This window comes from Simochromis diagramma, unplaced genomic scaffold, assembly GCF_900408965.1.
Source record: "Simochromis diagramma unplaced genomic scaffold, fSimDia1.1 OVJJ01000501.1, whole genome shotgun sequence".
NCBI lineage: Eukaryota > Metazoa > Chordata > Actinopteri > Cichliformes > Cichlidae > Simochromis > Simochromis diagramma.
Genome location: NW_024387320.1, coordinates 6,304,877 through 6,593,234, shown reverse-complemented (window position 1 = coordinate 6,593,234; position 288,358 = coordinate 6,304,877). Strand labels below are relative to the sequence as shown.

Sequence of the window (288,358 nt, the reverse complement as noted above, 5' to 3'; positions counted from 1 at the left end):
CTATCTTCCACAACGTAAACTACTGATTTTACGCTATAATCAACTGTCACAGACAATCTATGTCACATATGGCTGAATGATATCATGAATCCATTATAATATACAGTTCGTACTAACCTGATTATATAGAGCGCAGAATAACTGCGCTCGATTTCTGTCACATCCAAATCTGTTAGTTGAGAATTTTTAAAACTGTTTTAATATATTTGATCTGTTATAATAGCCAGTTATCTTCTTCTTCTTCTTATGTTCCCGCTACAGCATGTGAATGGGTAGATATTGTTGCTTGAAGCGTCCATGCATGCACGGTTATTTAGTGTGACTACACAGATGTTAAACAGTTACTGTTGGAATTTGGGATGTTTGCCTTCGGGTGAAAATTAAAAAGAAAACACTCAGCCCTTCAAAGGAAAAATACTGAGGCAAGGACTATGAAGCTTAGACCAGCGGTCCCCAACCTTTTTTGCGCCATGGACTGGTTAATGGTCGACAATATTTTCACAGACCTGCGTTTAATGTGTCGTGGATAAATACAACAAAATAAAACCAGTACCGGTACACAAAAAAAAGGAATTATTAATAACACATGGGAAAAAACTCAGGGAAACCAAGTTAATGGTTAATAAAAACGATTAAAAATAAATAAATAATGATAAAAACCAATAAAAACCCTGAAAACCATAAATTTCACACCCGAACCTCAACTCTCGCGGCCCAGTACCAAACATTCACAGACTGGTACCGGTCCATGGCCTGGGGGTTGGGGACCGCTGGCTTAGACCAAAGGTCTATCAGTGCATAAGATTATGCAGGCAATCCTCAGCCTTTTAATACAATCAGTTTGTGAGTAGCCAGTGGAAAGTGTTTATAGACTTCGGGAGAGGCTTTATATTGCAGATCTCTTATAGTTTCTGATATGCTTTAACCCACTGTGAAACCAAAAACAAGGGATATTTAAGACTGAATTACCCTTTTTTCCACATGCAGACCTCAAAACATTTGGGTCTGGCAGGCAGTCAGACCAATTTCACAGTGATTTAAAGTATTAAAACTGCTATAAATGACTTGTTACTTTCTTTTTGTAGTTAGTCTCAAGTTTAAAAAAATCTTTATAAAGAGACCTGACAAGAGTGGAGCACAAATTGCAACAAATATAAGAGATCTATAAAGATATTTCCAGTGGCCCAAGATGACTGACAGATTATAATGCAGCAAACAGAGTAATAATGCAGAGGCTATATGTCACGGTTCTGGGTCCGTCGGACCCAGTATTTTGAGTTTATTATGTTTTGGTGTAATTTTGCATCAGGGATTGTTTTCTTGTTCTCTTGTTGTGTTCATGATGATGATGATTATGATGTTTATTATTAGAGTTTCATGTTTCTGTTTGTGTTTAGGATTTGTTCTTCGGTTGGGTCTGCTTAGTATATGTCTAGTTCCATGTGTGATTTTCTGTCTGTCTCTCAAATGTCAAGTCTGTGTCTTAGTGTGATGATTTCTTGTTCCTGTTTAATTGTGAAGGTCTGCGTCTCATGTGAGTGTTCAGTTTTACCTCTCGTCTCGCTAATGACTCCCAGCTGTGTCTCCCACCTGTGTGTAATCTCCCTGTGATTCTCTGAGTGTATTTAAGGCGTGTCTTCTGTGTTTGTAATTGCTGGTCTGTCTGTGTAACCACCATGTCTCACCCGTGTGTTCACCCTGCTGTCTACCATCGTCTGTCTCTGCTTGCCCTGCTTCATGTTCTGGTTTCCCAGTATAGTTTAGTTTGAGCTCCATTTGCTGTTTGTCCTTATTTTGTGCTTAATAAACCACCCTCACTTCTCCACTACTGCCTGCGTTTGGATCCTCCTTCATTTCCTCCACACGGCTCCTCTCACTCGCCGTGACACTATAGGACGCTTGCAAAATAGGGCTTTTTGTAATGTTATCTATTACTACAACTTATTTAGCAATATAAGCCAAAACTACTGCACATAAAAACACACATAAAATTATTATTTTTTTGGCATGATGCTAGGATGCAAATACCAGTGAGAATTTCTTATGTCAAGTACTTCTGATGTATGATGAATAATACAATGCCAAAACTTAATCTATGTCTTTACTGCAGTCACAATTACACTCCCCTAGCAGGATACATATCATTAGGAGTGATTGCACTGCTTGAGTAAAAGAGACAAATAACACATAACACAGGCAATCCCACAAAGCTATCATCAGGTAGCCTTATCTGATATTTGATTACCTGTGTAGTGATATTTTGATGTTTCTTTTATGTCTGATACCTTTACTAATATTTGTAAATAGACAGTAGAGATCAGGACTTATGAATGGGTTATATATAAAATAAAGAAATGGCCCGTTTTGCAAGTTATGAATCTGGGCTATTGTATGTAGTTCTTTTCACTTAAAAGTGTGTTTACAGAATTGTGATGTTATATTTGTTACAATTTCCGTTGCCCTCTCTTAGCCAGATCTCTCTTGAAAAATACATTTTTGATGTCACTGACACTTTTTAAAAAGAACAAAAAAACAACAGTAACTTTGCAAAAACTGACTGCAGATTCTACTTTGTGATAGGAATATTCTTTCTGGCTCAAAATGACCTGATATTATTCGTGAGAGACATGTTTCAGATATTTTTTGACAGATTAAAGGCCAACAAGTCATTTATAACACTTTAAATTCTAGCAGTCATTTTTTGGCAAGTACCGAAAATTGCTTTTTGACATAAGATGAGTTTTTGGCACAATACCTGTCCATAAATATTTCCATTAAAACTACAATAACAAAATCCAAGAACAACCAAACAGAAGCAACAACAACAGGAAAGTAGCTGCCAATATTAATAAAAGGTTAATAACAGACACAGGCTTACTTTATTTGAAGAGTAAGTCCAAGCAGGTACCCTCGTTGATAAAGATGTTGATAGCGTTCAGTTATATCCCTCTCTCATTCTTGCTGATATCCCAGATAGAAATAAAAGCTCTTTTCTTGAACCCTCTGGCTGGGGCAAGTGCAGGGCTTCTTTTCCTGATGCTCCCATAGGTCAGTCGCTGGTCTCTCTTCACTTGAAATCTGACGGCTTTCTTCAAAAGGAAGCCGTTAAAATTAATGTGGGTCCATCTGCCTGCTTCAGACATAGCTGCTTTATCGTCATGTAAAGTCTCCACTAGAGATGTGCGGATCGATCCTGAAATATCGATTCCTCCGATACCAATCATTTATGTTCTAGAATCGATTCTCACATTAAAATATCGATATTTTAGTACTTTAGGGTAAATTTGTAGTTTATCATTAACAGGAACACAGTGGAAAGAAACTACATCATTCGGATTGTCTACATTCAAAGGAACTACTTCCTCTTCCGCCTTCATACTTATGTGCGAAATACGCTGTATTAATGTCTGGCAGCCGTTGGCGCGCGAACTCACAACAATGGCTGAGTGTAATTGTGCGGACTTATTTCACCTCCACAAACAGCTGAGACGTGGTTTGCTATACATGTGGCAAAAAAAGTGAGGTGTTGTGACTATACTTGCCAACCTTGAGACCTCAGAATTAGGGAGATATTCAAAAGGGCTGTTGGGGTGGGGGTGGGGGGGTGATAAATACATTTTACAGTGTTTATTTATCGGATAAAATACGTTAAATGTCACCGTTATTATTGGCCGGTGTTCTGGGAATCCATCCTACCTGGAAAAACATCCTACCCAATGTACCCGGCCTGGAAACAGCGGGGGTGTCCAAATTCAGAGGCTGCTTCCACCTGAGGACCCGGCCTTTCTAAAGAAAGCCAGGTAGTACGTCACGAGCTCCCTCGGTGGAGTGAAATGTTGCCGTCTGCTCCTTGCTATCTAAAATATAACCGGGCGCTGACTTATACTCTCGACCGTCTCACACTTCTGTTTAATCAGTTTTTTGTTTGATGTTTATTCAGCTGTGTGAAAACCCTGGAGGAACCCACCCGATGGATTAATAAAATTAAGTTTGCATTAACAGCCACAGTAAGAGCTAAGCTAACAAATTAGCAAACGCTAACTAGCATCTTGCGACTAGCAGCATGGCAGCCGCGCCGGCAGCCTTCCAAGTATCACCGCCGCCGAAGTTCGACTTTTCAAAGCCAGAAGAGTGGCCGAAATGGATCCGACGCTTTGAGAGGTTCAGGATAGCATCCGGACTCGAGCTACAATCGGACGAAAACCAGGTTAACACTCTGATATATACAATGGGCGATGAAGCTGAAGACGTGATCACTACGTTGAACCTGACCGAAGAGGAGGCGAGTGAGTACCACACTCTCAAAGACAAACTCGAGGCACACTTTGTAGTCAGAAGAAATGTTATCTTTGAACGTGCAAAGTTCAACCAAAGGCAGCAAGAAGCAGGAGAGACTGCAGACGGGTTTATTACATCCCTATATGCCTTGGCTGAGCATTGTGGCTACGGGGCGCTGCACAGTGAAATGATAAGAGACAGACTCGTTGTCGGAATAAGAGACAAGAGGCTCTCGGAGCAACTGCAAATGGACGCGGAGCTCATGTTAGAAAAAGCAGTGATAGGGATTCGCCAAAGTGAGCTTGTTAAGAAGCAGCAGGATCTTCTTAAAAACAACTTCAAGCAGGAAAATCTTCGTAACGTGGACATCATTAAAGCAAAAATAAAACACTTTAAACCAAGAAAGACTGTGCCACAAACCACAGAGAGGAATGTGAAAAGCCAATGCAACCGATGTGGAAAGACACCCTTTCACAGCAAGAACCTGTGCCCAGCCAAAGAGGTACTCTGCAATCAGTGTAAAAAGAAAGGTCACTATGCAAGAGTGTGCAGGTCTGGGGCAGTGGGAGAAACACGTGCAGCAGGTGGTGACAGTGAAGAAAGGGAGGTAGCATTTTTGGGAACAGTAGCCTCAGAGAGAACTGAGGATGCGTGGTTGACTAAAATAAAAGTTAACCATGTAGACTGCTGGCTCAAAATTGACACAGGAGTTCCAGTACCTAAAGCAAACAGAGATGAAGTGCGTGTGTGCGTGGACTTGACCAAACTAAATAATTCTGTGAAAAGAGAAAGACACATGTTGCCATCAGTTGAGCACACCCTAGGACAGCTAGAGGGCGCAAAGTTGTTCTCAAAACTCGATGCTAACTCAGGGTTTTGGCAAATACCTTTGTCCAAGCAGTCAGCTCTTCTCACAACGTTCATCACACCATTCGGAAGGTACTGTTTCAATAGACTCTGTTTTGGCATATCCTCAGCCCCTGAGCATTTTCAAAAACGAATGTCTCAGCTTTTGGAGGGGCTGGACGGAGTTGTCTGCCAGATGGATGACATTCTGGTTTATGCTGACACACAGACCCAGCACAACAAGAGACTGGTCGCAGTCCTTGAACGGCTCACAAAAGCAGGGGTGACATTGAAAAGTGAGAAATGTGAGTTTGCAAAGACCTCAATCAAGTTCCTCGGACAGATCATTGACACTACAGGAGTCAAAGCAGACCCAGAAAAAGTGAAAGCGGTCAGCAACATGGAGGCACCCACCGATGTGGGTGGAGTGAGACGATTCCTAGGAATGGTTAATCATCTAGGCAAGTACCTTCCCCACTTAGCAGAGAAAACACAGCCGTTGAGAGAACTACTCAGTACCAAAAACATGTGGTGTTGGAGTGAGGCTCAAAAAACAGCGTTTGACAACATTAAGGCAGAACTGAGTAAACCACCGAACTTGGCACTCTACAACCCCAAAGCACAAACAGCAGTATCAGCTGATGCATCCTCTTATGGACTGGGAGCGGTGCTACTTCAGAAACAAGAGGATGACACAACCAAGCCAGTGGCCTTCGCTTCAAGAGCATTAACCCCCACAGAACAAAGGTATGCTCAAATAGAGAAGGAAGCGTTAGCCATAACCTGGGTATGCGAGCGATTCTCTGATTTTCTTATAGGCATTGAGTTCCATGTTGAGACAGATCACAAGCCTTTAGCACCACTTTTGGGCTCCAAGAACTTAGACGAACTGCCACCACGAGTACAAAGACTGAGAATGAGATTAATGCGGTACTCTTTCACCATCTCACATGTCCCAGGCAAACACATTGCAACTGCAGACGTGCTGTCCAGAGCACCAGAAAAAACTGTTTGTGACGAGACATTAAGAGACGAAATGAACCTGTATGCACATCAGGTGATTTCAGGTCTTCCTGCAACAGAGGAGAGACTACAACAAATAAGAGAGCAGCAAGACAAAGACAAAACACTAAAACAAATCAAACTCTACTGCAAGAAGGGCTGGCCGGACAAACTCAAAATACAGGGAGTGCAGAATTATTAGGCAAATGAGTATTTTGTCCACATCATCCTCTTCATGCATGTTGTCTTACCCCAAGCTTTATAGGCTCGAAAGCCTACTACCAATTAAGCATATTAGGTGATGTGCATCTCTGTAATGAGAAGGGGTGTGGTCTAATGACATCAACACCCTATATCAGGTGTGCATAATTATTAGGCAACTTCCTTTCCTTTGGCAAAATGGGTCAAAAGAAGGACTTGACAGGCTCAGAAAAGTCAAAAATAGTGAGATATCTTGCAGAGGGATGCAGCAGTCTCAAAATTGCAAAGCTTCTGAAGCGTGATCATCGAACAATCAAGCGTTTCATTCAAAATAGTCAACAGGGTCGCAAGAAGCGTGTGGAAAAACCAAGGCGCAAAATAACTGCCCATGAACTGAGAAAAGTCAAGCGTGCAGCTGCCAAGATGCCACTTGCCACCAGTTTGGCCATATTTCAGAGCTGCAACATCACTGGAGAGCCCAAAAGCACAAGGTGTGCAATACTCAGAGACATGGCCAAGGTAAGAAAGGCTGAAAGACGACCACCACTGAACAAGACACACAAGCTGAAACGTCAAGACTGGGCCAAGAAATATCTCAAGGCTGGTTTTTCTAAGGTTTTATGGACTGATGAAATGAGAGTGAGTCTTGATGGGCCAGATGGATGGGCCCGTGGCTGGATTGGTAAAGGGCAGAGAGCTCCAGTCCGACTCAGACGCCAGCAAGGTGGAGGTGGAGTACTGGTTTGGGCTGGTATCATCAAAGATGAGCTTGTGGGGCCTTTTCGGGTTGAGGATGGAGTCAAGCTCAACTCCCAGTCCTACTGCCAGTTTCTGGAAGACACCTTCTTCAAGCAGTGGTACAGGAAGAAGTCTGCATCCTTCAAGAAAAACATGATTTTCATGCAGGACAATGCTCCATCACACGCGTCCAAGTACTCCACAGCGTGGCTGGCAAGAAAGGGTATAAAAGAAGAAAAACTAATGACATGGCCTCCTTGTTCACCTGATCTGAACCCCATTGAGAACCTGTGGTCCATCATCAAATGTGAGATTTACAAGGAGGGAAAACAGTACACCTCTCTGAACAGTGTCTGGGAGGCTGTGGTTGCTGCTGCACGCAATGTTGATGGTGAACAGATCAAAACACTGACAGAATCCATGGATGGCAGGCTTTTGAGTGTCCTTGCAAAGAAAGGTGGCTATATTGGTCGCTGATTTGTTTTTGTTTTGTTTCTGAATGTCAGAAATGTATATTTGTGAATGTGGAGATGTTATATTGGTTTCACTGGTAAAAATAAATAATTGAAATGGGTATATATTTGTTTTTTGTTAAGTTGCCTAATAATTGTGCACAGTAATAGTCACCTGCACACACAGATATCCCCCTAAAACAGCTAAAACTAAAAACAAACTAAAAACTACTTCCAAAAACATTCAGCTTTGATATTAATGAGTTTTTTGGGTTCATTGAGAACATGGTTGTTGTTCAATAATAAAATTATTCCTCAAAAATACAACTTGCCTAATGATTCTCCACTCCCTGTATATAAGTACCTAAAAACTGCATAAACACACATCCCTGATATTTAATAGGGGAGGGCTGATATCTGTTTAGTGATGGCATTTGTCTACAGCAGCAGTCAGTGTTTTGAAGTCTTAACAAGCATTTCTTTTAAATAATAATAATAGCTACACTCAAGAATTTGACTTGAAGTTACCAAAAAACACACGGATTAGCAAAGTGGAGGCAAACACTGCAGAGAAGTCTGTTGAGCAAGTTAGCTCTCAGCAGCTCTATTTTATGCAGTTGTGCATTAAAACCCATGAACTATGACTGAAATGTTTTCACATTTATCAATTAAATCATTTCATAAGATGTTTGAGCAACAAAATAGATTTTTTTCAACTTCAAGAAGTGGCTAAATTATATTTAGCTAATGCTAAGAGGTAAGCTAGCTCAAATGATTTTGTTTTTATGATAATTTTTATTTGTTTTCTAGTTAAACAAGTAGTTTTATAGAAATATATTACAATATTAAGTTCATAACTTAATTTTGGCTGGCTAGTTTTGTTTTTGTTCTGTATCAAGGAATTTCTTTATCAAATAGAAAATAAAATGGTGGATGTATGACATATATGAGTTTAAAAGAAAATAACAGAAATAAAATAAGAAAAATGTTGCATGATGTTTGATTAACATACACAATCTTCCCTTTTTAATGATTAGTTAGTGGAATTTACTAACTCTGGACACTTTATCTTCCAGCTTCAAAACCTGAATGCATTTTAAAAGATATTTGGCAAAATACAGCTTAAAATGTTTAAAGATAAAATCCACAAGTAACACTTAATTAGCCAACATTTATTCCAAACAAGCACACATGCTCACATATGAATATATTCATTGTTCAGATAGTGTCTCAAAAATTCACAAAAATTAAATGTATGAAATATGATACATGAGGCATTAAGGGGTTAAACATAGTGAACATGTGTGACAGTATATCTAAGGTTTTTGTGAATATAAAGTTCAGGGTGGCTGTAGCTCAGGAAGTAGAGCAGGTCATCTACTAATCACAAAGGTTGGTGGTTTGATCCCTGGCTGCTCCAGTCTGCTTGCCATGATGATTCTTGGGTGAGAAGAGTTGTTCCCAATGTGTTCATCGGAGAGTGAATGTTAGACAGGAAGCACTCAGGCTTTAGAAAAGTGTGCCATATAATGAACTAGTCTATTTCCCATATTCTTGATGGATTTTGGGAAGCATTTTAATAATAAATGTAAAAAAATAAACCTTTAGAGGCTGAGTTATCTGTTTTGACTTGAACTTTGACAACGGCATTGCCCAGTGGATGAGTGTATGAAAATTCAAATGAGCAGGTGCATTAAGATGGAACAGTCTTTAACCCACCAAAGTCCATCCATTTGCATTTGAGCTAGTCTGCCTCCTACGTGCTGTACCCAGCAGCACCCTGACATAAACCAAACAGAGTGTACTCTCTGCTGTGTGAGAAAGGGCAACTTCAGGATGATGTCCTGACTTCATACACCTGAACCTGAGTTCATGTGTAAAAATAACAACAGAGAGCAGGAAATTAAAACGCCTACAAACACATATTGCTGTTCATTTGATCATGCCTGTGTCAAAATATTTTTTAATAGCTTCATTCAAGTGTCTGATTTCATGTTGCACAAATCAAAAGAAAACAGACGGATTCTACTGTTGGAAAAAATGGCAGAGAGAGTTAAACCACTCTGCTGAGCTAAACCAGTTAGCTTTCAGGGGGACTGTTTTACACAGTGCTGCTTTAAAGCCTCTGGAGTAACATAGTTATATATAACAAAAAGTTTTGGTTATAATTCAGTGTTGCCATGCCCTCACTCCAATTAATGAAATCTGCACAAGAACAGCACTTTAATGTGATTAGTAAAGCATGGGCTTCATGTCATGCTGAGGCCAATTTGAGCAACATATCTGTAACCGATGACATACACTAAAATACTACAGCACATCTCATCTCTTTGACACGTTTTAATAAACTTCATTCTTTAATGCAGATGTATTCCTCTTAACATGAACAAGGGTTCAAATACCTCATTTTTATGCAGAGGAACGTTGCCCTGCCTCTCTTAATATATGAAAAGTATTTGTTGTCCTTTAACTTGCTGTATGTGTTTTATTACTTATTCAGTTTTAATGAGTAACAACATTTGCATCCTGCACTGGTTTAAGTCCATTTCCCATTGCAGTATTATGTTGTTGTCATGTTTGGGTGACATCAAATAATATCATGCTTACAACAAGTGTGTTTGCTGTTTTAATGTAATGTTTGTTTTTTAATTCAATATTATTCAACTGTTTTAATCAAGAGTCCACTCTGTTTGGTTTAGGTGAGGGTGCTGCTGGGTACAGCACGTAGGAGGCAGACTAGCTCAAATGCAAATGGATGGACTTTGGCGAGTTAAAGACTGTTCCATCTGAATGCACCTGCTCATTTGAATTTTCATACATTCATCCCTTGGGCAATGCCATTGTCGCAGTTTAAGTCTGGATGCTTGAAAATAGATAATCCAGTCTCTAAAGGTTTATTTTTTAAATTAAATTTTATTATTAAAACAACTCCCAAAATCCATCAACAACATGGAGAGAGTGGGGAATTTGGTAAATGGACAGGTTTATTATATGGCACTCTTTTCTAAAGCCTGAATGCTTTCTGTCTAACATTCACTCTCCAGTGAACAATGAATATATTTATATATGAGCCTTGTTTGGAATAAATGCTAGCTAACTAAGTGTTGCTTGTGGATTTTATCTTCAAACATTTTAAGCTGTATTCTGCCAAATATCTTTTAAAATTCATTTTGTTTGTGCTGCTCAATTCCTGGACAAACAACGTGGACAAACAAATCCCCTTCAGCCTGACCTGAGCTGGGTCTGGCCTCTACACAAAATGCAGTTCAAAGACTCCAAAGAAAAGTTTTTTGTTTTGAGTTTGGGAACAGGATCGGTTGTGTTTAGATTCAGTTTCTTGTCACCTCGAGTAAATCAGAATCATTCACTCAACTTTCCTGGAGGTGGTCCCTCTTTTGTTGTGGATCTGATAATTGTTCCCCAAACAATGGAGGAAGGAGTGAGGTGTGTGTAAGGTGGGTGGAGAAGGATGGAGAGGAGGGATGGAGAGAGACTGAAGGGCTGGAGGAGAGGAAAGTGGAGCCAAGGAGGTGGAGCGAGATTAGGGTGAGAGGCAAGACTTTAGCCAGCTTCCTCTGTGGAAAGAAGGAAACAAGAAGAGCACAGAGGAACAACACAAGAAAGACAACTCTGGAATGAATCAACATGTTAAAATTGACTAATAACAAGGAAAAATAATTTATATACGATTAAATTAGTGGACAGTCTGTTACATTTTGAAAATGAGCACTTGGAATGGCTTAATACTGATTTATTAAATGATACAGCATATAAACAGCATATATTAAATATATACACAGCCCTCTGAATTCATTCAGCAAACATGAAACAATATGTTAATTTGTAATTGGTGAGGGTTCTGTCCTGTTATGAATTAATGGACCTGGTGAAACCCATCTTTGCTATTTGGTATCAAAATAAAAAATACAAATCATAAATGAATAAAACAGCAAACAGTCTAAGTGTAGTTGTCTGTCTTCAGTGGGAAACAAAGGATTTAGAGCTGCAAGACAGAAAGACTAGCTTCTTTAGAGATGGAAAAATGTTGTTGGTTTCAGTGTTTTGATGCAATTTGTTGACAATAAGTGCAAAATGCTGTCTGTTCCATCCTTTAATTTCCCTTTCTGCAGAAATCCTGCATCTTTAAAGCATACAAGGGCTTGCGACTTCTGAGTGAAGGCATGCTGGCAGCTGAAATAATGTTAGGTCATGGCCAGTCATGCCCACTCAGTTTTCTGGCATCCTGGTTCTGATAGGTAACCTGCCAACATGAGTCATGAGTCATGAGCCAGCGTACTCCGAGTGCCAGTCCCACGCCCAACTGGGAGGGTTGTATTAAAAAAAAAAAAAATCAAATTCTTTCCCTGATCAAATACGAGGATAATCAGGAAGAGTATAAGAGAAGGATAGTTGAAGTTGAACGGTTTTGAAGAGAGGCAAGGTTGCCGTGGTTTGGACATGGGGGAAGAGTGGATATATTGGACAAAATTCATGCAAGAGAAGTGAAGTGGATGGTGCGACAGAAGAGGATGATAGGAACAGGGGGAGGTACATGATCTGCTGTGGGGACTCCTAAAGCGAGCAGCTGAAAGAAGAAGAGCTTGAAGGTCCTTGAGCAGATGGGAGAATAGCTTCTCCAAACATTTTCAAACTCTGAGCACTCTGAACGGAGCTGAGTTCTTAGTTCTTCAGCAAAAACCCAACAACATCACTTTTCCTTTATTTTTAAGCTGCTTTGTTTGACTGCCAAAGCAAGTCATCCTAACTTCATCTAACCTCAACCTTTGTGTTGTCTCAAAACTATGCATTGATGTGTGCTTTAGGACTAAACATCTCTACTTTGGTCTTGTTACTCGACAGGACATTATTCCAGAGGTCTAAGAAGTAGCTTTCTAATGGAAACCCTTCCAAACAAGTCATACTCTGTCTTTTTCTACTTTGAATCTCATGACTTTAATATTTCAAATTCTGACTGAGGACTATAAAGTATTGCAACAACGTTTTGGCAGCAAACTGCCAAAACTTCTGTTGTTACAGGGGTTTTTACATTTGCTTATGATCAGTTAATCAAGTGTGTTTTGTTAGCTGCACTTGGCTGCTGCTTACACTCTTAACTCCTTTGTAACAGTTTAAGGTTTTGCTTGGTTTTTCACAGAACTGCAAAGAGTCCTGTGAAAACAGTTGCAGCGTTAAGATGGATCAACTCAGCCTGGCAATAGAAAACTTAAGATATGGGTACGATAATAGAGTGGCATCTGCTTTTGCTGACTTTTTTGCAGGGTGCTGTCACTTCCTCTGTGCTCATGTCAAAAATCTTGTGACATTATTTGGCTGGGGGGGGGGGGGGGGTAAATGGTAGGGCTTAACAGAGTTGAAAGCAAATTGGAGGTATGCAAATACTGGAATTTTATAGTGGAGTTAAACAATATGCATAATAATACAGTAGCACTAAAATTTCAGTGGTTATTAAATTTCGTATAGATCTGACGTTCAGTTAAATTAAATTTCTTTAATTTCTTTCCAAATTAAAGAAATTTATTGAATTTATTTTTATATTTATCTTACAGTGAGAAAGCGCGTGTTTTTACTGATTGATGGCTTTAAAATGCATTTTGAGGTTTCCTGCAACCAGTGTTGGGGAGTAACGGAATACATGTACCGCCGTTACGTATTTAAAATACAAAATATGAGTAACTGTATTCCGTTACAGTTACCGTTTAAAAAGGTGGTATTCAGAATACAGTTACTTTGTTGAAATAAATGGATTACACTGCGGTACTTTCCTGTTTCATATTGTCGCGGGTCAGGACTGTTTGGGTTTTGTTTGACAGCTACGTTCTTTTGTTCCAGGCGGCAGCGTTATGGTTGCCATGGTTACAGGGCGATGCTCTCTCTCTCTCTCTCTGTGACTGTGTGTTTCCTGGGTGAGAGAGCGCCTTTTCGTTGTTGTTGTTGTGCTAAGCTAACAGGCAGAATGCTACAAGCATAGCTCTAAAGAATGTAGCATCATGGGCAGTGTAGTCCGTGCTGCAGGGAGAATGGACTGCCGTTATGGGTCTGTGAGCGCGAGGAGGGAGAAAAAGGGGAATGGAAAGGTACGAGTTGTCATTGAGGAAAAACGGGAGCTGGAAGCATGTAAATATAATAATAACCACTTCAGCCAAGAAGAGAGCCTGACGAGCCCAGTTGTAATTAAGCTATTAAGACTCGACTGTACACCGTGTTCGTGTTTTCCTCCGAAAACAATAAGTTCCGTTGGAGCAGCCTTTCAACGCCTCTCTCTGTCAAGAAAAGTTGACCCACACAACAAAGTAAAGCTATTTTTCGGCTACGAGCCGACAGGGACCCCGCCGTATTAGTCAGAGGTCCCTTTACTACAGTTCGGAGTCGCGGACCTTCAGTAATAGTAATAAATCACAAAGCAATAGTACATTCACGTTGTTGTAAAAATCATGATAATCCAAAGTATTCAGAATACGTTACTGTCATTGAGTAACGTAACGGAATACGTTACAGAATACATTTTGGGGCATGTAATCTGTATTCTGTAATGGAATACATTTTAAAAGTAACCTTCCCAACACTGCCTGCAACTGAGAATCTTTGAAGTATGTTTGGAGGATTTGAAGGGCACCGCATTCAGAGAATCATCCGTGTATAGAGTGGTAGCCTTTGGAGGTGGAAAATGGAGCCCCCATATAGGAGCCCACAAGTGCGCTTCCTTGAAATTTGAGAAGGTTTTATCCAGTTTGAGGCTAGATTTTTTTTTTTAAAGTCAATGTTTTTTTTGCCAGGTAGCCCAGAAATTCAGCTCTTACTGTGGTGATTGCAAAGGCAGGAAAGGACTCTTGTTACTCATTATAAAAAACATGTAAAGCATGTTAAAGGACAACATAAAAACAGCTGGCTTTATGATTTACATATTAAAGGGCAAACTTATTTATCCAAAAGCATTTTGGATAAATAAACATAAGATCACTTTGCTCTTATGTTTTGAAGGATGTTATTTAAAAAGTTTCAAACACACAGAAACCCGGATGAACTGATGTGGAACTCCTAAACTAATCATTATGTGAAACTGTATAAAACGGTCATTGATCTGAGTTGTCATGGAGTCTTTATTTGTGGGTTAAACATTTTTTAAGAGGAACAAGTTTCCACACAAAGTTTGATAAAGAACCTTGAAACTGAATAAGTTAAAAAAAAATAGAAAAACATGTAGAACAAGTTAAAACCAAAGAAAACAGGTGAATTTATGTTTCACATATTGAAAGAGGAAGGATAAAGTCCTGTTTTGTAGTCAAAACAATTTGAATCCTTAATTTTCTCTTTGTCCCTTATGTTTTAAAAGACAATACACAGTTTCAAACACACAGAAACATGTGAGAACAATGAAGAACAAACTTCTGAATTAACCATTATGTGAAACTGTGTGAAAGTTCATTGATTTGAGTTGCTGCGGAGTCGTTAAATAAGAAGCTGAAGTGACTGCTGTTACTCATTAAAACTGAACAAAACACGTACAGCAGGTGCATTCACATTTCACTTATTACATATTAAAAGAGGAAGGGTAAAGTCTTGAGTCTCTGTGTAAATGTTTGTTGATTTGTGGTGTTGTGGAGTTTCTATGATACCAGGAACATGTTTCTATTAAAGAATACATGCCGGGTTATTTCAATTTGGTGGCTGTGGCTGCCACTGAGGACAGATGGAGCTGTGCTGTAGTACAGTTCATGTCATCAGTTGCAGATATGTTATAGTTTAGAAGCTGATGCTGAACAGTTTGGCCTTACAGTTGACTTGAATGACAGTTCTGATCTATGCAGAGCCTAAAGTAATGTAATTAAACATATGAAGTGTCAAAACTGCTGTGCAAAAGCTCTATTCTTTGTACTTTGTTTTGCCAAAACATAAGAAAGAGGAGTAAAGATGATTCATTTAAATTACTGCACAAATGTTACAGTTTAAAGTTCCCATTTGAACCCACTTATTTGGAATTACCAAGCCTGAACCATTCAGATATGACAGGATGGGTCTTTGCTGTCACGTTGTTTACTCCAAATTCTAGCCCAATCTTCTAAATGTTTTGGGATTCAGAAGATACGTTTTCCAACCTTCTGATGTCCAATTTTAAATCCGTGCAAACTGTTGCCTCCGATTCCTGTTCAGCTCACAGGAATGGAACTTGTTCAGGTTTTCTGCTGCTGTAGTCCATCTGCTTCAAGGTTCAATGTGATTTTTGTGCACACCCCTGTTGTAACAAGTGATTTACTGTTGCCTTCCTATCAGCCCAAAGCAGCCTGGCTATTCTTCTCTGACTTCTGGCAGCAACACGGTATTTTCACCCTGAGAACTGCTGCTGACTGGATATTTTCTCTCTTTTGGACCATTTTCTAGAAGCCCAAGAGATGGTGGTGCAGGAAAATCCCAGTAAATCAGCAATTACTGTTCAATTCAGTTTAATTTAAATAGGAGCCAACTCAAAGGTCTTTATGTTGTAAGGCAGAGAACCTACAATAGAAATTTCTGAAATACTCAGACCAGCTAGTCAACACACCAGATTCAAAGTCACTTTAATCACCTTTCTTCCCCGTTCTGAAGCTCAGTCTGAATGTCAGAAGACCGTCTTGACCATGTATATATGCTTAAATGCACTGAGTTGGTGTCTTATCACTGGATGATTAGATATTTGCATTAACGCACAATTGAACAGGTGTACCTAACAAAGTGGCCGGTGAGTGCATACCCAGTGTCTAATTGCTATTTGTGTCTGAGCAGTTTTTAATGTCATTTTCTGATAATATGTCCTGCTGGACTGAACCAAGGACTGAACCAAAAAATTGCAATCTAGCAACAAAAATCTTCATCTGAAATGTATATTTTCTGATCTTTATTTCTTAAACACATTCACATTCATTTGACTGACAATAATGTTTATCTCAAAGGCACGGGTGTTTCAAACGATGGAGGGGAAAAACGCTAAACTAGACCTTCATCGTGGTAAACTTTTCCCCCCTTTGCTTTTAAAAGGTAAAAAAAATTACACTCATTGTGTATTAGCTCCCCTTGTTCTGTAATGTGGAGAGAGAAGCTGCTATATTGCTGGAGATTCTACGGTTTCTCTCACAGTCTTTGAAGTTGATGGAGACAGAAAACAGTACAACCATCTTGCCAGAATGGACTAAGGTCTTTTGTTTCACATTCTGTTGTTGGTGGTAGCGTTGGTGAAGGCAGCTTCATTCATTTCTGTGTCCGAGTCTTAAAAGCGCGTTGAACAGATGATCTCAGGCAGAGACGTTTGGTCTTTAGCTGATTTCATGTCATCCTTCTGGGGTGGCTTGAAGGCACATGGCCACCTGAATCTGGAAGCAGATGAAAAGAGCTGCGTCAGTACGGCTGATTCTTTGTGGCTTTTTTTTTTTTTTTTTGCCTTTTTTGTTTTATATGGAAAACACCAATATTTTCTACATATTGCTAGGTCCATATATATTTGGACACTGACAAGTTCTATTTTTTTACTGTTTTCTGAAACATGTTCCAAATATAGTTATATAATAGACATGGACATAATGTATAAACTCTCAGCTTTCATTTATGGGTATCCACATTCAAATTGGGTGAAGGGTTTAAGGGTTTCAGCTATTTAACATGTGCTACCCTCTTTTTTAAAGGGACGAAAAGTAATTGGAGCCTTTGCTCATAGGCTATTTCATTATGTCATTATCAATTAAGTCGATAAAACGCCCATCTGAGAAATTGCTAGAAAGACAGAAAGTGGTAAACAGTGGTGGATGATCGCAGGATTGTGTTAAAATGCTTTCGTTCCTCACATTTGCAATGCTTTGTTCAGCCCATTGAATTAAAAATGAAAGTCTGCACTTCATCTGCATCTGAGTTGTTTCATTTACAAACCTATTGTGGTAATGTACAGAACATTAGCCCTTCAAATATGCCCCTGAAAACAGAACACAACCCTCAGTAAGAGCAGTCATAAGGTTGGACAGACTTACCTCTGAATTGCTTGCATCTGATCGATGGTGTCGGGAAGCGGCTCTCTAAAGGTCTCCGGAAGAAAAAAGCAGAGCACGACACTGACAAGTGAGAGAGAACCCACAAGCATCCACGGCAGGAACTCGTAGAACACAGCTGCGGACAAGACCAAAGCAGATTATACAAGATTAGTGAAGTCAGTCTTTGTCTGCTACAGACTGCATCACTAACCTGCAGGTCAGTTTACTAAGTTTAGAGACAGGTAGCTAAGCATTAAGGTTGTTTTTGTTTTTTTTAACTTATTTTCAACACACCAAGACTTCCCTTAAAGATAATCTGAACCCAAATATCTCACCCAGCTGCAGTAGGTATGGGGAAATAGAGGATCCCGCTCTGGAGAGCATGGCACAGGATGACATCACTGTATTTCTGATGACTGTGGGAGAGAGCTCTCCAGTGAACATGTACAAAATGCCCGTGCCAACCAGAACGCCAAATTTACCCAGCAGCACCAGGAACAGGGTGAGAGCTGGATGGCCTGGAGGGAGGGGAAAGACCGTAAGCTTTTGAGGATGGAAACAAATTATTTAGAAACACTAACCAATAGTCAAAGAGCCTTCCCTCTCTTAAATGCCAGGCCAGATTTTCTATATATGTTATTTTCCAACAGCAGCATGCAGGTTGCAAACATTTAAGGCATATTTTACACATATTTTATGAATGCCCATGCTATACTATTGTTTGATCTGTGATTTTTGTCTGTTTTTTGGGGGTTATCATGCATAATAAAGCTTTTGAAGCTATAAATGACATGTTATTGTCGTGAAGTGAAAATCATAGTACACACACTTTTAGAAGGAGTACTAGGAGTATAAATGCACTATAACTTGGTCATTTTAGCCAGGTAGCTGGTGGCTGCTAGGCAAAATGTTGATGTCATAATATCTGATATAGATAAGAACCTTTAAAGGCTTGCAGTGTACCTGTGTGTCAGTTTTGTGTATTATCTGATGAAGAGTGTTTTCGAGCACTACTGGCATATTGGCCCAGAGATGAACTTGTGACCTGTCCAGTCCTGCTTCTCACCAAAAAAGGCTCTTAAGAAAATCAAAGTTACTCTGGGGCTTGGCCAGACAAACAATTATGGGTTCAAAATATTTATTGTTTAGATGAATTAATGATTATGTTCACAAAGAGAGTGAGAAAAGTGCAGTGGGGGAGTACTAGATTATAGTGGTCTCACTCACTGTGCAGAGTGACCTGGATGAGGAAGAGTGCTAGCGCCCCCAGCAGGGAGAAGCTGATAAAAGACAGGCGGCGGGAAAGCCTGCATGCACTTAGCCAGCTGACAGTGTATGCTGGTAGCTCAACGGCTGACAGCAAGAAGTAATTCAGGAAGGGGTTGCCATAGAGTGTAGACATATTGAATGACAACCCAGAATAGGTCACATGTGTAGAAAGCCTGCAAACAACAAGAGAACAAATTTTAAAAAAAAGAGAGAAATGAAATCCTGTTAGCATCACTGAGACGCTGTAATGTCGAATATATCAATAAACCAAAACGTCGGTGACGTAGAAACTTGTCCAGCTCACAATCTATCGCAATTCACAGGTTATGATTATTAAAACAGCAAATGTGATGTGAACCTTGACAACAATTTGCATGAAGACCCATTAGATCAGGGACGGCCACATACAGCCACATTGATCTGAACTGGGATGAACCAGGGAAGCACCTCTTTCGGTCAGTTCTGTACTAGTTCTGAAAAAACAGGAATTTTTCTATGTTTTGATTGTTATTGTTTACCTATTACTTAATTACTTGGGTGTTGTATGAATGACAACAGGGGGTGTCTCTTATCAGTAGAGAAAAATTGTAAAACTTAAAATACAGTTAAAAGTCCAAAATGTCTGCTATCATTCACATTTTATAAAGTCATCCAATGGGCCACATTGTAGTCTTTGCAGTGCCAATTCTGGCTCTGAGGCCTTATGTTTGACACCCCAGAATTAGATGTTCATTATATGTAAGTTTAGTTAAATTCTGAACAATTCTGTAGGAGGAGTGAGTCTTGTGAATTCTTGAGGGGCAACTGGATGGATGATGGATGCTTCATTACAGGATGAGCAATAGCAGGGTCCGTCGGCTGGAATAGCTAAAACTGCAAAAAAATTAAGTTTTCATGAGAATGGCACTAAAGGAAAGGTCACTGACTGTTCAAAGGGTTCAAAATACATCCTGATGATGTCAGCATGTCCAAAGAGATGTTGGCGGCCACAGAAGTCACTAGTAATGTCCTCCCTAGTAACCTTTAAAACATGGATTACTTCCTTTTAATGTTCTTGCTCCGGAATAATGAAACTATCAATTATGCTATACTGTAGTTAGCAAGAAATCAGTTCCTGAGAGCACCTGCAGAGGAGAAGGTTCAACTCACCAGAGAAACCAAAGTATGAGTGTGACACTTCGAATGCTTTTGGCCTTTAGGAGGTCCAGGAAATTGAGGGTCTCAGCCTTCTTGCTATCAGACTGTTGAACCTACAGTGACAGAGAAACGTCATTGCAGTGGCCACAATAGTTTACAGTGTGGAACAAAGTTGATGTCAGAAGCCCTTACATTTGCAGAGAGGAAGATAACAGGAGGAGCTTCCACTCCGTTCTCCAGAGCCGCTGACCTTAACAAGTGTTCTGCTTCTTGCAAACGGCCTTTAGACACTAGCCAGCGAGGAGACTCTGGAATCAGCCTGGTGGACAGACAGACACAAATCTAGATTGTCTGCAGTTCATCAGTCAACACATCACTTAGGTGAAAACACATCTACCTGAGTAGACAGAGACAGTGTTAATTATTCATTAAGTTGCTGTTGAAATATATAAGTTCAGAATTTATCTCAGAACAATAAGAACACCTGTAAAATTAGTGAAAATCTACTCCAAATAGGTGTAGATGGCATAGTCACGCTAAAGAAAGGTATAAAGTTTCACTTCAAACACGCATTTAGTGTTTGCTTAGTTGATCCACAGTAGAAATACAACATCCATGCTGAAAATAAATGAGCAGGAATGTGTGCTAGACGTCAGCGGGTTTGTCTTGAGTCTACAGTCCTGTTTGCAGTATTCATGATCAGGATCTGAGCTGGGGCAATGAGGGTCCACTCCTTTGGTAGATAATGTGATCAGAAGGTCACATTCATTATAATATTTGCAGCCGAGTGTGAAGTGGCTGGGATGACTGAGACCATGCTTCAGTTCCATTTTGGTGGTTGTTTGTCTAAAAACTAACTATTGCTTTCTTTGGGTATTTCTCAATCTAGAATACAAGTGATGGGAACATGGACTATGAGATGGACAAGTGCATTTGTGTGGGCTCACTTGTAAAATGTGTGTTATGTCAGGTCTTTGTAGTGAACAGAGAGTGGAGCCAGAAGACTTTGGTTTACCAGTTTATCTATGTTTGCACCTTCAACTATGAAAACAAGTGTGACTGAAAGAATGGGTAAGAATGCAAACACACCAAAACCATTTTCTGAACTTTAAAGGGTTTGCCCCCTTTAATGATCTCATACAGCAAAATCCAGTTTTGCAGAAATGAGCATCTAACATGGCCTTCTAGGCATGCCCAGCATGAAGGAGACCTAGAGAGATTACATATCTCTTTTGTCTCAGGTTCCCCCAACAAGGAAGCAAAAGGACATCTGGATAAGTGGAAGAAAGTGATGGATGGATGGATGGATGACGAACAGACACTAAGCTACACATTTAGCTTAATGTTGGTGTTAAGCATCAGTGTTGGACAATCGTACATGTTTTCGGTCAGAAAGAAAAATCTCATGATAGGCAATGAAAATGACCTAAAATACTTTTTACACTGAAGCGCATTTACACAAATTCCTCAACATTCTGTCTATCGCTCACTCTCCATTAAGTCTAACTCTGAAAATGTCACCAGCAAAAAAAAATCTTGATAGTGTAGTGAGGTCATTTTACCACCAGAGGGGGAGGCTGGCCAGCCCAGGCACGGCCATTAACAGCGACAGGTGTTTCCAGTTTCTGAGCAAGTAGGCAGTAGCAGGAAGCAGCATCATACCAAATACATACATGAAAGGTAAACATATGCTGGAGTAGAGAACTCTAGATGAGCCAGCGAGGATCTCTGAACCTGTGGAGAAATTTCACAAGAGGGCAGAAGTTGCTTTTGTTTTTTGTTTTTGTTTTTGCCTGTCCCGTTTGGCTCTTTTGCCATCAGAATTATTGTCTAAAGGCGAAGAAAGATGCCCAATGGATTTACTTTACCAAATGGACCATCCCAGTCTTGCCGTAATGGTCTATTTGATTCACTTTTTATTGTTTATTTTATTTTATTTTATTTTCACTTGCTAAATACGGGACAGATTTGACTGGGGAAAAGAAAGGGGAGAAAGAAAGAGGGAAAGAAAAACAGCGGGGAAGAGGGACGTGGATAAAGGGCGAAAAACAAAAACCAACAAAATAAGCAGACAAAAAATACATATATCAATCACCTGGATCACCTGTTGAGAAAGAAAAAAGAGAAAACAAGCAGAAGAAGAAAAAAGAGCAACATAATAAACAACACCACGATGATCTATGTGAATATAACAGTAAATACTAAATATTAAACATTATTGTGCAGCACGTAAGATCGACAGCGCACAGTGTGCTTTGAGGTAGGAGCCAAAAAGGGTGTAGTTTGTGTGTGTGAGCACCCGTGTGTACACCTGTGAGCATGAGCGCGCTTGTATTTAAAAGGTTCCTTCATGTAATGATCTGCTAGAGGGTGTGGGGAGCCACAGCCCCGTCCACCAGGGCATGAAGCAGGTATGGAGGAGATCAAAACTCCAGACATCCAGAGGCCCCCAGAACACAAGAGACCAACAGAGGGGCAGCCGCGCCACTGTCCCAGAAAGAGCTGAGGAGAACCCCAGATGAGGGGTCACTCAGCAGCCGTGGAGCAGAAGCCGGGGGGGTTGCAGTGACGTGCCTGTGAGCTCCGCCGGCAGCCAGCTGTGCCAGAGTGACCGAGCCCCAGGCCGAGGGGCCAGGGGCACCCCACCCCCCCGAAGGGGGCAGAAGTTGTTGATTAAAAGGTTTACTTTATTTTTCAATGAGATTTGATTAAGAAAGCAGCAGTACAGCATGCAGCCAGTGGAAAGTAGTATCCTGAAAACAAGAGAACACACTTACCCAATACAAACAGAACTATGTAGCTGGTGAGCTGACCCATGCCAACCATGTAGAAAAGCACAGCGAAGACGGCCCAGGACCGAGCAAATTTCAAAGCAAGGCTGAAGATACTAAGTGTGGCAATCGCACCAAAGAGAACAGGCTTCCTGCCAAACCTTTAGCACAAATACAACAAAAGCGCAATCAGCCACAACATGAGCACATATGTTCTTCTTTTTATATATTTATCTTTTTGTTTTTTTAAAAGGAATAAAGCATTAGCAGCTAGCATGACCACTATCCAAGAACGCAACATATTTTATTTGGTACAGTGTGAGCTAGCTCACAGCTAACTAGCAGACATGTTTTAATGAAAAACATTGCATTTATGCTAACTTTAGAGACTTTAGAGACTATAACTTTAGAGAATTGTTGAACTGTAAATTTACCGGTCAGATAGCTGTCCAGAGAGGAAACAGCCACAAAGTCCTCCCAGAAAGTAGATGAGAGAGGTCAGTGGCTGTTTCCACCGGTTGCCACACACAAGGTTAAACTAGAAGACAAGGAAAACATATGGATATTCTGAAGCAGGCATAAAAACATAAAATATCGAACGCGTACACTGGAATATAAAGCAAACAGGCGAATGTAACCTACAACTGGAAGGGGACTCAGCAAGCTCGCAGGCCACTGCTCGGTCTCACAGTTATACAGAGCACTACTTTCTGTCTTCCAGCTGGCCCTGTGCAGACTGTTAGCTTCATTAGCATCCATGTTGCTTTGTTTAGATGGGTTTGTAACATCAGTTTTTCTCTGTCCTGATTTTACTCCTCAGGCTGTTTGATTTCTTATTCCTGTCACTGTTTGTATGACCACAAGTGGCATAAAGCTAAGCTAACTTTAGAGGGTTTCCTCAAGCAAAAGCTTCTCATAAATCACTGTGTGGTAAAGGATTCGATGTTGCCTTTACTGACTCATCATCTACATCGCCTAGTTGCCCTGATCTATGTCTCCTGCCTGTTTTCTTGGCTGACTGTTTGCCCGATGTTTTGCTTTCAGGTAACTCCTTTTATTGGCTGAAACTGTCTGTTTGAAGTCGTCTCTTTGGAACCATTATTTGTATCCTGACTTTGTTCAAATCACTGTGTGGGCTTAACACACTACAAAAATAAAATTCAAATATTGTAATTTACACGTAAATTTACTAAGCCATCCTATTTATTTATTTATGTATGTTTGCCTTTATTTATTTATTCTATGTTCCATCGATGGAGTTGCTCCTCCTATCTTAGTGCAGTCATTTGAGGCAAACCACCAACTGGCGGCTATTGTAACAAGCTCCAGCTGGTTTTACAAACAGAAGCTGGCCAAATCATTAAATCCAGTTATTATAGTTCTATATTTTCTAGTTCGTTTTCATGTTGATTTCATTTAGACTTTTCAGAATTGTTTTTATTGTTCGAGCATTTTTAGTTTTAGGTAGTTTTTTTTTTCTTGGTTTCTGTCTCAGTTTTAGTCTTTTCAGTTATTATTGTATGGAGGGCATATGTAAAGGGCAAGATTTAGAAAAATTATTACAAATGTTTCAATAAAAACAGAGAACTGTTTGAAAACAGTCTTGAAGACATCCAGAGTCTCAATAAACATGTCCATGACTACTGCATCAGGCAAGTTTTAAATAACAAACTAAGATAAAACTAAGATTTTTTTTTTAATTTTAGTTCATTTTCCAAATTCACAAAATCGTTTCAGTTTTAATCTTTTCGTTTAAATTGCTATTTTTATTTTAGTTAACTAAAATGTTTGTTCTTTTTACCCTTCCAGTTTTAGTTTGTTGTTACATTTTAGTTAACTGTTATAACCTCGGGCCAGATTGCATCCCAGCTAAATGTGCTCCAATATAAACACTAATACAAAATAGTGAGGGGGACACTTGACTTTAACAGTGAAAATGGGGGGGGGGGAAACGATTCTAAGTATGTGTTATATATATATATATATATATATATATATATATATATATATATATATATATATGTATATATAATTTAACCAGGAAGTCCTTTGTGATCCAGGGAGATTTGGATCTGGACAATATCATTTAGACAGTAACAGTACCTCAGTGACTACAGTCGACTCGTAGTGCTCTGTGCTGTAGATCCATCCATCTTTGCACTCCTCCTGCTTCAGGCTGGACAGCATGACCCCTGTGCTTGCTCCGAGTGCAGAATAGTTGTAGATCTGGCCTAGGTTGGGTCTGATTCCCAGCTCAGACAGGTTTTGCACCAGGTCCAGCTCATACCGGCTACAACTGCTTCTTTCCAGCTGCCCGGCCACCTGTTGAGCAGGAAACAATATATTTGTTATTGCCAACTTGCACTGCAGCAGCAGGGAGGTGACATGTGCCAGAGCAGGCTACATCAGTTCAGGTTAGACCAGTTCTGACAAAAGTGAGGATCACAGCTGGATCCAGAGCACCAATATAAAGTAAAGTTTCACATTGCCTTCACATTGTGTATATATATATATATATATATATACACACAATGTGAATGTTTAAACTTTTATTATTAAATTGTTATTATTTTCTTTCCTCTACATTTATGCATCAGCACAATTTCAATTATTGTCTGGTGTGACATAACAGCAACAGCAGCCGCACGCCCCTGCTGTAGTTTTTCATTGTTTTACTGTGAGAGATCTGAGCACTCCGTCCGCCCTTGTCTCACTGCTGATAACAGTTTTCATTGAGAACAGCTGAGAACGAAATCTTGCACGTGTAGCTTCTTAAATATCAGTTTCACTGCTTTGCGAACAATAGTTACTTTACCTCCTCTGTGCTGATATCTGTGTGGGAGTTGAAGAAAAATGAACAAATGTGAGGACAACAAGTTACTGACAAAGTAACCGTCATGAGCTTGTGCAGTGCAAGAGACCAGCAGGGGTAAATGACTTGGATATCTTGTTGCAGATTTAAGTGAGCTGACTGTTTTAGTGCGAGGCTCTCTCACGCTTATATTACAACAAAGTAATTCAACTACAGCTGCAAACAGCAGAGGAGCAGTGGACAGAATAAAGGGCTTTTGTCATGTTTGTTAGCAGCAACCATCAGACCCACAACAACTGTGTAAACAGGTAAAATTCATCTGCACTGACAGAAATGACACAGATGACTATAAAGATTGTGCGTGAATGAGTGATTGTTTTTGACTACTCTGTGAATTACATCCAGAATCATTCAGTTCTTACCTGCAGTGGGATGCTGGCCTGCATCCAGTCCTGGCTCAGGTTCCTGTGTGCTGGGATGTAACACTGGTGTGGGGGGCTAGCCAGCAGAAAGATGACAGACAGGATGTTGTACCCGGCAGGAAGACAGGTGACACACAGCAAAAAGAAGACTTTCATCTGAAACCGGCCCCACGTCCCAAGAAATGAGATGGATGCCTCATAATCCTGCATTTTACTGGCCTCTGTTGTATTCTAGTTCACTCTGCTTGTTACTTCTCAGCCTTTAGTGTATTGTCACTGAAGAAATTCAGTCACAAATGAATAAAAAAACATTAATACTGTCACGATAATGTGCATACAAGTGGTAAAAAAAAATACCAATAAGGAGGCCAAATTAAAATATGTGCAAATCACTTGTGTTGCGTCAAAGAGAAAAAATCTTCAGCTACTGCTGCATTGAGTGCAATATATCGTGGCTGACTTGATAGAGTTATTGTCAGTGTAGTATCAGTGTCAGCTTCCCTCTGGAGGAGCTCGCTGCTGCTTCAAAACTTTTATCCCTGGCAAGAAAAAAAGAACTCCACCTCTAACTCCTCTCATTCTCCTCCTTAAAAATCTGACTTCACATTGAAGCTACTCATGACAACTCATCATACCAGAGAGAGAGAGAGAGAGAGAGAAAGCAGGCAGCTGAGGAAGAGACAAAGTGCCTGTTTTACAGGTGAAAGGTCTAAGCAGAGCGAGTGCAGCATTTAGACAGTTGCAATTTATTCATTTTTTTTTTTTTTTTATCAGGTTCTTTGGTTCAGGACATTCAATTTGAAATAATAAAAAAACACACTACATTAACTCTCTGAGCACTAGGTTATTATCAGTGATGATCCTGACTCTAACCATGTTTTATCAAATTTGTAATTTGTTGTTGCTACTTTTTGTGTGTCTCCAAGTACAGGGTTAGGGTTTCGCCTATTGTCATCAAACCAGATGACTTACAGTGCCAGATGGTCCCTTTAAGTAGGTTGTTTTTAAGATTAACTGTAAATATTACGTAAAAAAAAAAAAAAAGAGAGAAGTTGAACGATTTAATGACTCTGGTGTTTGTCAGTCCACAGTAAAGCTGCTGATTGCTGTTCTTCATAGATGCCCTGCAATGTTACCAAACAGTAACATTGATGAACCTCAGAAACATGTGGCACAGTTTGAATTTGCAACAGAACATCTGTTCTCTTCAACATGTTTTCTTCAACACTTCTGGGATTCATTGTTCTAAAGCAAGATGCCCACACATCCCAACACAACAAAGGGACTGTCAGGTCCTGAGGACCATCGCTGGAGCAATCAGGAAACACAAGCAGTCCAAACAGTGACAAATGACCATCTGCAGGCATCCTGACCTCAGCAAGAGCCTGGCAGGTATCGGTCAACCTCGAACAGCAGCTGAAGTTCCCTGATCACCCTGCAACCAGACGTTTTTGTCTGGTTTCATCTGTCTGAATCAGATGAGCAATCCATGTTTCTGGAGCTTGTGCAAAGCTGCTGAAAGAAAGCTCTCCAAGGACACTGGACTGATCACCAGCTGTGAGTAGACAAGATGGTGAGCCAGGTATCTGCTGGTGGAAGCTGGGTGCAGGGGTTTTATGGTCCATTCTCATGGCCTTCAGAAGTTTGGGCATTAAAGTAGAGAGGAAGATGTCTCCAGACAGATGTTTGGACACAAACCCAAGTTTGGATGAAAGAAGTCACTGTGTCCCAACACCATATTATGGAACAAGTGCATTATATGAGGGTTGGGTGAACGACATAAAATCAGGTTGGGTGATTCAACAGGATACAGGAGAACCTCAAGAACCAAACATGTTAACCAACAAAATTGTTAAATTAAAAAAAAGAAGAGGAAGAGAAGATGTTCAGCAAGCACTAGGACGCTTCATGCAGAATGTCTGTTTCACACACTAGCTCCACTACCAGGATCTGAATTGGCAGTTCTTCTAGGCTGAAGACCTTGCTGTCATGTAGACAAACCAAGCTCAGAAAACAGACACTAAAGCCTCTTCATGATTTTATATTTATATTTTTTGTATATTTGTATATATCTGTACAAACATTTTTGTCATCTGATGTGTTCATCAGACAGTGAATGTTAGAAAGAAAGCACTCAGGTTTTGTCAATGGATTTTGGGAGGTGTTTTAATAATAAAATTTAAAAAATAAACCTTTAGAGGCTGAGTTATCTGTTTTCAAACATCCAGACCTGAACTTTGACAACGGCATTGCCCAAGGGATGAGTGTATGAAAATTCAAATGAGCAGGTGCATTCAGATGGAACAGTCTTTAACCCACCAAAGTCCATCCATTTGCATTTGAGCTAGTCTGCCTCCTACGTGCTGTACCCAGCAGCACCCTCACCTAAACCAAACAGAGTGGTATCTCTGCTGTGTGAGAAAGGGCAACTTCAGGATGATGTCCTGACTTCATTCACCTGACGCTGAGTTTACGTGCCAAAACAACTTATGTTTGATCAGCGACGAAAGCAGGAAATTAAAGTGCCAAGCACATATTGATGATCATTAGATCATGCCTATATCAAAATGTTTTTTAAATAGCTTAGTTCAAGTATCTGATTTCATGTTGCACAATCAAAAGAAAACAGATGGACTCTACTGTTGGAAAAAACTGCAGGGAGAGTAAAACCACTCTGCTGACCCACGTGAGTTAGCTTTCAGCAGGACTATTTTACACAGTGCTGCTTTAAAGCATCATGACTAACACAGGTATATATAACAAAAACATTTGGTCATAATTCAGTGTTGTGTAGGGTCTGTGTGACAGCGTTTCTTCATCGAAGTCTTCTTTTACTTCAAAAAGAATAAACACGGCTGATGTAGGACATACAGCAGTTTTTAATGAAAACAATTTTTTTACAGGAATAAAATAAGAGAAATGTTGCATAATATAATTTGCATATTCACATCATAATAAACAATTTTCGTTAAAAAAAGAAGCTGACAAGGGTTCTCTAAAGCAGGAAGACTGGAATATAAAGGGAGACATCTTTCACATTCATCTCTGAGCGCACTTCAAACATTTCCATTCAAGGTCAACCGTGAAGGATTTGAATGAAGATGGCTGGCTAAATGTATCGAAGCTGAACCGTGTGTGTCACCAGTTTTTCCTTCCCACTTTCAAACCTGAATGCGCTTTTAAAATATATTTGGCGAAAATTGACAAATAACACATATAACACTACACCAAACTATGTTTTGTAGTTACCTCAAATATATGAGATGCTTAAAAAGAAAAAGAAGAAGCCCTGTGTGTAGTAGTTTGGGTGAACCGCTCCTTTAAACATTTAATTTACTTCACTGTTTGCATGACATTGATGTTCATGGAAATGGGCTCTTTTGTTGAAAGCAAATAAGTCAACATTTATTCCAAGAATGCACACACACTCAAACACAAACACACTCACCATTTAAACAGTGCATCCCAGTTTAATTCATACCAGTGTTGCAACTACAGGCCCCCGAATGTAAAGTCTACCAAGCCTTAAGTGCTGAGAAAAGCAGCATCTGATCTGTACAATATTGCACCCTGATGACATCATGGGACAGGAAGTTGAGAACAGCTGATTCGATGTAGAAGAGTCAGACAGCCATCATTAACACAGATTGACACACAAGAACTGAAGTAAGTTACTGAGCTGTGAGATCAGTTACTGCATAGAAAACACACACACACACACACACACACACACACACACACACACACACACACACACACACACAATAAACTGTTTGTTTGTTACTGGAAGACTGAGAGGCTTCAAGTTCTTCAGGAAGAGGCAGGAAGACATTTAAAATACTGACCACTTGAAAACACAGAAAATTCAATATTGACGATGACGATTTCCAAATGTGAGGGTTACTGACTTTTTCTGCTCGTGTTTCTCTTTCTGATAGTCTTTTAGCTGTGAGGCCTGGTGTGCTTTTTTCTTGCCATGGCAACAAAAGTATTTACATAAAAACAGCGTAGTGACATTTACACCAATGCTGTAAATGTGCTCGTGTTAGCTATTGATCATTTCTAAATGTGCTAAATTTCTAATTAAGTATATGAAACCAGAGATAACCTCCAAAAACCAAAGAGAAAGAAACCATCCTTTAATAATCACTACTGTTTCAAGCAGTGAGGGAGGCAGAAGAATATTTGAAACACTAGAAAATCATTGGTCAGGTCTAACAAAGCCAAAGTCAAGAGGCAACTCATGCTGCTGAGAGTTTAAAAAGAAGACTAACACATAGAATCAGTAGGTGTTAACACCCAATGCAATATGAGGATAGGTTTGAAGCAGTAGAGCCATTGCAGTCCTGGAAGGAGCTCTGGGGCTGTGAGCAGGGCATGCTGGACTTCCTTATGTGTGCTGTGACTAACCTCTTTCCAATCCCAAGCAGCTTTATTGCCTGAGACAAGGAAGAGGATGCATCCTGCAAGCGGTGTCAGCCAGGCTCATGCAGCCTGAGCAACATCTTAACTGGATGTCAAAAAGCGCCGCAGATGGTGGGATGATAAGGTCCTCACAGACACCACAAACAGACTTCTAGAGGGTCAAAGCTAGTTTTCCACTGTCCTCCACTTCTGACTTCAAGCTTCTGACTGACAGAAAAGAATTCAGACCTCATAAAGAAGCTTAAAGAGGTAGTAGGGATCACACTCTAACCTATCTAGATGTACAAAAACTTCCCATGAACTGCAACAAGCCAGGTTCCAGTGTCTGGTTGTTGAGGCCATTTCCAAAGTATAGTGTGCGTCCTCATTTCTAGACTAAAGTCAGCTGCTGTGGGCAACATCCATGTGGAATTTCCTACAAAAAACTAACTTCAAGGTCAAAGGACTAAAGAAAGCCAATGAGGAGCTACAGCAGCCAAGACTAGCTCAAGAAGGTGAAGCTATGGAAGAGTTCCCAACAAAGCATAGAGGACACAGACAATGCTGCCACCAGGCTATCATGTGAAGGCCACCACATGCTGCGCTTCTGATGTTTACATCACCCAATAACCCTGTAGAAGAAATTAATGTAAAGTTTTAAGAAAATGAGCACATTTATCCAGTAGTAGACCACTTTTACCATTAAAGGATAGGTTCACATTTCCTCAAGTCTACTGTAACACAGCACTCACATGTCTGTGAGTCATTGCTCAGTGTCGTTGATAATGTTGTCCGTACTGGCTGCAAATAAAATATGAACCCATCCTTCAACTCCAAAGTCATTAAGACTGACACCAGTGTTAATCTGACCAATCACATGCTGCCTTTTACCTGAGCGGGCACGTGTTCCTCAGGTAGACCTGTCTGCACAGTATCTGACTGCTTTCCTGTGACATCGCGTTACATCAGAGTATTTGTTATACAGTTTGATGAGGAGACACCATGACATCATTAGTAACATTAACATTTTCTCTGGTTTCCAGTGCAACTGTGAAAACAATAACCTGAAGGTTAAAAGTGCTAAAAGAAGCTATCTGCTAGCAGTACACCAGACTGACAGCCAAAAGTCCTGCTACTGCCCTCTAGAGGCTCCAGTGCTCAGTGTGTTGGACAGAAAAACAAACATATTAAAGCATTAAAAGTTGGGACCCTGTGAACAGTTTGTGTGATAATGCTTGCTCAAAGGCCCTCTAAAATGCTTTTTTCCACATCCTTCAACCACGTCTCCTTAAAGCTTCATCACATGACCTGAATGACTGAAACGGAAAATTGAATTAAATTAAACAAAAAAAAAAATCGATTAATGCTTACATAAATCAGCAAATGCGACAGCACCGTAGCACCCAGATATTACAACAACATAATGTAAATGTAGGAAACATACACAAGATGAAAAGTGTACTTTAAATTGATCATTTTTTCATCGAGCCTCAAAGCTTTGCACCAAAACAAGATAAATAACCACCCCATCAACAAAGAAAAAAGAAAACAAACAAACGTCATTCTGAATGTTGTTCTTCTTTGTTTACCAGGCAGCACAGAAATTCAGCAATGGTTAATTTAACCTCCTAGGACCTGGCATCCACATATGTGGACATCACATTTTGGCTTATTTAGACCAAAATATTCAATTTTGGTGTACAGGGGCCTGATATCCACTTACGAGGACATTATACTGCCAATGGTCTATCGAAATTTTAAACGAATATCCTTATATGTGGCTCTCATTTTTCTTAGAAACAAAAATCAGGTAAAAAAAAAAAAAAATCTGGTAATTCTTTGTTTTTACATTCATCGGGTCCCAATCAGCCCAAATATCAAAGAGAAATTAAAAATGCATGTCGTGGAAGAGTTCGGGTCTTAGGAGGTTAAAGACAGGATTTGACTATTGTTACTCATTAAAACTGAATAAGTAACGAAGCACGTAGAACAAGTTAAAGCCAAGAAAACAGGCCCCTCTGTGTATCACATATTAAGCGAGCCGGGGTAAAGTCGTGTTTTTACTCAAGGTTTTGTGGTCCAAAAAAACATTTTAGCTCTTCTGGATGGCATAATTTTCACTTTCCTGTTGTTCTTGGAAGACTGGATAAATATCCTGTGATGCTGGCGTGTATTCACACACTCAGTGGGTTTGACAACACAGATTTTTCTCTGCTACTAGATCAAGTCTATTTTTATTATCCTGGGTAACAGAGCTGGACTATAAAGAACAAGTGAAAAACACAAAAACACACCTCACTTCACCCAAAGCTCTGAGATGTAGCTGGAGGTTCAGAAAACAGCCAAGAAGTGGACCTTTGAGTGATGATGAAAAAAAGGTAATATGAAGGCCAAAGAAAGCTTTAAAAGCTAATGGGTTCATCGCGCACCTTGAGATAACCATCCCTGGACCAGAGTGCTAAATGGACCAAAAGTCTTAATTTAAGCAGTTATTGAAAAATCAAGAAAAAGCTTTAGGTAAATATATACAACACACAATGTAAAATAAATAATTAGAGCACAAAAATAACCAGAGAAGCATTAATTAAAGCTGTAGGTAAAAGTTTGTTTTATCAATTGAGAGTCCGTGAGCTTATTTGCAGGTTGTGGAAAGTTCTAGTAATGTTTTAAAACGTCTCTCCAACTCTTCAGCTTTCAGAAAAGTTCTGCTCAGATGCTTCAAACTCCAGAAAGTTCAGTGACAGCAGGAAGGTTCAATAAAACAAAAGAATCAGACAGATGGCCCTTTTCTCCATCCAGAGTCCAAAATCATTTTTCAACAGGCAGCGGAGACAGGTGGACAGGACACGGGGACACTAGTCACACATTAGTCACACAGAAAGCAGAAAACACAGTCGGAGACAATGATGAGCAAACCTTTGGATAACCATTAACGGTTATGTGACAATGTTGATCCGAGAAGCTGTCTGGTTTAAACTGCTTTTCATGTTTCCACTAAAGAATATATCTGCTTTAGTGCAACTTGGTGAAGCTGTAGCCACCACTGAGGACACAGAGCAGGATGTGCTGTAGTGCTGTGTCAGGTCATGTCACCAGTTGCAGATGTTTTACACTTTTTAAGGATTTTAAAGCTGATTTTAGTATTTACGTAGCTCACGTGTATCAAAATGTAATAGTTTTGGGACAAAAAACAGAAACATTTTACAAATTGAATTGCATACTTGCCTGGCAGTTTGGATGCAGGGAGATATTAGAACTGAAAAACAGGTGAATAAAAAGCTATTTTATTTATTTCTGCTCTTTTTTTAAGGAGAAAAGTGAAATTTTTGGTCAAGTTTTTATACATCAGTAACCAAATAATAAGGTTTTAATGACATCACCAAACAGATCAGTAGGCCAAACAATCGCAGAGGCTGAAAACAGGCCGCCTGTTCAACCAAACAGTTCACACCACCGTGTCCCCACTAATAAATAAAACCATATAGGTTTTATTGTAAACCATGTAGGTTTCGGAGCTGCACGACAGGACGTCTAACTGTTTTTAGAGATGAACAAGCAAGGCTGGTTTTAGTATTTTCATGTGATTTGTTGACAATAAGTACAAAATGCTGTGTACTCCATCCTTCAACTTTTTTTTTTTTTTACTTTCTTCAGGAATTATGTATATGTGAAACACGAGAGTAGCATCTGAGTGAGGGCACGCTGACAGCTGCAGTAGTGTTAGGTCACGATAGACGACGTCTGCTGAGTTTCTGACGTCTTATTTGTGCTGCTAAGCTCCTCGAGCAGGTGATAGAACAGCTCCTCCAATCCTCTTCAACCTCTGAGGGAGAACCCGAGCTGGGATCTCGAGCAAAATGTTCCCATCAGCTTTAGTGTCTGGCCTCATCAAAACGTCCAAACTTCCTCAAAACCTACCCCCCAAAAAATGAGTAACAGCACTGTTACCTGTGTTGGTAAGAGTTTGGGAGCAGGTTCTGGGTTGTCTTTAGATTCAGTGTCTTGTCAGCTCTGACAAATCAAAATACATTAAAAGCCTATTTTTTTGGCCAATGCAGGCTGCTAAAAACGGATATTTGTTCTCGACTTGGCTTTCTCTAAGGTGGGCCCTGTGTTTTAGATTTTGCAGGTCTCTACGGTCACTTAGTGCTTTCTAAACAATGTTGAGCAACTTCTGTATTTTTTGGTTTCCAGGAACTTCACATGTCTCAATGAAAGAACTCTTTTGTTATTTTTTTATTCTGTTTTTTCGTTCATCCAGGTTCAGGATTATTTAAACGTACATCCCCTCTTCTGGTCGGCAAGGGGCAGTTCACAGTTCACAACTTTCTTAGTGGGGAGGTTGCAGGTTTGAATCCCTGCAGTCTTAATGCGATGTCTCCCATGTCCCCGTAGTGGCAACAAAAAGCATGTCAGAGGTCAAAGTTCGCTGGTATGATTTCCCGCTTCTGCTGGCATCAGTACGGCGTGAAGAGAATCGATCCTTGGCTCGCTCTGATTGGTCCAGGTGCTGGACGGAGGAAGGAGGCTGTGAAAAGGGGGGAAGAGGCCGGAGGGCGAGGGTGGATAGAGATCGCAGGTGTGAGGGGGGAGGATGTGGGTGTGAGGAGGGGGGAAGAGGACAGAGAGGATGGAGGGAGTGATAGAGAGGGGGTGAGCGGAGTAGATGGTGGAGCAAAAGGAGTGGAGAGGAATGAAGGTGAGAGCGCAGGCTTCACCAGCTCCTTCTGAGCAAACATGGAGAAGAGAGGAGGAGAGGAAACAAAGAGACATCGATGAAAAAAAACAGAATGAAGACAAAAGTAAATAATAATACTTAATTAGAGGAAGGGAGGTAAAGAGACACTCACAGTGAGTGAGCCGCGCTGCTGTTTGTTGTAAGGACTGTACTTGGGTTTGCTGGGTTTTCCTGCCACTCTGTCCTTGTGCCTCCTGCTGGAGATGTGCTGCAACAACAACAAACACTGTCACAGTGAAAGCAAATCTGAGGGCAGACAAGACCAACAGCAACCGAGACTATAAACTGCACAAGAACAGAAGAACCTGAATGAAATTAAGGATGAAGATTTCACAATGATTCACAAACTAAAAGCAACCAAGTATGTAGTTCACTAGTGTAAGTTCATTTGTCATTTCAGGTAAAGAGTTGTTAAACACATTAGTCGGATAATGTACAGCAAAAGGCCTTTCCAGGGGTTAAAAACCTAAATAAAATGAATAAACATTAATTTTCCAGTTGTAACTGTGAGAAGACTGTTTTTACTTTAAACTTTAAACATAAACTGAAACTACATTAAAGGTACAGTATGTGAAATCTCACCACTAGGGTGTGCAGCTTAGACTCAGTTGAGTTCGACTTTCTTATCCCTCACAATTTAAGTGCATTATCCTAGCTACGGTGGCCACTGCATGACAAAACTCTGGCCACAGTTCATCTGTAGTGAGTGTAGGCTGTCAGTCCACTGTTTACCTCAGATGTCAATATTTGTCTATTTACTCAGCAGGACGCTGTAAAACCTTGTGAAAGGAGTCCAATATGACGACGATCACTTCTGTGACAGCAATACTGAGGTGATTTGCTGGTTTTACTGAACCTTAGTATTGTGTACCAAATATCTGAGTGTATATGAACAGTCTGACAATCCTGTAGCTGCCTTCCTTTAGATATTTGTGAACCTGCTGCGAGTTTCTACCTGTTTAAGCTGGATCTCAGAGTTGACATGGACATCGCAGATCTGGCAGTGGAAGGTTTTGTTCTGCAGGCCGGAGCCCTTCAGTCCCGAGCTGCTGCCGTTCTTCAGCTTTGCTCCAGGCCGAGGGTAGGCTTTGATCGGCCCAGCGCCACTACGAGCCTCCAGCATTGTTTTATGTTTTGATCCTGAAAGCAAAAGAAAACAAACTCAGGAAACATGAAAGGTAAAAATATCTTTAAAAATGGGTCTGTTGTTTTAATTCCATCAAAATAAAACCTGTACACATCGTCTGCTTTTACACTGATCTTTATCTTCATGGTTACAAAAGCTCTCTATAAAAATCAACCAGAAAAGACTTGCCGAGGATAAATATTCATGTGTGATTATCATAATGTGGAAACAGAAGTGCAGAAACTCTGCTGAAAGCTCTCCCTGTTGATGTATTCCAGGATTTCCACAAATCCTTTTGGCCATATTGGATTATGAACAAGTTTAATAAGTTTAATGCTTGTGTGTGTTTCATGCATGAAGCACAGCATTTGTTTTTTGAATATCTTTTAATGTCACAGGAGTAAAAGTAGATACCAAAGATCTCCAAGCAGGGGCAGCACAGAGCCGCTGAGGGAGATTAAGGGACACCTTCCTTCCACCTTTCAGTGTCATTAATCCAAATTCTCGTCTTTCTAAATGTGTTTATAGCTATATAGCTAAATGTGAAACTGTGTATATATACCCTGGTATGTTTCTGTGAGGAAGTAAAATAACTACCAGCAATTGAACTGTCCACCTAATTTATAGATTCAGAGATATGAAGAGTGAAAAAAACGGCATATGTTCGAGTGAGCTTCCCGCAACTTTCAAAAGAAAACTTGGTTTTATGTGAATCTCTTTTGGGTTTTTTTTGGATCTGACTTAAAGTAAACACAGGACAAGGCCTCGTGGGAACTGCATTTGTAATCTCCATCCAGGAAAATTCTCCGGTTGACTTAATCACTTGATTGCTGGTATTTACAGATGGTAACATTAGTTGAAGCGCTATGCTGAGATGCACAACAGACATATTTTGTATTATTTTAGTTTAATCACCTGATGCTTACTCTATTTTAGCACTGTAAATAAGAAGCAGAACCGCTCAGCCGATATTGTAGTTGGACCTGTCCTCACTGATTTACAGCCATGATAAAAAGACACTCTGTCAATTCAAGGGTTTCACATATCAGGAGATAATAAACATGAGCTGACACTTGGCAGGTCTTGAAATTAGGTAAATAAAACCACAGATGAGTTACAACATGTCACATGTTACACAATATCAACATTTATTTAACAAAAACGAAGCCGAAATGCAAACAAAGTCAAAAATATGTACATCTTTAATACTTCCACAGGAATTAAGACGATGAGTAACAAAATGCTCAGGAGGAAAGAGATTACCATCAGGGACTATCAGCCCATCAATCCGGGAAGAACTATAAGTATATTTACCAAACAATGTGAAATCTCCCATCGTACGCTGAGAGATTTTATTCAGGATTGAGCATTCCAGCAAATCCAGCCAAAGGTCAGACTGTGCAATGCTCAAAGAAACCAAGAGCCAAGAGACTCTACAGGCCACTTTTGTACATATTTCCTGTACTGTGCTAAAGATGAATCAATCCTTCTGTCCTTTAACTTCAATTTAAATCACAGCAACTTAACATTCTCCAGAACCGACAATTTTCATACATTCAATATTTCGTAAATGAAGGTGTAACAAAGAACTAGATGCCACAGAAGCTTTTGTTTTTGCATGCTAATGCTAATGCAGATCATATAAAATCAAAGGTGCATATCTCTCCTCACCTGCATTATGCGCCTCCAGCTGAGAGAGCGAGTTGACCGCGACTTTACAAAGAGAACAATACAGCAGCTTTTTCGCCTTCTCCTCTTCTGACTCCACTGAAGGTGAAGCATCCTGGGAGGGTGCAGGTGGAAGGGGAGCAGGGCAAGACAAGGTGGTGACAGGAACGGGAGCGGAAGCGGAAGACACTTTGGAAGAAGAGGATGACGAAGAGGAAGAGAGGCCTGGAGCTGGGAGTCCCGATGGGGGGCTGGATGGAGGAGGCTCACTGCCTGCTCTACTAGAAGAGGGGGAGGAGGAAGAGAGAGGGGAGGTAGAGGGGAGGAGGAAAGATTTGACAGGAGACGGAGTGTCTGCGGTTCTGGATAAGAAATCTGAAGGGAGAAGAGTAGAAGGAAAATGAACAAAAATGAAACAATATCTGAAAAAAACATCAGCAGTAACATAATTCACATCAGTGTTATTACTGGATAAAAATGAACCTGTGTGTTGATTAGTGCTGCTGTTAGCTGAGACAAGAGGGACGGGGACAGCTGAGACAAGAGGGGCGGGGCCAGCAGGATTACAGACGCTCCCATTGGTTTCTGCAGAATTTGACAGCTTAGCCTTGGCTTTGTTCTCCTGAGACTTGAGCTTCTTTGCGTGACGACTTCCTCTGTAATGAGCCTCAGCCTGAGACTGAGATGTAGAAATAGAAAAGTTTAAGTTTTGTATTTGAGCCATTCAGCATCCTCCAAAATAAAACCGATGTGAAAGGGCCAGAGACTGCAGTCAGTGACTGGAAAAGCCACTTCAGAGCAGCTATAACAATGAACCCTGTACATTGCTTTATAAGGTGCTCACCTTACAGAAGACATAAACATGTTTACAGCTTACAAAAAGTTTGGTCTCTATGGCTAATCTCCCTTTAGTAATTCAGGGTAGTTGTTGAACCATAGAAGGCATAGAAAAGCATGCTAGCAAAGCTGCAGCAGCACAGCAGCTCTGGAGATGCAGGCATTCATGCACGCTATAGGACACCTGTGTTTTGGAAAAGCTCAGAGCACAACCGCTGGAATTACACACATCAAAACAAGGACAATAGGCTTGAAGCATGAAAATACATTTATGTTTTTTTTACAGACCTACATATAGCACACATTAAATCCAGGCCTCTGGGCCACCTGTGTACACAGCTGGACTGATTAAAACAGGACTTTACATATAATGTTAAATGCACAGGAGATGGACCTGAGGCCACTTTTGGGCTGGCGATGCGTGAAAAATGTGCAGCCCCCTCGTTCTCTGAATAAAGCCGGAGCATCTGTGCAGCAGGAAGGTTAACAAAAAATTGCCATAGCTATTTTTTTCATCATGCTCAGCTTTTCCCAACAGTGAAACATCATCCAGTAACGTGGCGTTTTGGCCAATCAGATGAATGCGAGTCCTCGTTTTCTGGGTATTCACACTGCAACAGGAAGGGTAATGTTTCTTTCCAGGCCTAGAGAGACTGCAATTTCCTTCTTCCAGAGTCCCATGGAGGGAGCATCCATACTCTTCCAACATAGCACAATGGCTCTTCTGGCTTGATGTAGTCCATAGTCCAGTAATTTAGTTTTTTTTCCCCGATTGCTTAAATTCCCTTGGATATATTCCAAGTACATAGAGTTTTCCTTTTAAAGGGATTTTTACCTTAAACACTTCAGACAGATATTTGATAACATCTTTCCAAAAGTCCTGGATTTTAGGACATTCCCATAGACAATGAAGAAGAGTTCCTTTTTCAACTAAACATTTAGTACAGATGTCTGGAATATCATTGGACATATGATGAAGCTTGACAGGTGTTATATAGGTTCTCATGAGCCATTTATATTGCAGTAGTTTAAAGCGTGTGTTTATTGTTTGTTTTTGTGCTTTTAAGCAAGCCTGGTTCCAGTCATTTTCATCTATGTCCTCTTGGATCTCCCTTCTCCAAGCATCCAGTTTATCTGCAGCTGAGTCTTTGGAGGAAAGCATCAGTAAATTTTAATATATAGAGAGAAAACCTTTCCCTTTTGTATTCTTAACACATACCTCCTCTATTTTTGTCAGTGGTGGAAGTTCAGCAATCCTTTGCAGTTTTGATGACAAATAGTTTTTCAATTGTAAATATTTTAAAAAGTGCTTTGGGGGTATTAAATATTTTTTACATAACTGATCAAATGTGAGCAGCATGCCGTCTGCATATAGGTCTTTAATTTTTTGAATGCCTTTATTTTTCCATATTTTAAATCCTCCATCATTTTTACCAGGCGTGAACTTTTCATTTCCCCAAATAGGGGTAAATTGCGAAAGCGATGGAGGATCACCCACATATTTATGAGCTGCATGCCAAATTATAATTGTATTTTTCAAGAAAGGGTTCCTTGTATTTTTTCTTAATATCTTAGTGTCTGAAGAATATAGAAAAGTGTGTAAAGGAAGATCTGGAACAGATTTTTGCTCAATGTCAACCCAGGCTGGAGGTGTTGTTGGGTGGAAATAATGGGTGGCTGATGTTAGTTGGGCAGCCATATAATACCATCTGAGGTTGGGGACTTGGAGACCTCCTCTTTCATAGGGCAAGTAAAGTAGTTGTAAGCAGAGCCTTGCCTTCTTATTATTCCAAATAAATTGGTTAAATAGTTTGTTTAAACTGTCAAAAAATGAAGTTGGTAGAGGCAACGGAAGTGTTTGGAAGTAATATAAAAATTTGGGTAAAATTGTCATTTTTAGGATATTTATCTGGCCTATCATAGATACAGGCAGGTTTGTCCAACGGTTTAGCATTTCTGTGACGTCTTCTACAAGGGGATCATAATTTATTGAGGTTATGTCCTTGAGGCTTGGGGTGATCCTAATGCCTAAATATTTAAAGCCTGTTGTAGTTGTTTTAAATGGGGTGGCCACCACAGGGCTTCTTCTTTCTTCTTCATTAAGAAACATTAATTCTGATTTAGAATTTTTAATTTTGTATCCTGAAAATTCTCCAAATGTTTTTATTAATGTTACTAAATTAGGGATACTATCTTTCAGATTAGTCAAAAAAATATATATATAATATCATCTGCAAATAAAGAAATTAGATGGTCTCTTCCTCCAATTCTTTTCCCTGATATTCCTGCATTTGCTCTCACAGCTATGGCCAGAGGTTCCATTGCTAACACAAAGAGAATTGGTGACAGAGGACAGACCTGCCTGGTTGATCGCTGTAAATTAAAGGGTTTTGATACTTTATTATTAGTTAAAACTTGTGCTGTTGGATGTGTATACAATAATCGGATCCATTTCAGGAATGTTTCACCTAGTCCATATCTGGGGAGCACTTGTAAGAGATAATTCCATTCTATTCTATCGAAGGCTTTGCACGCATCTAGTGATAGCAGCGCAGTGTCCTCCCTATTGTTTTTCTCATAAAGTACATTGAGGACACGTCTTATATTATGATAGGCTTGTCTCGTTTTAACAAAACCTTGTTGATCGTCTGTTATCAAATTAGGCACATATTTATCTAGTCTTCTAGAGAGTGCTTTACACAAAATCTTCGTATCACATCCCATAAGACTAATTCCCCTATAAGAGGTCACGCTCCTCTCTTACTTCTCTGAGCCGTGATTCCTGTTTTCATGTTCACTCATGAATAATTTCACCAGCTCATGAATAAGTGATGTTTGACTGGCATGTTCCTAATGAGGCAGCTCGTTCCCGCACAGCAGTCGTCTGTGAATGGGCAGAGTGTCGTTTACGCAGATCTGTGTCATTAGGGTGTGGAAGGGGAGGTGTTACACCTGAGCATACGCACCTGTTCTTTTCCAAGAGCACCTCACAAAATTATACAAAAAAAAAAGAAAAGAAAAGACTTCATCTCTCTAGTGGTAGGACCCTCCTTTTCAGCAAGACTAACTATAAACTACTTGAGAATAAACTTCCATCCACAGTAACGCCAGTGAAAATTTAAAAGTCAGACAATAAACAGCAGTTTTTTGTTATTGTTCATTTTCAGGATCAGATCCCATAAAAACGCAGGACTGAAATGCGGTCGTTAACAGCAAGCTCAGATTAGCTTGCACGGCAAATGTTAATTTTAGATGTGCTGAATTATATTTATGATTGGAAAACTAATTCAGTTTCACAGGCTTTAGGTGCTAATGAGCAAACATTTCTAAGATACAGTGCTAACTTTTTCTAGCAAACTTGTAAATGTATTAATAAGCAAACACTTCATTTATATTTATATCTTGTATATCGACCAGAAACAAAACACGCATACACACACACACACACACACACACACACACACACACACACACACACACACACACACACACACACACACACACACACACACACAGACTTACGTCAGAGTTGAACCTCAGCTGGCAGACAGTACAGGAGATGACCTGTTTCTTTTTAGGTACCATGGTAACGCCAAAGGTGTGGTTGATTACAGCCTTCTGCACCGGGTCCATCTGAATGAGACACACAGAGGTCAGAGGTCACGAGCTTGTTTCAACCCAAGTACTGATGACACCATGAAAGATTTTTTTTGTTCGATCTATTTGACCTGCAGCTATGACACACGCTCACCTGTCGCTACCACACACACCTACCGTGTTGAAGTTTGGGAAAAGTCCAACTGGTGACGTTGTCTCAACAGGAAACGGCAGAAAGGGTTTCATCATGACTGAGGGACCAGTGGCACCTATGAGACCTGGCAACGCTCCGCCCACTGCACCACTCCCACTTCCTGGGAACAGACACGGAGTTTAAATAATTGATTTCTAATACCTTTGTTTTCACACACTTCAAACAAACATAGCAACAACACAAAGGTTTGCAGGGCAGAGTTTCTGCTTTAAGGATGAAGCTGAAACTTATATTGACCCAAATTTCACTTCACAGAGTTGCTACAGTCACACAACAATGCGAAAATAAGGATATACTTATATTTTTCCATACTGAAAACATCTAGAAATTAATCCAGAAAAAAACCCTGGTTGACTCGTATTCACGCTACATAAAACGGGTGAGCCATTTTATGATGTTATGGATTTAGTTTGGTCCCTTTTGGCTAAAAATATTGGCCAATATTGAGTTTTAATAATGATTCCTCAGCTGTTTTGTCATTAGTCTTTTGACACTTTATGAAGGTGAAATTAAATTACATTTATTAATACATTTAAGAACTTTTATCCAAAAATTTGTTGAATAATGATTTCATAAATAGCCTTTTGTCAAATTAACCATCTGTAAGGATCAGGAAATATATCTAAAGCTGTGCCTGTTAAAGAGAAAGACACACTTCTTGGCATATTCTCTGAAGAGCAAACAAAGGGAGTTCATCTTTGATATCTCTGGAGTTACGATCTGGAAACCTGAGCAGCAGATCTGCTTAACAGTACCTAACATATGGATACAGAACATATGGAGCTGCAGCTGCTCGGGGCAGAGAGAGGCAATAATACAGAAAGACAAAGCGAAGAGAGGGTGAACGATTGGCTCACATAATGAGTCCACGTGTCCAGCTGCCACTCGGCCAGAAAGACATGTAAACTTTCAAAAGGCAGGAAGTACACTAACCGAGCTCACGCAGAATCCAAGCTGACCAATTCACACTATACACAACTATTACAAAACATTTCTTCAACAAACAAAACTTGAGTACTCTAAATCTGCCATGAATTATTAGCAGTGGATTATTTGGAGGGTGGTTACATGTGAGCAATTTTAGGAAAACAGTTGAAGATGTTTGAATCCACCTGCTGCTGCTAGTTCATGCTAGTTACCTGATGCAAGCATATTATTCTGTGTATGTTTAAAGTTACAGCATGTCAAAGCCCTGCAGTGAAATCTTTTGTAACAACAGTGTGTGGGTGGAAACACTGATGCCATCTGAATCAGGCCTGATGAAGGAGGGGGAGGCGGTGGAAGAAGAGGAGTAGGAGGTTGTTTCTGGTCATGTTGGTTTAGTGCATATGTCCAGTGTAATGTAATGAAGGTAAACCTGATTATATCCCATTTTAAATAACAGTCTGGCCAACTCTTTATGACTTCTAATGCATCCATGTGAGTACTATAACCCATTTACATCCACTCTACATGAACTCTAATTGTACCATTATAAAAGATTAGAAATAAAATATAGAAATACAACTCTACTTTAAGACCTATTATAATCTATTCTGATGAGCTGTAACTGACTGTGATCCACAAAACATTAAACCAGTCACAATGTATTAATCTTATTCAGAACAAACCAACAAAAAATTCACTATAGCTCCACCCAGACTTTAAATACTGTGTGTGTGTGTGTGTGTGTGTGTGTGTGTGTGTGTGTGTGTGTGTGTGTGTGTGTGTGTGTGTGTGTGTGTGTGTGTGTGTGTGTGTAACATTAGGCTAGCTGTAGAAGAGCTGTGTGCCAGGCTGTTGACTCTCTAAGTTTATCCTCATATAGCAGCACTGTGAGTCAGTGTCTGTATTTATAACTACAGCTGATTATTAAGTTCAGAACAACATGAGACGGTGTTGTAATCGAATGTGAAGGTGGGCAGATACGGCTCAGATCACGATCTGGATCCGGGAGGTTATTTATGATAGTAAATACACATTAGTGTCTATTTTTAAATGTGGCCTATTGTGTCAGCTTGGTGGATCGGTTACAAAAAAGAAGTCCTGCAGACCGTCATTACTACAACAACCAAAATATTTGTTAACCTACTGCGTCATACTGGAGCTCCTTCAGATGCGCTGCTATAATGCCTTCAGAGCTTGTTTAAGCACCACTGAGACCACCTTGATGATAAGTTCAGCCAATTTAAAAAGCCTATTAACATGTAATAAAGCCACGATGTTAAGGTTACCTAAAAATCACTCAGGAGAACCACTGGAGCCTCTTCAAACACCACCGATGCCACGTGAAAAAATGCTTGAGAAACTTTTTTTTTTAAAAAACATTAAAAACAAGCTGAACCACAGAAACCACTTCAAGAAAGCCTAAGCATTCTTCCTCCTAAACCTCAACCAGCAGCTTTCTCTTTTCAGTGATCTCATTAGCATTAAACTCTATTTTTACTTGATTTTTTGTTTTTTTGAGGTGTGACATCTCCTGAATTCTGGGACAATAGAGATCTTGCAGTCCTCTAGTCATATTAAAGAAACGGTGAAACTCCCTAAAGGACAACAGAAACCTCTTTATGACCTCCCTGAAACTACTCAAGGATGGCTTAACCTTCTTCAAGGACCCTTTTGACATCCTGGAGGACTTTTTGAGGACCCTTTAAGCCTTTACAAATCCTGTATCTTAAGCTGGCTGACTATTTTTCTAGCCTTAATGTTTCCTGATGCAAATATATGTTGGCTTTATGTTGTGACTGTACCTGCTGAATTCAGTTACTTGTTAGCCTCTGGTGTAGACCACTCATGATTGGTATGAATTGAAGATATTTTTCAGTATGTGTGAGTATGATGAACAGAGTGTTGAGAGAGTGGTCTTAATTCTGTCCTTCTGTCCTCTGAGATCTGGTTACAACACACACACAGTAACCCTTCTCCCTTACACTAAGTTGCTGTTCTAAGAAGCTGCTAAAAATACTGATCTAAACATCTGCTACTGCACTCCCATGGAAACACTTCATAAACCAGCATGAAAACTGGCCAACAGCAAACTAATGAGCCAGTCAGCTTTATTTCAGGCTGTTGGTGATTTGTCAAAAGATCCCCGAGATGCGGTACTAGCTGTAAACAAACACGCAAAAAGTTTTCTTACAAGATTCTTTAAATAAACTATTTCCATTCGCAGCGTGCAACTTTGCAAAGTGGGACAAGCAACAAAAAGCTGACAAGTTGAGACGCTTCAAACTGGAGCTGGCAGGTTTGCACCTGTCTCATAATAACACTGACCAATTTAGACTGGCGCCTAATATAAAATTGACTGACGGAAAATCACTTAGTCACTTAGTCTGACACTGAAATTGTAACCAGAGAAATCATGAGATAAAGAGAAATAGAAATCTATGAGGGAATTTTGTAACATTTCTGCCCCTGTCACCAAAACGTCCAATCAACAGTTGAACTGGGGAACATTGGAGCCAATCGTGTTGCTGCACTGATGCATGTGCACAGCAAAGGTTCAGAACTGTTTAAACTCTGTGGTGGCAGGATAGATATGCTCCCTGTGGTGGTTAGATATGCTTGCCATTTGCAGCAAAGACATTGTTTTTCTTGGCTGACCATATTCAGAATTTAAATTAGCACGGCATTTGTTGAATGCTTCAGCCATAAAGATGGACCGTGTTGGCACTGAGAACTGAGCTTCAAATTAAGTCATAATGTCTTGTAGCTGTGTATATGATATCTTGCAATGTTTTCTAACCTGATTTGGCTGGTGTCTCAGTAGATGCAACTTTTATGTCCCAGTAAATACGAAAATTAAAGATATGATTCTCTGGCCTTTAAAAATAACTACCCAAATAACGCCCCAGAGGTGTGACCAAAATGGCTGTCAAATGGCAAATACTCTGAATTGCCATGACTTACACAGAAGACTTACCACCTACCACTTTGGAATGGCCTAAAACTGGAACCTAACTAAGCAAATTAGAGTAATCTAACACTAGAACTGGATCTGAGTGGATTAAACCAGTAAAAGTGGAACTGCCCAGTTTGGTTGGATACTTGAACCTACCAGCTAAATCCACTCCAGAAAGCACTCAAAGGTCATCTGCGCTTCTTGGTGAAATAGACTGTGATTTCTTGTAGGTATAGATGGAGAGCTAATTAATAACACTCAAGTCAGCCAGGGATACAGAGTGGGTCTCAATCACAAACAGCGTATATGCATATGTGTGTGTTCATGCATATAAACTTTTGATGAAAACTAGTTGGTGTTATAAAATGTAAACACACCTCTTCAAACTTCTATGACTACTACAAATAATAATAATGATGGGAGGAAGAAAAAGAAGAAGAAAACATGAGCAATGTGAGAAAAAAAGTAGTCTGTTACTCTATTTTTAATCTCAACTTTGATATCAAAATTCTTCTTTTTCTTCACTCGAGACACAATAAATGTCTCAGGTTAAACAATAACTAACAGTTATTTATTAATTTTATTCACAGTCTTGAGAAAACAGAAGCCGTGCAGCTCATTATCTGTTGCTACTGTTTCGTTTTCTTGAGCTGCTTTATCAGCTTTGAACTTCCCTCCTTTCTTCTCTACACCTTCAGCTACATGCCAGCTAGCTAGGTAGCAATTCTAGTGTCAAACTCTCTGCAAAGTGAGAAACAAAAGGAAGAAACAGCTCCAGTAAATCCATACTTACAGAGTATTATTGGCTTGAGGCCAAAGGACTCTGTGAATAATAAAATTGTAACTAAGCTAACAGGAAAGTCAGGAAGCTGAAACCACCCACACACTTCTGAAAGAAGCTGTTGTCATCAAAAATAAATCAAATATTCTGTGTGGGTACACTATGATTGGAGGGTGCTAGTGAGCTATGGTAGCTTCTTCTGTTCCACTCAAAGTTTAGAAATGTGCAGATCGCTCGTTATAGGTCAAAGGTGTATATTCAGGAATTCTCTTATCTTCTAATCAGAGCAATAGCACTGAAGTTACAAAATTCCTGCCTTAAATTCCTGTAGAAATCACACCATGTCAGAGCTCCAAACATTTTAAATGATCAAAGCGTCTCTCCTGGCGTGTCCTTTGCTGACATCAGCAGCTGCTGAGATTAAGCTGCCTATAAACTGATTCTGATCCTTTATTCATTTGTAGCATCCAGCTTCCTGCTGGTCAGCCGAGTTTCCCCGTACAGCAGTGAGATTTATGGCTCTGGCTGCAGTCAAGGTCATCTCTGGCATTCACACCTCTCACACACACATCCAAACACATATTTACGCTCGCAGTTAGTTCTGCTTGGGGGCTCACATGATAAAGACATGAGAAACGAAAACCTTGCACGGTGCTCTGCTGCACCGAGAGCTGCAGACTGCGGCTCCTGTAAGTGATCTGACCCGGGCAACTCTGTGCCCAGTGGGTGTGGTTACTGAAAAATGTGGCTGATATTTAATCAGTCACATGCCCCTGGTGTATAAATCCAAATGGAGCGGCTGAGCTGCACACAACCTTTTGCTTACAGTAGCAGCATAAATTGATACACAGAGCATTTCTGGTGTTTGTAGCAGGTTAAAGACTGATTTATAGTGAATGAGAGTCTGATGTATAGTGATTGAGAGTGTGGAAAGGAGCACTGCTGAGCCACTAATACGGAAGGATTTCTGTTTACAATTCTTTTCTTGTCAAAAAGAATTTTTTCCCCAATTCCTAAACATATATTTCAAAAAGATCTGTGCTTTTTTGTAGGACAAGTCAATCCCATTGTCACGTCCATTCAATTCCTGATGAATACTTGAATGTAAATACCAATACCAAATACCAATCAATTTCAAAAGGGCACAAGACATCAGAAAACAAACTGTACACACATCATTATGCACTGAAAGGTCAAAAATCCAACAGAAGAGCAAGGCACATTTTTATAGGCTCATGCATTTTGGTGATTTTTTAGGGCTTATCAGATAAATAATATTGCTTAGCTGAGCAATTAACTACACTAACAGCCAGCCGAAGACATCTGTGCTCTAGTTTTGGCCAGTAAAGTTTTAGCAGTTTATTAGGATCTTAGCACTAAATAGCAGGTATCGGTGTCTGCGTGATGACAGCATACAGACAGTATACGGATGTAGTCTGCTTACCAAGATAGCGACAGTAGGACCAATCTGTGATATCACGGTGGCTATGTCTATCTTTTATGTACAGTCTAAGATTTGTATGACGGTCACTGGCATTTAGTTAGTTAGTCATTTTTAATGCAAACTTAGATGTCTTAGCTGTGACAACTTGACATTAGCGTGATAAAGACGTGATAAACCTATTATAAATGTGACAGAAGGATTACAGAGCAGCAGCATGAAGGCTGGCTCTGTGATTACTTACTTGTTCCTTAGTTCCTTACTTGTTTTTATTATAATTATTATACTACTAATAATAATAATAATTATTATTATTATATTAACTGATGTAACAAAAGAACTTCTCAAATATGAGCTAAATAAAGAACGTTTTCTCTAACCTTATTTTAAACTGTGGTTGGTCTTCACATTAGCATTATCAAGGTTTATCAAGGTCTCAAAACTGCATTAGAAATAGTATCTGACAATAGTGGTATTGTTGAGACTAGACTAAGTAAAGCTTGGCTAATTTGACTTCATTATAAAGACAGCTCAGTGTTATCTTTGCAGTAAAGATTCCCCTGTGTCCATCATAGGTGTGTAATATCCATAGCCAAAAACAGACGCAAAGCCACTGTTAAAAAGACAAAAAAAGTCCTAGATGCATTAGTCAGAGAGCAGAAGACAAACGGAAAAGGAATATAACATCGGAGAATCTGATTAAAGCTCGTGCTGTCTTCATCACTAATCTGGTGTTCCAGAAAATTCCTCGTCAACATCCATGAGGCTCTGTTCCTCGTGGATGTTGACGGGGAACAGAGCCAGAAAATGCTCCTCTGGAAAAGAGAATTTGTCTGTGATGTTATCTTCAGTATGTCTTTATCCACACTGTTAATGCAGCTTCACTCTACATATGATCATCCAGCTCAGAAGACTAAAGAGAAACATCTGGTGCTGTTAATCAGACCCTAAAGTTATTAGAATGGACGGAGCTAAAGTAACTCCACACTGCAGGATGTGATGAAGATGAAAGAGGAGGAGAGGATGTCAATGGAGATGGCAGTGAAGACCGAGATATTTATTTGAGATTTAAACCAACTGAAGGGTCCTACCTGAGCCAGATGTCTTTTTTGGGGGTGGGTTTTTTTATCTCAGTCCTGATGTTTTAGTTCCCACTTTTCTTCCTCTTCCTTCTGCATTTATTCAGTTTGACTCTACTTATCCGCGTTACACTGCTGTAGTCTTTTAACAAACATGCAAACAGCCAAACACACCCACCATGTACTCTGTGTGTGTGTGTGTGTGTGTTAGGGAGAGAGAGAGCGAGAAAGACAGAGAGAGGGAACGTATCAGGTGACTGGAACAAGAGTGGCATGTGTCATCGCTATCTGGACCCCCGAGCCTCAACGTCAGGTGTGTGTTTCTCTATGTGTGTGTGTTACTTCCTAATCCCTTGCTGCTATTTCCTCTAGAGACAAGTAACTCTATCCCTGGGGATGAGAGCGAGAGAGCGAGAGCGAGGGAGAGAGAGAAAGAAAAGACGACCACACACACTACTTACAGATTATACCGGAGGATTAAAGATTACATTACCCCGCTGCAGTCACTGCTGTGTGTGCATGTGTGTGTGTGTGAGATAAGATCAGAGCAGTTGCCGGTTCACACGTCTACGGTTACCACGGGTATGTGCGTGTGTGTCTGCATGAGTGTATATTACTCATGTTGTGTGGACATAAATCTTTTTACACAGTCACACTGAAATCACCCGCCTCCCCATCTGGTGACAAAAAGCAAGTCCCTTTGCTAACTTAAAATGGAATAAGGGCTTATGGCGTTTTTAGAAACTCAAATATTTTAGCTGCAGTAGCGCAAAAGAAACTGGGAATCTGCTGCCAGGCTATCGGCTACCTGTGCAGGCGCAGCGAAAGCTCATGTGACGACATCAAAATAACGACAGCAGCGGAAGCAATGAGTAAAAGTAACCATGTGTTTGATATGTTGTTATTTAGATAAAAGAAATGCTGGCTCATTCAAGTTTGGAGTGGGAAAGTTTTAGCGACGTTCCCAACAGAAATGGAAAATTCTGAGGGGAAAAAGCATCGCAGTTAAAGGATACCCCACCAGTGCAAAAATACTCAGGAGGCACAGCAGGTCCTCTACTTAGCAGAAGGTCAGTGGTTCGATCCTCCAGTCTGCACGTCAAAGTGTCCTTGGATAAGACGCTGAACTCCAAATTGCTCCCAAAGCATCCATCAGAGTTTGAGTATGTTTGTGATAATTAGAAGGTGCTTAAAGGCATAGAATTGATGCAGCTAGTAGGGCCTTAGGTGCTCAGTTACAGTAGAAAACCACTGAATACAGTTAGATCTGTAACTTCTTAGACAATAACACGACTTCTGCAATTTTGTTTCTGTGCACCAGTGAAGTGGCTTTATTTGTCTGATTACTTTTTTAGCCTTTGAAAACACGTCTACGTCTAAAAGTGGCTGTGATTCCTAAACAGTTACTGCGGTATTTTTGTTCAATTTACTAAATTAAAGCTGAAAGTAGCTGCCTGGTTTAAAATCCACTGTGGTGGTGTACAGATGTAAAATTACAGAAATGTGTCTTTGTCTAAAAAGTTAGCAACATAACTGTAAATACCAGCCCGTTAATTCAAAACTCCATCATGGGCGTTGTGTCCCACCAGTCCCAACTGTTTATCATGTATATGTGTATATGTTGGTGACAGCCTGCACTGGAACAAATGATGTCCTGTTGAACAAACAATTTCTTGCGCTCATCTAACACAGGGATTCTACATAACAGACATTTTCATCTGAGGCAGTAGGGAAATACAGATTACTGATATTAAAGGATTTTATATTGTCTGTTCAATCAATATCTATTGGTTTGTTTGCAGCAGTTGTGACTTAATTTTGAAGCTGTTGGTAATTATGAAAACAATGAAGTCATAATGTTTTATGTTATGTTATGGTATGTATGTACCAACCATGACACACGACTTCTATATTTGCTTAGCAGCTATGAATGTCATCATTAGTAGCAGCGAGGGTTTCTGTCTCTGTGTTTGTTGGTTTTCTTATTTTGATAGTCTCTCATCCGGTGTGTGTTACGTTCAGTTTTGCTTCCCTTGACTCATTAGTTGGATTCTGTTCAGCTGTGTTCCCCAGGCGTCTCCACTCTGCTCTTACCTCATGTGTATATTTAAGGTATGCGTTTCCTGTTTTCTGGGATGTTTTTTTCTCCCTGGTTCTGTTTCTTGTTGGATTACTTAGGAATTTTTTATTAGAGATCAGCCTGCAATAAAGGTTTGCTTTCAGTTCTACTCAGAAGTCCCATATCCTGCATCCTTAGGTCCTAAACCTGCCTGCCCTGCTCCCCCACTTTCTACTCATGTGTCACTAAAGAGGTTCAGGTGAGCAGCCTACGATTGGAGCCTCTATGTGCGGAGTTCCGCCTCAGGACATCCTTTACAGTACAGTATCCATCACCTGCTTCCCATTGCAGAAAACCCTGCAGCTGAAACCACTGCAGCTGCACATGAAGCCTGAAAGTATCAGGATATTAATACACCACTGATCCTTTTGGGAGGAGAACTCGTCTCACTACCTTCATCTGCATCTTAGACATTCCTTATCCACAGAGAACGAGCTGTGGAGGGACATAGGCAGAGTGTGGATCTGCTGACGGCAGCATTAGACATCACACTGCATTATTATTATGCAGAGAAACACAAACATTAGCATAACAAGCTTGTGTGTGTGTGTGTGTGTGTGTGTGTGTGTGTGTGTGTGTGTGTGTGTGTGTGTGTGTGTGTGTGTGTGTGTGTGTGTAAGTAGGTCATGTTCAGAACCTTCTTCATCCAAAAAGAAGACAAACACACCCAGAGCAGACCAATCAAGAATATGAAAGCAGACAGGAGAGCTCCCGTCTGAGACTCAAGAGAAAACAGTAGAAACAGACAGAAACATAACAGCACAATCACCTGCAGGAGAAAATTCCTTAGACTCTATAGTGGGGGCTGAAAATGTAAAGCTTATCCTGAGGGCAGTGCTAGGGAAAGGTCACTTTTATTAAAATCTTAAAAGGTTAAGAATTATCATGTTCTGCAACCCTAAAAAGAAACACCACGAGACAAAAGACTTTTACTTTGAAATTAGCTGCGAGATGAGCCGCAACAGTATTTCTTTATATGATCTGTAGCCCTCTCAAAAATATTTTTCTAGTATATTTTTTACTGTTGGCGACAAGATTGTGAAACTTTAATATCTACATCATGAATGAAAGCTAAAGCAACAAAAGCTACCCTATAACACAGCTTAAAAAACAGACTCCTCAGACTCTTCACTTTATCTCCATTTCATCACCCACCTGTTAGTGCAGCCACCAGAGATCAAGGGTGTCAGATATCAATATGAAGTTAAGCCGATGATGTACTCTTGTATTACTTCCCAAATTACACCTTTTCACTTCAGCTAGAGGCTAGAAAGCAATAAAAACACTACAGTAGGACAGTCGATGCAGCTAACTAAATAAAACAAAAGCAGTAAACCTCAGAGTCCTCGCCAGAGCACATCTATATATACCATTACCTGCTAAATCTAGTTGCCAAGAGGTGGGGTTTACCATGGACAGGTCACCAGTCTACTGCATGCATGGAGATGGAGACAAAATGCAAAACGCAAAAACATTCACAACTGCAGTCAATTTAGAATCAGCAGTTAACCTAGCATGCATGTATTTGGACTGTGGGAGGAGACCCACGAAGGGAGAACAGCCACATGCCACAGAGAAAGGCCTCAGATAACTTAGAAACCATTATGGTGTCAGATTTAATATTTAGTCATGTGGAAATATCTCATTTGAATGAGAACAGACTTAAATCTATGAACCTAAGCCTTTAAGGACATCACTTTCAGATACTGTTCATTTGCTGTAGATAGTTTTTTAGGCATGCTGCATCTTCTTTCATCCTCCACTTTTCTAGCCTCCTCACATTTTTAAAGGACACACTGCATACCATGATGAGACATGCCAAGGTTTTGGCTATAGCTCTTTGGAAATCATCTTGTTGGTGCAAAAATGCTATTTCATGCTTGTCAAACTGGATAAATTCTAGTTTTTTTGCAACAGGCTGCTAGTAACAAAGTGCTTAAAGATATAATTTAAATTTGGTTCTTTGCTAAGATGAACCAGCACAAAAGTGGTTCGTCCCTTGATTTAGGCGTCTTTTTTATGCTTGAATGATTTGTAAGTCATTGTTTCTCTGAAAATGGTCAGGTTCAAAGACTGGACTGGAAATAAGAAGGGAAAGCAGCTAATGTCCAAAGAAAAACACAAAAAACTTAAAGAACTATTACTTGAGATCATTAAAAAAAATTTACAAGCAAGTCTGGTTTCTTGGAAGCAACATATAAAAGAAAGAGGGGTGAGTCAAGACTTTTGCACAGTACTGCAGTCCACAGATTGTGGACACTGCCAAGAAAGGTTGATCTGCATAAATCAAACCAGACATGTTTGCAGTGGTAAAGGGAATCTACTGTGTGTGTTTTTGTCTCCTAAGCACACGATGCTCTGTGGTGATGAGCAGCAGCGTGCATGTAATCACAGCAGTCACGCTATCTATTATAAGAGGAATGTCAGAACAGCCAGGAAGCAGTCACAGAGTCAGTGGGCTTTACTCTCTTCTTATGTGATACACAGTTATGTCTATGAACCTTCATGTACTATATGGAACCCAAATGTTCATCTATACACTGAGATTTCTGAAACATATCTGAGCGAGCAATGGTAGTCAGTACAAGTCAGGCGTACAGTCCACTTTCATATGTTTGTGTGCATTCCCTTTTTTTGCACGTAGTATAAATCCTGAGTGGAAATTCCGCCAATTAGAAATTAAAAAGTCAGTTTATCTGCCTGCTTTATGTAGGTACCAATTTTGAACACACTGTAGTGCTACCTGTAGTGAAGTTGTTGAAAACTGTGAGATGAAGCTATGCAAATTTCACACATTAATATCCCTCTTGTAGTTACCTGTAATAACTTTATTCGTGTCTTAAAATGATTAAAAAAAAAAAAAAATCCAAATACAGTAAAACAATTGAATAAAAATGTGCACTTATGTGTACTGAAATAGCAATGCTAGAAACCAGCTCCAGACAATGAGTTGTGTACATAACCCTTCTTAAATATGTATAATAATCCTCTGATGAACAGCTGAGTCTTTCTCTTGGACAGTAACAGTTTTCAACCTTTTTTAGACAAAACTCAGCCTCAGTTGAAAGTGTGAATCCAGGTCACAACCTCCAGGTTCTCCCATAAACACCTAAGTGCCCACATAAACAACATTTCAGACAGAACTTAAAAAAAAAAATAGCATCAAAGAACAAAGCGTCTCAATGAGGCGTTAAAACAGAAATAAACAGAATAAGAATTTCCTACCTCGACTCATGAAACTACTCCACATTACGTACAGGAAGACAGCTGTCTCACCTCCTCAGCCTCCTCCTCCTCTCCCTCTTTCCTATCATCTGCTCCCCTGATAACATAAAAAACTAACCAAGAGAAATCCCACACCAAACAGCGCAGACTCGCTGCCTGACTGTTTGTGTGAACGAGGAGAGACACGTGTGTGAGGGTAGAGGAGGGCGACCGACACACAGCGAGAAAGAGACAGAGTGCACAGTGTATGTGAATCACTGAGGTGATGATATTCATGGTGAACGGTGATGACAGCCCCTGTGTCTCAGTGGAAATCCCTCTTTCTCTCTCTCTGTCTGTCTCTCTCTGTGTCACCGGGTTGCTCGCTCGCTCGCAGTTTGTGGCATCATGACAAAAAAAAAAAAAAGGAAAGGAATAAACCAACAAATTATTTATCTACTGACCAACAACAGGGTTTGTCCTCTACTGTTTTCAAAAATATCATGTCCACGCAAACAGTTTCCAAAAAAAAAAAAGTGTCCGCATAAGCAATTATCTCTGTCCACGTGCACGTACAAAACTGCAACTGAACGCCATCATGACCAGTGTTGGGCAAGTTACTTTGAAAAAGTAATTAATTATAGTTACTAGTTACTTCTTCAAAAAAGTAACTGAGTTAGTAACTGAGTTACAAGATTCTAAAAGTAATTAATTACTTGAATAGTAACTATCGTGTTACTTTAAAAAAAAAACAAAAAACGTTTAACCATGGGGCCAGGGTGTAATTGGCAATTTTTAATTACTTTGCTTTTACTTCTATATTTCACCTTTAAAAACTATTTACTTTGCCTTGTTTGGTATCATCCTTTTCAGCACAACCTCACATGTCTGAATTTACAGTTATGTTTTCATTTTGACATTCTGTATTAACACAATTTATCTAAAATCAGAGAAAAAACATAAAATCCGAGAAGAAAAAAATTATATTTTTTACTGTAACAACCACAAACATGTTTATTTAATCATATTTCATAACTTTACATGCAAATATAAATTGTCAATTCTAAAATCATATGCACAAGTTTTGCAAACAACAAAGTTACTTGCACCTTTTACTCTTTTTTTATAACCATTTCAAACTATTTACAGAACAATCAGCTGTTCTGCATTCAATAAGACACTAATTATTTGTGCCACTCCAAAAAATAATTTCTGTCCACTATAAAGGAGAACATCACAGCCTGATACCTGCAGGCCTGACGGCAGCAGGTGGATCACTCCTCCTGTTTTCATTCAGCAATCGCCTCATTGTTCTGACACACAACACAAAACGATCCACATCATTACACACTATTCTATCTGTATTTATTATATTATACAATAATTATTATGTACTGTGGACCTACCACCGATAGAAAGCGCGACACAGGTTTGGTACATTGTAGATTGGGCGAAGCCAAAACTGACAGCAGTCAATAAACTAATCAGCTTTTAAGCTGTGTAGCCCAGCCATACTGCATGCATCAGCTTTATACTGGTCATACTAGTCTTTTACCAGTGTCTTAGCACCAACATGGCCATGAATTATTTTGGGTTAGTGGTCAAGGATATAGTCAGGGAGGCACAGATCATTGGTTCATAGCTGATCGTACCCGGTCGCTACCGCTGAGCCTGTTGTCATCACCATACAGCACTATGAGTGTGTGAATCCATCAGCAGGATCTATTCATACACTGCTGAATACATCAACACAAGACCACACATCAACACTTGCTCTACCCCTTTGCTGTCTAACAAACATGCACACACTGTTTCAATATGTGCCTATTAATAACTCTTTATTTCCCTGCTTATTATGAATGGGGTTTGAGCAACACAACACTGTGACCTTTATTAGCCCAGGAGAGCTAATTAGAGCTAGCTTATTCACGCACACACAGTCAGATGACAAAAGGAAAAACTACGGAGCCCCGCAGGGGACATGGGAGAAAAAAAAATGAAGACGGACTTTTGCGAGATCTCGCAAAACAAACTCGGGATCTCGCAAAAGTTTCATACATCTGTTGGAAAATGTTGGAGCACTTTTGCAAACATGTGATGTCTTGTAAACCGAGCAGATATATGACGTTTACACAACTACATTCACACCTCAAAATATCTTAAAAGTGTATTTTGTGACCCAGAAAGAGTAATATTACAACTAAGTAGCTGCCGCCATTGTTGGAATTCAACTTTTGCGAGATCTCGTAAAAAACAGAGGTTTGATTTTGACATTTTCACTGTACGTAAGAAGCATCCAATCAGAAACTCAGTTTTTACAATTACCAGGACTCTTTCCCTTTCACCCTTTTCTATAAACTCCAAACACAAAACCCACTTTTCAAAGTGCATTCACATGAATTCTGACTCCAAATAATCCCTATAAAATAGCTTTATCTTCTCTTAAAATCAAACATTCATTAAAAACAAACTCTACGGAGTATTCAAAACCGCACCTCTTCGAGAAATGGAAAACGCAGTGCTTCCTTCACCCTTTCAGAATGAAAGAAGCAGTAAACACATTAGAAACTTTAAACAAAAAGCACACGCACAGTGCTGCTGTTGTTTTCAGCAGCAACACTGCAGACATAGAGAAGAAAGAGGGAAGAGAAGAAAAGAATACCTTCTACAGGAAGAGAAGAGAAAAGACGTAAAGAATATGGAGGAGGCAAAGAGATCTGAAGAAAACAAGAAAGAAAGAGAGTGGAAGTAAAGGAAAGAAATGAAGGAGAGGAGTAAGGAGGAAAGGAGAGGAGCTGTAATATTGTAAATGTAATTAGTCTCATGTGAGTTAATCTCTTCATTTGTACTGAGAAAGTGGATCATGGGAATTCACTCATTTAATTAGCGAATTCGTGGGTGTATAAATGTGTCTTTGTGCGGGTACAAGTGTGTATGCTGCCTCCTGGTGGTCACTAATTGCCACTGAGGCAAAAAAATATATACTGTAAGTACACTCAGTACAGCACATCCACACTTCATGGTCTAAAAAGTCACGGCTCTCTTTCCCTTTAAGCTAAAAACACATTTTTTCCATTTGTGGTTTTGTTTTTCCTGAGCTTAACTGATGGGTTCAGTTTAAAATGTTCACTCGCCACTTAATTAGGTACACCTTGCTTGTCCTGGGGGCTTGCGTGGGAAAATCCCAGCAGATCAGCAGTTTCTGAGAAACTCAGACCAGCCCATCTGGCACCAAGGACTGTGTCACATTCAAAGTCAGTTAAAGCGGCTTTATCGTCCATTTTGATGCTCCGGGTGAACTGCAGCAGGTCGTCTCAACCATGTATACATGCCTACATGACCTGAATGGCTGCCAAGTGATTTGCTGATTATATTTACGTTAAGGAGCAGAAGTGGCCAGAGAGTGTATTTGTTTGCACACTGGTCACATACAGAAGGACTGACAATTTAAGTACTTTACACAGGAAAAGAGACAGACACTAGTGTATGTAGATGTAGATATACTAAAATCATTTTGTTGAGAAATAGGTGGATGAGGGTGTGACGTTTATCTTCTTTATCCAACAAGATCAAACTCTTCCTTAAGGAGGCAGGATATACAACAATGCAGTTTTGGCAGTGGAGGACTCCCCACAGCTGGTTCATTAAACATTAATGTAAACCATACAGGAATATAAAGCTGAGTGTGTGTTTAAGTTTGTTATTGAACATGCTCCAAATTGGAATTAGTATTGCACTTTGTCACTGCCTTGAAAGTGCAGACTTGTTGATCCAGAAAATGATTTGCCACAGGAGAAGTTCAAACCTGAGGGTTATTTTTTAATATTCCTTCTCTTCTGCTGACATAATGAGCCACTTTGGCACAACAGCTCATAAACAGTCCCATTAGTATTTTTTTGGTTTGAGATATTTGACTCTGTTTTCTGTATTTTTATTAGAAATCTGCAATGTGGAAATGTTTTTAAATTAGTAGACTTAATTTCACCTGACGAAGCTGAAAAGCAGCAGGTGACACACCCATGACTTCCATTTGGCTTCCTAGCTAATTTTATTAATATCAGGATCATGAATTTCCAATTATCCATGCATTATTCATGGCTGATTCACCATCTTATGCAGTCCTCCTCCTCCTGTTATGTAATTCGTTTTTTGAATTTTTACCCACATAGATTCTGTGCACATATTTAGTAGATTCTCTCCATTTTGTTGCAGTTTCTGTGGGTATTTCTTATTTTTTTGGCAGAAGTTATGATATAAGCTTTTACTCTACTCATGTATTATTACATGTCTTTGACAGAAAATGTTAATTGTGGTATTTCATCTTTTCCTGGTTTGTAATAATATCATCAAATGTCCTTACCAAGTTTTACCTGCATCATTACATACAGGCTTCTCTCCGGGCAGAACTGGAATCACTTAGCACTACTACATTTTACTATATTTATTCATTTAATTTCATTTCCATAACTTGATAGTCATGAGTCAGTAATAGCAACCCAGTAAATAGACAGAACCGATAGAGTCAGTCAGACTCAGTACTTATTTCTTGAGTGCAAGCCTTGTTGTGTAGCATTTTTAAACTATTGTGATACTTCTACTTGAGTAAAGTGTCTGGGTAATTCTCAGATTGGTGAGTAATAACTTTGTCCTTCCGTTACTGACAGTTTGTAACTTTGGAGCACTTCTGAGGTCTACTCTTCGTGCAAGGAGAAGAAAAACAGAAAAGAAAATGACAAACTTGACTCTATGGACCCGGTGTCTTTGGACAACCAGCCGAATGATGATCTAGAAACAAAATAATCTGCTCTTCTGATTTACAGCAGTTTTATATGGAAGCCATCCTCTCTGGAGCTCACTGATAGCAGCAAATGCCCTCCTGCAGCACAATGATTGTGATGTCATCCGACCTGACTGCTGATAGGCTGCTCAGCCAGGTCACTGTCACACACCACACACACTCACAAATACACACTTAGCCTGGCCTGGAGGAGCACTGAGTTCAGGCCAAAGAGCTTTTCATCGTCGAGTGAGAATCACGTAATGGAGAGAGAGAGAAAGAGAGCACGACATGATCATTCAGGCTGAGTGTGTGTGTGTGTGTGTGTCCAATAGAGAGAGATTTAATCTTTAATCAGCGTTATTGTACCCTGCACACTGATATGGACACACAGTATATAATTACATCTGCTGCACTTGCACACACACAGGTGTCAGTGGGTGTATGTTTCTCGCTCCACTCGACACTACAGCACACTTTTACAAGTGTCCTGCGTCTTTGTGTTTTCAGCAACAAACTGGAACAGTCCGACAGGAAGAGTCACACAAAGATGCCGTGACAGCAGCTCTGCGTGGAGACTAAATGTATTAGTCTCCACGCAGACGTCCAAACGTTCACAATGCATTTGAGAGATGTCGGGGTGGATTCGAAGCGGTGCCATGTCCCAGTTTAATGACCTGCTGCTGGCTGCTCCACTTTAACTCCTTTACATCTTACAACACGTTCTCGCTCTGCTGACCAGCAGCTTGACTTTAAGGAAGCGGGGCTTAACCTCTGAGGAAGCTCCGAAGCTGTTCCAGTCTCCTCCGATCAAACAGCTAAATGGGGTCGAGGCATGTGAGCTGTAACTTCACCAGCAGAAGGCGCTGCGAGAAATGCTGCTATTGCTCTGTTATAAAGAATTCAAATGCTTTAGGGCTGTTAAAACAGACTCGACATATAATAGCACATCTAAAATCAAAGACTTGACCTGATGATGCTGGTGTAGTTTATTAAGAGGGAAACAAACTTAATTTGATAGCACTTGTGGAGCAGTTGTGGAAGAGCATCATTTCAGACCCCAAACATCAGTCTCAGGAAAGTAACCAAATTACTGAAGTCAGTAGGAAACTGTAAAGGTCTACACGGTTGGGTTTTAGGACACGGATAGAAATTATGTACCAGACAATTTTATTATCTAAGTGATTACATACTGGAAGTGTTATGCTTGATTTGATATATTTACTGGAATTAATATGTTAAGGGTTTGATCTTTATATTCAGGCTAACAATTTAGGATCCTGTACATCAGGGGTCGGCAACCTTTCTGGTGATGAGTGCCATCTAAAATTTCCTTAGAAGTCAGTGTGCCATATGATTGCATTAGCAATAAATTTAATAATGCTCTATATGAACAGTTACACACTATATAGAAGAACTTCATAGCACTATATTTGTTCGCAGATGTTGGCAACTATCAGCGAATAGTTATCAGCTATTTTGAAACAAAAAAAAGACACTTTTTTATCCATAACAGCAAATGAACTGTACAACAGAAAATGCAAACGCTATTTATGGTCTCCTCACAACAATGATAAGAAAAATAAACTGGGCCAATATGGCATTTTTGTTAATACAGGGATACACATGTTAATGTGATCTCTGGTCTCTCACTCAGAGACACAGGTCTCCGAGTGTCCAGCTTTCAGACGGCTACCTGAGGACTCATGTGAGAGAAAATCTGCTCACACAGATATGTAGAGCCAAATACTGTCAATAAGGCCTCTGCAATGTTCTGAAGACAGTTCAACTTGTCAGGTAGTGATGTCCAGCAGGTGAAAATGCAAGCTCCATGAACACGCACAGCTATGGATTCCAGCTGCTTCGATGTTGCATTAACTGGCATTAACTCAGCCAGTTAATGCGAGACAAATCTAACTGCTCATTAAAGCTTTCTGGTTTGATCAGAAAAGGAAACATTGGTCCAAACACCTGAAAGTCCCGAAAACACATTGTGAATTCTGTCTTGAGTCTACGGATGTATCCGTGTATTTCTGTGGTGCTGATGCTGTGCTGAGCAGAAAGCTCCTGAAGCATTTGAAGTGTCGGAATGTGGAAAGCTAACAACGTCCCTCTCACCAGTAGGCTAAGTTATTTTTAGCCAATTACAAGTTGAATCTGGTACTTGGGGTTGTTAGTTAAGATACCGTCATTAAGAAGCAGCACAACTAATGTGTCTGTGCGAGCTAATTTGCGATGTGCACCGCTGGTGCGGCCATTTATTTTTTAATGCACCTTCTCAGATTAATTCACTGCGTGTCGTGCCCAGAGCTGGACTGGGACAGAAAATTGGCCCGGACATTTTGACTAGAGACCGGCCCACCAGGTATTATAGGAAAAGCCATAAAGCCTTTGAATGAAAACAAACGCTGTTGTGACAGTGATGTACAGTCTTGTTGGTATATTTATGATTTCTATACATTTTACATCAGATAAAAACTTTGGTTGTAAGCTTCAGATAATTATTTAATAACAGCCAGACATTTTAAATGAAAATAAGAAAGTATTTCTTTGTGCCCCCCTCTCCCTGTTAATGCCCTACCTGCCCCCCTGGCAAAACTTTGCTAGACCCGCCCCTGCACAGTTACCAGCTGTCAGCTACCTAAAAAAGGATCCTGGTGTTATTTGTCTCTCAGAAACAGTTCATAACTTCCCTTCAACTCATTCATGTCACCTAAAAGGTAAACCTGTTTCTCCATCACCTGTTCAGCTCTGATGATTCAGTAAGGACATCTCCTGGTTTCATCTTCATGTTTCCCTCTCACCAGATAACCAAACCGATATCATGACCAGCAGCTTTACAGCTGTGGCTCCAGCAAACATCAGCTGATACTAGAAATAAATATTAAATAAATTCTAACAACAGCTGATCAAGCTTAAACGTGCTGCTGTTGTTTAGCGCGACATCCGCTGGTTTCCTCTTTCTGGCGCAAAGTGAGCGATAAACAAACACGAGAGAAAAGCCAATCAGCTGATCATTGATCAGTTTCATGATTGAAGTACCAACAGGAGAGGGAGGGGGAGAGAATGAGAGAAGAAGAGGCAGCTGTGCAGCGTAAAGACAGAATAACTCCAGCTTTGTGTCTTTTTTTCATTCTAGCTGAAGTACGGGACAAACTGTTTTCCTTTTCAGCTCAATACGAAACGCGTAATATTTTCTCTGAATACGGGACGATTCCGTCTTTTTACGGGACGGTTGGCAACTCTACTAACTAACCTTATGAATAAAATAAAGTTCATGCTAGCTAGTACGCAGTACGAGTTATTGTAACTGACTGTAAAAAGTCAGCATAACGAAAATAAACTGCACCTAAACTTGGTTTATATCTGATCCAGATAGACTGCAGGTCATAACTTCTTACCTGAAGTTCAGGTCACCTGACACTCGGACCGGCGGCTGCCTCGAGTCTCTCCTCCTGCCTCCCCTTTCTCTCATCCACCCGCTGGCCTCCACCACTTGCTAATGTTACTGAATTTGTGGAAGCTACGCCATAGCCACCACCAAACAACTGGGTTATTTTTATACACCGGCCAGCATCTGGCCAATCCACCACCTTTGATTGTTTATACCGTTACAAAAAAATAAATAAAAAAATCATCGGCCCACCAAGTAAATGCCCGGTATGCCCGATGGCCAGTTCAGCTATGGTCGTGCCATTAGTTATCCCTTCGCGTGCCAGCTGTGGCACGCGTGCCTAGGGTTGCCGACCCCTGCTGTACATTATCCACATTCTGTATCATATTCCATCAATACTTTACACAGAACACTTACACTGTATTGTATGACCTCATAATTTGTATTAATAGTTGACTTAGATATTCTTAAACCTCTTACAGATTTTTTAATGTTGTGGTTTTAATAAGGATTTTAAAATTCTGAATTTACATCTTTTCAGTCTAAAGACGATTGCTTTCAATTTGGGACCCAGCAATACTAAGACTAAACCAAACCATTAAACCATTTTATTTTATTTAAAAATGTTGAGGTATTCATATATATTAATTTCTATTTTAACTATAAGACAAGTCGGGCGATTACAAAAGTCACTGAGAGCTACTGGGAACCGTCACGAACTGCTCTGTTAAATTATAATCAATTTAACAGAGATATTTTAGAGTGAATGGACTCACAGCCTATACAACAGCAGCCACAGCATAGCTCACAATGCTGACGTAACTAGCAGATGCTGAGGCGGAGCTAAACATACAGAGGCTGCGTAAAAAACTGCAGTGATGATGTCACTTGATGCGGGTTCAGTTTATCCTGTCAGACCTCAATCTCCAATCTAGCATTCACACACACACACACACACACACACACACACACACACACACACACACACACACACACACACACAGTGTAACCTCTCCCAGGGGGCAGCAGCTGTTGATGATGATGAGCCAAAGTCACGCTTGCTCAGCAGACAGCAGTCAGACTTTACAAATTAACGTCCCGTTTAGCTCTTAATGCCCCTCTGGGTATCCTGACAACTGGCATGATGGTTGGCATGGGAGTGCAAAGTACAGACTAGTTATTTCCTCTCACACAGGACACGAATCACCTGACTGTCAGTTTATGACTGAAAATGTGAGGCAAAACAAGATGTAGCCCTGGTCCTACCTGAGGTCGTGCTGGAAGGAGCGCTGAGGCCTGAACTTAAGCCGGGAGTCGGAGTTAGTCCTGCAGGCTGAGAACTGAGCCCTGTGACCTGGGGAAGAGACCTGGACTGGGCCCCTACTCATATCAAAGACATCAAAGACCCATTAGAACATATAAAGAGCCGACAATAAGAAGAATCTCTGCTGCTGCTGCTACACTTGATTATTATTTAGTTTCCTTTCCATTCAAATCTTTGTTTGGATCTCGGGGAACACAATTAACAGTTATTTAACTAATCTTACGATTTTTACATGCGCTCATGCAGACGCTGCTGTGATACGACAGTCACATGACAAACCTGCTGCCTGCTGCCTGTTGTCTCCAGCCTGCAGCTGTCTCACTCTCCGGAGGTGAGACCTGCCATTGTAGTGCAGCTGGGCCTGAGCAGCAGAGGTCAGCTGCAGGTTACACACCTCACACAGCGAGTACGTCCCGCTCTGACCTGAAAAGAAAAGCAGGGACGAGAGGAGAAAACTACATCGTTTGCCTTGAGGTGCAGAGGTACACTGTGCTGCCGGTCACTTAACAAGTCAGTCACCTGAGGATGTAGCGTGCGGGACAGCGAGACTGATGGACGTAGGTGTGGGCGTGTCCATCAGCTCTTGACACATCCCTCCAAAGCCAAAGATGTGCCCACTGTCCAGGAACTGAGAGGGGCTGAGAGGAGTCTTCATCCCTGCAGACGAGAAGAGAGAGAAACACAAATTATTTAATTATTAGGAGATAATTCTCCCAAAAGTTGCATTAAGGTTTAAAATAACTAAACACCAAAGACATCTACTTTTTCATTTTAACTTGAATGAGCTTTGACACTTTGAATTGAAGAGCTGACCATCAGAAAAACCCTTATGATACAGGTTTTGTTGACCTGAACATGAGCATGTGCTATAAAATAATATATAAAACTATAAAACAGCGGTGCAAAACGGTTAGGGTTATTTTAATTTGCCTACATCAGGAGTCAGTGTGCCAGCTCCAAAGGTTTACCAGCTCTGTAAGGAGTCACTCTCAATTAAATAAGTTGCAAATCCACTCAGATGACCTTCAAAGAAACTGAAACTTGAATTTCCTAATCACACCAGTTAATATGTGTTACTAGAAGAGATTATCTTAAAGACACTAGCAAAGAAATAAAGAGAAACGTCACAAAATAACACTGAAGTGATTCAACATAGCAGCTCTGCCTGCAGCGCCAGCGTGAAGGTGACACCAAACATCGGGATGTCTTAAACAGGAAGACTCACTGAGGGACGGACGGGTGGACGGACAGACACGAGTGAGGCCTGAATGACACCGGAAACAAAGCGTGAAGCATCAAACGCTCACAGGGAAAGTGATGAAGTAATGACTAAGAGGAGAGAGAGGAAGCATGACATATGTGTGTGTGTAGGTCAAACCATGACTGTGTCCATCTGCTGTCCTGGCAGCGCTGCCAAGTCACATGACCTCCAATAAAACACACACACCCTCTCATTTAGTTTGGTTTACTGCCACAATGTACATTACTCATATAAATACAGGGACACGATCATTACGGCACTAACTCAAGGTCTACTTCCCTCTACTATCGATACTCGATTTCGCCCGTGTGCACAGCGGCACAAAATAACTCATTATGAGTGAAACTATAGTTTCTGCACATAAAAAACATAAAATTTTTACAAAAAAATGTGTGAAACAGTGCTGACAATCTTTCTTTCATGTGAATTTGTGACAGGTTACATTACACTCATATAGTCTGAGCCATTGTGAAGTTTAAATTACTGAAATCTGACTTAAATAATGTTAGGAAAGGTATTTGGTGTTTGCAGCTCGAGGAATAAAAGTAAAGGCCCTGCTCATCCCATTCCATTTTATTTATGTAGCGTGAAATCACAGCAGAAAGGGCCTCAAGTGGCTTTATATTTTAAGGTAAAACCATACAATAACACAGAGAAAACTCTACCAATCAAACAACCTCCTTTGAGCAAGCACTTGGTGAAAATGGCAGGGAAAAACTCCCTTTCAACAGGAAGAAACTGCTGTCAGAATCAAGCTGTTCTACTTCTTCTTTTTTCTCTAGTTTCAGTCACCTGCTGCTTTGCTCATCTGCCTCTCCTGTGACTAGAAGGCTTGTTCTTGAACCCCCTCCTCAACTTTTCAACTGCCTGCTTGTTGACTGTTCTGCATCCCAAAGTGAGGAGCTGGGTATGCTGCTCTGCCTTGGCTCATAAGTCTGTCTATTTGAGCCTTTTGGGTTCTTTTGCTTTGCCCATTTCAGCCTGCCATTGTGCCGTTAGCTCCATGGGATTTCTGTGAGGTTGGCCACTAGAACAGGTGTGGCCTGAGACTAGCTGGAGTGATCTCTGGTGGAAGACAGTTTTAGATCTAGCTCAGTCTGCATCGGCCAGGAGCGTAGCTTGAAACATCTCCCTTAGTTTTACTTTCCAGATTTTTCTTTGTTAATTCGTCATGCACAGTTTCCCTGTGTCTTGTTAGACACAGAGACTGAGGCTCACTGGTAATGCAGAATTTAGCGCTGTAAAGGTAAATAGAGACTAACACTCTAATGTGTAAGGCAGAGACACAAAACAACCCATGTCACGGTTCAGTTATCAGGAGACACTTCCTGTCTCGCTCCCTCTTCCAGCTGGTTGTTAGTGGTGGACTTTATGTTCTGCAGACAGCTGGTTAATCTGCCACTGTGATGAATTAGCTTCAAAAATGTGTGCGCGCGTGCACACACACACACACACACATACACACACAGAGCGAGAGAGCCAGCTCATGCTGACATCAGCTTCAGCAAGGGAAGGATTAAATATATCTGCTCCATTGAGCTGGGAGTTACACACACACTCTCACACACAGGTAACTACATGCACACATCTTCACTCTCACACACACAAACGCACAAAGTAAGACGCAGACAGAGAAAGACTAAGTCAGTGAACTGAGAGTTCAAGATCCAAATGAAATGTGTGTTTAGCTTCTCTGTTGTAGTGTGTGTGTGTGTGTGTGTGTGTGTGTGTGTGTGTGTGTGTGTGTGTGTGTGTGTGTGTGTGTGTGTCTGTATGAGTCTAATCCAGGCTGACCAGGCAGTCAGTAATCAGAGAGGCCAGCTGTGGGTTATAATCTCATACATACATATGCACACACACAGACACACACACAGACACACACACTGACACCGGTCAAGCAACAATGTAATTCGTGACTGATGAGGAAAAGTAGAAATATGTTCAGGTAGAGCTTCTCACCAACCTGGAAAAGACTTCAAAGAAACACCTGACTGAGTTTCAGCCTCATCTGCATGTCCTTAATGTTGCGGTGAAATGCAGTCCATCATCTCTGTCAGTGTGTGAATCTCAGACTGTGACTGCTAAATCCAGAAGTGCAAGACCATAATGAATGTCGAGAACTGAATACTAAACTCAAAGATGGCACCTACTCATTTGAATTAAAAGTGTTCAGCTGATGGCAACCCCCCGCCTGCCCCCTCGCTTCCATACTGTGCAGCCCACTGAGCGTCACTGACCTAACAGACATCATAACACTCAGCCTTTAACTTTACATTGGGATGAAGCAGACCAAAGAAAGCTCCAGTTAGAGCTATAATACCGCTATGGATTAAAAAGATAGATACAAAAACATAATAATCAGCCTTCTTTGCAGTTGGAGGTGTCAACAGTTTTACACACCCTTTTTATAACAGTGCTCTATGGGAATAATGCCATTAAGGCCGCTGGGGCTTCTTCTATTCTACCAGTGGTCACACTTTTAACATGAGTGGCCACTGTTAGAAACATGAACAACTACCCCAAGTGACATTAATGAGAGCAAGTAGGTGTCTGTCTACACTAGTCATGCCAAGAAGCTAAATCCAGTCGGCCCTTAATAGCTTTTTAAAACACCCCTTTATGTTTAAATCTGGTTACAAGTAAAAGGTGACAATGTCATGATTGTGGCTGTGTGCAGGCTGGATGAGGACCCAATCGCAAACTCACGGAGGCAGGAATTAACTCAAACTTCACAGCTTTATTGCTGGACAGAAAAACCATACAAACTAAACTGGAAACTAAAACATGTTACACGGAAAAACACATGGCCATGGATGAGGGAGAACGCGACACAGAACTGAGGGAGACGCAGACATAAATACACAGAGGGTTAGCGAGGGAAGTGGGAGCACACGGGGAACACAGGTGACATTGATAATCATAACAAGACACGGCAGGAGTGAACGCAACACTGACGGGAGACGGGCAAAGTAAAACAGGAAGTACAGAGGTTCAGACAGGAGGAGAGAGCACGGGGAGAACACAGACATAACAGGCTGGGGAAAACATGGAATAAAACACGAGGAGAGACGAGGGCTCACAAATACACAGAGGGGCACACAAGGGGTAAGAGTCACAAGGGGAAAACACTTAGGGAACAACGTAACAGGGCAGCCCAGGAAGCATGGCCTAAATAAGGAACAAAATACAAAAATACATGAAACTAAGAATACTGGGCCAACATGGCCCAGGATCATGACAGACAAGTTACATTCTCAGGACGTGGAAAGATTCATAGAAAAGTCTAAAACTGGTTTGAATTGGAACGCTTCACCTCATCGATGTTTAAAAAAATGCAAATAAATGGTGTTGAGTTTTTTTGTTTCATTTGGTTGGGTATTTTTAATCAGTTTACTTCATGTAAACTGTCTTCTTTTTGTCCTGTGAAAAAATCAGTGCATCCCTCTCTAAAAAGAACATGACAGCACAGCTTAGGTTTGCAAAGTTGCATCTGAACAAACTAGAAACCTGAGGAACCAACTATCAAGTACGGTGGGGGAGGGGTGATGATTTGGTCTTGGACATCTTGCATACACTGAATCAGCTATGAACTCCTCTGGACATCAAAGTATTTGCAGTCAAATGTGACGCCATCTGTCCGACAACTAGAGCTCAAACAGGACAATGAATTCAAGAACACCAGCAAACAAAAGAATGGCTGAAAAGGAAAATATTCAAGGTGCTGCAATGGCCTGGTTAAAGTCCTGAAATCCTGTGGAAGGCCCTTAACAGAGCTGTGCATAAATAAAAGACAGCAAACCTCAATGAAGTGAAGCAACCTTATAAAGAAGAGTGGAATAAAAGTGCTCCACATAAATGTAAGAGACTAATAAAATCATACAGAAAACAATTACTTCAAGTTATTGCTGCTAATGTTGGTTCCACAAGCTACTAAATCAAGGACTTAGTTTTTCAGACAACTGCAACGAGTCTTCTGAAATCTTTTATTTTTGCATAACTGTATGTCTCGTTCTGTGATGCATGCTGACCTTATTTGTGCAAGCCTGACTGAGAAGACAAATTTCAAGCTATCATTTTTTTTCAAAAAATCTCTTCTCTGCTTATAACTAATGTCTTCTATAACCTTCAGCATCCTCTCAACAATGTTTTGGCGGGCTCACATAATAAGGTAAAGATTTTACAGAAAAAGACTCAACAAACTACTCAGAGCGTGAACTTACTGGCGACAATGGGAAGGGAAAACATCCTTTTCTTAAAATGCTTTTTCCCCCATCAGGGCATTTGATAAATCCCCCATGACAGAATAACTAAGCTGGCCTAGACTGCTCCATCCATGGACGTGTGAAGCTTGGTAAAAAAAAAAAGTCCTTGTTACTTTCTAGCTTAGCTAGCAAAGGTTTAGATGTCGATTCCTACTCTGTGTCAGCCATTCTTGCATCTTTCCCCTCATTCAAACTGTAACTCTTAAATTCTTCCCATCAATCCGATCCACAAACTAACGTGTAATATTAATGGATAATGGATTGGATTTATATAGCGCTTTTCAAGGCACCCAAAGCGCTATACAATTCCATTATTCATTCACTCTCACATTCACACACTGGTGGAGGCAAGCTACAGTTGTAGCCACAGCTGCCCTGGGACAGACTGACAGAAGCGAGGCTGCCATATCGCGCCATCGGCCCCTCTGGCCAACACCAGTAATATTCAGTACAATGGTGCCAAATGTAACATTACATCTAGTACAAAACGGTAAAATATTCAATAACACCCACATTCCATGGCTGCTGCTACCTACCAACAAGTGTAATAACCTTTTTAGCAGATTTGTATGTGTATTTATGAGTATTTATACTTTCATATTTGCTATTTTAATGTTATTATACTCACTATTTTGCTCACTATTTAAATTAACTATCTTATTATATTACGTGTTTATTGTATTATTTAATTCTGTGGAATTTAATTTAATTTCTGTGGAATTAAATAATACAGTAAGCAGTAAGAATGTATGGATGCTAATCTGCTGAGACATAAGCTCCGCTCCAATTTCACTGTACAATGCCCATGTACCTGTATCTGTATCTTTAACATGACGTCGCCTCTGCCTTCATTAAATAAATATTTCAAAGTCTATGTCTTGTTAAAAATTCTACATTCTGCATCAGTGTTTTTCTTTTATGCGAGCTGACATTTTTCAGGTCTAGCAAACTCACATCTCTCACAAACATCCATTTCAATGCATTTACAGTGAAGCTCTAGTCATTTTCATGCATGTACCTAAATAAACTTTGAAAAACAGCAGTCACCATTAAAATCATTTCCCACAAATTAAAAAAAAACAGTAATTCATTCCCTGATGGAGCTTATGAAGGAATGTTTGGATGTTGAAATGGGAAAACCGCATGCTGTCTATTTTTCATTTCAATTTTCCTCATGTGGGCCAGTCAGGGGTAACCAAAGGGCCGGATGTGGCCCGGAGGCCGTACAATGCCCAGGTCCTGCTCAAGCCACTGCCAGCTTCACTCAACATGTGCACTACTATTAATGTTAACTGACTATTGTTAGTTAAAAACCATTTATGTACAAAATGTATGTCAACTTTTCAGGAACCACCAGGCGTGTGTTATTGTTCAGTGGTGTATGAAATCTTTTATGAACCATTATTCTGGTCTGAAGAGTTTTTTTCAAACCAGAGATGCTTTTCAGCTTATGTGACAACATAATTGACGATACCAGTTCTCCCCAAGTTAAATCTTATATAATCTGATCTTGTCTTGCTCCCACGGTGTTTTTATTTCTGCGAGTGGACAAATGAGGAGCTCGTCTGAGTAGTGGAAAGCTCTGAATCCTGCTGGGGTTAAAGATAAAGAGGCGAGGGGCACCAATGTATGTCACTGTTCCCTGAAAGAGACACCGCATAGACACACGTGCGTGCACGCACACAGCGTAACCTCAGGGGAGGACAGGGAAAAGAAACTAATGGAGATCTGAAAAGACAGAGAGACATCGGAGAGTGGCTGTCTCTCACCCCGAGGCTTGGAACTGGTAATAACAGTGGTCAAAGACACACACAGTATACGAAGCGGTAGCCAGCAGCAGAAATGTTGAAACAAAGTACTAGATATAGTGTGATGTTTGTCCCTGAATTAATCTGAGATCCAACATCAGAACAAACTCGTTACAAATTTTGCATTTGTGAATATATAAATTGTATATTCTCACTGCAAAACAGTGTCACATTGTTTAAAAGTAAAACACATTCTTAACCACACGAGTAATTGCGTGCAGGCCGTATCTTCTTCTGCTGTAAGGTCGTGAAAAATGTCACTGTGACAAACTGTTGCCTCACTGCAGTTTCTGAGGCGATGCACACTGATACGTTACACATATTTTCACAGCTGTCTTTTGAAAGAGGTCAAATCAGAAAAAAATCTTTCCATTGCTATTTTTCACATATATTCTTGTTTTGTTGTGTTGAGGGGAGGAGGGGTCAGCACTGGACGAATCAGTCTAACCAAACAGTTTCCATATAAATGTTTTAATATCTGCTTAGTCTTTCTTTCTTTCTTTCTTTCATTTGCACACAGAGAGCTTTCTTGAAGGCTGCGATTTCCCTCCAGCAGAATGTACAAGGTCAACTCTCAGCAAACTAATTCATGTCTAACCTCAAAACCAAAAGTGGAATAGCTCTGACCTGAAACTACAAGCTAAACACTGCCTTTATGGAGGTTATTGTGGGGAAGAGCTACCAGAAAGGCTCAATTCAGGCCTAATTTTTCTGTTCGAAGCTGTAACACAGCTAGGGACCAACTCACAAAACCACTGTAACAATGTTTAATGATTCCAGTTGTCAACACGTAAAATACAAAAGCCGGTTCTACTGCATCTGGTTTGTTTTAAATCTATTTTTAAAGGTTTAAAAGTTCAGTTCATTCATGTGTAAAACCACGACAGTTCCTAACCTAATCAACCAAGCATAATAATAAAACACTGTAATGCACGAAAGAGCAATCTGACTGAAAGCATCATCACAAGTCAGTTCTGTAACAGTATTACATTATAATTAAAAAAAACATTATAATGTTACATCATGTTAGCTTCTAAAGGGATTAAACAGGCAAAAGTTTCTATATCATCCAAAAAATAACTGAAATAAACAGATTTTCAGCCTCAATCTTTCATGAGTAAGACAAGCGTTATCGTGACACTAGAATTTTAGAAGGAGTGAAAACAACTGCTAAATTAAATACCATGCAAATGAGAATCTAATCCACTAATAATGTCAGCATTTTGGCATACTGATGTTTTTTTACATGCTCTCACTGAGACTCACTGTGCTTTCATTGTATCTGCTTATTTTGTTGCATTTTTTAGAATCTTGCTGTTCTGAACATGCATTGTTTCTGTTTTTATTATACACTGTACAATCCTTTCATTCACAAAGATAGTGACCTGCTCTCAAAAATAATCCTTAAAATTCATAAACGTCAAGCGATAATTTTGAGTAAAATGCAGCAGAAATATAGAAAATCAAAGGTTTGCTTATTGAAATAATGAATCATCAAATAAAATATGCTTAGTACAAAGTGAATTTATACCAACCAAGTATATTTCATTTGACCAGATTCGGTTGCATTGTACTTATGTAACAAATTTATGTGCAAAACCTACATGTATTCAAATTACTCGATATGTCCAGCCAAATACTCCCCTAAAAGTCTTGTTTTAAGGTCGACACAAGAAGTGCAATAGTGCTACATGTTTGCTAAAATGCTACAAGCTATGCAGAAGTGACTTATGTCAGCCTTACACCTTCAGTTTCCAAACAATTCCAGTCTCACAGGCAATTACTGAGAGTCACAGTAAACTCGTGAAACTGGCATGCTGTTTTCAATTTAATCATTTAGTGTACGGTGGCCAGAAAACTTCGAACTTACAAGAAAATCCAGAATGTTTAACAGCTTAAGATCAATCACATACAGGAAGACATCAGTCAAATGTTGCACCAAGCCCCTACTTCCACTTCAGTCTTCAATATTTGTTCTTGTAAATTTATATCTGGGACATGATGGGAAATAGTCTCAAAAGAAATCTAGTTCCAGTTTTGCAAATCAAAAGCCTCAAAGTTCTCCAGTCTTTGAATAAAAGGTGGTGCACTGCCAGATTGTTTTCATTGTCTTCTAGTTTATGTTGAGCATCAGCCTTACCCCTTCTTCAGACTAGCTCCAAGATTTATGGCTTACTGTAGCAAGAAGAAAGCTTAAGCCTGGATGCTGGAGCTGGCATTCAGTGCAGGAATTAGCCAAATACCACATCCATATCTGTATATGAACAGCATTTCACATAAAGCCACACACAGCACTACCAGGGGGATGAGATCACATTCGTGTTCAGGCTAAAGTGAATCTGAAGAGCTGCAGGGGGCCGAAACCTGAACGCACCGTGAGGACACACGAGGTGATTCCCACTCTCGTGCTGATTGACTTGAAAATAACTCAAAAATTAAAGCTTCGAATCCATACGCCCCGTAAAAAAGTGAATAGAAACTCCTGCTTATGGAGCTACATGTCTCACCAGTTGTTCTTAATCATCCACTGGAAAATGTTGTTATGAGCAATTCTTACCGGAGTTTAATCACACTGTTTTTGCACTGTAGCCTCTTACTTTAACATATTCTGCTGAGCTCGGCTTGTTATTTAAGGTCTGTGAAGGATTATTATAAAATAAAATCCCTCTGTGGACATTAGTAAAAATATAATAATTGTTATTTCTCAGAATCGTTTTTCATGAGGCCACAGCAGACTTGTAATATAATAAATGTTGGAAGAGCAGAAATCACATGAAATGCACTCTTATTTAAACAAAACGGCTGCTCTTTTTGTTTTTACACATCATTATAGGAAAGTTAAGTTGTTGCCCATAGCGAAAGCCCATTGCTCATTAGGAAAATGAAGTTCTTCCATCCTTAGAGTTGTGAGGAAGAGACACAAACAAGGGAATTAAGGAGTCACGGCAGCCCAATGAAAAGCTCCAACAGGTGGAATGACACGTTTGCAGACAGTGCAGACTTCTGTGTGACTGTTTTGCGGTTGTCAGAGAAACGCTGTGCTGTAAAAACACCGCCGGTGATGTCACTGTGGTCAGTCCTCACACGCACAGAGTTGTTTTTCCATCACATTAGAGGACATCGTGCAGACTGACATTCATTTCCTGTAGACTTTCCCTAATCCTTAACTTAAGTCTTCCCCTATGAAATGTAATGATTTATGTAGACTTGTTTTCTGCCCACAGTGTGACCGTGCAAACAGATTTAGGTCCTCACTTCATGAGTGATACAAGCACTCACATGAATGACTGCCTGCAGGCACACTGTCCTCTGCCCAAATGCTCAATTTTCTGTCCGTGTTGTCTCTAAAACCTCTCTCTTTGTCCTACATTAAAAAAAAGATAAAATTTTCTTTATTCACGTCACTGTCAAAAGGGGAGCTACTGTTTGCCTCTCAGCAGGTTTAGATTAATAAACACACAGTTTTAAAACTATTTATGCCATTGCTATTTTCTGGCAATCTTCAAAGCACACTAAACGCCTCGCAATGTAAGTATTCAAACTTTTTTTTTACCACAAAAGTTCATTTTTTCCAGTGGATAAGCATTTGAATGAATACACAGCATCACGGCAACCTCCTGAAGCAAACCGCATTTGCAAACTGCTTGACTAATCTAAACATCATGAAGTACATATGGAGCACAAAGCTAGTGTCCGGTTTGCTTTTGAAACTCGAGCACAGTCGGTGCGCACGGCGTCAGATTTTGCACGTGGGCGTCTGCAGAGATCAAATAAACAACATGCAGACATCTTCAGATGTGAAAATCATGGATTGGTGGAAAAAAAAATCACAGACACATTTTTGAGTCATTATTTTTGATGGAGGTCCAGATATAACCCAACCACATAGAAACCAACACACACAAAAATAATTTTAAAAATTTGATTTTAATATGAAACACCAGCAGTCGTGATGTGACAGAAACTAAGGCCTGAGTCACACAAGCCTGCAACAGGTGAGTGAGTGGTACCAAAGACGTATGAAGTGCTGCACTGAAAACCTCCATGTAATTGCTTTGGTCACAAGCAGATTGCCACAGTTGCCAGTACTTTGCATGTAAGTTACTGACTAGTTTGCAAACACTCTGAAAGTACATGCCAAGAGCAAAAAAAAAAAGGTCAACTGAGGGTTATTTTAATGGACAATCGTCCATTTAAGCATATTTATGTTGCACAGCTGACATGTCATCAGATATCACCAGTTCTCTTTTGATAAGTTAAGAGACAGCCCCAATAGAAGTATTGTTTTATACTGGCAGCGTTGTGGCTGAGGCTGAGACCATTCTTTGGTAATGAATATTTTTTCTTAAGGTGAACAATCTCCGTTTTGGGTTTGTGGAGCTCTTTTTCTAGTAAATGGTGAGTATTTCCAGACAAGTCAGCATCTTCCATGCAAACCACTGGTGATCAGAGCAATCATAAACAGTTTTTTGGTGCTGCACCTTCATTGCAACCAATTTCACTCAGCAACCTTCCAGCAACCACTCGTCAGCTGGTCTGACTGGAGATTTTCCAGGCCAGCCACTCTCCAGTGAAAAAGGACTAAAGCAGCTCACAGTAGCAGGCAAGAGTCTTGCACTGCAGGACCGCTGTCACTGATGTGAGAGTGTGTGTGAAAGGGTGAATGAGCAGAAAAGTGTTCGAGTAAAAACATAACCTGTGCATGTGTAGGTCACATCTGTTAATCTATTTTATCACATCCCCTTTTCAGATTAATAAGGGAGACCACATTAAAAGGTCATTATGATAACTGCCTTAATTAATCTGATTATTTCTTATAGTTATTATTGATTTATTAACTGTTTCTCTCATTGTGAACTCAGACTGTTTTCAGGGATTTTATTTGGCTCATGTTTAGATTCAGGGTGTGTTTGTATGAATTTTAATCCTCTCATGTTTATGCCTGAGATGATATTGTACAGATTAAACACATACGTATTTATAACAGGAGGCGCAGCGAGATTGTTTTATACGTCCAACCTTCACTTCAGGGCAATGTGACTTCAGCTCTGTCTTTAAATAGCTGCTCTGCTCCATCAGGACCTGACACTAACTGCTCAAGGTGAACCTCCAGTTCCACACTAAAATCCAGGACTGCACTGCTAGCACTGACTGCTACTGCTAACAAAGGCACCCGAGACCCCAGGGGCCCCAACACTAATGAACCGCCTTCCTGTCCCCTTCAGCCACAGGCAGACTTAGAGGAAGAAATATACTGTGAAATCATTAGACCCATCAACACAGTTATGAACATTAATCAGTTGAAATTAAATGTTTTATGTTGTAAAGCTCACATTCTGAGGTGAAAAAAGAAAAACAGCACCACCGTAGACTAGTTTCTCTTAAAGGTGTTGTTCTTGTTTTTCTGTCTCAAAAACTCCCCACTAGGCTAATTTTAGGATATGATACTCATTTAGTTGAGGTCTTTTAATGACATGTACATTAATTATTTACAGATAAAAGTATCTGTAAATGTTATTTTTTTCATATTCTGTTTTTCACCTCCCAAAAAAAGGAAACCTCAGGGTCAATGAGATAAACCAGATGTTCCTCTATTACAGACTGTTGGGGATTACCACCAACAATCACACACAAACACCCACGCAGACACACACACAGATAAACACACTATTGAATGTAGGTTACCCAGCAGGCTGTGCAGGATTTGGTGGGACATGATTGGTTGAGCCAGACAGAGATTGTGGGCCTGGGATTATAATCCAAAGATAAGTGTGTGTATGTGTGCGTGTGTGCATGTCTGCAGTTGTAGCTCATTTAGTATAATCTGTAGTCTAATAATAGAGATTACCACTTGCACTCTTCTGAGCATCTACTGACAGTCGTCTCACTCGACTGGCTGTTCCTCACAAAAAAAACTCCTCTGACCTCTCTGTGAGTGTGTGTGAGCACTTCAGAATATCATTGCTGTCCACTGATGGTAGTATACACCAATTATATACTACTGTTGGTAGTATACACCAATTATATACCACTGATGGTAGAATACACCAATTATATACCACTGATGGTAGTACACACCAATTATATACCACTGATGGTAGTATGCACCAATTATATACCACTGATGGTGGTGTACACCAATTATATACTACTGATGGTAGTATGCACCAATTATATACCACTGATGGTAGTATGCACCAATTATATACCACTGATGGTGGTGTACACCAATTATATACCACTGTTGGTAGTACATACCAATTATTAGTCCTCCACAGTCTGGACTCTCTGCTCAGTTTAGCTACAGTTCCCCCGCTGTTCTGCACGGCCACCAACGCGCCCAGCTCTCCAAATCTAAATCATCACTAAGTGCTTAGAGCGACTGGTCCTAGCACACTTCAAATCCTGTCTCCCCCCCACCCTGGACCCCCACCAATTCGCATACCGCCAGAACAGAAGCACAGAGGATGCAGTCTCCATCGCACTGCACTCTGTCCTCTCACACCTGGACAACAACAACACCTACGCCAGAATGCTGTTTATAGACTTCAGTTCAGCATTCAATACAATCCACCCCTCACAACTCATCAGGAAACTGACAGACCTGGGCATCAGTTCCCTCATCTGCAAATGGTTACTGGACTTCCTGACCAACCGCCCCCAACATGTCCGGCTGGATAACCACTGCTCATCTACCATCACAATGAACACCGGTGTACCACAAGGCTGTGTGATGAGCCCTTTCCTCTACTCCCTCTTCACCCACGACTGCAGACCTGCTGATGGTTCCAACACCATCATTAAGTTTGCAGATGACACCACGGTGATTGGCCTCATCAGTGACAACGATGAGGCCGCCTACAGGGAGGAGGTGGATCGTCTGGCTGAGTGGTGCGACAGAAACAACCTGCTGCTTAACACCGAGAAGACCAAGGAGCTCATCGTGGACTACAGGAGGAATGCTGACCCACATCTACCCATCCACATTAAGGGGACGGCTGTGGAGCGTGTGAGCAGCTTCAAGTTCCTGGGAGTCCACATCTCCGAGGATCTCACCTGGACGACCAACTGCTCCAAGCTGGTCAAGAAGGCTCACCAGCGCCTCTTCTTCTTGAGGACTCTGAGGAAGAACCACCTGTCCTCAGACATCCTGGTGAACTTCTATCGCTGCACCATCGAGAGCATCCTGACCAACTGTATAACAGTCTGGTACGGGAACTGCTCTGCCTCGGACCGGAAGGCGTTGCAGAGGGTCGTGAAAACTGCCCAGCGCATCGCCGGAGCACCACTTCCTGCCATAAAAGACATCTACAGGAAGCGGTGTCTGAAAAGGGCTGGGAAAATCATCAAAGACCCCAGTCACCCATCACATGGACTCTTCACCCTCCTGCCCTCTGGGAGGCGCTACAGGAGCCTCCGGACTAAGACCACCAGGTACCGGAACAGCTTCTTCCCCACAGCTGTCAGACTCCTGAACTCTGCCTCCTGACATCTGACCCACGTTAAACTCATGGACTGAACATACACACAATCACAATGGACAACTGTACCCTCAAACACACAATAATAACATGGACTGAACCACCACTCACAACCACTAGCACTTTATATAGCCTCTGTAGAAACTATCTACACCCTCACTTATCTTAACTGCACTACTGTATAGCTCTGTGTAAATAATCATTCTGTACATTCGATAATCTTTAATCCTACAACTGTTTACAACTTGCATAGTTCCCATTTCTGTATAGCTGTATATCTCAGATTCTGTAAAGTTATTTATTTCATATTCTGTATAGTTTTTCATATTTATATCCTGTTCATAGCCTGTACATAGCTTGTACTCACTACAGCCTGTACATACTTATAGTTATAGAATATTCACAACATACTTCATACCGTGTACATTATAACATTCCATAATAGACCCATTTCTGTAATATACTCACATATCTATATTATTGCTAATATATATTGTAATATATCTATATCACTAAAGCACTTCTGGATGGATGCAAACTGCATTTCGTTGCCCTGTACCTGTGCATGTGCAATGACAATAAAGTTGAATTCTATTCTATTCTATCTCATGGCTCAATATTCTATCTGCATCCCCTTCAGTCTAGAGTAATCATCCCCTTTATTGAACCACAGTCCGCTAGTTAGTTAATGATAACAGGCTAATGTTATGTTAGCATTAACTAATATTAGTGTAATGTGGCTATTAGGTAATTGCTAATGATTAAATGGTTAATGGTAACATGTGCACTGGCCAGGTTCATGTTTATAACTGCTTAATACTTCAGTGTTGTTGAAACTGGATCAACTCTGATCTTTAATCAACTCTGAAATTCCTCCTAAAGTGTTGTTTAGCATTATGAACATTAACTACTTCAGCTGTTGGTGAGGGGAAGAGCCGTCTGTCTGACTGTTTGCGGTGGTGCTTTGTGAATTTGTGAGTCAGCTGGAGGAAGCATAGATGGCTTCCTCCTGTCAATACTGTCGGAAATGTCTGTCTTGTGTAATGTGAAATGTGTATCTTAAATTAACATTAATTTCAGCATCAATTAATATCTGAGTATGAATTTTCTTTATAACCCATGTATCTACAGAACTTCAACAAAAATGGGGCATCCAATGTGGAGACAGCTGCAACTGTCTCCACATTCTACCACTGATGGTAGAATACAGAAGTTACAGAAGTTACAGGTTGTAACTTCTGCTACTAGAAAAGAGAGAAGAGCTAGCAGAGAGAGACTGTATTAGCAGTCCTACAGCCTACTGTACCTCAGCTTATTGGATTTCAGAAAATAATTCTGATAGTTTTGATATCAAAGTTAAGGTTACACGTTCTTTATTTGTCGTTGTCAATCATCATGAAGAAACATGACAGAATGAAATAACGCAAAACGTGAAACAGCCTCTTCCCCTGGAATAACATGTGTCTTAAACCAGATGAGCTACTATGTCTGGTTGTCATTTTACTCTGTTAATCAGTGTTGTGCCTCCTTGCAAATTCAGCCTAGTAAATAATTAATTTGCAAAGCACACCAAAGTGGGGCCCTCCACAGGTTACACCGCCAATCTTCAGTCACCGGACTCCCAGTGGAAATGTCTAAGATATCAACCAGCCAAAATGTGCATCAGTTTTATTCACAGTAACAGAAGCTAAGGACTCAAAGTTGAGGCCAGAAAAAAGCATCTACTTTGCCCAATAGATGAGAAGATGACTATGGCATCATTTCTTTCTCAACATGCTGACTCATCAAACATTCAACAGTTGTTCCACTTAACTAATGGAGGAAGAAACACAAGACAAAAGCAGAAACGCACACCTTGGCAGACAGTTTAAGTTTCTCCTCTTCTAAAGGTATTTCAGACAGCGCGTTGAAGTTTAGAGCAGACTGAATGACATCACAGAGGAGAGGATGTTAAGTGTGAAAATGTGCCACCTTTTCTATAAACGGAACACCCGTCACCTTCATGTTGAGGACATTGTGACTTTGTGTTTTATGGTGTTAACTTTACTGATGTTTTCCTGTTGACACACACAGTCGTCATGACTGAGTGGCAGGTATTTCAACACAGGACCAGTCAAGTCACTAAACAAATCTTTACTCTTTCTGTTTTTGGTGCATGTTACTTGCTAAACATGCAACTTTAACGGCCAAAAAGGAGCAATGAATCTCCTAACAGGCACTGTGTGCGTAAAGCTTGGTATAGCTCATGTCTTTGTGCCAAGGAGCTTAACACACGTCCAGAAACCTCTACTGCCATACTGCCGCATTGGGTGACATGCTCTTTCATTAGACTGAACAAACACAGCTTCACTCAGTACACACCATCCCTCTGTCTTAGGGGTCAGAGGATTAAACAGTCTCTACAGTATAAAATGTGGATTATTCTATTGCTCAAGAGGGTTTCCAGCAAATGCGATAATTAGCTCTGTGTCATTACTGAGCCTCCTCAGAAAAATGTGTAATCTATAAAGGAAACATTGGACTTGAAGCAGAGGTCCAGGGGTTTTACTAGATTTTTTAAATTTATAGTAGTGAAATAACAGAGTAGGTTAAACCTGTTTAAAATATGTGATTAACAGCAGACTACCGTTATTTCTACACACACACAAAAGCAGGGGCAGAATTCAAAAAGGAAAGAAGTTCGAATCTACTATGTTTCCTCCCTGTCCGCTGATAAATGCATAAACAGAGTTTGAATGGTGGATCAGATTGGGGAAGTTGCAGAAACAGTGTAACACACTGTCTCTTGAGTGTCAGAAGCATTGGTTTTGGATTTTAAGAGTTGTTGACAGTAATAATAAAGCAGAATAACATATTTATCCTTCACCACGCCAGCTTCCTGAACACATTCTCCATAATCGCTTTTTTAAAATGTGAAGGTATCAAACCACAGACCATAGTTTTCATCAACATGTACAGTAGTGTGCAAAAGTCTTAGGCTAACCTTCTTTTCTTTATATTATTTGGTATGACCACGTTTTCTTCATTACAGTCTGAACTCTTTTAGCCAATCTTTCTTTTAATTTCTTCCTGAAGGACTTGTTGGATGTTGGCTGCCTTTTGTTCTGTTCTCTGTCAAAAAAATCCCACACTGCTTTAATAGTGTTGAGGTCCAGGCTCTGGGGAGGCCAGTCCATTACTGACAGTGGTCCATTGTGTGTTTTCCGATCCAGGTATGCTTTTACTACATTGTCAGTGTGTTTGGGATCATCGTCATGCTGAAAAATTAATCTAGATGTTCTCCAGATGGTCCTGTATGGTGAATCAAAATCAGTATTTACAGATTGATTGCTACCACTTTTGTCAAGATCCACAGCACTGACTGAAATGCAGCTCCAAACCAGAGATCTGTATTCTGCGTTTTTCTATCCAGGTATATTCTTACTGGATTTTCAGTGTGTTTATAATCATTGTCAAGCTGAAAAATGAAGTTGTTACCAATACGAATTCTTTCTGTATACAAAATTTCATTAATTTTGACACGGCTCCCGCTCCCCTCTACATATTAATGACAATTTGAACAAACAATTTCAAATTTGGATTTATCACGGTATGATACTTGTTGGCACAGATTTTCAGTCCAGTTCTTGTGTAATTTGGCCTATCTCAGCCGTTTCTCCCTGTTTCCCTTCCGTAAGAATGACCATTTGTATTGAGGCTTCAGTGAACACCTGATGGATTAATTGAGGGCCCATTATTCATCTAACAGGTTCTGTGTCAGGTCTTTGATGGAACACGACTACCCGATGCTGTTCATCTGCTAGTTTTTAGGCCCGCACATGTTCATTTGTCCTCCACTTGTCCAGTTTCCTCAAATCCTTTGAGAACACACTGCACACCATATTGGGATACGCCAAGGTTTCAGCTAATTGTGCTTTCAAAATCATCATACAATTTTATGCCAGTTACTTGTGTTATCTTTGGATAACTCATTACTCATAAATACTACTATAGAAATGGGAACAAACTCTGAGTTTTAGTGACAGGCTGCTAGCAACAGAGTGCCTCATGATAAGATTTCAGATTGGTTCTTTGATTAGTTGTCTGTGTAGTGTAGACACGACACTGGCTTATCTCTTGGTTTAGGTGCCCTTTTCACGCTTGAATGACTCATAGATCAATGTAAAGTTGCTTGTTAAAAATCATCTTAAAATATTGGAATAAAAACTTTGAAAGACCCTCAGAAAACCTGGAGAAGTATTGCTCAAGACTACTTTAAAAATCACAACAAAATCTGGCTGCTGGGAAGCTAAATATAAAGACATCCAGGGTCACTCCATACTTTTGCACAATGCTGTAGCTATACTGATTCTCTCACATGGCCCTATGATCAGCAAAACAGCAATTTCAAGTCTGAATGCAGCAGAACAGAAGTTACTATCTGTACGTTAACAAGAAGAACTTGTGGGATCAATTCAATAGTTTCTGCTCTTTTAATTATATGGTGATAAAAATATAAGAACATGTCAATGACAAGTATTAAATTGCGAGATCAGCTATATATTAAAAAATGATTTCTGAGATGAGCATGAGAGAAGGCAAGCTTTAAAGAGATGACATATGAGTATCCATCAATATCTTTTCACCACCTGCAATTTGCCATTTTACAAAACATTATATGCCCGACCGCCTCAAGGACAGTGACTTCCTGAAGTGTCCTCTGGTTGTCTCTGAGCTTATAAGCAGTTCAATGAATAATCCTTCCATAAAAGGATTGTCAGAATTGCACAGGAAACAATGATACAATATGTTACCCTATTAGATTTCATGATTTTGTGTATGCGAAAGGCATTCTTGCAGTCTTTTCCCCTGAATGCTAATCACATGATATTCAGCATACAAACAAGGTCTTCCGTCCTGCACATTGCACCTGACCAACCCAGACCAAAAGATAATATGTTTTTCTTATTGTTTCAGCTGTTTCAGAGCACAAAAATCCCGAACATGGATGATAATTTCAGAACCAACTGGATTAGTGTGGACGTGGTCCGAGTGTCTGTCTGACAGGTGGAACTCCTGACAACTTTCCACAGTCTCTCAACTGATGACACAGCGTGTGAGAGTGTATTGTGCAGTGTGACCTTCAAAATCTCAGTGTGTTTGTGTGTGTGTGTGTTTGTGTGTGTGCGTTTGTGATACCTCAGAGACATGAGTCGCACGGAAACACTTCATCACTGCCATCCTATTTACATGCACACACTTTTTCCTTTCAAACACGCACCCACATGTACAGCCAACTTTTCCTTCATACGCTTCCGTTCTTTTTACACAGTGACACATATACACAATTGTGTATGTGTCAATTGTGTTTCTGATAATAATCACCCAATCACATTTCATTACTGTCAACATTTACTTTTTGTCACATGACAGAAATTTAATTAAAACTTCCTGAAACAACCTGGAAGCAGCTGCAAACACACACACATACACAGGTAACGCCATAAATCACAGCAGACAGAATGGGAGTAATGAGGTGGCTAGCTGTTAGTGCTATGCACTGTAGGAAGCATGTAGCTAAATACTCCACATACCCTCGTAGTCACTGCTAAAGTCACAGAACACCGCATGCGAGGGTCAACACAGTAGGACTGCTTCACACTGTTGTCAGGGCAAACAATGTGTATGTGCTTCAGCATTATCTGAAACATTCGCTTATCAAAACTACCAAGCGAACACTACTTACTCTGAGTCTTATTTCAGTTGTATCAGCAGTAATGTCATGACTGCACTGATGCAGCTACATTTATTTAAAGGAATAATCTGACATTTTGGAAGTGCCTTTCTTGCTGTGAGTTGAGAGAATGCTACTCTGGTGTGTTACAAGATTAGCTACAAAATATAGCTTCTCTGTCTAAAAAAAAAAGAAACTCAGCAAATCTGGAAGAATGGGCCAGCAGGGGACAACTAATGTGATTATGAAAAAACTTCCAGCTCTATCAAAGGGAAAACAGCCCTCAGCTCCCTTCTTCTGTGACCTCATTAAATATTTTCCTGATGACTTTATGGTCTCAATTACTAATTTCAGATCATTCTGAATTAAGGCTAAAATTAAATAATTCAATTTAATTTTATTATACAGTGTATTATTCAGTTCACAACAGTTACATAAAGGTGCTTTATATTGTACGGTAAAGACTCAATAACTTAGAAAGAAACCCCAAAAAATCAAGGAGCTAGCTCTTGGTAACAGCGGTGAGCAAAAACTAAATTTTAACAGGAAGATACCTGCAGCCGAACCAAGCTTAGGGAAGGACAGCCATCTGCCACAACCAAATGGGTGTGAGGGGAAAGATTAGAATGATCACGTCTGAACTGAGCACTAAATCAGAGAAAAAGTCTGTGAAATCATAAAGAGTTTCTAAGCAAGGGTCAGTTAGATGATAAATAACAACAGCTAAAACAGTTTTTTGACTTTTCCAATTAGGGTGGATACGGCTAAGAGAAAGGCTTTCAAATTAATTGGAACTCTGTTTGTGCCTATAGTTGATTATTAAGCTAGAAGGAAATAATGCTGCCACTCCTCCTCCTCAGCCTATGCTTCTGACAGTAAATATGACCAAGTGGTGCTGATTCCTTTAAACTAATATCTTATATTTTTCTTTCTTCATGATTTTTTATACTTACATTTTTTTTTTTTATTGCTGAACATGATGTCTATAGGAATGAGGTTTGTGGGGGAAGAAGGCGAAAAATACAGAGAGACATGTGAGACTGCAATTCCCCATCCTGGTTCCAACTCTGGATACTGACATGTTGGGTTGTTTAATATACTTGGGCAAATATCTAGAAAGGAAACCTGTCATTTTTTGTAACAAAGCTCATTAGAGTAAGATTATCCAGGGTGAGCTCATCTCTCAGCCTCTGAGAGACATAACATCCGTATATTAAAGACAAGGCTTTTAAGGCGGATGCGCATTAAACCTGTAATGTTTTTAATAATCACAGGGGCGATAACTGTGGTTGTAAAAAACACTTGTAGTTCTATAGAAGACAGCGGAGAAACAGCCCTCCAACTGATCTCTGTAAAACATTTTCTATTGGCTCAGTCACTCATTTTAGGTCATACTAAGAAAAAGATTAAAGTCCCCTAACAACTGAATCAAGAAGAACATCTGGCATTAAATTAAATCAAACACACAAAGCTATACGCTGTAGTGACCCCTTGTGACAAATGACCAGTTTTATTGTACTCAAAAATAATACAAAAGTCCATTGTGTAAGTTTATTTATGGTGAACTGTGATTTCACACTCTTGTCTGTTCTTTTCTCATCAAATGTGGTTTCAAAACATCAAGATGGCAACGGTAAAAAACCTCATCTCGAGACTTCGAAATGGGACCTCACAAATAAGTGGATGACTTCATGGTAGCTACTTCCACTTTGTATACCGCCTATGTACAACACTAAACTAATTTTTAAGTTTTAAATATTTAGAGTTGAGGCTTATTATTTGATTTCACAAATCACTGGGTGGCCACTTATACTGTCTATGGTTGAAAATGGTTAGCTTAGCTTGTCATAAACACTGCAATCTCCAGCTACTCTGACATGTGACATTATGTCATGTTGTTTTTGCTGCTGTATAGAATAAAGACAGAATTACATGTTCACAAGCTTTCAGATGTTGGTTAGCGGATTTAGGATGTTAGGCCAGCTGTTTTTATCTATTAAGGTAAGCTGGCTGGCTGCAGGCTTCGATTTAATATGATATAGAGGGGGATACTGACATTCTCAGCAACAGTTTCATCCCCACCTCATATTAAATAATTAATCCACACGTAATGTGATCTTAATTAAATATTGATGTAAAATCTCTGCTCTAACTGAAAAAAGAGTACGTTGTTACAGTGAGGACATTACACCTGTCTGCTGCCAATCAACACACACACACACACATATAGAATAAAACTACAATAGATTTTGTACAGAAAGAACAGTTTGTGCTTACATCACTATGTGCGTGCGTGTGTGTGCGCTCTCTGCAGGTTTCTAAACTAATCTGTCCTGACGTAACAACATGCTGCTTCTCAATCTGCCCACTGCTGGAGTCCTGGCAGACGGACACACAAACGCAGTGTTTAGTAATGTAGTCATGCTCTATAAATAGGTAAAAATTGATTTGTGTGGAGGAGAAGTGTGTGTCTTACAGTAGGATAAATCTACATTTACTGTACAACTGGACAAAAGAAACCAACAATCCAGGCAGTCTGATGGTTAACAGCCCATCCTGATGACCCTTCAGCAGCTTAATACAGTCTACATTTTTTTAAAGACATATGCCTCTTCATCTGTTTGAGAGTATCTTGGGTTTAGTCCCAAGGATAAAGGTCAGACAGCCAACATGAACATTTTGCCAGTTTGTCTGTCCACCGCCACCTGAACATCGTACCTATTAACTCAGTATTCTGCATGGTGTTGTCAGCCACAGAAACAGCTCTCATCATTGGTTATCAGACAGAACTGTCATCTCATTAACTTTGGAAATGTACTCGATACAATCCTGTAGAAGACTAAGCACACCTTATGACTCATATAACACCATTAGCAACAATAACTTGAACTTGATTCTTTTCTTTTTCAGCCATTTTGTTGTGGATTTGCAATGTGCCAGGGATCATTGTTGTGTTGCGTGACCCAGTTTTGGCCGAGCTTTAGCTGTCGGACACATGGCCACACATTTGACTCTTTGTTATGTAGTGGAGTTTATGGTCGATGAAATGGCTGCAAGGTTCCCCATCTTCTGGCAGCCCTCTGGCAAAATGCTAACTCTTGGGTTTTTTGCAATTTCTCTGAGCGTTGTACAATCTTTACCTGGGCGGAATTTGCTGGGATGTCACTTCTGGTAGGACCAGAAACTCTCTGACTGCTACTTCCTCTCAAGGCGTATGGGATCAGTAAGGATGTACTTAGTTTTTCCCAGGACTGCCCAGAGTATTGAGAAAACGTTCTGTTTCACATGACTGTATTTTAAGATGTTTATAGCAGCTAGTCTTTTAGCTAATTAAACTTTAAACTTTTAAAATATACCAAACAACGTCTTGATGCATGCACAATCATCCAGGTAAGTAAATCTCTAAAAGTTGATTCTGTTCATCTGGACGTAGTGTTTTGTGGGAGAAACATTTCGTCACTCATCCAAGTGACTTCTTCAGTCTCAGCTGACTGCAGGTTTCCCCAATCTTATTGTAAGATGGTGACAGATGTACCCTTAGGCCCCCTCCTCGATTCAGAGATGGTCTTTCCCTTTTCACATAAATGGCCTCCTTGACTCCGCGCTCAAACCAGCGTTTCTCCCTGTCCAAGATGTGTACATCCTCATCATTGAAAGAGTGTCCACTGGCCTGTAGGTGTGAATAGACTGCAGAGTCCTGGCCTGACGAGGTAGCTATTCTGTGTTGTGCCATCCGCTTCGCCAGAGGTTGTTTGGTTTCCCCGATGTATAAATCCTGGCAATCCTCCTGGCACTTAACAGCATACACTATGTTACTCTGTTTGTGTCGGGGGACCTGATCCTTGGGTGGACCAATTTTTGGCGCAACGTGTTTTGGGGTTTAAAAGCCACAGAGACTCGGTGTTTAGAAAAAATGCGTCTCAACTGCTCCGATACTCCTGACACATATGGGATCACTACAGGTTTTCGCTTGGGCAGCGGTTGTCCTTCTCTCCTGGATCGGCTGGAGCTTTCTTTAGGTGCCTTTCCAGCTTTGACAAAAGTCCAGCTGGGATAACCACATTTACTCAGGGCCTTCTTGATGTGCTGTTCTTCTGCCTCCCTGGCCGCTGCGTCAGTGGGGATGGTGTTCGCTCTGTGTTGTAGCGTCCTGATGACACCCAGTTTGTGCTCCAGTGGATGATGAGAGTCAAACCTTAAATACTGATCCGTATGCGTAGGTTTACGGTACACGTCAGCTTTTAGATGTCCCCCATTACTGATGTAAACCTCACAGTCTAAGAAGGCTAACCTGCCACTTTTCATATCCTCCCTGGTGAATTTGATGTGTCGGTCCACCGAGTTAAATGTGGTACATTCTGAAATTTGATTTTCACCCAGGTGTCATCCACATATCTGAACCAATGGCTTGGTGGTGTTCCAGGGTAGGATAGCAAAGCCCTCTTTTCCACTTCTTCCATGTACAAATTGGCCACGATGTGTGAAACTGGGGAGCCCACGGCACACCCATGTTTCTGACTATAGAACTGACCCTTGTATGTGAAGTAGGTGGAATGAAGACACAGTTCCAAAAGCAAACACACTTGGTCGATGCTGAGAGTGGTCCTGTTGCTGAAGTTGGGGTCATCCTGTAATCTCTCACGAACTACCTCCAACGCTTCCGTGACTGGGATGCATCTGTCACCATCTTACAATGCTGTGATTGCAGCCATTCCCCAACTCTCTGTGAATGGTACTCATGGCCATTGATCAGTGGTCTTTGATCAGTGGTTGTTGATCAATGGTCATGAGAATCTGCATAATTATGATGAAGGAACTGACCTCCCAGCCCAAGATGTCACCATCTTACAATAAGATTGGGGAAACCTGCAGTCAGCTAAGACTGAAGAAGTCACTTGGATGAGTGACGAAACGTTTCTCCCACTGAAAACGCTACGTCCAGATGAACAGAATCAACTTTTGGAGATTTACCAAACAACTTGATTAAATCCAATCCAAGTTACTGGGGGTCAGCACAGAGACAAATATTCACACACTCCCACAACCACACTGAATCACCAATTAGCATAACACGACCCACAGTGGGACAAAGCTAGAGTACCTAAAGAAATCCACAGAGAAGCATCAACCAGGAGGTTTGAACCAACCCTCTCGTTGTTAAGTGATAGTGCTAACCACAAATGTGCACCAGCATCCACCAGCATGCTACCCTCAATTTTCACACAAATGTTATCTTAGCACATACTCTGCTGAAATGTCATGAAGTTTATATATCTAACAGACGTTTGCTAAGTTAAAATGGTCCAGCACACACAACAACAGGGTAATAACCAGTGCTTCATTTTACCAACATTATTTATTATTCCCTTGATCAAACTGTTAGCATTCATATACTCTACTCACATATGTCCCGTTTTTCTGGTTCTCTTTTCCTTGGGGGGTTTTTATGCTCACTGTGAATGTTTTCGTGCTCTCTCTTTGACTTTCAGCATCCCCTTAATGTCTTTAAAAGAAGGCTTCTGCTTTAGTTAAGTTGATTGGTGTTAACTAGACACAGAGAGGACGGAGAGACATTGAAGGTCAAACCAGAAAGCAGAGAGTAGCAGTCACAGAGCAGGGAATGAGGGAAGGAAGGAAAACAATATAAGGATGGATGCTCTGCTCACTTAACACTGCTGAACAATGGGGAAAAAAGGTTTCCAGGTCACAAAGAACATCCAAGAAAAACTGAGACACAAGGAAAGGAAAGGAAAGGAAAGGAAAGGAAAGGAAAGGATTAGGCATCTCAGGGCAAATTCAGTTTCCAAGTCTGTTTCTGTCAGAGCAGCAACAGTCCAGCTGATCAGGGAATCAATATTAGAGTAATTAACTCTATAACATTCCTGCAACCCCAAACACACACTGAGTCCTTAAAACTCCAGGGCTCACCGTGTTAATTATTTTACAGTGTAAACCCAGCACAGACACACACAGACACACACACACTTACATCACACTGTCATCTGTGTGAAAATTAACATCTCCATGACAAAGCGAGAGTGAGACAGGACAACGCTGGACAATTTGGACTGTGTGTGTGTGTGTGTGTTGTGTTAGTAACAAGCATGAATATGCTCTATTCTCTCTCTCCTTTAGTCCTGACTTTGAAATTATACTGAACAGCATTTATATTTAACTACAGTTTTTAAAAATGCTTAAAATTCCATAAATGAATCGGGCTGATTTTCATCTTCTTGACTTGCTGTGGTGTAGTCCCTGGGCTTTCCTTGAGTTCTTATTCATTACTTGTGTTATTTTGTTAATGAGCCTTCCTTGTGCACTCTCCTATGATCCCCTATCATCATGTTTCACTGTTAGTTAACCGTCCTTTAGTTACTTCCTGTTTTACTTAGAGAGTTTGTTTTTTCATGTGTCCTGTTTCTTTTTCTTTCTTTTTTGTCCGATGCTTGGGTCCTCTCCTCACCATCACTGCCCCAAACCAGTGTATGATATTCATTATTTCCTTTTTTCCATGTACAAACTCAATTTGAAAAGTCACTACTGCTTTGAAAGCATTTTCTATTTAACCTAGTTAATATACTGCTACTACTAAAGACTGTCAGGTATCTGCGGTAACACTGATAGGAAGGCAACAGTAACTCAAATAACCACTCGTTACAACCAAGGTGTGCAGAAGAGCATCTCTAAATGCACAACACAATGAGTTCTGAAACAGAAGGGCAGCAGCAGAAGACCACACCTCAGTGCCACTCCTGTCCGCTAAGAACAGAAGACTGAGGCTACAATTCACACAGGCTCAAAACTGAAGATCTGAAAAATGTCGTGCTGCAACGTTTGGATGGTAGGCTCTTAATTTGCCATAAATAAATGAAAGCATGGATTCCCTCTGCCTTGTATCAGCGGTTCAGGCTGCTGGTGGAGTAATGGCACACTGAAGCATAATGTGTATGTCACAAAGCTCAAATCATTTCAAAATGATTTTTATAACATGACAATCAATTCACTCAAAAAGCCTCCACAGTCACCAGATCTCAGTCTGGCACCTTTTTGGAACAATTTTTCATGATAGATGGGCAACTGTGTGATTCTGTCTCATCGATAGGAACATTTCCAGCACCTTGTTGAATCTGTGCTGTGAAGAATTAAGGCAGTTCTGAAAGTGTCTGGTGAGTAAGTGTACACCTCTGTATAATTCTGAAGTACAATACCCGCCTATTTAAATTTTACTTTTACCTCGTGAGAGTTAAAAACATTATCCTTTTGCTCACTGCTGCGGTCCATTTATTGGACTTTTATTGTGTAGGTTGTGCAGTGTTGGTGGGTATTTTACTCAAGTACATTGCACCGGAGGGCAAATGTGAGTTATTGTTATTTCTTTTAATAACTTCTGCAAAAATTCAAAAACAATTTGATTGATTGATTGATTGATTGATGTAATTAATCAAGACATAGGTGATTATCTTTGGTGACTCTGAAGAATTTTTCACCATATCACCAAGTTTTAAAATATGACTACTTGTGGCGTTTTCTCAGTTAAAGTGAATAATTTAAAGGTATGACTGTGAAATAAGGCAAGTGAAGGTGTCACCTGAGGACTCTGGGTGATTGAAAGAGATGCGTTTCTCTCCATCTTCCAGCATATTTATAATGCAACTCAAAAACAGAAACCTCAGCAACTATCAATGCGTCGGTGATATCAATTTGTGACATGTAACCGAACCATATTGAGTTTGCTTGCAATGAAATGTGCTCTATAAATAAAATTGGCATTGCCACACACTCTTAGGGGTCATGTCTCTGCATTTACAATTTCTTTAATATGAGACTTTCAGTGCCCTACATGGTGTAGAGTAAATGAATGTATGCTCAGTCTAATCATTTGGGGCAGTATAAGAGAAACTGGCCAAAAATGTAAATGAGATATATGTAAACGGGAAAACTATTATATTTAAACGCTCGTGCTGCTGCGTGGTTTTCATAAGCTTCATTTATCAAAGGAAAGAAGAGAAAAGCAAAGACACGTGAGCAGATGAATGAATGGGACGAGAGAAAGAAGCAGGTGGAAGGTGACTTACCGGAGGACGAGGATGGATGGATAAAGAAAGTAGAGTCCTGCTTGGTTTGAAGCGCACAACTCCGCTCGCGCTGTCAGCTCCGGACCATTCACTGATAATCAATACTGAACCGATCCGAGTCTCCGCTCTGTGAGTGCCCGCGTGCGGTTTAACTGATCGGTCATCGATCGTCCATCCCATTCATCCATCAGGTATCCGGACACTGATCAACTCTGTGGGAGCAGCGGAGTGCCGCGCGCTCTGCGCTGCACTGACCAGAGAGGTAGTGCTGCGCATGCGCCACCACACACACATAAACGCATAACCCCACACACAAACGGCAACAGAGAGCAAAAGAGAGACGCTTAAATACAGCCGATGATAAACAAAACAAAAAAAAATACACGTGGATGGACTTTAAAGAAGACTGGCCTTTACCTGCCTGCGCGTGCGCCCGTTTGAGTGAGAGCGCGTGAAATGCAGCTTCTCCTTGATTTGTTTTCAGCTTTTGTTGGAAAAAAAAAAGCAGGTGAAATCCATTTAAAAACTGTAAATACTGGCTGCAGAGCGCGGACACACACACACACACACACACACACACACTTTTGCCAACGGTGCTCAGTGTTTGTTGTCCTCTGTCAGTATTTACTGTCAACTCACCTGACCGTGACGTCAGGCGTCATGGGTGTTATTTTATGCTTTCATCCAGTCTGTGGCATTTCAAAGACTAATTAAGATTATCTGCATCAAATGCTGTATAACGTTCAATTAAAAAACAGAAATGATTTATCCTTTTTTAAATCAAAGGTTCATGTTCAAAAATTCACGAGTGTGACAATGGTTGTGTCCTTGTACCTGACCATTTTCATATATCTATATATCTATATATTTATATATTTATATATAGATAGATAGATAGATAGATAGATAGATAAGATAGATAGATAAGATAGATAAGATAGATAAGATAGATAAGATAGATAGATAGACATGTCCTTGGAAGCTTCCTAAAGAAGACCACAAGTGCAGTGCTGTGTAAAGATGCCCCTGAGACAATTCAGCACATAACAGCAGGGTGCAAGGTGCTAGCAGGCAGGGCAAACATGGAATGCCAGCTGGGCGAGTGGCTCCAGCAGATCCCAGGAAGAAAATCGGAGATCTCAACGTAGCAAAGAAGCAATTTTAAATTCTATTATCAGGCACTTTGTTTCTAGCAGTCTGTCATAAAACTTTATAATTTGTTCCGATTTCTTTAGTTAAATCAAAGAAAATCCCGGGGATAATACAGTTTGACCAACAAGAAGATGATTCCCAAAAAGCATATCTCTGTATCGTGTGCATTGTGTCCTTAAAAGAGTTGAGGAAACTGGACAAGTGAAGGACAAAATAAGATGTAATACCATGTGGAAAGCATCTGACTAGCTTCATTTTCAGTATGGCAATGTTTCCAAATGCACTGCCAATACAGCAAAAGCATACCTGGATAGAAAAATGCACAAAGGAACATGGATGATGGATTGGCCTCCCCAATGTATGGACCTCAACATTATTGAAGCAGTGTGGGATCATCTTCCAGAAAACAGAAAAAAAGCAGACAATTTTTGAATATCCTTTAAGAAGCCCGGGGAACTATTGCTGAAGACTACTTAAAGAAATTAGAAGAACGCTTCGCCAAAGCATTTTGTTTGCATTGAAAATAAACGTGCTCATACCAAATATTAATCTTCTATCTACTAATATTTATTAATATTAATTATACATACATACACACACACACACACACACACACACATATATATATATATATATATATATATATATATATATATATATATATATATATATAGAGAGAGAGAGAGAGAGAGAGAGAGAGAGAGAGAGAGAGAGAGAGAGAGAGAGAGAGAGTTTAGAAAAAAAAGGTATCTCATCTTTCTGGCTCATAAAAACTGAAAACTAACTAAGGTTGAGACCACCTGATAATACAAAAAAACATATGTAGAAAAAAGGCTAAATAGGAGCTGATGCATGAAATGTACTCTAGATTTTAAACATTAATATAAACATGTCCCCATCATTACCAAACACTGTTTACTTTTATTTGTGCTTTTGGTTGTTTAAGTCATGTTTTGCTCTCCATACAAAGCAGTCCACTGAAAGGAGGCAATATTAAGCAGGAGTTTCATCTGTGCCACACTGAGTCAAACACACACCCAGACACACACACACACACACACACACACACACACACACACACACACACACACACACACACAAAATCAGCTGTTCAGTTCCTACATCATTTGCTTCTTGGACAGCCGGGTGCAGATTCTTCACTTCAAACAGTTCAAACAGGTAACGCACTGACAGAGAGCCGCGACATTTCACACTGCTGAGACAAATGCTCCTGGCCGTCTCTGCCAAACCAAGGCATGATGGGAAACTCCTGGAGGTGACCTCGCGTATTCTCTGTAATAAGTCTGGCGTGTTGTTATAGTTCTCTTTCTGCAAACACACAAGCACACTGCTGCACTTGATGACACGATTCTCCACACACTGTAGTTCATTTGGATCCACATGCCATGTTGCTGCCCCAGATACTCACTGGGACACCAGCTGCGTATTAATCCACCACTGAAAATACTTTAAGTAACATGTGCTAAAAACTACAGTCTGCAGCCCTTTTAGGGCATTACTCAGCATTTTTTGTTTTTTAAATACAAGTACATATTTGTGAGCCATCTTCAGTAGGAGGGGGGGAGGCTTAAATTTGTAAAAGGAAGGATGGGGGGGGTGGACAACAAATATTGGCTGATTTGGTTTTGTATTTTAATGGGATTTACTGATGGTTAGAGGAATATTGGCAGCTGGTTAATCCTTTAAGAGGGTCTCTTATGTTTATTTCAGGTTCTCTCTATTTTTTGGGATTGCAGTTAAGCAGCTTTGCATGATTCACAGTTTTTGTTTTTAAATTATTATCTGTCCTAAACTGGTCCTTCATACAGACCCTATGCTTTATCTTGTCTGAAGTCAGCTTCTTTTTAAGCCAATCCTCCCATTCCAAAGAAGCAGGTCCTCCTGATTGACCAACTTCTGGAAGGATGCAGAGAAGCAGCACGCAGTGTTTGCAAGCTGCAGAGTAGATGTCCATATAAGGAAATCCACAGTGAAAACTGGAAATCTAGTAATTGCAACATTAAACTTCCTTATCCTTACCCCGAGCCACTAAACAACAGACCTAAGTGTAGAGATTGCTGTGGTGCAGGCTGTCGAGGCAAGACTGGAAACACCTAACCTTTACAGAAAGCAGGGTCCTACACTGTAATCTGTCATGTGGTCACTCAAGAAACAAATTGCTATAAATCAACTGGCCCATCAGTATTCTGCAGCCCAGAGAGAGAGAGCACATTACACCTATCCTTACATCTGTTCCTGTCAGTTTTCATATTGATTTTGGGAATCCTTTACTTGTTGTTAAAACACTGAATGGTCTTGCTCAGCTGTATGTCTCATATACTTAGAGTGCACGAACCAGTATGGTCCCTCGGGTCCTCGAGCACAAGTAGCTCCAAAGTGCAGGATAGAAACATTTGAGGAGGCAGCTTTTAGCCTTCCTGCTCTGACCTGCAGTCTGCAGGAGGACTTGAGGTGAAACTAGAGATGTTTAAAATCTGCTCAGGGACATTAAAACTGAAACCCTCTTTAGCCTAGCTTTTGATTAGGTTTTAATTCAACTTTCAGTTCAGCTCAGTTGTATTTCTATAGCACCAAATCACAACAACAGTCACCTCAAGGCACTTTGTTTTATTAGGTCACTAATTATTTATTTATTATCCCACTGTCACATCCCACTGTCACCCTCAAGGTGACAGTGGGATGGAAAAACTTCCCGCTGAAGAGGAGTCTTCCCGTCCAGGCAGTTGTTGGGATGTATTTGTTGTTGTTGCAGTTTCTGTAGCATGGCTTACTTTTAAAAGGTGGGGTTGCTAGCCCCACGCCCAACCCTCCTCCTTTCTCATCCTGAACTTGGGACCAGGCAATGGCGAAGTTATGTGAATATGTATTTTGTTCATATTATCTCCTTAAATATTTGAACATATATATGCAAATTAATAATTTTTTTGTTTTTAATTCCATCCAAAGGTTCACTAAACACTCCATTTTCAAAAACATTTGAATTTTCTGACAGTTATGTCATGGTGTCATGGTTCAGGCTTTAAAGGTTTAACCAGATGCTCGGACCACCTTAATATCTGTCCAAAGGAGCCAGTTAAGTAAAATGTTTTTTGGGTTGTGTTTTTTTAATACGTAAAAAAATCTAAATGCCTTACTATATGTGTGGCTACGTGTCCATTATGTGTTGCAGAGTGTGTTCAGGTTGCTGTTGCAATTCACCAGGAGACAAAAACTTGAATTGTAATCCTTGACTGCTAACTGCTGGATGAGTAAATAAGCAAAACTAAAACTAATACCTTGTGTAGACTTTAGGAAATACGTTGCAAAAACAATAAAATATGAGTTAAGAAAAAGGACAATTATTAATTTTGTAAACACAAAAACATTAGCTAAAGCAACTTTTCTCCTAAACTTGAAATTATAAGTTATCCATCAGAACCTAAAAACATAAATGCAGTGGGTTGCCTTGAGTTTTTAAGTTTTCACAACGTTTTTTTTTTTTTAACAGTGTAGCAAGCCAAACCTACCTTTACAAAGTGACAATATGTGCAAAAACTGCAGACTTTAAAGTCATTTCTTTCCACCAGATGCCTCACCAACAATTGTGTTGCCGTGTTGTGGCAAACTCAAATGCTGCTGCATATAAATAATTCAGCTTGATTTACTTTGAAGCCATGAAAAGTTTGGTATAAATAACCATATTGTAAAGATGGGAGAGAAAAAAGGAGTCCTCTCACAGGATCAGCAGGACACACCTTCCTCTCTCTCTCTTTCAGCACAGAGCCTCGCTGTGCTTTCCCAGAATTCCTTGCAGCTCTTCAGTCCCAGTGGATCTGTTCTCCTCTATTTGCTGTGGCAGCAAACCAATCCAGTGCCTTTACTCCTAAGAACATCCAGCCAATCGCAACCGAGCATGGCAATGACCCACTTAGGCACACGCACTCACATCTCTCTACCTCTCACCTTGAACATCTCGTCAAGGTTGTGCAAGGGTACCAAACTGTGTGTGTGTCTGCGTGTGTTAGGTAGACAGCACCAACAACCAGGAGACACTCCTGTCAAACCAGCACTAAACACAAATAATCACACAGACACTTCAGAACAATTAGATTCCAGTTTGGCGTGAACTTTCTGATCTTCTCACAAAGTATCAAGTCAGTCAGAAATGTTGCTTCTTTATGCATTATCATATCTGCTCAATACAAGGAGAGTTAGCCTAACAGAAAAATAGGAGGAATGAAGGTGAGGGCTTGCCAGTCTGTGGCCAAAACATGCTTTTACCTTTGCATCTCAAGCATGCTAATTAAGGCGTTATTTGTATTTCATTATTAAAAACAAGCAGAGACTGTTTGTGAAGTGAGTTGGGCATTGTAGCTGTGACACAAGATAGAAACACCCTAAATTATATCTTGCTTTAAAGGAAAGAAGTAGAGTTTATTTAGGCTTTTGTGCTTTTCAAGTTTGTGTTTTTTAATATAAAATAGGATACGAAAGAAAAGCAAGTTTTCATTTAGCTTCTTTTTAAAAGGCATCAACAGTGTCCACAGATCTAAGGTCTAATGGAAGCGAGTGCCACAACATGTAGTTGTATGTAAAATAAATTTGGGCAAGACAGCCACCACGCTTATCAAAACTGAACGCCTGATCAAAACTATCACAGAGATTTCTCACAATTTAGAAACCTAAAGATTAATCAGATACAAGATTATCAGTTTATGTGGAAACGCAGTTGTCGGGGACAATATTTACAGACAGATAATTATTTAGCATCCAGTTCTTTATACCACGAACGCCGTCCTGAAGAACAGACAGTAACAGTTTCAAGATGTGTCCAAGCAGAAGCTTATACAAGGCAAGCAAAATGGAGCCCGGGACTGAACCTTGAGGCACACCGTGACATAAAGCAGCAGAAGAAATCACAATAATTAGCAGAAGGAAGTAAAAAAGTGAGGAGAATCAATCCTGAGCCGACCCAGAGATGTCCATTCAACGTCTAAGTCTCTGAATCAGGATCCTATAATCGAAGGCAGCAAAGATCCAATAGTACCAGCGCTGAATTGTCTTTTTTAGTTTTACTCTAAATTATTCTCATAATTTGCTAAATGAACCTCATGCAATATCAAATAAAGCTAGAAATCTAGTGATTATTAGCATAAGCTCATTGGGAAGATGTTTACAGGTGAGAAGTAGGGTCATCGTTTCCTCATAGATTTGTGGTCACTCAAACATCTTTTGCAATCAGACCAGCCGCCCCCTGCTGGCTGTTAGAGGACTGTAGCCTTAGGGCACTTTTACACATTACTTCACTTTTCACACATGTGAGATATGCGCATGTTTTATCTACAGCCGGTAACTGTGGCAATAGAAAGATTACAATAATTTAAAAAATTGTAAAATGCAATTATATATTGCATTTATGTGAGTCTATCAGCACAGTACAGACTTCCTCAATCAAAAGTCCTACAGTGCTGTAGACAATTTCAAATTCCACCACGAGACTCCACACAGCACCGAGGTCAAACTTTTAAAGAAAGAAACTTACAATTAGATCTTTTGCCCTTGCTTCACCTTTTTGTAATATCTTGCTGACAAGCAGCACACAGCAGTGCTGATGACATGTAGCATCCTGTGTCTCCCCAGAAGGGCGAGACCAAAAGTACCACCATGCAAGGCTTCAGCTGATACTGGATAAACATCCCAATGCTGGTGTCACCAACACTGTTGATATATTTTGTTAAACTCGATTTTGATTTAGCGGTAAAAACAGAGTATGTTCTGACGTTATCACACCGTAGGGGCAAACTTAAGGGTTTATCAAAGTTAGACACAGAGATCATCATGATACTTTAACTGTGGAGCCACCAGGCCCTGAGTTGAGATCAGAAAAGCACAATGTCTACAGCCTGGATGTCAAACTCTCAAATAGCTCTTGAGATATTTTACCCTGGAGACTGACGCTGCAAATTTTGCAAAATAACTATTTGATGTGACGCGTGCGCATTTTAGACATCTGGAAAAAGTGACCCACACATCACAGACAGAATGAATAGAAAAGGATCTTTCCTGTTCATTTATTAAAACTATTTCTTTGTGAGCGTGTGCCTTCACAGGTGGATAATATGGATGAGTGCAGGGAGGAGAAAGCAGTCTGGTACGACAGGAAAGTTCAGAAACTGTTGCTGCTTGTGGAGAAGTGCAAACATCAGCATGTTGTGAGCTGACAATACGAGAGGGAGATGTTTATTGTAAACACAAATACTGCTCTCCCTCTTAAAAAACGTTTGGTTCTGTTGCCTTTTTCTTTTTATAACAGGTTACATGTCAGCTAAAAAAAAAAGAAGAATGAAATAAAGTAAAATAAAAAAGCCCTCAGTGCTCTCGGTGTTACCGAGGTTTCGTTTGCTCCGAGGGCTAGAACGTGTGTAAATGCTTCATCAATCCTGTTGTGCTAGTTATGAGATTGACCTGCAAACGTGCACGGCAGCACAGAGAAAACATAGTTTGGTCTTTTGCGTTTTGAGAGTGAAAAAATGAGGATAGTAAAAGTGTTGAGCGATGGGTCACAAGTCAAAAGAGTTCAAACAGGTACAGGTTATAAAAAACATCGAATGCAACTTTAATGGGCTTTTTTTTCATTAAGTATTTCATTAAAAACAACAAAAATCAATAATAAACAGACAGAATGGAGAATGGGGTCAGATCCACAGCACCACAGTTTGGGCTGAGGTACAGAGGGGTCACAGAGGGGTCACAGAGGGAAAAGACTTAAAGTCATTAGTCCATCACTGCTCCCGCGATGAAGACTTATCTCCTCCTCCTCTCATCTCTCTCTCTGTTCCGGTCTCTGTTCTCTTTATTCCTCTCTTTGTCCCTCTCCCTATCCCTCTCCCTTTCTCTCTCCCGCTGCTTCTCGCGCTCCCTCTCCCTCTCTCTCTCTGCCTCATTCTCTCTCTCCCTCGCTCGCTCCCTCTCTCTCTCCCTCCCTCTGTCTCTCTCCCGTCCGTCATCTCTTTGCCTGTCTGTTTTTCGTCTCCTCTCCTCCACCGCCGCCTCCTCCTCCTCTTCCGATCTGTCGTCTCGTCTGCTCCGCCGGGCGCCGTCGCGTTCACGCCCCTCCGGGTCATGTGCGCGCCCCCTGTCGTCTTTCTTCGCCCGCTTCTCGCTGTCGCTGTCCTCATCTTTGTCTGCTCCGCGTCCAGCTCGCTTCTTGTCTGAAGATTTCTTCTTCTTGTCCTTCTCTCTCGTTTTCTTCCTCCCCTCATCACTTTGTCCTTTCCTCTTCTTCTGCTTCCTGTGTTTAGAGTCCGAGTCTGGAGGACAAAAAGTAGAAAGAAAAAAACCAAACAAATCACACGTTGTCTTTTCTGAAGCAGCAGCTCACATAAATGAAAAACTGTAAAAATTTAGACATTCAACTGAACACAAACATGGGTTTAATAAAACAGAAGGAGACACTCCTGACTACGTTGTTTTATAACAGGAATATTATATTAATGTTACAATATTAAACCTCCCAACTACTGCAGCACTGCTGTGAGCTAGAACAACAAACTGATAATAACACAATGTGCCTGCGTATAAAAGTGAAATAATGTGATTTTCTGAAAGTAAATCTTTAGGTTTCAGTCAGGCGTACCCGAGCTGCTCGAGGAGTCTGACGAGTCTGAATCTGACTCGCTGGATGAGTCGGAGGAGGAGGAATCTGACGAAGAAGACGACGAGGACGATGTCGAGGAGGAGTCCGATGATTCGACTTCCTGGTTCTGAGTCATGATCATCTTTGGCGCGTTTTTCAAATGTTCCCTCAGCTCATCACTAGGAGAGAAAACGATGTGGGAGAAATGTGAGAGTTCAGTGTTTCTGTGTGAACGTAAACTGCTACATTCATCATCCAATGACATTTTAGATGCAGCGAGCGTCCCACACTTTGAGGCCAGCAGAATTTAACAGAATAAACAACCATTATTTATTGCATATATTAGGAAAGCATTTTACAGTGCAGTTTATTCCAAACATAACACAGTTAAGCTAAAGGTTTTCTGATTCTGTTTGTAAAAAAATAAATAAATAAAAAAATGTGACAGCCATGTTTCTGTGTTTATGCTGTTTCTTGAAGTGTGGCCCTTACGTGAGTCCTCCCAGTCCAATAGAAGTGAAGAAGTTGATGGCGAAGCGAGTGTTTCTGGGATTATCACGAGGAAAGAGACCTTCAAAGAACGGCTGCAGGGTCCTGTAACACACGCAGAGGTCATGATTTATTGTTACGTCCTACTTCATTTACGGGCTCTTTAATTATCACTAGGACCAACAGTAGCCAAATAAGAGCAAGAAGTCGCATTTTTCTAATTACGTTTCCTTAAATTTGATTTATTACCTCACTCGACTATATCATTAACATTTAAATGTTTTCTGAGTAAAAACTTTGGCTGCCTCTGCAGCAGCTTTAGTAAAGTACAGTTTGAGTGTTGTGCGTGGCTGTGGTGGGAGTGTGGGTTTTCGTACTGGTCTTTCAGCCTCTGGTTAAGTTTTGGCAGACCCATGTAGGCACAGAGCTCTTGGAATAGGATCTTTACAAAGATCCTGCTGGACGACGTTGTGGTGTCCTCGCTCATCTTGATGCACTCCAACACCTGTGTGAGACACATTCAAAAGACAGAGAGATGGTCTAACCAGAGTGGAATGAGTTTCATGGTCACGCTGGGGAGGATCTTTCTTTGTGTCCTTACACTCCACGGCACCGAATCTGTGTAGAGCAGGTGAGCGAACAGTCGCGCCACGTTCCTCAGTTTGTTGGTCTCCAGTCGGTGAATCGTGTCATACTGCTCCGAAAATATCGCCTCGAAACTCTCCATGTACTCCTTCTTCAAGAGACAGAACCTCTACACACACACACACACACACACACACACACACACACACACACACACACACACACACACACACACACACACACACACACACACACAGTTAACAGATAGAAGCAGTGCTTCGCATCAAAATCAGGTTGAATGCTCTCTTTAGTTAAATTAATTACAGTGAAACTTAAGATAACAATAACAAAAAAGATCTGAGGTAAACATGACACATGGCCAATAAACATAAAAAGCCTGAGCACTTCCTTTTAGTTGTTCTTTTCTTTTAAAAAGTGCACAACAAGATTTATATGCACCTCAGTGAAATGGTGACATTCATCGTGCAGAGAATAGAAATACCTAACAAATATCTATGAAGGGAAGATGGAAAACAACCGACTCTTTAAAGCAGGTTTCCCTAAAGCACCACTGTTCACACGATTGTGGAGATGAAGAGTGTGTGTGTGTCTGCGTGTGTGTCTCACCCCAGCCAGCAGGCCAAAAAACTTCTCGTAGGTCCTCTGCTGAGCGCAGCAGTCCAGGATCATGTTGCACAGCTCCTTCTGTTCATACAAACACAACACTTTCATTAACTACAGTCAAACTACGGCAGTCACATCAACTTGCAGGCTGCGGCCAAGCTGTCAGTGGTCCTATTAGGAGTTCATTTAACATTTGTAGACTTTTGATAGTGTAGTCAGAAGGTCTCTGTGCACTCTGATGTTTCTTATTATTTATGACCGCACTGTTTCAGAGACACAGAGGAGACACATCTAAAGATAACATCCGTCAATAACAACTCGTTACATTACTGTAAGTTTTTTATTGCTGGATGATTTTCGTTAGTGAAATTTTGTTTAGTTTCATCTGCCACCACTTTTCCAGCGTGCTCTTAGGCAGTGTAGATATTTTTATGCCTTTTTCTCTCCTCTGTCTCACCAGAACAGCACCTCCTCTTTGTTCCAGACTTCCTGTCATACAAATTACAGCTTTCCTCTCCTGATTAACAAAACACACACTTTAGCAGTGTGAAATGGTGCAGTGTCTCTCTCCATGTAGCATCAGAGCTTGTGAGTGAGTGGGGTTAGGCTGTCATGCTGCATTTAAGCCATTGTAAGGGAACAAATGCTTATTTATAGGGTTTCAAAAATTACGTTTACCTCCTATAGTGGTTCTTACACCTGTATGGCCTGCTAGTAATGCAGTTCTAGAGACTGCCCTACTAATCCACCACAAATGGATGTAAACAACACAGACCAGCTGAGAATTATCATCTGGGTTTTTGTTCAGATCAATTTACAAATGATGCCTTTAGACTTCTAATTCTGCCATGAAAGCTGTGAAATTGAAATATGTTTTTTTCTTCAACAGTGAACTGAGTCAGTGCTTAATATCTCGGTTAGTTTAGGTCCAGACTTATATTCCATCAGCAGCTCAGTCACGTTTCACCTTCACCTTACTCTGGATATGAGATCGAACATTTCAGCCTGCATGCCAAAAATATACTTTTGGTGGAAAGGGGAGCAAACCACATTCGTCAAGTTTCAAAGTATTAACATTCTTAGGCTGGTAGGCTGACTGAAAATAACAATCTTTAACACTGGACCAAAGGCAGCCAAACAACAGGTAATTTTTCAACCTTTGGACTGTATAACATCTACAGTATGTTAACTACCATCAAAAGCTCCTTGATGCTGTCAGGTTCAATCTCATGTCCAGCTTCTTACTATTAAAACAATAAAAGACAAGAATGCTGCCTAAGACACAAGTACATATAAACACACTGTCATCACTTTCATTACATGACTAACAGAACGAGACGCTGCTTTTTCAGTCTCTTACAGGTATCGACCACCAAAACACTGGTTGTGACAGTGATACAAACAACCACACACACAGCTGATTGTCCTCTGTAAGAGTTTCTCACCACATCCACACACACAGCTGACCTGCACCTGTCACCCTATGAAACCACACGTAATTATCAGCTCAACCTCCATTACAGGAACACAAAAACGATTACAGTGGTCCCTCGTTTATCAGAGGTCCCTCGAGTTGCGTTCCAAAATTAACCCGCGATAGGTGAAATCCACGAAGTGGCCAACTTATTATTTTTTTTTTTTTACAATTATTATAGATGTTTTAAGGCTGTAAAACCCCTCAATACACACTTTAAACATTTTTCTGACAGGCATGAACATTTTCACACTTTTCTCTCTTATTTAAACACAAAGTTCAAACCCTCGTAGAAAAAAAAAAGTCCAGTATTATAGAAAGAAACCCGCGGCTGCCTTTGACGGTGCAAAACCCCACGGTTTCAGCTCAATTCTCATTTTTGATGGCTAGCTGAGTGTTCAACAGCTAGCCATCAAAGGATGCACGCCAAGTTTTCACCCAAACTTCAGTATCACGATAGTTTTAGATTAATCCTCTGTGGACAAACTCACAGCGATGAAACTTTACAACTGTGCGTTTTCAGTGTAAGTCTGTTTGTGGACTCACCGTTTGGCTTTCCGGGAAATCCATCTTAATCAGTTTGTGAGCACACTCCTCAAAGTCCAAGCTGCAAAAACAATCAATCTATTAATCAATCAAACAATCGATCACAGGTGTACAATTGTGAGCTCATGCTGGTGTGTTTCTGTTTGTGTCGTTTAATCAATCGGCTTCACTTTTTCATCCTGTTGTCCAAGCTTGTGAACTGTTCTTCAGTGAAACCATGGTAACAAGGTTGCTCATACACAGGTTTGTATAGCTGTCTTTGTGAGCGCACTCTGTGGCCTAATACATTTTCTAGCACTAAACTCTTAACCAGCCTTGAACAGGCTTTTTGAAGGGAGGATTAGTCAGAGTCCTCCCTCCTAAGGTTTTAAATTCAAACAGGTCCTCAGAAAGACACACGCACGCACGCACACACACACACACGCACGCACGCACACACACACGCACGCACGCACGCACACGCACACACACACGCATGCACACACACATGCGCACACACACATGCACACACACATGCACACACACATGCACAGCCTTAATTATCAGTCCAACTCAATCAAATATAGTGGGAGCTGTAAATAACTGCCAACACCCGCAGAGAAAACTACGTCACTCACTGTATGAATGTGTATTTTTAGGAGTGTGTTCCACCGTGTTTGTGTACCTGGACTGGATAGCGAGGTAGATGGTTCTTCTGAAAGCAACCAGGTTGACTTCTGTCTTATCAAAGATGGTGACTTTCTCGTCTTAGAGGGAGACAAACACAAAGGTCATCTTTAAAAGGGAGCTGATTGGATGTGTTAAATGTGTTAAAATCAGAACAGGAAAAATGTTTAAAAATCAAAATAGTTCAATGTAAACACAATCAGTTCTTAATGAAATGTCACCTGAGTAATTATCGTTCATTAGTGCAATATAGGATTTACATGAACCAATGATGCAAGTAATCTAGTTTAATTGGGGTCACACAGCATGCACTTCACTTTTAATAATACTCAAACTTAGTAATTACTTGCTTATTACTTGTCTTGATGTAACGGTATTAGTTACATCAAAGGTGCCACCAAAAGTGAGTCAGTGACTCGTGTTAAAATGGCCACATTCACACATGAAAACGACATATTTACAGTGTGGTACAATAACGGTTCATATATAGGTTACGTATTATTTTTGTAACTCATACATTTGGATAAAGTCCAGGCTAAAAATTTGTGGTCTGGTTCTTCAGTTTGATAGTCAGCTGCAGTTTGCTTTCCTTTAACAACTTTTGCTAATCAGAGCTGAAATTAATTTAACCAAATTAACTAGCAGGTATTTCTGTTTGTGTAACACCCATACAGTTTATGGATGAAGCTTGCTAGCACACTCTTGTTTAGATATAGTCACTCCTGGGCAGGAAAAAAACGACAGCATAGCAGCGCCTAAAATGCTCATTGACTCATGATGTTATGTTTTTAAATGCTTTACTGTCCGTTCTCCTGTAGCTGCTGTACTCAGAACTATATTTAGTTAGTGCTAATGCTTTTAGTGTAATGCAGTCACAGGAAAAATTGTATTAAAAAAAAATTACTCAGCTGCTTTTACTGGCAGCTAATTGTTTTAAATATTCCAAGAGGTAATGAGCCATTCGATGAAAGTCTGGAGGCAAAAAACTCCAAACAAATTTCTCAGCAAGCTGGCCAACTCCTTTTACAGAGCTCTGCTGTGTTTGGAGAAAAAAAGCCTTAAAAGTGAAAATAATCTGGACTGTCCAAGGCATGACAGATAATTGGAAATTACAGAAAGATCCTCAGTACAACAGTTCTGTTAGCTGGTTACACTAAAGCTGAATCTGGGCTGAACATCAAGCAATATTGCCCTAGATATTTGTCTTTGCTTACAGCCCTGGAGTCAGAATCTCCCTCCATTTTCAAGCTTATAAATTATATTTCTGAAAATGTTAAAATAATTTATTATGGAACAGACTTGGGGGTTATTTCATGATACCATCTCTCAAAAAAGTCTTTAGTCTAACTATTTATTATTTGTGATGTTTAAAATAAATATCACTGTGTTATTTTGTCAGATATCAATACAACTGTTTTCACAGGCCAAGTGTTTAAAAAAACAATCAAAAAAAGCAGACTGGCTCTTTTAGGCAAGAAAGCCTCAGCAGATTAACGTATTTGTCTCACCATCTCCTTCCTCCTCATTCTCATCTTCCTCATCATCGTCGTCATCATCACTGCCATCTCCCTCCTCCCCTGAATCGCTGCTACCCTCATCCAGGATATCTGAAATGATGCACCATCAAACTTTGGTTAAGCTGTAAACGAGCAGACGGGTGATTGGACAGTTCAGAGTGTGATGATTTCTTACCTCTTTTAAGAGTTTTATATTTGTCCTCATTCTCCAGGAAGTCTGGATCCATCTTAAATACATCTAAGTGAACAAACACACAAAGACTGTGTAAACATTTCTGAAAAGTCCCGTGACTCCTCCCTTCCTCCCACTCTCCCTCAGGTCTTACTGAGGATGTCCTCGGGGTTGTATTCGTCATCTAGCGGCAGCATGTGAGTGAACTGGTCATCCTCATCCACCAGATCCAGGCCTTCTGGGATTACTGGATGATCTTTGAAACCATCTTTCCTGATAGCAAACATCACCTCTATCATGTACTGGACCCTTTTGTCAATGGTTGACTCGTGGAGGACATTCCTAAGACGCTCAAATATGGCTGAAAAGAGAAACAGGGAGAATGTGCATAAACTTTCTGAATTCTGAAATTCAGAAAAATTAATTCTCACAAGTATTTCAAGAGAAAAGAGATGACAACGCGAGGAGAAATAAAGTCTCTTAGCAGTTAATACTGTTGTAATGAAGCAAGAAAACGCCACTTTTTTGTGTGAAATCACAAAGGCAAAAGTAAATTCTCCAGTTTTCAGGGCTCAGCCATGTTTGAAATGGCTGCAATTTAAAGTTTTAACTTGTTATCATTTGTTGTTCTAATTAAAGAGCTCAGCCTACACCATCACCTCCCACCGTGAAGAAAGAGACAGTTATAAAGCTGCTGCTTCAGCGTACCGTTGATTCCTCGAGGGGACACTTCGGTCAGCTTGAGACCACATTCCTTCAAGAAGGAAATGGCGACCTCCACACTGTCATCAGTTGGACGCTCGAGCAGCAGAGTGAGCATCTCCAGACACAAAACCTCGTGGGCCTGAAGGCGAGTGACATCAGAGCAGAAAGCGACAGAAAAAGCACGCACCCAATTAGAATCTGGACGTCAACCCTCGAGCCCTCGGTCAGTATTTAACTTTGAAATCGGGACCTACCACGTTCTGGTTGATGAGATGAGCCACGAACTTCGACGCGGTCAGGCACTGTTGCTAGAAAACAAAATGCAGATTTTAATGCATGACTACTGCTGATAATTACTCAAACACATTTAATATCAGTGTCATAAAAAAGACATTTCTGCCTGTATTTGTTACAGACAATTTAATTTTGTACAGATTGTTCAAGCCTTCAAGAGATCATACTAAAATTATCCACAGCAGGTAGAAACACACTCTGGACTGCGTTCACAAGCTTCCAGCACTGCCAGTTATTTCTCTTATTTAGATCCAGTTTCTTTTTTATCTCAGTAATTTGGACACATGCGGCATCAGTCTGCTCAAATTGGAACATTTCCACCTCTGTCACTTGAGAAAGGACTTTTAGATTCAGACTGATTCTCATTCAAAACCTATTCTCAAATTAATAAACAGAAAAGGAGGCCTATTTTTAGCCTCTTACTCCAGTAATACGCAAAAACAAGCATAAATAGTAGAATATGCAAAGTCCAACTGATGAAGGTCAAACAGACATTTGAACTGCCTCATGTCCCACCATAACACACATGCTCACAGCGCTTGCTGTTTGTTATAATACTGTAGACAGAAGTTTCCAAAGTAATCAATTTTAGTCATTAATATGCAAATGAAAGCAGCAAGGTGCTCTAATATCTAATCAGATCGTCTCCTCCACATGCAGCATCTGTGATTTATATATGATATGCTATTCATGAGTCACTGTGTTTAGCAGTGGCAAGATATAAAAAGTTATATTTTTAATACCAGAATGACAGGTGCATCATTTGGAGGCATCTTATTCTTTGTCTTTATGAGAAGAATGACATGAAGATGACTGTTAGGTGTTATTAATGTTTTGTCTTCTGCTGTAATTTTCCTAAAGTCACCGTCCTTCAAAACACAAAAGTGAGCCTTTGGAAGTTAAACAGACTGCGCACAGGGTCATCCAGCCTCAATAAGTTTCTAAAGTGCTGCAGTGTGTATTGGTCAGATGATCTTGTTTACTAGTCCTGGACTTCAATGTTCAGATGTTATAAGTATCTGGGCGTCTACGTGTGACAGTAACACTTCACTATCACTGTTTGTGGATCACAAATCAACGGCGACAGACAGATGGGTACCTTGAGGTTGCGGCGGTAGCTTCTCCTGAAAGTCAGGATGAGACGTTTAAGGATCAGCTCTCCGATCTGAGGGAACTTTGAGTTGATGATGGCAACGACAGCAGCGTAGACATGAGTGAAAATGGGAGAGGCCGTCTGAGCCTGCAGTATCGAGCGAGCCAGCAGTCCCCTGACAGGCAAAGAAGCAGTTACAAGGAGTGCGTCAGTCACGAAGGTCTTTTTTCACTCTCTTTAATCAATCACGCTAATCTGGAAACTTACAGCTAATAAAGTGTTTGATGTCTGTGCAAAAATTACAGGCCTCTGCTGCACAAAGCCTTATCGTAAAATGTACACGAATGAATGCATTTTCACTCTCATCCGACAGATACAACAAACTCCATTTGACTTCAAAGGTCATTGAAAATCTAACACTGACGTCTCATTGGTGTGTGTGTGTGTGTGTGTGTGTGTGTGTGTGTGTGTGTGTGTGTGTGTGTGTGTGTGTGTGTGTGTGTGTGTGTGTGTGTTCACCTTCCCCTGACGATATTTTCCTGCAGCAGCTCCTGGATGATGTTGATAATGTTGGATACGTTGACTTTGTTGATAAGACCGTTGATGGACTTCTTTAGAGCTTCCCAGCTCATCCTCTGATAGGCCAGGCTGTATAACAGACAGGGTGTCATCAATTACATGCAGTTCTTTAAATAAACAGCTTTTTTTTTTTTTTTAAACTGCAGTTTTACTGCAGGTACATTTGTAATGAATGCAACTAATCTGATTTGTTTTACTACTGTCTGTTATGCAGTTAGGTGCAGGAACAGTTTATAGTTTGGCATGGTGATGTGTCCAAGTATCACAACAGAATAAAAAGAAAAAAAGTGTTTGAACACTCCTAGTGTAACAAATATAAACATTTCAAAACATTCACACCTGGACTTGGACTGCAGCTTCCAGTGACACTTTCTAATCTTAGTGTATAGGATTAAAGTACTGAAATGCTCTCTTACCTGCTCTTGTCAGTGATTTGCTGCTGCATCAAGCGCAGCTTAGCGGGAGGAATGTAAGCGCCTCCAGTCCTCGTCAGGATTGGATCAAGCTCCTCCTTTTTCTTTTTGACTGGCGGCTCATTGGCCGCAGCTGGTTCCCTGTCAGCCAGAGGGGAAGCGGAGCGACCCCGCCTCCTGTGATCTGAATCAGCCTCTCGATTGGCTCGTCGGTCAAAACGGCCATCTCTGTCATCGCGCCGATCATCATAGCGATCCCTGCAGCAAAGAAGAAACAAAGCAGCAGGTTACTTATTTAAGTAACACTTTTCCTTAAAAGAAAAAACTCTCAGGTCTGAATATGACTTGATTAATCCAGAGAAACCAAATCATATCAACACTGTTATGCTGAATTGGATTTTTAAAGTTTTCGTTTTAGCAGGATTTATAAAAGTTGCCAAGCAGCTGGGAATCTAATGTCTAATAGGGCCGTGCGATCTGACCAAAATCTCATATCCCGATATAAGACATCCATCGTCCGATAACGAATATAAATCACAAAAATTTAACATTTTCTGTCAATTCTGTGAATCTCGGGCAGCTCGACATGCGTGAAGTGTTTCCAGCCGGGCGTCGTGTAGTTGAGTGTTTTAACTGATTCATGAAACTATACATTTTTAGACATAAGTTGTAAAGGCCGCCGTTTTCTTTGTGAGTATTTATTACACGGCGTGCTGCGGGGAAAAGCCTGTTCTAACGTTTGAGTCTAAGGTTTATTTTTTAGCACCTGGCGGCTCTTTTTTACTTCTCATCCGTAAAAACACTCTGCATACTCTTTCATGTGATTCCATTTATTTTGAAATGTCTCAACAGGATCTTGAGCTTTATTGTGAAAGGTTTATGTGGAAAATAAACAACCAGACACGCTACCGTTGTTGTTGCTAACGACAACGCATAAAAACAGCCGCTTGTCCGTCCGTAGTGTGGTTATATTAAATATAATTAAATATAAGAGAAAGAGAGAACTTTAAGAAATTAATATAGCCACTACAGTGACCATCAAAACCATGAAAAAATATTGCCGTAAACTTTGTTTTGTGACACCACGAAACAAACGATAGTGTAAAATGAAACGATAGATGCTTTTATATCGTCATCCGATATATATCGTACAGCCCTAATATATATATGTATATATATATATATATATATATATATAAATATAAAACTTGTTAACCCATATGGACTAAGGGCCACATCGGTGCTAAAATGAACACAAGCCAATCACAAAAGCTGCCTTTACCGTGCATAACGTCTTCTGTCATAACGGTCCCTGTCCCTCTCCCTGGATCGGGATCTGTCACGTCCTCTTGACCTCGACCTCTCTCTTCCTCTGGATCTCGACCTGTCCTGTCCTCTGGATCTTGATCTTGATCTCGCCCTCCCTCTAGATGTAGATCTGTCCTTTTCCCTGGATCTGGATCTGTTTCTGTCTCTTTCTCTGGATCTATTTTTCTCTCTGGATCTGGATCTGTCCGTATCCCTGGATCTGGACCGATCTTCTTCCTTGGACCTGGATCTGTCTTGCTCTTTGGATCTTGATCTTGATCTCTGGAACAACAAATAAGCACAGTGACAGCATTATTTTTTTTAAGTTTTCATGTGTTAAAATGATTTGGAACAATCTGAATGCAAGAATGATTTGGACAACACGGAGAACACCAGAGCAGCACAAAACCAAGCTGTCATTTTTAAAAGTTTGAGTTGAGCTGAAAAAGAGAGACAACCCAGCAATGTGAAGTCGGTCTGCCTCAGGTCCTGCATCAAGTAAAAGCCTGTATGCACCTGGGGAGCTCGTGTCTAAGCTGACAGTAATGGAAACAAAGTCCTCTTTGATTTGTGATTCTGTCAGTCAACAAGTTAAATCTTTATTCAGTGTCTTCTTCACTGGATGCACTCATAAATCAGGCCAGCTGACACTAAACATGCTACTGTGTCTTACATCGGTGCCTCAAGCTTAAACTGGGTCCTGTTCTCATGGTAACCATCTCTTCAGACCAAGCAGTTTTTCACACCAGCTGTCCAGAACTGCAGCCTGAATAATCTACTGTGCAACGTGCAGACTAATGCACAGCCACATTTTCAAATGCAACATAATCAAGTAAATAAGCCTCTTCTTCAGGTACTTTATTCAAAACTATTCTGACATTCAAGATCACTTTTCGGCAAGAATAGTAACAAAATGCTTCAGTTCCCATTTCCACACAAAAATACACCAACTGAATAAATACTGTCAGTTCCTGAACTCTTCTTTGGACAGTATCTAAAACATAACATGGATCACTAAACTCCATTTACCAAAGCATCTGACTGCATTAACTTTTTAAGATTTTGGTGTTTCTGAATTTCTTGTTTTGGCTGGATAATTTTTATTACTGCCGTGAATCTCAACTATTGTTCGGTATAGTTGGGGAAATCAACTTACTTACTCCACCTACTACTAATGGCGTTTCTCACTCCAAACTCAACATTTTTGATTGATGAGGAATTATAATATACAATATATATATTTTTAAATATAAAAAAAAAGGCTTTCAGCATATGTTTCACCCTCTGTAACTGTCTGAAAGCATCCGATTCTTCCATTTCTACCGTAGTAGTCTGTACATTATGAAATGTGACAGACTAGTAAAAGCCACATTTCTTACTTTGATCTGAGCCACGCTGCTTCGAATCTTTCTCAGTGCTGATGAATGATGTTCATCCTCATCACTGCTGCTGGTGCTGTCTGAACTGCTTGAGGATGGGCTCCTGGAGGGCCTGCGGTCCACAGGACTTGGCTGAGGGGACCGTCGCTCATTGGGGCTTCTTTCAACTGAGCCAGCCTGCTGGGGTCTGCCCGATGCTGGACTAGACTCATTCTCTGAAGGTCCTGCAAAGAGAAAAACAGATCAAGAGCAGTATTAGTATATCCATTCAATATATCCTTCTTCTTCCACTTACCCAATTTAGGGATACTTTGGGGCAGAAGGCAGGGTAGACATCGAACTTGAGACAAATATATTTGCCTTTAAAAAAAAAAAAGACCACTACAAAACTGGAGGGAAAAGGTCCGTGTATTTTATTTGTTTCTATCAACTGGTACCGAATGAAAAACATGTACACACACCCACACATTAATTTAGACATAATGTACCAGCACAAACACAACACGTAAATTATGTCGTTAGCGCTACAAAGGTTCACCGCAGAAATCTAAATCAGGTCTAACGGGTGGAAGTACACCAGAGTTCCCAGCAAGGGGTACAGAGAAAATATACAGAAAGACCCAGCTGCTGGATTCAAACCCAGGACCTTCTTGCTGTGAGGTGACAGCTAATGATTGCAGCACCGTATTGCTCAAGTATAACGGACGGAGATTAAAGCCACTCTTATTACAAGAACATTAAGTGTAGGGTTCACAGCAGCATTTACTCACCACTGTTTTCTCTCTGTGCAGGACTGGGACTTCGACTTCTGTCTGCAGAGTCCATACCTGGAAGGGAGGAAAAAAGACAACTAAGACATTCACTTTGATAGGAAAAATGCAGGTTTTAATTAAAGAAACATTTTTTTCTACAAACCCCGTTACATTAGGAAAAAAAACATGTTGATGAGTTAATAAGATTTTATGAGACTTTCTGACATAGTACTCTGACACGATTAACGTATTTCTACGAAAGACTCGGTTTACAGACTTGTTGATCTGACATTAGTCTGCTCCAGATAAACTTTACATGAAATCACCAATACTCAATGCAGAACAAAGGATACATTTACTGTTTATTAGCCGTTTTGTAAGTGATTAACGATCAAATAAGAGGGACGATGACTTCCTGGTAACGTTTAATCGCCGTACTGAGAGTCAAAAATTTTCATTGCCAACAGACGGAAGAGGTAACAATATGGTAACTGGGCATTTCCTGAGGTAAATATTACCAAATGATCAAGTTTGTACGTCTTAATAGCCGATTAAACACATTTTGGGAAGTTTTCTTGAAACAGCAACACCACGCGTTACTAAAACGTCTTTTCAAATCAACTCCTCAGTTTTATCGCCATGTGTGTTAAGCTGAGCTAAAGTTAGCTTGTGTGCTAATGCTGTCTCGGCTACTGCGATCTAAGCTTCTCGCTACTATTTGCTGTCACTAAAACCTTTAAGATTTTATTTCCTTAGCACTTTGACAGAAGGTCTGTCCAGCTAAATTGATTTGTTTGGGTTTTAATGTCCTTACCATGCAATTTCCCGGCTTTCCTTAAATCACTGTCGTTCGTCTGGCGGAAAACTTCCTATAATAACCAACATTACTTCCGGGTGACAGATCGCTTCCGGATTTCACAATAAACGCAGCTTGTGAAGTTTGGTTTACTGTTTTTGTTGTTGTTATTTTTCTTTTCCAGTTTAACTTTATTTATAAATGTTAAATCCTGAAACAAAGTTGTAACACAAGAAATAAAGTGTATAAAATAAAATAAACACACATGGCCTTTTGTACACATGAAATTTGTTCATTTATTGTTTCATTTTGTTGTTGTTTTTTAATTTTCATGTCCTCGATTGTACACACACAAACTTCTTTTGTGTGTGTGTAGGTTTAAAGGTAGGAAAAGTACGGGCCAGTTGCTTGAAAACAAGACAACAACTGTAAACAGTTGACTTTTTTCTCAGAATTCTGGAAAAGAAGAAGAAGAAAAAAGACGTGCGCACTTTTTTTCCCAGTGGCCCCTATTAAATAAATATTTTAAACCTTATGTTTAAAATATTTGAAGGAAGTTTATATTCTCCAGCACAGGCCTTCAGACATCAAAACGATTTGAGCCTAAACGGAGGGAATAATAACACATAAAATACAACCCTGTTGGTGTATCCATCACTCTATTGCATACAGAGATGAAAGAGGAAAAAACACATAGTTTCTGAGTTATTTATAGCAGTGTGCTCGGGTTTAAAAGGCCCCCGACGATGACGTAGTCTCCGCGGTACTTAAGCATCTAGCTAGCACTACTAAAGAGGAGTATAAAAGGAGTAACGTGTTTCAGTTCAAACACAAAATTTATAAAAGCTCAACACGCAAACACACACTTGCTAACGGTAAAACTGGGAGAGAAAATAATAAGAGTTAAGTTCACTCAGAGATGGAGAGCAATGTAAGGAAGAGAAGACAGGAAGAATACCAAAAGGCAAGTACTGCTCAGCGGTATTTGATAAAGTGGAAATTTTAAAACCTGCATGTAATGCCCTCATTTTTTTTTTGAATGGCATATTAGCTTTGTATATGATATGAAGTTGTGAAACAGTCCAGGAAAACAAACTTAAGTATACTAACTTTGTGTTAGCAGTTGAGTGCAGGATAAACATGTTAGCTAGCAGTAATGGGATTTAAAGTAAAGAACAGTGTGTGTGACTGGGGCACAGAGGCTGTGGTGCTCATGGTCATAGTTACGTTACATAAAAGGTAGCAGAGATTCATCTAAATGTAAGTTTATGATTGATTCACAGAATTCCACTAACTTTATACTGTCTATAAAGATAAGATAAGATAAGATAAGATAAGATAACCTTTATTAGTCCCACACGTGGGAAATTTGTTTTGTCACAGCAGGAAGTGGACAGTGCAAAAGTTATGAGGCAAAAATTAGAATACAATAAGAATAAATACAGTACACAACTGTACAGAATAGAATAAAATACTATATACAGTAGAATAAAATAAAATAAATATACAATAAGATAAAAATAGAATACAAATACAAATACTATATACAACTGAGTAAAAATACAACGATGACAGAAAGGATTATTGCACTTAGTATTATTGTATATGTATGGATGTGTGTGCTTGATCAGTTAAAGTCTTTATTATGGAGTCTGACAGCAGTGGGGAGGAAAGACCTGCGAAATCTCTCCGTCCCACACCGTGGGTGCCGCAGTCTCCCACTGAAGGAGCTGCTCAGTGCTGTCACAGTCTGCTGCATGGGGTGGGAGATGTTGTCCAACAGGGATGACAGCTTAGCCGCCGTTCTCCTGTCACTCACCACCTCCACTGGGTCCAGAGGGCATCCTAGAACAGAGCTGGCCCTTCGGATCACCCTGTTCAGTCTCTTCCTGTCCCCAGCAGAGATGCTGCCGCCCCAGCAGACCACGCCATAAAAGATAGCAGAAGCCACAACAGAGTCATAGAAGGTCTTCAGGAGTGGGCCCTCCACTCCAAACGACCTGAGTCTCCGCAGCAGGTACAGCCTGCTCTGCCCTTTCCTGTAGAGGGCGTCTGAGTTATGAGTCCAGTCCAGTCTATTGTTCAGATGAACACCAAGGTACCTGTAGCTGTCCACAGCCTCTATGTCCATACCTTGGATGTTCAGTGGTTGCAGTGGAGAATGCTTGTGCCTGCGGAAGTCTACCACCAGTTCCTTGGTTTTACTGGCGTTGATCTGGAGGTAGTTCAGCTGGCACCAGTCCACAAAGTCTTGGGTCAGTCCTCTGTACTCCTTGTCGTCCCCATCAGTGATGAGGCCGACTATTGCAGAGTCATCAGAGAACTTCTGCAGGAAGCACTGGGTGGAATTGTGGGAGAAGTCTGCAGTGTAGATGGTGAAGAGGAACGGAGCCAGAACCGTTCCCTGTGGGGCCCCCGTACTGCAGACGACCCTGTCCGACACACAGCCCTGAGTCCTCACATACTGTGGTCGGTCGGTGAGGTAGTCCAGGATCCAGGTAGTGAGGTGATGGTCCACTCCAGAGTTCACCAGCTTGTCCTTTAGAACCGTGGGAAGAATGGTGTTGAAGGCACTGGAGAAATCAAAGAACATGATTCTCACAGTGCTCCCAGCGGTCTCCAGGTGAGCGAGGGAACGATGTAGGAGGTGAATGACGGCATCATCCGCTCCAATGCCAGGCTGGTAGGCAAACTGAAGTGGGTCCAGTGATGAGCTTATTAGGCGCCGAAGCTGAGCCAGGACCAACCGCTCCAGGGTCTTCATCAGGTGGGATGTCAGAGCCACCGGCCTGTAGCTGTTGAGGTCCTTGGGGCGTGAAGTCTTTGGCACTGGTACAACACAGGAGGTTTTCCAGAGCTGTGGGACTCTTCCCAACCTCAGGCTCAGGTTGAAGAGGTGCTCCATCACCCCACACAGTTGGTCCGCACAGGACCTGACGACCCTCGAGCTGATGCCATCTGGACCCGCTGCCTTCTTGCCGTTAATCCTCCTCAGTTCCCTCCTAACCTGGGTGGTTGAGAGAGACAGGCTGGAGCCTTGTGTTGAGTGTGTATTGGATGCTGCAGTTGGGGGTGGGGGGGAGTGAGCAGGGTGAATAGAGGAGGTGTGAAGTGTCTGAGGTGGAACAGCAGCAGTGGGGGTGGGTGAGTCTGCAGCCGATGTTGCAGACTGCCTCATGGCTGAATCAAATCTGTTGAAGAAATGATTCAGTTCATTTGCCCACCTCACATCCCTCCCAGGCAGAGAGTTCTGCTGTTTGTGGCCCGAGATGGTTCTGAGGCCTCTCCAGACTTCACCAACGTTGTTTTGTTGAAGCTGGTTCTCCATCTTCTGCCTGTAGCTCTCCTTCCCATTCCTTATCAGTCCCCTCAGCTCTCTCTGCACCCTTTTCAACTCCTCTTTGTCTCTGGATTTGAAGGCCCTCCTCTTCTGCTTGAGGACGGTTTTAATTTCTGGGGTAATCCAAGGTTTGTTGTTGGAGAAACACCGTACAGTCCTGGTAGGTACAGTGTTATCCACACAGAAGTTTATATAGTCAGTAATGCATGTAGTAAGGCTGTCGATGTCCTCTCCGTGGTCATCACAAATCACCTCCCACACAGTCGACTCAAAACAATCCTTAAGAGCCTCCTCGCTCTCCTCTGACCATCTCTGTACTGTGCGGGTGGCTGGTGGCTCCCTGCGCACTAAGGGCTCATACACAGGGACAAGGTGCACCAGGTTGTGATCAGATCTGCCCAGGGGAGGGAGAGGTGATGAACTGTATGCCTCTTCTGCATTGGCATACAGTAAGTCCAGTGTTTTATTGACTCTGGTTGGGCAGGTCACATACTGGGTGAAGGTGGGCAGTGTGGAGTCCAGTGAGGCATGATTGAAGTCCCCTGATATTATGAGAAGGGCTCTCGGTGATTGTGTTTGCAGTCTGCTGACCACAGAGTGGAGAGAGTCACAGGCTGCATCCGCGTTGGCCGAGGGGGGGACATACGCTGTTATCGCGATAACATGCGAGAACTCCCGGGGCAGGTAGTACGGACGCATGCTAACGGCTAACAGCTCAATGTCTCTGCTGCAGAGTTGCTCTTTTACAGTGATGTGCCCAGGGTTACACCATCTGTCGTTCACAAAAACTGCCAGTCCCCCTCCTTTCCTCTTACCGCTGTCTCTGGTCCTGTCCGCTCGCAGCAGCTGGAATCCCGGTAGTGTCACGCTTGTGTCCGGAGTTAGCGATGTTAGCCACGACTCCGTTAGCATCATGATGCTACATTGCCGGTACTCCCTCTGTGACCAGGTTAGCGACATGAGTTCATCCATCTTATTGGGCAAAGATCTTACGTTTCCAATAATTACAGAAGGAAGAGATGGTCGATAACGTCTCCTTCTCGGGCGACGGCGCTCCTTCCCAGCACGACACCCCCGTCTTTTCCTCCTCAGCTCGCTGGGAATATCGGGTCTGTCCGCCGGCAGTACCGCTGCAGGACGTAGCGCTAACAGCTGATCTTTACTGTAAACAAAGGATCTCTGCTCTGGGTCCCCAGACACGGGTGAAAAAAGTAGAAATAAACTGAGAAAAACGACCAGGACTAGCACAAAGCGGTAGAACATGGTTGCAGAGTCTAATTACTAATACGTTAGTTATAAAAAAAATTACGAGAAAAAAGATAAGAAAGAAAGAAACTCAGAATGAGCAGAGCTGCTGTAACAGGCTGCCGCACACGGGGGGCGCCGGAAGAGGAATATGACGGTATAATAGGGAATGGAAGTCAACTAGGATATCTCATGAAACATCTTACATTTTGTGGGATTCAATTGTGTAAATTCACAAAGAGCAGCAGGTCAGCTGGTCGCAGCTTGTACGCAAGGAAAATCTATTGAAGCTCACATTAGAAATGATTGTGAGTAGTGATTCTTTTTCCCTCTGAGCTGAGCCACGTCACTACAACCACAGCATTAGAGTTCCTCCACTTGCTGAATCCCACTTAGTCCCTCACATTCAGGTAAACAAAAAACAAAAAATGTGTTGAGTTGTGTTCACATTGTTTTATTGTTATATATTAACATAGCATGAGATTTAGTTAGCTCTGCACAACAGTAGCTGGTAGAAATGTCCTTCAAAGAGCTAGTTTTTTCTTTCTTACACGGAGTACATTTCACACCCTGATTTTACTGATTTTCTTTTATTTGAGTAAAACAATTGATCGGTACTTAACTTTAACACAAGTATCTGTATTTTTAACTAAAGAATGTCTTTGCTTTTGCCACATCTGTTTATTTCCCAACCAAGGCCTGTGCTTTGGTGAGGGAGCTCTTCAAGATTAGAAGATATACAATCTTGTGGTTTCTAACAAAACCAACTTTTGGTCATGTTTCTTTACTTCTTGCTGTTTTTATACACCCATATAAACTGACGACTCAACAGAAGCTTGATTCCAGATGTGTTTATAGCGATGGTGGTATAGTGGTAAGCATAGCTGCCTTCCAAGCAGTTGACCCGGGTTCGATTCCCGGCCATCGCAGCCTCATTTTGTGATGGAGCAATTAGGGAGGAAAACAAACCTGTTTAATGTCAGAAAGAAGACGATAGTATACAATAAATGGGTATTCAAAGTAAAATAACAATTTATTGTAAAAAGATTTTATTGATTTTCTTTTACTTGAGTAGAGAAGTTGAATCAGTACTTTTTAAACAAAACTATCTGTACTTCAAATCAAATCAAATCACTTTTATTGTCACATCACATGTGCAGGTACATTGGTACAGCACATGTGAGTGAAATTCTTGTGTGCGAGCTTCACAAGCAACAGAGTTGTGCAAAATACAATAATGTAAACAAGCAAAATACAAGAATGGCTACATCTGAAACTAATAAATATATGTACAATATATAATAGTATATGCATTTCTGGATGTGTATACTAAATATTTTTCTACGTGTGTGTGTACACATATTTTACAAATTAAATAGAGTAAACAATAAATAAAATATATAAAAATATACAGAGTTGAGACATGTGCAAAACAGTGGCATTACTGTACAGTGTGGAGTGCATAATGTTAAAGTTCCAGTAGTGAAGCTGAGGTGTCTATGACGTGTTCAGCAGTCTGATGGCCTGGTGGAAGAAGCTGTCTCTCAGTCTGCTGGTACAGGACCGGATGCTGCAGAACCTCCTTCCTGAGGGAAGTAGTCTGAACAGTTTATGGCTGGGGTGACTGGAGTCCTTGATGATCCTCCCCGCTTTCCTCAGGCACCGCTTCCTGTAGATGTCTTGGAGGGAAGCTCACCTCCAATTATCCGTTCAGAGCACCGCACTACTCGCTGGAGAGCTTTGCAGTTGTAGGCGGTGCTGTTGCCATACCAGGTGGTGATGCATCCAGTGAGGATGTTCTCAATGGCACAGTGATAGAAGGTCCTGAGGATGCGGGGGCTCATGCCGAATCTTTTCAGTCTCCTGAGAAAGAAGAGGCGCTGCTGCGCCTTCTTCACTGTTTTGTTTGTGTGTACTGACCATGTGAGATCCTCAGCCAGATGTACACCAAGGAACCGGAAGCTGCTCACTCTCTCCACAGCAGCGCCGTTGATGGTGATGGGGGTGTGTACTTCTCTGCACCTCCAGAAGTCCACTATCAACTCCTTTGTCTTTGCGACGTTGAGGGTGAGATGGTTGTCTTGACACCAGTGGGTCAGGGCGCTGACCTCCTCCCTGTAAGCCGTCTCATCACCATTGGTGATAAGACCCACCACTGTAGTGTCGTCCGCAAACTTCACAATGATGTTGGAGTTGTTAGTGGCTGTGCAGTCGTAGGTGTAGAGTGAGTATAGGAGAGGGCTCAGTACACACCCCTGTGGAGCACCAGTGTTCAGTGTGATGGGGGATGAGGTGATGCTGCCCAGTCTGACCACTTGGCGTCTGTCAGACAGGAAGCTAAGGATCCAGCTGCAGAGGGAGCTGCTCAGTCCTAGATCCTGCAGTTTCCTGTCCAGCTTCGAGGGAACGATGGTATTGAATGCTGAGCTGTAATCTACAAACAGCATTCTCACATACGTGTCTCTCTTCTCCAGGTGTGACAGGGCAGTGTGTAGTGTCAGGGCTATGGCATCATCAGTGGACCTGTTGTGGCGGTATGCAAACTGTAGAGGGTCCAGTGAGTCGGGTAGTGCAGAGCAGATGAAGTCCCTGACCAGCTTCTCGAAGCATTTGCTCACGATGGGGGTCAGGGATACAGGTCGCCAGTCGTTCAATGAGGAGATGGTGGAGGATTTGGGTACAGGGACGATGGTGGCCATTTTGAAGCAGGCTGGGACTACAGACAGAGAGAGGGAAAGGTTGAAGATGTGCGTGAACACTCCAGCCAGCTGAGCCGCGCATGACTTGAGGACGCGGCCGGGAATCCCGTCCGGACCAGTAGCTTTGCGTGCGTTCACCTTCCTGAAGCACTTCCGCACATCCTCCTCAGACACAGTGTGCGCACTGACGTCATCCGCGGTGCGCACACTGTCCGGTCTCATGGTGTTCACTGTGTCGAATCTAGCGTAGAATACGTTTAGATCCTCACACAGAGAGGCCGTGGTCTGTGTGGTTTTCCCTCTAAAGGAAACTTGTGCTTAAGTAAATCCTCTCAATATCACCAGATGCCGTGTTTCCTCCTTTGAGAAGCTCTGCTCAGCCTTTACTGCAGTCTCCTCCAGTTGTTTCTTATTTTTGGGTCTTTCTGCATTTAGTTTTGTATTTAATAACTAAATAGCACAATCTGCTTAGCTGATATCAGGTGATTGAGTTGGCCATGGAAAGATTAAGGTGGAAAAAAGGTGTTTTACCAAGTGTGCAGAACCTGATGATCTGTGAGTAATACTTCTTACTGGCCAGTAATATTGAGAGCTTAAAAAGAAGGCAATTTGACTTCTTTAGATATTTTGAGGATGTTTCACTTATCATCCAAGAGGCTTTGTCATTTATAGATCAACTGTCTAGTTTTGTCTAGTTTTCTAGGGAGGGCTGTCCCTTTGGAGGTGTCATAACCCACAAAGATGGTCGATCATAGTGGACATACACGGCCTCATTTACTGTTCTCTTAAACCAATTGTCATTGTCCAAAATGTGAACACTGGGATCCTGGGAAGCGTGTCCTTTCTTAGGTGTTGCAGGTGTGCCTCTGAGTCTTGTCCTCCTGTGTTGCATTTGTGGACACGTCTACGGCATCCACTGTTTAAGTCTATTCACATTTATGTGACATCAACAGCTCACATGATGGCGGGGTGGGGCAAGGTCTCACAGAGGTTTCAGTTGTCGGCCAGGTGATGGGAATGACTCACATATTTTTCACACCTTTGCTCATGTGATGACTCACATTGTCAATAGCAGGTTAAATTCCCCAGCACTGCAGGCCTTAAGACATCAAAGTGATTTGAGCCTAAACGCCTGGTCGCAGCTTGTATGCAAAGAAAATCTCTTGAAGCTCACATTAGAAATGATTGAGTAGTGATTCTTTTCCCCTCTGAGCTGAGCCACTACAACCAACCTTTGAGTTCCTCCACCTGCTGAATCCCAATTAATTCCTCACATTCAGGCAAAAAAAAAAAAAAAAACAAAACAAAACAAAAAAAAAAAACAAAACCCAAAACTTTGGTGAGGGAGCTCTGCAAGATTAGTAGGATTTGAGAGAAGATAAACAATCTTGTGGTTTCTAACAAAACACATTTTTGGTCATGCTTCTTCTCTTCCTGCTGTTTGTATACACCCATATAAACTGACGACTCAACAGAAGCCTGATTCCAGATGTGTTTACAGCGATGGTGGTATAGTGGTAAGCATAGCTGCCTTCCAAGCAGTTGACCCGGGTTCGATTCCCGGCCATCGCAGCCTCATTTTGTAATGGAGGAAAGAAAGTAATTTTATATCAGAAAGAATACGATGTTATGTAATAAATGGGTATTCAAATAAAAAAAAAAGTTTGTGTTGCCTTGAAATAGTATTACTTTATAATTATCATATTAAAATAATATGACGTTCAGTTAGTTTGCACAGAAACAGCTGGTAGAAATGTCTGTCAAAGACCTACTTTTTACTTTCCTACTCAGATTACATTTCACAGCCTGATTTTATTGATTTTCTTCTACTTGATTAAAGAAGGTGAATCAATACTTTTAAACACAATCTTTTAAACAAAACTATCTGTACTTCTAGTAAATCCTCTCGATATCACCAGATGCTGCGTTTCTTCCTTTGAGAAGCTCTGCTCAGCCTTTACTGCAGTCTCCTCCAGTTGTTTCTTATTTTTGGGTCTTTCTGCATTTAGTTTTGTATTTAATAAATAAATAGCACAATCCGAGTTGAGATCAGGTGACTGACTTGGGCATTAAAGAATATCCCATTGCTTTCCACTGAGAAACTTGTTTTTTTTCAGCATGCTTTGGGTCATCATCCATTTACACTGAAGTGCTGTCTATAGAGTTTGGCTGAATCTGAGCACAGGGTTTAGCCCTGTACACTTCAGAATTTATCCTGCTTCTTCTATCAGCAGTCACATTGTTAGTAAACACAAGTTGCCTGGTTCCAACTGGAATTCCCAAGCATAATTCCCAAACAACTTATGCAAATCTTAAAAAAACAATCCCCAAAGTAAAGCTGATTTCCTACAGTTCAATCACATCTTAATTGTTTGTTTTCAAATCCACTGTGCTGGTGGCAAAATTACAAAAATATTGTCTTTGTCAGGCAAATTTTCAGCTTGTCTGTCTAAATATAGAGTATTTATGGGATCCTTCTGAGGTCCACACACAAACACACGGTACACCACTCCTCTGTACTGAAAATAAATACATCTTTATTTTCTCATCTCTATAGAGTGTCCCCTCCTTGCATCCCATTTAAGACATCAGTACAAAATACACATAATCATTATTAGACATTAACAGAAATGAGTAGACACCCACAGTCCGACATTAAAATGAATTAGAAGTGTGTGAAGGATTTCTCATCAGCGAGCACAGAGAGAACGTTTTCTGCAAACACAAATTCAGTAAAGTCTGAAGAGAATCAAAGGACAAATACCAGTTTAATTCATACCAGTTTGGACTGGACTAAATATTTATGCCACATGACAACATCTGAGCCAGGTGCTCGATGACTATGTTGATGCTAAATGTTGCTGAAAGCTTCACATGACTAGGGAGTGCACCTTGGACCTTAGATATATTGTTTCCAAAGACAAAGGACGTACGTCCATACACACAAAGATCAGCTTTCAGGACGTAAGTTCAGTCCTAATGCAAGTATGCGTGGAAGTTCAAAGTAATCACGACAAGATCATAAAGCCAACGACCTGACTTAAAAATAAAACCTAATGTTTAGGCCGTGGATGCCTTAAACACATTCAGCTCCCACATTTACACTTGTATTCATCAATAACTAATGGTACATGCAGAAAGCTGAGCGACCACATAAACAAAGGCTTTAATGCTAAAGAAAACAGGTTTGCCAACTGGTTATTAATGCTTCTGTGATCAAGCAGAAGATTCAAATTTCCCAGAATAAAAGCAGCAAGTTTCAGGTTTATCTGTATTAAGACATGCGGTTTGCATTGATCACAACAAGATATCCACAGATGAGCTCCGTATGATCAAAAATATGTTTACATTATTGCACAAGTGAAACTAACATGCCAACGCAGCTAAATCTCGTTAAGCTCTTCCCTCTGACTTGCCAATACATCATCATCCACATCATCATCACGGTCCCCATGACAACTTACAGAAATCTGTCATCTAGAACGTAAGCATCTCATGACTTTGCACGCTGACTCCACCTGCTCGAGCTTGATCGACATAAAGAAATAAACCCAAACAAAAACACTTGAAGCAAAGACTCCTTGATTTTACAGGATGCTTTAGCTTAGCTTTGCACAAAGACTGGAAAAAGGGGCTAGCTGCTGGTGTCTCATCCAAAGAGAAACAAAACACCTTTTCTCGCAGCTCCATAGCTGTCAAATACAAATGCTTGTTTTGTGTTTTGTTTTGTTAAATAGCTGGAGGCCATGACCGCAAGGTTATCCATATAAACAAAACTTAGTGTACTCTAACATAAAATGGGTTATTATTAAAAGTACTGTGATTGGAGTTAGGTTGTTCAATATCTTTGATGATCTGATGAGCAGGAGGCAACACACAACCAGAAAAAGAAGAGCAGCAGGACTATGACGACGATGATGGAGGCGATGATGATGCATCAGAAACTCTTAAATGTCTACTTAAACCCTTTTTAAGCAATTAAGGTGAAATGTGCATGGAATGGGTCATTTTAAGGTGGAAAGAATTCAGCACTATTATTAAAGATTAAGGAATGCAGATCTTTACAGTCTCTTAACAGTGTACAGCTTAATGGATGTTAGGGCATTTTCCTTGTTTTTAAGCCTCAATTCTGCCTAATTCAATAATAGAAAAAAAGTCTCCTTGAGGATAAATATCCACTTTCTGGCTCCACCCCAACATTGTGTAGGACCAAAGAGTTTCACCTGTGGCGTTCATACCATAAAGAAATGTTTCAAATGTTTGTTTAGGGGGCTTAGAAGCAGCTGCTTCATGTTTAAAGCGTCCAGCTGATTTAAAAAAAAGAAAAGAAAAGAAGGCAGCTCCACGATGTGACAAAGTGAAACAGAGTTGAAGTCAGAAGCAACTGCTCTTCAGACATGAATTATTTTATATACTGCTGAACAGCCCGGGACTAAAATGCTTCAAGCGCCCCTGTTGTTCTTGTTTTTCCCCACCTTTCCTTTAGGTCTGTTGTATAGCTTATGTGTGAACTTGTAAGGTTTGGAAAGTTACTAAGATTAAAGTTCACGTGTTTGTTGCTCATACGGTTCTTCTGTTACTGTCTAACACATTGGCCTCCCTGACAGCTGTCAGAGGACAAGTAGCTGGAAACAGTTTAGACAGTGGAAAGAGAAGCTGCAGGAATGTGCAGAATGATTAAATACGATGTCATCTATAATATATAAAAATTTGTATGTGTTTTAAGTTAAAAAAAAAAAAACACACTATGTAAACATATTCTAATAGATCCCCCAAAATAAAATTATGAGTCTATATTATGAGCATAACATGGGCTCTTTGAAATTGAAAACTTTAAAAATACTCAGATACATAATGCCCAGAAACAGTTTTCACTGCTTTTTTTGTTTTTAAACAACTAAAAATATTCCCAATAAAGGTCCAGGGAGAATTCAGAGTAACCAAGGTGCCGTTTCACTTTCAGATTTATTAAATTTCATTTTTCACTGCTGTGATCAGCAGAAAATTAAGTTAAATTAATGCTCATCGTGGAACAGAAGCAAAAATTTCAGACGTTCTAGAAAATTCAAAAGCTTTAAAAAAAAAAAAAAAAAAAAAGCAGGAAGAGAGGAAATATACCCAACGGCCACTTCATTAAACCCATCTGCATAACACTGCTTTAGGTGCCCATCATTGTAATTAAAACAGCTCTGACCCACGGGGGCATGAACTCCGGGATGTTCTGTGGTATCTGGCACCAGGACACTGACACCAAATCCTTTTCTGCTGTTGTTGTTTGGCTGTGGAGTGCAGCCTAGTTTATTCTGGCAGTGTTTGCAGTGCACTTGTCACAACGTTCTCGCTGCACCGAGATGAGCGGTGGTTCTAATGTTGTGGCCGACTGGGCTGAACTAACGCTTTAACTGCTGAGGTTTTGAACACTGATGCCACAGTTGGTTACATTCAGTAATCTTACATTGTTCTTTGAAGGTGATCACGGACAAGATCATTGTGATTAGTATTATGTGCAGCTGCACAGTTCAGCTCTATGATTTCTTTAAATACAATTATCCAAACATGTCTTCTGCTAGTGTCATTTGATTTCCTGCTGGGATCAGAGGAGATTTGACAGAACTGGGATTAGTAGTGGTCATACTGGCAGGTGTGAGCAAACTAGTATACTAGTATAACTAGCATAACTAGCAAAAGTGGCAGTGGTTGTAGTTAGGTGCGTCTGCTGTTTGGTCACAACAGTTTGGGAAGGGAAGAAGGGATGTCGTTGATGTCTCTGGGTGCCATAGCCAAGAAGCATCAGACCACCACAGTAGATGCAACCAGGTGGGGGCGGGGCTATTCACATACAGGTGATGTTTCATCATCAGTGTTAGAGACGTACAGTGTACCAGACACACATTGTGTTCCACAGTGTTACGCAGCTATACAGTGATACAGACAGACAGTGGTGTCTCTCAGGCTGTGATTGAAAGGGGCGGTGCTCTGCTGTTGCTGTGACTACACGGGGGGTTGCCTGGCGGGTAGCGGTGACGGCCGTGGTGAAACGGCAGCCAAGAGCTCGCTGAAGATCTCCCGTCGCACCTCTTGCGCCACACTCTCTCGAATCTGGAAAACAAGAATCAGAAGAGGTGAAAGTGCTTAAAAACTTGACCTGATCCCTCAGATTGTTGTGGAGAATCCTCCTTTAATTTAAGCTTTTAATGCAAAGACACCTTATATAATCAGAAAACTGAGTACAATTTTAACACAGATTTTTAAACATTTTATTGTTATCTAGCTTTTACATCTCTGGAAATGCTGAGCACAGGGGGATAAGATAAGGTGTGAAAAGAACTGACGATTTTAAAAGAATCTCCTAAAAATGAGAAGAAATATGAAATGAAAGATACGACGAGCCAAACTTAGGGAATAACTCTTGGTGGAGCCAGTGTAAAGAAAGGGTTTATAGGACAACTCCACCCACTGCAATCAGCAACTAGCAGCAGATTATCTGCCATGATAACGCTGTTGGAAATCAAATGAAAATGACTCAGTGTTTTTATACGGTGTTTTATATGTACTGCAAAGATTTATGATTTTAGTGTATTGATGGGCAGTAGGTAGGAACCTGATGGTGTCATAGTATCTGATCTAGATAGGAACCTACAAGGTGAGTGAAGGAGAAACGCTCAGTGTATCTAAGAGACACAGTGTCACTAAGAGAAGTTTCACCCGATCCAGCTTTATTAAAAATAGAAGTTTTAAGCCTAATATTCAAAATAGAGAGTATTTCTGTCTCCTGAATCCAAACTGGGAGCTGGTTCCACAGACGAGGGGCCTTAAAACTGAAGGCTCTCCCTCCCATTCTACTTTTAAATATACCAGGAACCACAAGTAACCCTGCAGTGAGAGAGTGAAGTGCTCTTTTGGGGTGATACAGTGATATGGTCTTTAAGATAAAATAGAGCCTGAATACTCAAGACCTTGTATGTGAGGAGCAGGATTTTGAATTAGATTCTGGATTTAACAGGGAGCCAATGGTTGCTCAACTCTTGACTGTGTAGCCAGAAACAAAGGAAACAAACAAACAAACAAACAAACATCTTTTGTTCGTGGTCTTTGGTTCCATGGACAAAAAATGTTTTATGGATATTTGCTGCTTTTCTCTGTAAACTGAATAGTTGGAGACAGAAAACGAAAGACTTTTGTTTAAATTTAAATTTACATCTATTATTGTAGCCTGACTCCTGGATTCCTTGTTACAGGATGTGAAGATACAGGACATGTGTGTAGTCCAGAATGCCTGCTCAATGTTAAAGGACTATTTAAACCGCCTTCTATGGATTTGTGACTACTCCGCCTCCAAGCCACGCGCTGCTTTGTTTGTTTTGTTGTCGTTGTCATTTGGTTTGGTTTTCCAAGTACAACACACACACGTCACACTTGCTAATGCATTCATGCATCACTTCACACCCCTTGATACTGACTTATTATTGACTTTAATAAATATTTATTAATCATTGTTAAGCCGAGAGTGCAATTACAGTCTCTGGTGAGACCTACGAGCATCTGTAACTTTATTTGTAAATGTTTTTTCCTCTATAAACATAATAACAGAAGCAGCAACACTGAGTCAACAACATTGTTTGGGCAGCTGGTCCTCACGCTTAACAAAGAGGAAAGCTACGATATGTCGGGCAGGAATTCCAGAGTGTGATCCCAAAAAGTTGAGCTGCAAATGAATTTCCTGACCTCAATCTTGGCTTCGAATAAATTGCTTTAAACCATTACCTCTTTGATGAGCTGCTGCAGGCTATCCACTCTGACTTCCCCCGCTGCTCCTTCCTCCACCTCTGGTGCTTCTCCTCTGCCACCTCCTCCTGCTGCTAATGCTGCTCCATCACTGGCTCTCTCCTCCTCCTCAGTTTCCTCAGTGTGTACGTTGGGTCGAGGAGGGGGAGCAGGGGTTATATTAATCGATGCCCGATACATTCCTTGCTTCTGTTTGCCATCTCCTCCTCCTTGATCTTCTCTCACTGGACTGACTGACCTCGGGGAGGGGTTTGTGTAGGAGGAGTGGCGGTCAGAGCCGATCTCTGACTGCAGGAAGAGCTGCTCTCTGAGGAGGTCTGACACCTGGACAGATAGGAAAGACGGGCAGGAAAAGGTTAAGACATTAGTATTTTCAGCTTTATGTAACAAAAACATTGCGCGCACGTGTGTGTGTGTGTGTGTGTGTGTGTGTGTGTGTGTGTGTGTGTGTGTGTGTGTGTGTGTGTGTGTGTGTGTGTGTGTGTGTGTGTGTGTGCGCGCGCGCGCGCGCTGACCGGCTCCATGGCTCTCAACGCAGAGGCGGTGGACAGACTTTCAACACTGAAGTCTCTGTGAAGACCCTGAGGAAAAGAACAATGGCAGTATTACAACAAACTAATATAACAGGCCTTCTGCCTTTTCTCTCAGAATCAGTTGACAGTTTTTGTACAAAATTATTTAGCAAAAACATAAAATATTATGTTTATGCTTCAGTATCATGGAATATATCGTAGTTTCAGTAGCAAAACTGCACTGATTTAATGACTTTTAATGGGGTAAACTTTGAAGTGCTGTATCCTCATGTGGGTTAGGTGGCTGGTGAAAACAAGTCACAGCATATGAAAGGCCTCCTTTTTAACTATATATTTATACCAGCCTAGCTGATTCTGAGGGGGCTGGTGGGGACTTTTTAGCCCCACGTCCTTTGTTGTGTCGCTGTACTTTAGTACTCTTCCATTACACTTTTCTTTTACATATATTTGTGCCATTTTACAGATCTGATGTTTCAGGTGTTTTTTCCCCAGAATTTAACACAAAAAGCATGACAATAGCTGTTTTACACAAATCCTCTGGTGTGCATTTACTCTGTGCTGCGTGCGGTGCGTCAGCTCCAGTCTGTCTTCCAGCTGCTGTTCGAGCTCCTGCAGTTCCTCTCTGACCGCTGACCTCAGAGACTGAAGCTGCTCCAACTCCAGCCTGCAAACAAACACACACAAACACACTCTCCAGGTTTGCTTTGCATTGTGGTGTCACGGCACCGTCACATTTCTGTTTGCTTTTGTGAGTCACCTGTCAGCAGGGCTCAGGTGATTGTAGACCGGAGCCTGCTGTCGGATGATTGCCAGCTCCAGATCCATCATCTGACTGCGGAACAAGTTCAGGCTCCGCCTCTTCTGCTGAAACTCTGCCAAAGTCTAAAACCAGAGACGGGCGCACAGTGAATCACACATTTACTGATAGTGACAACGGTCTGCTCCAGCGCTTTCTGGTTGGAAGAACAAGCACTGAAAACTAAGAGTGTGTAGGTTTTCAGTCATGCAATGGAAAATATGTAAATATGGAACACAAGGTTCTTACATGTAAATAATGAGCCAGTAAAAAAACCCAAAAAACACTTGCTGCTTTCAGTGGAATCGAAAAGCAACATTTAAATACTGAAGGCTATATCCGGGAACAAACGCTGTTTTATTGATTTAACATACAAACGTCCTATGTGGCCAAAATAGAGAAAGCTACGCAGGCATCAGAGGAGATGACGGTACCTGATGATTAGGCAGAGTTGCTCTGGGCTCACTGAACGTGTCTGGAGTATCGGCTCGGTTCTAGATGAGGAGAACAGCGATAACAACATAAGAAGGGAAACTCCGAATAAGAAGAACTACAAACTCCAGACTAAACCTTAATTAACAGGGTGATAAGACAGTGTGACTGAGGAGGACTGACCAGACTCTGAACTGTTCCCCGGATCTCGTGCAGGACTCTCCTTAGCTGCATCTCTGTGCTAGATGGGCTCTGGCCGGGTCCTGGACCTGGAGCATTAGCATCACGAAGCCCTGGATGGAGGTTGTGACCTGGGCTAAGGGCCAAACCCATGCCTATGTGGAAGCCAGGAGGAGGAGCCAGCCCTGGATGCAGACTGTGTTCTGGGGACACTGTCGGATGGAGATGGGTGTGGTGGGGAAATGACAGGTACGGGTTGTAACCTTGATGACTAAAGTAGGGCGAGCCAAACTGTGAGCCTTGAGGAGGGAGCTGGTAGGGTTGCTGGTGACTGTATTGATGGTTATAGACCGGGTGATACATTCCAGAAGGTCCAGGATGCAAGTGACCCGGAGGGATGTGGTGAGGAGATGTGGGAGTTGAAAGAGGATGCAAGTTGGACATGCTGTCATGCTGGGGGCCTGGGGAAGTTGAAGGCTGAAGGAGACTGGTTAGACTACAATGGTGGTTCACTGAAGGGCTGTGGTGATGGTGGAGGTTAGGAAGACTACCGTGTAGATGAGGAGGGGTGTACTGAAAAGCAGGGTTCGACATGAAGGGATGTGGGCTGGAGTTAAATCTTTGATTAAGATTTGGACTGGGACAGGGGTATTGAGCTGAACGGTGAGAATTAGGGAACAGATTCTCCTCTGGATTCAAACTTGGCTGGTTTCGGTAGGCATTCATGTTTTGCTGGAAGTGGGCAGGCTGCTGCGGATTGGACGACAAATCTGGAACACTCTGGGTGCTCCAAGATTCGGCATTTACTCCTGATGGCCAATCAGGAGGAGGGCTGGGGCTTTGTAGGGAATAGGATGGCCGCATCAGATACCGAGGTATGGGCTTAGGTGGAAAGACAGCTGGTGATTTTTTTTTGGAGCTGGATGAGGAGGCAGGATTTATGATCAGAGTTGACAGGCAGTTGGTTGGTTCTTCCTCCACTTCTTCCTCTTCCTTCTCCTCTCTTCCGTTTTCTTCTTCTTCCTTGTCCTCAGGCTCAGGGGTGTATTTAAAGGAGTACTTGGGCTGGGTGCAGGACGCCAGGCCTTGCCCAAACTGGATCCTGACAGATGATACAATCTTGCAGGGCGAAAGGAGTGAAGAGGGCAAGGAAGAGGACCTCTGCATGGAGATGCCACGTCTCTGGGAGGCTGTACGGTTTGACTGTTTGGCTCGGTCTAAAGCACTATGGACCGGAGAAGCTAGAGCCACAGGACAAAGTGATTTAGAATCATCCAAGAACACAGGCTCTACTTTGACTTTGTAGAGCCTCGTTTTCTCTGTGGATGTATCTGTGTCTCCTTCAGTTTCTGTCGGGTTCTGAGTGTGCTCTGGTCCTTGCTCTGAATCATGTTGGGATTCCTTTGACTCTGGCTGTGCTTGTTGTTCTGCAGCAGGCATACTCTGAGCAGACTCGGGCTCTGGATCAGGATCAGTCCGGTCACGTCTCTCAACATTCTCCTTACCCAAAGTTTCATCTTGCTGTACTGGCCTGCTCCTGGGCAGATGGTGAGCTGTGTACTGTGGAATCTGCTCTGAAGTCTCTGTATCCATGTGCTCTTCCCTGGAGCTGTTACCTCGATCCGACTCTGCAGCTTCACCTGGCCTCGCCTCTTCCTCTCTACCATCTGGCAGGTCAAATGCTGGCTTGTCCATTGCAAGGGGAGTAGCCACGTCTTGTGAAGGGTGCGACGTCACAGTGGTCTCGCTGTCACAGCTGTCACTACTCACCTGCACCTGATTACAATTAATTCAAATTATACTTAAATCCCCAATAATCATAAATATTGAAAAATATATAACTAATAGTGAAAGGGTATAGTATTTCCCCACAATGAAGAGGAGTAGAAACATAAAATACAGCATTACAAAATCAAATTCTCAGGTTACAGTGACTAAATTTTTGTGGTTGCAATTTTCTGGTGGTTGCACTTTTGAAATGTGCTCTGCAGTAATCTTTGTAATCCAAAATTCCCATGTGTGACCAAAAGACGTACAGTGGGGCAAAAAAGTATTTAGTCAGCCACCGATTGTGCAAGTTCCCCCACCTAAAATGATGACAGAGGGCAGTAATTTGCACCAGAGGTACACTTCAACTGTGAGAGACAGAATGTGAAAAAAAAAATCCATGAATCCACATGGTAGGATTTGTAAAGAATTTATTCGTAAATCAGGGTGGAAAATAAGTATTTGGTCAATAACAAAAATACAACTCAATACTTTGTAACATAACCTTTGTTGGCAATAACAGAGGTCAAACGTTTACTATAGGTCTTTACCAGGTTTGCACACACAGTAGCTGGTATTTTGGCCCATTCCTCCATGCAGATCTTCTCGAGAGCAGTGATGTTTTGGGGCTGTCGCCGAGCAACACGGACTTTCAACTCCCGCCACAGATTTTCTATGGGGTTGAGGTCTGGAGACTGGCTAGGCCACTCCAGGACTTTCAAATGCTTCTTACGGAGCCACTCCTTTGTTGCCCGGGCGGTGTGTTTTGGATCATTATCATGTTGGAAGACCCAGCCTCGTTTCATCTTCAAAGTTCTCACTGATGGAAGGAGGTTTTGGCTCAAAATCTCACGATACATGGCCCCATCATTCTGTCCTTAACACGGATCAGTCGTCCTGTCCCCTTGGCAGAAAAACAGCCCCATAGCATGATGTTTCCACCCCCATGCTTCACAGTAGGTATGGTGTTCTTGGGATGCAACTCAGTATTCTTCTTCCTCCAAACACGACGAGTTGAGTTTATACCAAAAAGTTCTACTTTGGTTTCATCTGACCACATGACATTCTCCCAATCCTCTGCTGTATCATCCATGTGCTCTCTGGCAAACTTCAGACGGGCCTGGACATGCACTGGCTTCAGCAGCGGAACACGTCTGGCACTGCGGGATTTGATTCCCTGCCGTTGTAGTGTGTTACTGATGGTGACCTTTGTTACTTTGGTCCCAGCTCTCTGCAGGTCATTCACCAGGTCCCCCCGTGTGGTTCTGGGACCTTTGCTCACCGTTCTCATGATCATTTTGACCCCACGGGATGAGATCTTGCGTGGAGCCCCAGATCGAGGGAGATTATCAGTGGTCTTGTATGTCTTCCATTTTCTGATGATTGCTCCCACAGTTGATTTTTTCACACCAAGCTGCTTGCCTATTGTAGATTCACTCTTCCCAGTCTGGTGCAGGTCTACAATACTTTTCCTGGTGTCCTTCGAAAGCTCTTTGGTCTTGGCCATGGCGGCGTTTGGAGTCTGACTGTTTGAGGCTGCGGACAGGTGTCTTTTATACAGATGATGAGTTCAAACAGGTGCCATTCATACAGGTAACGAGTGGGGGACAGAAAAGCTTCTTACAGAAGACGTTACAGGTCTGTGAGAGCCAGAGATTTTCCTTGTTTGAGGTGACCAAATACTTATTTTCCACCCTAATTTACGAATAAATTCTTTACAAATCCTACCATGTGAATTCATGGATGTTTTTTTCACATTCTGTCTCTCACAGTTGAAGTGTACCTCTGGTGCAAATTACTGACCTCTGTCATCATTTTAAGTGGGGGAACTTGCACAATCGGTGGCTGACTAAATACTTTTTTGCCCCACTGTATTACTTGCACACGTTTTAGTCTCCAATTAGAGTCAAAGTCACTAGAGCTGCTATTTTATTCAATCAGGACACCTTGATTTATATTGGTGCTTTCTTACCACTGAATGCTCAGTTCCTACTTGCTAAATCTGATTTATGTTAGATTACATAGGAGTACTTTTTTTTCTTTAAATAAGAGAATAAAATAAGCGTTCTAGGCCAGATTTGATTACGCTGCTTGTGATTCTTCTCCTGCTTTGACTAAGTTTTGTCTGGTTTTTCATGATTCATTTCAAATAAGTCTGAAGGTGACGGTCATGAAAAAGAAAAATAGGAGGGATGCACAGAAGAGACTTAAAAAAAAAAGAATGAGAAACAAACAAACAGACCTTAAGGTGGCTGTTGAGATCAGCAGAAGGCTCCTCAGCAAAGCCGCTGCTGTCAGACTGTTGGCTGCCTGTCCTCGAGAGGTCTACTAGAAAGAGAGAAAGGGGAAATAAACAGCTTTATTTCTTCCTGCATTACCCGATCTGTCCTGCAGGTGGCAGAGCAGAATCATTCATAGAAAACATGTTAGCATGCAACAAGAAGCTGTGTAGAAATTCTATGTCTAAAGGAAACGAGATTCTTAGTTCATACCGAATAAAAACACATTAAGATGGAAAGAAAGACAAGGCTTTTAAGTGGATCAAAGCAGATAAAGAAGGGCTGCAGGAAGCTGCTGAACTCTGAATTTTAACTGGGGAAAAAAACAACACTCCACTGGTTTGTTGCATGATTTACTACCAAGCAGTTAAAGAATTTAAAACAAGACTTTCTGACGTTCTGTTAGAAATCCTATAAATAAAAAAGCCCCACCAATTTTTTCCCCCCATTTATAATGAAAGATTTCTTTTAAGATTTCAACAATGTTTTTCTATGAGATCTTATCATGTTGCATATTTTAAGCATCATCAGATTCAAGCATCAATAGGAGTGTTTGATTTGGAACTCCAGTGAACTATATATAGTTTTATGTACTCGATCTGGCTAGTTAAGGATTAAAAGATGGGCTCGCGCTTCTTACAAACAATGCTGTGACTATATGGACAATGAAGATGAACAACAATGTTCATAACGGGCTCTAACAGAATCCACCTTAACAGGGAGTCGGTGTTAATGACAGAAAAGTCCACAGATATTTAGACAATAAAATGTTAAGAAGTGAAATTTCAGCCGTGGATTTCTTCAAAACGTCATTTTCAAGTAAAACGATCTAAACCAGGGGTCTCGAACTCCAGGCCTCAAGGGCCGGTGTCCTGCAGATTTTAGATCTCACCCTGGGTCAACACACCTGATTCAAATGATTAGTTCATTACCAGGCCTCTGGAGAACTTCAAGACATGTTGAGGAGGTAATTTAGCAATTTGAATCAGCCGTGTTGGATCAAGGACACATCTAAAACCTGCAGGACACCGGCCCTCGAGGCCTGGAGTTCGAGACCCCTGATCTAAACAATGAAATTTTTGTATTATTCAAACGTATCTTGGTGAGTGTTCCACAAGGAATGAAATGCATTCAGTCAGTCAGCCCTCACAGACACAGTACACATTTGCATTTTACTGAAAAGCACTGAATACAAACATGACCATCTGCTTGCTTAAAGGAAAAATGCAAGTGAAACGATAAGGTCACTCAGTCAAGTCAAGTCAGCGCTCACCTCCCGATCTAGACGTCCTGTGTGGGTTAGCCTCGTCTTCGTTAATCTACAGAACAAAAACAGGCTGAGTTTTAGGAGAAAGAAAGAACTGAGCAGAATCCTTCCCCTAAATAAAAGCTCAGGCTTTTTACCAACTACTCCGCTTCACTGAGCAGATTCAGGCAACGTGTGTCAACAAGCTCGTTTTTCTAAAGCTGCAAAGACCAGTGGACACGGGTTCTCATCTACCTGACACCCATGTGTCCCTTTTCTGTCTTCAAGAGTTTTTTTGTTTTTTTACCCCCCCCCCCCCCCAATGACGTAAGCTGTTGTAAACAGCTGGTTCTGAGGTCTAAAGTATAGCCTAAATATGCATAAAATTTCACTTCTGCCAGTGTATTACAGTAAGTGGAGGATTTTTGTCTTTATTTGCATGAATTTGAATCCTAGAGTATCTTTCCAAGCCATGCCCACTGGCTAACAGGCTACAAGGGAACCAGTCTGTGAGAACCAACAGCATACATGTAAATGTGAGATGGCTTTGGTAACCTGGGACACCATCACAAACACAGGAACAGCTAAATAGTAGTTGGTGACAACATTGTAACATGCCCATGGAAAGAGGTCACCCACTAATTTGACCAAGGAGTATGAAGCCCCCAGAGAAACCCGTACCTCCTCTATTTCAAAAGAGTCTGCGTTTTCTGTGCGAAGATGTGCCGGCCGTGGCGGAGCCAGGGTGTGAGGAGCTTTCTCTGGGGTGGAGTTTCTTTTCTCCACCTCTTTAACCACCTGAGTGCCTTCCCCTGTTCCCTGGTTGGTTGACTGAAGGTCTGGGTCGGTGGTGTGCTGTTCAGGTCTGATGGGAAGTAGAAGTTAGTCAACTGAGAAGTAACTGGTAGAATATTTTGTTATTCAGTTATTTATATAACCTTAGCTTGACGTCTGAGCAAACTGGGACAGTGGGAGCTTATGTATGAGTACTGCAGCTTTGGATGCATGGATTCAAGCTGGCAGTGAAGTTTCATACTTCATGAAGAGTCTGATATCGGTTATTAATAAATACATGAGAGAGATTAACAGCAGCTTACGTGTTTTGAATTAAAACACTGATGCTATGAGTAGCACCAGGATGCTAATATGACAAAAATTACATCCCAAATTTGAGGTACTTTACAAATATTTTTCTTCTGTGTCATTCAGTGAATAATACATTTTAAGTCATTCAGAGGAATAGTTTTAAATGGAAACTTTCTTGTTAGTCATTCTAGTCACTTCTATTTATAAACCCAATTACAAAAAGGGTTCATACTCTGTATGTAAATAAAAGTAGAATACGTTGACTCACAAATCTCAAACTCATATTTTATTCACTGTAGAAGATAGCTAATGTTTGCACTGAGAAATTGCGGCATTTTAGAAAAAAATACTATCTCTTTTTTTTTTTTTTTAACTCTGATTCTCAGAAGTTAAAAAATAAGCACAGGCTAATTCTGATAATCTGCAGGAGTCTCTGTGGGCAAGGGATAAGGCCACGAGTCAATACTGAATCATGAATACCAGAAACGCAGATGTGAAATGATGCCTGCATCATCATCCAGCGCGATTATGATGGTTAATGACGGTCTTTGGAAGCCTATTCTTGGAGAGTGGTACAGATCTTTACATGCTAGCTAGGAGTACTCTGACTGCTGTTATGTGCAGGGATGCAATCCTCACATCTATTACCTGAGATGATTCAGTGACACCTGGGTTACTCCTTGTACAGGACAATGCCCAGCCTCATGTCTGCAGTTCCTGAATGACAGTAACTGATGGCACTGACTAGCCGTCACATTCCTCAGACCTGAATCCAATTGAGAACATCTGAGATGTTATGGTGCATCTGAAACCAGAGACAGACCGTCTAGGAGCTCACTAATGCTCTGATCCAGATCTGGAAAGAGATCCCCAGGACACCATCTAATATCTTATTTGCTACAGGATTAACGGTAGCAAAAAGCAAAACTAGAAATGGTCTGTGGGCACCACTTGCTAAGTATTTCCCTTTTGTCTCATTTGTTGCCTCTCCATCACACCTGCTGTCACTGTTCTTTGTACTAAAGCAGGTGAAATGGATTCACAATGTAATATGATTCCTAACTGGACAGACCGATATTACTGAGGTCTGACAAAGTTTGAGAACCACTGGCTTCAATATCGATCTATATGTGTCATCCACAACTTCAAACTGGTTTATATGCATTAAGTAATGATACCTGTTGTCTGTTAGGGAACCTGTCTCTCCATCCCCACTGGTTTCCTCTGTAACTGTCGCGAGGGGACAGTTGTCTTTCTTGCGGATGTGTTTTGGGCTAACCACCTCTGCCTGGTGGTGAGAGTTGGTACTGGATCCGTCCTGTTCTGCTGACGCTGGTGCGTCAGCAGGAGCTTCATGTCCATTGGTTAGCATTTGCTGGTTAGGCGTTTGGGCTTCCGTCGACTCTGAGTTGGACGAGAACAAGTTGCGTCTGCTAATGCTTCTCGTGAGGATTTTGGCAGCGTTTATTACTGGGTTCCTCTTCTTCAGAGGAGAAGACAGCTCATCGTCTCCTCCCTTTCGTCCTCCTTTTGCTCCTCCCTCCACTTCTCAGACGCAATTATAAAAAGTTGGAAAAAAGCCAAATCACTAACACTTTGGAGTAACACAAATATTGGTCAAACAACTACTAAAATAACTATTAAACTATTAAAAAAAAAAAAAAAAAAAAAAAAAAGCACCTGTCAGGAGTAGGGATGGGTATCGTTTAGGTTTTATCCGATAAAGAATGGAAAACACAAACTTTGTCCAAAAACCTCTCATGTTCAGCTGTTTTTTTTGTAAAAAGATAACAATGTTAGCCTTTTCTGCAGCTATAGAGCATATATGGTATCACTCTTGGCTGGAAGCAGTGCTTAAACAATGGAAAAAACACAAACTTTGTCCTAAACCTCTCATGTTTAACTGTTTTCCACTTTTTCTTTGGTCATTTTAGCCTTTTTGGCCAGGGTGAAGGGAGTATCTGCCATCAAACAAGAAGACAGCCGCATGTAGCTATGATGATGTTTGCTAGTTCACCTTACATGCATTAATGTAATAACCTGGTTAGCCTACTCAACGTAAATTACACACGAACAACATTAAGCTACTCACGCAGAGAAGAACGGCTGCTGCTGCATCATCATCCTCATCATTTCTGCTACACTGGCAGGGCTAGAGGCCAGGACTCTATTCTTTGTGTTTTTGGGGGATGTTGCTAACTCCGGGTCTGATAACAGGCAACCCACCCGCAGTAGATGTGCTCGGTGTGAGGTCTTGCAGCAAGCTATCAAATACGGCGCATTTCTCGGCTTTTAAAAAAAAAAACGCTATGCGTCGCCAGGTGTTTCATCGGATTCGAGGTGTTACCTCCTTTGACAGTATCACAGTATCAGCTTAAAGCACTTGTTGCAGGCTGCTGAGTTTGCATATTTTGCTGTGAAGTACAGCCAGACTTTTGACCGCTTTGCCTTGGTCATTTTTAATCTGTAGCTCTGCTCTAAAAGAGCATATGTACCTGGCCCCGCCTACTATCCTCGGAAACGTAAAATGATTGGCTAGAATCTAAAGTGTATCACAGCTCAGGAAAAAAAAAGCACCGAAATGTGCGCTGCTTCTCGGTCTGGTTACTACCGTTTATGTCAGAATCGGTGCCATCATGGCACCAGATACCGGTACCCATCCCTAGTCAGGAGGCAAGGGTGCTGATCATGTCTTATTTAAAAATGTCTGTTCATCGTCTATTATGTAAAGTGATCCTTGTTAAAGCATCAAGTTGAACAGATATGACTAAAAACCATATGGACTTTGCTTTCAGTATCAAGTATATGGCTACCCAACTATTCAGCTAGTGATTTTTATCAGTGTTTTTCTAGTCTGATGACTTCAGTTAAATAAGCCCACTGTAATATATTAAGTACATTTTATTGTAAACATCCTCCACAGCAGTAGAAGTCAGATTAGTGTTTGTGCACGACTCTCTGCGCCGCTCAGCCGGTCCAGACTAAAACAGTCCTTCAGTGGACTTTCTGTTGTTGTTGTCGTCATTACCTTGATCCGTAGTGCTGATCCGCTGGACCGGCTGCCCAGAAACTTGACTGTAGAGCTGGAAGAACTCGTTCGCTACTGTTGTCAAGACCTCGATCTGACGGAAACGACCTGAGAAAGAAGGCAGACAAGACGGTCATAACTAGGGATGGGTACCGGTATCGTTCTGACATAAACGGTAGTAACCAGACCGAAAAGCAGCGCACATTTCGGTGCTTTTTTTTCCTGAGCTGTGATACACTTTAGATTCTAGCCAATCATTTTACGTTTCCGAGGATAGTAGGCGGGGCCAGGTACATATGCTCTTTTAGAGCAGAGCTACAGATTAAAAATGACCAAGGCAAAGCGGTCAAAAGTCTGGCTGTACTTCACAGCAAAATATGCAAACTCAGCAGCCTGCAACAAGTGCTTTAAGCTGATACTGTGATACTGTCAAAGGAGGTAACACCTCGAATCCGATGAAACACCTGGCGACGCATAACGTTTTTTTTAAAAGCCGAGAAATGCGCCGTATTTGATAGCTTGCTGCAAGACCTCACACCGAGCACATCTACTGCGGGTGGGTTGCCTGTTATCGGACCCGGAGTTAGCAACATCCCCCAAAAACACGAAGAGTAGAGTCCTGGCCCCTAGCCCTGCCAGTGTAGCAGAAATGATGAGGATGATGATGGCAGCAGCAGCAGCCGTTCTTCTCTGCGTGAGTAGCTTAATGTTGTTCGTGTGTAATTTACGTTGAGTAGGCTAACCAGGTTATTACATTAATGCATGTAAGGTGAACTAGCAAACATCATCATAGCTACATGCAGGTGTCTTCTTGTTTGATGGCAGATACTCCCTTCACCCTGGCCAAAAAGGCTAAAATGACCAAAGAAAAAAGTGGAAAACAGTTAAACATGAGAGGTGTAGGACAAAGTTTGTGTTTTTTCCATTGTTTAAGCACTGCTTCCAGCCAAGAGTGATGCCATAAATCCCCTACAGGGAGTGCAGAATTATTAGGCAAATGAGTATTTTGTCCACATCATCCTCTTCATGCATGTTGTCTTACTCCAAGCTGTATAGGCTCGAAAGCCTACTACCAATTAAGCATATTAGGGGATGTGCAACTCTGTAATGAGAAGGGGTGTGGTCTAATGACATCAACACCCTATATCAGGTGTGCATAATTATTAGGCAACGTCCTTTCCTTTGGCAAAATGGGTCAAAAGAAGGACTTGACAGGCTCAGAAAAGTCAAAAATAGTGAGATATCTTGCAGAGGGATGCAGCAGTCTCAAAATTGCAAAGCTTCTGAAGCGTGATCATCGAACAATCAAGCGTTTCATTCAAAATAGTCAACAGGGTCGCAAGAAGCGTGTGGAAAAACCAAGGCGCAAAATAACTGCCCATGAACTGAGAAAAGTCAAGCGTGCAGCTGCCAAGATGCCACTTGCCACCAGTTTGGCCATATTTCAGAGCTGCAACATCACTGGAGTGCCCAAAAGGACAATGCTCCATCACACGCGTCCAAGTACTCCACAGCGTGGCTGGCAAGAAAGGGTATAAAAGAAGAAAAACTAATGACATGGCCACCTTGTTCACCTGATCTGAACCCCATTGAGAACCTGTGGTCCATCATCAAATGTGAGATTTACAAGGAGGGAAACCAGTACACCTCTCTGAACAGTGTCTGGGAGGCTGTGGTTGCTGCTGCACGCAATGTTGATGGTGAACAGATCAAAACACTGACAGAATCCATGGATGGCAGGCTTTTGAGTGTCCTTGCAAAGAAAGGTGGCTATATTGGTCGCTGATTTGTTTTTGTTTTGTTTTTGAATGTCAGAAATGTATATTTGTGAATGCGGAGATGTTATATTGGTTTCACTGGTAAAAATAAATAATTGAAATGGGTATATATTTGTTTTTTGTTAAGTTGCCTAATAATTATGCACAGTAATAGTCACCTGCACACACAGATATCCCCCTAAAATAGCTAAAACTAAAAACAAACTAAAAACTACTTCCAAAAACATTCAGCTTTGATATTAATGAGTTTTTTGGGTTCATTGAGAACATTGTTGTTGTTCAATAATAAAATTATTTCTCAAAAATACAACTTGCCTAATAATTCTGTACTCCCTATATAGCTGCAGAAAAGGCTAACATTGTTATCTTTTTACAAAAAAAAAAAAAAAAACAAAAAAAAAAACAGCTGAACATGAGAGGTTTTTGGACAAAGTTTGTGTTTTCCATTCTTTAAGCACCGGTTTGAGCACCGTTTAAGCACCGGCACTGTTTCAAAAGTACCGGTTTGGCACCGGTATCGGATAAAACCTAAACGATACCCATCCCTACTCCTGACAGGTGGTTTTTGTTTTTTTTTTAATAGTTTTTAATAGTTTAATAGTTATTTTAGTAGTTGTTTGACCAATATTTGTGTTACTCCAAAGTGTTAGTGATTTGGCTTTTTTCCAACTTTTTATAATTGCGTCTGAGAAGTAGAGGGAGGAGAAAAAGGAGGACGAAAGGGAGGAGGAGACGAGCAGTCTTCTCCTCTGAAGAAGAGGAACCCAGTAATAAACGCTGGTATCGGATAAAACCTAAACGATACCCATTCCTAGTCATAACACACCGCTCCAGAGAGAGAGAACAGCAGGAAAACAAAGAAAGAAAAGGACATGTGCAAGGCTTCCAGCCTGGACTGCTGGCACAGGACAGACTGTAGCCATGAATTTATGCTGACCCTGTTCAACAGAACAAACCACTTTTTTTTTTTTTTTTTAAAGGGCGTAAAGCATCAACCAACTACAAAGCAATGACCAATTTGCTTTTTTAAGTGAAAAAGATCTTAAAGTATAGATTTCTGTATCCTGCATAGTGCTGAGTAAAAAAAAAAAAAAAATCATCTCAGGAGATTCACAGTTTCAGAAAACCAGACACCAGAGCTGTGACACTGCAGGAGACCAGAGACACGAACAGCAACTGTCAGAAACTATGGATTTTTTTTTCAGTTTCCCCTGCTTTTGTATTGGTACAAGCTAAATGTGTGCTCTAGGCTCTAAAAATGAAACGGACATGTTTTCATCCGATTCTCAGTAAAGCTCCATAAATGTAATTTCAGCCTGTTACAGATGAAAGTTGACAGTCATGAGTTTGGCCTTTGCTCTAAAATAGAGCTCACTATACAAGTGTTTATTAGATGAGCAGAAATAAAGGAGTGAATGGTGGAGTGATTCCACAGCAGGACTTCATTCTTCAGAGAAATTGCTATTGTTAAAAATCTGGTTTTAAACAAAATGAATGTTTGGAATTGAAGAACTATTCTGAGAAAAGAAAAACATCAAAAGCTGAACATGGACGTCAACTCCGCCACTCCTTCCTCCTTCTCCCTCCTCTTGGGGTTGTGTAAGTCGAGCTGTCAGTCTTATTTCTAACAGGATGACGACTTGCATACTTTCCTGTCTTCCCTGCTCCCCCTGCCTGTCTCTCACTGTCTAAATACTCATCAGTCTGTTATAAAAACACCGACTTCTGTCTCCTGTCTTTATGTGAACATGTTGTTTCTCGCTTTTATGTAACAACCTGAAACACAGATCTGCTACCTTATATTTCCCTCACCTCTGACTTGCAAATCCAAAACAACAACAACATTTATTTATACTGCATCAGAGGTAAAAAGTAAACACATCATAACTGGATGTGTACATTTGATGGTGCTCTCACATAAACAAAAAGTTAAAAGCAAAAGCCAAGTTGTAGCTTAGAGTTTACTCAGCATCTCTGATGTTTTAGCTTGCTTTAGCTCCTGGGTTCTGTTTCAGTGTGCTTTCACACCTACAGTTTATTTAATCTGGTTTGAATCAGTGCATGTTCTGGACGAGTGGATAACAATGATAATTTTACTCCAAACATCCAGCCAATATTTCAGGCAAAACCATACATAGCAGGCTAGTTGCTACAGTTTCTGTACTCTGTAGTCAACCACAAAGTATACAAGGCTACTGGAAGACGTTTAGCTTGAGTCAGTCAAGGTTAGCATAAACTAACTAAGCAAAAAGACCCTATGCAATGATGCAGATGTGGATGTTGGCCTTTCCTAAAATTTGTTTTTACCCCAAAGTGGCCCAAAAAACCCAAAACCAATTAATGCACCTTTAACCTCCTAAGACCCGAACTCTTTCACGACATGCATTTTTAATTTCTCTTTGATATTTGGGCATATTGCGGCCCGATGAATGAGAAAACAAAGAATTACCAGATTTTTTTTAACCTTATTTTTGTTTTTAAGAAAAATAAGAGCCACATATGAGGATATTTGTTTAAAATTTTGATAGAACAGTAGCAGTATAATGTCCTCGTAAGTGGATATCAGGCCCATGTAGAGCAAAATTGAGTATTTTAGTCTAAATAACCAAAAATGTGATGTCCACATATGTGGATACAGGGTCCTAGGAGGTTAAAATAAGCTGCAGATCAGGCTGTCACTCACTACTCATGACTATAGAACATCCTATTACACATACAGCTGTGTGTGATGATAGTAATACTGTGCGAGTGAATTTCCTGCTCACTGCTGACTCTGCGTTAATGCTCATTCTGAGGATCCTAATACAGGAAGTGAGGATTAAGTGAAAACGGCACACACTCTTTTTCTGTATCCATCCCTGGAGATTTCTTTCTGATGGTGAGAACGGAGCTTACATAACAAACAACAACACACGCATGTATGTCTGGGATCTAGGGAACCAGTGGACGAGTATGAGAATGTTCTGGAAAAGAAGAAAGCCTCCAGGAACCTGAGACGGGCCAGAAACTGTTAAAGGAGCAGTTCATCTTAGACACCCATCTGTAACTTTCATACATTTAGCTTTGAAATAAACATCTACTTAATCTTTTAGCTTTGGAGACCTGGACTGTCTTTTACTGTTACCATGTGTAAGTGTCCAGGTATGTGGAGGTATACAAAAAAAAAAAAAGAAAGAAAAGCTCCTCTGAAGTTTCATCTGTGCCTGTCATTTACAACCCTGGTCCACAAAAGTTGACATGTTGTATACAATGAGTACATCAGCAAAGCAAAATATCAAATGTTGAGACAATACAATACACTTCCTTTAAATTTAATGCAAGGATGTTTCAAAAAACGTTGAGGGCAGAGGGACGTTTACCATTGTGTTGCATGACCTCCTTTTGCTTGATATGAGGTTTCAACAGTTCAGGGCGTTCTTTGTTGCATTTTTCCACTTCGCAATGCTCCAAATGTTTTCAGTTCATCCGTTGTGACCTTCAGAATGTGGTTTGTATCATCTTACAAAATTAAGCAAGGAAATACTTGAAAAACACCGCCAGATATGTAGCACATATCATAACATTCCCCCCATTTTCACAGGCTTAAAAGTAATTGATACAGTTTGAGGGCCATGTGAGGCCTGTCCCCTTCTTATTTAATGTCAGAATGAAGCAGACATAATATCTGAATTTGATTCAAAGGTTTTCAATCTAATTTCAAATGGGGCCCAAAGAGCTGTCAGTGCAAGTGAAGGCAGGTTATCGTTAAGCTGAAAAACCAACCTATCAGAGACAGCAAAAAATTTAGGAGTGGCCAAAACAACAATCGTGAAATAAAGGAACTGATCAGCTCAGCAACACTAAAAAGCCCTGAAAGATCTCAGGAGAAAAACAGCTGATGATCCGAGACAAACCTCATAAAATACATCTGCCAAACACGGTGGAGGAAATGTTATAGCATGGACGTGTATGGCTGTGAGTGGAACCAGATCACTAGTATTTATCGCTCATAGAGCAGCTATTCTCTCCTCAAATTCAGATTCAATGCTGGAAAACTTCATTTCCAAAATGAATGAATGAGCTAAAGCATAACATCACAAAAGATTTTCATCCAAATATTTAAAATAATTATGAAATTTGAAATTCTGTTTGTCCAATCACTTCGGAGTCTCTAGAAATGGAGGACCATGTATAAAAACGCTCGCAATTTCCAAACAGTTCAAGCTAAATTTGTGTTAAATCCTTCACTGGTCTAAAATCCGCTAAAAACTATAGACTTTCTATATTCATCCAATAAACTACAGCTCTAACTGTACAGTCATGGATGCTGACTTTTGAACAAAGGGCTGATAACAGGCTCAATAGTCCATCTTTTCTTTATTTTAAAAACCCACCATCCATGATTTGAAAAAGACTTTCACACACACACACACACACACACACACAAGTACAGCTAGCAGTGCCGCATGAGGGAACAGAACTGCATGACTGGATTATGTCGAAAAAATATCATTAAACTGTTTGCCTATGCAGGATTTCATGGTCTGATAAATAATAAGCTTCAGCCGCTCTCAAATACTCTATAATGATTTCTTCATATTCTAATCTCTAATAATCATGTTGCTGATCCACTGACAGTTAATGCAGCTAATTGTGGGATGTTAATTCAGGTCTTTCCAAGTATTATATGACTTTTTTTCATTTGTTTTGTGGCAACATTTAAATTGAGAATGCACATCACCTTCTAATTTCTATCGTTTCTTTGCACCAGTTCAAGGCAAATACAAGCTTTTCTTTCCGTTTGTATGTTGTTTTTGTATGTTACTAAAATTGTCAACGTTTCTCATTACATCGGTTTGATCTGCAGAATAATATCAGTCAGTAATAACAGTCAAAAGCTGTGACTTCTTTGTGAACTCTTTTAACACCTGAGAGCGTAAGCCTGGAAGAGTTGCGTGATTTGTAGAGAGTCAACGGGTCTTCTGTTGACTCTCAGTCAGGGTGATGTCATGTTCACTTCTTCGCATTCATCTGAAGCGTTCAACACGTCTGATTGTGACGATTAAACTGAAATCATACTGAACTTGAGAGACTGCTGTCAGTACATTTGTGCTCTCCATTTCCACAATGAAGGCAGTGCAAGTGTCCAGCCAAGGTTCGCTGGGCTCTGATGTGTGTAATAAACAAACATTGATAAGAGAGCCACTGCAGACCTTTGGATAGTGTGTGAGAGCATTGCTAGAGTTTGTAGCAATGGACTCAATATAAAAAGCATTAGAACAATGTAGACCGTGCTTGTGGCTGAAGAGGCACAGCTGCTCAGTCAAGACAGCTGGAGATTTCAGCGAAACAGGAAGAAGCCACTTGAAGTTGTTTGTCATATGGAATTCAATGGAAGCCAGCGGGGCCGAAATTAAATATGAGAAATAGGACTGCGCCTTTCCAAACAATACAAGTCAAGAGACAAGGTCAAAGGATTTTTATCATTAATAAATACAAAGAGGTTTTCTTTCCTGTGATATTCCCGGGACAAGTTAAGGTGCAATTATTTCTTTGCACACATAAAAGCTCACAACAATCAGCAACAACATTAAAACAAGAGCGAGTTGAATAACAATCAATCACGCCTTTATAACTCTTTATAAATATCCTGCTTGGAAACAGCGGTGTATGGCATTTATGCAGATGCTCCTTTGATTCGGATCAACTAAACAGTGTCGCAGAGCAAGCATACCCTCTTTCGTGGAAATGGTACTCCCCCAGAAAGCTATCACACCAAACCACACCATAACCCTGCTGAGGGTTGACCCGAGGACCACAGCAAAGAGCCAAAGGTGATGACTTTTATCTGCCCACCACAACTTTGGCTTTGACTCGGTTGAGTCACTGAGCTTCAGTTTGCGTGCCATCAAACATCTTGTGACTCATATAGTTATTACTGGGAGCTAACAAGAAAATGAGGTCGTGACCCTGAGATATGCAGACAGAAATAATATATGTACACGAGCAGCCACACCCACTCTTGGTGTTTATAATGACCTGCATTAGTATTTTAGAAAATAAACATCCAGGCCTGGGACCTTTGGTAAACTAAATGTCAGGATTTCTATTTGGTGGTGATAGAGATTACTTAATTGGCTACTGTCTGCAGCTCACACTCACAATATTGACCTTTCACACCACAACGCTCTATGTAGAAAAATCCAACAGCTGTTGAGATTAACTTTTGTTAAATTTAGTTAATTCTGCAACACACACACACACACACACACACACACACACACACACACACACACACACACACACTAAGAACAACCTTGAATGACAAGAAGAACATTGAGTCCTGCAACAGATGGCATGGCTCCCACAGAGCCCTGATCAACATCACAGAGTCAGACTGAGATCACATGATGAGACACCAGGCGCCGACATGGACTCAATTCAAAGTGTGGCATTATTCTGCAAAATGCCAAAGCCTGCATTGGCATACTGATGAGTCGGCATCAATTTAAACCAGTAATCTAAATTCCAAAGAAGTTAGGGCGCTGTATAAAATGTAAAAAACAAAACAAAAAAAAACAAAAAAAACCCCAGAATGCAATGATTTGCAAACCAGATTTTACTCACAGAAGAACATAAAAACCTTCAAATATTTAAAATGAGATGCACCATTTTAAGAGGAAAAATTTTGGCGCAGTTTGTATTTTGTGGCAGCAACACTTGCAAAAAAAAAAAAAAAAAAAAAAGCAGGCCATGTTTACCACTGTGTGGCAACTCTTCTTCTTTTAACAGCAGTCTACAAACTACAAACTGAAGAGAACAGCTGCTGGACTTTTAGAGAAAGAGTGTTGTCCCATTTTTGTCTGATATCTAGCTGCTTAACAGTCCTGGGTCTTCTTTGTCATATTTTTTTAATTTAGTGATGTTCCAAATGTTAAAGCTAAACTGCCCTGCCTGCAATACAGACCTTTTCACCAAAGAGTTAAGGTCAGTGATCCTAACACTGGTTTTCAGCTTTGTCCCTTACACACAGGGATTTCTCCAATTTCTCCAAATGTGTAGATGATATCATGCTCTGTAGATGAGTCTCTGCAATTTGACTTTTGGGACAATTATTCTGAAATTGCAGCACAGTTTGTAGATGCAGTTTTTTTTGCAGACTGGTGAACCTCTGCACATCTTTGCTTCTGAGAAACTGCCTCTCTAAGATGCTCTTACAGTCCCAGTTACTTTTCCAGCCTTTCGTTGCCTTCTCCCAACTTTTGAGACGTATCGCTGCCATCAAATTCAAACTAAGCCAATATTTTTAATTAAATACTGAAATGTGTCAGTTTAAACATCTTATATATTTTCTATGTACTACTGTGAATAAAATAGGGGCTTTGGAAATGCAAATCAGTGCATTCTGTTTATATTTACATTTACACAGCATCCAAACAGTTTTGGACCTGGGTTTATATTTGGCTTTTATGCAGTTGAGACAGTTGTTCATTTATCATAGTTGACACCACAAATCCACATCTTATGTTAGCCGTTGACAAGTGTATGGCTGGTTGTGTGAAGTGATCGTGACAACAACTTACTTGCAGATAAAAAAAAACAAAAAAATAAAAAACTAAAAAGACAACACCGAAAAAGAAAACAAGGCAGAGCTCGATCGGCCGTATGAAAATATAAATCTGTTGCCTTCAACGAGCACAACAGCAACAAAGAACAGCAAACAAGAAGAAGTGAGACTTTATCATCAATAAACTGGAACAACTAAAAAGTAGAAAAGTGACCAAAGACTCAGTTAAAGTATTCTAGAGCTGAACTAATTTCACCACTGAAGTGATTCATCTTCACACACACGCGCGCGCACACGCAGCTGACTGTCTTCTTCTTGACAGTTTAACAGTGTAAGTGCAGTAAAAAAAAAAAAAGAAATGCTTTGCTAGATCCTGTGTGTGTGCGTGTGTCTGTTCGGTAGTGAGCCAGTACCTTCATGCAAAAACGCATTCGAAAACAAAAAGAGGCCAGGATGTTAGCGGAGCAGGTCTGTGTGCACGTGTGCGTGCGTGCGAGTGTGTGTGAGTTTGGGACAAACAGACCTTTGTCTTTGCTGGCAGTGTTGTCCAGGCAGTTGGCAGAACAGCTAAAAAAGCTGAAGGACCCCACAAAACACCACAATAATACTGGGAACAGGACACACACAGTCACCGAGCTTCACTTCCTCTGCCTACAGTTTCAGGACGTGAACCTCTGAGCTTCTCATCACTATCATGGTTAACCCTCCACCTGCAGCACTGAGGCTGTAGAAAGTAAACCCAAACACCAGAAGAGATGCAGCGGCGTTAAAAGCATGGAGGTACATACTTGTCAGGGCGTAGTTGGGGTTCTCCACCTCCATCCGCTGCAGCTGAGCTGCCAGGTAGACCTGTATATGTAACACAGGAAATAATGCCATTACAAACATTATCTGTGACTGATGGTAATACGGCAGCAGGTTTTCCCCTGCTGATAATGTTTACTTATTAATATAGAGGTAACTAAGAGTCACTGTGGGATTTTTTTTTTCCCTTTATGTTTGCATTCTGTCTGATCAATAGAGAAAGGCAGAGCTTCACTGTAACAACAGTATGAGTCACTGCACCTCGAGCTGTGGGCGCAGGTCTGTACCAATACAGCTGGAAAAGTAACTAGAGGAGCTGGTTCACCAGCCCTCTCCCCGAGCACCACCAGGGCTGATCAAGACAGGCCATAACTCTGCTTAGCTGTGCTTTGGTTGTAAAGTCTATGGCTGTGATACATTAGCTTGTAATTTGGGGAAGACAAATTGCTTTGATTTGTTGCAAGTGTGCGGTAAATTTAATTTAAGCTACTCCTTAGTAAGCATCTCCGTCACTGTATCGAAGCAACACAAGTGAAATAGAGTAGAGCTTAGTTACGTGCGTAACTTAAACCTCAAACGCAGCTGAAGTTTTAGCAGTAAGCAAGTCTGTAGCCACTACTTTGCCGCTCTCATTGACCACATACTGCCTTAGATTATGCTTGAAAAGAAGGACCGAGCATTGTGAGGTCTCACATTTGCCAACACACAACTTTGTGGACCACAGGAAATCCAATAATGATTCCTTGGGAATGTAAGACTTTCAGCGAGGGAATGTCAAAGGGTTTTAAAAAAAATTATTTTACACTCAACATCTATACAAGCCACAATTCTGCACAGTGTGAAGATCCTTGGTTCCTTGGTTCAGCGTTCCTCATTAGCACGCACATGGTAACACTGTAGACCAACTTTTGCACACTAGTATCATGGCTGAACATCTTGTTCTGGTTTTTAGAAACCCCAATAAGAAAAAGCTTACTGCTATTTGGAGAGCTCCAATAAAAACTGGCCTACTGCTAAAAGCCAGAAATAGTATTATGCTCATGCCTACAGAGGTATTAATGATAAAATAAAAAGATAAAACATACCAAAGATTAAAAAAAAAATATGAATAGGAATCTTTTTTTAAAAAGCCAACGATAACAGTTTGACAGGGATTAAATTGTATTTTTGCACCAAGAAGGTGATTCAAGGAGATATTAGACAAAAACTTGGAATATCTCAAAATGGTCATCTTAAAAAAGAGATAAGGGGGCAAGAAGAAGTGGCAGAGCTAAAAACTATGTACAGCAGATGAACTGTAGCTGAAAGTCACGTCTTTAAGAAATAAAAAAACTCCAGCAGAGAGAGCGATGCATGATGATTTCCAATTTCAATAAAACACTGCACCGATTTCCCATTTTCCTGGCAAAATGTAAAGAAACGAAGGGTGGCTCAAAACATTTGCACAATACTATGTGTCAAAAAATTTTACGTCCCTGAATATGGCTAGTGTATGACTTAAAAAAAATATAAAAACAAAAAAAACCCTGAAAAATGTGAATGCTTAACATTTTCTAATAAACCGCAAATATAAAGTAATCATGCAAATAAAGAAGATTTCATTGTTTTTGGAAGTATCTGGTCACGAGAGTATTAAAAAAAAATTTTAAATTTGGAGCAAAATAAATTAAATTCACGTTAAAGTTATTAAAAATCGTCCTGCATGAGTGAGTGTCAGAAGAATTTGCACCAGACCATCAAGTAGACTGTGAAACATTTCACTGAGTAAGTTGAAAGTTGGATCTGCTTGTGCCATTAAATGCAAAGTCAAGGATCACTGAAGTGACTTGGACGTATCCTCTGTGCTCCTGGTTCTGTGAAAGTGTTTGCAATGTACGGCCAGCGACCTTCTGATCATTCACAAGTGTGCATTATAAAAGTGCTAAACAAACTACAACGATGAACTTAAAAAATCAAAACAAAAACAAATCCATTTCTTTTGCTCTATCTGTACCTTGATGTCGATGCCTCGCGCCGAGGAGCTGCTGTTGAAGAACCTGGAGGGAATCTTTGAGGACAGGTCGGGTTCTTCTCGACCAAAGCCAAGGTTTAACAGGATTTCCTCAGGATCCTCCTCGTATAGGTCCAGCAGTTCTGACACACTGCGGAGAGACACACGGGCAGTTAGAGAGAAAGTTCAGAATTAGTCTGAACTTTCTCTCTAACTGCAGAGCGACGACTGCAAATCTGAACCGCTATGAAAACACACAGCCAGCAAGCAGAGTACTGCTCTTCAACTATTTTACTGAGACCTGAATCCTGACCAGCAGCAGAAGACTAATCCATCCCAGATTTTCACCTCAGGTTTTGCCAACACAACAAGTTGCTATTTGTGTAGAGCAGACAGTGTAAAGTAGTTATGCAAAATAGTGTATTTTATATTGTATTTGGGTGATTCTAACACAGTGATACCTGCATTTAGATGAGGCTGCTGTGGTTTCTTTTTCTACCCGCTGATAACTCAGCGAGATAATCGTCTGCACTGTAAGGTGATGATGCTACTCATCTTCATAATACAGTTTCTATTTTTATGTACTTGTGAAATCGTGAGAAGCCACTATACATCATTTACCACATTTAACACCAGCTAATAACGTCAGCCGCCAGACACGCCTGCTGCTCCGACCTCATCGCCTTATCCTGTCCACTCACCACAATCATCCTGATAATTTACCCACCACATGTGTTTATAGGTAAAGGATGTGGACAGCAGATATTTCTGATAGAGTAGTGACACTGCAAGCAATTATTACTCCAACCAAAAACAATTAACCTACATTTATTTCAACACTAGAGGTTCCTGATTCTTTACTTTGGCTCACAACTTTTAAAAAGAATTAAATGTAAGTGTCTGCTCATGGCTAGTGCCCAATCAGAATTACCCTGATGGGTCTGGGAGGATGAGTTGGCCGTCCGATTGGGGTCTGGAGTGTGGGGCCTCCCTGCTGCTGCCGAGCCGGGGCAGTCTGCTTCTCTCCACCCCAGGGAAAAGGGTAACACTACCTGGGTCTGGGTGCAGTTTCCCCCTCCAGGGGCAAGGGTACCTAGACCCGGGGCTTAGAGTACGCTTGGGGAGTGTGATCGTGTGTACAGCGTCTCTTTATGTCTGTCTCTACGTTGGGTGAGTGCTGAGTAAGTGCATATGAGAGCATGAGGGTGGGAATGGATGTTTGTATCTGTGTGTGCCTGTATGTCTGTGTCTATATGTCAGGTTGGGTATCAGGCGCCACCTCTCTGGGGACATCTCAGGCCCTCCAAGGTATGGAGGCCTATCTCCACCCACCACCACTTCCCCTGCCAGTGCCAGACGCCCTCAGACATCGGTGCGTTGGTGGTTCTTTGTATCTGGGGATGGGCGTCCAGGTACACACCGGCTCACTCCTTGGCGGCTGCTTATCGGGGCCTGGAGCCTGGGGCTCGCTCGGGCCACTTCGGGGGTGGGGTGCCCTCGGCCTCTCGGCCTGGGGCTCGGTCACTCTGGCACAGCTGGCTGCCGGCGGAGCTCACGGGCACGTCACTGAAACCCCCCCTGGCTTCTGCTCCGCGGCTGCTGAGTGAACCCTCATCTGGGACTCTCCTCAGCTCTTTCTGGGACAGTGGCGCGGCTGCCCCTCTGTTGGTCTTCCTTGGTCTCTTGTGTTCTGGGGGCCTCTGGATGTCTGGAGTTTTGATCTCCTCCATACCTGCTTCATGCCCTGGAGGACGGGGCTGTGCCCCCCCACACCCCCACACCCTCTAGCAGATCATTACATGAAGGAACCTTTTAAATACAAGCGCGCTCATGCTCACAGGTGTACACACGGGTGCTCACACACACAAACTACACCCTTTTTGGCTCCTACCTCAAAGCACACTGTGCGCTGTCGATCTTACGTGCTGCACAATAATGTTTAATATTTAGTATTTACTGTGATATTCCCACAGATCATCGTGATGTTGTTTATTATGTTGCTCTTTTTTTTCCTTCTGCTCGTTTTCTCTTTTTTCTTTCTCAACAGGTGATCCAGGTGATCGATATATGTATTTTTTGTCTGCTTATTTTGTTGGTTTTTGTTTTTTGCCCTTTATCCACGTCCCTCTTCCCCACTGGTTTTCTTTCTCCCCTTTCTTTTCCCCAGTCAAATCTGTCCCGTATTTAGCAAGTGAAAATAAAATAAAATAAACAATAAAAAAAAATAAAAAAAAGGTGAATCAAATGGACCATTACGGCAAGGCTGGGATGGTCCATTTGGTAAAGTAAATCCGTTGGGCATCTTTCTTTGCCTTTAGACAATAATTCTGATGGCAAAAAGAGCCAAACGGGACAGGCAAAAAAAACAAAAAAACAATTACCCTGATGCTAATATTGATTTATTTAGGTGGGGGTTTTTGCTTTTAAAATTTTTAAATATGAGTACATAAACAGAATATGAGAGCATACATTTTTATACAATTTTTTTTAAAAGAGCTGTGTCATAGATTCACAATGAGCAGGCCATTTATAGTGTAAATATTGAATTAGTCTTGGCTAAGGGAGCTCTGATATGACAGGGAAAGGGAAGAAAGGTGGACAGCAATCACTCTGACTGACATCAGTGTGATTAAATTAGAAGCAGCAACAGTGCAGTTTCCTGTAGATCTCAACTTATTGTAAAAACTTTCATAAAGAGAGAAAAAAAAATAGCAAAATTTAAAACACTGGATAATTCTGAGATCCACAGATTTTCTCAGTAGGGAATCTCCTAACTACTGCTCGACATCCAAGGAATTTAAAATAAGATGGTTTTTGGACAAAAACTCTTGCACTCCTCTTGAATAGATAACACTTCCTCTTAGAAATACACCCTGACTTTGACCTTTATGGACAGTAATTTTGTTTGGCTACAAATGAAAAACTTGAAGTACCAGACTGTTTCTTAAAGTTCACCATCGGGACACTTCTTCTGAGAAACTAGTTTGAGAAATGCTGTCACTTCATTACTTGGCAGACGATTGGATGAACCATCTGTTTATCACCATCTACCATGGGCAAACTTCAACTAATCAGGTCATCAATTCACAGGATGCCGAGCGTGCAAAAGAGGACATGCTACCATATAGTTACAGCAGTGCAGCTGCCTATGTACTTAGAATATTACAAGATTTATTTACATTTAATTTATTTGTTACTGCACTTAGGTGGTAATAAATAAATAAAATCATTGGCATGTGATTGGATGAAGCATCTGGCTAAAATAAATGCATAACTGCAGTCGCACTGGCTAGGTGCTTATTGGTCAGACTTACGTTTAACTAACAGCACAACTTAAAACCTTGCAATGCAGATACTCTACTGATTAAAATCTTCAACTCCCTTGCAAGGTAAACTAAAGAGTTCTCTGGTTTGAGATTTAATATCAGCATCTCTGAGAGTTACTTTCTGGAGATCCCTGCACAAATCTGAGTGAGAAGTGAGCAAATGAACTGACCTGGACACGGTGCTGCTTTTCCCAGATCCTGTGGAGTTCATACTCTTTCCTTTCTCTTTATATTGGCTCCTTTTCTGATCCGCCGCAAGATCAAAACTGCATACGAAGCATTAACATACAGAGAGGCATTAAATCACGCACGTGCATGTGAGAGAAGGGAGAATCTAAAGCTGTTTTTAAACATGAACTCTGGAAAACATCAGGAGAATCAAATCAAATCAAATGATTCACCACATCTGCTGCTTTACGTGTTTCACATGTGTTCTCAACACTTGAAATAAACTGGTTTATGCAAGCTGCATGAGTCGAGCATGCAGGAGGCAGGGCACAGGACAACTGCTGCTTACTGTGAATTCATAGTAAGCATTCAATTACTTACTCTTTTCCTCACATGGGTGAAATTATGCATTTCATGGACTCTGACAGAGCTGGATGAGACATTAAATGGCCTTTCTCGTGCTCAATCTTTAGTACAGAGTCCATCTATGTCAGGTAATGTCTAGAAAAGCTTCAGGCTTAATGCACCAACCAGCTGCCACTTTATTTACCGAATGTAGAGAGTAAAACAAATGAACTCACCAGGCTTTGGTTTGAGGATAGTTGGCTGCAAAAGAAGAACATGAAAATATTAAGTACACATCCAAATACAGAATGCTGAGCAGCATTACTGTGTCACTGCTCTGTGCCTTTAATCAATAATCTATCAGAAACTTTCCCCCTGACCAAATCAACATAACGAAAAACACAGAACAGGACAAAAAGGAAACCATAAAGTCCCAATAAATCAGCTATATAAACAAGTTTTGACTTGACCAGAATCCCAGGGGACTAGAGGTTGGACAAAACTAGCCTTAAAAATGAAGGGAAAAAAAAAAAAGGAGTCAGGATGTGAAAGTCATAAATAAAATGAAAACACTGCATTAAAAATGGCAACAACCAAACAACAGCACATTAAAATACACCGTCAGAACATTTAAGAAACAAAACAAAAAAAGCATGACATGAGTGCACTTAAACCAAACAGCTAACCAGGGGAATATATGTGGATCTTTCAAAAAGATGAAGTATTGTCAACAACAGGGCGGTACTTAATGTGGGTGGCTGATTTTTTTTTTTCCTGGAGTCTGGCAGCAGCAAGTGGGAAATATTTTGGTTTTAAAGGCGAGAGTAGGCGACTACGAGGAGTTAACGGGAGGATGATGCAAGTCACCTTGAGGCGGATTATGGCATTAGAAGCCTCTTTAGAGCTGCTCTGCAAAGAACAAACAGCTGCACTGGTTACCAAAGAAATACATGACTGATGTAATACGATCTGGAATTTTACTAAGCCAATACAGGAGTGATGTCTTGTCTTTTCTTTGTAGCAGCTGCATCTTGGACAAACACTAGTCAAGAAGGGGTGTAATGAGACAACTAAGTACAGGGAGCTGTCGAGTAGTCTAGTCAAGAGGTGATAAAACAAATACTGGATGAGTCATTGTGGGATAAAACTGGTTTTAATTAAGCTAAAATTCCTAAGCTGATAAAAGCTATCATTCACAGAGACTGCTAATTTGAAGAAGACATTAAAAAAAGAAAAAGATTTTTGCGTTCGTCGCGAGTAGAAGAGGAACCTTTTAAAAGGTTAGTAACTAAGCTGATTTCACTTTTGCCCGAGTTTAGCTGAAATATGTCTTTGAATATGACAACATTTGGACGGCCAAAGAGGTTCTTCAGTGAACAAACTGTTTCCACAGACTTCAGGGGAAGTAAAATTACACTTGGGGGTTGCCATATAAATTGGGGGCATCACGTAAAAAATGGTTTCCTATTGTAACAGAAGATTCCCTCTCTCTGTCCCTCAGACAGAAAGACGACAACTTTAAATTTTAGGCTCTGCAAGAAGACTCTACTCTTTAACGTGACACAAAAACCTGAATAGAAAGAAAGCAGGCACTGTACATCCTGAATACAGCAACCACTACAGACAAAAGTAAAAAAACTTTTAGATAGGAGAACAAGTTTTTCTAAGACCTTTTCCAATAGGCCGTTACAACAACGTACAACAGTTATTAAGAAGGTTCAAGATGACTTTTTTAATGAGATGCACAGCTGAATGCTTGAAACTAAATAATCAAGCAACTATTAATTATAGATTAAAAAGGATAGGAACAGTGAGTGGAACTTCAGTACAGGATACTAGTTCAGTTGGTTGAACTTGCTCGCAATTAGCCTCTCCTTTACAATTCTGTCAACCATTTGCTATAAATCTCCCAGAAAATGTAAAGGCTAAGGTCTTCCTCAAGGTCTTTTTAAAATCACAGAGAAGGACAAAAAATAAAAATCTGTGACCATGTCTTAAGAAACTAACACTAGCCTTAATCTATACCTAGCTACAGCAGAGAATATCTGCCAAGTTTTTATTTCGTTCAAAATAAAAAACTGCTTTTGCCCAACTTGGTCGGAATCAAACCAGCTGTCCTAAAAACGTTGAAGTTTAATTAATGTGCCGTTTACCACGGTTTGCTTGTACTGAGCGCTGATGTAGGTAAACTTTCATTTTGTCAAGCAACTTTAAAAAAAAAAAAAAAAACGTCATCACTTGCTGCAGGTCTGACTGCTTTTTTTCCCATTTAACAAGAACTTGCTGAGACATGTCGCCGTCTGTGTGAGAGCGTCTTTCTATTCCAGCTCATTTCAGATGAACTTCTTGGAATCAACAATGTTTTTCTTCTCTAACAGACAGCTGGATTAAAGCAGCCAAACGTGACAACAGTGACATCCACACGCTAATTCACTGATTCAGTTCTATCCCATTCACCCCTTAGCACTTTAATCCCTTCCTATCCTGTCCTCCTAATGTTAAACAGCATAAGAGCCAATTAGGATCTGTCCATACCTGACATCTGGAAAATCCTCCACAGAGGACATCAGCTACTCCTGTCAAATATCACTCTCAACATAATTAAGGCACATACTGTCAGGATATAACATGAAGCAGACAGAGACACTCAGACTAAAGAATCCTAATGTCACCTCTGTATAAACACAGACAGCTTATACAAAATCAAATGGTGAACACAGGCAGGCTGAGTCCTTGATGCTCAGGAAATGTTTAGTGACGCTAAACTAAATATCCTTAGACATGAAATATTTGATGCAGGTATTTTTAGTCAAATATGCATTTCCCATTTCCCAAATGTTTTATGAATTTGGTAATTTAATCAACCAAATCCTTCAAACTCATGCTAGCGTAACATTTTGAAAGTTTCACATTTGTGAAAGTGAATAGCTGCACAAACAACTGAGATTTTACTTTTAAAGACATGAGCCAATCGGTGGGAGGAGCTTATCAGGTTGGAATGTGTCACAAAAATTATCTTTAAAGAGTTCAGACTCGACCAATCCAAAGTCAGAAAGGCTGTGTGCAAACAAAAGAAAGTGTCATTAGCCTCCACAGGAGTGGTTGACTGATAAAACTCTCTTCCTGTGCAACACAGGGCAACTTCTGAGGGTTTTCAGAGTCCAGCATCAGGAGCGTAATGAAAAAATGCCAGGCATGGCTGGCCTGAGAAAACTAAGCTGCTGCTCTACAAAAACATTGCTGCTTGATGCCTTTGACTAAAGATCACATTGGAAAGCCAGAAGGCTGCAAAAACAATGCTTTGATGAGTGAGAAGAATGAATAGACTGTTTTGGTTTAACTGAGAAGCATTATGGAGAATGTAAAGGATACATGAACTGTTATTTATATAGTGCTTTTTTACTGTGACTGAGCATGCATATTTTTACCCATTAACACACTCATACCAGCACCTTTTATCGATCACACTTGGGAGCGCTGCACAAAGCAGGGATCAAGCCACATCAGTTCTAATTAAGAGATGAGCCTGAGCCACAGCAGTCTGACACAGGAAAGGACAACACTAGATTGCAGCTACTCATTTATGAAACATGGAGGTGGTAGCATCATCGTTTCGGTCCATTTTGGTACATCTGGGCCAGAACAGTTTGTGATCTTTGAACAACAAATTCTGACTTACTCCAGTAATTGCTAAAGAAACTTTTCGAGCTTGGTCCATGACTAGAATCTCAAGACAGGATGGGTCAAGCAGCTTAATAACAATGTAAAAACAAAAGTCATCAAGGGTCCAAAAAGAATAAATATCACATTTCAAAATGACCAGGTCCTAATCCTAAGCTGACAGAAGGGTTGTCGAATAGCCTGAAGTTCAACCCCCACCCTTGATACGCTATATTAGGTCATTTTCCTCAATAAATAAAACAACCAGATTTCACTGAGTGGTACAAATTGTCCTTTTTGGACATCAGTGCTCAGAAAACTAAATTGATGGTTGTGGATTTTACAGAGAATTTTACGATTACCTGCCTTCAATGGAAAAAAGATGAGGCTACTGAGTTTGTGCAGTGATAACAAGCTGACCTTTGAGTTTCAGGTGGAAGCCATGTGTAGAAAAGCTTACCAGCACAAGTGTACTTTTATCACAAGCTTTGAGGTTTCCATGTCAGCAGCACGTTTATGAGAAGGTTTTATTGAATCTGTTCTTACATTCTCATTTATTAGCTGGCACGGGCCACTGAACCTCAACAGCAAAAACAGGCTGCAAAGTACTGTCTAATATGGAGAGACAGTCTAATGTGTAGGAAAGTAGGACATGTGTGCCTTTATGACCTTCCTCATCTGTACAAAGTTAGGACTCTGAAGAAGACCCAGTCAGTTCTGGTTGATCCTAGCCACCACTTGTCTAAGATGTTCAAATAGCTTCCATCTTGCCGGATACAGTATATCAACATGCAGGACAGACTATGCAAACTCGGTTGTTGTCTTTGTATATTTGTTGTGCGCTTTCTGCTGATACAAGGTAAAAACTTGTAGAATTAACCAATTAACACCTATTCAGCGCCAGATTCCCCCAACTGATCTCCGACACACACACACACCATACATGACATTTCAACAGAAAGTCATTACAGGCTATTGTTCAGTTGGTAACATATACACTCTGCCGTCCTTACAAGATCACAAATATGATGAACACGCACACTCAGTCGTGCGTGCAGCGTGTTCCCACACCTCTGCCACTGTTGACTTTTCCTTCAAGAAGAAACAAGACTGGAATGAAGATGAGGTATCACAAGATACTCTGTTGATTTAAGCACTGTTTTGTCAGACCTTCATCCTTCATTTAAAACACATGATCAAAAGACACGTGGGTCAAAATAAATAGTTTTATCTATATTCATTATTCTGACATAAAAGAAATGTCAAAAAGTCAACTGCCTTTCTCTTCTATGGGACTCTTTAGGAAGCTCTATGGGATATGCAGTCCTGTGAAAATCAAAGTTTTCCCAGGACTATACAGTCCTGTAAAAACACCAAATTACACTCAATGATTAAATAAATTGCTGTGGAAATTTTTTTGGCTGACTCTTCTTCACTGCATTGCTTCGATTAATTGATGTTTGTTGGCATTTCATTTGATTTTGACTGGGCCACTGCAAGACTAGATTTCCTGCTGTGCTTTAGCTTTTCACGCTTTAGCCGTCTCACATTTGACTCTTTAATCCTTTGGTATACAAAGGAGTACAGTTGACTCAATGACTGCAACATGCCCAGATTCTTTGGTTGAAAGTCCAAATCATCACATTTCCACCACCATGCTTGACAGTTAGTATGATATGTTGTGTTTGGTTTACATTTAACATTATAGCCATACATTTCCACTTTGGTCTCGTCTGTCCAAAGGACATTGTTCCAGAAGTCTTGTAGTTTGTTAAGATTTCCAAACCTAAATTGTGCTGCCATGTTCTTTTAAAGAGAAGAGGCCAAGCCAACTTGCTCCTTCTTAGAAATTTCACAGTCATGATGTCAATTAAGATTTAACATGCCAATAGGTTGCAACACTCTGCTAACACAACCTCTGAATAACTTCTGCTTTTACAGAGGTGCTCACATTTGCTGATGATCAACTAATCGAATGTATCTGAGTAGCAGCACCTGGCTCCTACTTACCTCTTATTTCCTATAGAAGCATAATGGTGCACTTAGTTTTTCCAGAAAGTTTTTTTTTTTCAGTTCTCTACAATGCGCTTTGTAATAGTTTGCTGATCGTTATAGGTCATCGTTTATCCTTCTAAAAGTTGGTTTTGGACTACTGAAGTTTGTATCCAAATTTCTCTCATGACCAAGCACAAAATAACTCATACTATGTTGATGACACTACACTTTACCTCCATTTAGTTTCCTTACACAGACTTTCCACTGACAGATCCGTAATGGGAAAAAAACCAAACCTCCCACACACTCTAGATAAAACCCTCAATGGACAAAGACAGTGTCTATGTATTTGTGGCTTGTACACTACACAATGCAACACATTACATGATGACTGCATGACCCAAAAATTGATTCCATTGAACTAACTGAAAGTGTTGGGATAACTAGAGGGTGTTCAAAATATCAACTATTCACTTCTCAGCTCAGTAGTGATTTAGGAGCGAGATGCAACAAATCTGTTCCTGACTACAACTCATCCAAATCTAAATAACCTGGTGTCTGCTGCCTCTGTGTATCGAGTCACAGAAAACTGAGAACTAAATCCAGTTCATAAAGCCTCTAAAGACAACTATGTCATACAGCAAAGTACTACAATTCAGAAGCTTTGTTTTTAGGCTTTGGTATCATAGATTTGAGATGCTTTTGCCTGTCCAAATAATAGTAAACATTAATTTTAATCTTCAGACCAGAGCAACCCTTAGTGGTAATATGAGTAATTCAAGTCAGGATTACGCAATTTCCTAATCAGCAGTAATCCAAGCCAGGGAATCTGGAAGCATATATCGATTTTTCCTGAAGTGACAACCTGATAACTTCACGTAACATTTTATAAAAGCTTTTGTAATGTTTTTTTTCACAGACGTCAAAAATCAACTACAGATGTGGTTAGAACAGAATCCAGTTTCCATCAGGTCAGATTCAAGAACTACAGGGAGATAACAGGAAAAAAAAAAAAAAAAACAACAACTTTATTTAAACACTCCAGGAAACCAGAAGGATTTTTTCCTGGACCCTTGGCAGGCTATTATCATATTATTGAACAGTAACTATGACCATTAGGATTCTGTTTGCATTAGAATTATACAAGATAAATATATTCCTGGCAACAGAAGTTTGACATTAGTCCTGATTAGTTTTCTTAACTTATGGACCATTAAGGTTTTGCGTTGGGGGCAGCTCTGCTATTGTCAGCTTTCAAACTCGGGCGGAGAACACGTTACCAAAATGTCAGTGTTTCTATTTTTAATATGCCATTTAAATCAGGATTCAATTACACAATTAGCAGAAAATGGAGGGAAACCATTAACAATGAGAAGAAATTGTAAATCTTGCAAACTGACCTTCAGCCCCCAGTGAAAGGTCATCTTCAAAGCTGCAGCCGTTCTTCAGAGGCCCTGTTCTCACACACACACACACACACACACACACACACACACACACACACACACACACACACACGGCGTGAAATGCCGTCAGTGACAACAGTGCTAAACTAAAACAAATTCAGATTTGATAGTTGTAATGACGCGGCAAATATATTCTGATGCAATAAAGTCTAGAGAGTAGAAGAGCTGTCGCCATCACAAGTTTGACGTTCTCACTGTGCTGCACATAAACAACAAAAATATGGATTACCTCTGCTTGGAGAAGCACTCTGGTCATCTAGAGAGGCTCCAAGGGGAGTTCTGGAAAACAGAGAGATGATGAGTGAAATAAACTGAACACGCACACAAAATCCAACATCAGCCACCAGTTAGGTGTGCTGCGATTAACATGCACTAAAAAGGAAATAAGAAAGTAGCATGATGTATCGATCCACATGCTCTCTCTCTATTGGTAGTCTGTGTGTAGATCTGTACTGTGTGGCTGAAGCCACCTACCCTTAAACTACATCGTAGTTAATTCAAGACAAATCCAAGGTTAAATACCCATCTCACAAATATCCTAGATAACTGATAATAATGCTGTATGGCTTTGTATAGCAAGATATTTCCTAACTTGAGCGAGCGAACTGGCTGCTTGTCTGAGGCTGAGTGCCAACTTTAATATCTCTCAAGTCAGTAGTCTGGGTAACCCAGACTAACTGGCAGTCAAATAAAGGCCAATATTCCCAGTCTAAGTCAGGTCAAGATACTTATTCTGGTCAATCACATCCTATACCAATTATTCTAGGTTAAATTCTGGTTTTAGAAGCTTTCGCGGTTGTACTGACCAGACTAGTTGCTCCAGGCTAACTGGCTGACAGATTAGGCTAGTTGACAGTAGTATTGAGGTAGCGGGTCTGAGCTGCTGTCTGCAGCAGGATGCTGGAGAGACTGTGCTGTTACACAACCTGCAGCTTTTATCAATGGCACAAGTTCATGGCACCAAATAAAACACACACACACACACACGGACAGTTGTGTAATAGTGCGCAGTCGCAGTGTTTACTATTCCTCCCACTTGCCAAAATCAGCCATGTTGGCCCCAAGTCCCTACCCTGCGACTGTAGCTATAGTAACCTGCTTGCCATGTTACCACGGTGCCGTGTCATGCTGTAGATGTTTCTGAGTGACAGCGGTTAAAACTGTGCTTGTGTGATAACAATGTTGACTCAGCAGGAGGAACCCCTCCTCTGTTTGCTCTTTCTTTTTCTGCTTTTCTTTCCGTCTTCTGTCAGCTTCTTCCTGCATCTTTCTCTCCTTACTCCACTTCAGCCGCTCTGTGCACCCTATCTCTGGGCGTGGGTCTGCTGTCTTTGTCTGTGTTTGTTCCCTGTGGTTCTGTGTGTTCTATGTCTAGGCGTTGGCTGCGCTTCGGCGCTACGTCAGCAGCTGATAAAAACACCTTTAAACACACACCTCTAGACATCAGGAAACCATATCAATAACCCACCAAGCGACAAAACCAGTTAGCAAGCGTTTAACTCCTGAGTCAGGCTGTAAAAGACCATAGCTCCAGCTGTTCATATTTACATTAATGACCATGTTAATCTTTCTGTACCCTCACACTGATTGTCTTATCTTTTTGATTGTAGTTAATTATTTCAGCAAAGCTTTTATCTCAAGCATCTTAGATGAATGTTCCAACTTTATTAAAGTGCTCAAATGCCCATTTCCCAATCTTTGATTCTAAAATAATATTAAGACATATTTGTGTTCTTTAATATAGTGACAAAAACTAGGGTGATTCCCATTCCCATTTAAATAATCCCATAATCAAACAACCCTCGGCACTCATTAACTTAATTTTACTGTAATGCATGTTCTAATTAAATTCAGTAATTATCAGTCATATTTTGACTTGCATTCAAATTCATAATTCATGTATTTTTACTGTAAGTACAGGCATGAAAAAGCTTTGTGAACTATCCAGAACTTGCAGAAGTTAACAGCATGTCATGTCCGAGCCGTCAGCATCCCATATGTGGGTCTTTTTACCTGGCTAAATCACCATGGGAACTTGGTGAGCACACAATCTGTTTGGGGATTGTTTTAGTTACAATATCCTTTAAGTGCAATACAAATGCTGTGCTGAAGGAAAACATTTTATATGTGGTCAAATGTAGCCCAGCTGTATATTTAGAGCAGCACAAACTGCATCGTCACTGGAATTTTCTTGCATTCAGATTGTTATGTTTGGTGCTAATCAGCTGCCAGGTATCTTATACAGATTGTGATAAGAACATACAGAAAAATATCTATTCAGTCAGTAAATTAATCTCACTTTCATTGGGCAACAAACCAAAAGTGATTTCCACGTCTCTGTTACTGTTTAAACATCCTTTAATTCTGAATAACCTTTAATGTGCCTGCAGTTTAAAGTTTCAGCGCTCAGATACGCAGAATCAATCCCCCTTTCAAGTAAGTGTGCAAACACACTCAAGCAGATAGCCTGGGTTAACAAAGAAAGTTGATAACCACCATCTTACTCGTAATCGCCAACTGAGGTTTTAGGTTTTGTCAAGACAGCTAATGCAAAGAAAGCCCGGCTAATGTTGAACTTTCTTCATAGCATGCCCCTCAAAACTAGATTAGCACAGATGCACAGTTACTTTTAACCAGTCGAAGTGTCTGTACAGGTGAAGTTGTTTGTAGGAAAAATTAACAATGATAACGGCAATAAAACACAATCCACTTTATATATAATGGAAACATTTCCAATAATTTTTCCTGCAATGCCCCACTTCATTAGCAGAAGAAAAAGCCCATAATTTTAATAAATCATTAACAATAAAAAAAAAAAAATACAAGTGCAATTTTAGTCAAACAAAGCTTGGAACAAAAATATCCACAAACTCTTGTTTATTTTCCCTAAAAATAAGAAAGAAAATGCTGTTTTTCTAAGCCTTTCAGCTTCAGGAAGTTACAGCACACAGTTCGGTTAGCTGACCACAGCATGAGCCAAAATGACCAAAAACTGCAAAGCACTCTGTTCTCCAATGTCTGCCTTTTCTCTTGTTTTGTATATATTCCTTTTGATTGCATCCATTTCTTTTATTTGTTATTTATTCCTGCTCTCTTGCCATTTATATTTTATTCCTGCACAGTTGAAGGAATTAAATTTCTTTGTAAATGTGCAATGACAATAAGGGGCTTTTCTACTCTATTCTATTCTATTCTATAGTGTATGTCCAAGGGACTCAAAGTGTTTTTCTAAAAAGAACTCACTACAACAAAAACAGAGAAGAGCACATTTTGGTCATTATGAACAAAAATGTGAATAACATAATAAAGGACCTGTGGGATATGATACAAAGAAAACCTATTTTTTAAACTTCTTACATGCTTAAAAACATTCATTTTAAACTGGCATCATTAAATTATTGGACTGAATCATCTAGCATGTGTGCACTGCTTTAGCACATGAAACATTTACTGAAAACAGGATATTTAATCAGGTGGTGAATGAATACTGTACCTGCAGTCATTCAGCCAGCTGGCGATCTTGTTGTTAGGAACTTGTCCTAGTAGAAAGAAACGAGTATGTTAAAGCAATAAAACAGCACGTGCTGTACTGTGCAGTGATTACAACATGCTATAAAACTATTATAGTGGTGCCAGACATCAGGATATGTCAACATTACAGTAATTTGGTCTGCAGTTTGTGTTTCCACTGTTTTAGATGTAAGTGGTCCACATCCAACTTTTCTTCACAATGCTCCGACCACAAATAATGATTCATTTTATGGTTTCCCTAACTTTACATTTTACATGTATAATGATTAAATGTCACATTATTTTAAATGTGGGCAAAAGTGCATAAAAAGTAATCCCTGTGGCCCAAAACTTTGGTGCTTTACACTCTAAATAATATGTTTTGCTGTGTTTGTTTTTTTGCAATAAGAAGGCAATCAGGCTTTTTTATATGCCTGTAAAGTGATTTGATGGTTACACTTATTAGGGCTACAAACCAAAACCTGTGAAACACAACACACACCCGACAATACTTACTGAATGAGAATTCATTTCACTTTGATCTTCTGACAAATTAAAGTGATCTCCACGTCTCCTTTAGACTGTAGGACAGTAACGTGTTTAAATGTATCCAGTTAAAAGCTGCAAAAAGACCTTGAATCCAACAGAAATCTATGGATAGAAGTCTTTGGGAAAAGTCTTTGGCTTTCTATCCTGACCTCTGCAGACGTTATTCCTGCTTTTTTCCGGCTCAGTCACATTTTGTGTCATCTCGAATAAGAATTTGGGTTTAATCTGTAACTCTTAGTCACACCATGTTTTAGAACAGAGGCTTATCTATAACCTTTTCTATTTCAAAGGTTCATAAACAAATAAAAGCATATCATTAAGTCAGCAAATGTAAAACCTTGGATACACGGGTATTTTAGGTAAAGTATTTAGCAGCAGAGGCTAAACAGTTAAGTTCAACTAACCCTGTGCTGTGGGTCCCTGTGTGTTCCCATTACTCTGGCTCTGCTGGGGCTCCTGGGGACCAAAGAGGTGTTCTGAGTTCGAATCTTGCCAGACGGATTCTCTGGTTTTGGCCCAGGCCTGACGCCTTGATGTGGAATCTACGGATCAATCAAGCATACCGTCGGTCAACATGATGGCTATTAAAAGGTTGTTAAACCAGAATTACTCACAAATGTGCGTGAACGGTTCTATAACTATATTTCAAATTGTCAACAGTACCACATTTGTAAGAGTGTAACGGAGTCTCTGAATGCAAAGTAAGACTTGCAAATGTGTCCAGTAATCTGAAAATCTGCTTTCAAAATCAGTGTGTGTTATCAGATGACATATTTGTAAATATGTCTAGATTTTCAGCACACTTTTTATCCATTTATTTTAGCATTTTGTTCAACTACTAAGTGATCCCCTTAACTAATTAGTTCAAATGTTTATTTATTTTGGAGGTAAGACATTAAATTTTTTATTCACCTCTTCTAACCAATTTGAAATGATTCATTATTATTGCTTGTTATTTCAAGCATTTAATTGATAGTCCAGTATTTCAGCTGCTTTCCCCATTATTACAAGGTGACGCACCTAGACCAGTACTGACTTCCATTGCCAGAGCTCCACTCTCCATTTCTCTGGTTGGTTTGATGCGGTCAGTCAAAGAAGACTGACGACTCTACAGCAACATCAGCAAAAGACAACATACACCTGCAAACACAGAAGAACGCTTTTATATTTAATAATTCATTTAATATGCGCTTAAAACATGAATACGAATCGTTGAAAACAAAGCAACTATATAAAGACAAGATGAATGATGTTAGTAAATATATTAATGTATTTAACTGTTAGTTACTAATAATCACTTGCAAAACAGAAGCAATACAAAATATAATACATGGAAAGTAATACAATAGAGAATATCAGTTATAGCAGATTCTGTGCTGTATTAGTAGGCTCTAGCTGAAACATGCAACCGAAAAACATACAGTGCACAAGAGAGTAGATAAAGGATCTGAATCACTAGTACAACTATCACTTTTGGACAGTAAAAAGAACGTGTACACACAGATACTAATCCTGATTTAGTGTCAATAGGAAACAAGGGACAAGTCTCAGCAAACATCTACAACTATAAAACTAAATGGCATCATTACATCACAAAATTTGTTGTAAACTCCTAGCACGTAGCAAACAACGGTGTAGTTTAACAACAATTCTTACCTTTACTGGTTACATTTGGTCTTTGTGACTCAAATGTTAAAACTCTTATGCAAACACAAGTGACTTTGCATCTTTACTTTAATGTGCTTCCTGATAATTACTATTTGTGCAGTAAAGACCAGTTCTGGAGGAGGAAAGTAGAGGGAAGCTGCTTTGTAGTTAGATGAGAAGAAGAGAAGTGGCCTTTATGATTGATGAACAAGTTATCCACACTGAGACCAGCTGAGCTCACACACACACACACACACGTCTAAGCAGCAGAAATGCAGTGCTGACGCAGTGCAATAGTGCACTTTTTTTTTTTTTATTCCAAGAGAGAAAATATAATATTCACAGTTAGCTTAATTGGTTGAAACTGAGTTTTCAGGGTATTAACTTTTGGTTAAGAAAGAAAAAATGAGAGGTTAAAGCTGTCATCATGATATTTAGGGCCCATGCAAAAATCTACTGTCAGGGTTCACCAAAGAAGTGTAGTGTCAGTTCTGCTGATACAGGGCAAACTAATGTGATGATTCATCTGCAAAAATGTACCCAGAGGTGTAAAAAGTTCTTTGGGTGATCTACTGACTCTCTTTCAAAAATGATGAGGGACTGAGGGATTGAGTTATTTCCTAACAAAAATGACACAGTATGAAGAGAAATGAGAGGACACTGAAAAAGAATCAATATGATTTTCTATAAGGGAAATTGCAGGGACAGGGATTGCAGGAAATGGTGAGGACTGAGATTCCATCAGAGCACAGAATTTACCCAGAGCAGCTCCTCTGCACTTAACAGCCAACGCATACAAAGTGTAGAAGAACACCAGACGTTATTTGCCATGGGAGCCCAAGTCGTTTGTCTGTTAATCAAGGTAAGTTACTGCGCCAGGATGTGTAAATGGGTGCATCAGTCTGTTTTTTCCTGCAAGCAGTGTGAGGCTGCTTGTATTTATTAAAGTCTGACACACAAACACAATCAAATTAACAGCTGCATTTTGACAGACATTTGAATATGGTATATATGGCTCTGATATAGAGTACACACACAAGAACACACACAAAAAAAAACAACCTAAGCTAAAAATCTACATGAAAATCACTCTGTGTGCACACTGCTGAGAAAAATAAATAAATAAAACCAAAACAGATTAATTATGTACCGACCTCCCTGCCAAAAGGTGACTAAAAACTTAACATTCTACTTCTAAGTAAGTAAGTAAAGTTTATTTATATAGCACCTTTCACAGACATGTGTCACAAAGTACTTTACAAGGTAAAAACACAATACAGTCATAAATACGTCATAAAAACTCTGGTCTAATTAAAAGCTTTTTGAAATAAAAATGTCTTTAGCTGCTTTTTGAAGGTCTCCACTCAGTCTACTAACCCCTACTTCTGCTCAGTTTCACAAGTACTAGTGTTACTAAAGAGCAGAAAGGGGCTTAGGGAAGAGATATAAGACGTAAGGTCACAGCTTTGAGCCATCCACCTTCTACAGTTTCCCACTCGGTTGCAAATAAATGAAGAGTTCAACTGGCACAAACCCCTCAACCAACTACTTTTCGGTAGTAAAACAGACATTGCACCTCATTGTTGAATCCAAAAAAAAAAAAAAAAAAGCCAAAAGGAGGGTTTTCCTATTAAGTATTAGTAAATCTGTCCTGTTATTTAAGCATTTGACCTCATTACATGTGTATTTGTAGGATTTTCCTTTTCAGAGCTCATAAACACCCTGACAGACAATCAAAACCTTTTTAAAGTGAGTCAATGGATTTGCACGTTTAAGAGTTTTAGTCCAATTACAGAAATGAGCACAAGTGAAGATATGCAGCTGTGCAACAACACAAATGATTTTCATTGAGTTTATAGATCTGAGAAGAAAACAATTTAAAAAATAAAATCTGTTAAAATGCTGCAGTTACTGGGACCCAACAATCAAAAGCATCTTAGATTAATATATGAATTTCCTAATGTATAATACTGACTTTGATAAACACCTAGCATTACATGGCATACAAAAAAAGAAAAAACAACAATGTGCACATGACACAGTTACTGTTCTACCTCAATACACGGCAGATTGGTATCTGATGGCAAATAATGTTTTGTGTTTTGTGCATACCGTACAGGTCAACTGTAACACAGATTTCAGGTTTGCAAAAAAGACAGCTGCGGGAATCCTGCCGCCACACCAGCTGTCACATGACTTTAACTCTGTGAAAAGTTGCAGAATTCAAAATTCACCAGAGAATATGTAAGGAAGACAAAAAGCATCAACATTATGAGCGAGCAGGCAACTATCCTGCAGGAAAGCATTAAAAAGAGGGAGGCAAGACATCCCGAGAGAAGAGAGCTGTAAGCAGTTAGTAAGAACTGATGAAGATGATCGGACTGGTGACTATAAAAGTTTTTAAGCTCAGTTAAATAAATTCAACTTGCCAATGTGGTGAAATAGCCTTAGAAACAATTACAAATCCAAAAGTACATGTGACTGCGCACACTCAAACACTTCTTAAACAAATAGGAATCAAACCCAAACAGAGAGTCAAAACGGATGTTGTAAAATTCTCTTTGAGTTGATTAGATCATTATCAAGCAAAATGAACACACACCGATTGTTTCTGTACTCTATGGTGCCACTTAAAAGTCACACAATAATTTGATTAAGAAGTAGACTGAATGCAGGAGTCGCTCTGGAGTTGATGTTTTGTCTACTAAAAATATATGGATGTGTGTATAGGTGGACCCGGGCCTTTCATTTTCCATTCCACGTTAGAGCAGAATCCAAAGCATGAAAATAAAACTATGCAAATTTAACTTTTCTGTGTGACACTTTGTTTTCACTTTTTGCAGCTACCTAACTATTAATATTAAAATGACCCTATAACATTTCAGCTTTTAGCCATTTCTACATGAAGGAATGGGTGAAAAACGTGACTTGCACAGCAGAATATTACATTTCTTAAAACGCTGTTTTAAAAGCTTCCAGACAATAAAGAACTAAACACATTAAAACTCTGGGTGCCAATTTAGTTGTGTTGTAAATCTTAAGGTCTTCACTAAGTGCTTTATTTGTTAGCTAGCCTACTTAGCAAAACAGCTATAACACCCAGAATGCTAACAGGCAGGTGTGCAGTTTGCTAGCAATGTGGTTAATCATCAACATAGGCAAGTTAATGAACAGCTACCTCTACATTTCACAGTAAATAATACAGCTTCAAAAGGAATTTACTGACTTTCAGAATGTAACTGCATGGTATATGTATCCTGCTGCGCAGCTATTCATTTTTTATTCCAAATACTGACCTGACTTTACTTACAAGAGCCGAGTATTCACAATTTTAACACCTAGGACTAAATTTCTAACAGTTCTTGTGCTGAGTCACTTTTACTGATAAAGTCCACTGTGTAAAAAGTTACCCACTAAAAACTAAAGCTCTGAGCTAAAAGTCAAATAGTGCTCATGGAGTTACTGAAGGGAGGAGGAGAGTGATGGAGAGGAAGAGGCAGAAGCCTGGAGGAGCATGAAGCCAAATCTAAAAGAGAACGTGTGAAACAGGAAACGAGTGTTTAGAATGAAGAACAGAACAACTTCCTGTCCGAGAGAGAGAGAGAGACAGACGGAGAGAGAGAGAAAGATGAGGGGTGAGCGAGGGACAACTATTTTTAGAATGCTCTTGTAAATGCAAAACAAAGTGGACAATCTGAAAACAGCTGCAAGCACACAGACAGCACGGACAGAATGAATCAGCTGCTTTAAAACACATCAGTGACACAGCAAGAGTGACACAGGAGCAGTGGCTAGCAGGTCAACCACTCTTCATCCTCCAAGTCATCTTTAACTCAGAGTGCCCTCAGTTCCTCATAATTTAAAGAAGGTCATGAAGAAATTTTAGCGTTGCCCTTTAGAGATAACAGCAGTCATTACAGAATTCAGCTTTGACATTCGCAACACTTCCAGCGACAGGCTCTTTTGAATTAAGATTTTTCTGCAAATATAAAACAATTCCATTTAAAACTCAAGACAAGCTGATGCTGTGGTCACAGAGCTTCCATTAAAGCAAGTCATACATCAGACTGAACCAGCAGAGCAGGAGTTACTGTTGGCCTAAGCCTGCAGCAGCATTTATGAAGCTCCGTCAAGTCAACAATGCAGTGATCATGACAAAAAAAACTAGTAAATGCTGATGCAGGAGTGTGAAGTCTACATTTTCATACACCACATGTTGACATTTAAGATGCAGAGAAAAGGACTCTGCATCCAATTTGGAATATTAATCACTAAACACAATTTTCTACCTAGAAATGCCAACGTTTTAGAGATTCCAATATCTGACATGGTTAATTAATAAAAACTGAAATGTTTCAAAACGCTTACTTTTCCTCATATGAGAGGTTATTTAGTTGGTCCACAGTCTTAAACAAGCCATTGTAGCTCTAAGAGTCACAGCATTTTCCTCATATGACCATATTTGAAATATCGGCTCTCTGTGACATCATACAGGTCCAGGAGCAGAAAAAAAAAAGGCCACACATAAGCAAAGGAGGTCAACCAGCGCACACCTCACGCTTATAGACAAAAGACGATCGAGAGTATTGCAGTTAGGGCTCCTCGGCTCTGGAATGTCCGCCTTTTGACGGTCTTCTTTTAAATCGCTGCTGATGACTGATTGTGAAACGTTTTTGTAAGTTTTAGCATAGATTTTATATATAAACATCTTTGGCTTAACTCCATCTTTTCTTTTACCTTACAGATTGTTATTGTTGTCTTTAAGATATTCATTATACTGGAATCACACTGTATCTTATTTACATTTTGATGTCTTGACTGTCCCATCTGAATTTAGATGCAAATCCTTTTTATAATTTCCTCCCAGCTTGTTTTTTTTTTATTTTTTTTTTTTTATTCCGTGTTTCTGTGAAGCCCTTTGTAACACTGGTTTCGAGAAGTGCCGTACAAAGAGATGTTATTACTACTTATTAACATTTACACTTCATTTCTCCCTTTGTCCAAACTAAAGATTTTTTTGGTCAACACATAAAACAAAGAAAAGCAGAGGACGACCATAAGTGAGAATCATCTGGTCATTCTGCTTAAAAAACAGCATTATCAATTAATAACGAAATCATTCAAATGGCTTTATTTCAGCTCTATGTCGAGTTTAAATACGACACTTCTTTCGCATCTGCTTCACTGTTGAGAAGTGACTGCAGCGCAGATATTAATATCTAGTCTTCAAGATCTAGTTTTGAACAGGAATTTTATGTTTTAAAAAATGACTCAAGCACAGGAAAACTGTGAATGAGGAACTAATGAAATACTTAAAACAATTATATTTTTAAAGTATTTTTAAGTAAGTTATTCTGGGATTTATTATCTCTATAATAAAAGTCATTTCAGTTAATATTATTTTAGGGTATTACAAGATCTGAGCTGGCCCTGGAAAAGGACGTTCTGGAAATCAAAACAATGCAGGCGACTGAATAATATAGGTAAATTTATTATTGGAGAAAGGAAAAAAGACACATTTAGCTTTAAGAAATGACTCCTCTTTGAGTTGTATTACATTTCAGCAAGGGTAAATCTTGGTTGTCCAATAATCCGTTTAAAATATCAACTTTTTCTGGCTTTTCTGTTTTATCTGAAAGTAAACTAGTCATCTCTGAGAGAAGAGGATGACCCACTGACTGCAGGAATATCGGGCCTCGGTGTTAAGTTAACCTGTCGACTCTGACAGAAGCCAGACTCAGAGGTCGAACTGCAAAACGCAACACAAGCCTGCACTTTTTCCAGGATCGGCGTGGTCAGCGTACACGGCATAATGATAACAGAAGCATTACTCTGTGGAACGCTCGTGAAGCATGTGAGGCGACAAATAAAGTCGGTGTGTTCAAATTGACATATCTGTACAGGGGACAGTTGAGCACTTGGATTTCATAGACATATTCTGTAATTACTTCATTATATTTAACACTAGTTTTAATGTAAATTCAAATACTGAATACAAACTTCACAATAGTTTTAATATATACTTTTAAAAAATGATGACTGTGGTCATTTTCATGCAAAAATATCAAACATTTTATAAATCGGGGATTTACTGCTTGCGCTGAAATAGATTTACTGAATAATTTCAAGGTTTAATGCAGTGCAGGTGAGAAACTGCCATTTCTTACATGTTACCAAGCAATCGGTGAATGCATTTGGATATTAACCAGCAGACTGACATTCAACAATGCAGAACCAGAACAGAAACCAGCTCCAACTTAACCACCTGAGTTGGAGCATAATGTGTTTAAACATGAATGCATCACTGCTAATAATAGCACGTCATACTGCCACAGGTACTTTGCCTGCTTTAGGCATCTCTAGTTTTGGCACTTAAAAATCCTTTACTCAGGAAGCTTCCACCACTTGTAGCTTTGGTACTTTTACATAACTACGCCACAGAATGCACTGCAGGTGAAAGCATTTCCATTTTCTAAACTAAATCACATATTTCAACCTGAAGAGCATGATGGTGAGGTTTGGTCTTTTCAACATTATTACTACTATTTGTTAATAAGTTACTATATTAGCCTGACCAACAGCATTTACAGTAATGTGGACATTTAAAAACACAAGATACATTTTTACAAACAAACCCTGAAGTTATTAACATTAAAATGATTATTAGTAGAAAAAGATAAGCTTAGTTTTTTATATATATATTGCAAAAAAGTATGTAGGTAAACCAAAGATCATTTTGGTTTAACTAAACAAAAAGGAACTTTTCATAGATAAGACTTCAACAAGGAGGCTGATGATCAGTTGGTAAACTTTTCTGCTGTGTCGTGTCATAGTGAATTCTGTTATTTTGATTTTAGACTGATTGCATTTCCCAAGGTTCAAAAACACACCCGAAACTAAAACTTATTGATCAGCTCTCTGCAGGCTGACTAATAAAATCATCTGATGCTAAAGTTTCCTTCAGAAATGTAACCCTGCATTCAGCTATGTGGATTAGGTACACCTTTAAGTGATCACAAACAGCAGCAGCAGCAGCAGCATTTCAGAGCCCGCAATTCACTGCACAGCCCGACAGCTTGTTAGTCAATAAGCTTTTTTTAACACGCCACAGTTTGCAACACACTCACGCACGCACAGATGAAGACCTATCTGTAACCCACTGAAGGGTCACTTTTCTTCAGATATGTGCGGTTTGAACACCATCCAACCGACTTTAAACTCACTTTTCAAGCCTGCGCAGCCTCTCTTCTAAATCGTCAGCAAACTTTCTTCTCCTGCTGTAAAATCAAGCCCCCTTTCTGATCCCGTTCACTCGTTCCTGCTCTGTTATGACACGAAGGACAGGGCTGACAGCAGCCTCACCAAAACTCTCAAACAGCCGCAGAGCAGTGGGCAGCGGCGCCATGAGCGCCCCGGTCACTCACCTTCATGTTCCTCCGCAGTTTGCGCCTCAAATCCCAAAGTGTCAAAGTTGACCAAACTTTTCTAATAAACACTCCAACATTCCCGCTTCCGCTTCCTGAAACCTGCTGAAGCAGTGACAAGTAGCGTGCGAGGAGGAGGAGGACGGCGACGGGGAGGGCAGGAGGAAGGAGGTGTGTCCTCAGAAGGGTACGGCGGAGGAACAGCGACCCCTGCCGGACCCCCTTTTTCTTCACATATCCTAGCTTGTTGTCGTCTGGCTACTGTTGTCTTTAATATTTACTGACTGCACACATAATGTAATATCAGCTAGAATCCAGTGAGGTTACAAGAATCAAATGCCTTGTTTTTGAAGTACAAACACACACACACACACACACACACACACACATATATATATATAAAATTATTTTTTAATAAAAAATATCCCCATTGCTTTCTCATATTTCTTGCTTTGCCCTCCAAAGTGTTATGCAGTCTAATCGCTATTGATTCTTCCCCCCCCCAGGTTTAGTTTGAAATGTAGTTTTAGTTCACTGTAGATGTGTAGCAGCAATTGAAAGGTTGCTGGTTCGATTCCATCTCAAGACAGCACTCACCTTTGAGGGTGCATTAATAAGTGCACCTGGTGTATAACCCTGCCAAATCAAACATGGAGAGCTACCTGCTGTCGTGACCCTTCGGGGTTGCCAACTGACAAACACTCCAACAGAGAGAAAACCCGTTGGTGATACCAGTAAAATTTGTATTATTTTAGCTTAATAACTGTGAACATTTAAATCAAAACAAAGTGCTTTTATTTTAATTAATCAGCTGAACACTTCATCTCAATTTTTTAAAAGGCTAATAGCAAAAACACCTGCATAATTCTTTCTAACTTCCTAAGATTTTGGTTTATGTATCCAGAAGAAAAATACAACTTTTCCTAACTGTGACTTTGGGCTGCTCCTTCTGACATGAACACCTTGCATCCACTGAGTAAACGTGCGAAATATCAGGATAATTTCAAGGTGGCAGTTTTATGACACGAGATTTGGGTCATGCAACAAGACAAGGACCCAAAGCATGTACGCAACCAGCAACAGAATGACTGAAAGAAGGAGAAAAAGCAGATTTTCCAGACTTTACTGGAAGAATTTTGCTTTAACTATTTCTGTGACATGACCTGAATATAAGCATTTGCTTATATTACCCAGCTGGTGCTGTGACTGATCACTTAGTGTGGTGAAAAAGAGCTATGAGAAGTACACTTTAATCAGAAAGCATTTGTCAATAATTAGACTTGGCTCAAGATCAGATTGATGAGAAATCAATTCAGACTCTTCTCAAATGTTTAGATTTTTTTTGTATAAAAGTCAGTGTAGAGGCTAAATGTTCACTTCTTGTTTTTATTATTCATAGATATTCTGAAGAATTCAAAGAAATATTTGAACTTTTTAATCTGCAGTACCAACATATGAGCACCAGATGGAAACCAAACACTATTGCAGTGCAGCTGATCTGCACTGAGAGGCTTTGTTGCTGCCTGTTTTCAAGTTCTAACACGTCCCCTCACACGTGATAAGGATCCTAGATTATTTGCATTAAACTATACAGATCAGATGGAGCACACCTACGCCCATTTTAGTAACCATTAGGGTCCGACCAGGTGGGGCATTGTCACCTGTTCTCATCAATTTGTATATTGATGACCTTTCTAACAAACATGAAACAAGCATGATGCTGGATGGATGGTTATTAATGATCCTTAGAGCACGTTTTTTTTCTCTCATGGAGACTAAAGTCAGATATTTGGGTCACATAATCAGGAATGAGCTTTGTAATAATGATGATGATGATGATGTGCAATGCACGAGCACTTTAAAACACCTGTTTTTAGAGCTTGCTGTATTTGTGTTAAAAGCAAATGCTTCAGGTGGCATGTGATGACACTTTGAGGATCTTGCTCAAGCTTCCAAGATGAATAAATGGAGTCTGAGTATTTATAACTATACTGTTTCCAACTGTAATGCCATGCTGAGTTATTGTTTGTATAAACATACATGTCGAAGTGATTCTAAAAACGCGGCCTATGCTTTAACTGGCACAAGATATTCCTCCTGCCCCTGGAAACACTGTAAACATTGCCCGTTTGTGCAGTGATCGCTTGTGATTGCATTTTTGCATTGCTGTATTCATACTGTTACTTTTTGTGTATTGAGATGCATCAGAAGTAAAGTTTCCCTATTTAAAGTTTTTAAAAATGTCAAGAATTTTTCAGCTACGCCTCCAGAAGGAATCTGCTGTTACTTTGAATGTCATGTGGGAACACGTTGAGTTATGACAGTTTGAGTCACACCTGCCAAAAGAATGAGAAAGAAAAAAACTTTTAAAAAAATAGTGTAGGGGACTGACTGTGATTGGATGTTTGTTCTGCAGCTACTTCCTGTGGTGCTTCTGCTTTATGTTGCAACATGTTTCTAAAAACCAGTCTTCTTCCTCTTGGTGTCACGTGTAAATATGGAGCGGCCTTCAGTTTGCTTATTTATGACCATCATATTATTTTCAAATGCATTTTAACTACATTAAAGCTGAATGCAGTTCTGCTCTTGCAGAGCTGTTTGTCTTGTTTCTAGAGTTGTGCGATAATTTTATTCTCTATAATTTCTTCATTTCTTTTTTTTAAGGGGTGAACTACTTCTTTGTTGTTATGTGTTCTAATTAATCTTTGTTGTCTGTTTACTTCTCTGTTTATTAATTCAAGTGTGGCCTGGATACTAGATACTATTGTGTGCGTTTTTTGCATGAATAAGGCAATCTGACCTTCTACATACACCCACACACACCTGGCAGTATGGAATATTGATGATTATTCAACAGTGAGTTTCTGTGCTGTTTGTGAGCTTTGCTCCAAAGAGAAGATTCATTCATTTCGGTCGCTTCTGCGTCCTGTGAACATGTCAGCTAAAAATAGTACACCTTCTGCATTTAAAATGCAATAAAACTCTAAGCGCGGACCTCACTAAAAGACATTTAAAGCAATAAAAATCCATCAAGCAGAAAAAGAGAAAACTTTGATTCTTTTTTTCATTATTATCACTGCTATAAATCTGATCGGATAAAGTTTCATATTTATTTAAAGCTGAACTAAGCAGCAGACAGACTGAAGCATTGATTGTGTGTTAACCATTACCTGTCAGGTGGTTCAAACCGGTGGACAGACACAGGTCCTCCACAGTTACTGGGTAACCACCTAGCAACCATTCTATCATCACCATAGCAGCGTCTTTACCGCACAGCAGCCTGGTCCAAAGTCCTCTGCTTTTTTCTTATTGGCCTACTGGTTTCCTCCAGCTCTTCTTCTGTTCTCTATTGACTTTGTCAAACATGTAGTGGAAACATTCCCTATGATTATGTTTGACCAAGACTGACCTAATGCTAGAAAATACTTTTATGGGCCACCTTTGAAGAAAAAGGTGGCCCATAAAAGTTGGTCTTAAGAACATTGTTCTTAAGACAAAGAGGGGAGACGCAGTAACTGTTTAAAACAGGGATAAAGGCAGAAATTTTTAAAGACATTTCTAATGTTGCTCCAGATTGTTCAAGTGACAAGACAATTCCTCCAACCTCAATACCCGACATCTGGGGGGCGATTGTCGCTCAAGAGTTGGGAGTTCGCCATGTAATCGGAAGGTTGCTGGTTCGAGCCCCGGCTTAGACAGTCTTGGTCGTTGTGTCCTTGGGCCGTTGTCTACTGGTGGTGGCCAGGGGGCCCGGTGGCGCCAGTGTCCGACAGCCTTGCCTCTGTCATTGCGCCCCAGGGTGGCTGTGGCTGCAATGTAGCTTGCCATCACCAGTGTGTGTGAATGGGTGGATGACTGGATGTGTAAAGCACCTTGGGGTCCTTAGGGACTAGTGAAGCGCTATACAAATACAGGCCATTTACCATCTCAGCCTCCTCATGTCCTTCTAAGCTCTCATTAAGACTGTTGCATTCGAAAGCACTATCACTAGCCATGAGTCATAATAAACCTCTGACATCGTAGATGAACATGGCAATATTATTATATTATATTATATTATATTATATTTCTATAGAGAGTCACGGTCATGTACGTCTGATCAAGCCTCATCATTAAGGCCCTGAAGAACTAGTATAATATGTTGTCCTGATTGAACTGATTGGATCAAGTTCATGTGCCACAGTTGCAGGTCTGTACACACGCCTTTTAAAAAACAATTTTAAAAGATTTCCATTTATACTGAGTTTTATCGCATTCACTTAGCTCTACAAACTAACTGGCTTTATAGAGTAAGACGTTGACTATGTTACTGAACAGTAATGTGGGTCTGTTGTGGAGAAGAAAGAATGTAAAGTGAACTTGTTGAATGACTCGTTGTGTGACCAAAGGAATGAGTTTATAGATACAAGTGGCAAAGAGGCCCTTTGTTACTTCAGAGGGGTTTAGAGGAGAGCTGCTACTTTTCCACACTGAGCATCTTACCAGGATGCTTCCTGGATGCTTCCTAGGTGTGTCAGGGATCTCCGGCTGCGTGGAGACCCTGGGGCAAATCCAAGGCATGCTGTAGGGAAGGTCTGAGCTGGCCTGGAAGTGCCGCGATGCCCCTCAGTGCAAAGAGCTGAAGGAGATAACTGGGGGGGAGGAAATCCCAGATCTGGATAAGTGGCACAAAATGGATGAATGGATGGAAAAGGTCAGATAATTTAAACTCAACAGTAATCTGAATACAAGTAATCCAGGTACAGACAAAATATTTACAGGCACACAAGTTTTGTTCGTTCTTACAGCTATTGAGTCTTTCCTCTACATGTTTATTATATACATAAAGAATCAAACAGCACTAGGACCCATCTATGAGTATCTCCTCAGCAGGAGATTGGAGGTATTTTTGTTAATTATTCATGAGAAAGAGACGGGGTCAGTCACATTTCAACAGCTCAAGATGTTGTTACCTGTCAGACAAGTAAGCTGTGATTCAGAGCCACAGGTGAGAAGCTGTCGCCTAATCATTTACAAATCATTTACGTTTAAAAACAGACAGCAATGATAAGTCTTTGAGGCCTATAGTGACCTCAATCATCACATGCAACACTTGCCTTCCAGCAGTAAGTTTAAATCTACGCATGCGTAGATGTTGTGGCGACAGATGGTCAACTCACCTCACAAAAGACAGAGAGAGGGAGAAAGAGAGAGACTGGATGGCACAAATGGAAGATTTGTCACGTGATCCCCGAGGCCGTTTTAATGACGCAAGCACCATATGGCGCGTGCCAGGAAGGCGGGGCCTCAATATGCTAATTACCCCCACCAAACCCTGCTGCGTGTGTGTACTGAGTATAAAACCAGCAGCATCCCACACACACCTCAGAAACCTCATAGCAGATCACGCAAAATCACGCACGGACACGCAGACAGAGCGCGCGGGATGCGTGCGATCTGACATACAGCGGCTCATTACAGCAGGTAGGTTCATAACTGAATAATAATCAATATGCGAATTCCTCTGGTTGCTGGGTCTCGGCGTTGTCTGACCTTGGGAATGATGAATATGGTTTCTTATTTGTGATTAATTTTTTTAAAATTATTTTTTAATTAATTATTAGAACGTTAATGATCACTTCACTTACCAATGAATAAAATAGCCTATTTCCTCTCATCTAATGTATAGACAATTAGAAAGGACAGTTTAAAAAAAAATAAAAGCAAAAGCCTGTAATTTTTGTTTTGTAATAATTAAAAACAGTTTCCTTTTTTCTTTTTTTTTGGTTTATATATTATATATTTGAGTTTTTATCCTGTTTGTTGACCAATCTGTTACACACTTTTTCCTAAAATAAAAAACGTCATTTAATTATTAATCCGTTGAGTTTCGATTGTATTTTATATTCGTGTTAGTACCGAATGTCTGCTCACCTGCAGCCGTCTGTCGGTCTGTTAAACTAACGGAACCAGTCAGCAGAAAGAAAGTCTTAGTATTATTATTATTTTATCACTATTATTATTGTAACTTCGCCTTATAAAAAACTACACTTTTTATCAATAAGCTGTAACAGAATGCCTTTCGCATTTCGCACACTTTGTTAAATACTTTAAATGTTTTTTTAAATATATTTATTTATTTAGAGTTTCGATATATTTTAAACGCTTTCTGTTAAATCATTAAAAAAAAATTCTGAACAGAGACGTGATTGCGTCTCTCTGGAGGCAGTTTGCAATCCTTTGCGCGGGTGTTACCGACACATTCTAATATCTAAATATGAAAACACGCTTTGTAGCTAATTGTGCAGCCATTCTTAACACCGCAGTTTTCTTTTATTACATTCTTTTTTCTTCTGTAGAGATGGTACCTTTGTCTGCACATTTTATGTTTATATTTGGCATTTATATTTAATATTGGATTCGGTTCAACAGAGGATCTTTCTTTCTGTCTTTCAGCGGGTAAATTAAAATGTCCAATTGCTCCTTTAATTTCATCGTCTTTGTTCTGTTTTATTTAAATAAAGACCGTCTAAATAAAATTCTACCCAAATGTTCTAAAGTCAGGGACTAAATCTTAAAATCCCAAACTGTTAATTGTTCTCTGTTCTGTTAAGCTTAAGTGTGACAGCAAACTTGCAGGAGTGTTTTATTATTCTTTAATATCAGATAAAATTGTTTTCCATCAGAAATCAGCATCATGACGAGGTCTGTGCTGGAGGAGCAGATGTCAGTGGAGTCGGATGAGCAGCAGGAGCTCTGCAGCCCTGCAGAAAGAGAGAGGAGTGCAGAAGGAGTTACAGGTGGAGGAGGGGAGGAGGAGGAGGACCACCTCCATCATCTAGAGGAGGATGAGGAGGATGATGAAGAGGAGGAAGAGGAGGAAGAAGAAGAAGACGGGGAGAGCAAACCCAAAAGGCGAGGGCCCAAGAAGAAGAAGATGACAAAGGCTCGTCTGCAGAGGTAGATTCTCTTTTCCTCTGCTTGCTCTCAGTGTGATGTGAAAGCAACACTTTCAAGTTGAAAATTAAAAATCCAAAGTTGCACTAGCGGAAGTCTCACAAGGTTCAACCTCTGTAAAGCAGGACCCATTCAGTAGAAATCACTTGCATTGGATTAAACTATTAAAAAGACACAAAACCGCTTAACAGGAATAAAAATATTCAAAGGATGGTTGAAATTCTAGTTTTAATTTTGTAGTTTTCTGCATTTTTTTATGATCACACTTGTAGAGATCGATAGATAGATTTATGCTTTATAATGAAGGTCAGTGTTTTGGCTCACATACATGTAATTTTTTTTTAAAGCTCTAACTTACTCTTAGCTCTAAATGCAGGAAATTATAGACATGAACAGGATTCATCTTTAACCAAAGAATTTTTTTTTAATCACATAGTATTAACATTTACTTTGCAGACACAAACACGGCACCGGGAAACTAAGAACATTGGCGTCCTAAAAGTGTGTCTGTGTACAGTGACATCTAATAGAAAATACTTCTAATTTTTCAAACTATAAGGAAAGAAAATGAAATAAGACACACAAATTTAGTCACTAAACTGTGCTCATTTAAAATGTCCTTTGTAAGGCAACTTTCCAAACGAATGCCGATTCTGCGTTTTCAGTCAAGAGACGTTTCTGTCATTTTGTGCAGTGTTGTTTAGGAGTAAGATAGATGTGGGCATTTGTTAAAACTTACAGGGCCTGTCAATCATCAACATTCATTCTGTATGCACAATAATTGCTTTAGCATGTACTTAGTCTCATCCTCAGCACACACACAGCTGATGTCAAAAGGCTCTGTGTGTGTGTGCTGAATCATTGAAGAAATAGCAACTTATAGCTTACAAATTAAATAGAAACATAACTGGATACATAAATAAATAGGGGGAACAAAGAAATGTGCTGAGGGTCATTTTCACAGGTTCCTCCCACAGTTTAATGAAGTCCCTCACTGAACCTGTCACTACAGGCGGCTCTGTGTTGGAGCTCATATTGAATCAAGCCATCTGCCACAATTTTCTCTGGAAACATGTTTTTGTTCAGATTTTGATTAGCAGAAAATTGTTACGTACATTTGATCAGTAAGTGCTTGCAAAATACCAGAACACAGAGTAAAATCAATGTGAGACAACATGCAACGTTTTACATCTACATACAATTGTTTGCAAACTTATGCAAAAGGTTACTGAATAAAAACGAACACTACTAAGATGTTTCAGAGGAAATGAGAGATAACCCAGCTAACAATGAATCTGCTTCATGTATTTTGGAGGTTTAAGGTCCGTCGGATGAAGGCTAACGCCCGGGAAAGAAACCGCATGCACGGCCTGAACGATGCCCTGGAGAGTCTGCGAAAAGTTGTCCCCTGTTACTCCAAAACGCAGAAACTATCAAAAATCGAGACACTGCGCCTCGCCAAGAACTACATCTGGGCCCTGAGCGAGATACTGCGCTCTGGAAAGGCACCTGACCTCATGAGCTTCGTCCAGGCACTCTGCAAAGGTAAATCCCACCTAACAATAACAGACTACAATGGACTGGACCGAAGGCTGACCCAGTCTGGTCTCTGATTATGAAACATAAAGGGACAACAAGGATTTTTACCCAGGAAGCGTTTTCCCATTGGGCACAAAGAGCATGTGGACTCTTTAGTGTGACAGTTTAGCTGATAGATGAGACTGTAATACAGCTTTTTTACAACAAATATTTATAAGTGTCACAGTAGGAGCAGCACAGGTAAAATTAATGATGTCTCATGAGTAGGTAGTTTTTGTAATGAATGAGTGTGGTTCAACGAGGTGAAGTCGTCAATACGTGTAATGCAAAATAACAAAATTCCTGAAAAGTTTTCATAAAGAAATTAGTTCGACAAATGTATAATGTCTCGGGTGAATGTGTTTCGTGAGGTTTGAGGTTTTTTTACAAGCCACATTTAGCTCATTGGTTCATCTACTTATTCATAGTTTACTGGTGGATGCATGCAGATTTTTCTGGGATGAGGTCATCTGATTTCATGTATAAGATTGTGTCTATTAAACTAGCCCTGTATGTGTTTAAAAAAAGAGAAATTACTTGACTGCAAACAGCAGTACTAATTAGATTTTTTTTAAATAACCTTGTAGGTGTCATTATGGAACTAAATTTTGGCATAACATCTCTGCGTTTTGTTTGCTTGTGTTTTTTTTTTTACATAAAATAATACAATTACGTAGTTAATTAGTCACAATTTTAAGATTCTCAAAAAATAGCATTAATTAATATGTACTGGCATTTATTAACAGCTATTACAGCATACAGTTATAATATTTAAAAACAACTTAATAAAAAACAATATTACAGTACATGGATGATTAGTTAACTAGTGCTTCTATTACATTTAATAGCAGGTATTCATATTTATTAACATGTATAAATGAACCTCGTGACAATAGACTGATACCAATAAACTGTGTTTATAGTCATTAACAAGTATTGACAAGCACTAATTATTAACTATTTAATGCTATAAAGAAACAATGGCCAGCATGTATTGATCAGTATTGACTAATCATTGTCCTTCTATTGTCAGGTCTGTCTCAGCCGACCACTAATCTGGTGGCGGGCTGCCTGCAGCTTAACCCTCGGACGTTCCTGCCAGAGCAGACTCCAGACCTGCCAGCTCACCTTCCCCCTGTCGGTGCCAGTTCCTACCCCGGACATTTTCCCTACCAGAGCCCCGGGCTTACGGCCGGCCTGCCCAGCCCTCCCTACGGCACCATGGACCCCTCTCACATCTTCCACCAGGTCAAAGGTCAACCCTATGGCCCACTGGAGCCCTTCTTTGATGGCGTCCTCGTGTCGGACGGCCCGGCGTTTGACCCGCCGCTCAGCCCACCGCTCAGCATCAACGGGAACTTCTCCTCGTCCTTCAAGCACGAGGCCGTCGCAGCCACCGATTACGACAAGAGCTTCTCCTTCAGTGTGCACTATGGAGGCGGGGGAGCTGGAGGACACCCTGCCATCTATGGCAGCGGGGGTTCCAACCCACGCTGTGGTGACCTACAAGTGGACGGGCTGATGGGCTTTGACGGACACTCACACCACGAGCGGCTGATGAACGCCCAGCTGAACGCCATCTTCCATGACTCCTGAGGAAGAAGAGGACGAAGGACTGAGAGACTGATGAAGACAGAGAGACCTTTGTATGGAAAGACAGTCTTGTGTACTTCTATCGTTTTAAAGCTGTCTTTCTGTCTGCCCTTGCTTTTTTTCTTTCTGTCTGCGTCAGGCTCTGCGACTCATCCTGACAACGGCGACGTCGCAAAGATGTCACCTTGATGTAACCTTCTTTGTAGCACTTCATCCTGCGGGAGACGCTCTCTGAATGTCTCGTTATTATCCATATTATCACTTAAAAATAATCAATAATCAATGAGCAATAATCTGGAGTAAACTATGCAATTTTGTTAAAAATCTGAGTGACCCTCAGTATAATAATTCCAAATGTTGAAAGAATAAAGATTTCTCTATTTTTGGGTCAGTGTGTGAGGCAGTGTTGGGCCGGTGATGAGCTGAAGTGTTTATGTGATTTTTACTTTTTGCTTTTTATAACATTCCTGTAGTGTTCTGTTAACATTTCATGTGACTCTTGTTCATATTTTATAAGATAGATGTTTATAAATACCTTTTATTAAAAGGGATTCAATGTGATCCGTCTCAGAGACTCTCATTATGTGCAGAAAGACAACAAAACAAATAAACACAATGTCATTAGATACAAATAACATGCCAATTTTGGTCCTGCTGTTGTTTTAGAGCAGTATATAATACTTAGTGGTTATTTTATAAAGTATATACTGTTAAACTGCTCGTTAATGGAAATATCAGCCATATTAGCAGCAACTCCATGCATCTAGCAATTTAGACATTTTCAAGATGACCTGCTAAAGTTCAAACCAAGCATCAGCATGGCCACCACAGTCACCAGATCTCAATCCAACAGAGCACCTTTGGGATGTGCTGGATCGGGAGATTAATGTCATAAAGGTGGATCTGACAAATCTGCAGCAAATGTATGATGCCGTCCTGCCAACATAGGCTAATGTCTCTGAGGAGTTTTTACACATTTGTGCCAGTCCTGAAGATAAAAGGGGGGTCCAACACAGTACTAGCAATACATACCTAATAAAAGTGGCTAGTGGGTAGATACCTCAAATGAAATACATCATTATATATATATTGATGTATTTTTAAGAATTTATTCAGCCTAATTAATGTGAATAATCTTTTGTTTTCTTAGTCTTTTCTGTTGGAAACACCCTTCAGTTTCAGAAAGTCTAGACCAGGGGTGCCAAACATAAGATCAGGCAAAAGACTACAACCCAGGCCACTGGACAGGTTTATAAAATGTGTAGAAGTGCATAGATTTGGGACTTTTAACAGTATTTTCACAAGTTATACACATTTTCCTATTGACAAATACTTCCATCCCCCATTGTATCTATACTACATCAAAGTACAAGGCTTCTGTAAATTACTGAAAACTTTATATTTAAAAATTTGGAATTACAGGACTATCTGAGCAATGACTAACCAGAACCTTCTCTGTAAGGTTATACGTTTACTGTAGTTTCACTGGTTCAACCAACTTTGATGTGAAGTGGCCCACATTTTTAAAGAGTTTGACATCCTTGGTCTAGACAAAAATACTGATGGTTAAATTTTGGAAACCAAATCAACATCCCGAAATCTGAGTTCTTATAAGGTTGCTGTTTAAGGGGTTTAAACTGAGGTTAGGTGTTTTTTCAATGCAATGTAATGAGTGCTTAGCCTGAAGAGGAAGAAATTGGCTGCTCGCAGCTATGCGAGTATTCTTGAAAAATTCCCACAAGATCTGATGTCATAATAACGTCACAAATTTTGCAAGTGACCGCTGTGTTTAGGCTCCTTGCACAACACTAAACACACAAGGGAGAAATTCATATCTCCTTCCAGAGGAAATCATGCTAATGACATTATCACGCCAAATAAAGGACAAAACTCAGATTACAGTCTCTCTCTCTCTCTCTCTCTGTGTTTGTGTGTGTGTGTGTGTGCGTGTGCGTGTGTGAAGGGCACAGATGTTCGTTCTGCAAGCAAGATTTTAATTTATGAAAATGATCTTGTTTATGCATGAGAGCCCCCCTCCACACACTGCTGTCCTGCTGAGTATTGGTGTGTGTATGTGTGTGTGTGTGTGTGTGTGTGTGTGTGTGTGTAAGTCAACAGGGACAATATGGTGGCCATATCCCACCATTTAGCCTTCCTGTTGGTGGAATAAATGGAATAATAATGAGAGAAACTTCAACTAAAGCATGAATAAATCCTGGTCAGAACTACAGAATTTAAACCACAAAGAAAAGATTATATAAGTAAAAAATATGTTTGGTTTTTTTTTACTTTCATTAGACAGGACGATGTAAAAGCAGGTAGAAAATCAGAGAAAGGGTAAAAACAAGTGGCAAAGGCTCTTTTCAACAGTCAAACAGTGGAAGCTGTAATTATTGGTACGGATCCTAAATATCTGGCAGCTCTGAAAACCTCACTTCAAAATAATCATGCTTCCAGTAAAGGGACATTGTGAAGGCAAATGTGGAGCTCTGGAAAAAATCTCAATGACGGCTGCTTGTGTAAGTTGCTCACAGTGAAACTACAAATGCGTTATTACACTCAGAAGGTAGCTTTCACTTTAGCAGCAGCAGCTGTATTATCAGTATTATTAATTAACAGTATTAGCACAAGTCTTTGTGATAGTGGTTTTGCGTTTCAGTCTGTTGGCTGATCATAACACTGATTAATGCAGCTTTAACTCAGCCATCTGTCAGCAACACACACACACACGTTTGTGTTGTGGCTCATAATATGGTGTTTATACCAGAGTCACTTTCCTCTTTGATTGGCCGTCTATTATAGCATATAAGGGGACTCATGCCTTGACTATAATTAATTGGATGGATGGATGGATCAAAATGCAGCCAGTCATATCAAAAGTATTGATGCTTTATGTTCTGTTTGCTGTTAACTGGCTTTTGCTAAATATACTATTTGTCTCTTAGTATGAGGGAGGATCTAAACGCAGCTTTTATTTGTGTCTTTAGTTACTGGAGAAGATGACAGAGTGAAAGCGTCTATTAAGAGACTAATCACTTCCACTGGTTCCATTATACATGAAAGTTATATTATCATAGCATATTGTGGTCAGAAATTAGCTGCAAATCTATGTTTGTGTATAGATTAAATTAGCAAGATATGCTAATATACGTACTAATTAGTGAGTTTTAGAGGTGCTAGAATGTCTGTGTTTTCTCCAAGTGAACTCCAAGTCTGTAACTACAAACACATGAGAATGTTTAGTTGGCTTATTGGCCAGATGTATCACCTGTTTTGGAACAGATTAAACACCTATAGATGTGAAAACACAATTAGATTAAAATGCTAACTTTACATAAAATAAAAGTTTAAATCCTCCTTAACTGTCATGTAGTACATTACAATTGCACCTTGTTAATCAGTCTAGCTAGCCTGCGACAGTGCTAGCTTACTGATTCCCAGTTTTAAAAACAGTGAAAAATAAAAATCGAAAAATAAAACAACATGGAAACATAAAATACCAAACTCTTGAAATATCTTAACGCTATTTAAGGTGTCAAAGGTAAGGTCTACCTTTTTTAAATAATTGTTCTGCTGTTTAGCCTGCAATGTTAATTATATTTTGGTCTCCAGTGACTCCTTTAAATATAATTAAAAAATTTGGATTGCTAATCACATTCACACTAAAATGCAGCAATAAACAAACCTGAGTTTTGAAGCTCACACAGGTGCGCGCGCGCGCTTGTTGATTACACACCAGTGAATCTGCCGCGTGCTCGAACTGTGCCAGTCCGCTAAACTAAAGCCGCTGCCTGTTGCCATAGCGACAAGACCCGGAAATACACCGTGATCAGCTTACTACGTGTTTATCAGAGGGTATCAAACTCATAACGGTAGAGTTTTTGTTGTTGTTGTTTGTTTGTTTTTTGTTTATTTGCTTGTGCGTAAATAAACAGTAGATATGTCGGAGCCCGAGGAGCTGCCGCAGAGAGAACAGCGAGAGAGTACGAAGAAGAAGAAAACGAAGCGGAGTGGGAAAAAGAAGAAGGAGCAGCGGGAAGGAGAGGAGCAGGTGGAGTTTGAGCAGGAGGTGCAGAGGTGAGTGGTTCTTGTGGGTTTCCTCCAGGGTCGCGTTATAAACAGACCCACGTTTTGGACCCACACGTGTCTCGGTTCATACAATAAAGTGACATAGCAGAGGAGAGAAAGAGCCGACTACTCGTAGTCAAAACCCGTCTCTTCAGGAAGCTTTTCAAAGTAAAAGCACACCAGTTAAATCCTTACAAAGTCAATAAATAAATAAACGATTGTGCCAACGTGCAACTGTTACTCTTCCGGTTTAGACATGTTATTGAGGTACTATTTCCCGCAACCCAAATGATACATATTAAACATAAAAAACAATTTAAAATGGACTAATTGACCTTGCAAAGCACATGGCTGTGCACTGTGGTTATGAACAGACTCTAAACTGTTTATGCTCAATAAAATAAATGAAAATAAATTTCTATGAAGAAAAGCGAAATTGCATGCAAGTGACACATTTTAATCCTGCTAGCAAGCTATGACTGATGGACAGCAATTGGTACACTCCCACTATGTTTCATAAAGGGAGATGAAGTATGTCAACATAAATAATAATTGTTTGGCTCACAACTTCATACCAAACTAATTCTTGTTTTCAAAACGTCTTGGTACTTGGTGCATATCTTTGGTTTTCACCACAGATTTGTTTTTTCTTAGTTTTTATTCATTATTGAATCAATTTAGCTTAAGGATTCAAAGAGGAGCTAGAGAGGAAGTTTGATATTAGAGCACTTTTCAGAGAAAGTCTGATAATCAGTCCCCTTGTTTGCATATTTAATCAGGTTACTTCCTCAAACAGATAACATAGAATTAGCAAACACAAAGAAAGACTAAAGAGTAGCTCCTGTCTGTATATACACTCAGCGGGTTATTAAATTAGAAAAGCTATTTTAAAGCAGTGCAGAATGCCTGAGAGTCACACTGCATTATCTTCCATTATATGCTGAACCTTGCCTGATGTTTGTGTTGTCATTTGTAGAAATAAAGAATAAATAATGATGAAAAGGTACAAATAAGGTTGATGAAAAGGTTGATGAGCATTCATCAGAATTTACAAAAACGATGTACAATTCACAATTTCCTGGGGAAGGATCTAGAACGCATTAACAATAAAGTTACAGAATTAATATTGCATTGAAATAGACTTTTTTCTGTCTTTCTTTCTTTTATTTAACAGGGACAAAAATCTAAACATGCCAGATTATAGTAAAACTGCTAATTCACATCTGTATTCCTGGGGCAGATCACATAAAACTTTATTATAAACAATAAAAATACAGATATGTGACAAACACTTATAGAGTAAAATGATATGAAGTGTGCTGTTATGTTTTTAGACACAAATATTATCCTGTTAGAATAAGACCATCTTTTATAAAGTTATAAATGGTCAAGACTGATCATTTCTGCTCCTACATTAATGTTACCATTTTGCGATTAGCCACAGCAGCTAGCTGCTACCTTAATGATAATAGTGGTAGCAGCTAGCTAATAATGGATAATGTGGCTATCGGATAAAAGTACCTTCGGCTGCTCTCTCATTTTACAGAGGTTGCCACAGCAGATAGGTCCGCATGTTTGATTTGGTCCTGACACAGCTCTCCCGACTATCCAGGCTTGGGACCAATGTCATGCCAAAAAGTGATCATCTGCTAGCAAGCAGTTGCCAGTTTTTGCCAAAAAAAGATTTTCTGTAACTGCTGTAAAAGACTTGTTGAAGACTTGTTATAATTTATCAAATATTTCTGTCTTGAATGATATAAAATCATTTTGAGTCCAGAAAGAACATTTCTGTTTCAAGCAAAAGCTGCAGCCAGTTTTTGGCAAAGTGCAAAACAGGTATTTAAAAAAAAAATTTTTAACTAGTAAACCCCCGTGCTACATGCAGGAGACAGGAAGCATACAAGCATACTTACATATGCTACGATCATTATAGTATGATATATTATATTGTGACACACCATTCTACTCTGACATTACATTCAGTGCTCAGTTGAACAGTGAAATGTACAAATATCTAAAATTGTGGGATTTATATAAAACATTTGTAAACGCTAGACAGATGTTGTCACTCATGGTGCCTGAGGCAATGTGTATGCAAAGTTTCATCAAGTTTTGTTACTTGTCTAAGAGGAGAAAGGGAACGTACGATCAGACATACAGAGATACATCTGCAATAATCATTATAGTGTTATATATAACCTCTTCATAAATCCTGTTTACACAGCCTATTTACCGATATATATATAGAAGGTTATTAGACATAGAAAACATATACAAATTGTCAGACGTTGGTAATCATCTTTTGGCATGACATCGTGTTTGGAGTGCACTTGCTTGAGACCCCCTAAGGTTGGGTTTGTGGCTATCAGGTAACTGCTGATGAAACTAGCTAACAGTGATGTGTGTGCGTGTGCCAGGTTAACGTTTACGATAACTGTTCGGTACCTAAATTTTGTTGAAACGGGAGCCTTACTGACCTTTAAAGTCCCCAAAGTGTTGTTCAGTGTTGTGAACTTCAGCTAGGGGACAGGCTGTGTGACGGATGGATGGACAGTTGGATGAAGTTGTGTGTCAGCTGGAGGAGCCAAAGATGACAATGTTGGTATCAATAGTGTTGCAAAAGTGTCTAATCCAATAGTAATTTTTGGTATCAATTATAGTCTGGGAATCGACTTTTTTTTTTTTTTTTGGACAACCTCATTTTGAGTTGTTGGCCATAGAAACCTTTACCAGGGCTATCGTAAACTCTTGTATTCACCATTTTCACTAATTTACATTTATTTTCTGACATTTTAAAGCCTAACAGACTAAGCAGTAAAATGATGAATCAACTTTTTCTTCACTTTGCCAATTATAAACATTTGTTATATATATTTATTGACATGATTGATATCTATGACTTCCTATTGGACAAAGCAAACTGTGTGTGTTTATTATGTGTCAGTGAGTGCGTTGTGCTGCACGGGATCTTCAAACTGGGCAAGAAGAGTCACGACGTCCTGCTCACCCGAACCAAACTGACCTGGACGCCTATCATCCCGGAGAACCCCACAGGTCAGTGTCCATGGTGATGGGTTGTCATGGTGTCGAGTAGACATGGTGGTGTTAGACAGACAGACTGTGGGTGTTTTTCTCTCTGTATCTAGAAGCAGCTGGTGTTGTAATGGAGAAGTTATCTTGTGTTGAGACCACCTGAAACTTGACATCACACACACGCACGCACACACACGCACACACACGCGCACACACGCACACACACGCACACACACGCACACACAGTTCCATTGTGACATAATTAAATCCCCACCCCCCCCACCCCGGGTACGCTCCCTAATGCTGCAGTGTGCGTTTTTTTTTTAATTTGGAGGAAAAAGTAACATGTCATGCTAACAGACTAAAGCTTTATCTTTTCAGAATTTCCGTTTTTTTTTCAGTGTGAAATTGGCTCTTGTAGTTGACTGTGGAGTATGACTACATCTTATCAGGACGCTGATAAATCCAATACAGTTTGCCAGACTGAAATCTGCTGTCTGGACAAGCCTGTGTAAAATCCTCAGATGTGTTTTTTGTGTATCTAACCCCTGTTTGAGCCGTTTATGTTTTAGCTTACATGTGGGTCAGAAAACAAATGAAAAAAGACCAAAAAACATTTTTTTTTTAAATGTTTACATTTTATTCTGTTTAATTCTGTTTCCTGTGATCCTTTTTCGGCCCAATAGTTGTAGTAGGCTCTTTGTTCTGATTCTGAACTGGGTTAAAAATCTTCTGATCCATACAATAAATGGAAGGACACTGCATTTCCCAATGAGAAACTGGAGACGTTATCTAATATATGGTATAATGAAGATAAAAGATCATAATTATGCATCATGTCCTGTAACAGGAGACATTTTTAGCTTGTATTTATTTACATTTAAGTAAATTAACTATAGCACTTTAGCTATTAGGAATTGACAGCCATAATTAGAAGATTATGATTGATTATGAGATGAAGTGTATCAGACTAATAGGGCAAGAATTGGTATTCACACCTATACGAGGTAGCGTCATCGTCCTGTCTGCTTAATTGTAGAGCTGATTAACCATCTTTATCTCACCTTTAATGATGAAATGGGGTTTTATTTATTTATTTATTGTGAATGCAGTTTGTCTTTAAGAGTTCTGTGTCTTCAAATGACTTTCACTGGGCTTTACACATCACTTGTTAATTCACATTTGACTCTGGCTAGAGTGATTGGATTTGTTGTCCTTCTTGTTCATTAATTCTTGAGGTTTTGAGTGCATTTTACCTTTTTTAGACAGTAGCAGCAGCAGAAAAGAGGAAATCTAGGAAAGGGAGTAGAGGAATGAAATGCAGCAAGCTCACAGGCTCAGAGTCGAATGAAGGACTCATTTACTGAGGGCATTTTTGACTCAGGGGTATGCACGCTACCCACTCTAGTAATCATGCTGTCTTTAACCTTCAGCTTGCATAGCTAAATAAATTAAATGCACCTCAACACTTGACTTAGTAGAAGATCTCTTCCCTCTTTCCCCTTTTCCCCTCCATCTTCACCTGTCCTTATATCTACCATCTATACATCCAGGCATCAGCGCTCCATATCTCAGCTACATCTCCAGTATGCAAAAACAAAAGCCAGCCCTGTGATGGCTTTAAAGCTTAAAGGACTCTGCTTTATTCTTGTGTAATATGGTGGTATCATTTTGCTGTGAGATTTTTGGTTGAAAACCGTTCAAACAGAACTAGTTAGTGAAGCAGGATGAAGGTGTAATTTAAATGTGTGTGTGTTGTTGAAGCCAATCTGTTTTGCTGTATTTCATCCAAGCTAATGTCATTAAGCCAGCACTGTGTGTGTGTGTGTGTGTTGGCAGTAGTAGAGAGCAGTTGGTTCAGCCCGTGGGGGGTTATTAGAGTCTCTCAGTGTGAGGAGATTAACACACACACACATACAAACACACACACACACACACACACACACACACACACACACACACACACACACACATAGTCAGCCTGTCAGCATGCTGTGTGTGTGTTGGTTAGATATTTCTATATAAATGGATCAGCTGTTATTGTTTGTTTCTACACATAAATCCATCCTGTCTGTCTCTCCGTGTGTCAGGGAGGTGAGATCTGAGCGATCAGACAGTTGTGTTGTGTCAAAGCAGGAACTTGCAGCTGTGCTGAAGAATTTAAAGCCCAAAATGCAGTTAGCGCACAAGAAATCAATGCACTGTTGGGAATCATTATACTGTCAAACACCCATTTTTTGTAATATTAGAAACATGTTTACCTCAAGTTGTGTTTCATGTCGTAAGCAGTGAAGTATTCGCTGGAGTGAATCCTGTGCTTCTAAAGCAAGAAAAACAAAAAAATATTCACATGAAGAAACTGAAACAATAGTGTCCAAATGATGGATGTGGTTTTTATTTTAAACAGAGGGAGGATCGCTATTGTTTTGTTTTGTCTTTACAGTGATAAGCGTAGTACGTTCAGTCAATATTACTTATACTTTATTATTGTTGATTTAACTCTTCTTTGAACTTTTTCTGTCTTTGTATAGGAAAACTGTAAATAATAGCCTTTTATAACATCATAATTATTAATTTTACCAATTATTATATTATCTAGGTCTCCATTTGTTTGCAGGAAAAGAACAGTATCTGGTTTTAAATAAATCTGTACAGTGATATGATGATACACACAGTTTAAGCACAGATTTATGTGTTCCCACTGTTTGTGAATGTGGCCCAATAATGGGATGACCTGTGTTTGACCTGATGTCAGATGTAATGTGTGTATTGGTAGAATTTAGAGTCTGTCCAGCAAATAACAAAAATAATGAAAAAACTAAAAACTAATTTGAATATTATCCAGATAATATTAGGGATGGACCGATCTGATATCACGTATCGGTATCGCTCTGATACTGACCTAAATTACTGGATTGGATATCGGAGAGAAATAAAAAATGTAATCCGATCCATTAAGTATCACGAAAGCACCTCACAAAACTTGCGACATGGCGTAACTCAGCTCATAACCTCAGTACGTCAGAGCAGTATGCATCACGTGATAGAGCGGCTGTGGCGTGCGAGACCTGTCGGTGGTCTGATTGAGCATTTGGAGCCTCGCTACCAACCCGGCATTTCATCTCAGAGAAAGTTATCACAGAGAGAAGTAAAGCAAGCGTGTAAGTTCATCTCTGAATGTTTGTAAAGCATTCCCACGTTAAGCTTAACAACCGATATATGGAGAGGCTGCCTCTTCTCTCCCCCTCCCTCTCCTGCTGCTACTTCAATCATGAAACTGATCAATGATCAGCTGATCGGCTTTTCTGTCGCAAGTCCCGTCTCTCTTGTTTGTTTTTGGCCCACTTTGCACCAGAAAGAGGAAACCAGCGGCTGAACAACAGCAGCACGTTTAAGCTTGATAAGCTGTTGTTAGAATTAGAAAAGTTGAATCAAAACGTGACAGTGAAAACAAACTTTTTGAAATCATGAAGCACAATTTACCACAGGGAAGACAAAAACGTTAGAAGTTAACACGAGACGTGTAGAGTATTGCAATCTGATTTTGTAGACACTTCCAGAAACAAATGCAATCTTTTAATCACGTCGCCTCATTGTACTCACTTTTTTTTTTGCAAAGGTCAAATTACTCCTGACTGAGCAATCAAAGAAACTCCCTGCTTATCCCAGTACACCCAACAGTAGTAAAAATGTGGCAAAAACAGTGGTAAAAATGCACATTAATTTCCACTTCTTAAAATTGGTGGGAAAACTTGTTTAAAATTTGTTGTAATCTGACTGGAAAAACACTTTAACTCTTCCCATGATACTGAAATGTCAGTTGACCAGAAGAAAAAAGATTGTATCTGTTTAGGATTATCAAATTCGATGGTGGAGTAATGTATAGTGTAGGACTCCAGGAAATGAATGTAAGTCAGTGTAATGTTCTCTGAAGTGATGGAAGCATGACTCCGATCCATAACTCCCCACAGTTACCACATGGCCTGGTCACCATGAGACTGAACTGCCACTGAGAGTGTTTGTATGTGTGTGTTTGGGCCACGCACAGGTGCTAACAATTCATTTTTCCCCATTTAAAATTATTTTAAGAATCAAATGATAGAATCCTCTGGGAAGTGAGTGGATAAATGGTTATTAAAATTAAAAGTAAAAGGAATAATTACATGACTAATGGCACATAATTTTTATATAAATATATCTGCGTCTGTGTGTGTGTGCGTGTGTGTGTGTGTGTGTGCGTGTGTGCGTGCGTGTGTGTGTGTGTGTGTGTGTGTGCGTGCGTGTGTGTGTGTGTGTGTTAGCACAGCAGGATGTGAGGACCTGATGGGAATCTCATCTCCATCTGGGAATGAACCAACGTGTGCGTGTGTGTTCACAGTGACTCTGTGGGTCCTGTCAGCTCAGATCAGAGTCATCTTTATCGGGTTAGATGGAAAATCATCTTCCTACCCCTGACAGTGTTCTGCTGTATGTTTTTCTATCCAGGTATGCTTTTACTGCGTCGGCAGTATGTTTGGGATCATTGTCATGCTGAAAAATTTAACCGTTTCCAATCACATGCCTTCCAGGTCATATTGCATGGTGGAACAAAATCTGATGGTACTTTTCTGTGTTGATAATTAGTCAATTGAGACACAATCTCCAACACTATTGACTGACACAAAACATGACAGAGCCTCCACTGTGTTTTACAGATGGTTGTAGACAAGAACTCGACTGAAAATGAGTGAAAAAACAGCCAATGTCCAAAGAAAAACTTTGAAAGACCTTCAGAAAGCCTGTTGCTCAAGACCACTTTAAAAATTACTGACTCTGTTGAAGTAAAATCTAAAGAAATGAGGGGTTACTTCTGTATGTATTTTAAAGTTATATGTTATGTTGCTATGTTTTTAAAAATTTATTAGATGTCTGTCTTCCTTAGATGTGGAGGAAACCGAGGATAGAGGGTGCTTGCTAATATGTTAAAGCCACTTTGAAATAATTTACGATAACAAAGTAATTTGCCTTGACTTACTTTTCTGCTTTCAAAATCCACTTGTGTTTTTTCTCAAATTTAAAATGCATAAATGATAAAAATGGTTTTGATTCCTCACCTTTAATCTCTCGTTTGACTCAGAAGACAAATACTTTAAACGCAAATAATATTAATTGGACACAATGAATGAAGACTGAGCAACAACAACCAGATAGATTGTTGTTACACACGGTGACCCTGACATATGGATGCTGGTCTCTCTGGGGAACAGGGGAGGGTGGCGTGGGCATATTTGGTGTTTGATAACAGCAGGAGGTATTTCATAGAGAAGGGGGTTAATCAGCTATCATTTATAAGCTTTATGAGCTGTTTACACTGTACTGTACAGGTGCTTTGCATCAGGTTAATATCTCTTTTTGTCTCTTTGAGCACAGAATTGATTTTCCTACTCTGGGTTTGTTATGGGGCTGCACATTTTCCATCATGTTCCTTAACCTGTTTGAGTTCAAATTAAATGAGATGCCAAGAGGCCCCTGTTTTGCGATTGTTAGATTATAACAGTATTAAATGAATACTGGCCAAACTGTTATTCATCATAAAGTAATCCACAGTTTAAGTGCACCATTATAGGTTTTAAATCTGGGAGGATAAAAATATTCTTTTTTTGAAAATATCTCTGTAGATCTGAATGTTTCTGGTGATTAAAGTGGAGTTTGTTTTTGTTTATGCACATCTACCAGCTGTGCCATGCGTTTGTCTCTAAAGCTACACATCTAATATGGCCATTTTCATTATTCTCCCCCCAAAGGGAGGGAGTATGTAATTGGTTGTGTTTGTCTGTCTGTTTGTAAGCAATCTAGATACCATTAACAGCTTGAGCTGATTTTATTTTAGTGAAATTCTGGTGAAGGTCAACATCGCGCTCTCTGTCTAACAGACTCTCTCTGTGAATCTAAGGTCTTCAAGTAAACTTTTATAATTCAGGCTGATAAAATGTCTATAAATCTTCTCTGATGTGACGACTTTTGAAAATTTAAATGATGCTTAATTTTAAGAAAACTAGCCTTAGTAACTGACAAAATTGGTACTGTAAATATTGGATTTTGTTTTGGACATGTCGATTGTTCTTATTTCATTTAAAAAGTTTGTTATTTTGAATTAAATATCAGTATAGACAATAAATTTTCATCAACAAGTGTGCAGTTGTTGAGAAGTTATTAAAATTCCTGCTATAAGTTCCAAAAAAAAACTTCTGGATGTGCTTGAGTTCTACTTTTGTGGAAGAAGAAAGATGTTTTAGTGAGGCGTTGCCAGAGCAGCTTTACTGCACTGTGACACTGTATCTCATCTCTGGACGTCTGCTGAAGTGAGGGAACACAATCCTTTAAAAGATAATTCCCCATTTGCTGTTTTGATGATGGTGGTGGTGTTTAACGCAGGTGTATACATGATCAGTCCTAATATTATGACCACTGACAGGTGAAGTGAATGACACTGGTTATCTCTTCATTGTGGATGGAATATATTGGGTAGCAAGTGAGGATTTTGTTCACACAAAAGGAAGGAACAGTGGTGAAACAGCGACAGGGTCATTGCCGGCCAAGGCTCACTGATGCATGTAAGGACCGAATGCTGGCTCGTGTTGTCTGATCCAACAGACTTTTCTGATAGAGAGGTACTAGAACACACAATGTGTCACAGTTTGCATGTTTGTTGTTTGAGTATGCATAGACGTAGGATAGTAGTCCTGGAAGTGACCACTTACATCAGGATAGAAATATTTTATCATAGGATGAAGGTGATCACATCTTCTTTTAACACTAAGTATAAAAGGAGGGCTGAATCGATCATGAAAAAGGTGTTCCTTATCTCCTCATCTCTTATCTGATAAATCAGAATCCAGGGAAATTGGCAAATTCTCACATTTTTTAAACTGAAACCAACCAGTTTAATTTGGTGTGAAAGCAAAAGTTTCCATAAGTTTGTTTATAAGTTTACATACTGTAAAGGGGATTTACATTTAAGTCAAAAGCTCCTTGCAAAAAAAACAACAAAAAAAACACAAAAAAACTCCAAAGTACTTGCACTACTGTCATCTGCAAATGAGCCACGCACAAGCTCACTCAGACACAAAGTATTTTCTTTGTGTCTGAGTACATATGTTATGTAACTCTGAATGGACTGTCTGAGCTATGCTAATATTATCCTCAGAGGATTAGAAGATTAATATGATGCTGGCCAATCAGGTTTCAGAATTCTTTCACGATTGTACTTGTTGATGCTGTACTTTACATTCTGCTGACAGCAGCAATGTGCAGCGTTCATATTTGATTGACTATTCAAAACAATTTAAACATACAGTAAAACATTAATCAGACAAACTAATCAGTTTGTTGTTAATGGTAGTATCCTTTTATACACTTACTTTTTCGCAGTGGATTTGAATGTTTTATTTAATAAGACTTTAGTCTTAATGTTTATAAAAAGAAAAAATGGCATTTTGACATTTTGGGTAAATCTCAGCATTTCATCTGTTCACACTGGTCAAGGATGTTTTTAGCTTAGCTTAGCACAAAGACTGGAAGCAGAGGGAAACTGTTAGCCTGGTCCCTTTCAAAAACGTACCCAAACCTCTCAGATGCCCATCATGTACCTTGTTCATTAAACAGTGTGCTGTGTTCAAGTGCTGTTTGTTAACTACTTTTTTCTCTGCAGGTGAGACTGGTGTCCCACAGTCAGGTGAGGTGCTGCTGCAAGACATATTTGCAGTGAAGGTGAAGCGGAGGCGAGCTGCGGGCCAGGAGTCAGGGGGACCCGTGCTTGGTGTGGCTCTCTTCTGGTGTAGGAGGAAAGGGAGAAGGCTGGAGGAGGACACGCTGCACCTCCACAATGCCTCCTCAGAACACACACACACCTGGTACAACACCCTGAAGGAGCTGCTCACAGGTAACACAGACATTCAGACTGTCATGCAGTTCAAGCAGCAAGCACACAAAAGCAAACCAGGAGTTTAAAGTATTTTTGTCAGTATTCAGCATCTTTGTCTTAGATGGTGGAGCTGGTCAGCCATTAACCATTTGGGGTTCATGGTTTCTGTTGTTATCCTGTTAAAATGTTGAAAGTAACACCCAGATGCTGTGAAATTGCTATGGACAAAACAGTGGAATGTAAATTTGACCAAGCTAATGGATGAGACCCAGTTTGGAGGTTCCTTGGGCCCACATTGAACATCCAACTGTGATGGACTCACTGAAAATGTGACTGGCAGTTTGTGTTACATAAGAGCTGAAACAGGAGAAACGTGAGTCAGTGCTTCAGTGAGTGTCATACTCTAAGATGATTAAACTGTACACACACACTGCTGAGTAATACTGTTATAAGTAGCACGCTTAGCATCTGTCCATTAGATGGTTTGATGAATGGAGACTTATTTAAATGGAGTTTGTCATTAAATTCACACATTACAAATTTAAACTCATATTTTTATTTACATCATAGCTAATACAACTGTTAAATGAACGAATAAATACATGGATTCTTACTAGACATACAACATCTGTATTTTTACATGTTTTTGTACAAATGTTGTCAGTAAGGTATCCTAAAAATTGCCACACCCACAACTGTAAATAAAAGGCAACACTCTTTGTAGCATAACAAAATTCTGATGCTGGACTGTATTCTGGGCTCTGATTATTTGGTATTTTTGCTGATGAGATGCTACCATAGCAAATAGTTGATTTTGGAGTCATAAAGTCTTGTTTTTGATGTTCACTTTCATTAACAAGAATGTTCTGTTTGGAAAAGCTGAAAAAGAAAAATCAAGTAGTAAAGTGTTGGAAATGTTTGCATTGTTGGAAGATTGAATTATAATACATTTTTCATTAGGCCAGAATTTTAATTTGTTATAATATCTAAAAAACGGTCATCCCCATCAGCCTTAGCTGTTCTTTGTGTTGAGTGCTCATTCAGTGAAGTCCCATTGTAACACTTCAAGCTTAGCTTCAAGCTAAGATCTTAGCTTTTTAAAACCAGACGTTGCCTTTGTTGGGTGTCTGACTTTGAAACCAAACAGTGGAGGATTCTTGTCATGTTAATCACAAGTCATTACCAAGTGAGATAACTGTGCTTCATGCTCCTTTCTGATAATAATGGGGATCATAATTTACAAAATCAATGTTTTATTGAACAAGACTTGAAACTAGCTCGTAAAATCATCAGTGTTCACAGAGGTTTCAGATCATGGAAACAGAGCTTTCCCCCCCAGAAACTTCTGTATAACTTAAAGTGTTTCTGCAACCACAGGATTTGTCCCTTGCTTGGGGGGGATCCAGGGTTAAAACACTTGTGTGTTGCCTACAATTGTCAAGTCCAAAAGCTACAAAAGCTTTTATATACAATCTGTTTTGCTAATTAACAAATGTTAGCATGCTAACACACTTAACTAAAATACTAAACATAGTAATTAAACATGTGGTTTACTGCAAGTGATTGCATTAAAACTTTGGCTTGCAAGTTAGTCTGGACCATAAACTGTTTAGATTGATAAAGCAGTTTTTTCTACAGTCTGTGGAAAGGTTGCAGTTTATTTTACTGGTTGTTCTGCTTAGATGTGCTGACACCCTGCCATTATTATAGTTCAGGGGCTTTAATGTATAACATTTCAAAACCTTATGTTATTTGGAACAAAACTGAGCTGAAATCTGTGCTGATATTTTTCTAAGCCAACGTGGTCAGTCAGCACTGCAGCTGCCCAAGATATACCAGGATTTAAAACGCACACCTTTGTGTTTTGTACGTCTGCAGATGATTTGCTTGATGATGCAGTGCTAGCTGCTCAGATTAAAATTTCATTGTTTTCTATCTGTTCATCACTCAGTTTAATGAGGTGAGTCACAGTTACATCAGACCAGAGAACTAATCTGCTAATCCACAGGAACAAAGGATTACACACACACACACACACACACATTTAGCAGTACTCAGTAAAGTGCTGTCAGCAGTTAAATCATGTTGTCTGCAAGAGAGATTAGTTACTGTCTGCATGAACACGTGTGTATACAACCACTTCATATTTAGTGCATAAGAAATATCTCTGAGGCTTGGAGCTTTAGACAACACACACTGCAAGGCTGAAAGCATGGAGACATGACTTTTTTCTAGTTTCAGATTTTCAGCAATATTTCTGAATCTGCAGCTGCAATAGCTTTAGCGTGGTCTTGTTTAGGGGCTGGGCTGTTGTTGGTGTTCAAGTTCAACCAATGGTGTGCAATGTGTTTGACGTCCGAGCATTGAGTTCAGTTCTTCTTCACCATGCTAGGAAACCCCCCCCCAAAAAACAATCTTATGTCTCTGACTCAGTCTCAAGTATCAAATAAAGTGCAGAAGATGTCACAGTTGTTTAGTTTCTTTAGACATCAGTATATTTTTTCTATAGAGCATAAAGTTTTCAGAAGAATAACCTCTTCATTGCCCAACCACCTGCTGCTAAAGCTCTGGATGTTGCTGCAGTTGGACGTTCCCAGACGCTGATTTCCCAGGTGCACTGTAGTGGGCGGTGCGTGGCTGACAGTTAACACACAATAGAAATGTTGAAGTGCTTGTTGTGTGGATTTAACTCACATGGACACATTTTACATTTCAGTTCTTCTCTATTTGTCCAACCACGCCAACTGCAACAGAGACATTACAAGCTATCCATAAATGAAGAGGTCAGAGGTCACACACACATTACTGTCCTTTTATCACCATGGCATCAGTCTGACATGTTATCGCTGGTCACCTGTCTGTCTGTCCATCTGTCTGTCGATCAAACCAGATTACCCATGAGGCCCTGCAGCAAAGTCACAACTTCTTCAAGTCTTTGTCTTATGGGCTCGCACTCACACTCACAGACATGAATGGCCCGCAGGTCGTGTGTCAGCTCAAGTGGTCACACTGCACATCAAGCTGTGACGGCTTTTGTGACTTTACACACCGCAGCAGAGGAGTCTGTGTGCCTGTGTGTGTGTGTGTGTGTGTGTGTGAAAGGTAAACACAGTCAGTAGCTCTGCCGCTGTGCGGACATTAAGCCTATTTTCCAGCCAGAGGTCAGTGTGAAAAGCGTATTGTTGTGCGAATCATGGCGTCACCGAGCGGGCAGTCCCGCCGCAGCCGACGCCGGCACCACTTCTTAACCTTCGGGTCTGAACAGTCATCTGCACAATGGTGAGCACAGCGCAGACACTTCCTGTTTCTGGAACCTCATTTTTTGTTGTTTGCTGTGTGAAGCAGCTGCAGAATGCTGTTCAGAAAGTGAATGGTAGTCAGTGACAAAAGGCGAGAACTGCTGCTGTATAGACTCCAATTCCATACTCACAGTCAGTCTGCAGGATCGACTGACTGCAGTTGTTTAACACCACAACAGACTGACAGGCCGGTGGAAATTGCAGGACAACTGAAGTGAGCGTTCATAGGTCACCAGGTGCCACAGCGACCCCTCCCAGATCTTTTGTCTTGCGGTTGCTGCTTGCTTACAGAAACCTCGGGGTCACAGTATCAGAGTAAAATGGGTGTTGTTAGTCCAGTGGTACTGTAAGTTGTCATATGGTCAAAAGGACAACATCAAAATGCAAGGTTTTACCTCTAGAAATGGAGTATAGTTGTGTTTTATTAAATTCAGGAACCTGCTACCCATGCACTGTATTTTCCATCGCCTTTTATTTATATATAAGAGCTCCAGGGACTCCCAGGAGGATGAGTGTTTACCATCTGAGGTGGCTTTCCTTACACTCTTTTAGAAAGGTGTTGTCTAGATTGTTCCTCCTCAAATCCAAAATCTTGAACTAGTGAAGCATGTCATCGTGGTGGACAACCAGATATGTGAGCGTTTGAGCTGCATACTCCATGGGTGCAAATGCTCTGAGCACCATGTCACTAATAGTTTGATATTGATACCCTTCCTCCCTTTTCCTATAACCTCTGTCAGCCCGCACTGTCCACTGTGACTATCATTTATAATTAAAAACCCCTTAATTGCAAAATGTTTCAACTTGCAGTGATTTTAAAAAAAAAGTGTAAAGTAGCACATTTTCACACTAGAGAAACTGATACAGACTGAGACTGATCTAATGACTGCATGTTAAATGCTTCGCAGAAAACTTGTGTAGGTAATGAAGCTGTGAACTAATTAAAAATGATCTAAGGATGGAAAGATTTGGATTTCCTTGGGTTTGCGATGACCTGGATGACTGAGAACATACACAGACAGGAAAAATGACGTTTGAAAGCTATAATAAGATGGAGTCTGTTTGTAAACAACATGCAGCAGTCCAGTCTTAAGTGCTCAGTCAGAAACTCAACACTACTCCTTGATGACACAGGGATTGTTTACCATGGTAACATTTCAGCAGCGCCATAGCAACCTGTCACTGGTCAAGGCTCGGAGATGATCTGATGGATACTTGACCTCTTTATATCTGTGAGTCTGTCGTCTTCTTACATTTGTTGTGAAGATGGTTCCTTTATGACAGAAAGCATCTGTTTATGCATCAACAGTGTGAGTGATTTCTGTCATTTTTAACACATTATTGGCTTTTATAAGCAAGTTGCCAGTATACACTCTCTAAAAGAAGTGTAACTGGTCTAAATGTTAAGTCTTTATTTTTCAACATTCTGGAAAACCCACTCATTTTCAAATGCACAGATCCTTGTTTTGACCACGCCTTTGCATGGTCAAAACAGCTGCTCCTGTGTTTTAAATGCTCAGTTTAAGAAACACTGGTCAAAAGAGATTTCACAAGTGTGGGACAGAGGATACTGCAACAATCCCAGTTTAGGGTTTCCTGGTATTGAACTTACTGAACTAAATACTGACCTGATAGGCAGTTTCATAAGCCACTTTAAAAGTACTGCCAATCCCACCAAAGAATACTTCCAGATTTCAAAATAAAGGTTTGTTTGGTTTCCATTTCTCTTGTTATTAGCAGTTAAAGAGCAGAATAATCCATGCTCGTTAAACTGAAGGAGAATCAATTACAGCACACATGAATAAATATTGAAAACTAAGCAATCCAACTTTGCTCCTGATGATAGTAATGAGACCCTCTGTTATCATCACAAGGTCCTTTCTTATAATTATAAGATCAGTAAGAGATAAGGTGTCTTTTGAGGCCTTTTTTAATTGATTGCAATTTCCACATAAAACCAAAAAGAAATGTAGGTTTATTCAGGCTTGTTTGTTTAGTGCTGCAGCACAGATGTGTTGCTTAGAATGGAAATAGGCCTGAGATTTGTGGGACAACGACAGGGTGGAGATTCTGGTATTTGATGGGGGACCACTAGAGAGATGTGGAGGTGTCGGGTAGCTCCTCACAGGAGCTCCGGAGAACCTGGTCAGAGCCGTGGGGTGGAGTGATGGCAGGAGGTGCACATTGTGTATATGTGTGTGGGGGTCATTAACAGGGCGAGGTCACGGCCTTTTGGGAGCAGATTATAGTAATGAGAGGGATAATGGAGCTGGTGTGTGTGTATTGATCTGAGATGGTCCAGAGGGATTCATAATGCGGTCTCTAAATCTGCCTAATGATGCGTCATACAGGGGGTCTGTGTATGTGTGTAGTGTGTCGATATTATAAAACAACACACACACACCCATCAACCAGTGTTGTAGATGTAAACAATATTCTGATGTATCAAACAGGCCACCTCCACATATACTGAAGCAGGTGTACAGACACGTGTTATCTGTTTATTTATATATATCTCTGGGTTAATACTTTAAATTTAGGGCATGTGGAAGTCAGTTTCTGATCCATGCAGAATTTTAAGTGAAGATGTTCTTCAGTTTGTTCAGATACTTAATGTCAGCCACGATAACAAAGTGTGTTGTGATCAGCGTTCAAGTAAGGACAGTCAGCTGTTGGGCTGTTTGTCATCACTTGGTAAGTTGATTGTTGTTTTAATTAATGCATTAAGAGCTCATATTAAAATTTTAGTATTTTTAGAAAAATATTTGCAGTCTTCCAAATCTTATTGTCCAAAATGAAAAGTTATTTAACTTCTTGAGTACACATAAATAAACATACAAAACTGCTTCACCTATCAGAACACAGCTGCAGAGGAACGTAAAGTGGAACCCTCAGCTGGCTATGATGAAAGATAGTTCACAGACATTTTATAATCCAGAACTTTATGTAATCAGCAGCAGTAATTTTTCTATTTTTATCTTTTTTGTTCACTAAAAGTAGCACATGAACACATTTTTTTTCTTTCATTTTTGACTTTTAAGGGCACTATATTGTGGACCAAAACACACAGTGGCATGTGGTGTAGTTGGAAATATTACCTACAGCCAAGGAGCTATGCTAGTAGCAGTGTAAAGCCGCCAGTGTATCCCACTGCAATGGTTGCTTCACATGCTGCCAGTAACGTCATCACACAGCCACTCCTGAAAAGCAGGTGTCACTACTCAGATATTTGTTAAATGCTAATAAACATGAAGTGCAACTGAGTCTCAATAAAGGAGACTCAAAGGATCAAAAACTCATGACTGTGAACCAGTTTGCCACCAACTGGTTTGCACATCTGGGCAAAATCTCTTAGTAATGCATGGAGTCGTTTTTTGATCCTCTGAAAATGGGGGGACTCTGCATGAAAATCACTGTAATTACTGAAGTGTTAATGGAGAGCTTTTGAATTAAAGCTGTGTCTACTTCACATCTACATTGTTTTGTTTAAAATTCACTGTTGTGGTATTACTGTGCTAAGATGTATGGACCTAACTATCTTTTAGTCTGTTGAACAATAACTGGCTCATAGCCCATCACTAGTGTAGCTAACCAACCATTGCAGGGTTTCATTTTCTTTCAAAATCCAACCTATGATGCACCTGCTAAATGTGTGTGTGCATGTGTGCGTGTTTTCAGGGTTCAGCAACCGTCCTACAAATCTGAAGGTCTTCATCAACCCTAGCAGCCACAAGAAGGAGGCCGTTCACATCTACAGAGACCACGTGGCTCCTCTATTCAAGATGGCTGACATCCGAACTGACATCACAGGTTAGTCCATCCAAGTGTTTATTTTTCTGCTCAGTAGAAACACTGAAAAATTATAATTATAAAAATATAAATAAATGTACGTATTTTTGTGTGTTTATTTTTAAATATAAAACTATGTGAGGCAGGGTTTTAACAACTAGATCTTTACTGACACCAGACATGATACTGAAATCTGTGTGTGCGCGTGTGTGTAGAGGGAGTCCAAAGGTCAGAGTTAATGGCAGCTTCTGGTCGCTAGGTAACCTGATATAGGGGGCGGAGCTTAGCCCATCTGTTGTGACAGAGGGAGACAGCCTCCTCTGCACTCCTCCCCTCATCTTCTCCATCTTTTTTCCTCTCCTTTCCTGTCTCCTCCTGTTTCCAATCATTTGCTTTTGTCTCATTTCCAGTGCTTCTCCTCTCTGCTGTTTTCTTGTTTTCTTTCCACCTGTCCTCTTTTCACCTTTCTGTTTTCCTCTCCTGCCTCATATCCTTGTGTCCTCTTTCCTTCTCATTTCCTATCTTCTTGTCTCATCACTTTTCCCATGTTTCCTTTTTCTCCTCCTTTTTTCTTGATTCCTCCTGTTTGCTTCTACTCTCCCCCTCTCAGCAGATGGTGTGATATCCGCTGTCCCACTTTTTTTTTTTTTTTGGCAGTCATCAAACACACACTTCATCTGACCACACATATGCACGAACACTTTATCTCTGTCCATCTCAATGTCTCTCCATCTGCTTACTTATTTTTTCCCCCTCTCTCTGTCTTTACCTGTCTTTCTCTCTCCAGTAACAGAGAGGAAGGGTCATGCTCTCTCAGTGATAAAGGAATGCAAACTGGATGAATATGATGGGTTAGTCATCTATATCTTTTTTGCTTTCAAAATCATTGCTTGGTTGGGATTCATCAGGATTTTTCCATTAAAAAATCCAGAGTAAGAAATTATTGTAAAAATAATTTACAGTTTAAATGTAGTTTTGTTATTATTCATCCATAGATGTTCAGTATCATAATATGTTGCTTTCTGAACCAATGTGTGACTGATTACAGACAGGTGGAGCCACCTTTAATTGTGCTGAAAGTAGTCAACGCAGTTGAAGATGATCAGATAATCTGCTGTATCGTGTGTAGAGGTTTCTGTTTGTTAAGCTTAAAGCAATCCGCTGTCAGCACTGTGAGATCGATGAAACTGTCTGTAGCTTTTAAACTGGATGAGTCTAAAATATGCACTTGAAGGCAAGATAAATGATCTCAGGTCCAGGTTAAAAGAAAGCCAGCTGACGATCAGCTGGTCCCTATTCCTCAAGAGGACAGGTGATAGTGGAATCTTACAGTTGGAAATAGTTGACTGTTTAATGGTAAGTGCGTTGACATGAAAGTTACCATGTTTAAATTGTGACATCATCCTGCTGCTGAACTGAGGTGAACTGGATAATCAAATAGCAGTTTACTGTCAAAGGCGGACACTGAAACACACTGACCATGACTGATCTCACACACCTCATGCACACACACACACACACACACACACACACACACACACGTAAGATGATCAAATACCAAACATTAACTGTTCACTTTGTTGTTAAAGTTAAAATAACTTTTCATTCCAATGATAGAACAGCAGCTACAAGTACAGAAGCAGCTATCAAATTCTCATCAGTCTTTTTCTGATGGTGTGTGTGCGTGTGTGTGTGTGTGTGTGTGTGGGTGTGTAAGCAGCTTTTGTGCTCAGCCCTCATAAAGCTTAATGTGCTTAGAGAAGATTAGCTCCGCGTTGCTAAGCTAGCTGCTGAGTGTGGGTAGGTGGTTGGGTGTGTGTGTGTGTGTGTGTGTGTATCTATGTGTGTGTGTGTGTGTGTGTGTGTGTGTGTGTGTGTGTGTGTGTGTGTGTGTGTGTGTGTGTGTGTGATTTGGTTGAAACCTACATTTGCCAATTAGGTTGGCTGTCACCGTGGCGACTACAGCTCCAGGTAATCCCATACTCAGGAAGAGGGGGAGGGGGCGGAGACTGTTCACCTCCCATTTACTGCAAATAAAGACTCGGAAGATGAACCTTCTCACTTTCTCACTTTTTTTTATTACTTTTTTACATTAATACTAACAAACAATAACTGCCTCCCACCCTACCCTAAAATAAAATACAACTTTTTTTTTCAAAAGCGATCAAAATATGAGTTTTATCTTTCGTGTGACTCTGTATGGGTCATTAGTAGAAATGTGACTGTAAATGATTCGCTCTCTGTCTCTTTGAGCTTACCATATGATAGACTGTCCAGAGTGTATCCTTTTTCTCACCCTGTGATTGTGAGTTCTTTTTTTTTTTTCTCTCCATCTGTTATGGTTAAAATATTGCTCGAAAGCATTTCACACCATGAGTTAAATATAATATATTTGTTTTAGTTTTATAGTCAACTTTATTCTAAACTTACGATTTTAACACTTAACTTAAGATTCTAAAACAAGACATGGATTATACTGCTGCCTGTTAGTGTGTAGACCTTTAAAAAAACCCAGCAATCATAAATATTAAAGAGTTCATGAACTTTGGTGACTGTAGGAGAGCAATTCACTGGAGCTTTTCAAAATAAAACCCATCACAGTCATTCTGAAATCCAGTTTCTGTGTGTCTACTAGTTTAGTTGTAGTCTAATTCTAGTATCAAAACTTTGGTACTGATGTTTTTCTACTGAACAAGAAATGTTGAGAAATATTTGTGCTTAATTAAAATACAAACCTTTGCAGTGAAAATACAACCTAGAGTATTTATAAATATCCATTCACCATCCATCGATATTCATCAATAGTTAAAAGAAATAAGTACTCAGCATCACACATTCAGGACCACCCTGCACAAACATTTTAGTTAGTGCCCAAAAACATTCAGGTTACTTACCCTGTTGTATTATAAAACAAATTGTCAATTTTACTAGAAAAGCCACATCCTCTGCTGGATGGTTTTCCTTTAAATCATCAGGAGTTTGAGATCTGTGAAATGTCTTCTAGGTGTATTATACTTGTTGTGGCTGTGAGTTTGTTAAGTCCGCTTGGGTCCAAATAATGTAAATGTTGTCATTAGGTGCCAAGATTGAGTCTGTGACAATTTTTTGTGACCATGCGTTTATGGAGACTTCACATTTCAATGAGCCAACAATGGATCAACACTTCAAGCAGACCTCAAAAGCGCTATAAGAGGACTATAATGTCAGTGAAGTCTGTGTCCTTGACTTAGTATAACCACCTCATTGAGCTTCACAATAAACCCTTATTTAGACCGAAAGACGGTTACCCTTTTATGTTACTTCCTGTGTTATTTTACCACTCTCACACTAGTTTTTTTCCACCTGTCCGTCAGGGTGGTGTGCGTCGGTGGAGATGGTTCAGTTGCAGAGTTGTGTCATGCTCTGGTCCTCAGAGCCCAGCTGGATGCAGATTCCCCAGAAAAACCAGTGAGAGCCGCACTGCCACTGGGAATCATCCCAGCTGGTAAGCAAGGGCATTCTCATATAGAACCACTGCTTTAAGGTCTCATAAGGTTTGGTATGCTAGTATGCAAAAACACGACATGAAGTACTTTTATTAACGGTCTGTTTTCACATGTTTGCAGGTTCCACAGATGTGGTTTCCTGTTCTGTTCATGGAGTCAGAGATCCAGTCACTGCAGCCCTCCACATTGTCTTGGGTAAAGCTTACATGTTGTAGATCTGTTACATAGATTGGGGTTGGTTGGAATTGTCTTTAGTAAATCTATATTTGGATCACCTAGCGTCGTCTATCCTTTTTATAAATCAGTCCAAGATTTTACATTTTCAAGGACAAAAATCTGTTCTGTTTTAATATTAAATCTGTGGCAATCATAGCCAGGTTCTTTGTGTAACAGACTAATTTCCTTAAAGCATATCACACCAAAGCTCAGCTCTTGCTAAGCTTTGGTGTGATTGGCTGAATGTCAGTCCGGCAGCAGGGACAGTGTTTAGGAACAAACAAACATGCAGACAGACGGTGAGACTGGACTCTGGTGGGAGTGAACAGACAGATGTCTAACAACAGGGTCTGTTTCACTTGAAATCAGTAAATCACAGGTTTACACTGCTCGCAGCAGCCCCGCCCCCTTTGTCTCTGACCACCACACTGTCAGGTAAACACGGTAACCAATCACCCAGCAGCAGGGCGGGCAGCTGTGTTTGAATGACAGCTTATCGTGTGATGATGTTTCATTGTCACTAATTAATACTGCGAGCTGAGTTTGTATGTGTGTGAGACAGATGGGAAAATTCAATAGCCCTAATGAGACTACTTCCTGAACAATAGAAAACTGTTAAAATTCCCAGGTAGGAAGCTGTTCCCACGCACAACAGGTGACTGCAGGTGAATTTTCCTGTCTTCATAACACTGATGAGGTGTGCTCATCCACAATCACATGATCTCCTTGCTGGACGTTAAACTACTAACAGGGGCGGAAGCATCAGTGCTGTTGCTACGGTTACCAGAGCCTGAGCATCCCTTGAAAATAGCGGCTTAACTGTTGACCTTTTATCAACTTATGTTTGGGAGTTGCAGCTGACACTGAAAATTTTCTGTATGTGAAATGGCCTTAGCTTGTTTATAGGTGTGTGTCAGACCTTTTGTATTTCTGGCTGTTTTTTTGTATATAAAAAAGCATTTCAGCTGTAGAGATCTACAGGCGAAAACTACAACAAATGGCTGCAGGCTGCTATCCAACAAAATAAGCATCCAAAATTAAACTAATGTTTGGAAAAGCTGTTTTCAAAATTCTTTGCTCTGTTTAACAGAGGCTGGAAAATCCTTCATAAGGGGGCCAATTCTGTCCTGATCTCTAAACATAAATATATAAAAGCATGACATGGAAGTCACCACCTTGACCACTTTACAATAATCTCATGAATGATCACCTTACCTGTTTAGAGCAGTTTGCCTCATTCATTGTTGTACGAAAAACTACTTGCTCACAGAGTTTAAATTTTTTTCCAGAAGTTCAAAACCTGCTGAGTCTTTTCTAGCCTGGCTTGTTAGAAACCTTCACTGCAACAATGAGTGGGACAAAAATAGAGACAATTTTAGCAATATGTGAATTTCTCTTTTCTGATATAGCAAAACGCAAAGCAATGCAATAGCCTATACACTGAAACTTCAGCATACTGTATCTCTAGACTCACAAACAGATTCAATATGATATTGATATATATTAAATTAATACTCAACGGTTGGCCCTCCTGGTGTTTGGAGGGGTATCTTTGTTGGCACCGTCATCATAGCAGTAACGAACAACCAGAAGGCAAGCTGGTCGAGGTTCAAATAGCAATTAGGATTAGCCAAGCTAGCTGTCTGGGAGTAACAACGGCCTGATGTAACTCATATACAACAGTCTGAATAATTCGATTTTTGACATTTTGATGCCAGAAGTACAAGCAATATGGCACATTTACAAGTGCATAAATGAAGCATGAAACTGGTACATGTGAAAGCTGCTTTACAAAAGTGTGAGTCTGCATTTTTACCTGCATTTATCCACAAACCAGTAATTTTTGTGCAGGTCATCTACTAATTAGTACTGGGCAGTGTAGAAAGTTTTTTTGTTTGTTTTTTCATTATGAACACTCTGTTCACTTCAGGCACATTACAGTGATTTCTGCCTTGGCACAGAATGACTATAAATCTACCTTCATTAATGATTTACTCAAGAACTTGAACATTGGAAGTTATAAGAACTTCCACAAGTCCTGAAAAAGTCTCCAAGCTTTCTCCATGAAGATGTTTCACAGCATCAACAAACTCAACTCACAAAGCAGATGCACTAACCAGCTCCTCAGACACTGAGTCGACTCCCTGCTCGCTGTGTGCTCACATGAACTCAATAAAATAAACAAATCATTCAACTCTTCTAGAGTTTTTAAATGTTAATAGAATGAATGTTTCAAATTCTGATGATAATAGTAATTAGAGTCATTTCACTGTGACATATTACATGACAGTAATAATTTGATTTCTATGCTATCAATCCAAAAAGCCCAGCAGCCTTCTCATACAGTGACATAACAACATCTCCACAGAGAGTTGGGGTATTTTCAAAGTATGTTTTAGAAAAGCTCGTTTCAAGAGGGGGAAAATTATGGTTTAATTCAATAAAAAACAAAGTTTAAAGTTACAGCCTTGGAGCTGAGCAGCAGCCCTAAATCCTCCTACTGGTGGTTTCATGTGTCCATTTTTAGCGCTGCCCTTAAAAACGAGATACTGCATCTCAAGGGGCTATCCTTTAAATAAATTAAAATTCATTCATGTTGCAGTTGTGCAGCAGTCTGTTACAGGTGCCATTTTAGATATATGACTTCTGACGGATGTCTTTTGTCTCCTCCCTAAATGCTTGTGTGGGATAATTATTGATTTATTTCAGCATTTTTTTTAAAAATGACTTGTGTGAGCATTTTACTGCTAACAGAAACAGTCATCCAGCTCATGTGATGCTAACACAACTTTCTAATAATCAGTTGGTTTACTGTTGAATTAACTCAGTCATTTTGGTGTTTTTACTTTCACTGATTATTATATTTGTACTTAATATATATAGGATATATTAGGTACAAATATTTTTTTACATTCAACCACTTCATCCACTATATTTTTGAATAAGAGCTACCAATATGGTATGGAAATAAATCCTAAAGGTGGATTAGGAGCCAAACAGAAAGATAATGACTTTGTGATGTAAATGAATATTGGTTGGACCTTTTAAGAAGCGCCGCAGGTTTGATCTCGGTGACACACTGACCGTCTCAGCTTTAATCCTGCGCAACACACACTGACACACAAACACACTGACAACACGCCATATGGTGAGGAAATCAGATTCTGTCCAGAGAGACAGACAGGCAGTCAGACAGACAGGTGCGGAGACAGCAGTTCAGTTCAGTAGGTTACAGCAGGTATGTGGCCAGATGGCCCGCTTAGTGCGTGTGCCTTTGTGTGTATCCATCTAAAAGCTGGTGGAGCATCTCAGTAAAGGAGCTTGATGGAAAAATCTGGTTATTTTTAAAATTATTTTAGTTATTTCTATGGTTTGTGCTGCGTTCAAAGGCTGTAGAAAAATAAAACCGTAAGCAGTGTTTGGCGTGGAAGCCATTTTTTACCACACACATAAAAAGAATCTGAGGAAACGTTGATAATGTTTCCTCAGATTCATTTCAATCCTCTGAGTTATTAATCGGCTTCACACATTCTGTTAATTAGCCGTATTTTAGACTGTGTGTATTTGTATGTCTCATTTTGTATGGATAAAAACCACAAACTGTACAAACGCATAGTAAGGTTACAAAATTATTCATTTTCAGTGTGAAGGCTTGGAGCAAGAGTTGTGTGATGTCCTCTGAAGTGATGGAAACACAGCTGTGGGTGTGCTGCATCCTAACTGTTTCTAATGAATCGTTTAAAGGGTCTTCTCTCAGTGTGCTGGTGTCTCTCTGCCTGCAGGTCACCTGCAGCAGGTGGACATGTGCAGCTTCTCGTCTCATGGCCAGTTGGTGTGCTTCGGTTTCTCTGCCATGTTTGGCTTTGGCGGGCGGAGTTTAGCGAGGGCAGAAAAGAAGAGATGGATGCCATCGTCACGGCGGCGAGAGTATGCTCTGGTTAAGACGCTGGCTAGGCTGAGGTGACACACACACATATATATAATTTTTACTTTTAAATGTAAATGTGCGTTCCTAAGGCCTCAGTCACACAGACATGACTGACTGACCTCAGTGACCCCATAGCAACCACTAGTCACTAAGGAAAACTGTTTTCCATGACTGTTTGGTTGCTGGAGGTTGTTAGCTGTTGCTGAGTGAAACTGGTCACAAAGAGGTATACAGTGCTCCACGGTGCTTGTGATGCTTTTGATTGCTGGAAGGTTGCTGAGGTCACTCGTAGTATGTATGGATGACACTGATTTGTCTGCAAAAAAATTGTCTGTTTCCTATTAGCATCCCATTTTTATCATTTCGCTAAAGCTAGAGTCTGTGTCTTCCATGTGGCAATCTGATAGCAACACAAGTAATCACAAGGTGATTTTTGGTGCATCACTTTCTTTGCCACCATTTTCACATGCTTAAAGCAAGCATCCTCCAGCAACCACTCATAAAATACATATTTTTCCTTAGTGACCGGGGGTTGCCAACTGGTCTCTAAGTGTGACTGAGGTCTAGCTAGGTCTAGGACTAGCTGGTTTCTTATTTCTTTTTTTTCTCTGTCTCCCTCAGACCGGAGGACTGTCAGCTCTCCTTTTTATCAGCAAGGAAGTCAAACAGCAATTTGTTTGTACAGCGGTGAGAAACACGCGCACACACAAACACGCACATACGCTCTGTGATGTTGGATGGTACATCTAAAGTGTCTTCAGACCACCATAAAAAACAATATGCATTTGTTTAAACAGGTTACAAGCACTCAGAGGAGACTGTAATTGTTCCACACCAACAGTGTTTGTTAGTTTGCTGTGCTGTTACATTTACTCAGCAGCTGAACCAGAAAGGCAAACACACCACGTAACAGCTTGTCTACTACAGAGACTTGCAGCACAAATCTACCAGAAACAAAATCAACGCAAATTTATTAAGAAAAGTGTGGAGGAGAGCCTGTTTGAGTCAAAGCTGTTGTTTTACCATGATTAGTTTAATAACTGGCTCTGTGTTTGATGATATTGGTCCGTTATATAAATTTTCTTCACTGTGAATGCAACTCTTCTGTCATGTTTGAAAAATTAACTTGATTTCTTGCTTCTCAGAGATAAGGACCAGGACCAAGACCAGGACCCAAAGTCCGGTAAAACCGCTACTTCTCTATTAAAATGGACAAATCAGATTTTAATCGCTACCAGCTACTCTCTGTCTTACTTTTTCTTTCTTTGATTTGTGTGTACAGAGGGGGAGGAGTCCTGGGTGACCAATCAGGGCCTGTATCTGAGCATCAGCATCATGTCTATCCCTTGCCTGAGTCCACACGCACCTCAAGGACTAGCTCCAAACACCAGGTACACAGTGTACGAAGATTAGCTCGATCTTCTGCTCTTTGGCCTTGAATGCATCACAGTGCACGTTAATACATGATGATGTTTCTAATAATGCTAACAGTCTCCACCACTTCCTGTTTTTGACAGTTTGGCAAATGGCAGTGCAGCGCTGATTGCGGTCGGAAACACCTCCAGGTCCGAGTTTATTAAACACCTAAAGAGATACAGCAGCTCTACTGGACAGGTGAGAACACCTGCCAGAGGTGAAAATAACATGAATCAATTTATTCCATTCAAATCCTCACTAAAACCTTTAGCAGATCTTTTAAGGCTCAGGAACTGAACATTTGCAATCTAAAATCTAAAATATTCACAACTAAGGAATGTCGGAGTACGATAGCAACCTTTTTTTCTTTACAAACTCCCAGTTTGCTCAAACAAATATCCATTTTTTTCTGTCTGGTGCAGTTAAAGTTCAAGTGTTTGCAATTTCTCATTGTGAAATTGCAAATGATTTATGGATTTCATCATCTACAGTACATATTACTATTAAAAGAATTTTTAAAAATGGGGCAAATCTTTGTACACAAGAAAATAAACTAAAAACACACAAAAACCTGCAGAAATCAACACTTCCAAGACTGTTCTGAGTGGACATTGTGCGTCAGTTAAACTCTACTGTGCAAGAAAAGCAAAGACGACTTGTTGATGTTATCATGATGGGCTTAGTTTAATTGCACAGAGCTGGTGCAGTGTGTAGATTATGCTGATGACAGCCTCAGCTATTATATATATTTCCACCCGGATGTTTTCTACCGAAGAGAGCAATTTATTGTCGTGGGAACTCACTCTTGACTTCAGGGTCACACAAGCACTTTGACTCGGGACAATTTTGTGATTGTGTTACAGTCGATTAACGGCTGTTGATTATACCACAATCCCTCAACATTCACAACACCTAAAGACTCTAGAAGATGGGAAAGTAGGTCCCAGTTTTAAAAATACCGCAGTTTTCCTTGAAGTTAGTGAGTAGATTAGCCTGGTTCAGCATGACCTGGTCTGGGCAGAGAGACTGCACACTAACCCACTTACTAAATATACGGGCAGTGTGGTGTTCAGACTTGGAGTAAACAGGCTGTTTACTGACTGGCCTACATCCTGCTAGCGTCCGTCCTGACATCTCAGCAGAAAGCACGGCAAAAGTGGATGTTCAAGTGGAGCTGCCCACATGTGACCCTTACAGTTTATGTCCTACTGTGGACTTTAAACCTCTCCTGTCACTTGTGTGATGTAGAGTGTGTGAAAAATGAATACACCTTTATTAATCTGATGATTTTATCAAAATAATTTTAAAGTTTCAGTGCTTTTTGGTGCAAATCCTCCTGTGTGTTGGTATTGAAGCAGCATTAAATTGAAGTGGAGCTGCAATTATACATTAACCTGCTGGATATTTCCATGATCAATTAATCATATCCTTTGTTTGCTTTGATCTATTAAAAAAAGCTGAAAATGTAGGTCTCCCTCTTTAATGAGATGCAATAAATTCAAATTCATATGATCAAATAGACAAAATATTAGAAACTGCTAGAGGAAATTTTTAAGCCATCAATTAGGCGTAGTGGAGTTGTAAAATATTTCTCTCTACAATTCACAGTCTCGTGAAGTTAAATCAAGTGTGTATTTAAGGACAGTACTGGAATCCTCTGGGCTCTTGTTTTAAGATAGATGTTAATCTGTCCTATAAGAACGGCTTTACTTTAAGAAAGCGCAAACCTGCAGGAGAGGACAGCAGACAGACAGACAGACAGTGGGACAGTCAGCTGGTCTTTGCTGCCCCCTGTTGGAGCCTCACAGCAGAGGACAGTGGACCGGAAGAACCAGACAGATCCTGCTGCTCTCTAACAAGCTGCTTAACGGAGATCTTAATGGCTCTTTCTGACCTCATCAGCTCAGCTTTAACACACACACACACACACACACACACACACACACACACACACACACACACACACACACACACACACACACACACACACACACACACACAGACAAAGCTCTGACTGATTATCTGTGTGCAGTTCAACTTCTCCTTCGTGGAGACGCATGCTGTGTCAGCAGTGAAGATCCGCCCCTGCTCACTGATTGGCTGTTCTGAGGATGAGAGTGAAGAGGAGGGTGACTTGAAAACCACACCCTTCATCCACGCAGAAGGAACAACCTTCCCCTGGAACATCGACGGAGAGCTGGTGGAAATTGCTAATGAAGTGCTCATCAGGTGGGACGCTCACGCCTTCGTTATTAAAAATATATCCAGATAATACAATCATTACGAACAGAGGAATTACTCTGAATTGATTAATTCAAGCACTGATTATTGATGATCAAGGCACTATTTTTCCTTTTAGTTCAGATCAATAAAATACAGCAAGAAGAGGTGAATATAGAGGATAATAATAATAATAATAATGATAATTATTATTAATGTTATTTTGGACAATGGCTGCTCTTTCATTTATTTTCAGTCCAGTCCTTGTACCTCATCCTTTTCAGAGGTATCTTGTTTTGTTTATTAAAACATTAACAGTGATTTATGAATCTTTCAAACATAAAAAGGGACCTAACACAAGGGCTGAACCCATGTTGTGTCTACACATAACAGACAACTTAGCACGAAATAATATTTTTGCACCAACATGATGATTGTCAAAGAGATATTAGCCACAAACTTGGTATGATTGGAAGAGGATTAGGGAAACTGGAAAAAACGAGGCACTTTTTTTCCCCAGAATTCTGAAATTAAAGTCGGAATTCTGAAAAAAAGAAGAAGAAAAAAAGACGTGCCTACTTTTTTTTTTTTTTTTCCAGTCATCCTAATCCTCTTCCGTAATCTCAGTATGATGTTCAGTGAGTTCTTAAAAGATTTGAGGAAACTGGACAAACGGAAGACAAAAGAAGAAGTGACCGGCCTAAAAAACAGATAACATGATCTGAAAGTCATGTTGAAATTCATCGAAAGAAATGGAAAAATTTAGCAAAGACCTGAAAATGCATCCGATCCATCTGCTGCTCACTGAAGCCTCATTTGAAATGGTCTCAGTTTAAGTGTGGTTGTTAAGAAGCCATTCTTCGTGAATGGAAACGTGGCTGAGTTGTGCCAAATTACACAAGAACTGGATTGAAAATCAGTGACAATAGATATTATAGGGGGATGAATTCATATTTGAATATTTGGATCAAATTTTTTTTTTGTGTGTGTGTGGAGGAGGTCAGGAGAGAGGTACAACAGTGAGTGTCAACAGCCATCACTAAAGCAGGTGGAGGCTCTGTCATGTTTTGGTGCTGCTTTTCATCCAGTAGTGCAAAAATTGATGAAATAATGAAGAAAAGTACCAGCAGATTTTGATCCACGATGCAATTGGTTTCATTTTTCACAGTACTGACTGGTCTCCTTGTCCTGGAGCTCACACTGTGTTTGTTTCTTTACATTCTGTGACATTTACATCAATACCAATCAGGCCACGCTCCTGCAACCATAGCAACATGTCTGCAGGTCCTTAATATCCACCTGACTGTGTGTCTGTGTTTCTGTATGTCTTTGTGGTGCATTCAGAGTCCACCCAAGACTCATCACTCTGTACGGCGAGGAGGTGGAAGAGGCCGAGTCGTCTGTCTCCTGCAGCTGCATCTGAGAACAACAAGGGGGCGCTGCTCTGTGTGACACTCACCACGGTAACCAAAATGACTCAACAGTGCTCTTTGTACAGACTCTGAACTCACAATTTGAAACTTTGGTCATCCGCCCATGATTTTAACGATATATTCATAGAGGAAAAATAAATAAAATAAAAAAGCTCCTTTACTTTAAAGCTGTATTAATTTTATATTCTTTTTATCAAAGTATAATGTGAATATTTTGTAAGTTTTATTCATGTATCAGCTGCAGAACTGACCAATGCACATAAAAATGGTTTAATGTTTACAATTTACTACAGTTTCATTACCCATTTCTCTCAGATCATGTGACTTTAATTTCATATGTTGCTTTTTTTCATCCAGTTTTTGTTTCTGTGGCAGAGAACAAACTTGTTTAATTTGTGTTCAAAATCCAGTTTATTTCACTTCCCAAAGGGTTCATGTTTGAATAAAGGCATTAATAGGTGACTTTTCTATCTGTGCAGACGATGGTGAAGCAAAAACAGATCTGATGTATGCATGTAGATTCTCATTTTGACTCAAATCATACTGCAACTGGAATAAAGTATAAAAATCAAGCTGTTTAAATAGAAAATCCTTTATTTTAATAGAAAAGTGTTGCTAAAAGCAGTGAGACTCTCCAGTGCAGAACAACTTCACATAAGAACATCAAAGTCACTTATTAAAATATTAAAACACTCGGTGTGAATCTGTGAGGTGCATTTGTATTAAACACACACCGGAGTGGAGGGCAGCAGCTAAGTGAACAGTCTAAATGGAGACCGTTAACACAATGCTTTTTTTTTTTTTTTTAAATGTATTACTTGAACCAACAAGTTATCAGTTTAAAAAGCCCAGGTGTCAGTTTTAGGAAGTATGACTGAGAAAACTGACCACATCAAACATGTTTACTTAGTGTTTGTGATGTGTTTGTTCAGAAGATCATTAGGCCTCCCACCTACCTCACACTGGTAGGAGTGGTTAACCTTAAATGTGCTTTATTTAAAATGCATCACGTTTATGTTTTTTTCCTCTCTTGTTTTATTTGTATTAATTTTAATTTAAAGAACTCCCACAGGACAAACTTTTTCATGGGCATCACATTGTGATTGTTACCACATTAAAAGAGCCTTCATGCCTCATTATGTTTGATTCTGTGTGTTTGACCCTCCTGGGCCCAAAAGGAGGAGGAGTGGAGGAGAAATGCTCATTTCTAGCTGCCCTGCGTGGTGCACTTGTGCTGATCTGGCTGCACATTGTTCTCATTGTTTTTCCCTCCACATACCAGCATGGCTTCCTGTTTTCTTCTTCCCTGAATGGCTTCCAAAGCGTCAGAGAAACTGTAAACAAGTGTGAAATCAGGCTCACGGGGAGGTTAAGGAACCATAGCACCAGGAGGCAGCACAGTGGAGGATCCACTGTGGAAAGATCCTGCATTCTGCTCATTTTTCAATCCTCTGCCCTGAAATTTCTATTAATCCTACATCAAAACTGCCCTCAGTTTCCTCTATTGTGAAGCAGTTTGCAAAAGCAAGAGGGTAGGTAAAAACAGATAGCGCTAATAAGCTGATCATGTCCTCCACGTTGGAGTATCCAGCCAGTGGTCAACATTGCTGGCTCAGTGAACTAACTTTGTGCAAAACAAAAATGTGTGGATTTGCATCAGATGAGCTGATTGTGCCATAAAAATTTGCTGGTTTAAGCAGAGGAGACACATCCCAAAACAAATAGTGGGAGGCAAAAAATGGAGTGATCACCCCTGTTACCAGCAAATCCCAGCAGCCATCACCTTCTTCCTCCAGCTGGACGACATCCAGTGTGTGCCACAGGCGTCAAATGATGCAGCACAGCCAGTGAGTTAGCTCTTTGTGTGTTTGTTTGTGTGTGTGTGTGTGTTGGTCAGCAGGTGAACAAAATTCAGAAAATAAGTTACACAGACAAAAGGAAGGTTTCCCAGAGCTACGAGCCAATCAGAGGCAAAGTTTAAATCACCTGAGATCATAGAAAGTGATGTTCTTTGTTTTGTTTTCTCCTAAAAAGAAGAGTCAAAATGAAGGTCATTAATCCCAGAAAGCTCCGAGGCTTTCCGATTGGTTCAGATTTGATGACTTCCGGTTCACTTCCCTTTTAATTAATCCTCTATCCATCGAACGCTGCAGTCTTTTTTCTTTCAGGTCTTTGGATTTCTCTGGTTCCTTTTTGTGAAAGCATGTCGGCAAAATAGTTTAAAAAGTCACAGTCAGATTCAGGAGGCGTTCACTGTCACGTGTTAGACTCAAACCCTCAGAGCGTAGACGGATTTCACTGACCGATGACGTTCACAGTGCTGCAGTAAGACCGAGGCATGATGAACACTCTTTCATAGGTACAATGTGAACTCCACCTTGGGGTCAGATCACGGGCAGAGAGAACAATCTGGGTTAGGTAGTGCTTTCTCTTTTGCTGTGCTTGGGAACGAAGTCCCAGCTGTCTCTGTTGAACTCATCCTCCTTATGATGTAATTCTCTCTTGAAGAATCCAGCCTGACGGACAAAGAGAAGAAGAAAAGGTGAAGCATGTGTATCAACTGCAAACATTAAACTGTAACATAATGTGGTTGGTCAGTACCGCGGAACTGAGCCATGATATTTTACAAGATGGTAGATTGTTAAAATACACCAGTTATTGCTGGGAGAATTGTCACAAAAATGAGTTTATGTTGAAAGACAAAAATTGAGTACCTTCCACAGACACCAGATGAGAGCTGCCAGGATTGTTAACCCCACGGCTAAACTGACAACGACAATGAAGATTTTCACCATCGCTGAGGGTTTCTGGGTAAAAACTGCTTCCACCAATACCTGGAAATGTGCAACATACATCTTTAACATTGCTGCACCACGGCAACTGTGAAGCCCAGACTCTCGGATCACACAGCAGTGTGTTCTGATTGGCTGCAGGGGAGTTTTACCTGTGCTACAGGATGATCCTGGATCAGGATGGTGTTATTATCTTGTTTAGGTGATGACATCACTGCCATGCTTTCCAGGATCATGATCCCATGGCGACCCTGAGACACAGAGAAAGGCATCAGGGACCAGAAACTCTGGCAAAATGCAGTGAAATCAGTCGCCTGCGTGCGAGTGTGTTACCGGAGCTTGCCGTAGTACGGCAGGATTCAGGTTGGCTTCCAGTTGGATGGTGACCTCTCTCCCCGCCTCCAAATTACCAAGGCGACACACTAACCACTCACAAGCCTTATCGGTGCGGCCACAAAACTGAACATAGAGAACAAAATTAAAGTTTGCACCCTTGCATAAGCAATATCTGAGAGACTACATTTTATGTGTGTGTGTGTGTGTCTGTGTTTGCGTACCATTCTACGGGTGGAGGTGGGCGAAAAGAAGAAGATGAGTTGTTTGATGAAGGAAGCTTGAGGGGCGTCGCAGTCGTCGATGACTGAAACAGTTGTGTCACTGATGTAACACACGCCTTGAGACGACTGCAGAGAGAATTCATGTGTTAGTACGGTCTGTTCTGTCGCCATTTACGAATAACTTTTCTCACGCTCTTGGCTTGTTTCACCTCAATTCCAGCCATGACACATGAGAAATCACACAGAACCTAAGTGTCAAACCCACTGCCGATGTTTGTGTTGATGTACCTGCCAATCGACCACTTGCAACAGCCTGTGACGGTAAGGTGTGAGGATCTTCGGCAGCGCAATTTCAACCACAGTGTTGACTGACCTGCTGGGACCGGAGTTTAACACCTGCAAGGAGATGGAACAAGATGCTGAGACTCTCTAAGGCAGGAGGGTCATATCAAGAGCTGATTTACCTTCGCTTTTCACCTTTCGCTACCAGGAAAGAACCAATGAACAACAACAACAACTTCCTGTTTGGTTCAGATGCAAAAATGGTGATTGCTCCAGTTTCATGATTCTACCTAAACCTTGCGCTGACCACTTCAGATACACTTTCCTAAACTTTGTATGAAATTGACTGCTGTGAAGTTTTAGCTTCACATATGAAGTATTTTGGAAACCAATATATTTTTTATTTTGGCCAAACTAGTCATTCTTCTATTCCATTTTCTTTGACTATATGCTGTTGAAAGTGCCGTGACACACAGAACTCGCACCGTGATCTCTGTGTTTCCTCATTTGCTGACCTACATTCTTAAATAAATAAGTTTGGTCATGCAACTAATGTCGTGACACTTCTGTGTGTCACAACATCCCACCTTGACACATCTAACTCTTCATAAACTCAGTACATAAGTCCATCCATCCTTTTCCGCTTATCAGGGTTGTGTGTGTGTGTGTGTGGGTGGAGATGGTGGAGTCAAACTCAGGACCTTCTTGCTCTTCTTCTTGGCATCAGTGCTAACCATTATGCCACCGTGCTGCCAGTACACATATAATATGTCATATTTATATAGTTTTTTTTTTATATATTTATATATATAATATTTACAATATTTCTGCTAAGTTCTGCTATGTTATTGTATTTCTGCCAATATTATGTTTTCTTTACGTTATTGCAGTTCTGCTAAGTAATTACATTTTTGCTAAGTTCTTATGCTTCTGCAAAGTTATTACAATGTTTTGCTACTTTTCATCTTTTTCGGCTATTTTTAGCAGACAGCTTCAGCGTTACAGCATCCACACAGCATTTTTGCAGGAAATGCAAATTTTTCTAGTTCTCTTTAAACTTTGCGTTTGTGATCAGCAATAAAGCTTGTCATGGTGTAGTGGTTTAAATTTGCTTAAAAAAAGATCATTGTTTGCTCTCACGAGAAGATCTGGCATTAAAAATCTGCCTAAATCAAATACACAGAGCTGCACTGTGTGACGATCCCTTGTGAATATGGGAGCAGCCGAAAGTAGCTTTTTATTGTCCTGGTCACAAAATCAAATTTTGACATAAACAGTATCATTTATGTGCTCTCTGTTGTTTAATCAGGATAAAATGGAAAAAAATTGGAAAATATCGTATTATAATGTTATACTGCCTCAGCTCAGTGACATGTTTTAACAGAACAGACTCAATGTTTTTAGTATTACTATAACATACATACAGGCAGACATACACATAAATCAAACTGTCTGCAAATGCGTACAAGTCTACCAAAGTCAAATGTTAAATTTAACCTCAATGAGCTTCATCTGTTACTGTTTTGCTTGTTTGGCATTTAAAGCATCCAGAAGTGTGTTTGCATCCTGTCTGATCACATATGAAAAAAAAAACCCCTCTGAATCAGGCTGACCTACCTTGTATGTGTAATTGAAGCTTTCTGAATAGCAGTTAGTGGAAATCAAGTCTTCATCTCTAACTTCAAAAGAGGAGGGAGTCACAAAACTGTAAACAGGCAGACAGAAAGCATTGGGATTAGTTCTCCGGAGTTAAATATGTCCTTTATTTCTGCACTCTGAGGAAAAAATGTTGTTCACATGAATTTCACTGACATGGTTAAAAAAAACACCCCAAAAAAGCCTTTGACAAAGCAAATAATAGTAATGCACAACAAGGTGAGCTCACCCGTGGATGTTCACATTGACTCCATATTTGAGAGGAAGGGTGAGGCTGATGGAGTTGTCATGGAGATATTCCCTCCTCTCATAGTTATCACTGCAGAGAAAATAAATTTCACATATTTTTACTCCCTGATGGTTTGATTCAAGGTTTAAAAGTCTATAAAGCTATTTCATATTCATTATTGTTTCTTCTTAAATGTTCACATTAATCTGCATTCTACATACTCCTTTTTCAATAACACTTTATCTTCATACATTTGTTTGCTTTACTGTCATAAGTGAGGTGAGCGGAGGAGATTTACCTGCTGGTGTTGACATGAATGAGGTTTTGTCCAGGTGTGCTGTTCTGGTTGACATCCAACAGAAAGCTGATATTCAGCTACAAGAAAAAAACATTACTTAACATCTTCCTTCTTTATGATTTTTGCTGCTAGAACTTTTTTACACAATACAGGAATCTCTACTCTAAACCAGCTGCGGTCCGTTTCACCAGATCGTTTTGCAATATTTTAAACAGATAAGTCGAGGAAAAATAGAGAACTGAAAGCACAAGAACCCGCTTTGACCTTTGATATGTGGACCACAGGAAGTTGAGGACCCATAATAGCTGGCTGGAGCACGACATTCAGGTTCCTCATAATTTTAGTAAGTGATCAGTGTGTGATTACCTCCAATTAGCTCGGGCTTACCTGGGTGTGCGCTGGAAGGAAGAAGCTGGTCACACTGCAGTCAACACCCACTGTTGTAGCGTTGACTTCCTGTGTGACATCACATCTGACCACATTGTCCTCCTGGTTGAAGAGAAGCAGACTTGTTTTGGTTTTGTTATGTATTATAATTTTGACAATAATCATTTAACAGTTGTGTGACTATCTGTTTACACAGCAGTTTTAACTGTAAGACCAGCCATGAAACATACTGCTGTCCATTGTATCTGCCTATGGTTGCTGATGACACTATCTAAGAGAGCAGCAGTCTGCTGTTCATCTTCATCTAGGTTCTCAAATAGAGTTCTGTTTTTCTAAGAATGATGGCACTTTTTTCTCATTTTACCCAATCAGCATCCACCTCTGGCAGCTTACTCAGCCAGGACCATTTAGGAGTACATACATGACGGTAGGTATGTTTTTCTGCCCTAAAAACAGCCCTGAAAATGACCCTGAAACACACAAGCTACACACCATTTTATCTATTGATTCAGTTCAGTTTTATTTATATAGCTTCAAATCACAACAATGGTTGCCTCAAGGTTCTTTGTGAGGTAAAGACCCTACAGTAATAGAGAGAAAACCGAACAATCAGAACAAGAAATCAGACTTGGCGACAGTGGAAAGGAAAAACTCCCCTTTAACAGGAAGAAACCAGACATAAGAGATTAAAATTAGTAACCGATGCAAAATTGTGTATAAACACATAAAGAGTGAGAGAGGTGAGGTGTGTAAAGAAAAAACACTTGGTGCATTATGGGAACCCCTCCCTAAACCTATTGCAATTTAACTATGGGAGTATTCAGGGTCACCTGATCCAGCCCTTACTATAAGCTTTGTTAAAAAGGAAACATTTAAGCCAAATCTTAAAAGTAGAGAGGGTATCTGAAAGTTTGACTCACATTTTGCAGTACTTTAATGTAGTGGATGTTGCTGGGCAACCGTAGTGTCAGTCGTGGCAGGAAGGCGTCATCTCCAGAGTTCAGCAGTGAGGCTTTCAACATGATAGTCTGCCCGGATCCCAGCGCAAAGTACTCCTGCTGACTGAAGACAAACACGACAAACAACAAGCATCGCTCAGAATCAAACTTTCTCTACTGTTGAAATACTTTTGATTTCTTTTTTGGTTTTAACTTGCAGATTTTTACAGTTTGATCTCAGGAGCCCAAAGTGTGAAGCTGAATATAACCAGCAACTCTGGCACTTACTAATTACAACAGCATACAGCACACATTCATTCTCTACACAAAAATATGCAAACACAACAGCTTGATATCCTTTTTTCCTTTTCTTTTTTTTCACTTATATTCCGGTTGTTTCCCTGTTGTTGTTTTTTTTGTCATTCACACACAGCTCCCTGCAGTGTGTGTGTGTGAGAGATCTTACTGTGGGAGCACTAGATGAGCTGACAGCTGCATGTTTGTCGAACAGTTCACCAGGGAGCAGGAACGAGCAAAACGAGTCTGAGAGAAAGAAAAGAAGCAGCGGGTTAGCGGCAGCCGTGAGAATAAATAAACATTTCGATCGTGTTACTTCAGTGATAAATGGTAAATGGCCTGCATTTGTATAGCGCTTTACTCAGTCCTTAAGGACCCCAAAGCGCTTTACACTACATTCAGTCATTCACCCATTCACACACACATTCACACACTGGTGACGGCAAGCTACATTGTAGCCACAGCTGCCCTGGGGCGCACTGACAGATAACATCAAACAACTTGAGAGGTTCAATAAAAACCCTCTGATGACTAACTCCACCTGTGAATTCCTACTTGTAAACTGTTCCTGCACTGCTTTATGAGTGTGAGCAACATGTGGGGGACGCACACAGCAGGAGGGTGTTAATGTGCTGAGATGCAGCTGAAAGCACATCTGGATAGGCGAGATGGTTTGTTGATACACAAAGGTCGAACAAAGATAAAAAATAATAATTTGCAGATGGCTTAATGTGTTAGTTTAGGAGTATGCTAAACTTATGCATCTATGCTTTTATAGCTGATTAAGCTAATTCATTGTGTTGTAACTGCAAGTAGAAATTTTTCATTTTTATTTAGAGCAGATTTATAAATATAGATATTGATTACTGTGTGCATGATGGGCTGTTCTAGCTGTTATTTGCTGGGTCTTTGTACGCTAGCTTGGTACCTGGCTGGTGATGGTGTTGCGGTGTCCTGCGCTCCGCTGCAGAATGGGTTTTAACGGAGGGAAGGATGTGGAAGAGGCTCTGCGGCTGTTTGTCTCCCTGAGACTGTAAGAAACCACAAACTGAACCGGAGTAAAAATGTCCCTCACATCTTTCTGTTGGAGGAAAGAAAAAGGGTTCAGAGGAGGAAAGATGAACATTTTAGCATCACTGCTGTTAATCCAATCAGTGCATCATATGTTAATATGCCCAAATAGACAGTGGGTGAGTATATTACCCTTTGGTAAGCCACATGCGCCACACAAGTGAGATGCCCCTGTCGTGCTCGTACACGCTCATTTGTGATATTGGACGATCCGTTACCGTGGAAATAGAACCGAGGTGGGAAGGACGGTTTATGGAGGAGGTCAGAGGTCAGATTATATTGAAGATCTGAAAAAGAGAAGAGAGAAACAACCTTCAAAAATCAGGCTGTACACTTTATGCAAAACAAATGTTGCCATTTGGAGAAGCTATCATCCAATCCCAGCACTGAAACTGCAATTAGGCACATTGCTGTTGTAGAAGAGGATAGAGGGAGAAAGAGAAAACGGCTGGAAGGTTGCATTTATGTATTTTACGATAAGGACAGTAGGAGTGTGACTCTGCAGCTTTGGCTGACCGATTACATAAAGCTGACCACTACATTCTTTTATGAGATGTTCAGATGAGTGGAAAAGCAAAGCTGTCAATTTACCAGTCAATCTATGTCCCCACCCTCACCAATGGTCACAAGGGCTGCACAGTGAAGGAGACGTGACGAAAATGAGACTGGCCTCTCCCTTAAAGATAAGGTGAGGAATTCAGGCACTCGACAGTGGCTCAGAGTAGAGCTGCTACTCCTCCACACTGAAAGGAGGCAGTTGAGGTGGATTGGACATTTGACTAAGAGGCCTCCTCAGCGCCTCCCGGGAGAGGTGTTCCGGGCATGTTCTTCCAGGAGGAGGCCCAGGGGTAGCCCTAGGGCATGCTGCACAATTATTAATTTAAAAACTGTAAGGTAAAGACTCTACAATAATAAAGAGAAAACCCCAGCTATCAGATGCACTTGGCGACAGTGGGAAGGAAAAAATCCTTTTTAACAGGAAGAAACCTCCAGTAGAACCAGGCTCAGGGTGTGGCAAGCATTTGCTGTGACCAGTTGGGGGTGTGGGGAGGGAGACAGGACTAAAGACACGCTGTGGAAGAGAGCCAGAGATTAATGTACAGTTTATATCTCTCAGCTGGGCTGGGAAACCCTGGACGTTTCCCTGGATGAGCTGGGGGAGGTGGCTGGGGAGAGGGGACATTTGGATTTCTCTGCTTAGGCTTTGGGTGCCACTGGGGACGGTTGCTGCTGTGGAGTGTTTCGGTGAGTAACATCCACCTGCTGTCACTGACTCTAATGATGTGCTTGATTGGTGTTTACTTTTAAACATAGGTAGCTTTTAAATTTTATAAATTAACAGATAATACACTAAAGAGGTGCAATTAGGGCAGTACCTATGTGCCCCCTGAAATGTCTGGACTGGACACTGAAGCAGATGGTAACGTTAAAGCAGGGAGCTGGATGCTTGAGCTCTCGGCACAGCGCCATCCGATCGTCGATCTGCTCCGGCAGGATCAAAGACGCGTTCACTTGAATCACTGGACGGGTCCTGCAGCACAAGCACACAGTCAGAGAAATTATCACAGCATGCAGACTGGGGTTTATGAATCACTGAAAACAACTGAAAACAAATAAAGCAGGAGGATTTTGTTATTTTCACCTTATTTTCCACAGATGTTGGGACACTTTTGGTTCTCTTGCACACTACATACATTAAAAAAACATTCCTGTTCACTACTATGAGAAGAGGGTAACTACAGATGGAGTCTTTTTGGGTAAAGTTTCAACAGGAAGCTTCAGTGACGACTTACCTGAGAACCACGGCTGAGTCAGAAAGGAACGCACCAACTGCCACATCTGCAGAGACAGAGCGGGTTCAGCCTGCTTAAAACGATCTAATGAAACAAATATGGCAGAAGTTTTGGCACAGAATTGTTTACCCTTGTAACCGTTATCGTCAATGTCAATGCCAGAGCTCAGCGACTGGCCGAACATCCTGAGGTCATGGCCAAGGGTGGATCCAGTAATCCTCTGAAAGCACAATGGTAGGTATACCATGAAAGCTGGTGTAATGATATTACTTAAAAGCACAGAAGGATATAAGTACTAATGTAAGCATGTGCAGGCAAGTATGCCAAAAGGCCAAATATAGCAGCCACTGGTCAGGACTTTCTGATTTTTTACTGATCTCAGTCTTAAAGAAAGAATAGATCATTTGTCTTGGTTTGATTTGTCCAGTCACTACAAATTCATAGCTTTAACTCTTGGATCTGTGCTACTTTTCTCTTCTATTTTTTATCTATTGTATTTAATTATTTATGAATCTCTCTTTGAGCAAGGGGATCAGGTCAGATTTTGCATTTTTGTTAGACATGTTATTGCACTGGTAAGTAAAAAGTAAGTAAGTGACATTTTTACCTGCACGTCATCCTCATTTATAGCCCTTGCCTGTCACTTATAGACAGGTAAGTCCCCCACATACACGTTATTCTCTAAATTAAACAGGTGAGTTATATAACAATTTGCCCAGATACATCTTGGGGGAATTACATTTAGAGAACAAAACCTTGTTTTGTACCAGGCTGAAAACATGTTTACTTCTGTTGTAAAATTGGGACATTCATATCTTGTTTCATTTGAGAACCTGCAGTTTTTCTTTTTTTCAGCCCTGGAGGTTTTTGCTCAGTTTGTACCTGGGATGGAGTTGATGAGATGCCGTCTTTTCTGCCGTTGTAGATGTACACAGCTCCTTTAAGGTCGTCTTCATGTGGAGCACCAATCGCCACATCTACACACACACACACACACACACACACACACACACACACACACACACACACACACACACACACACACACACACACACACACACACAATTTTGTATTTATATACTTGAAAGGATTCTTGTTTTCCACTTGTCACCAACCTACAGTGGCATGAAAAAGTGTTCATCCCCTTCCTGATTTCTGTCTTTTTTATTTTTACACTTTTGTACTTAACTTTTTCAGATCATCAAAGAGATTGTAACATTAGTCAGAGAAAACCTGAATAAACACAAAATATAGTTTGTTTTTAACGTAAATTATGATTTAATTTAATAAAGGAAAGAAATTATCCAAACTTACTTTATGTGAACAAGTAATTGCTCCCTAAGCCTTATAACTGGGTGTGCCACCCTTGGCAGCAAGAACTGCAGTCAAGCAATTGGCAATGAGTCTTTCACATCAATGTGGAGGAATTTCGATCCACTCTTCTTTGCAGAACCTCAAAGTGTCAGATTTATTCAGAATACACTGGAGGGTTTTGAAGCACGAACAGCCAAAGCATCTCAATCAGATTTGAGTCCAGATTTTGGCTTGGCCACTCCAAAAAGCCTTGTTTTGTACTTTTTGGGTTTGGTTTAACCAGAGCTGGACTTCCTGCATGTAACCGATCGTTGTCAGGCTGTGAAATGAACCATATTTTAAAATCTGCATTTGTATTTACTCTGGTTATCTTTAGGATGGGACAAATAGTTTTTCACAGCACTGTTTCAGCCTAACCTCATCTTTGATTTCTTTTCTTCAAAGTAGTCGTTGGTTCTTGTGACTTTTTACATAAAATTTTCACACTTTTTAACAAACTAATTTTTAAATTCACAGGGTAATTTTTGTCCTTTCTTGTTTTTTCAGATGGATAAAAGTATGCAAGAGTATATAAACATGAGTAAACACTAGTATGGTCTTTTAATATTTAACTAAAGTATCCTTAAAATATTGAGGTCATGGACACACTAATGCAGTCAGAGATACTTCCATTGTTTCAGCCATCAGCACACTGATTTACATTTATTTCTTGCCTTACCATATTTCCTAGTTTACTGTAACGCTAAACTTGAAATCAGTCTTCATAGTAAAATTTCATGACTATAACTTTTCCTTTTTTCTCCAAAAGTTAGGTGGGTCCACCCTGTGAGTGTGTGTGTGTGTCTGTGTGTGTGTGTGTGTTAGTGAACAGATACAGTGTGTCCCCAGACCATGGGTACACACACACCCTTTTATCTAGCTGTGGCAGATTAGAGGGCATGTTCAGTTACAGAGCAACAACAGTATGTCATTAACGTTTAATGAACATAATAACACCCTCCACCCCTCTCACAAACACACACACGTACAAACACACACACAGACACACACAAACACACAGAAGGTAGGGGTCTTGATGTATGTGTTAGGGCGTTGTGTTACTTATCAGGAAGTCTCAAGTAGTTGGTTGGCTTGTAAGGCACCTAAAATACATCATCACTACATGCATGTTTTTCTGTTATGTAGCTCAACAGCCAGTTAAGTAATGTAGTAGCATTTCTAATGTTTGTGCTAATGCAGTAGATCTGTGCAGAAAGTAAAGAGAGCAGCTCTCTAATTACCACTCTCAAGGTGCCCTGGAGCACACAAGTGAACCCACAGCTGCTCACTGTGGGTTTTTGTGCTACTGTGACAGCTACTGAAGCAACAGCAGAGCATGTGCTGTTAGCAGTAGCAAGAGCAGAAACAGTAAAAGCAGGAGTCGTTTAAGTATAGTACTTATTTGCAGTACAAAATCTTCTGTTATTTGTAGTACTTGGAAGAGAATGAAAAACAATGTTGCAATACTCTTAGTACTAGGAATAGTTATAGTACTTGCAGGCAGGTTCGCCAGCAGTAATATTAGCAGTGGGACTAGTAGTATCTGAAGCAACAGTTACTTAGACTTCATGTTTTTTGCACTAAGACAGTTAAGGGGATATTTACATTTTGCAATAGTACTGCCACCAGGATTTATCTTTATTTTTACTGGTATATATATTTCCTTTAATGTATTTTTAATACTAAAAGTATTTATAGGAGAAGTAGTCTTCAGAAGCATAAGAAGGAAGATTTTATAAACTTCTAGCATTAACTGTCACATATTCAGTACTTCTGGTTGTAGTAGTATCAGCGGTGTTGTGTATACCAAAGCTTGCTCCAATTAAAAAAAAAAAACAACTTCTAGATCAGTCGGCGTGTGATCCCTACCAGGGTAACCATCGTCATCCAGGTCTCCCAGGTCTGCGATGCTCTCTCCAAATCGGGCGGCGTAGGCGTTGCTGCCAGTCAACTGAAACTGCTCCTCTAGCTTTGCCTGAGAAAGGACACAGGACACGTTAACAGGTCATCTCAGAAAGTGTAAAGAAAGAAAGAAAATAAAGTCTGTGTTCACGATCAGGTTCCTTTATTTTTAATTCACAAAGACCCGTCCTCATAGCGTCACATAAATCAGATGTTTTCATCTCTTCAGGGAAAGTTTTACTCGTTATACATGGATGTATGGAACTGTGAAATTAGGATTGACAGCAGAAACAATCAACACATCAGAGCATCACAGTAAAATAATACCATGCTCAGTGTTCCTGCCTACCTGCCCCTGGTTGATGTACACATGGACTCTCCCTTCTTCTCTCACGTTGCCCGTTGCCATCGGAGCACCGACCAACAGGTCTGACAATCCATCGGCATTTAGGTCCACCGCACAAACACTGGAGCCGAAGTAGGATCCCAGCTACACAAAGACATGAGCTAAGTGCTAAGCAGACGGTTGCTTTGAATGGGGAACATTAATGCTAAGGAGCTTCATACCTCTTTTCCAGAGACTTGGGCGACAATCTGTAGCACACTGTTGTCTACTGTAAAGATGAAGACCTGCACAGTGTATACACACAGTCACTGAATTTAACATCACATCTGCTGTACATAACACAAATAAGAAATCTTTACATCACTGCACCAAAGATGCACCGAAGGCTGGCGGTGCAGCCCTTGCAAGTCAGGTAGGTCTTACCTTTCCCTTCTGATTGTATTGTGGAGCTCCACCCACCACCTCCACACTTGCAGGACTCAGGAAGTGACCAGCTCCAACAGAATAGCCTGAACAACAGCACGGCACATGATTAATTTAGGTAAACTTTAATTTGGGTAAAGCTTCCATTTATTCTCATCTGCTTATCCTTATCAGAGTCGCGGTGGGGCTAGAGCCTATCCCAGCTACAGGTCACCAGTCTGACACAGGGCTAACACAGAGAGAGAGTGCCTGGGTGAAGTTTACTTTAATATTAATACTCCACTAAGTTTAAAAAATGTTGATATTCTTATGTTTGTCATACTCTGCCTGATAATAACAATTCTGTCCTTTTACTTAAACTGCTATTTGCACAGTGTGGCGCTTTTTCACATGACTGAGGCGTAGCTGTGGGCACAAGGATCCACACGAGTATGCAGGCATGTCACATAATTCACAAGTACACTTGTACAAGTACACATTCACTTGGTAGGTGATTCTAGAGCAACCGATTCAGGAAATGTCTTGTGAAGCAGGAAAGGAACCATCAGAGCTCTGCTCATTCATTTGGCACAAGCCTGTGTTCACAGCTAACCTGCAAAGCTATGTTGTTACGTATTTCCACCGCACAGGTGGCTGCTGGACTTCCCAGTTGAAAACTTTTACCAGATACTGTGCTTCCTGACTAAAATGTTTTCAGTATGGATCTTTAGAGAAAACTGGATATTTCTTTTACTTGTGAATAGACCTCAGCTAGCTCCTACCCCATTTATAGACTTAAATGCTAAGCTAATCTTCTGCTTCTCAGTGTAAATAAATAAATCCTTATGTCATTCATATTATTAACACTGTATAAAAACTGTTTACAAAGTGTACATCAACCTGAAACAGCAAAATAAGGTAGAAACTAGTCTGTTGGTTGACACAATTTTACCAGCAGTGGTGAAAATTTGATTTATTGGTTAAGGTTTCAGATCAGGTTTGGCATGTGGTCGATCTATACTGAGGTAAACCATTTGTGTGTGGCAATGCACAGACACGAAAAAGTCAAAAACAACCACAGGCTTAAAAAAAAAAAAACTTCCTGAAACTGTTTCCTGTGTACACACACACATAACCACATACACCAGTGGCCTGAAGACAAAACTCAGTAAAGTTTCTACCCCCATCATAAGTGAGAAGAAACCATTTTGCAGTCTGAGCTTGTATAATTGTCATTTCAGCAGCTCCTCAGCTCCTCACCACTGGTAATTGTGGTTTTTACGTCCCGTGAGAACCTTGAAGATGTTTTCACCTACAGTTTTCAGAACATAGCACCTCTCTGCTTGGCTTCCTGTTTCTCATGCACACTGAAAGGTGATGCATATGCTAAAATGCGTTTGTATAGCCTCTATTTCTGACATTATCTTGTGGGAGTTTTTTCTCTTGGTTTCTTAAATGAAAACACAAATAAATATGACTTATGCCATGTCTATATGTACCCTTTATCCTCCTTAACACATGGGCCAATCTGCACCAACATCATTACAGATTAAGATCTATATGTTATTAGAAAAATATATAGATCTCAGTTCCTTTGATTTTTGTATTACTATGTTCATCTAATCATCCCCCTGCAAATGCGATGTTATGATCTCCGTTTTCAGTTGTTTCACCTGTCAGTTTCAACATGCGTAACGTTTTCATCATCAGACTATATACACACCTAAATTGCTCAAGGATTAATAAAGTATAGTGATTCGGCGGTATAAGGCACATATTCAGAATAACAAGATAAACTAACCATACATGTCTGTGCCATACAGGAGTGATGCTAGAAAGTGCAAAACAATGCATCAACACAGGATGTAAATGTGTACATGCAGGTGTCATGACACGTATTCCTGCCAATGTTTTTAGATAAGTCTGCTGATCTAAGAGGCACAAACAAAAGGAGGAGTCTACCAGCAAAGGCACTCAAGTTATTAAGCCAACATCAATGTAATAATTAGACTTTAAATTTGCTTTGCAAATATTTTACAATAAAGAACAATCAATAAATAAAATAACGTTTGGGCTATGCACACTTTTTTTATACAAGAAAACTCCACAGGGCAAGTTCTCAGTTTGTCCAAAAACATGTTCACTGTGAAGCTGTGAGCTTTTTTTAGTTCCTGCAGCTATCAGCAGTGACAGTGTTTGCTTTAAGTCAGATAACGTGGTGTGGCGATAATTTAGCGCCAAAATGCAAAATCAAGACTTTAAAACGAGACTCTGCAAACCAATGGGTGGCGACAGCGTGGTTATCTCTGTCACATGCAGTTTATGATTATGAGGATGAGAGCACACTGCATATATATATATATATAGGGCCCAAAACGCATATAACCAGTTGACGTTGAAACCAAAGCTACGTGTTTGTCCCCAAATACAAGCTTAAACTTGGTTCTCCCGGTAAGCAAAATACTGAACGCATAAAGTCTGTTTATATCAACTTACTTACATTTCCAAATTTAACTTCCACCTGGAATACTTTTATTGACTTTAGCAAAGCTAGTTCGACATTTTAATAAATGTGCAGGTTAAGTGAACTCACACTAAACTACGGTTTGTGTTTTAATCAGCCTTTGCTGTTTGGCCACTTCCTTTGCTAAAGCTGTTTACACCAACTTCAGATCTTACAAGAGAAAGAGAAAAAGCCAGTGTTCCTCTCTCTTAAAGCCAAAAATGCTTTAATTGTTAGTTTAATTTAATGGTCTTTGGTAGTAAGGAGGAATCGTTTTAACAGGTACAGTAAAATAATGACCAGATAGAGTCTTCTCAATGTTTTTGGTTCTATTATTCACGTCTCTGTGAAAGCTCCATAAATGATGGAAGGAAATCTATGACAGTAGCTGTAACTAAAATTAAGTTGGACACTGAAGTGAAACTAAGGTAAGTATCATATTCACAGACAGAAAAAGTGCTACCTCTGTGTGACCTGTTATGATGTCTCCACAGCACACAGCATAGCCATGAGCAGCTGTACCAGTGATAGCATATCCTGGAAGCTGCTTCTTCTTGCTTTTTTTAATTTAAAACTTATCCTAAAATCTGTATAGGTTTGTCTCTTATAGACCAGATCAGACTATATTTAACAAAGCACAGAACATTTCCTTTGTTTGAGTCTCACAGCAAGGAATGAACCCCGGTGTTCAGCGGCGTTGCTGTGAAGTGGCAGGAAATGTTTGCATGAACAGTAACTAAGGTAGTCTTCTGACCAACATCAGCTTTATGTGAACACCTGTCAGTGAATCTCCTTTTGGGCGTGAGACTTTTTACCTCCACATGGTGGCTACAGCGTGTGAGTGAAAAGCAATCAAAGAGCTTCACCTTCACATTTTGTCAATCCAAGCCACAGAATGAGAATTGTGTTTAAAGGAAGGGACAGAAGCACAGACCGAGTCTCTCTGATGAGGCTTGTGGTGAAAGCACAACACCGGTAGGTAACAGCTGTATTCTGGAAGCGGGCTAACATCAGCAGTGCTGGTGGAGGGGCGCGTGGACTACGTACCCAGGTAGCTTCCAAATTTGACGGCTTCAGTGTTGTCATTATCGAGGTAGGCTGAAATCTTCCCGCTGGTGGTGTTATAGACCAGAACTGAACCAGTCCAGTAAGATGTCCCTGGTGCCCCCATGATGACCAGATCCTGAGAAAGAGAGAGCCTCTATATTATAATGTGATGACTTTATTTAAGCTGCATTATATGTATAGCTAAATATCTTAGATTGACTCTCACATATGTTGCTTTAAAATTGTACTTCTGGTTTGATTATGTCACAGTTTTGCTCTTTTTTTAAAAAAAAAACTTGAATTTATACATTTTCATAGCCTGAGGAGCAGCAAGAGGAGAGCAGATGGCTTTTTAAAACATGGATGGACCACATTCAGTCTGCAAGAGGAAACAGGGATGACACAATTTTAACAAACCGTGTTGCTTATGTTACTGACCTCTGTCAGGAAGTTGGAAATACCCGCCTGACATGATCCATAATCCTCCCCAAACTTCCTTTGGTGGTCTGTAGGAGACACACAGGCATGTCAAAAGGTGAAGGTGAACAAACGAATAAATCCCTCTGCAGCTGAACAGCTGCTGGTTTCACATGCACACACATTCATATCGCTACAGTCACGGTCATGGTTTTACATATCAGGACATTATTTAAAGATAACAAGCAAAATAAAAAATAGTCCTTACCAGATGTTAAAATTGGGTACATATAACCTGAGATGTACAATAACACAACATACTGGACTGTCACATTACTTATTTAACAAAAAATGAAGACAAAATGCAGAAGCAGTGTGTGAAAAACTAAGTAAAAAAGACTTCATGAGTCTTTTTGTCTCACTCTGCTTTATAAGATGTTTCCCTTCATTGAGGTTTGGGGCGGCTGTTCATGCACAGCTCTCTTAAAGTCCTGCTACAGCGTTTCAGTCGGCTTTAGGTTTGAACATTTGGATATTGTAACACTATGATTCTTCTCCTCTGTCAGCCATGAAGCTGCAGATTTCTGTTGCGTTTGGGACACTGCATGATTTTGGTAGTTTGGTACAGGCTTTAAATATAGGACAGAGGTCCACACGTTTGACTCTAGAATACTCCTACGACGTGTTTGGGCTGAAATGCTGTTTGTTTTTGCCAAACTCAGCACTCTCCCGTTTTCTCTCCCTCCAAATAAGTCATCCTTGTTCAGTCTTTTTTTAATTGCACTGTTATGAACTTTTAACATACTAACTGAGGCCTGCATAGTCTGACATGTAGCTCTTGGTGTTTTTTGTAATTTCTTTGAGCATTGCACAGTCTGACCTTGGAGTGCATTTGCTGGAACCGGCACTCCTGGGAAGTCTGACAGCTGTCATGAATGTTTTCCACTTGTGAATAAACTCTCTCAGTGTAATAATAAATGAACCCTTCCCTGACTGATGGGCAGCTTCTCTAAAATCATTGTGATGTATTTTCTCCTGAGCATTGTGTTAACACACACCTCAAAGCTCCAGACCAGCAAACTGCCAACGTTTGATGCATCTGGCTCTTAATTACCTTCTTAATTCATATAAAATCAGGACTGTGTCTGTTTTGACTTAATAGCTGTTAAATAATTAATATCACTGTGTAATTTTAAGACCTGCCACTTTATTTGTATTATGTCCTGATATGTAAAACCACAGAAATGTTAGCAGGTGAGTTTCGTTTTACTATGACAACTGTATGTTTGTGACCTTTATTGACATCATGTAATTTGTAGTTCTTTACCCTGTTCTACAAAAGGTTGCTAGGTCAAAAAGTTGTTCTCTCTAGTAGGAAGAGAGGAATAAGTGTAACCATTAGAGCAGCATGTGTGCATGTGTGTGTACCTCTGTAACAGGGGGTCATAGCCTTGTAAGTTTTCATGTCGCTGCCAAAACGATAACACACCCCATTCGGAAGCTTGTTGTTCTGACCATCTTTCTTTGAGTAGAAGACGTTCTTCCAGCGGTGACCACAGGCCTGAAAACACACAAACACACACACACACCAACAACATGTGACATGCACTCATTACTAAGTCACACGTTGGTAGCAGAGTGTTGTTGTTGTTCCCATGACCTAAGTCACTGTAACAAAAACTGTGTGTGTGTGTGTGTGTTGAACATTATCATTTTCCTGAATGTTTCTTTGCTTCTTTCCCCCCCTGTGCTACACAGACGATCACAGTGAGGAGACATTTGGTGCTGTAAATACTTTCTCAATCACATCACTGCCTCCATTGTGTGTAACAGAAATGCCTTCAGGCTTTTCAAATGTTGCTGTCTGTTGTGCAAATGTTTCAGGCTTTCTAAGTGACTGACCTGCTGTTTAATGACTGCTGACTCTTTGTCATAAAGCTGGATGTAAAATGGATTTTTGTTTAAAAAAATAAGAGTCCATAACCTCTGAGTTTGTTTATGATACTGTTCTAATGTGCGTTGACGGTTTCTCTACAGTGACCCTGCACCTTGGATTAGTTTCTCTGAATTCTCTAACTCCCTCTTTTTGCTTCATGTTGTGAATCATAATAGAGTAAAACAGGGAGTGCAAAGGATATTCATTTGTCACTATAATAAAAAAGAGACACATCCCTAAGTGTGCAGGATCTGCTAAAAGCTCAGTGAGCGCTGAATTGTGGACATCATTGGTAATGTTACTAATCTAGTCTGACTACCTACCACTTTCCCAGCATCAAACAAACATAACAGCACAATGGCTCCTCTGAAATGCTGAATGATACAGAGAAGTTATTTTACATAACCAGCACTAAAAGGGATTTCCATAAAAATTGTTAAAAAATACCTTTTTTATATAATTATATGATGTGCACCATGCCTTCAAAGCACACCACCAACCATCGCTGGCCCTGAAATGTTAAGCACTGCAAACTCTTATCCGCTGTCATTTGCAGTCTTTCAGATGGTGTCTGTTTTATGGCATCCTGCCCTACCTCACTGGAAATACCAGAAGTTTACAGCCTTTCTGAACAGCCACACTGTAAAAACCACTCTTCACCCAGAATGGTGAACAGCATTTTGTTAAAACTCGAGGTTTGTCTGACAGAACTGCCACAGGCCACGTGCTTTATGTCCAAATGGTGTTTCAGAAAGTCCACCAAGAACACCAAAGTCACAACAACGATCATGTTGAGGAAACTGCTGAACCAACGAAGATGATAAAACTAAGAAAAACGTGTTTAGTGTCGCTCATTGAGCATCAATAACATGGGGGAAAAACCTAAGTAGCACAGAGAGAGTGTGTGTGCGTTACCAGGATGTGTCCCCCTTCCTTTTCAGGTTGTCTGGATAAACTGACTCCCATCCACTGGTGATCTTGCTCGGCTTCACACGTCTTTCCACACCAAGACACATCTGCATAAACATGGATACGTGGTTGACTGTCAGCATATCACCTTCACTCACCTTATATAGCATCTACAGTACATCCAGGCTTATTAAATATATGTGTTTATAACACTAGCACAATAAAGGATGTTTTGGCTGAACTTGCATCTCTCATCTGAGTTTCATCTCCATCAACAGCTGGAGTAACGCAGGGGGAAAAGACTAAACGCAAACGCTGACAAAAACACATACCAGTAGTCATGTGGTGGCATTTCCGGGGTCCAGCAGCAGCGATGCTGCAGCGGAGAACAGCTCCTGGAGACACTGAATGATCGGAGGATGTGTTTGCGACTGGCGCTCCGACTACTAACCTAAAAGAGGGAAAGAGAGGCATTTAGCACTGGTTTTGTCTTTGTCTCAAGTATCTAAATCGCATCTGTGTGTGAAGCATCAAAGAGCTGCTCTCATTGGCAAGAACTGGCTAACTGGTGTGGGCACACACACACAAAGTGATACTGTGTGAAGATGGCAGCTTACGGAGCGTTACTATGGCAATTAAATCAATTAGAATAAGACTGTAAAAACAGCTGTGAGTTATTTTACAATTTAAAGTGCATGAGTGAGGTTATTACTAGCATGTAGCATTCTTTGAAATGTAGTTTACGATGATCAACGGCACATCAGTTGGACAATCAGTAGTAGATAAACAGATCAAAAGTCAGGGTTAGGGTTGGAGGGGGCTGGTGAGTTGTTAGTAGACCAATAATGTGAATACTAGTAGTAATCCAGACCAGCTCTCTGTGTTGTGGCGATACAGCAGGACTGAGTATCCGAACATGGAGGAAGGCGGGCCTTTAAACTCCAGACTGTGGTCCTGATCCAGACTGTATCCTGCAGCAGGAGGAACCAGGGTCTGAACTAAGACCATGACCAGTGCAGACACACTGGCCGCGGAGACCTTCATGATGGAGGGCAAACTGCGAGAAGAAAACAGAGGTTATGCTGAATGAGTACGGGAATTTACATTTTATCGCTACACAGTTGGTCATTGAAGCAAATCTTTAAAGTTTCCTTTAGATTTTTCCCAGATTTTTCTTTTCACAGTTTAGTTGTGTCTGAGTGGGATTTATGTGACGATTGCCCAAAATGTGGCATTCCACAAGTGTGAGGTTATTACCAACGTTTCCACTGTAGGACATCAGTAATTCATTTAACTGGACTTTATTGAAAAAAGGGGAATTTGCACAGGTTCATCCTCTCACTCACTTCAAATGACTTGTTTGTTGTTGTAATTTCCCAACAAATAACAGAAAATGTATTAAAAAAAAGAATAAAATCAGCTTTAATTTACTTAATTCATGAGCAGTTAATCAATCGATACCTTAGATGAGAACAAAGTATGTTTAATTTGACCATGCATCACTTTACTTAACACCACAGTGCACAGACTATTAGCACGCTAAGTATGTCAGCCTGAGTTTTGGCATATGTAAATAACAAAATGTAATCTAATTAAAGGATGAGTTTTTGATGTTTAAATGTTTCACTGAGTCTAGACATGAGATAACCGGATGATTAAACCAAAAAAAAAACCCATGCTGATATATATCTACTGTCAGACAGTCTCAGAGTTACTTAGGAGACGCACCCCTGTGAAGTACTCTGGTGTCTGGTTTTATAAGAAACCACAGCCAGTGGTTGCTTATATCCAACCACAGACTGAAAGCAGAGGAAATCACTTAATTTGTTCAGGTTAAATTAAAGAAAAGTTACATCTACTTTTCCATCAGTGCAAAAATCTAAGTGTTTCTGCTGTCTGCTCTGGCTATGAGTTTCCCCCTGCTTCCAGCCCATATGCAAAGCTCAACTAACTGTCATCTAGCTGTTTCCTAATCTATACATCAGGAGAAAGAGTGAGTGAGAGTGCTGCCAATCTTTCTTCCTGTCTAAAAGTGAACAAAAAAATTCAATCAAGTCGATTTTCCAAAATTGGAAAACTGCAAAATCTATTTTTCATTGTGCTTTTGTTTCTCTGGATTTGTTTATTCATCTTAATTTGCTTATTTTAGCCTGTTTGAATCATGCTGGGCTGTGGTTGCTCTTACAGAGTAAAGTACAAAATTACGCTTTTCTAAATAAACATGAGCTTAATAACAGCTAGTTAAAAACTATAAGTAATGGTCCAGACATTCAAACACACTGTTGTCAAGTTTCCAATGTCGAGGACCCCCAAACTTTTGGGTCATATGAAGAATTATGACTTTACCGACTGCTGCCATTATTACCAGTTTATTTACAGATTGAACCGTTAACACAGAAATATTTTTTTCAGCCTGACTCCTCAGCACTGTTTGATTCTTCATCAGCTCTATCAGTCATTCACTGTATAAACGGTCCACATTTCGCTTACTGTACCGCTCAGACAGCAGAAAGCCTACCCCGGGTCAGACAGCTGTTATCCCGGGTCAGACAGGTCCAGGGGCTGACAGACTCAGGAGAACAGCAGCGCGTGAAAGACGTCTCCGTTAAATCCACTTTATTATTCCCCGCGGGTCTCGCTCGTGCGTAAATCCTCCTGTTGCTCCCCAAGTCTCCTAAAGAGTCTCGTGCGTTGACCGGTTTCGCACGAGACTTGTGTGTTCTTATTCGGGCAAACACGTGCAGTACGAAAGAAGAACTATGGCGAGAGAGTTTGAATGTTAAAAACCGAAAAAACAGAGTGAAAACTTGAGCTGAGCAGAGTTTCACATGGAGTCAATGAAACTGAGACATGAGCGCGCGGAGACCCTCCCCTCTCTATTTGCGCGCGTGCGTGTGCAATGGTGTTTCTTCTAAGCCCCGCCTGAGCGCGCGCGGTGTGTGAGTGTGTTAGAGTCGTTTCGTCTTCAGTTGTCACTAAAGTGTGAATGAAGTTAGCGTTGATCTAATGTGACTGTCTGAACCGTGCAAGGCGCGCAGGAAATATTCAGAAACAACAAATATGAGAAGTCCTTCTCTTAAAGTGTGAAGACAGAAAACACAGCAGTCGTGGCTCTAAAGTTTAAAACACTCCTTTATTCTAAAAAAAAATCCATCCTCACAACGGATGTTTCTATTGTTTCTATTGTTTTCATTTGTGAAACACGTGAAGCTTTAAGAATAAAGCACTATTCGGCCTGCAAATTCATGTTCATAAAAGGCTGAATTTGAATTTTTTTTTAAAAATTCAAAATTCTGAAAATATAAATGAACAGATTAGATTAGATACTAGAAATTGTTTAATTAAGTATAAAAGTATAAAGTACAAAAATTAAGTATAAAAAGATAAAATAGCCACAATATGCATTGTTTCAAGTGCTATTAAAACCCGACTGAATCCAATGTGATGTTCGTAAGACTCACAATAATAAGGCAAAAAAAATGAAAAATCACTATTTGGAATTTGGATCATTTTTGCAGTACAGGTTGTTTTCCTGCCAGAAAATATAACTAAATTATTAAAAAAAAAAAAAAATAACATTTTCACACTTTAAAATGCAGTAATATACAATTGTGAAACAATTTCTACAATACTAATTTTACTTTATAGATCTCAGTATTTCTTACTCTGCTACTGAATTATAACCTTGTATTAGTTTCCTCCAGGCCTCTAACTTAATCTTGAGAATTACAATGAAGCAACATAGCGAGTGCAGCGGATGCAAAACTCCTTGTTGTTGTGACATTTTTCACCAGACACAGAAAAAAAGACCTGATCTGCCGATCACTCAGTGAGTACAGCAAGAAAACATCTAGTGGACATCATTGCTAATATTAACAAGCTTATCTGAATATGTTTCACTTTCCCAGAAGCTTACAAACGCATGGAAAGAGGATGTTACATTTTCCTAATGTACTTTTTGCTTCTATTTAAAGTAGTTTATGTCTGCAGTGTGAGCACAGTGGAATGTCTCAGCCATCATGTGGTCTCTAATTCTGGTCAGCTGACCATCTAAAGTATTGTTAATGCTGTGTTCAGAGAAGCAGCACTTCAGGCAGTATCCAATGTTTTTTAAAACAACAACAAACAAACAAACAGGTTGATGGTTGATGGCTGTGTTAGTTTTGCAGGATCTTGGTTACAACTAAAATATGGATCCAATGTAGCATAACCAGGATTCACCCTCGGGGAACTCTGTAACAACTCTTATCTGGATTAGCTGTTGGAAATCTGTTATGCTTGACCAAAATGGTGTTTGGAGCCAGCAAAAGCAAAAAATGTGTGCAAAAGAACGCACAAAGTCCATCTGTATTCAGGTAACTTACAACAGTACAGATTCTGGTTGTCAGATTTGGATACATAACGAGGGATTCCTTTAAATAGCGGCCGGTTATATCCTGCTGTTTATAGCATGTGTATATTACAATGATAAGTGGATGATAGAAAAGGTCTCTTGACAAGAACCTTGTGAAATCATTAGCATAGTTCCTTCTTCAGTAAAGGTCACTATTCTCGCACTGGGAGAGCATTAACATGCGGATAATAGTGAGTAGCACTTCTGTAATTCCCCTTTCCAGATTTTTAGCACATCTGTAGACTTTTGGCTTTGTAGTGTTGCCTGTTGGTCACCAAGGGGACAAAAAAGCTTGTCTAAAAAGCAGCCTTTCATCTGATCCATCCGGCTACTCGCTAAAAATAAATAACTACATCAGAAGTACTTTGTGTGACTCCAACTGTTTAATTCACTGTTACTGGACTCAGTAAACAATGACTGCATAAGTAGTGTGAAGTAGTTTGTAGTGATGAACAGCTGGTGTTAGCCATGTTTAGCTGGAGATCGGGTGGTGGGTAGTGGTGGGGGGGTAGATTTCCTAGCAAAGTCACTGAAGATCTCCAGCCAGTCTGTGATTCAATCCAGACTGTCAGCCAGTCATGATTAAATAAACCAAAGAAAAGATGAGAGGATATGTTTGCAGAAAGTCATAAACATGAGCAAAAGGCAGCACAAACGTTTTAAGGGAGTACATTAAAACTCATCCTTTAAGTTTCTTTAAGTAACAAACTTCTCCCGTTCAGCAGAAAAGAGGACTCGGAAAAACTCACATAAAATCAGCCTGATTTTGGCCATTCAGATAAAAATAGCTACAGCATGAAAGACAGTTATGGAGCAGACAAGCTGCTTTGGTGGATGTCAGACAGGAACTCGGCTTCACGCACACATACGCATTCACATACACATTCACTCAGCGTGTTTGTTGGTATTTCCTGTTAATGACCCTGCAGTTATTATGTAGCTTCTGTTCCCACCCTTCTGCACACTCTGAGAGTCCATATGTTTAAGAAGTAAGAAAGAAAGAAAGTCATGCAAGCTTAACACAGAATAATAAGGTTAGCTAACCTCTACTGGTGGCTGAAGCACTGTTACTGTGGTCACACAAAGTTTTATATACATTTAACACTAGTTTGATCTCAAATGCTTATATACTGGTGCATGCTATTTTATGTGCAAATGTGCATTTAAAGTAGGTTGTGTTAGTGCTTTGGCAGACTGGCAAACTGTCTCAATTGAACATCACAAAAACTGGATGGATGGATGGATGTGGATTCATATTGACAAGAGTATGGCTACATGTAGTACACTATGAGTGCGCAGATGGTGTAACCATAACAGCTAAAAGAAAAGGAACTTTGTGCACTCCTCACCAATCTTCACCCTGTGAACACTGTAGCAACCAATTTTCTGGCAGCGGATATGTCTAGCACCAGAGAGGACGTTGGCTGCTAACAACAGAAGATTGTTATCAGTCACTGAAAGCATGTGGTTTGGGGTTTATCTTCTTTGCTAGAGAAGCTTGTGGCTTTATTGTAAAAATTGCAGAATCACAATCAAATGCTGAACCTGCTTGAGCGGACACAAAACTACTCTGGGAATTAACACTGAATAGGTTAATATCCAGCACACAGAGTAAATAGTGGAGCTAAGTGAAAGTAGCGACAGTCAATAACTTTAACCACATAACTCCAAGGATGTATCATGTTCTCACTTCCTTGAAACTTATCAGGGGAAATACTTTGTGCCTTATTTCTTATTTGTATTATATTCTTATTTGTATTGTTGTCTCAGCCCGATTTCCTTGAGGAGCCTTCATATTTTCTAGGCTGCCTTTGTAAATAAAAACATGTGAATGTCATCGATGCCACTGAATCGCTAACGTCTTGGGCTACAAATTGATGCTACAGAAAAGTGCGGCCCTGCTACATTTTAACTTGAGTAAATATCTCGTCAGCTCAGTGTTTTTTTGACAGTGGTTTTGTTGTATTGGTTGTCTCTTTAACCTCTGTTGATAGCTTACGTAAATTTTGCTCAGTTTGAGACAGTAGCTAAACAAAAATTTACAATATTTACCTTTATGTCCAACTTGAAGACAAAGCCACTGATTAGCATAAAGTATCACGTTCCTTAAGGACAAACTGAACTATTGCTCTTCTTTTTCCCGCAGTGTATCCATGTGAGGGAAAAAAATATTTTAGGAATGTTTTGCCTTCTGGCTGTTGTAGATTAAGACTCATTAGGCACTTTCACCCGTACTGTTTTCATTTTAAACAACAACTCATAAATAGGCAGTAGAGTCCTCTGTAGGGCTGTTTAGTAATCCATACATGGTTGGGGTCACATTAGGGTCCAGGTTACACAATATTTCTGTCAGATAAAGCTGGGAAATCTCACATAGATTTTTCAAATATCTCAGTAAAACCACAGAAATCTTTATTGTCAGCCAGACTGTCTGATAAATGGAGTGGAGTAGTTAACTAGTTGCTTTATTTTGAACTGATTCATGTTCTTTTGAGCTCGGGAAGTCATGAAATTAATGACACTGGTTACATTTAAATCATATTTATGCCCAAAATTATTACTATCAAAAGTAATTTGATAACATGTAAATTGTCCATATAATTTTGTTACATGGAATATAAAATGTTACATTTAATGGAATCTGTAAATGGTATTTACCAAGCAGTGATTCATGAATCATTAACGTAATCATTACATTCATTTAAATAAATGAACTTTTGAAGAATACATTTTTGAGTTTTAGTTTATATAAAAGATACTTAAAGTTTGGGGTTGTTTCGTGTTTTTTTTATTATTATTATTACATCAGCAGTGCAGGTGTCACTCTTGTGACTTTTGTCAGCTTCAGCTAAAATCTCGCAATCACTGTCATTGTTTTCTGCACAACACCAACTTCCCGAAAAGTTGGGGTGTTGTGCAAAAAAATAAAAGAAGAATCCGCTCTAACATTTTATTCACAATAGTACATATCAAGTGTTTAAACTGAGACAATGTACAATTAGAGAGGCAGAGTTTCTCAGAAGTAAACGAAGATAGAGTTTCATCAATCTGCAAAAATCATCAACACATTGTAGAACAATTTTGCAATAATGTTTGATAAATTGAAGAAGAACAAACTGCAGTTTTGGGGTGGGGGTCTGAATAACCAGTGTTTGTGAGTTGTACTGTGCAAATATGAGAAATTCAGGGCTCAACATACCTGCTGTACCAGGGGTGGATCTACAGGGGGGCAGGGTTGGGCAACTGCCCACCTGTTGTAGAGCCGTGGATATTTTGTTGACTCTGTTTACATGTAGGAGATTTCCACATACTTCACTTGAAGAGGGATGTGCCACCCTGCCTAGATCCCTCGCCCCTCCTTTGCTCCCACATCTGAATTTTTTAGATCTGCCACTGTGCTGTACCTAGTTTGATTGTTGCAACGTATATCTCTAAAAAACATTTATATACTGCTGGCTCTCACGTGACTGATGCAATAGACACAAGTAACAGCTTTCTGTGAGAAGTTTAAAGTTGTTATTCCAACAGTATCTGAGGATGTGGATTGTTCTGATACTTCTCAGAAGATGAGGACGAAGAGCAAAATCAGATGTGAATGAAGCAATAATGTGTTATCAATTTGACAAAAATGCACACTGCAAACCCACGCAACACATCCAAATACGGAAACTCACAACACAACAGGAAGGCACTTCATTCAGCCCAGAGGACAACACAACGTCCTTCCAGGGGTCACAACAAAGTGATGAACCTGGCTGGAGTTCAGTGCTTTGTGACGATAACACAGCCACTGGCGAGCAGTGTGTTTAACTTAACGTTTTTTTGTGTTGCCTGAAAATGTTTCCATTGTAATTTGTGCAACTTCTTTTTGGTTGTGTTTATTTGAACCATATGTGTTCACAGAAGAGGTTTTCCTGATTTACTTTGTGTTTGGTTGTGTTGCAGTGCAATGAGCTCTCTGGCTCTCTGTGTTTCAGTACTCTTTACTGAAATAGGGTCTGACATACTTGCTCTACCAGAGGCCTGAATGGCCTTTTAATCATTTCTAACTCACTTTTAGCATATTTTAGCATACCACAGCACTGCTTTTGATACCATAGATCAGTGGTGTCCAAACCCAGGCCTCGAGGGCCGGTGGTCCTGCAGGTTTTAGATGTGTCCTTGATCCATCACAGCTGATTTAAATGGCTAAATGACCTCCTAAACATGTCTTGAAGTTCTCCAGAGGCCTGGTAATGAATTAATCATTTGATTCAGGTGTGTAGACCCAGGGTGAGATCTAAAACCTCGAGGCCTGCAGTTGTCCAAGGCTGCCATAGATCATGGTGCCCTCACCTCAGTTAGACTACTTGGTCAGAAACAAAGGAATTTCTTTCCCGTGGTTTAAATCTTATTTTACCAACAGAGGCTTTACAGTTAAGATTGGAGAACCATCGTCCTTTTTAAAAAATGGTTTTACTTTTTTTTTTATATAAAAAGCCATGGTTCATAATGTTGATGATTCACAGATTTAGCTGACTGTCTAGAAGATTTTAAGATACTGATGACTTTGAATTCTCCTAAACTGACTAATGATAAGAATACATGACTCATATTGTTTAGAATCACTGACTTGCATGACCTCAGCTCTGTATGCAAAACAAAACAACCAGGAAGAGATAATTTTTGGAAAAAAACAACAACAGCAGCAACATCATTTTGGTGTCATTTTTACCTGTATTTGTAAGGACAGTGAAGACTTTTCACACAGGAGACTAAAGATAAAGATTGGCACGGACATTCAGCAGGGGACAATTTAATACTAACAGCAATTAAGATCCTCTTAGTGATTTGTGAGTACAAAGAGGGCTGAAGATGGCAACTGAACTTCTTTAGGTTTCTGAAGATGTTTAATTTTTGTGGTTGCACAAACATTTCCTAAGAAGTACTTAGCAGAAAAACTACAGCTAGCATACTGTAAGCCTCTTTTAGCATCTTGATGATGGTGACAGATAAACTGCTGCAGAGAAAAATCCCGTTTGAAAACAAAACAGGGCAAAGACAGAGAGCCCATACACACACAGCCAGCAAATCCAGCATGTCCAAATTAACACTGTCAGATTTGATTTCAACACTATTAAAGTGTCTATATGGGTCCACACCAGAGAGTGTTAATTTAACTCTTTTTGGAGAGTTGGTACGTTAACTCTGATTTAGTGTTAAACACCAAATCTGTCTGGAGTTGATAATTTAACACTTGGTGTTTATATATTAACTCTCAAAGAGTATTTTAGTTTAACTACGTAAGAGTTAAACTAAACTAAACCATTCACAAGAGTCTAATTCATTCTAAAAAGCGGGAATTTTACTGTTCTGAACTTCTAGAAATTTCTTTTGGAAATAAACATTTACTAAAAAGATGCAATGGTTTTTGAAAAACATTTATTCTGAACTGTGCACCACAATTTCAAAACATTTTCTGAAAGATGTAACAGTGTACATGTTCTCACTTTCATTAGAATTTTGTTTATCAAAAGGTCTGACATGGTAAATGCAAGTAACAGCATTCTCAACACTTATTTCTTCAATACAATATGCATGTCCTTCATTCATCCCTTTGTGGAACTTCAACGCACTTCTGCTCTCCCCCATATTCCATCTTCACAAGCATATCCTGTGCGGAGATTGAATAAAAATTAGTTGACACTAATTAATGGCACAAATAATCCAGTAAACAATTGCAGCACAGTAAAAAAAAAAAAAAAAAGGAATCCTCTTTGAGCCATTACTTGTGTAAAGTATTTTCCCAAAAGACAAAGACACAGGCAACAGGTAATACTGAACTAAATGTAAAACCTCAACCTTTTTAATTGTTACCTAAACCGTGTGCACAAAACTCTGGAGGGATCTATGCTAACGTCGAACCCAGTCAGGACGTCTGCTACTGCTGTTTGCTCGTTTTTGTTTTGTTTTTTTTATGGGCGATCGTTTTCAGGCTTCAAGTAGCACCATTATACCAACATTTCACATTCTAGACATTGTTTTAGGTGTATTTGACCAAAAGTTTGACTGAAAATTCACATGCAAGCTTTTTTTCAAGGCTGTGGTATTTGCCGCAAACAATACCTTTCAGCTAGCTAAAACAGAATATTATGCTATCAGCGAGCAACATGGCTAATGCCTTTCACACAGCTTTGTCTCAACTCCAAAGAGCCACAGAAGTAAAAGCTAATAATAATAATTGAAACAATCTTTGAAAAAATGACTTACCAAGCATGGCAAACAACTCAAATATGTAGAGCAAAATGTTCTGAAACGGCTTCACTTCAGCTTCGATTGGAGCCGTGCTGGGGGCGGAGTCTGTGAATTTACTCTATTGGTGTCATAGCCCCTCTAGGAGTTCAGAGTTAAGAGGTCAAGAGTTAATGTTTCCATTGTAACACCTCCAGATTTGACAGAGAAACACTCATTTTTAACATTCGATTTTAACTACTATCATTTTACACCTCAGAGTTACATTAAAAGAATGTGACTCTGCTTAGAGTAAAATTAACTCTACTTTTGCAAGAAGACTATTAACACCAAAACATTTAACACTTTTGAATTTGCTGTGTAGGTTCTCTTTGTCATATAGAGAGCAACAATACTGGTTGTCATGCAGATACAGTATGATGGTGGTTTTGTGCTACATGTGAATGCGCTGACAGCCCACTTCTCCGACACTTCCTTTGTTCTCTTTCGTTTCCTCTTTCTTTTCACTCACTGTCACAGTTCTCACAGTTTCTGGGGTATGTGAGACCCTTTACCTCCTGATTTTTGTCCCCCTTACCCTACGTAAAGCAAAAAGGAGGAACAAGAAGAGGCTTGGTTGTTGTTGTTGTGATTTTTTTATGGTCGTCAGGTGTTTCACTGAGTGATACAATGACCTGAATGGCACAGAGAGGTGAGCTTGTAACAATGCAGGAGTAATCAGACTGTTAAAACTTAAAACTCAGCTCAACATTTGCCAGAATTACAAAAGACAAGTCTTCACTAACTAATGAAGTGTCAGCACACTTAATTCTCATTTAATTCTCACTAATTTCCTTTCAGAGCAGTGTGCTGCAGGCGGGTGCCCCTACTTTGCAGAGAAGCCCAGAAACAAACCAAAGAATTAAAGATAGTTAATCACTTTATTGCTTTTAGAGCATTCTTCAAAAACAGTTCACAAAGTCAAAAAGCCAACATGCACATTCATCATAACTGCCTCTCTGGCATTAAAATGTGCCACACTGACAGTGATGTGAACATGAATGTTAACTTGTAGTTTTGAGGATTTGGCAGCACTTCATTAAATTGCACTGGCGTGAAGTGGAAACAGTGTGTGCAGCAGTGCAGGCTATGCTGCTGTGCAACTCTGAGCCAAACTCCATCAAGTAAAGTCTTCATCCAGTGAATCTGATATGTGAGTGGCCTTTCAACGCTGCTTTCTCTCTTCTGCTTCCTGAAGCTGTGACATGTCTCAGTGTTTACAGATACAGAAAAGTGATTTGGTATAATAGCAACAAAGAAGAAGAAAAAAGACCTACCGGTAGTTTCTTCATGCAGCTGCAGCAGCAGCAGTGCAGAAGTTATCTGCAGTTAGCATTCAGCATTTTTAAGCAACCATCAGATCAATTTGTTGTAGTGCTGAGGGAGTCATGGCAACAGGAAAGCAAACATCAGCAAGAAAATCTGTGTAACATTATACTGAAGCACGAATTCAGAGGCCTTACCTCACTAACAATCGAAAGCAAATGTGTGAGTTCATCAAATGCTGCTCAAAGTAAATGTTTTCTGAAGGATTTTGATCGTTCCTATTCATGATCCATCACGAGGCAGCTCCAGTTTACTTTGAGTTATATTAAGCTCAGCTGTTTAGCTGTTTAATTGGGTGTACATGCTCATTTTATTTAGTTTTAATCAGCATTTTTTTATTTATCCTAATTTAGTTTTGATGTTTGTTTCTTTATTTTCAGTTGAATATTTAGTTCCAATTTTACACATCTCTTTAGTCTTTTAGTTGATTTTTCATGTTCTGCCAAATAAAGACCAAAACCTGCAGGTCTATAAAAATTTATTTTTTTTTGTTCGCCGGCTCTCTCCACACAAAGACAAAAACAGCCACAGATTAAAGTTCTGCATGTGTGTGTGTGTGTGTGTGTGCGTGTGTGTGTGTGTTATCTGTGGTATGCTAATGACAGCAAATTCCTGCTGCGTTCACATGAATTGATCACAGATCAGTCGAATAAGAGCCAGATACAGAGCTTTCATCTCAACGACTCTGTGCGTGTGTGTGTGTGTGTGTGTGTGTGTGTGTGTGTGCAGACTGCATACAGTCAGGGTGGAGGTGGGTGCAGCTGCCGACATTACTGAAAATAGAAGGAAATGACTGTTTATTCCTCCTGTACAGACTGAACTACTGTCTGCATCCACATTTCCCTCAACACTGACACAGTTTAGAGAAAAAGACACAGAGAGCTATAAATAGTCATGGCTTAAACTGTTTATTTAATCTAAAGAAGTTCTGCTTTGCTGCTTTGTTGTTGCTATAGTTAATAAAGAATGATTACATAGCAGCTGAAGTCAGTCAAAATCATATACAACAGAATTTGCTGTATGTGAAGTTGCATTGTGTGTTTTTATTTGTATTTTACCCATAATTAGACACTCACAGAATATTTAAGCCTGGTCTGACCCTCTCTTATAGAAAGGTAATGTGGGAGTTAGAGTAAACCTCAATCAGAGGAGTCGATTGTGGAGATACAGAAATTCTTTTATTGCTGCCATATAATCTGCATCATTATAATTGCATTGATAACATTCTTTACAGCATTGTTTCATCTAATAATATTTCTCACAGTATTGATATTGCTTTAAAGTTGTTTATTGAAGATGTTCATTTGAGGATCCTTCCATTATGTTAACAGAAGTATTTCATACACATTGCATAGTATTTGTGCTCATTAGGAGTTGTTGCTTAGTCTACAGAGGGTCTTAAGCTTTGTGAAGCGCGACGTCTTCACAATCTATTGTGTTAGAGACTAGAGCATAGAAGGATAACTGCAATACATGCTTACAATACACATAACACATACAGTGGGGCAAAAAAGTATTTAGTCAGCCACCGATTGTGCAAGTTCCCCCACTTAAAATGATGACAGAGGTCAGTAATTTGCACCAGAGGTACACTGCAACTGTGAGAGACAGAATGTGAAAAAAAAATCCATGAATCCACATGGTAGGATTTGTAAAGAATTTATTCGTAAATCAGGGTGGAAAATAAGTATTTGGTCAATAACAAAAATACAACTCAATACTTTGTAACATAACCTTTGTTGGCAATAACAGAGGTCAAACGTTTACTATAGGTCTTTACCAGGTTTGCACACACAGTAGCTGGTATTTTGGCCCATTCCTCCATGCAGATCTTCTCGAGAGCAGTGATGTTTTGGGGCTGTCGCCGAGCAACACGGACTTTCAACTCCCGCCACAGATTTTCTATGGGGTTGAGGTCTGGAGACTGGCTAGGCCACTCCAGGACTTTCAAATGCTTCTTACGGAGCCACTCCTTTGTTGCCCGGGCGGTGTGTTTTGGATCATTGTCATGTTGGAAGACCCAGCCTCGTTTCATCTTCAAAGTTCTCACTGATGGAAGGAGGTTTTGGCTCAAAATCTCACGATACATGGCCCCATTCATTCTGTCCTTAACACGGATCAGTCGTCCTGTCCCCTTGGCAGAAAAACAGCCCCATAGCATGATGTTTCCACCCCCATGCTTCACAGTAGGTATGGTGTTCTTGGGATGCAACTCAGTATTCTTCTTCCTCCAAACACGACGAGTTGAGTTTATACCAAAAAGTTCTACTTTGGTTTCATCTGACCACATGACATTCTCCCAATCCTCTGCTGTATCATCCATGTGCTCTCTGGCAAACTTCAGACGGGCCTGGACATGCACTGGCTTCAGCAGCGGAACACGTCTGGCACTGCGGGATTTGATTCCCTGCCGTTGTAGTGTGTTACTGATGGTGACCTTTGTTACTTTGGTCCCAGCTCTCTGCAGGTCATTCATCAGGTCCCCCCGTGTGGTTCTGGGATCTTTGCTCACCGTTCTCATGATCATTTTGACCCCACGGGATGAGATCTTGCGTGGAGCCCCAGATCGAGGGAGATTATCAGTGGTCTTGTATGTCTTCCATTTTCTGATGATTGCTCCCACAGTTGATTTTTTCACACCAAGCTGCTTGCCTATTGTAGATTCACTCTTCCCAGTCTGGTGCAGGTCTACAATACTTTTCCTGGTGTCCTTCGAAAGCTCTTTGGTCTTGGCCATGGCGGCGTTTGGAGTCTGACTGTTTGAGGCTGTGGACAGGTGTCTTTTATACAGATGATGAGTTCAAACAGGTGCCATTCATACAGGTAACGAGTGGGGGACAGAAAAGCTTCTTACAGAAGACGTTACAGGTCTGTGAGAGCCAGAGATTTTCCTTGTTTGAGGTGACCAAATACTTATTTTCCACCCTGATTTACGAATAAATTCTTTACAAATCCTACCATGTGGATTCATGGATGTTTTTTTCACATTCTGTCTCTCACAGTTGAAGTGTACCTCTGGTGCAAATTACTGACCTCTGTCATCATTTTAAGTGGGGGAACTTGCACAATCGGTGGCTGACTAAATACTTTTTTGCCCCACTGTATAATCTAGGAATGTGTCAGGCCTGAGGCCTTAACTCATTTAGCTTCTAACTATATTTTAGTCAACTTGGCAACAGATGACCAGAGTCAATAATTAGCCCCAGAGACCCTGAGGGCTTGAAGTTTATTGCCTTGTATGGAAGGTGTTATAGAAAAGAGAAGTTCTATGTCTGTTTATAGCCATTAAAGATGTACAAGATGTACCATTCACTGTAACTAACGTCTTTAACCTATTTTAATCTGTAATTGACGCCATGGGGGGGGGGCGCGTATACCCCACTGCTTTAAAAGTGTTCTCCATATGTATTTTTTCAGAAGACATATGCTGATGTTTTCTCCTGGCTGTTAATAAACTCACCGTTTGATTGCACTTTTCTGGGGCCTCCGTGGTTTGTCTCACTGCTCTACATTGATCGATTTCGCGACACGATATTCTGGGATAGAGTTAACAGAATCAAAAAGCAGACGGAGCTGAATTATTTCCAGCAGGTTGCTGACATGACACCAAATCCATGAAGCTGCTCATGAGCAACGACGAATAAATGATAATCAAATAGGCACTTACAGCTTTCATTACACAGACTGTTGTGTATGGAAATGCTGTGGGTCACCTTAGTGTCTCAGGGTTTTAGAATTTGAATCTTGAATCCATGCTTTTGTTCCCCACGTCTTTAAAGTTGAATGGGGCGCTTATTACATTTTCCATTTTCAGAGGGGGTCCCACGGTAATTCAGACCATGCATGTTAGTCATATGTACTGATGACTGAACCGGAAAGGATGTGCTCCGACAGTGAGTCATGGAGCATTTTGGTGGAAAAAAGTGACATTTCGAGTCTGTGTGATTTTTAATGCCCACGCAGCCTCAACTCTCACTGAGCAGCTCATGGATGCAGTGAGATGTAGATTTGGTGTGGATGGAGGGCTTAAATGTGGGAGACAAATGTAGCTGAGTGTGAGGAACCTCTCAGACAGAAAACTGCCTGATGTTAAACACGAGGACACACAGAGTATTGTGAAGTGTGTTTCCAGCCATATATGGTGATGTTCCTGTGACTGAGGTCATTGACAGATAGCCATGACATCAGACGCACACACACACAGATTAATGTAGGTCAGTAATATAAACCGTAACACACAGAGGACTGTAAATATTTTAGGAGTGATGTATGTGCTGTGACACACCCGCACACACACACAAACACACACACACACACACAGACCCCCCGGCGGGAGGAGGGGAGGATGGGGGTGTGTGAACAGCTTGTGACGTCTCCAGGCCATGATAACGTCTGCTAATTGGTTCCATCAGGCTTCAGTACATGTGTGTGTGTGTGTGTGTGTGTGTGTGTGTGTGTGTGTGTGTGTGTGTGTGTGTGTGTGTGTGTGTGAGAGAGAGAGAGAGAGAGAGAGAGTGTTCCAGTCACATACATCATGCCAGTTTGTTTCAGTTTTAAGCTACTTTTTTCACGTCTTTCAAAAGAACTATGACAAAATAATCCAACATCTTTACACTCAATACAGTCTGAAAACACATCAAATCTGATTTTCAAGTAAACCTGGAAATAATCAAATGGTTTAAGGATGTGGAAACTAGAAGAGGTGAAATGTAAAATAAATATTTGGGAGCAACAAATCTGAAGCTTTCACCTTGCTAACTTTTTTTGCACACAAGATTGCAATTCCTAAAATGCTCCTAAAATCTTCTGTTGAACCAGATGTCACTCGGGTGGATTGAGTGGACAAACCAGAAGTGAGTTCAATTAATAAATGAACTTGTAGTTTACATTATGTCATAATTAGGATGTGATGGTGGAAAACATGGGAACCTGAAGTTAGTTTATTAATTACAGCAAAGAGATCGTTCCTCAGCATGAAATCGTGATCCGACTGAAGGTTTCTAAGGGAGCAGTGCACACAAAAATGAACACACACTCTGCTCATTGAGAGATTAAAGAAACCCAACATTTACTTAATAAGCACAAGAGTCAAAATGTAACTCAAGACTGAAAATGCTTTGTCAAAAGAAGTCTGTCTGATAGTAACCTCAGTTTTTGGGTTGGGCTAAGGAATAAAGGGTTTTTGAAGTGGAAGTGAAACACGGTGGTGAAATATTCAAGTCTGGGTTGGGGTTTTTTGATACCTTGGAGATGGACAACTCCACCAAATGGACCCCACCCTGATCAAGATGAAGTGCTTCTCCATTCTTCAGAGATGTGCTCCACCCTCGTCTTTGTATCTTCATGGGGATTCATATTGTACGAGGTTTGTGAGCTCAAGAACAGCTCAAAGCTTTTCAAGACCTACTCAAGGAAGGTCTGACCGTCATCGACGCACCTGTCATGGACCATCTGTTACACTGACATTATAATACAAAGTTGGAAGCAAATGCAAAAGAAGTGGAAGTAGAGGGCATAGAAGTAGAAGTATAATAAATTGGTCTTCCGGACGCTGATGGAAGAAAGTCTGTGAAGAGCAACATTTGCTGTCAGCTTGTAGATGACAGCAGAGAGGATTGCGCCTCACCACACGAGGAAGGACGATACTCTGACACCACATCCTGAAATCACTTCATACGTTTGTGTGTGATGACACATGCATGTGACCTCACACGCCCTTCAAAGTGTGAAGGACACAAAAGCCCCTTTTCCATTAGTACCTATTTGGATCAACTCAACACAGCTCGACTCAGATTGGCTGGTTGTCCTTTACAATCAAGTACCTCCTAGTGTGCGTGGTTGTCAATATAGCCACACGGCCCATTATCCCGTGACGTAATTAGTATGTGAAACAAACGCTACAACAAAGGTGGACGTTGAGGAGAGAATATACCTGCTCCTCGATCTGTGGCTTTTCATCAGACCCGGGAATACAAAAACGTGGTTTTTGTAGCCATTTCCCTCATTAATGGGTTTCAAAAAAGGCTGATTTTTGATATTCGTAAACGAGACGCTCTGATGACCAGTGTTGGTCAAGTTACTTGAAAAAAGTAATCAGTAACTAATTACCGATTACTTCCCCAAAAAAGTAATCCCGTTACTTTACTGATTACTTGTTTTCAAAAGTAATTAATTACTTAGTTACTTAGTTACTTTTTAAAAACACGATTTACAACCTGAATAGGTGATAAAGCGATAGATCTTTCAGCCCAATTCTACTTTTTCTGCATAATCCATCATACAAAATGTAATAAAATGGAAAAGTCTCTTTTTAAAACTTCTTTTTATTAGTTTTAATCTTTTAAAAAATATAATTATATGCAACATTCTCTGACTGGAAGAAATTTGTTTAACATTTAAACTTATTTTCTGCACATTCCAGCACATAAAATAATTTTTTGTGTGTTTACACTCACTCTTTCAAATAGATGCAAGTAAAACACAGCAGAAAATAAATAAAATCAAAGACTCAGCGGTCCTGTTGCTCTATTTTCACCTGTAAAGCAGGAGTGGGGTAGGCGGAGGTTTGCCCTGGTGCAGGTGTGCCGCAGCGGTCAGTGGAAGAATCCGCGAGTTTCTCTGTGAATTTCCCATTACGTGGTAGCGCACTCGGTGCTTGCTTGGAAGTTTAGGGGTTTTTTTCCGCTGTAAAAAGAAGTTTTCTTCCCACGCACAACGGACACTAATGTTTTTGTCACTTTTTATGGAATCAAACTCAAAGTAAGGTCAGTACTTCCACGCTTTAAACGCTGCACGCTCATACTCTCTCCCGCACTCGATATATGATCCATTGTTGATCTGCACACAGCTGTTGCCACGAACGTCACACTCGCTTACGTCACTGTCATGGGACATTCTCGCAAAAAAATCACGGTTTTAGTAACGCAGTAACGCAGCGTTCCTACGGGAAAGTAACGGTAATCTAATTACCGTTTTTGCAACAGTAATCCCTTACTTTACTCGTTACCTGAAAAAAGTAATCAGATTACAGTAACGCGTTACTGCCCATCTCTGCTGATGACTCATCGCTACTGACCAGCCAATCAGTGGCATGCATTCTGATTATATTTCATTGCCTTGTATCAGGTACTATGACCTAATGGAAAACCCTGAAAACTGTGATGACCCGTGGTGAGTTGATCTGAGTAGATGCTAATGAAAAAGGGGCTAAACACGATCATGGAGGTTAATGGAAGGGTCCATTGATGCTCCCAGCATTGGTCGATTTGCATTCAAACAGTGCACGTTTTATCGACCTTTCATGTACTGAAGGAGTGAGTACTTGTTGCAGTGTTCCCCTGGATGAAACATGCCGCCACTCAAATAAAACCTCTTTCCAAACAGTTTAAGCATCCTTTCCGTATAGTCTGTCCAAGCTTCTTTTCTGATATAACATAAAAATAGCAGTAAAAACCACCACGATCTCTTATCTAAAACCCAGCTGTGGGGACAGGGGGATTCACACAAAGTTAGGCCAGTCTGTGCCAGCAGATGTGACCTCACTTGTAGTACACTGCTCCTTTTCCCCCAGATGTCAAACTGTCTGATCTAGGAGTGACGCAACAGCATACTGGCTGTTTCTTGTTATTTTAAGGGGTTTTTGTTTTGTTTTGGTTCTCAGATTCACAGACAGTACCTGGTCTCTGTATGGCCTATTTAACAAGTCACAAATACACAGTAGTGGTTGTAAAGGTTTGCTGTGCTGGCTCTTCCATGTGTTACCAACTTAGAAGTCTGACTCGAGGAAGCGTTCCAGCTGAAATATCACACCGGAAAGTTTTCAAATGGAAGACAGCCTGTGACTACATGCAGTGCACCAATGGGGTAAAGGAGAATTACTACTGTGCAGAAATATGAGTCCAAGTAAGGCATTAAACATTTTGCAAAGCATCTTGACACCCTCCAAGGATCAGTTGGTCATAATAACCGATTCATCAGTGTGGAAAGATCATTTTGCTGTTGCAGACATGAATTCAAAGATGAATGTTAATTGTCTTGTGACCAGAGCATATTTCAGGGTCTGTCCTGAATCGTCTCAGTGCATGTCAGGGTCTTAACCTGGGCGAGGACTGCAGCGAGAGAGGACTGGATGTTACAGACTGGGTGGAAACATGGAAAAAAGGCCAAAAATAGTTGGACAAGAATAGTTGGGCTATAATTGAACTGAAGAAGAGAAACATCTTCAGGAATAAACCAAAGAGGATCCAGCTGTCTTTGACTCAATGCTGCGAGCGGAACGACGCAGGAGTCCCAACTGTGACACACAACGTAAATAAACTCGGTCCAGCAAAAGTGGGTCAGAGTTCATACCATCTGTCCGTCTGTCTCATTTTAATACAATAATACAGTAATTAATAACAAGATCACAAGAGTTCAAGTGTTTACTGTGTGTGTTTGTGTATGCTGGCCATGTGTTGAATTTTTAATGAGCTACAGGCCTGAAGCAGAAGCACAGTGTGTGTGTGTGTGTGTGTGTGTGTGTGTGCGTGTGTGTGTGTGTGTGTGTGTGTGTGTGTGTGTGTGTGTGTGTGTGTGTGTGTGTGTGTGTGTGGGTGAGTGCGGATGGGTGAGTGTTGTCCCACAGGCAACACAAGCTGTTACTGAAGAAGATGCCTTCGGACACACACACACACACACGTATGACTTTGTCAGTTTCAACTGAAACAATTTCAGTGTTTCAAACTATTCCAGGGTTTTTAGTTCACCATTTATGAGGTTTCAAGAAGAAAAAAACAGAAAGATCCAAATGTTTGAAAATGTTTCGGAAAAATTCTGTAAAGATTAGATGAAAATACTCAAAGGATCAATTGGTTGGTTTATTATTTTGTTAGATAAGTTGAAAAAAAAGGTAAACAAAGAAACAAGTAAATAGAGGAACAAGCTAAAAACCAAAAGTTAAACAAGTAAATAGAGGAACAAGCTAAAAACCAAAAGTTAAACAAGTAAATAGAGGAACAAGATTAAATCAGGTAAAAAAAAAAGAGAGAGAGAGAGAGATCCTCTGAGCACTTGGCAACAGTGGGGAGGAAAAACTGCTGTTAAATGGGCAGAAACCTCTGACAGAACCAGGCTCAGGAGGAGGGACTCAACTGCCAGGACTGGTTGGGGGATGAACAGAGGTGGAGGAAGACGAGGCTACATCAGGTGAGGAAGCAGCAGTGTCCCTCCTATGGAGCAAACAGAAGCGCTTTTTCTTCTTTTTCATGCACTTTTCCATGAGCGCTTTTTTCTCCAGGATGAGGATTTTCAACTCATTGACTGTTTCTCTGCGTTTTGGTTCTCAAGTTTCTTGAATCTTTGTTCCACTTCTTCTAATGTTGCTGGTTTTTCTTCAAGCTTTCCTCTCAGTTCGTTGGATGTTGCCTCCTGTGTTATCTTTTTCAGACCTTGTGCAGGTCTGCACTTCTCTGTTGTATTTCTTTGCGCATGTCTTCTAACTGCTGATTTCTTCTCTGGATGTCGTAGAGCGTACACTGCAGGTCTTCATGTATTTTGTCTTGTTGTTGTTTTTGCGCCTGCATTTCAGTATTTTCGTGCTTCACGTTGTTGAAGGACAATATCCCCTTAATGAGCTCTGAGTTGTTTCTCGCCATTTGATTGATCCTTTTTTTCCATCTGTGAGCATCGTTTTTCCAGTTTTTCCTTTTCTCCTTCCAGTTCAGTAGTTTTGTCCTTCATTTCATTACAGAATTCTTGCACTTTTAGATTTCCTGGAAAGTCCTAAAGAATAACTTTTTCTTCTTTTAGTCTTTCTTCCTGTTGCTCTTTCTCTTGAAGAAGGTCTTTATTTTTGCGCACTGTTTGATCCAACCTTATTTTCAGCATTGTATATTTTCCTCCATGCCTTTGAGTTGCGCTGCATGTCTCTTTGCTTTATGTCCTTTTCTTCCTTCTGTTGGAGGATTTCTTTATTTTTTTTGCTGTCTTTCTTCCAGGTGTTTATTTTGTGCTTACATTTGTCTGCACTTCTCCTCCAGTTGAAGTTTCTCTACTTCAGTGTGTTTAATTTTGTTCTGGAGATGGTAGTTTTCCTTCCTACTTTCCTACTTTCCTGGCGTCTTGTTCCTTTGGAGGAATAAGACGCCATTTGGGGAAATTGGCCGGCCATGCCAGGAAGGAGAGGCGGTGTAATCTTTTTGTCTTTGTTGGTGTTTTCTTGGATATATGTTGGAGTTTGTATATGATGACTCTGAAAAGGTTTCCAAATGTTTCCCTGTTGAGCGTTTGAAGGCTGCGCAGAAACGAACTAAAGGTTGCTGCTTCTCACTCCTCTTTATGCAAAACTTTAAGATTCTAGGATTTAAGATTCTAACGCTGTCCTTATGACATCATCACTGCGTGAGCCAATGAGATTGTCACATAACATTTTGTAATGGGGATATTTTTTTAAACCGTTTTCAAATTTAACTTAATATTTCTGAAATGGCAGGATGGGTGATGGTGTCCCTGTTTTGTTTGTCAAAGCAGGCGAAGAACTGGTTTAGGGCGTCAGGTAAGGTGATGTCTTTTGTACCCAGTGAGTGTCTTGATCCCCTGTCACATGTTTCAGGAGTTGTTTGCGTTAAAGTGTTCCTCGATGCACTGATTGTATTTGCACTTGGCTTGTTTTATGCCCTTCAGCAGAGATTGGCGTGCCTCTTGTAGACTTGTTGGTCTCCTGATTTGAAGGCTTTGTCACATAGAGCATGTGACAATGTGTTCATGTGTTCAGTATGTGGGTCGGAGTGACTGTGGATAGACAAAACATACGATGACTTGTGAAGGCAAAACGGGTTAAATATTTGTGGTACATTTAAATTAAGTACCAAAGACAAATGGTCGGGCATGAAATCCTCACAATAAATCAGGTAAAATACTGCAAACAATTATTTCTGCATTTGTGCGATTGAAATGAAATAAAAATGTGTATGCAGTGACACCGTTTGAAAGATTTGGCTGAAATAAATTTGGAGTGAATGAGCCTAAACATGATGACCTGACTAGTGACACCGTGTCACCTGTGACACACACACATGGAGGACAGAAGAGTGTACACAGTAAAATCTCTCCTGGCGTGAAATGATATTCATAACTAACTTTATCAAAAAAATGTATAAAAATATTCAAGGACATATTTTAGTCCCATAACTCCAACTAGACAAAGCACAAATGTAAGCAATCAGTGTCAGACTGAATGACATCAGTCTCAGGGAAAGACCATCACTTTATAGGATCTATATTTCATGATCACAGTGGTTGAAAAAAAAATCACAATGACGTCATTGGGGAAAAAAATACTATCAGCTAAATTAATCTGATTTCATTGCACGTGAATCGTTTTTGGCACATTCAACAAACTAAAGACACATATGTGCATGGAGACTGAAAGAGTTTCCAACCACAAGTGCACCAAAACCTAAGAAAAAGAACAATTACGCAACATTTTTGTGATTATCTTAAGTGTAATCAATCTAAACTAGTGACACACAAATACCCATGCAAAAATTACGTATACATAAATAAAATACAGATACAGATTTAAAACATAATCCACATATCCTCCTGATGAACCGAGGGGGGAAAAAGTCAGTTGACCTTTTATGTGATTGGACAGAAGCGAATGGGAGTTTCAGGAGGGTAAGCACTGCAAGGATGCATGCATCACATCCAACACAGACATAAAGGTCGAAGGACTTGATTCTAAACTAAAAACACAGCGTTACGTTTAGTTTTCTCCCAAGTTTTGCAAAAGAGAGACGTCAAACTGTGTATTAAATTTCTGGTAATTTTCAAGCCCTACAAAAAGAGTCCAAAGAAAACTAATCAGCCAGCGTGACCTGTCTGCAGTTACTCTTCGAACCTCCTGCAAATAAACAAGGTTTTGGCCACAGCGGTGAAAGTAAATACTTAAAAAAATAACAATCATCATTCATTGAATTTTTAAAGGTTTTGTTTTAGGACACTTCCTCCTGAACACTCAGAGAGAGAAAAATATAAACTTTCAATAACATAGTCTGATATCAGACTGCAGCGGACCCACAACAATGAACAAACGCCACTCTGAGACCACTGCTGTAACAACAGTGCACATCAGGACACAGATGGGCAGATACGCTGCCTCCATGTTACAGGAGACGCAGAGTTTCAACCACATCCTCTGGCAAAGTCCTTGGTTATGATGTCACATCCTGTCTGAAACAACTGCCATTGTGATCTCCGGGAAGTAAGCTTCCCGCACGGAGCTTGTTCTTCCCATTTTGGGGAATCAGTTCAGTCTCACACTCATGATGCTGCTGGACAGGAAGAGCATGCAAGGCAGTGTTTATGCAGTTTTAGGTCAGTCAGACCTTTTTCCCATTCAGAAGCTGGACAAGTTCATGGCCTACATTTCACATCAATAACAAAAAACAAGCTTTTCAACTGATATTTACTTATTTGACTAAAAATCAGAAGTCATTCACCTCAGAACCGCTGACTGAAGAAAGAACAGTTATCTCATGGTCTGATGTGCACATGGATGCTACCTAAGATTAAATCTGTGCTTTTCAAACATTCTGGTTTACAAGTTAAAAAAAACAAACGTGTGGGAGATTTACAAGTCATTAACAGTTCTACTAAACAGTGATTTCCCCTCTAAACCTCCCTTTCCTTCCACTTAAACAACTGTAATTACAGTGAGGGAAATAATTATTTGAGCCGCTGTTGAATTTGTAAGTTTGCTCACTTAAAAAGAAACAAACTCAAGGCATTAGCTCCCTCCACTGATTTTTAATAGGACTAAGGTCTGCTATAGAGGACACTTTATAACCTTAATGGGCTTCTTCTTTAACCACTCCTATTATCACCACCACCACTTCCCCTGCCAGTGGCGGACTCCCTCAGACATCGGTGCGTTGGTGGTTCTTTGTGTCCGGGGATGGGCGTCCAGGTACACACCGGCTCACTCCTTGGCGGCCGCTTATCGGGGCCTGGAGCCTGGGGCTCGCTCGGGCCACTTCGGAGGTGGGGTGCCCCCGGCCTCTCGGCCTGGGGCTCGGTCACTCAGGCACAGCTGGCTGCCGGCGGAGCTCACGGGCGCGTCACTGCAACTCCCCCTGGCTTCTGCTCCGCGGCTGCTGAGTGAGCCCTCATCTGGGACTCTCCTCAGCTCTTTCTGGGACAGTGGCGCGGCTGCCCCTCTGTTGGTCTTCCTTGGTCTCTTGTGTTCTGGGGGCCTCTGGATGTCTGGAGTTTTGATCTCCTCCATACCTGCTTCATGCCCTGGAGGAAGGGGCAGTGGCCCCCCCACACCCTCTAGCAGATCATTACATGAAGGAACCTTTTAAAAAAAACAAGCGTGTCCATGCTCACAGGTGTACACACGGGTGATCACACCCACAAACTACACCCTTTTTGGCTCCTACCTCAAAGCACACTGTGTTCTGTTGATCTTATGAGCTGCACAATAATGTTTAATATTTAGTATTTACTGTCATATTCCCATTTATCATTGTGATGTTGTTTATTCTATTACTCTTGTTCTCTTCTGCTTGTTTTCTTTTTTCTTTCTCAACAGGTGATCCAGGTGATCGATATATGCATTTTTTTTTCTTTCTTTTTTTTTAAAAAGGAAGGAAAAAAGAAGAAAAAAAAGAAAAGGAGAAGGAAAAAAACCCAAAAAACACTCCTATTATCGGTATCTTTTGGGTCATTGTCTTCAGTGTCTTCAGTGTTCTTGCTAAAGGAAGGAGGTTCCTGATTTTACAGTACATTGCCCCATCAATGCAGTGATGTCATCCTGCACCCTTAGCAGAAAAACAGCCCCACATCATAATGTTTCCACCACTGTGCTTGACTGTGCGTACGGTGTTCTTTGGGTTACACAGCAGTGATGGAGAAACTGGCATCCAGGTGCTGAGAAAGTTTGCCGCTGCATTATTCTGTTGCAAGACGTTTATGTTAAGTGTTGTGAAACTGTGATTTAATTATGGTTTCATTTATATAAAGGATATGAGTACTTTTTCTAGCTGACAGTAACAGCTGCACGCTGGTGTTCTGAAAGCAAATGGAAAAGCAAAGCATTCTTGTAGCTGGGTAACATGCAGAGCTCACAGGGGTGACGCGGTGATGATGGATATGATCAGCAGACTGCCTGCATCACCAGAGCCTCGGGGTCCATTCCTATTTCTCATTTTCCCATCCTCCCTCTACATTTCCTGTCTGTGTCTACTGTTAACAGCAAATTAAAGCCATAAATGTCTTTAAATATAAGGACACAAAATTTTAAAAATAAAAATCCTGTTAATCTTTTGTTTCCATTCTCTTCAGTGGTAATGTCAGCGAAATCAAATCTAATAGAGAAAAAATGCTTATGTCTGCCCTTGTAACTACACATTTTCTCACACACGATTACGCGAAATTAAGATGAAATTTAGTTCATGTTTTTTGCTGTTGGCAGAGAATCTCAGCGGTTTTCTTATTCAGCAGTTTATCACTGTAGTCGAATTTGGGAATTTTTTTTAGCCACAGAGTAAAAAAAGATCCTTTTCTGTGAAAGTCACTCAGAATTTGAGCATCAGTGTTTAACCCTCATTAAATAATGAGGGAGTTGTTTGTTTTACAGTCACACACCAATATGTGACTGAATTAGTGTTGCTGACTTTCAGAAGCATTTTCCCCGACAACTGACCATGTCCTGTTGAGTCCATTTGGATAGGATGAAATAAACTAGATACCAGTTACTAAGTGTTTACATTGGAAACAATGGAGGGAGCAGCAGCCACCTTAATAGACAAAACATTCCCCTTTCTTGTTATTACACTGCACATGAAATGATTCTGCATATGGGAAACTTTCATCTTATACAGGGGTTTTTCCCAAGTGTTAACCTGCTCTGGAGCCGGTTATATTCAAGATAAGGCAAAACAGTCTGTGTACAAAATCAGCGCTCACTGACCAAACGGTTTCCTGTAAAGGTCTTTGGACTTCAGTACACAGGGAGGTGGGGGGTCTGTGGGTTTTTGTTTTTCTCTGATGAGCATCGATCAAAGAAAAAAAAAGTTAGGAGCAACTTTAACTGGAGCTCAGCCGATAGAGCAGATTGTCTGCCAACATGAAGGTGGATGGGGCGATCCCCATGTGATGATGATTGTTAGATAGATATATAAATTTACATCATTTACTTGATGGTGCCATTTCCTGATTGACTCCAACAAGTTTAAACCAATGTTATTGTTCTGTAAGCTTTAATACAGTAATATGATCCTAAAACAGACACCCAAGATTTATACATTATACAAAAAACTGCCAGTAACTTCTTCTCAGACCATCTTTTTTTTAATTAACAGAAGATGTTATTCTAAATCTATTCGTACCCCAGCTCCTCCTTTGCTAACACAACAGTCATACAGCAACTTTTAATCCTTTACTTACTGGATAATCTCACACACTGCCACTGTTGCATTCAGCCTGTATTACCTGTTTAACCTCTCCATGTTTTTGTTGTTTGATCATCTCTGCTATATGTCCTGCGAGCAGACCTGCTCATGTTTCTGATTGGCCGTGTGCTGCTAACACTGACTCTTTCTTGTGGACATGCTCTTGATTGCGAAACCCCGGTTTGACTTATCCAGCTGATAACTTATCCTTCATGTGAGCCTTAGCCAGATTGCTGATGTTAGGAGAAGTGGAGTCAGATAAGGAAAATCTATGCTGGGTATCCTGAACCTGATTCATAGCACAGGCTCCTAGCACAACGCTGCATTGTTCGCTCTCTAATATTGCAGCATATTTGCTAGTATGTTCAGCCAGAACAAGACAGGCTCATGGCCGTGCAACAGCATTGTCAATTATACAAAGTGAATAACATGTTCCTTATTACATTCATACTAGTTTCTGTTTTATTGTTCATTCGATTTGTAGACTCCACCTGCCATGCATCTCTTAATAACAGCAAAGCGCAGGAGCCTTAAATGAACACCAAGGACTTTGTTCTGTCTGTTAGCCTCCAGTTTCATTAAGCTAACGAGCCTCAATTAATTATGTTAATGAGCTACAGTTAAAATCTCTCCTGGAGGGAAACAGATAGTCTGTTAACGAGCTGATGGCTGGTTTAAGCAGTCGTTAGCGGCTCTGTGTGTGGTGTGTGTTTGTGTGTGTGTTTGTGTAGTAGTAGTAGTGCGAGATAAGCAGGTCAGGGCTACAGAGAGATAAAATTCAGGATGAAGCCCCCCTCCTCATTCACAAACACACGCGCACAAACACACAGACCTCTTCCTGTCTGGCAGGAGACAAGGTCTTGGGTGTGTGTCTGTGTGCTGGATCCAGCTGTTGGCTTCATTTCTGTGGCCTCCTGTGGTGGGCGTGCGTGCGTGTGGGGGTGTTGGGGGAAGGAAGCGATGAGCGGCTCCCACCAACATCGTCTCTAATGAAGGCTGAGCGTGTGCGTCTGAGCGAGGGTCTGGCAGATGGAGGACATTTACCAAACAGGTTAAGCGAAGTCAGATTTGTGTTGACAAAATGCACAATTTAAACCATTTATTTTATCGCTCATTTTCTAAAACCATGTAAATCCTTTTCTGTATGGGACCTCACTTTTCTAATTTAGTCTTTTTCTGAAAATGGTCACAGTTATACCCCTTTTTTAATTAGTCTCATGCCCCCCCCTCCCTTCTCTTATTTTATGGCCCTTTGAATAGTCTTTAATAACTTTAATTACATTCCTTTGACATGGCTCAGTGGCATTTCACAAGAACTAGGTGTAACAGATCACTAGGTGTGTCTTATGTAGACTCTGTGCTCAGGAAGTAAGACTTATTCACTGGCAACAAAGGGGGAAGTTGCCTGTCATTATAATACATCAGTAGAAGCTGGAGGTCAGGGTGGAGGGATGGGTCAGCAAAACAGCAGACCTTGACAGCAGTTGGAATATTCCTCTGGGGAAGTGGTGCTCAGGGGAAGCTAAACCCTAACCTTTGTTCACATCGTGAAACTGATTTATTTTTCAACAATTTCTAATCATTTGTGGCTGACTGAATGTTAATAAAAACACTATTCCTCTAACTGTGTGGGCCACAACAATGCAAAAACCTAAAAATTCATACACTGTTGAGACATCAACAGCAATGTAAAGCGCCTTGAGGTGGGTGTTGCTCTAACTTGGCACTATACAAATAAAACTGAAGAGAACTTTTGATGAAGAGGCGTCAGTGTTAAATTTAGACATTTTAGCGTTCACTCTGGTAAAGTATACTAACTTAGTTAAAGAAGTTGGTATAACTTGCCCATCTTAAGCTGACATTATTTAGGTTTTTATAGGACACATGTTTGCATATTTTTAAATTAATATCTGTTTTCCAAATTTTACATTGGTCTGGGTAAGGTTTTATGAAAAGTACCTGAGTATCTGTTTGCTCTTCTGCTGAACCCTCTAAAAGTCAAATTTTTGTGGTGTCACTAAAAATAAAAAAGGGAGGTGAAATATTTGAATTTTCAGGAGCATCCTGTCCACAGGAGCTGAGTGAAGATTTTGCATCCCTGCATCCTCTGGCATCATGCAAACATTGATAAGCACCGATAGCCTATCAGCTCATTGGTGGCTGCAGGTTTTGAAGACAGTCAGTTAAGCTGCTCTCCACTAACTGCATATCTACCCCTTTTCAATAATTTAAGTTTAAATCAGTCTTTTGATATCTTTCATTGAATTTTGACAAAAATAATAATCAAAAACAGTAATAACTAACCTTTTTTTAATCTATAACATGCCAGCAAGTTGATTAATAACTACTATGTTATCACATCCAAGGCATTTCATTATCCAGTGGTGGACGTAAAACTGGATTGTAATAGAAACCAAATGTATAAGAATATTCCAGTGTATAAAAAGGTAATAGTAAAAATAATAGCCGCTCCATAGCAAAACAAAAGTATTGTTTTGCTATACAGTGAGCTGCTGTTTGATGGTGTAGCTTGTCTAAGGATTTTTAATATTGTTGTGTATATTAATCGTATCAGTATATTGTAATGTGGAAGACATGTTTTAGATCTCATGTTTTAAATCTGACCTGAAAAATCAACTTAAACAAGCTGAAAATTGGACTCAAGCTATGTAAATTAAGCACTCAACACAAAACCTCAAACTTATTGTTTTTATCCTCATCTCAGTTCATCCTGGAGCGAGGTATTAAGTCACTTGAGGATTTAAAGAAGAATATACCAGTTATAGTTTAGGTTTTTCTGATTTGGGGGATTCATGAAGGTGTGATGTCTAATCTAACAAACCTTTTCTTCCACAGCTAGTATATAATTGTCGAACCCTTTTCTCTTGTCTAGTTAAGAGGAAGCAAAGATAGGGCTTTACTCATTAACTTCTGCTTTGAAGAAGAAAGATAAAACAATGAGCGGCTGCTTAGGAGAGATTGAGGGAGGCAGGAAAACAGAGATACAGGAATGTGTGTGTTTTAGTAAAGCATGTTCAGGATGTTGTTTTTCTCACTGACAAAAAGATGAAGAGTTCAACTCTTATTCTGACCCAAGGTCGGCATGTCGTGCTTTTATTTTGATGTTGTTACAAAGGGAAGACCTTGACATAGACGAACATCCTGTGACAACGGGAAGAGGGCGAGGCACAAACATGAGCCATCAGCTGTCCAGTGTTACACCAAAACCTCCATCCCTGCTGTGGAAGAGCACAGAGGAAGTTTGGTGCAGTCGCCATGGTTACCGAGGTATTTACAACCAAAATCAGCTGAGGGGAAACAGTGGTTAGTGTCGTGAACTTTGACCTTGGGTTACTATGTAATCACAGACGTTTTACTGGGAGTTTCTCTGGAAAAACTAAAAGTGCTTTAAAAACAACTCCCAGAATGAGTAAGACTGAGTAAAAATGAGTAAAACTAACCAGTCACTATGGTCTGCCAGAAGTATGTACCTGACAAGTTATTGGACATGAACATAAACAAAAATGTTTTTGTTTATGGAATAACCACACTGGTGAAGACAAGGAAAACTGTCTGATGGGGTTAAAGACAATTCTAAGGCTTCCTCATTCCTCAGAGTCACATGACTCTCAAAGCACCCTAAACAGGGACCAGGGCAGCGAGATCTCTGGGAGGATTTTGACTGAACTGGTTCGACACTGAGGAAAAAGATGCTTGTGAGGTTGTGCTCTTACACTATGCTGCTTTAGGGTAAATCCAAATATCATTATTAAAAAACACATTAAAAAGCTGCATTCACAAACTATACTGGTGCAATCCTATATAATTAAATAATTATATCTCAGATTCTTGCTCACACTACATGAAACACAGACCATAGCCATATACTGTGTCATACAGGTACTATCATTATTAGTAGTAGATGTGCTTGGACAAGACACTTCACCCGTTGCCTACTGATGGTGGTCAGAGGGCCTGGTGGCGCCAGTGTCCGGCAGCCTCGCCTCTGTCAGTGCGCCCCAGGGCAGCTGTGGCTACAATGTAGCTTGCCATCACCAGTGTGTGAATGGGTGGATGACTGAATGTAGTGTAAAGCGCTTTGGGGTCCATTGAGACTAAGTAAAGCGCTATACAAATACAGGCCATTTACCATATTTGTATTAAAAATGCTCCCAAAGGCACCAAACACCACAGAAGTTGAGTGACACACCTGTCAATCAAAGTGCCCACGCCCCTAACGCCAGTATATGGATATAAAAACAGTTTTTATCCCTTTGTAATGCTGGGGATAAAAGTAGTTGAAATAGTTGAAACCTACCAGAAAAAAAACGATATAACCAGACTGATTCTGTCTCTAATGTAAAACTCTTAAAAGTAACCAACCTGCTGTTCAGTCTCTGTTCAGTAAATAAACAAATGATCAATTGTGTGCTGGACAATGAATCTAATTGTACTAGCAAAGCATGGCAGGAGGAATGCGTGTGCTTGACAGGTTGAGTGATATATGAAGCTATTAGACATGCAGTCATGATGGCTGCCAGGAACATGAACAGATAGATGGTTAAAATAAAAAAAAAACCATAAGTCTCTACGTTTTGCTGTTGAGCTCTAAACCTTAGAAATCAAAAGCACAAAAACTGTATGTTGCCCTGCCAACAGCGGTATCGTGCCGCAGGTCATTTACTCATTTACTAACTCACTGTGGTGGATTTGGAAATATGGAGAGTAGTTAGACTCTTAAAAAGCAAAAAAATAGCCAAAGCAAAAACGGTCTAAGATGAGCTGTGTGATGTGGCCAGAAGCCTCATGGCACTTCCTCTGACTTAGATCAGATTTCCTGATGAAGTACAGCTGTGCGCATCTCTGTGTGACAGTACGCGACGACCACAGCGTAGAGGACAAACAGTTCTCCAACACAACGCTTCGCATCAGGAGAGAGAGAGAGCGCTCCACCTCCAGCGGAGCGTGTTAATGAATCAACAGTTGGAAACCTGTCTGTGGGAGACGACACAGCTGGTAACGTGAGAGTGTTTTTGCAGTGAAAACATCCCACTGCAGTGTCTTTAATACCTTTAACGCTGACATAATCATTTTCCACCCCAAGAAAGCTGTAGGTTGAAGGAATAGAAGAGGGTCCCAGTCAGTGACGAGACCCTCTAATTTGTCAAAGTGAAGGTTAATTTAATGCACCGTGTTCCCGTCCCCACTCTACATACTGACACTGTAATCTGCACGCTGCGTAACGTGGCAGTTAATTAACATCTTGTCCTATGTGGGGGTTTTTTTTTTTTTGTAAATCAGCAGATTATACAAGATGTCAAACTGTGGAGTGACAATTTAAAAATGTAACCCCTATCATACAGGAAGAAAAAAATAATCAATCAGTGTCAAGACATTAAACAAGAGGCAGGTTTAAGTTGAGTGTTGAATCAGTTTTCATCAATGTGATTGGTATACACTCAACATTCAACACGGGGCTTATGTTGCTTTAAACTAAATGGACCTGACTAGGAAGCAGCCTAGAGGAGGCAGGTCGGAGACAAAAAACCGGAGTCCATGTGGACGGTCATCAATGAGCTTCAACCCTGTTTAATCCAGTCCCAGTTTAATCCGTATTTATACTTCACTCCTTGCTAGTAGTGGGTTGAATCCCCCTTTGACTTCAAAATTGTTTTAAGTTTTCATGGCTTGCATTAAACTAGGTGCTGGAAACACTCCTTAAAGATTTTGGTCCATCACACAGTTGCTGCAGATTTGTTAGCTGCACATTCTTGATGGAATTCTCTGATTTGAGCACAATTTTCACATCAAGAAACCAATTTTAGATGATTTGAGCTTTGTGAGTTCAAGATGGATACACTGTGATCATACAGGACATGGGCAACTACAATACTCAGGCTGTGGAAATAAAAACAAATGCACAGGTAGTAAGAGGCCCAAAGTGTGCTGAGAGAAGCATCTTGATCATGTGTACATGATTAAATGTACTGAGTTGCTGTCCTGCGATTGGCTGCTTAGATATTTGCCCTAACAAGGAGATAAACAGGTGTATTCAACAAAGTGGTTGGTGAGTGTATAGTTCTTCTATAATACACCCTAATATAATTATATACTTATAGAACACTATTTTCTAGTTCACCTACCCTGGGGGTCTGCTGGCCTGCTGCTCTGACACTAAAAAACACGAATCTCTCAAAGTGAAGCTATAACTGGTCATAATCATCTGTAATTACAGCTCGTGTGGCTCTGTCCCCTTTATTGTCTGCAGATGAATATGCAGGTTTCTATTTACCGCTCATTTCAGTCCAAAAGACAAGTGTTTAAAATGATTTCATTTAGAAGACTCCTGTCCAGAATGTTATATCACAGCAGCACAATTTAGTTACAGTTTGAGGTCCATGGGTGGGTGCTGGGTTGGTGGAGGGGCTGAAACAGCAGGCGGGGATGCAGGACAGGAAAAGCACTGACATGTCAGAGGAAGGGATGGAAAATTCTGCAGTTTAAATAGACTCCCAAACTGGGAGGTTGTGCTTGGTGTGTCGTGTGAGGAGAGAGGCATGCTATGTGTGTATGACACACAGCATCTTGACTTGTCTGCAGGCTTTTCTCCATCCATGGAAAAATTCACGTTTGTTGCAGTGCTGCAGGGAGCTTGTGCTAGTTTCCCTGACATGTGCCATTTTGTCTGACTCTTTGTTTTCCTGTGTCTCCAGAGTGCAAAGTTGGCTAAACTCACAGTCATTATTGACAGGCACATTAATGGGAAATAAGGTAAATTGAAATAAACAAGAATTATCCTTTGAATGTTATGTTTACTTGATTGTTTTCTTGACAATATCTCCAGTGTTCATTCATCTCTCCCAAACAAGGAGGAAGTCTTCTCAACCAGCTGACAGCTGCACTCAGAGAGAGAGAGAGAGAGAGAGAGAGCGAACAGAGTCTCCATAGTAACCACTTTGCACAATCTCCATCACGCTGTTTGTCTTCTCGGCTAAAACAAACAGGAAGCGAGACAGGATGGGGGGAATGGGATGTCCTGTAAGAGGACAGCCTCAGTATTAATCCAATCCAATCGGAGACGGGAGCTGCAGTGAGGTCACTTCCTGTCAGGTCAGCGCCATCACACGGTAAACTCTGAAACAGCTTTGTGAAGTCAGCGTGTATAAATGCTGCAGCAAGCAGAGAGGAAGGCACACACCACACACACACATCCTCTGTTTGTCCTAATGAAATTGTGTTGTTGTTGTTTAGCTTCGTGGCCACTGTGTTATTATTTTCTTTGGTGTTGCCAGTAGCGATATTGACATAAGGAAATAGAACATCTGCCATAACTGGAGGCATCGCCACAGCAACCCAGACCCACAATGCCTCTGGAGCAAAGCAGCTGTTCTGTCCAGGGGCGAGAGACCCAGAAAAAGACAGAGACTGTGCGAGCGAGAGAGACAGAGAGAGACACAGTTTTACTAATATGGGGGCTGACATTGGGGCGCACGAGTTCCCACACACAGTGGAATGCTGACAGCATCACTATCTGAATTCCTCGAACATCACTCTGTCCCAATCTGTGAGTTTCACTTCATTAAAGGCAGCTTCAGTGGACCTTTAGTTTATTTAGCTACACTTAGCCTGAAAGCTCATCTATCAGTTCTCACAAACATTCATACTTTTGTTTTGTCTATTGTCATGTTACATCAGGTAAATTTGGGGTTCAGCAACCTGTCCACCCCCGTGCAGACTGTCAGAGCTGGGAATCAAACTAACTTTTTTAAGCAAACCTTTATTAAAGCAGAAACTGTTTCACGAGGTTAGAACGATGAAGCAAGGGGAAATGATGAAACTACCCATTTTTATTGGAAGAAGGATGGATGCCAGAATTTATTTTATAATTCACTCACACCAGCCGCTCATTAAAAGCCATGTCAGACAACGCACCACCCACCAGCATGTCTCCTGATGTGACACCATGAAGAAGAAAGATATGAAAAACCTTATTTAGACCTTTACTTTGATAGGAAAGCAGAGAGGAAACTGGAAAGTAGCGAGAAAGCTAGATTTACTAGCAAACAGGAAATGTTCCAGGGCGGTTTCAAACTCAACTCTGCTCTATTGGAAACAAGCTTTTTTCCCCTATTCAAACAGCAACCTGCAGGCTGGGAAATTCAATTATGTACCAAAAACTGCAGTTCCTCTAAAGGCCACTTGAGGCCGGCTCCAAAAGTAAGTCAGTCTAAAGCAGGGATGGGTAACTCCAGGCCTCAAGGGCCGTTGTCCTGCAGGTTTTAGATATCACCCTGGGTCAACACACCTGAATCAAATGATGAATTCATTAGCAGGCCTCTGGAGAACTACAGTCGTGTTCAAATTTATTGGCTGCATCCTCCTGAGGACCCGGCCTTCGTGGTCTACGTGGGCCGGGTCCTCAGAAGGTCGGGTAGGCCGGAAGTAAATGGCTGTGAAATTGGACGGTCTAGCCTTCAGATTTGCGTCACCGCTGTCTCGGTGGAGTTTAATAAACTCAGCCGTCTGCTCCTTGCTATCTAGAATATAACAGGACACTGGTGTAAATTCTCGACCATCTCACACTTCTGTTTAATCAGTTTTCTGTTTGAAGTTTATTCAGCTGTGTGAAAACCAAGGAGGAACCCACCCGGGGATTAATAAAGTTTTATTTTATCTAATCTAATAACTTTAATCTCAGCCAAACCGATTTACTCACGAACAAATAAAACACTGAAAAAAGCCCAACAATAACATTTTTAGATTATCTAAGTGATTTATATATTACGTTTAACCTGAGTAGCGAAAGACCGCGGTGATCTGAAAATGATGTGCCGGGAGTTTGCTGCTCTCGCCGGCTCTAGTGACCCTCGAGCTCTCGGCTAGCTATCGAGCTGGTGGATAACAGACATCTCCGACAACATCGGAGCACTTTTGCAAATATGCGATGTCTTGATAAACCGAGCAGATATTTGAAGTTTACACAGCTACATTCTTGCCTGAAAATATGTTAAAAGTCTATTTTGTGACCCAGAAAGAGTAATAAGAGTAATATTAAAAACTTAGTAGCGGCCGCCATTGTTGAAAACTGGAATTGGCTGGTCCGCGCTATGAATTCTGGGATATGGTGGGCCACGAAGGACACACCCAGCCCATCCTTCAAATTCGGGGAAAAGGAGGACACATTTGTCAGTTGCATTCGGAGGAGTCTGCAAGTTTGGACAGCCTTCATTGCGTCGCTGTGACGTGATGGCCACCAGGCCATCTGACCACCAATTTGGACACCCCCAATAAGACATGTTGAGGAGGTAATTTAGCCAATTCAATCAGCTGTGTTGGATCAAGGACACATGTAAAACCTGCCCTCGAGGCCTGGAGTTTTCCACCCCTGGTCTAAAGGCATGTGTGGGGTTAGGTTAACTGCTGATTCTAGATAGTCAAGGAAAGGTAGGCCTCTAGAGGGCATAGGCTCCAGCCCCCCCCGCGACCCTGAACTGGATAAGCAGAAGAAGATGGATGGGTTTTTTTTTTACAACTCATCCATTTGGACTTTGTTAAGCCTTCATGTGCATTGACACATGAGGCTGTAGATAAAAGATCTCTGCTAGATCTAACCATCACTAGACCGCTCCACCATGTTTGTGTTCCTGCTGCTTTTTGAAGTATTAGGTAACAATTAATACAAACAAATAACTTTACTACCCTATGTTTGTGTGATGCACCTACACAGTTTTGTTTATAACTTAGTTCATAAATCTTAATATGCTCACTTCTGGCTCCAAAATCCTAACCACGAGGTTTCAGAACAGAGCTTCACAAACCAGTGGGTGACGTGAATGTCACTACCTCCATCTTTTATATACAGGCAATGTTTCTGCTGTGATTTCTGTTTTTTCTGTGATTGGGACCACCAACAGCTCAAGCATAAACAGAACAATGTGTGACAGAGTTCTAAGAAGAAATATTGTTATATGTTATTTGATGTTAACCCTTGAAGTCCAAAATGTTCAGTTTAGTTTATTTTGGGGGGAGAAATGGATTATTAAATTCAGAATATTGACACTGGCAGAGGTCTGCGCTGTCGTAGTGCACGTCCAGTTTTATTAAGTTAAAGGGCAGCTGATTCCACTAAATTCCTCTAATATTTTATTCATTATTTGTTGATCTACTGGTTGAGAAACATTTCAGTACCCTCTGCAAAACTGCAGAGCATTTACAAAGAAACAGTGGCAACACTGACATCCGACCTGAAATATGAATCACAACCATGTGTGTGTGTTTGTATGCATGCACATGTGTGTTTTAAAGTTAATTAAAGTTTAAATTTGTACTTCCTGTCTGTAGTTCCCATGGAGACTGTGGGAGAGACCGAGGATGTGTTTGATTGTATAGCAACGCACAAATACACACAAACGTCCATACGCAGAGTGAGCAGATATGAACTCCACAGGACAATAGGAGCCTCCTTGGTGTGCAGCAGTATACAGGGACGCATAACTGTGCAGCTGCAGTGGAGGAGGAGAACCACTGCTGGACATTTTCTGATTAAATTGGAGAGAAACAGGACAGCAAACAGTAGAATATACAGAAGAGTCTATGTATGTTATTGGGGTTTTAGCTCTATTGTTCTGTTTTGTCCCAGATCTGACAAAGCTAACTGTATTAATGATGAAGAGGCTGATATACACACACGCACGCCGAGGCAGTGCAGTGTTTAGTTGTTGGACAGCAGAATGGAGCTCTGTTGTCACATCTGCAGCTGTGTGCATTTTCCTTCATACAGAGGCCGAAGGTTATTCCACCACTGGGAGGTCAGAAGTCAGAGGTCACCTCCTCCTCCTCGTACCCGCAGCCGCTCCCTCCCTTTCGGATGTCCTGAACCTTGCTTTTTATGAGGAAGCAGTTCATTTTCATTAGCAAACAACATGCTACAAGGATCAACTACAGTCACGGACAGTTTATTAAGCACACCTTACTTTTCCCTACTTTTGCCTTCAGAACTGTCTTAGCTGCCTTCTTCATGGCATAGACTCAGCAAGGTGCTGGAAACATCCCTTGGAGATTTGGGTCCACACACACATAGCATTATGGGAGATTCCCTGATGTCAATCTCCTGTTCCAGCACATCCCAGAGGTGCTCGACTGGATTGAGATGTGGTGACTGTGGAGGCCATTTGAGTACCGTGAAGCTATCGTCGTGTTGGGGAAATAAGTATGAGCTGATTTGTGCTTTGACATGGGTACACTGTGGTCATAAAGGGGGTGAAATGGTCAGCAGCAATTCTCAGGTAAGCTGTGAGGTTTAAATGATTATCAGTTATTACTGAAGGGCCCAAAGTGTGCCAAGAAAATATCCCCCACACCATCCTACTGAGCAGAATAGATCCATACTTTTATGTTGTTCATCCCAATCTCTGACCCTACCATCCAAATGTGACTGCAGAAATCGAGGCACATTAAACTTGCAGCGTTTTTACAATCTTTTCTTGTCCAGTTTGTGGTCTTGCGTGAATTGTAGCCTCGGTTGCCTGTTCTTAGCTGATAAGAGAAGCACCAAGTGTGGTCTTCTGCTTCAAGGTTTGACTTCTGCATACCTTGGTTGCAATGAGTCGTTATCTTAGTTACTGTTACATTCCTAACAGGTCAATGCACTCTGACCTCTGGATATTTTCTCTTTGTCATACCATTGTCTCTAACCCCATAGATAGTTGTGACGAAAAACCCAGTAGATCAGCATTTTCTGAAATATTCATACCAGCCCGTCTGACACCAACAACCAAATTCAGAGTCACTTAAATCATAGTTTTTCGCCTGTTGATGCTCGGCTTGAACTTCAGCAGGTAGTCTTGACCACGTGAGCTGCTGCCGTGTGATTGGCAAAAAAAACAAGCAGTTGAAAGGGTGTACCCAATAAAGTGGCAGATGAGAGTATAATGTAGAGTGTATTAATTAGATACCAATGAGGAGCAGTGAAGATCAGCAGGTATGTGAAAAGTTGGGTTTTAAATGCAAAACCACATGTTCTTTCTTTTATTTAATGGGCAGAGCTTCTTTCTACTTCCACTCTTTCCACCTAAAAAATGTAGCAGCCTTTAAATCTGCAGCATTTAGAGTAGAGAAGTAAAAAGGTTTAAACACAACATTACCACCTCATAAAGCTCAGACATCTGCGTCCACCAGATGATTACGAGTCCAGCACTCACTCTTTAGCTTAAATCTTTTGTCTTTTGTCTCTGTGGTGTTGATCCTGTGTGCTGCTGAATGCTGAACAGGCAGTTCTGGTGTTCACCGCTGTTCCTCCACTGCTGCGGATCAAACGATGAATATTTTGACAGTTTTAAAGTTCATGGAAAAACTTCTGCGTTTGGATTGCCACCAAGCTCAACAACGCCATCTGGCGGTCAGGTGTATTAAATTCTCATTGTAGAGGTGGAGGCAGCTGTCGCGGGTCCCTGGTGGTCTAGTGGTTAGGATTCGGCGCTCTCACCGCCGCGGCCCGGGTTCGATTCCCGGTCAGGGAACATCCTTTTCTACCAACAGTTAGAATTTTTCCCTCTGTCTTTTTTTTTTTTTTAAAAGATTTTTTATATTTTCTTAATTTCTATTCTAACATGTATAAGTACTAAGCATGAATTTTCATCATTTGTTATTATATCAATGTTTTTATACCAATGCCTATATTATATGATATATTCCATTTCTGTATCACAGGTTTTTGCACAATGACATCAGGACAAATTCCTCATTTGTGTACAAACTTGGGGATAAGTCAAATTCTGATTCTGATTAAGACACATCAAGTAAAAACCTTGGTGTATGTATCCTTATGATGAGTGAACCATTCTTGACGAAACTTTGCACAAACAGTTACTGTGAGTGGCAACATCTATATGGCATATTTTGTACAAATACCACAATCCTATATATTTGTGTATCTATATTTGACAGTTCAGTTCAGCAGTTGACGAATGTCAGGTTAGACTGGAGTGTCACAATATAATGTATCATAGCATCATACTGTAATGATCATATGTATGTATGTACTTTCCCTGCCTCCCACACATAGCTTGGGAATTTGTTAGTATATATAAATATAATAAAATAAGGATAGGTTTTATCTTTTAGAGAGACACATAGATACAGTTTTTATTAGCAGAAGCCTCAAGCAAGGTAACCTTGCAATGCCCTCTTACTGTAGATGAAGCCATGAGAAGTGTGATTGAATGATATTTTTCTTACCTTTTTATTATTGTTGTCAGGGTCACGTGGCTCCAGCCAGGTGGTTGAATTGAACTGTTCTTGCTTTGAGACGGTGCTAATCACCGCGTTGCTGTGCTGCCTGGAGTTTCTTACCAGTGATGATAAATATTCTTTCATCATCTTTCTCACTTTAGCATCCAGGTAACACAATAATACAGAAAGGAATGCTTTGTTTCTGAGCTTGTATGAACTCGCTTCTCGCTTTTGTTACAACAATTTAAAGTGACTGCTTTATTTCAATGCATTAAACAGTGAACAGAAACAATGAAACACGGATGTGACTGGTAAAGACATGAAGATCTGAGACTGCAGTGTATTAAACAAACATCTGCAGGGTCATTTGGAGGATCTTAATTAGGATGACTCCTGTGTCCTCAGAAGAAACAAAAACACAGTAACGTGTAAAACCTGTGTGCATGTGTGCAGCATTTATTCATGTTAAGCCTGTGGGACTTTATAAAACAATGCAGCATCACAATAAGTGAACCACCTATTTATCATGGACAGTGTCAGCTCTGTGGGTGTGTGCATGCCCCCATTAATCACAGTGGAGTGGTTCCACCAGCAGGACACTCGGATCTCAGAAGGGGAGCCAACTGTTGCTCTCACATCTTCTTCTGTGGTGAGAAAAATCACAGGGGACTTGAGGTGAATTTTGACTTTTGCACTAAATTTACACTTCCTGCTAATTTTCCCATTAAGAGTTAGTGCATCTCGATTTCAGCTGTCCGGAGGTATGCGCTAATGCACTAATACCACCCTGCTGACTTTCAATGGTGAAGCTAGAGGACAAAATAACAGAATCCCAGAGTCCAGTGGCATTACTTCAGGGGCCACGTGATCTTTTAGAACTGGGATAACTTTACCAAACATCACTAGAATGACAGTGCAAGCACATTTCACACTAAAAGTACTGATAATATCCCTAAAACATATTACCAACATCATTTAACGCAGGCCAAAAATTCTGCTTAGTAGTTCACATGTCACAAATGTCACGATTCTGCTTTAGCAAGCTTTGCTTTGCTTATATGCAAATTCATATTTAATATGTTTTTTAAATTGTCAGAAGCTTTAATTTTCAAAAATATTTCAGGCAATTATTTCATGGTTGAGCATAAAAACCACTCTGACATTATTTTGCTGCCATCTCCTGGAGTTCATTTATTCCCACAGTCTTTCTTTTTCTTTTTTTCTTTTTCTTTTTTTAAGAGGGCTGTTCTTCTGTCATCATACTCCTCAGTAAAGACTCAAAGATCCCTGTATACTTTTTTTGTGTAATGCTCAGCTACATTTAGAAAGAAACTCATTATAGGCTACTATAAACATCCTTATAGCCCCAAAAAATGTTTATTTTTGTTATTTTTCTATCTTCTATCATTCAATGTGTGAAAATGTTTGTAATCCAAATTGCTTAAAGGTAGCGTTTAGGTTTATTTATTCTGTATTTATGCTAAGATTGTGCTCCCATCATTTAACACATATAGAGTTTTAATACCTCAGTGCTGCGATTCTTCTATTTGCGACAATTGCTGCTTACTTCCGAATTAAAATAAGAAAACGAGGACGAAGCCTACATTTCCCGTCGGCCCCCGCGGTGATTTCTCCGGAAGAAAACCTTGGCTTTTTCCTTTGCACTTCCTCTTTCCGTCAACGGAGTTTAGGTAGGATGTCTACTTTCTGATCCCCGTCCTAAAAATCTGTTCTAAATCCAGATTTAATTAGGCCATCCGCTTTAAAAAGACATTTCTAAATACGGAACAAGTGTATAAGACTAAGACCTAACGAGCATTTTAACGACAGACTTTTGATTTTAAGTTTTTTTTCGTGCTTGTGTGTCCCTGTTGGGCGACATGGCGCACTTACAGCGGTGTGCTGGTAGCTAAAAGGCCGGCAGCCTTTCATATGAGCAAATTTGGCAAGCTGCTAATAATTAAATTTGTATATACGCATGTAAGTGTTGGAATAAAGGAAATTTGTGTTAAACCTGAACCGTTACTTTAACAAATTGACTTAACGGAGGCTAGCTTGGCGGGCTAACGACAGCTAGCATTATGAGAGGTGTATTACTGCATATGAGAAGCCAAACTCGCTTTGTGCAGTGTTTCAGCCACTATACCGACAAACATACATAAGCTTTAAGTTAAAGTTCCCATAAAGGAAAACTTAATGTGACTTTACATTAGTAGCAGCCCTGTTAGCATTTCATATGTCAAGCCGACAGATACGTGTCTGTTTCAAGCTTTTAAAAACCAGTGGAACTCATTAAACCCTCACATTTAAACTCAGGCCTTTGAAACGTTTTCTTTAACTTGCTACTGGTTAAATGTTTGCTTTAAAGTGTTTTTATGTATCATAAGTTAAGGTTTGATCCATTCAATGAGGTTTAGCTTTAGTAATTACTACACAGGTCTGCTTAGAGGGGTAGCCACATGTTTCTCTCATTTTTGACCTGTTTGATGGAGATGCTGGATTTAATTTTATCCTGTATTAAACAAGACACTAGAATGTAACTTTTTTTTTTCATTAAATGCTCTGTTTTTCAGTACACGATGGGACGTGTAATCAGGGGACAGAGAAAAGGTGCGGGCTCTGTGTTTAAAGCCCACGTCAAGCACAGGAAAGGTGCTGCTAAACTCCGTCACATTGACTTCGCTGAACGCCATGGTTACATCAAGGGGATTGTGAAGGTAATTTGATGATAAATCCGAGCTGTTTTGGGAAGTGGTGAGGGTGGACGGATTTGTAATGTCTTTCCTGCTGGTTTCCCCTTGCAGGACATTATCCACGACCCTGGCCGTGGTGCCCCCCTGGCCAAAGTGGTCTTCCGTGACCCATACCGGTTCAAGAAGAGGACGGAGCTCTTCATTGCCGCCGAGGGCATCCACACCGGACAGTTCATCTACTGTGGCAAGAAGGGTAAGACGCTGAGCAAGGGTGTGTGAGCTGCTCTTAGATTTTCATCTGTTGCCATGGATCTTTCCACAACGTGACGCTAATGCATGAATTATATTTCTGCGTCCGATCTTACACCATAGCTGGATCCCCATTTTAACCTTACGCCACAACCTGCTACATAATCTGGCATCCATCTCCTGAGAAATGTAACTAAACATCAGGTCGACACATAAAAAGATGACTTGAATGGCGTGGAAGGTTGAAGTGTAGGGATGAAAGTAGTTTCCGGTTACTATGCAAGTTATGACATAGATTTCCCACAGAAGTCTAAATCAAGCTTGAGAAGGAATTTTGGACCTCTGTGTCACTCTGTGTGTAATGATATGACTTAATGTTTTCCTGTCATAAAGTTAGTCACAGGAGTAATGATCATATATGATATAGGAGCTGATAGAATATGCAACATACAGAGCAACTCGACAAGAAGCTGCCTGAATGTTTTCTGCTCTTTCATAGTTTGGATTAGTGCTGGACACACTTGAGATCTCAACTTCACTCTCTGCGTTTTCACTCATAAGTCTTAAAGTCCTTGCAGGATGTAGCTGTTAAAGTTGTTTTTTAGCTTTAGTCAAAGTGTAATTACGCTACTTGATTACTTTTATTTGTATTTCCTTCTACATGAATAAAAATCAGCATTTCCTTCATTGATAATGGTGCTGTTGTGCAGAGAGTCAGCTGTTTGGGACTGCCGTGATGTTTTTTATTTTAATATCTGCTGACAGAAACTCAACAGTTTGAAGGCATTTACACACTTTTTTTTTTTAACTTGGTATCTGTAGTTTT

General features: G+C 40.3%; 9 protein-coding genes, 1 long non-coding RNA gene and 3 other non-coding genes across 24 annotated transcripts in view; 7 read left to right on the top strand and 6 right to left on the bottom strand.

Moving 5' to 3' along the window:
- Positions 1-16,379: 16,379 nt before the first annotated feature.
- LOC120717601 (solute carrier family 22 member 5-like) lies at positions 16,380-21,775 on the bottom strand. 3 transcript variants are annotated; one of them, XM_040005720.1, is made up of 6 exons: positions 20,126-21,775; positions 19,946-20,046; positions 18,755-18,969; positions 17,863-18,045; positions 17,528-17,663; positions 16,380-16,879 (listed from the first exon to the last, which is right to left on the bottom strand). In XM_040005720.1, exons 3-6 carry the CDS (start codon positions 18,927-18,929, stop codon positions 16,777-16,779), a joined length of 597 nt encoding a protein of 198 aa, XP_039861654.1. In that variant the 5' UTR covers positions 18,930-18,969; positions 19,946-20,046; positions 20,126-21,775; the 3' UTR covers positions 16,380-16,776. The 3 variants fall into 3 exon arrangements, with proteins under 3 accessions (XP_039861654.1, XP_039861652.1, XP_039861653.1); XM_040005718.1 differs by having other exon boundaries at positions 18,755-20,046; XM_040005719.1 differs by lacking the exon at positions 20,126-21,775 and having other exon boundaries at positions 18,755-20,072.
- A 747-nt stretch (positions 21,776-22,522) lies between these two features.
- LOC120717600 (solute carrier family 22 member 4-like) lies at positions 22,523-27,485 on the bottom strand. Its single transcript, XM_040005717.1, has 4 exons — positions 25,939-27,485; positions 24,808-25,026; positions 23,139-23,242; positions 22,523-22,865 (listed from the first exon to the last, which is right to left on the bottom strand). The coding sequence occupies exons 1-4, from the start codon at positions 26,146-26,148 to the stop codon at positions 22,628-22,630; spliced, it is 771 nt and encodes a 256-aa protein (XP_039861651.1). The 5' UTR covers positions 26,149-27,485; the 3' UTR covers positions 22,523-22,627.
- A 5,074-nt stretch (positions 27,486-32,559) lies between these two features.
- On the bottom strand, positions 32,560-93,680 carry znf385b (zinc finger protein 385B). 2 transcript variants are annotated; one of them, XM_040005479.1, is made up of 11 exons: positions 93,122-93,680; positions 65,041-65,178; positions 64,801-64,944; positions 64,464-64,577; positions 42,486-42,622; positions 42,234-42,344; positions 38,358-38,553; positions 37,878-38,249; positions 36,036-36,220; positions 35,193-35,288; positions 32,560-35,066 (listed from the first exon to the last, which is right to left on the bottom strand). In XM_040005479.1, the coding sequence occupies exons 2-11, from the start codon at positions 65,174-65,176 to the stop codon at positions 34,800-34,802; spliced, it is 1,758 nt and encodes a 585-aa protein (XP_039861413.1). In that variant the 5' UTR covers positions 65,177-65,178; positions 93,122-93,680; the 3' UTR covers positions 32,560-34,799. The 2 variants fall into 2 exon arrangements, with proteins under 2 accessions (XP_039861413.1, XP_039861412.1); XM_040005478.1 differs by having other exon boundaries at positions 32,560-35,069; positions 93,122-93,679.
- Positions 38,972-57,683, top strand: LOC120717458. Its single transcript, XR_005692205.1, has 3 exons — positions 38,972-38,984; positions 47,779-47,781; positions 57,574-57,683. It is a non-coding gene; the product is annotated as an uncharacterized LOC120717458 (long non-coding RNA).
- Positions 93,681-100,859: 7,179 nt separating the features above from the next.
- On the bottom strand, positions 100,860-115,416 carry cwc22 (CWC22 spliceosome associated protein homolog). 2 transcript variants are annotated; one of them, XM_040005679.1, is made up of 20 exons: positions 115,320-115,416; positions 114,524-114,580; positions 113,754-113,977; positions 112,349-112,656; positions 111,070-111,324; positions 110,594-110,722; positions 110,081-110,249; positions 108,942-108,995; positions 108,691-108,826; positions 108,137-108,343; positions 107,986-108,048; positions 107,802-107,900; positions 106,292-106,373; positions 105,628-105,688; positions 103,611-103,688; positions 103,000-103,152; positions 102,776-102,903; positions 102,402-102,503; positions 101,910-102,088; positions 100,860-101,583 (listed from the first exon to the last, which is right to left on the bottom strand). In XM_040005679.1, the coding sequence occupies exons 2-20, from the start codon at positions 114,576-114,578 to the stop codon at positions 101,078-101,080; spliced, it is 2,988 nt and encodes a 995-aa protein (XP_039861613.1). In that variant the 5' UTR covers positions 114,579-114,580; positions 115,320-115,416; the 3' UTR covers positions 100,860-101,077. The 2 variants fall into 2 exon arrangements, with proteins under 2 accessions (XP_039861613.1, XP_039861614.1); XM_040005680.1 differs by lacking the exon at positions 115,320-115,416 and adding an exon at positions 115,024-115,301.
- Positions 115,417-120,743: 5,327 nt separating this feature from the next.
- trnag-ucc lies at positions 120,744-120,815 on the top strand. Its single transcript has one exon. It is a non-coding gene; the product is annotated as a tRNA-Gly (tRNA).
- Positions 120,816-124,085: 3,270 nt separating this feature from the next.
- Positions 124,086-124,157, top strand: trnag-ucc. Its single transcript has one exon. It is a non-coding gene; the product is annotated as a tRNA-Gly (tRNA).
- A 943-nt stretch (positions 124,158-125,100) lies between these two features.
- On the bottom strand, positions 125,101-178,068 carry itprid2 (ITPR interacting domain containing 2). 6 transcript variants are annotated; one of them, XM_040005844.1, is made up of 22 exons: positions 177,926-178,068; positions 169,875-169,994; positions 169,259-169,396; positions 168,289-168,334; positions 165,025-165,074; positions 164,730-164,783; positions 157,911-157,935; positions 157,332-157,427; positions 153,839-153,986; positions 151,830-151,890; positions 141,718-141,825; positions 139,868-140,093; positions 138,285-138,468; positions 137,631-137,676; positions 136,321-136,406; positions 132,315-134,087; positions 132,134-132,193; positions 131,661-131,785; positions 131,456-131,567; positions 130,886-130,951; positions 130,350-130,694; positions 125,101-128,684 (listed from the first exon to the last, which is right to left on the bottom strand). In XM_040005844.1, exons 2-22 carry the CDS (start codon positions 169,915-169,917, stop codon positions 128,577-128,579), a joined length of 3,900 nt encoding a protein of 1,299 aa, XP_039861778.1. In that variant the 5' UTR covers positions 169,918-169,994; positions 177,926-178,068; the 3' UTR covers positions 125,101-128,576. The 6 variants fall into 6 exon arrangements, with proteins under 6 accessions (XP_039861778.1, XP_039861775.1, XP_039861777.1 ...); XM_040005841.1 differs by having other exon boundaries at positions 139,868-140,234; positions 177,926-178,067; XM_040005843.1 differs by having other exon boundaries at positions 136,321-136,403; positions 139,868-140,234; positions 177,926-178,067.
- Positions 178,069-183,262: 5,194 nt separating this feature from the next.
- neurod1 (neuronal differentiation 1) lies at positions 183,263-188,593 on the top strand. Its single transcript, XM_040005852.1, has 4 exons — positions 183,263-183,388; positions 184,591-184,864; positions 186,177-186,406; positions 187,473-188,593. Exons 2-4 carry the CDS (start codon positions 184,602-184,604, stop codon positions 188,033-188,035), a joined length of 1,056 nt encoding a protein of 351 aa, XP_039861786.1. The 5' UTR covers positions 183,263-183,388; positions 184,591-184,601; the 3' UTR covers positions 188,036-188,593.
- A 3,191-nt stretch (positions 188,594-191,784) lies between these two features.
- Positions 191,785-223,642, top strand: cerkl (ceramide kinase-like). Its single transcript, XM_040005851.1, has 15 exons — positions 191,785-191,887; positions 191,968-192,109; positions 195,045-195,154; positions 202,824-203,054; positions 210,014-210,145; positions 210,912-210,975; positions 213,478-213,608; positions 213,730-213,804; positions 217,608-217,785; positions 218,375-218,440; positions 218,899-218,936; positions 219,036-219,144; positions 219,271-219,367; positions 221,202-221,398; positions 222,734-223,642. Exons 2-15 carry the CDS (start codon positions 191,973-191,975, stop codon positions 222,810-222,812), a joined length of 1,644 nt encoding a protein of 547 aa, XP_039861785.1. The 5' UTR covers positions 191,785-191,887; positions 191,968-191,972; the 3' UTR covers positions 222,813-223,642.
- Positions 223,606-246,816, bottom strand: itga4 (integrin alpha 4). 3 transcript variants are annotated; one of them, XM_040005850.1, is made up of 29 exons: positions 246,428-246,816; positions 244,809-244,994; positions 244,270-244,388; positions 243,944-244,044; positions 242,521-242,653; positions 241,114-241,181; positions 240,676-240,811; positions 237,147-237,232; positions 236,945-237,007; positions 236,727-236,867; positions 236,345-236,450; positions 234,005-234,099; positions 233,252-233,342; positions 233,123-233,168; positions 232,706-232,860; positions 231,462-231,616; positions 231,187-231,339; positions 230,428-230,504; positions 229,944-230,085; positions 229,024-229,125; positions 228,637-228,713; positions 228,339-228,428; positions 228,071-228,158; positions 226,460-226,567; positions 226,172-226,297; positions 225,948-226,073; positions 225,767-225,865; positions 225,537-225,656; positions 223,606-225,338 (listed from the first exon to the last, which is right to left on the bottom strand). In XM_040005850.1, exons 2-29 carry the CDS (start codon positions 244,979-244,981, stop codon positions 225,237-225,239), a joined length of 3,078 nt encoding a protein of 1,025 aa, XP_039861784.1. In that variant the 5' UTR covers positions 244,982-244,994; positions 246,428-246,816; the 3' UTR covers positions 223,606-225,236. The 3 variants fall into 3 exon arrangements, with proteins under 3 accessions (XP_039861784.1, XP_039861783.1, XP_039861782.1); XM_040005849.1 differs by having other exon boundaries at positions 246,433-246,816; XM_040005848.1 differs by having other exon boundaries at positions 246,456-246,816.
- A 36,990-nt stretch (positions 246,817-283,806) lies between these two features.
- trnae-cuc lies at positions 283,807-283,878 on the top strand. Its single transcript has one exon. It is a non-coding gene; the product is annotated as a tRNA-Glu (tRNA).
- A 3,254-nt stretch (positions 283,879-287,132) lies between these two features.
- Positions 287,133-288,358, top strand: part of rpl8 (ribosomal protein L8) — a 3,212-nt gene continuing 1,986 nt past the window's right edge. The window contains exons 1-2 of the mRNA XM_040005623.1: positions 287,133-287,307; positions 287,395-287,536. Of these exons, the coding sequence (XP_039861557.1) occupies positions 287,170-287,307; positions 287,395-287,536 (280 nt within the window). The 5' untranslated portion in view covers positions 287,133-287,169. The remainder of the gene's footprint in view (positions 287,308-287,394; positions 287,537-288,358) is intronic.

Excerpts from the sequence above, each read along its gene's own strand:
- LOC120717601 (XM_040005718.1), bottom strand. The coding sequence starts at position 19,028 with ATGCTAACAGGATTTCATTTCTCTCTTTTTTTTAAAATTTGTTCTCTT. Across the intron at positions 18,046-18,754 it reads CATCCAGGTCACTCTGCACA|GCCATCCAGCTCTCACCCTG; the intron begins GTGAGTGAGACC and ends CCCTCCCTCCAG. Across the intron at positions 16,880-17,527 it reads CAGATGCAAGCAATTCAGAG|ATTCAGGTGGCCATGTGCCT; the intron begins GTAAGTCTGTCC and ends ATCTGCTTCCAG.
- neurod1 (XM_040005852.1), top strand. The coding sequence starts at position 184,602 with ATGACGAGGTCTGTGCTGGAGGAGCAGATGTCAGTGGAGTCGGATGAG. Across the intron at positions 184,865-186,176 it reads ACAAAGGCTCGTCTGCAGAG|GTTTAAGGTCCGTCGGATGA; the intron begins GTAGATTCTCTT and ends TGTATTTTGGAG. Across the intron at positions 186,407-187,472 it reads CGTCCAGGCACTCTGCAAAG|GTCTGTCTCAGCCGACCACT; the intron begins GTAAATCCCACC and ends TTCTATTGTCAG.
- cerkl (XM_040005851.1), top strand. The coding sequence starts at position 191,973 with ATGTCGGAGCCCGAGGAGCTGCCGCAGAGAGAACAGCGAGAGAGTACG. Across the intron at positions 217,786-218,374 it reads AAGACGCTGGCTAGGCTGAG|ACCGGAGGACTGTCAGCTCT; the intron begins GTGACACACACA and ends TGTCTCCCTCAG. Across the intron at positions 218,937-219,035 it reads AGACCAGGACCCAAAGTCCG|AGGGGGAGGAGTCCTGGGTG; the intron begins GTAAAACCGCTA and ends TTGTGTGTACAG.
- itprid2 (XM_040005841.1), bottom strand. The coding sequence starts at position 169,917 with ATGGAGAGTGGAGCTCTGGCAATGGAAGTCAGTACTGGTCTAG. Across the intron at positions 164,784-165,024 it reads GAGTGCTTCTCCAAGCAGAG|GGCCTCTGAAGAACGGCTGC; the intron begins GTAATCCATATT and ends GTGTGAGAACAG. Across the intron at positions 132,194-132,314 it reads GGGGAACAGTTCAGAGTCTG|AACCGAGCCGATACTCCAGA; the intron begins GTCAGTCCTCCT and ends CTCCTCATCTAG.
- cwc22 (XM_040005679.1), bottom strand. The coding sequence starts at position 114,578 with ATGGACTCTGCAGACAGAAGTCGAAGTCCCAGTCCTGCACAGAGAGAA. Across the intron at positions 108,996-110,080 it reads GCTACCGCCGCAACCTCAAG|CAACAGTGCCTGACCGCGTC; the intron begins GTACCCATCTGT and ends TTTGTTTTCTAG. Across the intron at positions 108,049-108,136 it reads CAACCCCGAGGACATCCTCA|ATGTATTTAAGATGGATCCA; the intron begins GTAAGACCTGAG and ends TTGTTCACTTAG.
- itga4 (XM_040005850.1), bottom strand. The coding sequence starts at position 244,981 with ATGAAGGTCTCCGCGGCCAGTGTGTCTGCACTGGTCATGGTCTTAGTT. Across the intron at positions 244,389-244,808 it reads CGCCACAACACAGAGAGCTG|GTTAGTAGTCGGAGCGCCAG; the intron begins GTCTGGATTACT and ends TCCCTCTTTTAG. Across the intron at positions 228,429-228,636 it reads ATTCATGTCAACACCAGCAG|TGATAACTATGAGAGGAGGG; the intron begins GTAAATCTCCTC and ends TTTTCTCTGCAG.
- znf385b (XM_040005478.1), bottom strand. The coding sequence starts at position 65,176 with ATGAAGACTCCTCTCAGCCCCTCTCAGTTCCTGGACAGTGGGCACATC. Across the intron at positions 64,578-64,800 it reads CAACAGGCAGCAGGCAGCAG|GGGCCCAGTCCAGGTCTCTT; the intron begins GTTTGTCATGTG and ends TGATATGAGTAG. Across the intron at positions 38,554-42,233 it reads AGCTGAGGTTCAACTCTGAC|TCTCAGGCTGAGGCTCATTA; the intron begins GTAAGTCTGTGT and ends TCTACATCTCAG.
- LOC120717600 (XM_040005717.1), bottom strand. The coding sequence starts at position 26,148 with ATGCAGGATTATGAGGCATCCATCTCATTTCTTGGGACGTGGGGCCGG. Across the intron at positions 25,027-25,938 it reads AGGCCAGCATCCCACTGCAG|GTGGCCGGGCAGCTGGAAAG; the intron begins GTAAGAACTGAA and ends CCTGCTCAACAG. Across the intron at positions 22,866-23,138 it reads TCTGGACAGCTATCTGACCG|GTTTGGCAGGAAGCCTGTTC; the intron begins GTAAATTTACAG and ends TTTGTGCTAAAG.